Source organism: Armigeres subalbatus, chromosome 1 (assembly GCF_024139115.2).
Source record: "Armigeres subalbatus isolate Guangzhou_Male chromosome 1, GZ_Asu_2, whole genome shotgun sequence".
Classification (NCBI taxonomy): Eukaryota; Metazoa; Arthropoda; class Insecta; order Diptera; family Culicidae; genus Armigeres; species Armigeres subalbatus.
In genome coordinates, this window is record NC_085139.1 from 149,012,888 (window position 1) to 149,241,913 (window position 229,026).

The window sequence follows — 229,026 nt, forward strand, 5'->3', positions numbered from 1 at the left end:
AATTTAATATTCTTCAGAAAATATTTGGTAAGTCGTTCAGTATCTCCAAAACAATTCAATGAATTATCACGACAAATTCTTCTAAATCCCAAAATCCGAAGGCCATTTTGAATGAGGGAAGATGGTGGCCTGGGTCGCTGCGTTAATACAGATCTTCCAGCTGGTGAGGTACTCTATCAGGACATCCAGGCCTCGTTGGAGTTTTGCCGCTAGCGCTCGGATCACTCTACCTTTATAGTCATCGAGGAAACCGATAAGTTCGATTATTTTGTTCTTGTGCGAGCAAGAGTTCCATTAGTTGACCAGATATACCCTAGTAGCCATTTGCCATTTGGGGCCCTCCTTAGCCTTGCGGTAAGATGCGCGGCTACAAAGCAAGACCATGCTGAGGGTGGCTGGGTGCCGGTCTAGACAATTTTCGGATTGGAAATCGTCTCGACTTCCCTGGGCATAAAAGTATCATCGTGTTAGTGCCTCATCTGCAGCCGCAAAAAGCAAGCCTATAACCAAGAAGCAATAAAAATAAGAATAAGCCGTGCTGCAGCTGCTGTGGCAGTCGGTCTCGGAGTCGATGACGGTTGTCGCCCTCCTGTCCGACCCGTACATCGTCCCTGTCGATAACCGCAATTGGGTGGCGGATGGATCTAAGATTGCGGTTATTTGCACGACGGGACGTTGAACAGAGAGGTAGAACAATCCTCTGCTGAGGGTGTCGCGATAGCCAAGATCAATGGTCTGTTCTTTTGTAGCTGATATGCCCCAACAAGGTGACCATTAGAACAGTTCAACCAGATGGTCGATAGTTTATCGTCTGACCTAGTGGGTCGTAAGCCGGTCGTCATAGCAGGAGATTTTAACACTTGGGCAGTGGAGTGGGGCAGCCGCTGCACTAATCGAAGGGGTCAAGCGTTACTAGAGGCGCTTGCAAAGCTCGACGCAGTGCTAGTCAAAGAACGTTCAAAAGGAACGGGGTCGAGTCATGAATTGACGTAAAGTTTGTCAGTCCTGGTCTGGCACCAGACTTGGACTGGAGGGTGGACGAGCGTTACACCCATAGTGATCATCTAGCAATTCGCTTTAAGATCAACTATGGCGTGCAACATCCGAGGTCCGGGGATCCCTGTCAGGTCCGTGGGTGGAGAACCAATCGAAGTTTTCACTGCGGCCCTAAGATTGGAATCCAACACTGAAGGTCTAAGCGGGGATGCGTTGGTAGCTGTCCTATCACGCGCGTGCGACGCCACTATGCCGAGAAATGACAGACGCCCGGTATACTGGTGGAGTCCCGAGATTGCGGTCCTTCGATCAACCTGCCTCAAGGCTAGATGAAGGATGCAACGTGCCCGCACCGAGGATGAAAGAGCTGGCTTTAAAGGCCATCAAGAGCAGTAAGAGAGCGTGTTTCGACAACCTATGCGAAGGAACCAACGCGAATCCGTGGGGTGACGCCTACAGGATAGTGATGGCCAAGACCAAAGGGAGCTCTTTACCCCCGAACGGTCCCCGGATAGGTTGGCGAGGATTATCGAGATACTCTTCTCGTCCTGAGCCACAAGTCCCTGGCCTCCTGCACCGCAAGGCAATATGGGTGCGGCCGAAATGGTGGATCCTGTGACGAACGAAGTGTTAGGGTCTGTTCACAAATTACGTAACGCTTCTGGGGGGAGGGGGGAGGTCCAACTAGCGTTATACTTTGTTACAGTAAAAGGTGGGGGAGGGGAGGGGTACTATCAAATGTTACGCATAACGCGAATAAAAAATTATTTGAACGTCTTTTTTGCCTTTCTCGTACAACAAAGTTGTACCAAAAGGCTATCATTTCACTCCGAAACGAACTTTTCATAGAAGCCTCGGAGACCCATAGTGTTATATACCAATCGACTCAGCTCGTCGAGCTGAACAAATGTCTGTCTGTCCGTGTGTATGTGTGTGTGTGTGTGCACACGAGAACCAAAAAACATTAGCCAACTTTTCGTATAGTAATTTTTAACCGATTTCCTCGCAACAAGTTGCATTCGACGGGCGACAAACTCTAGTTGATCTATAATGAATTTCATAACGATCGACCGTTGCGCTTAAAAGTTAAAAAGAAAATGGTACATCGACCCATATTAGCACCATATAAGGTTGGTGTCTTGGCTAAATACGAGAAAGGCAATATCACTACTCGGTGAATTAAGTTGAGTTTTTTAATCACTTATTGAAGTAATTGCTGTTTATCGTTATCGTATATCGAAATCAAGCATGCTGACATAGCGGGACTGATATGCGTAAAAATATCAAGCGAATATTGTATTTCTCGACACCACAGTTCCCAAAAACTATGTAAATGGTTATGATCGCAAATTCTATTTATGTTTCTACAAGCTGCATTCTTGATATCCTTGATTTTTAATCATGTGCCGTCCCTATTCTAACAATGTTAAAAAAATAGCAAAACTTAAATGCTTCAGAGAAGGTAAAAAAAAATGTGCCTTTAAAATTTTCACAGTTACGCGTTATATGGGGGAGGGAGGGGGTTCAAAAAATGTTACTTTTTGTTACGAGGGGGAGGGAGGGGGTCAAAAACTCGGATTTTTGCGTTACGTAATTTGTGAACAGACCCTTACTCGCGGTGGCAAAATCCCTGGTAACGCACAAAGTAAGTTTGCTAGAGAGGATCATCCTCAACAGGCTGACCCCGTACTCAGAGGGTACGAACGGCCTGTCAAGCAATCAGTTCGGTTTTCGTAAAGGTAAGTCCACGTTGGACGCTATTAACTCGGTGATAAAGACCGCCGAGATAGCGATCCAACAGAAAAGGCGAGGTATTCGAAACTGTGCGTAAGTGACACTTAATGTGAAGAACGCATTCAACAGCGCAAGCTGGGATGCCATTGCTTCGCCAGCCATGTCGACTATATGTGCAAGAGAGCTTCGGCTGCTGTTGCGACATTGTCGAGGATGATGTCCAACAGTTCCAAGGTGTGTGCCAGTAGACGTAGGCTACTTGCAGGCATGGCCGTATCTATGCTTAGGTACGGCGGTCCGTCCTGGGCGAGAGCTCTGGGGGTAACTTAATGTATCTCAGAGTGATATCTGCCTACCGCACGATATCACACGATGCAGCCTGCGTGATTGCGAGCATGATGCCAGTCGGGCTGGTCATCCGGGAAGACGAGGAGTGTTTCGAGCTACGTGGCATCAGAGGAGCCCGCGAACGCATCAGGGTGACTTCGATTGCCAGATGGCCAGAGACCCCATGGGGAAGTTCACTTCCATCTGACACAATTCCTGTCAGGCCATGGCTGCTTCCGGCAGTACCTCCACTAGTTTGGGCACGCGGAGAGCCCCGTCTGCCCCGAATGCCCTGATGAAACTGCAGAGCACATACTTACTGTTCGTATGTCTTTCGACGTCGAAAGAAGAGCTATGTTAAACGTTTGCGGTCGGGACACAACCCCGGATACCTTTATGCAGAGGATGTGCCAAGCGGTGGAGAAGTGGAACGCAATTTCGACTGCAACCACTCAGATTGCCTGCAGCTTGCAGAGAATCTGGCGCGCCGAGTAGTAGTCGACAAGCATGACTAACTTGTGATTCGTTAGTTAGAGCGAAAACAGGCTGAGCGCGGGGAAGCGCGGGAATGAGAGGTTTCCACATGTCGAGGTAAGAGTGTCGTAGCGGGTGGCAACCGCAGTCGCCACCACGAGGCATGGCAGAAGACTGAGCGCATAGGTGTGGGAATGGACTGCACATGCCGAGGTAGAAGGGTCATAGCGTAGAACTGTTGGTACCTATCGCTATCGACACCTCGTGGCATGACAGAGCACAGTAAAGTGAGCATCCAAGTCAGCCTCACGTGGTATGTTAGAGGTGAGCACCCAAGTCAGACTCACATGGTATGTTAAGGGCGAGCACCCAAGTCAGCCTCGAAGGCATGTCAGAAGTGAGAACCTAAGTAAGTCCCACATGGTGTGTCAGAGCGTGTGTCAGGAGGAGTGGCAGGGTGTGCTAGAGTGAGCACCCAAATAAGTCTCAGATTGGTGTGCTAGAGCGTGAATCAGGTGGTAGGGTGAGCATCCAAGTTAGTCTCACATGATGGCAGAAGACTGAGCGCATAGGTGTGGGACTCATATGGTGCGTCAGAAAGAGTGTCAGGGTGTGTCAGAGGGTATGTTAGAGAGAGCAGCCAAATAAGCCGCATACGGGATGAGTGCCTGTGTTAGCGTGAATGAGTGAGTACATTAAGTACTGCCTATCCCCCAGAAGTAATCCTGGGAGGCAGTTCCTGGGGGAACCAGCGGGCATTTCTCGCTTAACTTTTCAAAAGGTCCTAAGTAACATTTTTTTCATGAAAATTTGAATAGCGCAATCAACAGACCAATATGAAAGCTTTTTATTGTAGTACTCGAATTAATACATGAAAAAAAATGTTACTTAGGTCCTTTTGAAAAGTTAAGCGAGATTTCTGCTTTCAACGGCGGCTGCTTCTTTCGTTTCTTTCCTGTTTTCTGCGAACTGCCGGCGTGAACGTGACTTTAAAGTGGTCTTGTTGTGTAGGGGTTATCACGCCTATCTAGAGAGTAGGAGGTCGAGGGTTCGAGTCCCTCCAAGACACGTGGATTCTTTTTCGCAAATTTCATTTCAATTTGTCCATTTCGAAACATATGCTGTGCATATGCACAGCCAAGATATTTAACAAAAAAATGGTTTTCGTACGGCCGAGTTGCCGAATAATATGCAATTAATTAGGAGGAGTTTGTTGCTTCGAAGAAGCTTTGAATTTCCCTCGCCGGATTCAAAGGGCGCTTATGCGACCGAACTGGCCACTACGTCTTCCATAACGGAACCGGGTGATAAATCCGCCACTGTGCAGTGCACTTGCGCTACAAACGAATGCACGGATGAGATCGCACGTGAAAACGAAAACGAGACGGAGAGAAACAAGCGAATTGAATATACGTTGAGCACACAAAATTTTTGAATCAACCGAATGGCTGATCAGAAGATTTAACAAATCGGCGTACAGACTGGCGAAAGGGTTTTGGTTTTGGTAGGTCGGGTGAGCTCTTATATTCCACCCATCCCTACACTACCTGAGTTAACTTCGATTTCCGTTTACCTCGCCCAAAAAAAATGACTTCTATAAAAAAACATTCTTCATGCCTGCCGTATCCTATCCTAACGGAACTATCAATTCTATACTTTCGCCTCTAATTCTATCATGAACATGTACGTCTAAGTTTGGAAGATGATATTAGCATTTCCATATCATAATTAAATATTGTTTGTTTACAAAATAATGTACGCCCAAATTATAAAGTATAGCTTTGAATATAGGTATGGGAAAAATGATTGCTTTTTCAGTGGAATGTCTTCAACTAGGAGTTTACGTATTTCAACCTCAATTGTAGAGCCATCTTTAGTTTCTCGTACTCGACTCGACTTGCGAGTCGCAAGTCAAGTACGAGACACTGAAGACGATGTTTAGCAACAACGGATTTTGCACTAACGTTCCTTCCATTCGAAATAACCGTAAAGAAGTAACCGTCACCGTTTTGAGGTTGTAAGCTACATAATTCCAAGCCCCAAGTAATGGTTCCCAGAGACATTTTGATTGTTCGGATCATTCAAACAGCAGGAAACTATGAATTGTATGGTCATCAAGTTCAAGCTCTATTGATAATTTGTCAATTATTAATCATTATGTATTATGTTTCATTCATCGGATTCTTATGCTACAATAAAATAATATTCAAGTGCCCGGATATCGTTCACATCATATACTTAGTATTTTCCTCTTGCAGGAATTTCGCCGAACGTTTGGCATCCAAAAACAACGAGTTAACGTCCATGATGTCGTCTTTGGTGATTTGAGTCCGTCCGTTTACCTTGCAATTCTGATGTGCTGGTGTCAGTAGTTGTATGGCATAGCGCAACGTTGTATTGTCTCCTATTTCACTCAACGCCTGAATGGCGGCATCTTCAACACTTAGACCTTCGGTTTGAGCTCTCAGTTTGATGATTTGTTCAATTTCCGACAAATTGTAGGGAGACGTACGAACGATCAATAAACGATCTAACAAATCTAGGGGAATACCGTGAGGAGAAATGATGTCATCCGTTCCACGAATTACACAACGTCCTCTGTTGGTGGCAAATATTACTATTGGGGCAATAGCAGATTCTAACGATTTGTGTAGATAAGTAAAGCACTCCAAGTCAAGCATATGGATCTCATCGATGAACAAAACTCCAGGAACCAATTCCGCGATTCCTTGGTCAATGTATTTATTTACAACTTTGTTGATTTCCATGCGAAGCTTGTCGGTAATTTCAGTTTTCTTCGGCTTCATGATCTGGCCTACCATGGAAAGAACATCTTGGCCGCCTTGCGGTCTTGCATTAGCTACGTCCAAATCGTGAAGCGTCACATCTTGAACGACTTCTTTCTTCTTATGGACGTCTCCTTTGGGGAGGGGAACGTATTCTTCCGTTTCCAAATCAAACTCGGTTGCAAAAGTGTCGCTACGACCTTGTCTTTTGACAGCACCACTATTAGCTTCGATGTAAATGACATCACCTACCTCAACTTTTTCTTTCTGTAGTGACTCATAAATGCTAGGATCTAGCTTGAGCTGTTTGGTGCCTTTGGCCGTTTTCAGTCCAATGACGACGTTGCTAATTGTTTTACCGTATCCTCCCATGGGATTTTCAGTTTCAACTGGAGTCAGCTCCGTCACTTCTCCTTCGTACACTTCCTTTGTTTCCCGGATACGCAGTCCGATCGAACGACGAAAATTCTCCATGAGCACTTCCGTTTTCTTAATTTCGCTGCTGAAAACTTCCGAGCCTACCATTGGACAGAATGGCACTTTATTGCCGAGCTCCTGGGCAATAGCTAGTGCTATCGCCGTTTTACCGGTGCCGGGTGGACCGGCTAACAACAATGCTCGGCCCGACATCTTCTTAGACTTGATAAGGTCCACTACGATCCCGGCTGCCTAAAATGATAAAACGCATTTTATATATCAACGGGTGCGCAACGTTAGCTGTAATGCACGTTAGGCATAATTCAATTCAAGTATGAGTGTTTGGAATATTCAATTAATTTACATAGGTTTTATTCCTCATCCATCTAACGAGCCTTCTTTAGCCAAGCGAATAGACGCGCGGCTACAAAGCATTGAACATGTCGCACTGCCCCATAGTGCAAAAGTCTGGAGGAGACGGACTTTCCCACATTTCCCCTAGGGGTCGTTCAAAAATGATGTCACATGTTTAAGGGGGGGTCTAAGATTTTGTGACAGTACATGTACTAGGTATACAAAAAAGCGAGACACAGGAGGGGGAGGGGGACTTTTTTTGCTTCCTAAACAATGGAGGGGGAATCTGCTCAACAGACATCCTGGGTTGTCCAGGAAGTGCGGGGTTAGGGATCACCTCCAGCAGCAAACGAGGGAGGCAGGACTACATCCCCGACCCGCTAAACCGTCTCCATTGCCGCCAAGCCCATAGTCCCTTCGGTACAACCAGAAAGTAATGCTTCAAAGGGGGGCCAGTGCACAACGCACCCTCGAGGTTAGCTGCGTGTCCTTGCAGCACCGAACATCGTAACTCGCTTTTTTAGAAGAGCACCATGGTATCGTGCCAGCGCGTTGCCGGCTTTCCAGGTGGCCTTACCACGCCCTATGTCCTCGGAAGGTGGGAAGGGACGACATCGCGCCTGCTTCCCTCTGCACGACTGGTATCAAGAATGATGATGCCGCGTGCACCCCAAATTGACCTTTCTGCGATAGGGCCTATTCGCCAGCACACAGAGGGACTTGCCGACGCGGTGCCTACGCCTGCCCCAGCCTTGACGAGGACCCCTACCCGTCCTCGGGCTCGGAACCCGCCCGGTTGCCCGACGCCGCGAAAGCGACGATACCATGTTGTTCTTCGCCCGACCACTTGTTCGATAAAAGTTCGAGTTCGACAACAGAGCATGACCACCGGTATGACCCATGAAGCCGACTCCGATCCCTTGGACCACCTCTTATTTGCGCCTGAACTAGCCATCCTTGATTCCACGCGCCACCTTCTGTGAAGCTCCGAGACGATTTGGGCGATAGCCGATAAAACGGCGTTCCAGCCAACTTCATCTTTACACATCCTCCGAACTAGGTTGTCCGGGGTAGTGTCCAGACCACATGTGGCAAGCATGTGGTCACGCATTGCGCGAAAACGTGAGCACACGAACAACACGTGTTCCGCCGTTTCCTCTAAACCTGCGCACACCAAACACTCGAGCGAGGCCGCTCAAGTTACTTGCACTGTGATTTTGCAGCACGCTTAAACGCCGGGCACTTCGAACCCCCCATGGGGTGCTTGCTGTTTACAGCTTTGCTGGAACAAATCAAACAATTGGGAGGGTTCGTGCAGCATTGTGCCTTATGTCCTCCAATCCGCAGCGTCGGCAGAGATTGCTTCTGTCAGGGCCTTTGCAGTACCATTGCTTGTGCCCCGGTTCCAGGCACTTGAAGCAAACTTCGGGTTGCTCGTATATGCGCACAGGGCATACCGACCATCCCACCTTGACGCTCCCTAACTTGACTAACTTGGAGGCGTCCGCTGCAGATAGCTGAACCAATGCTACCTGCGTCCCTGCCGGACCTTTCCGTAGCCGAACGGCTGCGGTGGGCGTCTCCACTTCACACTGTCGCCGCAGTGCCGTGACGAGCTCTTCGACTTCGGTGATCTCGTCCAGGTCTTTAACCCTTAGATTCACCTCCGTCGTGAGTGCCCTCACCTTCACCGTCTTGCCTAGGACTTCCTCCGCCAACTTCTTGTAGGCGGCACCCTTTTGCAAGACGCCCCGCTTCAGCTCGAGGATCATCTCGCCCATCCGGGTACGTCTTATTCGACGTACGTCGGCGCCGAGTTCACCGAGCTTGACGTCACTCCTCATCGCCTTCAAGACGTCCGAGTACTTAGCCTCGTCCGCCGTGATGACTAGGGCATCGCCCCTGGAGCGATTGGCGCCTACCCTAGACTTCTTGCTACCCTCATTCACCTGGGCCTTCTATTCGGCCCTTGACGTCTTCGGTTTCCTCTTGTTCTTGACCAGGGTCCAAGAGGCAGCATCCCCCTCTATTTCCCTGGTATGGTGCGGCTGAGAGCTCTCAGCCTGCCGTAACCCCTTACCACCGTCTTTCTTGGGTGGACGGACCTTTCCAGGTCCTTCCTCCCCCGGTTTTGGAGGTACCTGTCCGGGGTTCAGCTTCCCAGCCCCACTACCCTTGTTCGGGGTAGTAACCTTCCGCGTTTTGGAGCGGCCCCCAGGGAGCTCATCCCCTGGAGACTGTCTCCCCCGTTTTTGTGTCTGCTCCGTTGGAGCAGTCACCCCCGACGTACCCGCAAATACTTGAGCCTCAGTCTGGGTAGACTTTGGTACCACCGTCTTCGCTGGCACGCCCTCGGTCGATTCGACCTTGCTCGAGATCGCGAATCCTTGGGCCTCAGTCTGGGTAGACCTCGACTCCACGGATTTCACGGGTTTACACTTGGCCGTCCCGACCACCCTCTCCAGCTTGGCGTCCAGCATCGACATCCGAAGTTTCTGCAAGCTCCTCTTGAGGTCCTTACTGATATTATGCTTCGATGACGCAAAGTCGATGATGGCGTCCAGCTGTTCCGTCGCCACCTCGAAGACCGAAAGCCCATCGCGTTTGCGGTTCATCGCCTCCACCAGCCATGGGCCGTCAATAACCCCTACCGGCGTTTTTTTAGCCGAGATGAAGGTTAAGCGACCCACGCTGGCGCTGCGCACTGAGCTGCCGACTATTGCCTCTGGCCTCCTAGGCGGAAACCTGAACAACCCACCTCTTGCGAAGGGGTTGTCGCCTACACTACTAACACTTATTGAAGAATTGACTTGGTTTTCCATTTTGGTCCCAATGAGTTGCTCGAAAGAGGTACACCACGCCAGAGCCCAGCATGACGCGGTAAGGGACAATTACTGTGGAGGGTGCCCAGGTACCCCACAGGTAGGAATGAATCGATACTAGTAAATACGAGTAAATACTCGATACTTTGATATCCGATACCAAGTAAGTATCGATTTGAAGTACTTGAATCAATCGAGTACCCGATTTAAAGTCAACTAAATCTAATGAAACTTAATAGAAACAATCCCATTTTTTTCGAAATAATTTTCTAACTTTAAGTATTTATTTCGAATGAAAATACCAAGTATTCATTTTCTGCCGCGCAACACTTATTTGTGTTGATTGCTAACACTTATAATTATTAGAGAAATTCCCAAAAGTGTACTATGCTTTATTTTATGGATTTCTTATGATTCACTTAAAATTGAGGATCGTAACTGTGGCCTATCCTCAATTCTAAAGTGACCAGACGTCTCGTATTATGCGGGATAATCCCATACAGTGAATTCGAAAGGCTATGAAATCCGTGGAAAATCCTACGAATCTTAAAGCATTTGAATAACCTTGAGGATCTGGAGAATGTGAGAATATTGAATATTAGAATAAAAATATGTAAAAACATTCTGGAAAGTTTAAGTCATGACTATGAGCTGAGTCAGAAGGTTCGGAGTCTCTTCCAGGATCTGGAAATCGGGATATCAGAAAATGTGTAAAATCTGAAGCAACAATAGATCTGTAAAGATCTAAAAAATCTGTAAAATCAGGAAAACGCCAGAAGCACTTGAGGATTGAAAAAAAACACTTCACCGTCTTCATCCAATGGTTTTCCAAACTGAACACTTACATAAGTTAAAGGACAACGAAAATACCCAACAGACCATTGAAAATGTGTTGCTTCGAACCCTCAGCTCAAAATACACATCATACATATACATATTATACCTACCATACGCTCAGACGACTGGCGCCGCAAACCAAGCGGCTACGAGATCAAGTTGTAAAACATTTCTTTCAAAAATATTAAGAAAATCCAAAGTAATCGTTTCTAAGAGTGATTGATTCAAGGAAAAACTAGTCACTTTACTCAATATCGGTTTAAAATTTCTCGATAGTAAATCTCTGGTAATCTCGGCTTTACACTAATGTTTGCAGGCCGTGTTGCAAAAGTCCCATCCTATTGAAGGATTAAGCATCAGAGAGTTTCGCATCTTTAGGAGCATAAATTAAAAATTCCGAAAAATGTATTTATTTAATGATGAAAAGCAGCAATTGGTTTATATATTAAATGTTTGACGTAAAATAAAGTTTCACAGCTTTTCATATACGCTCGAGATAAATGAAATAAAGTATCGAAGTACAGATAGTAATGAAATGTGCCTAATTCTTTAGTGTTCCATTCAACATAAATAATGAATAACTACTTGACAATGACAAAACAATGGTTTTTCAATTTTACTCAAAGTAAGTACTCATATGATACGAGTAGGTATCAATACTTTTAATTCGATATTTAATAGTATCGATAATTTTTTACGATACTACATACTTGAAAGTAAAAGTAGGGTTAGGCGGGGCAAGATGGGTCACGGGGTAAGATGGGTCAGGGCCGTTTTTAAGCATCGTATACATTTTAATGTAGAGATTATGACTTTGTAGGGGGAATAATTTGGTTCTACTTTATTGTCACTCGATTTGATGATAAAATTTCATTTTGGTAGAGTATGACAAGGTAAATTATTTTTCAGTATTGTTTCTTATGCGAAACACATTTTCTATAAAACGTGTAATCTCGTCGAGCAATCTGAATTTAAAACATTTTTAGTAATATAGTGAAAGTGTTATAAGTAATGTAGGCGATGTTGTACTAACTGCTTGGAAATAAATAAATTTGATCGAAAATTAGACATTCTAATATGAACTTGCAAATGGGGCAAGATGGGTCAGCACATACTAAAGGACATAGTTCGTATTCAAAACATATTTTTCATTGCTGATGTAATCATTTTAAGGTTACCTTTGAGCATAATGATGTTGATTTGTTAATTAAAAATGTATATTTTTTGTCTTAAAAAAAGCAATACTCGGACGGCTTGTTTTCATAAGAAATTACAGACATTTTTAAATGAAGTGCCATTTTTTAATCCGAGGCTTCAAAATCCTTTTTTATTCAATAACATTATTTACATTTAACTCATCTATCTGTGTGTAATTTAATATTGTGAATAAAAACAATATTAATTGCAGAATTTAAAGGTGACCCATCTTGCCCCGGCATTTTTTGATTGACGGAAAAATAGACTTCTACATTAATGACTCAAAATGAAATAAAACGTAGAATTTTTGATATTTCATACCGCTGGCTTACAGATTATGAGCTATTCTTATAGATCCACGTTGAAAAGCTACATTAAAATGTTTCTATTTTGAGGCATTGAGGGTTCGCCTTAGGTGACCCATCTTGCCCCATCCTACCCTATCGATACTTCAGTGGTATCGTTTCATCCCTAAGGCTCCGTTAAAGGTCTAGCTTATTATTTCACCCCCTGGCCATGCATCCCCTCGGCATGGGTCGCTTGACGCCTTGGGATTAGGGGTTAGGGACGATGGTCCCGGTCGGGTCTAACTTGCAGTGGCCATGGGGAGGGGTCGTCAAGCCCTTGGACAAAGTCCCTGATGCCCCGAGGGAGGGGGGTCTAGAAATCCCAAAAAGTAGTGGACGTCATATTTGAATCGCCCCCTACGGGGGTATATCTTTATGTACACACGGTCAAGCAGTTTGACCAACATAGACTCCACCCCTCATTTATTCAACCATCCATCAAGTTTTACCAACATCGGCACGAACAATCAATTTATTCGACCAACAATATTACACACGAACGATCGAAGCGCCAACCATAAAAAAATATATGGGGGTTTGTGCAACTTCACTACAAATACATTGTTGTTTCATAACATTGACTTCTTCTGCTGATTTTACGAAGATTAGAGACTTCTAGCGGTATTTTCCACTTCCGTTCGAAAGAAGGCGCGGAGCGCCGCCATTTCCAAGTGATTGTTAGCTGGGAGCAGTTCTAGTGGTTTATGGCCCGTTTACATATGAGCTAGTTCTTGCGGACAATGCACTATCCGACAATCTTCTTCTTCTTCTTATTGGCATTACATCCCTACACTGGGACAGAGCCACCTCGCAGCTTAGTGTTCATTAAGCACTTCCACAGTTATTAACTGCGAGGTTTCTAAGCCAAGTTACCATTTTTGCATTCGTATATCATGAGGCTAACACGATGATACTTTTATGGCCCGTTTACATATGAGCTAGTTCTAGCGGACAATGCACTATCCGACAATACTAGCACGAAATTAGCATAATGTAAACGCTTATTAGCGAGGACAATTCCTGTTTACATTGTGCTAATATCGCGCTAGTACTGTCGGACAGTGCATTGTCCGCTAGAACTAGCTCATATGTAAACGGGCCATTATGCCCAGGGAAGACGAGACAATTTCCAACCCGAAAATTGCCTAGACCGGCACCGGGAATCGAACCCAGCCACCCTCAGCATGGTCTTGCTTTGTAGCCGCGCGCCTTATGGCCCGTTTACATATGTGCTAGTTCTAGCGGACAATGAACTATCCGACAATACTAGCGCGAAATTAGTATGATGTAAACAGGAATTGTCATCTGCTAATTGTGTTTACATTATGCTAATATCGCGCTAGTATTGTCGGATAGTGCATTGTCCGCTAGAACTAGCACATATGTAAACGGGCCATTACCGCCTTACCTTTATATATGAGCTAGTTCTAGCGGACAATGCACTATCCGACAATACTAGCGCGTAATTAGCATAATGTAAACGCTTATTAGCGAAGACAATTCCTGTTTACATTGTGCTAATATCGCGCTAATATTGTTGGATAGTGCATTCTCCACTATAGAACTAGCTCATATGTAAACGGGCCATTAGGCCCGCAGTCCATTGTTTGTCCATAATGACAAAATTTGCCAGGATTACCCGAACATTTGTGCCGGACATCTATCAAACCGATTAGTAATCGTCATGGATATCAGGCTGACTTGACAAAATTATTTATCATTAGGACAAACATTGTACTGATAGCTTTATGCTTTAAAATCTATACGGAAGTATATTGAACTGGGCTCTCTAATTCATCAAGCCCAATACAAGCAATAAGCATCACTTGCGACACTTCCAGGCGTTTCAACCAACCTGTGAATCTACTTGTTTCCAGAAATCAGAGTTAATGTAGCTACTTACCTCACGGGCATTCTTCTGGCCCACCAATCCGGCAGCTATCTGTAGCGGAACTCCGTTCTCATCTAATCCGAGACCTTTGACATGGCTGTGAGCAGCGATCCGTTGCGTTTTCACTGTACTTTTAACTTCTTCAATTTTCATGTTGCGAATAGTTTGAAGCCAATTTTCACTTGCTTGTTGAAATAATGTTGAAAAATATTAAAACCATCAAATTTCACCATAAACAACTTGCCGGTTTCCAAGGCTTTCTGTCGCGTTTTTCCAACTCGCGTGTTTGTGTCGTTTGTGTCAGCTCGTAAACGTCACGTTAATGCGCGTTCAAGCAAGGAACTGTTCACAAAATACGTACAGCTGTACGGGGAGGGGGTGCGTTACGTTTTATATAAGGGTCTGTTTAAATATTACGTAACGCAATAGGGGGTGGGGAGCTATTTATTTTTTGTTACGATTAAATCGTAACAAATTTCGTTACGCAAAATATGGGGGGTAAAAGATATTTTAGTTACTAGATAAAGATTGTCGCTTTGGTTCCCTTTGTTCTGCTGTCCGGAACATGTTGGGTACCAAGCTGGCAAATCGTATGGATTTTCCTTCTTTGACATTTAGCTCCCCTATCCTCGCCAGCAAAATATGTTCCGGTCAGCGACGACAGCGACAATCTTTATCTGGTAACTAAAATATCTTTTGCAACAATAGAAAAAAATATTAATATATTTTTGAAAAATATTTATTATCTTTAGCATGAAAGATATAAAAAAAATTAAATTAATTTGTTTCGTGCTTCAAATTGTACCAAAATTTAGATTTTTCCCAAAAAACAGCATTTGTTACGCGTTACGCATAGGGGTGGGGGTACTTCTGAAAAGTGTTACAGATTGTTACGAGGGGGTGGGGGGTTCTTAAAAATAATGTTTTTCGCGTTACGTTATATTTGAACAGGCCCTAAATATCAAGTCTGTATAAGCCATTTTATGAGACAGATTCGAACAGCTGATCGAAATTTTGAGTGGACGGCTCGGTCTTTGATTTGGTAAATTTGCATGTAAACCATCATCATTTCGTCATCATCATCATCATTTCATTTCATTTTCGCAAATGTTCCTTGTAAAATGTAAATATTAGTATTTGGTCTCCTGTCATTTGAGCTTTCTATAAAATGGCTTATAGGACACTGCACTGACTACTTTGTCTCTTTTTCGCTGCAGAGAAATTAGAAAACAACAAGGCCAGTAAACGTCAAAATGTATGAGGAACAGAAGAGAAAGAGATGTTTCCGTGCAGTGCCCTGTTGATGTATAATAAATAAATCAAGACAAAATTTTCAAAACGACTTATCTGCTTTTGTAAACAAAGATTCAAACGACGATTTGACGAATCTTATAGCTCTCCCACGCAAACCAACACCACCAATAGGTAGGTGTAGGTTTCCGATACATGTTGATGGTGTTAGTTTGCGTGGGAGAGCCATCAGATTCGGCAAATCGTCGTTTGAATCTTCATAAGCTAGATAAGTCGTTTTGAAAATTTTGTCTTGAAATAATAATATTTATATTGTCGGCGTTGCTCCAACTTAAAGGTAGCCTTAAGGTATGCCTCACACCTCGGGAATTTGGATTGCGGATTTTCTTCCCCATTTTTTTGCATATGCGATGTTTTCGGGATTTGGGCACGGAAAATCAAAATCCCGGCCCCATTTAAAATGCACGGGAACCAAAATCCGTCGGAAAATTTTCCCGAGTTGTAAGGTAGCCTTTACACATTGACCAATATATTATAGTATTAGTCTATGCTTTACACCTCAGGAATTTGGTCCGCGGATTTTTTCCCCATGTATTTTCGCATATGCGATGTTTTCGGGATTTGAAAATCAAAATCCCGGCCCCATTTAAAATGTACACACACTTGAAGCATTTCACAGATTTCGGTGAATTTTCCTTCAATTCACCGAAATCTCAACAGCAGAACTGTTCGGTAATTATTTCATTATTTCACAAAATTTTCGGCGATTTTTCCTTTGTTCAACTGTCAAAACCATTATTCACCGAACAGTTCTGCTGTTGAGATTTCGGTGAAATTTCACAGAAATCTGCGATTTATTTTAAGTGTGCAGGAACCAAAATCCAGCCGAAATTTTTTCCGAGGTGTAAGGTGGCCTTATAATCGGCAATAAATATATTATCTATAACTCACTCCACCGAGCATGCTAAAAACAACAAACTAAAACGCGCTTCCAGCAGTTGCCACAGCGCAAAATGTTGAAGCTTGTATATGACCACATATGACCTTGCATTTGATAAAAATTTGGAATATGTTTGTCTGTCCACTAACAGTGTTTAAATAAGCATATCACTAAAATGAAAGTGCAATACAAAAATGCGAAACACGATACATAAACTAGATTACTTCTACTCGCGAAAGTAAAACAAATTGTTTATTCGATGAATCTTTTCTTAAAATCAATCTCAATTAGGTTCTGCAGCGTCTGTATGTAAACCTCAAACTGATGACAGATTAGTAGTACTTCGCGTTGGACTCGGGGGCAGCCAACCAATCACGAACTCGAAACTTGTCGGAGTCCGCGTCGGAGTCAGTGGATAGTACTACCACAGACAAACAGACGTAACAGTTTGAACATTTTTCAGAAAAATCCATCGCCCAACTCCTGTACCACCATCTTGCGAGCATGTTGCACGAAACAATGTTTCGTATGACATTGTCACCAGAAGGCGCTGGAGTGAAATGTCAAACTCGAAGGATTACGACGCTAGCGCCTCTAGTTGTGAAACGCGCAATCGATCAAATTTAAATTGGTCGTTGAAGTCATGGTCGATGGAAATTTCTCTAGTGTTACGTCTGTTTGTCTGTGGTACTACTGAACTGTCAAAAAAGTTCATTCGAGAGGACCGAATTCATTCGTGACGTCATGCTGCAGAACCTAATACCTCTCAACCCAAGATGAATACACTACTAGGTGTTCCAATCTGTCAAACTCACGAATCAGCCATCTTGGATTTTAGTATGGAAGAGCCAACGGGTTTGTTTTCGTTTTGCACTGAAAATGAATTGTTCACCCCTGCCTTCTTCTCTTCCATAAACTTGGCAGGTTGGAGCACCTACTACTATATTCATCTTGTCTCAACCTCGTCTCAATCTGCAACAATAACAACGTTCATTTGGCTCACGTTTTGACAGTTTTCTATGCTCGATTGGCTACAATGGCCGCTTTCGCATATCTCTCATTATAGGATCCCTACATCTGGCAGCACTCTCCAAGCGTGTACCACAGTAGATCACAATAATAAAAAATCTACCCCAACCCTGCCAGCACTAGCGGGTACCAATTTTTGCCGCCCGTTATGTGCTACCCGTGCCGTAGTAAAACGAAGCTTCGATTCTGACCCGAATCATTGTTCGCCATCTTCTCACATCGAGTACATCGTCGGAGTGTCGCTCTCTGCTTGATCACCTTGTGGAAAAATAATCAGTTCAGAAACCTTCTAAATAAGAGGTTTACAGTGCTTAAACTAATTTTATCATCCTATTTGTGCATTTTTTTAATCCAGTAAATAACCAAAATGTCTGAAACCGAGAAGAAAGCTGGTAAGTTCAAACTTAGTTCACGCCATGTGGTTGGGAGGGTGAAAATTGAATTCAAATCCATTGAAATGCGGTCCCTTTTCGTTCTTTTCCAGAGCAATCCACCGGTGAATCCGAAGCGCCAAAGCCTGATGCTGGTGAGTAGTAAATTCCTTCCTATTTCGGGGGTTTTCCATGGCCAGTAGCCGGCCGGGCCATAATGGCGGCTTGTCCCCGGGGCGTAGCGCTGGGGCAACCGTCTTGCAAAATGGCGGAAAATCGATGGTGACGCCGTCGTTTCTTCCACTAACACCATGAAGCTATGGGTATAGAGATCTGTGTTGAGTTGCGTCGTCAGAAGTGTATTTGTAGGATGTTTCGGGTACAAAGTGATTCATATCAAGTGACAAAAGTAGGTCGCCATAGCACAGGGAAATTTTTGCGCTTTGTCTGCTGGCAACTTTCAAATTATGGTGCTAAATGATCAAGCAAGCCTCTTGGTAATTAGGAGTGAATTTTGTTGCAAGAATTTCATCCCATACTGATTATTGTGCATAAGTAAAAAACATATTAGCAGAACGTACGTTTGGAATTTGAGGACTTGGAAGTTTACATAGGGAAACTATTTTTTTTATATTTTCGAATGATTTTAAAATCTGGATAGGTACTTGGATATAGTAATTCAGCAAAGTTCATTAACTTGCGATCGGTTTCCCGTTATTTTGATGACGTAGGAATTGTTCAATGAAATGTAAAATGGCGGCGAGAAAGGTGCGCCTCGCCGGCATCATCAGGGACAGAATAACTGAAAATGCTTGATGCCTTTGTATTACATTTATCTAGTTTTCTGCAAAAACGAACATGTTTTTTTTTTTAATTTGTGTAAAATTTTCAAACATGACTTATTAGACATACAAATTTAATGTCGGAAATTAAATCTAATCATCATCTAGTTTATATTATAAGACAGTTGCTTTCTTGACCCGATAAAAAGTATGTATATACTAACTGGTTATCGTTAAAAATAAATAATTACAATTATATTGTTCTTTCTTGTAATTGTAAATTTATTGAGTACGATATCCTGTTGGTTTACACTTTATATCAAAGCAAGGAAGTGATTAGGAAAATAATTACGCATTTGGATACATAATAATTATGCTTTTAAAATTATTATACATTTTCTTAACCTAATGTAAAGTTAAATATCTGATATACAAATCTAAAATTTTCAAATTGATTGTACACTTAGAGTAAAATGACTAATAGTGGATCAACGAGGACGAGGAAATTTCCAACATATTAACTTTTTGTTGTTAGACGGCTGGGACCAATATTATAACTTCAGTATTGCATTGTGGAACAAGGATAAAGGGTGCTGGTTGAAAGAGGATGGCGCCCACAACATTTTGTAGTCAAATAATTTTTCTTGTATGGACAAATGGTCTGTTCCGTTCATCTCTTACGCATCACAGCGATATGTGACCTAGGTAGAAACGCTACAAATATTTTTCTGATTTTTATACCCTTATTGCATTTTGTAACTTTAAACAATAAATGAGATCTGATTACAGTTCCATACTACTAAACTCAGGCAGTTTTACTACAAATTTCTTTTATGAGACTGATCTCCACCTAGAGTGTACAAAAGTAACATTCATAATTTACGCCATTCAACGAAAGTTGTCACTGCTGTATATGCAAAATCAACGATTGATATATAACAGCTTGTCATACACCTCTTGTCTGATAAGTATCAATATTGCAATTTATTCCAGCAGGTGTAATAGTGTTGTTGGAATAGTTAGAAAGGGCCTCAAGCGGAATTTTTATTTCAAGAATGCCACTGAGTCTCATCCTCATTGGTAATTGATACTTTATCAAAAACGATGAACGTACATTACTTTTGATCAGGTCAAGGAAAGGAATCTGCGCGATACACTCAAGTAAACGACGTTTTCCGTTAAAATCAACATCAGCATTTAATAAATGCCAACATTGTCACAGCTAGATACAATAGTTTCTTTTTCCATTTCTTTAGAGCATCAGCGCAAGATCAACGTTGCTAACCTGCCGTATGATGTGACCGAGAAGGAGCTGCGCGATTTGTTCACCGGCCATGAGGTCGAGAAGGTGGAAATCTATCACTATCGCAAGTACACGCTGGCTCTAGTCCTGTTCAAAGACAAGGACACAGCCGCCGCAGCTCTGGCTGAGAAGGAGAAGGCCACTCTCCGTGATCGCAGGCATAATGACACATGGAATTTACCACCATCCATATAAACGTGAGGCCATTAATACAGCACGTTGAAGATGAGAACACGACCGAGGAGCAGTTGTGGGACAAGGTTAAGGAAGCTGGTGTGGAACCGACTTCTGTGCTGATCTTCCACCCGTTGGGCTATGTTACCTGCGAGAAGGACTGCGATAAGCCCGCTTTGCTCGAAAAATTGAAGGCTGCTGGATTTAACGCCCACGACTTGAACCAGCGCGATCAAAATCAGCATTTGGACATCTGGCGTGCGGCTAAACTATTCTTCCGCAATCGCAATCGCGTCCAGTTGCTGAACATCCCCAACAAGTGGATCGAAGATAAGGAGGAGATGAAAAAGCAATGCGCTGAAGGTGGTACCATTACCGAGGCTGTTTCGAACAATGTTACCCAAAATCCTCAGGTGGCTTCCAACTATGCCCGTATCTTCTACGAGACTGAAGAACAAGCCGCCAAAGGCTGCTAAGGCTTTGAATGGACGCGTTGTTGAAAGGCAAGCGCATTCATGCTCCACACCTGGGGATCTGCTTTGACAAACTACCAGACTTCAATTCTATGTTACGTCCTTGGACAAAGGGCGTCACAGAAGAACAGGTGTATGACCACTTCAAGCAGTTCAGGAGAAATCGATTTCACCAATCGTCGCAAACTGTATGGCGATGCTGCTATCATCTGTTTCAAGAATGCTGCCTCGCGAGAGAAGGCTCTTGCATGCACCACCTTCCGGCAACTCCTGCTCGAAGAAAAAGAAGGATGCCACCAAAGAGGTAACCGTCAAAAAATACGATGGACCTCATTTGTATTGCGTCCAGTTGCTCTGAAGCGTAAGCTGAAGACTGGAGATGAAGAAAAGGATCAGGAGGAAAGAGGAACTAAAGGAACAGCAGAGTGTGCTTCAGCAAACTAAAAGCCTACTATCCTATCTTTGTTGGAAATGCACCCATTGGAATCTGTCCAACCGCTGGAGCTGGAAGCAATACTTTGCGCAGCACGGATAATCAAATTCATGTTCTCTCCGCAAATTTTGGCTTTATCGTAACAGTGCACCGCACCCCGTAAAACATTTATCCATTTACTACATGAATCGTCCAAGCCAGCAGAATGCTGTTCGTTTTTCTTTGATCACAAGTTCTTCAAGCAGGACACCGTCTGCATCATACTTCCGCTGCGTGGAACGCAGAACCTGGACGTTAAGAATACTATTAAGCTTACTAAGATTCCATTCAGTAAGTATATTTTTTATGTCCTTTATATCATACATTTATTCGCCTATTCAAAACTCTTGAGATATTAATTCTTAAATTTATTTTCTACTTCATAGTGTCCGAGGATGCGTTGTTCAAGAAGATCAAGCCGTTCGTCGGAAAGATCAACCGTATTGTGAAGAAGTCCCGGATGGCCGCCTACATTGAGCTGGAGGGATCCAGCAGATGTGACGAAGATGATGGACGTTGAAACCGCTGATCATCCTCTTCCAAAGGGTAAGATGGAACAACTCAAAACCCCAGTGAGTGCTCGTCTCTACAATGAAGACGATACCCGAGTGCTTAACGGCATTGCTAAAATTGTCGCCAAGAACCCAGACATGCTCAAGAGGAACGTTCAGCCACCCAACAAGCGGGGCCGATTTGACTTCGACCCAGGTAAGATTTTGGATACTATTTCGGAATTGTGTTCCCTTTTTCATTACAGAATTCATCGGATTGTCCTCCGTATTTGATTGTTCAGCATTAAACCTGCTGCAATTGGTTCCCATTATCGTAGCTTTCTCTTAGAAACCTGTCTCAATTTCCCACCCATCAATCGTCTCCTCCTTTAACCTTTCAGCACGCGCGCGATTCGTAGTCTCTCATGCAACCTCGCTCGCGATTTGAACCCTGAAACGGTGATTTTTCGTTACAAAATGCAACGCAGCGTGCTGGAGTGGTCAATTCCTCAAATGTTTTCTGAAATCTGGTTTTTAAACTCAATCCAGCACACTTCATCACTACTTCAAAGTTTATAATGAAAATCTTTAATTTAAATCTATCGGCATTAGCTGCAAGTCCAAGGGTTGGAAATCATCCTCCCTAGTTAGCTATGGTCAATGTCGCTATGTATTATAAACTATGAAGTTTGTCTCTACTATGAGATTCTCTTCTTACAACTCAGTAGCAAAAATGCGAATGAATTCAATTTAAAATTACGTCTCATTTTACAGGTTTTGATCAAGGATTCAATCCCAATAACAATATGAACAATCCCAATGCTATCCAAGATTTGTTGCGCCTTGCGTTCATGTCTGGCAAGAACGTTGGCGAGACTCTTGCTTCCAATCAGAACTCTTTCGGACCCGATCCACCAGTCTCCAACAACTTTGGCGACGGTGGTTTCGGTAACCGTAACCGCAATAACCAAGGCGGTAACCAAGGCAACTTCCGTGGCCAAGGAAGGGCGAACATGAACCAGAATCAGAACCGTGGCAACAATGCCAACAATTTCGGTGGCAACACTAATGCCGGTGGTAACAACTTCCAAAATTCCCCCGGAAATCAAAACCGTGGTGGACAGAACATAAATCGTGGTAATAACCAGCAGAACCCGAACCGTGGTGGTGGTAACATGAACCAGGGCAACAATATGAATCAAGGCGGAAATGTTAATCGCCAGCAACAAAATAAGCCAAACAACATGAATACCGGTAATAACCAAAATCAAAATAGAAACAACCAGGTTGGTGGCGGCAATTTGAACCGCAACCAAAATCAAAATAATCGCAACAACTTCGATAATGACAATTCCTTTGGCGGAGGAAACAGCTTTGGCAACAACCGCAACAACAATTTTTCCAATGACAGTTTTGGTAGCAACGATAATAACTTTGGTAACAATAGTGGTAACTTCTCTAGTGACAACTTCGGTGGTAATAATAACAGCCGTGGTACCAACTTCGGTGGTAACAAGCGCAACCAGAACGATAGCTTTAACTCGTTCGGTGGCGGAAACAATAATAGTGGCACCAGTGGTGGTAACAACCGTTTCAATAATGATGGTAGTAATTTCAATAGCAATTTTAACAACCGCAACCAAAACAATCGTTTTGACAACGACGATAACAGCTTTTCTGGTAACAAGGGCGGTAACAATTTCGGCAACCGTCAGAACAAACCTTTCAACAACAACCAGGGTGGCAACCAGGGAGGCGGCATGTCCTTTGGTGAATTTAATAACTCGAATTCCAACAACCGAGGAGGTAACTTCGGTGGAAACAATTCCGGCGGTTTCAATTCCGGTAATACCGGTGGAAACAAATGGAATAACAATTCCCAGCAATCCAATACTGGAAGCCGCCTCGCTGGTAGCATTTTTAGCCGACGATTCTAAACAGCTAAAACCAAGAAAAGTTCTTTTACAAGAAATTTTGTCTCTTGTATAGTAAAATCATTAGCTTCCCTTCGTCCCCGCCGATGGCAGGGATGGCAGAAATCTGTCTGGGAAGCGTACTCTCTAGGTTTAGGCAGAACAAAATAATGTAAATTAATTTTAAGTCAATCACACATTTCTCAAACCAGAAATATACTTTAACAGTGAGACAAACGAAAATTAACAAAATTTTGTCGTTCTTTTACGTCATTTGACCACTTGATAAAAATACACAAATTAAATTCTAACTTTAAACAGAAATATCCAGTTACTCTTTATAAAGCAATTGAATGTTCAATGAAGAGATAGTAATCTAGAAATACCACTGAAATATAATTCGTCAGGTTTGATGCAACCCTGGCATCCACACAGAAAGTATTTATTTTATTTTAGAATGATGCAAAAAATCATAGAAATGAACATCGTGAGCTGAGAAGTATTTTTTGTTCCATTTGTTATTGGAAAGAAAGACAGAGATTAAAAGTAGCGAGACACAAGTTTTAATTTCATTCAAAAAATAAATTATGTAACTTCACTAACACAAGTAGAGCAGTGTTCGTTGTTGTATTGGCAGCAGTTTTGCAGCAACAATTGAGAAAAGGAAATAAGCAATTAAGTACTCCTTAAATGCAACTAATTGATACGCTGGCATACATCTTACCCCGAAGTTAGGCAAACGTAGCCCTCACATATTCACTTAGATGAATAATATTCTAACATGTAGATCGTCTCGCATTTCTGTGCGCAGGCTATATATTATTGTAAGAACATAATTTTAGTGTAAAACTGAAATAAAATGTGCAACATCTGAAGTAAAATGGAAATTTAATAGTTTTCTTTTGAATTTACATAAATATATCAATTCCAAACGAGAAGCATTTGCTTTGTTAGCTTTCTTCGTGCTGAAGAACTGGCAGCACACTGTATAAATTTAAGTAGTGGATTTAGAGCTAATGTAATGGGCTTAATTGCTCAAGTTCTTTTTTTTTTAACTTGAAAGTCGAATAGAATGAGTGTGCTGCTAAATCTTGCACGAATTTTGAAATCATATTTTGTCTCCATAACATAGTTCGCGTTCATGAAAATGTCATTTTCACGACACCCAAATCCGAAAGTTAAATAAATTTAAATTCATAATTTCGCGATATTTTTTTTATCAATTGTCACACACTTCTTGGTCAAGTTCCATTGTCGAAAGGAACTCCAATAGTGTTGAAATCCCGCTTCAGAAACCAATGTGACGTTTTCGTCTTGAATAGTTACTGAGTACAACAAAACGAATCGTCCTCATCAATTGCTGTTGTGCAAATTGTGAGATTGAAAGAAACAGTGAAGGAAGAAGGAAGGTTTTTAACTTCTGCTGCTGCAGAATCAGCAAGCGAAATTTGAAACTCCACCCACCACCACCACCACGCCTTTGAGGACAAGCTCACAAATGGCTGATGCTCTCGAAAATAAGAAGTTTCATTAGTACACTACCACAATCGTAAGTACAAAATACCACTATCTCATTTAGGGCAAAAGGGACCGGGTTACGGAAGCCTATCTCTATTTGTCGAAAATGTATTGCTGTACGCGAGACAATTTTTATTTATGTACTACAAATTATTATTTGTCTAATTTCTGGCATAAGAGAACTAACTGTTTGATTATTCTCATTGTTTCTGCCGCCACGATACTTAACTTCTTTTGTTCAAATTTATCCAACAACTCAATAGATATAAATTACCATTTGATTCCGAATGCTTGACCAATGGAAATATTTTCTGATTAGTAATTCGATTTCATCAATTTAACCAATAGTACACAAACATTTTTGTATTTAGTTTTGCTTTTCTCGTAATTTTCACATTTCTCGGATTTCCACTGATTTTTTTTTTCGATGCATTGAACATGTTGCAAACTTTTCCCCTTGGTCATTTCTATTTGCCTCAATTTCTACAGATTAATTTTGTTTCAAGTTTACTCTTGACGAAAAACGGAGAATGCAACGTATGCATATTTTATTGATACCTCAACTTTCGGAAATATTCATAAACGGTGTAGCATTTCCTGAGGCAAGGGTGTCTCAGAAGACAGAGTTCGTCCAAAATGCTGTCATTTATGAATAGTTCATCAATTATAAGTGTGGTCTACTACGAGAGACAGATTTGGTTTCTACTAAAATAACAATGAAGCTTATCCAGGTGCACATATTGCGAATTTGCAACGTTAGGACTATGTCCATGTTTCCCGACAGGTTACTTTTTCCAAATCAGAAAAATGGTAGGCACGAAAACAATGGTCCTAGTCACGAAAAAAATGATAGTTTTTGTAGATCTGTAATTTATAATTATATTCTTAAGCACGATTTGTAGCCAAAATCAATAACCTTTTCAACCGATCGAAGCGCCGGATGATGAATGTCACGTGCTGTGCTGTCGGTTATGGGTTCTTTTATACCATTTAAGTTGTCAGCTGACCATGGCATGTTGACGAGAAATTGGGGCTTAGCCCTCCCTAGAAAAAAATTAGCCCCCCCTAGGATTTTGAAAGTTAGTTAGCAGTGATATCGATTTTCAACAACATAGCATAATGCATTACTGAAAAGGTTTGAAGACAACAACAAAAAATCTCCCATATTCATTCTATCATAATGAAATGAGTGGACAAATGAGCTTGTTTCTGAAAAAAATCAATCAGCATCCAAGAAGGATGCTCATCAGAATTCGAGAGGAATTCCCATCAGAATCTGAGAAGAATTCTCTTTGTAATTTCTAAATAATTCCTTTCAGAATCATCGAATTATTCCAACCGGAATCCAGTAGAATTCACACTGGATTTCTTTCATTGAGGAATACCTTTGGGAATCTGATTGAGATATCCTTTATAATCTATGGAGGATTGGTTTCTCAATCTCTCGTTGATTTGCTTCGGATTCGCTCAAAGATTTGTTATCAATCGGAGATTTGCTTCGGAATTCCTTGAATATTTAATTCGGAGTCTCTCGACGTTTTGTTTCGTCGAATACATCGACGGTTTGATTCGGAATCCCTCGAAAATTTAGTTTGGAGTCCCTTGACGATCCATGCAACATTTTTCGAAAGCGTTGAGCAGAGGAGCGACATCCAATTTTTGTACTATGGATTTTGACAAGTTTGTCTGTTCGTCCTTGTTTGGGGGATAAATTTATCCCCCAATGTCAAATTACCCTAATACTGATTTATTTTGCATTAGCATGTGCGCAAATTTTGAATGTTTACGTTTTTACAGGAGAATATGATGCAAAACGCCCAAACCACTTAATAATGCAACATGATACAATCATGAGAAAATAGAGAAAAATTTAACAAATTATCAATTAAAACAATTTTACACTCGATTCCATGCTTCAAACTTAAGAATGTTCAACTTATTTGCTCAATTATTTAGAATCCTAGTTGTACACGGTACTGTAGCAGTTGTTTATGTTGCATTCGCAGTGCACTCGTATTGGTTATTCAGAAAAGATGTGACAAAGATGGCGTAGCTTGTCACCCCCGTGGCGTTGAGGGATTAATTCGGAGTCTCTCGACGATTTGCTTCGGGATCCCTCGACAGGTTGCTTCGAAATCCTTCTACGATTTGCCTGGAACCATCCCCTCGAAATGTCTGAAATATTCCCGTTGGGATTCCTGAAACATTCCCGTCGGAATCCCTGGAGGATTCCTATCGACATCCCGGGAGGATCTGGAATTCCTAGAACATTGCCTTCGGACTCCCTGAAATATTCCCTTCAGAATCCCTGGAGGTTCCCTTCGGTATGCTTGGAGGATTCCCGTCGGAGTCCCTAGAGGAATGTTGCATTATTATTATTTTTTCAATAGAGATAGAATATTTATGAAATATTGAAAAATATCCACTGCCTACCGCGGTAAGAACCTTTGAGTGTGCGGGGCAAACCCGAGTTCTACTACAGCAAACGTTCGCTAACTGGGCTAAAACACCAGCCAAGTTAACGAACGCCGCTTTTTAACTGGGCTGACGAGGGAATTCGCGATGCATTGTTGTGATCGTGTTTTACATGAAGCTTAAAGAATATACCATTCAGAAACCCCTCGTCACCGAGTCTTTGTTGTTGTTTTTTGACGGATAACTGCTTTTTAACTGGGTTTTGGCCCAGTTAGCGAACGTCCAGTTAAAAAACAGTCCAGTTAAAAAGCGCCCAGTTAGCGAACTGTTGATGTATACTGAGATTACCTTTTACGCGGATACATTTAATCAATTTCTCGGTTGATGTAAATTACCCCACTTTGTAAATACCATCTGATTTTTCTTCGATTTCTTTGGATTTTTTGGTAAGGTAAACTCAATGTTTCATCAAGTCCAAAGCAAAAATAAACCGCATAAAAAGCGACCCCAGTGTGAAAATAGATGAAGGGGCTATAGCCCCCCTAGGCATCGGGGCTAGTTACGCCAATGCCGAGATCTCAACATTTTCTGTTTATTTTCCCGAGGTGGGCAGCGCCAAGTTTCAGCGGTTTTAGCAAACATGATTTTTGCCTAGATATCAGTAAAAGTAACGTTTCGGTTGCTGAGATACAAGAAATATGTTGCAGATAATCAGCATAAAACGGATTTTTTTTGCCGAAGCTCAATTTTATATTTCTTTGGCCACAGCGGTGTCCGATTTCACCGAGCTCGAAAAGGATGAATCTGCGCACGAATGATGAATTTCTGCAGGAATTCTCGGAGGAATTTTTACAGATATGCTTGGAGATTTTGGCTGAAATTCCAGTAAAAACGATAAAAAATGGCTAATTAATTTCTACTAAAAATGTCGGAATTTCTGCATGAACTCCTATGGAAACTTGTTACAAGAATTGAAGGAAAAATAAACGCACCAATAACGAACTATGTTTTGCTAGAGCTTACGCAAATTATTCTTCCAAGCAACTAGGGGAACTGTTCCGATTTCCATCTCACTGTACATATATCCATCTCATCGCTAAACAAAGAAATACGGCACCAAATTCGTCGCTTCTTTTTGTCAACATGCGTGCTCACTGCTGAAAAAAATCACAAAAATAATAAACAACCCAAATTTCTTCCCATTGCTTTGTTTTTGATGGGATGGAAATAGGAGCTATGAGATGAAGTGGCGAACCGTTCCCCTATGTTAGATTTTGTATTATTTGTTTCTTGATACGAGTTTGAATAATTGTTTTACAGAAGTTTTGTTTAAAAAACAAGATTACAAGAATTTAGTTCATGAACATCCCAATATGCTCGAAAGTGCAACACGTTGAATCCACGTTGAAATAATGAATCGCCTGCTTTGAGCGTGCTGTAAGGAGCGGCACACTAGGAGTTAACTTTTGAAAATCAGTATGGCGAAAGGCATCTTATGTTTTAAATCTCAAAAATAAAATCTTTGGTAGGCGTAGTAGCGGACACCTTCCTACATAACTGGTACCAAATATTTTTTTCGTGAAAAATTCATACTGTTGAGGAAACCTGCGTTAGATGTCTCGCTATAAAAACTTCATGTGGTTAACTCTTATTGCCGGCTATTTTTACATATACGTTAGCGCCTGGATACGGCAGTGGCGGGTAGGAAACTAACCACTGTATCTGATTCATTAAAAGAAAAATATTATTCTTGATTTCACAAAATATGTAGTGGAGCTGGAGTCTTATTTTCTTAGGCTTCACACTGTGAGGGATGACATTACCAAAATACCACAGTAGAATATTTAACAATTTGTTTTTTTTAACTAAATTTTTGAATTATTTAACATATTCGGCATTATTCGGCTTATTCGGCCGAATATCGCGATTTACTATTCGGTGAAACGAATATTCGGCACAATAAATATGTTACCATTATTCGGCCCGAATATTCTGTGCATCTCTAATTATTATGTTGTTGAAGAAGCATCATGCATAACATAACATTTCATGTTTTCCGAAAATCGACAATTGCTATCGGCGGCAACATATTCTCTACTTACCGCGATACAAGGGGCGGCGAGAAATGGACATGTTTCCGCCAAATGTATTCTCAGGTAGTTTGTTCTTGTTTTGAAGCGCTTATTGTCTAGACATGAAAAATCGTGCTGTCGATTTACGGCCCGACCTTTGGATGGATTTTTACCTGCTAAAATAGGAGGGCTATTCTTCCATTATGGTGGCATTTCATGTTATTATTGTTATGTCTGAGCCGCAGTATATCAGGTATCTGTTGGCTAGTACAAACAAGTCGTTTGCTTGGGAAGATTAAGGCTACGCTAGAAGCAGAAACATTATCTGCCCAACCCATTTTATTTTCCCCTAGTTCGCCTAGCTCGCGTATTGGGAATGGTTATTCTCAACTTTTTATAGGGAAATAAAAACGATGTCAAATTCCATTCATGGCATTCATTTTCAACGACATGAACGGTTTTGGGCACTTTTATATTTGCGAATTGGGTTTTTCGTGCAGTGTGACGATCCACACATGCTCAGATATGTTTTATCCAGTTTGATGCATAGGGATGGATAAGTAGGATTCAAAATGATCATTTTTTTCGTGACTGAATCAATTAATTTGATGTACAATAAATTATTTAAGAACATAACAAAATTTGCACCTGGATAACCTGAATAATTATTATTTCTTAATTAGCAATGTTTTTTTCGATGATAATTAAACTTTGATCTTCTTTTAGCCAAAGAGAAGCGATATTGGTCCTGCATGGTAAGATTTATGTGTCGATATTTGTTCTAACTATTATATTATGTATATATATATAATTTTAATTAATTGATTTTAAAGGTATAATATGTACGCGTTGATCGATGTCAATGCATAATAAAGCGTCTCGAAAAAAAAAATACAAAAGCGTGTATAATTGCTCAAAAGCGTATGAAACCGATTGCCAAAGCGTTACCCTACTGCGTCGTTGGTTTGCTCCCCTGTCCTGGGTTATTCGTAATCGTAAGGTCCACTCCTCTTCCTGCCTAACAGTAAACAGACCCTTGCCATCTTGCTATTGCTCTTTGCATCCCAAAAACCGTAAGTACCACAAAGAGCAAAGCATCGCACGTGTTTACTCGATAAAGCCACAGAGAGTGGACTCTTTTGCCTAGTATCTTTTACTGACTGTTGATTTTCTTTCTACCGTGCGCCTGAAATTCTCTTGACATCGTCGACTTCCCCAATCACAACAGATACGTTCGATGACGAGCGTTACTATCAATCAATAACTCCCACACCGGCACTTCCGGTCCCTGCCACGATACAGGCTGTGGCTCCTGCCACGGCCGCAACCACGGTCATAACCAGCGACAATACCTTCCAGTCGGAATACATCCCCGTACCACGGGATGAACGTTACGAGTTTCCAGGAATGATGCCACGGGACACCCGAATGTATGAAACGGGCCTCGTAACAGCTACGGACAATACAATTTCTAACCCGGTACCACTGTACCGGGATGAACGTCACTATTACCCCGTGAGCACCATCACCAGTTCTTACATCCTGGACAACCGACAATACGAGCAATCGATCAATTCGCCTTCGATGATGCACGATCGCCTCTACCAGCCGACCACGCACACAATCACCAGCGGAATGCTCTACAACGATCGCCACTACGAAGCCGCCAACTCGCTGGGCAGTTTGTCGAACCTGGCCAACGCCAACGAGTGCCACGGGGTGGAAATGATGATGCGACAAGACGCCGCAGCGGTCGCGGCTGCCGCAGTGATCGAGCATGGCGCCGCCGCCGAAGTCGCGTGGGGTCGGGCTGAAATGGAACGACAGGACGAGATCGATCGACAGTATTTGGTGCTTTTACCCCGGGAGGACAAAATCGAACCACAGGATGACCTTTGAGCTCAGACATGGTTGAAAGTTACTATTCAGGGTGGCCACCTGATCGAAAGAGCAGTAATATGAATGGGATTCGATAGTTTTTAATGCTGTTCAATAATTGCTCTCCATTCGTTGAGTTCATTCGAAATGGCCACATTTGTTTCTAATCTACGCGTGTTATTCTCTAATGCAACAAATCAGTGTGTCAAGCTTTTTGATTTGTAAAACGTGCAATCCTTAGTTCAATTTGTAAAATAATAGTAGTTAGTATTAGCACGAGTTGGGATTATCGATTTGATAGAATTAGTCATTTCTTTTTTAGTTTTTTTTTTCAAACCCATATTTTGTTCAAATTTCATTATTACATGAAACAAAAGTCTCTACTTTTGGGACGATGTCTAATCGGTTACATGGATGTAATAGTGAAATCCAGAACGAATGGAAATGTAGGGAAGACTATCCACACTTTCAATAAATAGATGCAAACTATTACTTCTCGTGGCGCGGCGGTTTATCGTTCTTTGGTCACCCTGTAACTATTGCTATTACCACTACCTATTACACATCCTACTATTGTTACTTGATACCAGTATACACAAACACTATTACTATTACTATCGGTTGCAAATTGCCTTACATACAATAAACGTACGTAAAACGGAAGAAAAAATAGCAACACAAAGACCTTTTCAAAACTCGGAAAGAATAGTTTTGTAAGATAGCAAGTTTAAAAGGCTTTAATGAATTTCTATTATGAAAATAACGCGAAGGCGGTGGTGAACGATTGCTATTTTTATAAGCAATGAACAACACGTATTCACGCATTAAGGTTATTCTAAAACTAATGAATAATAGCAATGGACTAAGCATATAATAAAATGAGATATGAGGAAGAAACAGTTTATACGTTGATTTTTTTTAGGATTTTTTTATTTTGATATATAAAATTGGATTAGGGACAATAAAAATATAATACCAATTTATTGCAATGGGCAACCCATACATTACCAACTTAGGGCGTTTCTTAGTAGAGTAAAGGTTTAAATAACAGAATACTCAGAATAATAACTTGGCAAATTTACTACCAAAACAACATACAAAATCAAAAACAATGAAAGTTACTCTTGTTATAGTAGAAGAAGTAAGTACTACCACACAGAAAACTATATATAAGAATTTATATTGAAAACAATAACTGGCCTTAAAACATATTTATTATATTTACACCAAATAATACTTGAATATTTAAAAACGGAAAAGGGTGCAGTGTAGATTTTTTTGTAAATACACACAACGCTCCTTGTACAGAGGGTTCTTGTGATGTTGGCTCTGATGGTAACACTATTGCTTCACCCCTCAAGAACCCTACGTATGGCCGGAGATTCAACGGACTCGAGAACATCGACTTTATTGATATTGATCGAGTGTACTAAACCAATTTGGATGGCAGTTTATTTGAAATGTATTCTGATTTTTCGTAAAAGGAAATACAAAGTAAAAGAATGAAGAAACGCAGATATTAAATAAGTAGTGGATTATGAAAAACAATACTAAGAAAACATTTTTATAGAAGCTTTAAGCAACCAAAAACACAAGACATTAATAGTGAATAAAAAAATTGCTACGAGATCTGTTCTGCATGTAGAAATTAGAAATTACATCTCAATTAGTATATTATTTGTCAATCGCTTTTATATTTTTATCGCCAGGAGCGCTTTTGTCTGATAAATTTTCTAATATACAAACAATGGTTTGGTATAGAAAAAAAATTAATCCCAAATTTGTGCACAATAAGATGTAGAAAGTGTTTCTAATATCGGTTTATCTTTGAAAGCAATTCAGTAGTATTCACATTCATGTGCATTGGACTATTCAATAATCACCTTTGAAAGGTTGAGTGACATTTGATAATCCTTGCCATTTACTTCGTTTTGATCTGAATTCTAATTGTGTATATTATCAAAATTATTTACCATTACCATTTTTATTGAGTAATTTTTTTGCCAAATGTATGTCAAATTTCACTCAATTGTTAGTTGAAATTTGTACGATTTTACGTATACGTTCAATATTTCCTAAATTGCCAGGCCGTTGTCGCGAATTGATTCCGTTCATATAAATCTTCGTATCAGAACAGATCGATGTAGAATAGTAATACGACAGGATAGTAAGGAAGACAAGGAAATTATTACAACAAAAATTAACACGTTATCGAAATCGTAGTGATATTTAGAGGTTATTAATATACAATTTGATATATACCGATGATAGGCTATCAAACAATGATAGGAACTAATACGCCTTCCAATATTCTATAAGCAGCTGAAGTTTTTGATAGACTATAGGAGATTATTACAAATCCTTCAAACACACAGTAGTTTTGAATAGTGTTGGAAGGATTATTCCTTTGACATTTACATAAATACTACGCAAATAACTAAAATATACAATTATATTACAAACTGGAGCAATAATTCATTTCTTGGAAATGTCAATTACCATCATTATTCAATGAGAATGGTACGCATAGAATTAGCACAATTTTCGCTTCGGCAATAAAATTGGAAACTTTCATTCTATCAACAATTTCACGTTTCTTAAGTGAAAAGCAGCAGCCCAAATCGTGGTGAAAAATAACGATCTTTAGGTTCAAGTTCTCGCGGAAGAATATAAAGTGCCTTTCAACTACAACATTGATGACGTACTGCATATTCCCACGATTCCGTTACTGAGTCTGAGTCACGATTTCCCAAAGTCGATACCCTATGCAGTTTGCCTTGAGGCAAACAAACCACAGTTACTTCTCTTTCATAAAAGTTGAGATCTGTAGACTTGTATCTTGCTTTAATTTTGTAGTTTCCGTTTGTTTCTGGTTTCCTAGAGCACACGTACACGATTATATATTCTCTATCAAACACTGATATTTGCTTCCACAAATTATACATTTGACTATCGCACTTTCATTTGTTTGGCAGCATCCAATAAACATAGTAATACAGTTAACCTTCTGCGTATTATTCGAACCACGATATCACATACCTAGCCGCTTAGCATAAGCTTAGGCCCGATAAGTTTAAGGAGCTTGGTATAATTTTCTTGACATATTACATTTTTAACGGATGAGGGGGATAAATAAAGGTAGTCTAAGCTCTATATATTCTGATACTGACAAAACGTAGTCCGTGTCGAATGGACTCGAGCTCAGATTTGCGTTGAGAATAGACTGGCAGGGTGTCGACTACCTGGAAAAAACTGGAAAGTCAGGGAATTTCAATTTGTACCTGGAATGTCAGCGAATTTCGAATAAAGTCAGGGAAAAAAATGCAACCCAAATACTGATTTTTTTTTAGTCTGAAGATTCAAATTCTACTCCTGACCCATTCCATGTTCCCCACGGTAATCAAATTGGCTTCCATTAGTCTCCATTTTAGATCAATTTAAGACGTTCCTAGGCCACGTATTGTGGAAAAATAGTTAACTTTTCTAATTATAAACATGCACATGTATCTCATCATTATTATGTTATTAGTTGGGGTAAATTTGACACCTGCCATCGAATCACAAAATACCTCTGTTTTATTAGACTCATCATTCGCATAATATAATTCAAGTATATCATTATTGGGCGTAATAATAGGTCTAGGGGTAATATTGAGTCATCAAGGAAAACCTGCATATCGGATAACAATAGCGCTCAAAGAAGAACCGTATCTTTAGGCTTATTTTGCTCTAGATCAGCGGTTCTCAACCTTTTCTTGAGAGGTACCTTCGAACTTTTGCATTAAGTGAGGTACCCCTATGATTTTTTTGCTGTAAATGAAAATAATCGTAACTCTTCAAGTATATGAAAAATGGACCTGAAAACCTGAACGGAATATATGGCTCTCCATAAACTTTTCTGAAATTTTCATTTTTTTAACTTCCCAATTAAAATTAAGTTCTTACATCGAGGGGCTGACTGTAGGGACTGTTTTGACTATTGAAGGCTTCCAAGCATGTTAAAAGGAGGTTTCCGAGCCTTTTGGAAGTAGGATTCCGCGCCTTTTCCGAGAGACCCAAGCCTCTTAAAGATATGCTTCCGAGTTTGTTGAAAGGCGGCTTTCGAGCCACTTAAAAGGAGGCGTTCAAGCATCTTGGGAGGAAGCCTCTGAGCTGCTTGAAAAAAGAATTACGTGCCTTTTGAAGAAAGGGTTCCGGGTCTCTCGAAAGAAGACTTCTAAACCCCATCAAAGGAGGCTTCCGAACCTCTTGAAAGGAGGCTTTCGAGCCTCTTGAAAGGAGGCTTTCGAGCCACTTGAAAGAAGGCTTTCAGGCCTTTTGAAAGGAGGCTTGAACCTCTTGAAAGGAGGCTTTCAGGCCTCTTGAAAGGAGGCTTTCGAGCCACTTGAAAGAAGGCTTCTGAGCCACTTGAAAAGGGCTTCCGAGCCTCTTGAAAGGTGGCTTCCGAGCCTCTTGAAAGGTGGCTTCCTAGCCTCTTGAAAAGAGGCTTCCGATCCCTTTGAGAGGAGGCCTCCGCACCTCTTGAAAGAAGGCTTAAGAGCCTGATGAATGGAGGCTTCCGAGCCTATTGAAAGGAAGCTTCCGAGCCTATTGAAAGGAAGCTTCCGAGCCTCTTGAAAGGAGGCTTCCGAGCCTCTTGAAAAAGGGCTTCCGAGCCTCTTGAAAGGTGGCTTCCTAGCCTCTTGAAAAAAGGCTTCCGATCCTTTTGAAAGGAGGCTTCCGCACCTCTTAAAAGAAGGCTTAAGAGCCTGATGAATGGAGGCTTCCGAGCCTATTGAAAGGAAGCTTCCGAGCCTCTTGAAAGGAGGCTTCCGAGCCACTTGAAAGAAGGCTTCCGAGCCACTTGAAAGGAGGCTTCCTAGCCTCTTGAAAAAAGGCTTCCGGGCCTCTTGAAAGGTAGCTTCCGCGCCTCTAGAAAGGAGGTTTCCGAGCCTCTCGAAAAAGTCTGCCGAGCCACTTAAAGAAGGCTTCCGAGCCACTTAAAGAAGGCTTCCGAGCCTCTTGAAAGGAGGCTTCGAGCTTCTTGAAAGAGCCATTTTATGGAAGGCTTCCGAGTCACTCGAAAGGAGGGTTCTGAGTATCTTGAAAGGACGCATCTGAGCCTCTTGAAAATACGCATCCAAGCTTCTTAAAAAAATAATTCCGAGCATCTTGATGGAGCGTTTTTGAGGTATGAAAGGAGGCTTCCAAGCCTCTTGGAAAGAGTCTTCCGAGCTTTTTAAAAAGTCCCGAGTAGCACACTTGTCATACACGAGTTTCTGTAACTCATATAGTACCAAATCGAGTCACATAAGTTCTGTTCTTCTGTTCTGTTCTCTCTTGCAACGAAGCAACTGAGCTTTTCGGGAAAAAGTCTTCATGCCTCTCAAATGGAGGCTTTCAAATCTGTAGACTCTAGATTTCTTTTTGGCCTGGTAGATTGCAGAGAAATTTTTCAAAATTTGTTTATTCGAGGTTTTGCCCTTTTGATGTTTTGTCTCACAGCCCTTCACCCATTGTACTGGTTGTGGAGGTCAGGATTCAATAGGCCATGATTTACTGATCACCATGCATATTATGGAACGTACACACGGTCAAGCAGTTTGACCAACATTGACTCCACCTCTCGTTTATTCAAACATCCATCAAGTTTTACGAACAGCGACACGAACAATCAATTTATTCGACCAACAATATCACACACGAACGACCGAAGCGCCAACTTGAGCACCAACCATCAAAAAATATATGGGGGTTTGTGCAACTTCACTACAAATGCTCAAACATGTTCGGCGAACCTTGGCTCCACCCCGACAACTCAAACCAAAATCAAACCGTTTTAATTTTTTCCAACCGAGCCGCCAACTGTCAAATGGTTGTTCGAACAACTTCACACACGTTCAAACAAAGCTGCAACCGAAGCGTTTTCGTGGGGGCGGAGTCAATGTTCGTCGAACTGCTTGACTGGTGTGTACGTTGCATTATGTACAAGATAAATTTTAGAAATAAAAAAAATATAAAATTGTCAAAAGTTTATCAATAAGTTTTGATGAAAATTGTAATTCATCCGCCATTAAGCATTTCGTTCGAGGTACCCCCTGGGCCCGACGAAGGTACCCCCAGGGGTACATGTACCCCAGGTTGAGAACCGCTGCTCTAGATATATTCAATCCGTTCTCTAGTGTTGTTCTTTCGTGATCCATTTTCACCCCTGTAAACATGTAGCTTGTCACCTACGGAACTAATCATATTCATTTCTTGTCATAACTGCACCATATGCATTTATTTTAAATCGCCGTTATTAAACAACTTTTTAAAATAAGTGAAATATAGGTCAATATTTACAGTAGTTAGTAAATTTGTTACTAACATTCTTATACTCTATATATTTTTCACCAACCCACTAAAGAAACTAAATAAAATATGATATATTGTGAGATTTTAGATATATAAAATTTTGTTCAACCATCTTTTATGGTGACCCCTAAACATGAATTTCATACATAAATATCAAAATTATAATTAATTGCATATTATTCGGCAACTCGGCCGTACGAAAACCATTTTTTTGTTAAATATCTTGGCTGTGCATATGCACAGCATATGTTTCGAAATGGACAAATTGATATGAAATTTGCGAAAAAGAATCCACGTGTCTTGGAGGGACTTGAACCCTCAACCTCCTACTCTCTAGATAGGCGTGATAACCCCTACACAACAAGACCACTTAAAGGTCACGTTTGCGGAAAAGCCATCAGAATCCGAGTACCGCGGTTAGCTCTCTTTTTTGCAAATTGAATATCTTTCGGATTAACATAAAACACAGTCTGTGGACTGTGGATATACAACAGTAAAGCACATGTGGAGATTGGACAAATCAAGCATCCGTCCCTCTTTGAAAGCATCCACCTGATGGCCATTCTCTATTTATCTTATTACAAAGAATGTGAAGCACGCTAGGTTGGTGGTCGTTGAACGTTTGGGCATAAACCCGTGTTGGTCGTTTGAAATGTGATGGGCGTAGCTTGAAGTCAATTCGCCAAGAACAATCAACTCAAATAGCTTGGAAACGGCGCACAGCGCAGCTATTCCCCGGTAGTTTGATACGGTCCTCTTGCAGCCCTTTTTGAAAACTGGAAATACATATGACTGCTTCCAGCAAACCGGAAACACCCCGGAAGTCAACGAGAGGTTAAATACTGCAGTAAGTGGTCTGACAAGCGACTCTGCGCAACGCAAGAAGCGATGGGATACCGTCTTGGCCGCATCCCGTGGATGATTTCAACTTCCTTCTGGCAGCTTATATTGAATCGTTTGTGATGACCAATGACCTAGCGGCAGGAAGACTGGGAACATTCCTGGTGGCAATAACTACATCTTGCGGGTCGAGATACTCATTAGTAAATACACTACTGAATTGAGTATGGAACAAATTAGCAATGTCGTTGGTAGTTTGGGCTTCAGATAAACCGTCAGTCATCGTTGAGGGCAATCCAGATTCCTTCCGTTGTTCGTTGACGTACCGCCAAAAGCTTTTGGGATTATTCCTTATAGAGATGATCGTTGAGTTGCTGATATTCGGAAGCTTTTGTAGAGTCCGTACGATACTTGCAGTGTTGTCTGAGGGCCGCGCGTATGACTCTTTTCAGATTTTTGAGATGAGCATTAGACCAGGCTGGTTTGACCGGTTCTGGTATGGATCTCACGGGAACAAACTGGTCAATGGCGTAAAGTAATATGTTTGACATGGTCGAAGCAGCTAGGTTGACGTCAGAATCTCGAAGAGCCGTATCTCAGTCAACTTGAGCAAGAAAGGCATTCATCCCGTTAAAATTGGCCTTGTAAAAGTCGTATGAAATGCTTTCAGGCGGCTCGTGGAAGTTATGGAGCGGTTTTATCTTGAGTTGCATCTGGACGGGAGGATGATATTTGACAATCTTGACGAGCGGTGATGGGGTTTGCATAACCGAACAGCTCCCGCGGAGTTAGTTGCAGATGAAAAGCAGGTCAAGTATTCGGTTGTTTTCATTTTCCACATCATTCATCTGGTTCAGTCCAGCTGTGCTATACGCGTCAAGCAGCAAATGAAACGTCTGGCCGATCAGGGATCTCGATGCAATCGGTAAAAGAAATCCCGATTTATGGCGCTGCCAATTGATTGTGCTCAAGTTGAAGTCACCGAGGATAATCATTTTGTCTCTTGGTCCTAATTGCGAGACCACCCAGTTCAGCAAAGCGAGGTGACTGTCGATCAACTCCGCATCATTGATTCGATCGGGAGGGATGTAAAGAACGCAGGGGAAAAGAGCGGCATCAGCAGTAGTTACAGCGACCCATGCATTTCCAAGGCATTTGGCATATAAAAAAATCGATTTCGAATTTTCTCCGCCCTTGGGAAATTTTTCGTGTTTCAAAACAGTCAAACTTTGACCGCTTTAGAGCACCTCCACGGGAGTCCCCATCTGGGTCCCTATCGCTATTTCCGGGCCCTTTATAGAGACCCACTTTTACACCGGTGGTATCTAAACGGGAATGTAAAATGAGAACGCAACTCAAAATTAGCGGTGAGTTTCCAAATTTAGCGCCCCATACTGGGTTGCTAAATTTTCATACAGAGTAGCCACCCTATAACCAGAGACCGGCGGAGTGAAAAACTGTCGAAATGGCAACGTATGAAAATGCATGAAATCGTGAAAATAATACTGGCATCACTTGAACTTTTTGCTTGCGTCTTATGGATGCAAAAAGTAAACAAGTCGAATTGGAACCGCTTTCGACGGTTCGATTGGAAACAAGATGGCGTCTTCGCCGATCTCTTATTGTAGTATTTCTAATACAGAGTTGCTATTTCGTGAAACGTCACTTTGGTATAGATAAAAAAATTGCAGAAAATCTGTTTTTCTTTTTCAGAACAATTCCGGCGTAAATAAAATAGCAAGGGAAATATTCAATTTTTTGGATCAACTCCGCGAAAAAGTAGTTATACTAGTGGAGCAGGTATGATGAGGAGCGATGCGCACGGACGTCCGCTAGAGTCCGAAACTTTCATGGATTTTCGCGAAAGAAAGTTTTACTGTTTTTCTTTAGCAAGTTGTTCCAAGAAGGAGGTCTTCCAGGTGCTTCCAGGAATCCCTCAGAAGCTTGCTTGAGTAATTGTTCAGTATGTTCTTCAAGTTGTTCCGCCACAAAATCTCCCGCAAGTTTCTCTTTTCTGTCATTCATTTGAACATGATTTGCTTTGGAAATTCATCATAGGATCCCTGGAAGATTTCTCCGGGAGTTCCCAAGCAATCTTTGAATTTTTTGAAGAATCTTTAGCAGTTGTCCCAGAATAGTTTTAGGATTTCTTCCAGAAACTATCGGGATTGTTTTTTATTGGAATTGCCCTATAATTTGTTTTGTGATTTCATTTGAAAACTTATTAAGTTTTCCCAAAAAAAATCTTTGGATTCTTTAGGATGTTGTTACAAAATTGTTTGTCCGGGACATTCTTCGGAGAAAAAAAATAGTGGAAGCATTCTTGCAGGATTTTAGCAAGTCGAGATTCCTGTAGGGAAACTGGTGGGAATTGCAGGAGGAATTTCTTCGTCCGCAAGTAGTATAAATCCCCGAAGGAAATTTCCAGGGGGAAGGAAGTCCAGAAGGAATAATGGTGAAAAAAAAATGAAAAAAGTTTGATGACGGGTCTCCAGCTATCCTTACGAGCAAAGCGTAGAATTGCCCTCCGGATTCCCGATTCTGTTGTTTTCAAGTGGGGTCCTTGAGCATAGTTGTCACACAAAATACATACTCATGCAATGACGGGCATAGAAAAGCTTTCAATTGATAACTGAGGAAATGCTTATAGAGTACTAAGTTGAGCAGCTAGCCAAGTTCCAGTTGGAATGTAGAGCCATTGAAGAAGAAAATGACTACTTTTAGCAACGCCCGGTGAGAACTCAATATGTTTACGAAGTCGCTATACAGTCGCGATTCGCTGGTTGGGCCACGACCTCGGCCCAACTAACGAATTCGGTTTTTTAGTTGGGCCAACTGACAGCCATTTGAACACGTGTATTTCGACTTAAACATCACAAATGATGTCCTGTGACGCCCAATCCCGTTTTCCGTGTTTACATTGAATTTTGACGTACGGTTGCTTTTTAGTTGGGCCATGGCCGCCCAGCGGAGGCTCAACTAAAAAGTGACCCAAGTATTAAGATCCCAACCAGCGAATCCCGACTGTACCTAAAACAGAAACCACCGGTGGGAAGATGGGGCGCTATCCTAAAATAGCACTCGAGAGGGAGCGCTATAATAAGAATAGCGATGAGGACTCCCGTGGAGGTGCTCTTAGTGAAACACTTTAGGTGATTATACAACAAAGCCACAAATCGGCCATCTTGGAAACCACGTGCTTTTTCCAGTGATTTTTCAAGAGCACGAATTGAAAAAAAACACATCCTCCATGGGAATGAAACATCCGTAGATCGTTTGTTTACTTATGCCGAACAATCGACTTAAATTTCAGCATTGTACAAAACTTACTACGCTAGATTTGATATTTTGATAATACGAGTAGAAAACCGTGTGGTGAATTTGAAATTTACCACTTGGCTTGATTGTACATATTGTCGGCGTAGCACCAACAATCCTAATGAGAATAAGTGCCAATAAATAGCTAGACCAGAGGTTCCCAAACTTTTGGATATGCGACCCACCTAGCAGAATCCCATATTGCTTGCGACCCACCAGGTACCAAATCTCGCTTTACTTTTCAAAAGGACCTAAGTAACAATTTTTTCATGAATTAATTGAGTACTACAATCAAAAGCTTTCATGTTTTTCTGTTGATTGCGCTATTCAAATTAATTCATGAAAAAAATGTTACTTAGGTCCTTTTGAAAAGTTAAGCGAGAAATGCATTAATTTTGTGAAATTAGATAAAAAAGAGTTCGCGTTAGATTGGACAAATTATAATAAATTGCTTTATATCCCAGCATTCTATTTGTCAAAAAATAGTCATTGGATTTGAAATTTATTCAGATTGAATTTGAATTGGATTTCGATTTGATTAGGATTGGATTTGGATTGGATTTGAAGTAGATTTGGATTTGATTTAGATCGGATTTGAATTTGATTGGGATTAGGATTGGTTTTGGATTGGGTTCGGATTGTATAGGACTTCTTTCTTCTTGCCCAAATATCGTATAACAAAAAAAGGCCGTTGACCTCGTCAGGTTTGTTTTTCTTTAAATCATACAATCATTAGTTAGACCTTAATTCAAAATATGGAATAGATTTGTGGGACAAAATAGTAACAAAATTATGAATTAGGAATTGTCTTTCGCGACCCACCACTGAACAGCCCACGACCCCCCTGGGGGTCGCGACCCACAGTTTGGGAACCTCTGAGCTAGACTATTTACGCGCTTTTCGTACAAAATATAGTATTGTCTATCCGGAACAAAGTTATACCGCCTTTTATACCGAAGTTGGATTTTTCTCCAAATACAGGCAACTTTCCCAACTTCGGAAGTAGTGCGCTGGACTCGCCTAAAGATGCGCATCAACAACCCATCAATTAGTTTGACAGATAAAACTTCGGAAGAAAGTTCGGTTCGGAAGTTCCGAATTCTAAGTTAGAACCGACAATATATAGCGCGTTTAGTAGCGACCGATAAAGTGTCAAGGTAATGATACTGCGCTGCCAAACGGCTTATAGGTCATTGCGCGCGGCAAACCTAACCTCACTATTTTGACTGGTACTGGTCCTGTTGTTTACGTTTCGGACTTTTTTGATTAATTATTAATTAATTGTTTATTCGTCTTCGATTGGATCGTACAGACTACTCTTATTCTAAGTTCCTTATTCTAGATTTGAAACAATACTTGGACACATTAAAATCAAACAAATTACAAACATTATTAAAAGCTCTAAGGCAGGAGCTAAAGGGATTATTGTATCCGTACGTTGTTCGGTGGGTTGGGACAGCGAGAAAATCAGCGTGACGCAGGCTATGGCTAGGTATGCTCAACTGTACATCCACGAGCAAGTCCGGACAGTCTATGTTACTGCTGATGATGTCATATACTACAAGTCTTCTGAAGGTGAGTCGTCTAGTTGAGAGTAGTTCCAGGTTAATTAGCTGACATCGGGCTCTATAGTCAGGTAAGTGCATTGGATCGTTCCACGGTAGGTGCCGAAGTGCAAAACGGATGAACTGCTTTTGAACTCGTTCAATGCGAATCACTTGGGTCGTATGGTACGGCGTCCAAATAGGGGCAGCATATTCTAAAATACTCCTCACAAGTGCACAGTACAGAGCTTTCAAGGTGTAAACATCGGTGAAATGAGCTGCATTCCTACGAATAAATCCAAAAACTGCGAATGCCTTCGCCGTTATTGCAGAAATATGTTCGTTGAACCGCAATTTCGAGTCCATTGTAACAAAAGATATTTTAGTTACTAGATAAAGATTGTCGCTTCGGTTCCCTTTGTTCTGCTGTCCGAAACATGTATGGTACATACCTGTCAAATCGTATGGATTTTTCTTCTTTGACATTTAGCTCCCCTATCCTCGCCAGCAAAAGATGTTCCGGACAGCGACGACAGCGACAATCTTTATCTAGTAACTAAAATATCTTTTATTGTAACGCCCAAGTCACGAATCGACGAAACACTTGAAATGAGTGGTTTAACAGCAGATAACAAAACTTTATGAACTAATGATTCAAGAAGTTTTCCAACACAACAAAGAATGGAAACTCCACGGTAGTTATTAACTTTGCGCAAACTTCCAGATTTGTGAATTGGAATCATCGTTACTGTTTTCCATAGTCCAGTTTTTTCACTTAACGATATGTTGAAAAGTAGTGTTAGTGGAGCCGCTAGTGATTCAGCACAGGCCTCTAGCAGGAAAGGTGTTAGGCCATCCACTCTGGCACCTTTTCAAGCATCGAAATCGCGAAGAGCTTTCAACACTTCTAGATCGGAGAGCAGAAAGGGCGCGATGTCAATATCGTGCAATAGAACATTCGAAAAACTACTTGGGTGAGTTTGCGGAGGGTTCACACTGAACACACTCTGAAAAAAGTCAGCAAAGAAGTTCGCAGCTTCATCAGATGTGGTAGCTGTTATATCACCATAAACAATATTGTTCGGAACTTGATTAGCCGTCTTTTGCGATTTGATAAATCTCCAAAACCTGGACGGATTATTTTTAAGATTTGATTGGAGGTCGTCCATATATCTTCGGTAACTGGCATCGAGGAGGTCGTTGTAAGAGGTTTCTACCTGATGGAGGGAAACTCTGTTCCCGTCAGTTTTGTTAGCGATGTACTGTTTGCGTAGCTTCCTCAATCTGTTTTGCAGATTGAGCATTCCACCAAGGCTTGTTATTAACACCTCGATTAATGCGACGACGGAACCCAAATTAAATCTGCATATTTCACGATGTTGAAGACATTCCGTACATTCCGCATTGAAATATTGGTAATTATCGATAAGTTTAGGTAATTATCGATCAGAAAATCCAAAGAATGATAGAAGTATCTGAAAATAAAAATAAAGTCGTCTGTAAACAACAGGACCAGTGCCTGTCAAAAGTCGTGCGTCACGTCACTGTGCAATGGAAATGGAGTATCCAGCTTTCCACGCTTGGTAATGGCGGCTTGTCGGTGTGTAAAAATCAATCAGTCACGGTACTTTTTGACACTAGCTGGAGGAAACTCACTAGCGAAAAGGCCTTTTTTCCCTTCCCCTCACCCAGAAACGCCAGTGAGCTTTCCTCCAGCTAGTGTCAAACAGTACAGTGTTCGATTGATTTTTACACAGCAGCAAGCCGCCATTACCGACCGTGGAAAAGCTGGATACTCGCACCACCGGTAATCTTGCTCTTAGGCTGTGAACCATTCAACCGATTCGTTTAACTTTTAGTTAAAATTTGACAGTTCGATGGTTATTTCGCCGTGGTTAAAAATAACCCTGCTCCGGAGCATGGTTAGATTTGACAGTTCAATAGTTAAACTTTGTTCGCGAGAAAATTGGCGCCAAATCCATTTCGTTCCGAATAACTATCAATCTGTCAAAACTCAAATGGGTCGGCTTCGGAGTAAAATTTTAACCACGATGGGAAAATAACCATCGAAATGTCAAGTTTTAACTAAAAGTTAAACGAATCTGTGGAATGGTTCACAGCCTTAGAAACAAATTTGGAATAAGCCATTTTATGAGACAGATTCGAACAGCTGATCGAAATTTTGAGTGGACGGCTCGGTCTTTGTTTTGGTAAATTTGCATGTAAACCATCATCATTTCGTCATCATCATCATCATTTCATTTCATTTTCGCAAATGTTCCTTGTAAAATGTAAATATTAGTATTTGGTCTCCTGTCATTTGAGCTTTCTATAAAATGGCTTATTGTCGGCGTAGCACCAACTTAGAATTCCGAACCGAACTTTCTTCCGAAGTTTTATCTGTCAAACTAATTGATGCGTTGTTTAGCGCATCTTTAGGCGAATCCAGCGCACTACTTCCGAAGTAGGGAAAGTTGCCTGTATCTGGAGAAAAATCCAACTTCGGTATAAAAAGCGGTATAACTTTGTTCCGGATAGACAATAATAACTGTGGATGTGCTGAATGAACACTAAGCTACGAGGCGGCAATGTCCCAGAGGGGGATGTAATGACAATGAAGAAGAAGAAGAATTTCTATCGCATTTTTTTGCGTATTGAGTTCTCCAAGCGCTGTTTCTCGCACACTAACGTCACTGTATAAGATATACAAAATAAAAGTGGGTGGTAATCTCTTTGCGGCAAAAATATAACGAACACTTTTGGAGGAAGACAGCATACATTGACAGGAATACAGCGAAGTCAGGCACACTTTTGTTTATTTGGAGAAGTCAATATGTGCCTGAGTGTGACACGGGAAGAAAATTTAAAAAAAAAATACGGAAGAATATCTTTATTTTTTCTGAGTGTAGTCATGTTGAAGAGGCCTTTTGCGCAACGTTAATTTTGCATTCCATTTTTTCACCCCTCGAACAAACTGTCATTTTTACGTCAAAATTTTGATAAAAATATTGGATTCAGTGTTTCTCACTGTGTACGTGGAATTAGAACTTTTGTATTTTCACCTGATTATTGAAATTTTACGAATTTTCAACATTCGAAAACAGAAAATCATGATTGGGAATGTATTAAAACGCTAGTTGAGACCAAATTTAACACTTCTAGCCCTCTACTAAACGAGTGGAAAATATCGATCAGCATCCTTTGTGGAAGTTTTGGAACACTTCCCAGGATTGCGAGTGAAAAGCTGATTGCAGCAGCAACAACAACAAAGTGGTCAAAATTCGCAAACGAAGGTCATCAAAATTAACATTTTCTTCGTAAGTATCAGCCAGCTGGCTGGATATTGCGTGGTTAAGATGCGTGCCCTCGGAATATCGGTCATCAGCCTTGCGCTGACTGGCCTAGTGATCGGAAATGCCTACTACCAGAAGAAGCAATTCTACCCTTCGGTGGTGTACATCACCAAATCGAACCCAAGTATGGCGGTAAGTGAATATGTAAAATTTCTAAATATTTGAAAAGTGTTCTTTTTATCACCAATAAATTACAGAATTTTTAGTCCTACTGCTTGTGTCGATACTGCTTGTGTGATTGTAATTCTTTTTGAGTACGATAATCTTTATACATTTGACACTTTGTTACAGATTTCATAAATAGGTACATGATTTTAATTTAGCTGTATACTTGCTGGTCAGTAACTTCGTATTGATTGGCATAGGTTTTCCGGGGCAGACTTTTCTTGTAAAAGTGATGAGCTGCGGTATGATGCGCGGCTTCAAAGCAAGACCATGCTGGGTTCGAATCCCGGTCCGGTCTAGGAAAATTGGATTTGGGTTGAAAATTCTCTCGACTTCCCTGGGCATGAATGTATCATCGTGTTAGCCTCATGGTATACAAATGCAAAAATGGTAACATAGTTTAGAAATCTCGCAAACTTGTGGAAGTGCTTAGAGAACACCAAGCTTCGAGGCGGCAATGTCCCAGTCGGCGATGTAATGCCAATAACAAGATAACTCCCTTGAGTTTTACTCTTGAAATTATTCTTTTTAATACAAGCTGTTGTGATCAGCCCGGTGGCATCCCTATCTCACACAATAGGTTTGTTTTGCAGCCAACATTGCGTGACCGTATCCCACTGACAGTTCTGTATCCTAATGAGAATCAAATGTGATGTACACATACTATTATGAATTTTACACTGAGATGTTGGCTGCAAAAACATGGCGTCGTGCCACCCACCTGGTTGTGATAGACAGAGTATCAATAATAGATACCATAGAAGGCTTTGGTTTGTCATGAATGTCAAACCAATAGAACTGCAAATCTGTCTTCCAATGATTGTCAAGAAATACAGAAGCAAAAATGAAAAGCTTATGTATCATTCTCTGCTCCGGTCACAACACAAGCGTATAAAACTTTGGAAGAAACCAGGTTGATGTCATTAACCTTCTGAAATCAGTTATAGAATCATTGATCTGTTTGGTACACCCAGTTCTTTTTTTACACGGGTGGGTTTTAGTCGATTAAGACCTTTAGGGTCAATGAATGTAATCTAACCCCACGAAAAAGATCACAAAGATCAAAGAAAATTCAGGTGGTATTTAAAAAACTTTGAAAGTTCAGGTTGATTGAGAAATTTATGAATACCAACCGTGTAAAACATATTGGATGCAAGGATGTTATCGATCATTTAGTAATCTGCCTTCGATCATTTGGTAATTTGTCAATAACTGATTCTAGAGTAGGGTGTCCCAAAAAAAATCGATGTTCGAAAAGTCATGGTGCTCAACCCTGAAATGAAAGATATACCTGTCTGGATAATTTTTGTAGAACAAACTGAATTTCTAAAAAATCGTTTAGAGGTCGCGCCAGATCGATTTTTGAAAAATGAGCTTTTTTTAGGTCAAAAATCAAATATTGGGTCCTTTCACATTTTTTTTCAGGGTCACCGATTCGTTTTATATTTTTTTATTTTTCTGTGGATCTTTGCCCATATTCTCCATGAATTAGTTTTTGGTATTATACGTGTTTACAGTCTGCAGAACTTTTTAAACATCGAAAAAATGCACATTTTTTGACTACTTTTTGAAGTTATTTCATCCTCACACAAAAAATATTTTTTTCTCGTTCAGAAATACTTCCATACTACAAAGAGCTATTTATAAGGAGTATTTTCATAAAAAAAGATCCAAGAAATGTTGTTCTGGGGCTGAGATATTGCAGTTTTAGTAAATAGTCAAAAAGTGTACAAATTCGGTACTTTTTCTTTACATTATATAATTTCATCAAGATTGCACCAATATTTTAATCAAAATTAAAAACAATTCAAAAGCAAATAAATGGGATTATTTTCTATGTAACATAGCTTTTATTTCCGATGGAGTTGGTTACCTGAATTACAGGATTTGGTCGGAGTATATGGATGGAGCCAGTTATAAAATGATATCACATCCAACAATTAATATGTAGCAATATACAAGTAATCAGGTTTACTATGATCTCTTTATTAGTTTTGATTCAATCATAGGATGCTTTTCACGGTATATAAAAAACAAGGTAGGCTCAGCACGTATGTAAACATTCAGTTTGAATGTAAACATGTTTCGTCACTACTATCTTCGCACAAGCTGAACTGAGACGATGCTCTACGGTCTCAGCATGCTTACTTTTGTACTCTAACATGTGGCATTAAAATATGCGTCACTCTTGACGTGTCACTTTTCTTACAAGCCTACCTTGTTGTCTGTATTACGTGATGCTTTTGATATGTCATATGTCGTATGTCATATGGCAGTCAAACAATTTTTTTCGTCGTACCAGTTCGACAGCTTTTCCATGAGTTCACTTGAGATATTTGAAAAGTAAAAACGGAATAAACGTAAAGTCAAAACGGAAAAATGACACTTCAAGTCAGACGTATATTTTATCGCCACATGTTAGAGTACAAAAGCAAGCATGCTGAGACCGTAGAGCATCGTCTCAGTTCAGCTTGTGCGAAGATAGTAGTGACCACACATGTTTACGTTCAAACTGAATGTTTACATACGTGCTGAGTCTACCCTGTTTTTTGTATACCGTGAAAAGCATCCTATGATTGAATCAAAACTAATAATTGTAACTTGTATATTGCTACATATTAATTGTTGGATGTGATATCATTTTATAACTGGCTCCATCCATATACTCCGACCAAATCCTGTAATTCAGGTAACCAACTCCATCGGAAATAAAAGCTATGTTACATAGAAAATATTCCCATTTATTTGCTTTTGAATTGTTTTTAATTTAGATTAAAATATTGGTGCAACTTGATGAAATTATAACATGTAAAGAAAAAGTACCGAATTTGTACACTTTTTGACTATTTACTAAAACTGCAATATCTCAGCCCCAGAACAACATTTCTTGGATCTTTTTTTATGAAAATACTCCTTATAAATAGCTCTTTGTAGTATGTAAGTTTTTCTGAACGAGAAAAAAATATTTTCTGTTTGAGGATGAAATAACTTCAAAAAGTAGTCTAAAAAATGTGCTTTTTTCGATGTTTAAAAAGTTCTGCAGACTGTAAACACGTATAATACCAAAAACTAATTCATGGAGAATATGGGCAAAGATCCACAGAAAAATAAAAAAATATAAAACGAATCGGTGACCCTGAAAAAAAATTGTGAAAGGACCCTATATTTGATTTTTGACCTAAAAAAAGCTCATTTTTCAAAAATCGATCTGGCGCGACCTCTAAACGATTTTTTAGAAATTTGGTTTGTTCTACAAAAATTATCCAGACAGGTATATCTTTCATTACAGGGTTGAGCACCATGACTTTTCGAACATCGATTTTTTTTGGGACACCCTATTCTAGAGGCTAAATTTCAAAATGTATTGTATCGTGGACTTCTAGTGCAAAAGTTTATCTACAACAGTTCGTTGTTTGAATTTCACTAATAACGGAGTTATAGCGCTAGTAACAGTAACTTAGACTAAATGATAGCGTATTTTGTTATCATTTAGTAAAAGTATAGCAACTAGTACCGTAGCTCCTTTAATAGTGAAATTCGAACATCGACCTGTTAAGGAGAGTTGTAGAAAAACCTTCGCACTAAAAGTCCAACCTATCAACACATTTTGAAATTAGGCCTCCGGAATGAGATATTGACAAACTACTAAATGATCAAACGCAGATTACTAAATGATCGATAACATCCTTGATTGGATGTAGTTAAAAATATGGAAGTTTTAGTTTAGATTAATCTATAGGGATTTTTGAATTTCTTTATGTAAAACGAACACCAGTTAATTTTCGTTATCTTTGCAGATACGTATTTCGACCACAACTGTGTGGTCGTCTTCAGTGTCTTGTACTTGACTCGACTTGAAGAAAACAATCGCAACTTACACTATTTATACTACGCTAGGTACCTAATCTAATCTTATTTGCCTACTTTATTTACCTATACAGTAAATTACTTTATTGTTTAGGTAGAAACTTGAAGAGCCAAGAGCTGCCATTTCCCTGATCCTTATTCAACAGCGCTGTTTGTACCTGTCGGTGGATTTCCAAACTCTCAGCTACATCGGGGAAGAGACATTTCTTAAGATTTTAATATTTGATGCCGTAATTGGGTGATTTTCCTTATACACATGCTCTGCTACCTTAGATCTAAATTCGTAATGTAATCCCTTATCGTTTTCTCTTTTCGCCTTACTCACTTCCGCCATATGTTCCTTGAACCTTATATCTAATGATCTTTTTGTTTGGCCTACATAGATTTTTTCACATTGGGAACAACTTATCTTATAAACGCCTGCCTTATTCAACATTTCTACTTTATCCTTCGTTGAACCCAATAGAGACTTGAGTTGGTTGTTTCTACTGGAGAATACTAGATCGATGCCGAATTTCCTTAGTCGAGGGCGTAGCTGGTTGGTGATGTGTTTATCATATGGGACCGAAACTCTTTTCAGCGGCTCCTCTATCGGTGTCAGCGTTGTATGTCCATTTCGTCGTAGGGTCCTTTCCTTCTTGTTGATGATCGCTCGTATAGTCCTCTCCTGGTATCCGTTGATCTTCGCTGTTTCCAAGATGTATTGTAGTTCCTTCGTTTTTCCTTCTTCGCTCAGGGGTATCGTCTGCATCCTGTGGATCATGTGATGAAATGCTGCCATTTTATGTTGGTACGAATGGTTCGATGTATATGTCGAACTTGAAAAGTTCAACAGTAACAATGAGTAGCTCTACAACGCAGTTAGCAAATTTCTGGGGCAGTATCTAATCTGAGTTTCATTACCGTGTCGGGTAAAAAAACGTGACGGAGGATAACCCAGAACATTAAGCAATAGTATTAGAGCAAGAATAGTTGATTAGTTTCTATTACATGATTGTAATTTCAGCCTTAGCAATTTAGCCAATATAGTCTCCGTAGGATTGCCAATCCGAAAATGGCGAATTCGACTCTCGTTTTGGTCAAGCATTTTTTCGAGTGGGAAGCTTTCTTGATTCCCTGTGCATCCATTCTTGCCACACACACTCCGGAAATGCAGGACAAGAACCTGAAACAAATAAATTAGATTGTTATAGAAAGGAGGTCTACTTGTATCTCTATTTCCGTTAGTAATGATCAATTTCAAGTGAGGTAATGAAATATTAATGACGAAATTACTTCCGTTTCTTACGTCGGTGGAGTTTTTTCCTCAGATGCCCTTAGTTCTATTTTGTTGTTTAGTCGTTCACCTGCCGCTCTTTCTCTGGTAGAGGTGAATAAAAAATTTAAACATAATAACAAATTTTCCTGTTATATCAGGTTTTGTTATTTTTATGTTATTCAAGAATAATATAAAATACCATCACAAGAACAAATTGTCTTGTGATAGCAAAATTTGTTATTTATATATTATTACCGTCTACGATAACAATGTACTATTTCATCAGTCATCCACACTATTGGCATTACATCCCCTCACTGGGACAGAGCCGACTCGCAGCTTAGTGTTCATTAAGCACTTCCACAGTTATTAACTGCGAGGTTTCTAAGCCAGGTTACCATTTTTGCATTCGTATATCATGAGGCTAGCACGATGATACTTTTATGCCCAGGGAAGCCGAGACAATTTCCAATCTGAAAATTGCCTAGACCGGCACTGGGAATCGAACCCAGCCACCCTCAGCATGGTCTTGCTTTGTAGCCGCGCGTCTTACCGCACGGCTAAGGAGGGCCCCTACAACGTTTTTGTTATGGGGGGGAGCCAATTTTTATGCACACTTTTGTTTTCGATATTCTATTATTATAGAGTTTTGGCACTTCCTCAGCAAGCGTGCTGGGAATTTTCACCTACCCCGGGCAATCTGAATGCCAAAGGGGATTAGGCTCCGTGGACCTCGTTCGCCGGTTGACTTAAAATCCTATAATAAACGTTGTATTAGTAATGTATTAGTTATGGTGGTTCAGGAACCTTCTTGCAATACTGCAAGTTCCAAGAACCACTGTCTTTTGGATGCTATGGAGGTTATGATGGGATAGTTCCAGCTCTTCTAAGGATCTCAGAAGAGATTTCGGGACTATTCCGGTTGCTGAGATAACAACCGGAATTATACGCACATCCTCCAGGTGCCACATCTGGTTCAACTCCTCCGCCAAGTCGTGGTACTTCGTTATCTTTTGGCACGAATCTCGCGATCCCAGTACAGCTTCACGAAACTATTTTCCAGAACCGGGACAGGCACATATTTGTAGTAGGCGACAAACTGGTTAACCAAGTTGTGTTCTCAAGCAAGCTGTTAGTGCACAATCTTGGGTACTTCGTTATGACGATGACGACCGAGATAGGCTGAATCAGCTAAGGCTGAACACCCGGACACGATATGCTCGATCGTCTCTCTTACTGAATTGTGCTTTCTGCAGCGGTCCTCCACGTTTTCGTGCAATATATAGTGCCGATAGTTCTTCGTCGCATTTAACCGGTCCTGAATGTTTCTGAGAAGAGTTCATGGGGGGTTTGTCGCATGCAACTCCTGCTCCCACGATGCGATCATCTCGTCGAAAGATTTGATGTCGCAATTCAGCCGATAGTCCTCCTGCGCCAGATGCAGGGCACTGAATCCGTAGTCAGCTTCACACACAGCGCGATAGATTTCGTGGTGGTTCTGGCTTTCCACGAGGTATCTTCGCAACTGCTGGATCTGGGAAATACATAGCGTCTGTATATCGGTGACGCCTCTCCCTCTTACTGTACGTGGCAGAGTGACTCTCTCAATTGACGATTTTGGATGGCGCATGCGATGCTTAGTGAACGGCACTCGTACTGCTTGTTCTAACGCCTCCAAGTCAGTCTTGGTCTACTTCACCACCTCGTAACTTTATGTCAACAAGGGCACGGCAAACGTGTTTATCGCCTTCACCTTGTTGCCGACCGACAAGAGGATCTTCAAAATACCGTTGACACGATGCAAGCTCTTTCTTGATCATCGTATGGTGGATTCCTTTCAGTTGCAGGAAACCTAGGAACTTGTACGTTTCGCCTTCAACCATGTTTCGAATCTCTTTCTGTTCGTTGAGGCGGAAACTGTCGGCATCCACGAGGTGTCCCCGGTGTAGATGTATGGATCGACATTTATCGATACCAAGCTCCATCTGGATGTCTTTGCTGAATACCGTTACAAGCCGCAGAAATTGCTGCAGCTTCTCCACAGATTCTGCAAACATCTTCAAATCGTCCATAAAAAAGGTGTGGGTAATGTTTATACTTCTTTCCCCACTCTTCAAATGATAGCCATAGTTGTGTTGGTTGAGTGCTCTGCTAAGAGGATTCATGGCAAGGCAAAACCATAGAGGACTGAAGCTATCGCCTTGGAATATGCCCCTCTTGATGCTGAGAGTCCTGGATCGTAACACCTTTTCTCCATTGGTAATAAGTAAGGATGTGCTCCACATCCCCATAGCGTCCTGAATTAGCCTAATGACGTTACCGTCTATCTTATACAACTGCAGTACCGTCAAACGGGGTGACTTGCAACATTTGGGTTTTCCACAAGTTTTTTATTTTTTTACAATAAAAATATACCCAAACATCGACTTATGTCATCACGCATCCCTAGTTTACATTGTATTTGTTGTGCCTAGTTGGTATTTAGGTGAAAATATAACTCACTTGTTTTTTTTTGTATTATTTTGTGAAACTGTTTCGTCAATTGAAAGTCGATCGTCGTAAATCGTAAGTTCGTGTAGCAAATTGAAAATAATTTCACCAAAATCAATCCCCTCTCCAGTTACAGTATCCAATTAGTTATGTAATTCCGCAAAAACTATAAAATAATAAAATTGTTTGTTTCTGAAATATCAACTTTTTTTAAAATTTGTCTCCGACTTGCAACAGCTGATACTCGATAGTTTTATTTTTCAAAAACTGCTGATTCAGTTTTAAAACATTAAAAAAAACTAGCATAGATTTTATGTATGGACAGTTACCAAATGACACACCCCGTTTCACCCCCAATTTTGTTACGCTATTCGAGTACAAGCCCTAATTTACTTAAAAGAAACTTTTTCTCAATTTTTAAGCCATTGTGATACTGTATTAATAAATCGAAAGATTTTTATCCCTTATTTCAGAAGCACATTGAATTCGGGTAACGGACACCATATATTTGTACGTAGTGTAACTTCATAAGAAATGCTCCGATTTTGGATCTTAATACACGAAAAGAAAGCTCTTGACTCGAGTGCTAAGAGAATCCGAAATATTACTTTTCCAATGTTTATACTAATTGTATAGTATATTTAAATTATACGACTATTTTCGTGACGCGACACCATTTCAATGTCACTGATTTTAAAGTACAAATATCTCATGAAAACTAAAATTTTCGAAGCAATACAATGTGCACTCAAAAAGATCTTTAAGAACTGTATTTAATTACGTATTCACCAATACATTTGCACCCAAATAGGTGCGATGGAGCACATTTGTAAAAATTTGATTAGGGAGTCTTTTTTCATACTAAAAGTCTGCTACTTTAATTGGCTATTAAACAATGTTCCCAAATCATTTTCCAATAAAAAAATATTTTTCTTGTAATTCAATATGTATGTTTTCGTGTCCTGCAAATATTAAATCCTAATTTTCAGTTTGAAATTTTGGTCCCTTGGCGTAGAAGTGCGTGGATTGTGTCATAACATAAATTGAAAAGCCTGCACATCGCTCTAATGGGCTCGTGTTGCGCGTAATCAGTTTGATGTTGCTGTAGTCTAAGGAAGCTCCGTTGTCTGAGAGGCCGGAGTCCCGTGTTGGTCGGGTGAGATGTACATTTTTGCAGGCCGAAACAGTTCGTTGCACATAAAAATTTCAAATACTTTAGATCCTGCACTGAGTGAGGTCTAACCACGGTAGTTCGAAACATCCCGTTTGTTCCCCTTCTTGAAAGCGGGGAACATGATGGATTTCTTCCAGCACACGAAAAAAGCACCTTGGGAAAGAATTGTTGATGATCGATCTTAGCGGTCCGCAGATAGCCAAGGAGCATTTAACAAGAACGTTTGGAGGAATTCCATCTGGTCCTGGAGCGCTCGAGTGTTTCAACTTGTTAATAGCGTTTAGAACGTCCTGGTCATCAAATTCGCGAATGTTGAAAAACATGGCTAATACCGTCAATATCCCTTACTGCACAAGGAATATCATCAGGATTGATAATTGCGCTGGAGAACGCACTGGCAAATTGTTTGGCAAATAGGTTGCAAATACCTTCATTTGTCGTCACCACTTCCTCTTCCAAATACATGCTTGATGGTAAGCCGGACTCTTTCCGCTTGTCGTTGACGAATAACCAAAAACTTTTGGGATTGTTTCTCAGGTACTTCTGCTTCCGTGCCAGTGGTCCCTCCAAACCCATTCTGACCAGACCCTAGCTTTGCGGAATCCGTCGCTCTATGAGGTCCGGATATTTAGTTCCAGTGTCGCCCACACGAGCAAAGTGAGCTTCACCGTACATCTTTTTCGAGGTTCCTCGTGCTCATACATCAACGCATCCAATTAGGGTGGTCGGTATTGGCCATTTTTGTCAAATACCGGTTTTCGGTATTTGATGGAGTCAATACCGGTAATACCGGTAGAATACCGGTTTTGTTGAAAATTTCAGGTAGTAAAAGAAAAACTTTTGATTCGGACTTCTGGATGAAAAACAATATTTGTAGACACAGTTCAAATGCTAAAATCATTGCTTGTTGAGCTGGGCAAAGCGAAACTTAAGTAGACATTACATACTGAGCGACTCATCTCCCAATCCGCATTGGATTTTGTTAGCAATGTTGCCAACTACTGAGACCTTCGAAAATCAGTGTTAAATACTTGCCCGTAATCCCTTCCGATTCATAATAGGCGAATTCCTTACGGATTGTATGCAAGGATCCCGGCGTCAACGTATTTGCCACCAGCAACGCAAGTGTTCTTCACAAGTTTGTTATAAAACCAGAAAAATATTCATAGAAGCATCTTCTTCGTACCGATCGTCAGGTATGATCGTTGTCTCCGTTTCATCGATCGCATCAGGAATGATTAGACGCTTCAAGATCCCATACGCATGCAGTAGCTCAGGATGCCTTGAAGAAAATGCAAAAATCGTTTCTGATTAATTGCTTCACGGCTGGATTATTCAAAAAGCAAAAAAAATCGGCGTATTTGGATCGTCTCTCTCGGATTCATTCTAGAAAAGCATAGAAATAGTGGCGGAAATATCTGTGACTTGATTTGATAATAGTTCCAACGTAAATTGGAACGCCACGTCGGCTTCATATAGAGTGCAAAACTCACAGAGCAGTAGTTCCACAACAGCTTGAACATGTTCGAGGGCTTGAAGTATTTCAGCGTGTCTTGGCATCAGCCACTAATTAAAATCCTTTTCCGAATTCAGGACGTTTTTCATAGGTAATCTACGGAAAAGAACTACTACGTCTCGCACCGTTTTCAAAATTTCATACATTGCGAGAAAATTCTGGACGACATCAACAATGTTCATTGAAGAAAAAGTCAGATTTTTTATACTGACAGCAAAACTTTCAATACCGAAAATACCGGTATTTTCCGTCTCTAATACCGGTATTTTCGGTACCCAAAATTGGCCGGTATTACCGGTTTCGGTACTACCGGTTAGACCACCCTACGTCCAATCTACTGAGACCCAATCCGGGTGAATACAGCGTGGGGTGGCAGACCCGCTTCCCCGAAGTTCCGCTAGGCCCTCTCCAGAAAGTTCACAGTGCTCACAAATCCTTATGTACCAAAATCACACTGTTTTGTTCAAGCGCACCCGAAATCTGTCGGCCAGTTGCCCCCATTTGATAAAATTCGGCCCGGCTTCGACCTATCATGAGTATTAGCCACCCGGATCAAACCCCACACGAAGGAAGTTGTAACCTACCTTTTTCGAACTAAATATTTCACATGTTGTGCAATTGCACAAATCGAGTTTCTGCCATAATTTATGTCTCACCTGTTAACTGCCCATAAATTCATAACAGTCCCATGTAGATAGGAAATCAAGCAAACATGACATTATGAATTTATGGGCAGTGTAGGGGAAGAGGCCCCAAAACGCCCCCCCAATGAGATTTTTTTCTAATTTGAATATGGCCTCAGCTAGCTATATTGTTTAACTGTTGCGTGAGGTAGAAACACCCATGAAAATCGATATAGCTAAGGCATAAAAGCAGTCTATGCTTAGCTAGGGCATATTGCCCCTCCTTCCCCTATAGCGTGATTGTGCGAAGTCCCATGGGGAGCGCTTTCAGGTGAAACAAAATAAGTTGTTAAAAGTCAACTATCGACGAATTTATCAACAAAACCGCAAGGAGTTTTTGCAACTCTTGTGATTTATCAGCTGTCAGTCAGTTATCAGCAATCCTTAGCAAAAATATAGGGTTTTTAGATAACTTTTTCCCTAAAGTGTCTTATTACAATCGTATATTTAAATAAATGCTCAAAACATAAATTGTATTGTACACAGCTTGAAAGGTGAACCAAATCTCTGCAATTATAACACTAATACTATGTTCGCACTAAGGCCTTGTAACATGTTATTCGGCTATCTTGATGAGCTTTCTTTTGTCGATAATTTGAATAACATGTTTTTCAGGTCGAAGTGCGAACATAGTATAAGTGTCCGTATCATTGATTTGATAACATTCAATAATCTAATGAAATAAATGTTGTTGCTTCCTACAGGTCATCTATATTCAATCATTGGTATTGGTTCTAATGTTGGGAAAATTAATGAAGAAAGTTTTCCTGGGTACACTACGAGCCGCCGAATTTGAGCATCTGATGGAGCGATTTTGGTACGCGTTGACCGAAACCTGTCTTGCTTTCACTGTTTTCCGAGATGACTTCAACCCAAAGTTCGTTGCATTATTCACTGTGTTACTGTTCCTGAAGTCGTTCCATTGGCTTGCTGAAGATCGTGTTGATTATGTGAGTAGTTTTATATACTTATTTGGTACTTGATGGACTACAGCTGTGCAGAGTAATTTTATATACAGGGTGTTCGGTTCCTTAGTGCAAATATGTTGGGGGCTGATAGATCATCATATTTGATGAAAAAAATTGTTCTACGCATATGCTCAAATCTCAACGACTACTGAGTTATCGTATTTTTTACTGTTTTCGTACATAACTGCCTTAAATTGATCATAACTCTGAAATTATGCTAAATAGCCTAAAGCTACTATCTCCATTGGAAAGCTTATGAAATTTTCTACATGCATGCTGTCTCTTAACTACGGAAAATTAGCTTTTTATAACCTTTGAGAAGCGAAAATGTGAAAAATTAGTATCATTCTAATGGTTTTTCCTTAATTTTTCAATAAAATACGTAGTTATGTGCACTGTTTGAAATACTCTACCACTCTGTCTTTGATCCCAACTTCCTATGTCGTTTCAATTCGCTGCAATTTCAATATTAACATATCATGTTGTGTCCTGAATTAACAGTTCACAAAATAACGAATGTAGAACCACTGTGCTAATGTTGACGTCTCTATGCACCACGCACCGCACACTTGATCATCGCGCGGAATGTCTACACTGCGAAAATTCCACACATTTTTATTGGCAAAATCCATTAATTTAATTCATGATTCTAATTAGTGCACACATAAGCACTCTGCACGCGAAGTACAAATATAATCTATAATCAAATAAAATGTATGTGTGGTCTCTAATATGCAGTTATTGAATTTATGTGTGGGTACAAATTACATATATTTGGGTCGCCAAATTGCAAAAATTGATGTGTGACACTACTATATTCAATACAAAGAATTTTCGCGGTGTAGTACTGTGGCGGCTCGCATGTTAAGCTTAGTATGGAGATCTCAAGGAAAATTTGATCTAATTACCAAAGTAATTTCAACGTAAATGCAGTAGATAAAGTAGGCGAAAAATCATTGTTTGTCTGTCAACAAACAGGTAAGAACTTGAAAATAAATAGCTGCAACTTTTTTCCGAAAAATAGAAAATCTTTTGCAGCATCTCCTCGCTTGTATCGTCGTAGGTGTAGATGTCTCGTCTAGCCGAAGACATATCTCTGAGGTTCGTGTGCTTTCCCCAGCCCATGTGAGAACTTCCTTGGAATTGGGAAGCCAGTTCCGTGAATGGAAACCTCCAAGAAAGTGGACAAGTGGAATGCTTTGTGAGCTGAAGGTTTCTAGCATGACATAATGGAATCGCCTCAGTTCTTGCCTTATTCGCTGTACACTGAAGGCACTCAGTACCTGCTCATAAACCAGTGCCCAGTGTAGACCCATCGTCCAAAAATGTGTATACCGAAACAAGCTGATTGTTTCAATGCGACGTCACAAGAAAAATATGCCACTTCCTCCATATTACTAGCTGATTGCTCCAGGCCGTCTGGTAACGTTTTGGTACCTGACGGTTTTCCACAACGTTCCACGATTGCTTAAGATAAAGCTCCAACTGCTCGAGATCCACTTCTTTGTGTGATGTTTTGTTACTAGTTCTGCCTTCCCGTTTACACATTCTTGTTTGCGTCGTTTAATGGGTTAGATTGATGAGAATCAATTTTTTTTGTCTTAAGTTAAAGCTTAGAGTCTGAAGAATATGGAACAATCAGTTTTATACCTAGAAACACTTTCCTTCGCATTATTTAAGAGCATACAAATAAACGCAAAATTCATCGGACGAAAACGAAGTATATGACATTTATGACTGATAAATCGACTGGTTATTTTTTATAATTTGTGCTAAATACTTTTTTTTAATACAGAACTCGAACTCTGGTATTATCGAAATTGTATCCCCAGCAGCGTGATGAACTTGGTGATGAATCATTTTCAGACAGCGGGGGCGGGACGGCATCACGCCGTTGGGGTTCGACGGAATGGATCAGCGTGAACTTATTGAATGCAATAGAAATTCCCCTAAATTTTTCCGGAAGCGTCGTCAGAAATGCATCAAAGGCTCCATAGGAATCCCTCCGGAAGTTCCTCCAGAAATTCATTCTGAAGTTCCTTCTTCCGAAAGATCGTTCAGGAATTCAACGGGAAATTCCTTCAGGTGCTCAACGGGAAGTTCATTCAAGACTCCCACAGGAAGATCCTTCAGGACTTTATCCAAATGTTTTTCAAGGATTTCTTTCGGAAGTTCATTCACAAATTATTACGGAGGTTCTTTCAGGAAATTCGTTCAGAAATTCCTCCGAGATGTCCTTCAGGAATTCCTCCGAAATTTCCCCGGGAGATCAACCAGGAATTCTCTCAGAAACTATTCTAGGAATTCCTCGAGTTGTTCCTTCGGGCATTCCTCCGAAAGATCGATCTGGTTTTCTTTCCGCATTTATTTCAGGAATCCCAAGGGAAGTTTGTCCAAGGCTTCTATCGGACGATTCTCCATGAATTCTCCAGGGAAATCCTGCACGAATTGATACAGAACCTATTCAAATAACTACTCGGGAAGTTTCTCCAGAAATTCCCTGAGAAAATCTTTCGGAAGTTCCTCAAAGAATTCCTTTAAAAGATTATCTAGAAAGTTTCTTAAAGAAACTTCGATCAGGAATTCCTTCGAAAGTTTCTTGATGAATTTCTCCGAATAATTCGTAAGAAATTGCGCTGATAATTCCATTAGAATTACTCTGAAAGTTCCTTCAGGAATCCCTCCGAAGTTCCTCCGGGAGACGACCAGGAATTCTTTCCGGAATTCTTCCAGGAACTCCTCGAAAAGTCCAGGACCAGGAATTCTTCCTTCCTCGTTTGTCGGGTGAAGATCACTGCGTCCAGATTTTAGGACTATTGTGATATACCCTTTTACTGTGAAATACGCAAGTTATCTCAGTAACATGTTTGTCACTGAGATACCTTGGTATCGACTGAACTCAAGACCATCTATTATTGATGAATAGAGATCCTGAGTTACAGTATGTGACTCCCCATTCTGGCGAGACTAGCTTTATGAAGCCAACCACGTCCTTGGGGATAAGATCCATATGTCAGCAGGCCCTAAAAAGGGCTTGCTGAGAACTTTGAACCTACGTTGGGTGAGTGCACTGCAATAGCAGAGGATGTGTTCTGATGTTTCTCTCTCCTCGTCACAGAAGCGGCAATTTGAGGTTTGGATTGCTCTGATCTTTTGTAGATGGTATCTGCAGGGACAGTGTCCAGTTATTAGACCGGTGTAGATGTTGAGATCCCTTTTGTTGAGACCTAATAGTTGTTGGGTTTTCTTGGGGTTAATCGTTACGAGCCTTTTGGATTGGCTCGTATGGGGAAGTGCATTCCAGTTTGATGTGATTTGACTGACCATATATTTGTTCAGTTCCATTTTACAGAGCAGTCTGAGATCCCGCAGAAGGGCTCAGGGCCAATGAACCTTTCATTAGATCCATTCCTGGTTAGCTCATCAGCAATCTCGTTTCCCTCTAGACCCGTATGTCCTGGGATCCAATATAGGTAGACCTGATTGCGTATGGATAAGTTTTCAAAGCCAGAATGCATTCGCACACTAGCTTTGAGTTACAAGTGTAGTTATTAAGCGACTTAAGTGCCGCTTGGCTGTCAGAGAAAATACATATTTTTGCAAATCTATACTTTCTCCTCAGGCATAATTCTTCCTTACTTCTTCCAGTATTTCGTCGGGAAGTTCCTCTAGGAACTCCTCCAGAAGTTCTTCCAGGAATTCCTTCGGAACAGTGATGGGAAATGTCAAAAAAATGTCATGGGGTTGCTATTACTAATTTGCTAATAACTTTTTTCAAAAGTTATGTACAATTCGGATTTTTTTATTAGCATGCAATGCTCAAAGGATCCTACAAGTTTGCCAAACAGGTTATTGTTCTAAATACACAGTATGAGGCACGATAACGAATTTAAAAAATGTCACGGAATGTCATGACATTAATGTCATTTGACACTAATTCGGCTCTCACGGCGCCAATTTAAGTTTTAGAGTAATGACCTATTAGAAAAAGTTTTAGTATCCTTTGAAGGCTTTATATTCATATAAAACATACGATTTAAATTACTTGTGAAAAAAGTTATTAACAAATTAGTCCCATGACATCGATATGACATTTCCCGTCACTGCTTCGGAAATTACTGCTAGAATTGATTCAGAAGTTATTCCAATAATTCCTCGGGAAGTTCCTCCAGCACTTCCTCGGGAAATTCTGCCGGAAGTTTATCGAAGAATTTTTCCGGTATATCCTCTAGAAAGTCCCTTCAAGTATTCCTTGGGAAATTCTTCGAAAATCGGAAATTCCTCCGGAAGTGCATTGAGGAATTCGTTCACAAGTTCATTCAGAAATGCTTCCGGAAGTTTTTTCAGGAATTCCTACGGAAGTTCCTATAGTAACTCGTCTGGAAGTTCCTTGAGGAATTCCTCCGGAAGATAGAATTTTTCCCGAAGTTCTTTTATGAATCCCGAATCTGAATCCTTTAGGAAGTTCCTTTAGGAAATCCTCCGGAAGTATCTTTAGAATTCCTCCGGAAGTTTCTTTAGGAATTCCTCCGGAAGTTCCTTTAGGAATTCCTCCGGAAGTTCCTTTAGGAATTCCTCCGGAAGTTCCTTTAGGAATTCCTCCGGAAGTTCCTTTAGGAATTCCTCCGGAAGTTCCTTTAAGAATTCCTCCGGTAGTTGCTTCAGGAATTCCTCCGGAAGTTCCTTTAGGAATTGCTTTGGAAGTTCCTTTAGAAATTCCTTCGGAAGTTCCTTTAGGAATTCCTGCGGAAGTTCCTTTAGGAATTCCTGCGGAAGTTCCTTTAGGAATTCCTGCGGAAGTTCCTTTAGGAATTCCTGCGGAAGTTCCTTTAGGAATTCCTGCGGAAGTTCCTTTAGGAATTCCTGCGGAAGTTCCTTTAGGAATTCCTCCGGAAGTTCCTTTAGGAATTCCTCCGGAAGTTCCTTTAGGAATTCCTCCGGAAGTTCCTTTAGGAATTCCTCCGGAAGTTCCTTTAGGAATTCCTCCGGAAGTTCCTTTAGGAATTCCTCTGAAATTCCTTTAGGAAATCTGTCGGAAGTTCCTTTAGGAATTCCTCCGAAGTTCCTTTAGAATTCCTCCGAAGTTCCTTTAGAATTCCTCCGAAGTTCCTTTAGGAATTCCTCCGGAAGTTCCTTTAGCAATTACTCCGAAAGTTCCGGTGGAATTCCTGGAGTAGTTTCCGGTGGAACTCTGAAGATATTTCCCGTGGAATTCCCGAGGAACTTCCGGAGGAATTCCTGTAGAAATTATCGGTGAAATACCTGGAGGAACCTCCGGGAGGAATTTCTGAAGGAATTTTCTTTTCTGGAGGAACTTCTGGAGGAATTCCTGGAGGAACTTCCGGAGGAATTCCTGGAGGAACTTCCGGAGGAATTCCTGGAGGAACTTCCGGAGGAATTCCTGGAGGAACTTCCGGAGAAATTCCTGGAGGAACTTCCGGAGGAATTCCTGGAGGAACTTCCGGAGAAATTCCTGGAGGAACTTCCGGAGAAATTCCTGGAGGAACTTCCGGAGGAATTCCTGGAGGAACTTCCGGAGGAATTCCTGGAGGAACTTCCGGCGGAATTCCTGGAGGAAGTTCCGGAAGAATTCCTAAAGAAACTTCCGGAAGAATTCCTAAAGAAACTTCCGGAAAAATTCCTGGAGGAACTTCCGGAGGAATTCCTGGAGGAACTTCCGGAGGAATTCCTGGAGGAACTTCCGGAGGAATTCCTGGAGGAACTTCCGGAGAAATTCCTGGGAGAACTTCCGGAAGAATTCCTTGGAGAACTTCCGAAGGAATTCCAGGGGGAACTTCCGAAGGAATTCCTAAGGGAAACTTCCTGCGGAATTCTTGGAGGAACTTCCGGAGGAATTCTTGGAGGAACTTCCGGAGGAATTCTTGGAGGAGCTTCCGGAGCAATTCCTGGGGAAATTTTCGGAGGAATTCCTGGAGGAACTTCTGGAGGAACTTCCGGAGGATTTGCTGGAGGAACTTCCGGAGGAATTCCTGGAGGAACTTCCGGAGGAATTCCTGGAGGAACTTCCGGAGGAATTCCTGGAGGAACTTCCGGAGGAATTCCTGGAGGAGCTTCCGGAGGAATTCCTGTAAGAAGTTCCGGAGGAATTCCTGGAGGAACTTCCGGAGGAATTCCTGGAGGAACTTCCGGAGGAATTCTTGGAGAAACTTCCGGAGGAATTCCTGGAGGAACTTCCGGAGGAATTCCTGGAGGAACTTCCGGAGGAATTCCTGGAGGAACTTCCGGAGGAATTCCTGGAGGAACTTCCGGAGGAATTCCTGGAGGAACTTCCGGAGGAATTCCTGGAGGAACTTCCGGAGGAATTCCTGGAGGAACTTCCGGAGGAATTCCTGGAGGAACTTCCGGAGGAATTCCTGGAGGAACTTCCGGAGGAATTCCTGGAGGAACTTCCGGAGGAATTCCTGAAGGAACTTCCGGAGGAATTCCTTAAGGAACTTCCAGGGGAATTCCTGGAGGAATTTCCGGAGGAATTCGTGGAGGAACTTCCGAGGAATTCCTGGAGGAACTTCCGGAGGAATTCCTGGAGGAACTTCCGGAGGAATTCCTGGAGGAACTTCCGAGGAATTCCTGGAGGAACTTCCGGAGGAATTCCTGGAGGAACTTCCGGAGGAATTCCTGAGGAACTTCTGGAGGAATTCCTGAGGAACTTCTGGGGGAATTCCTGGAGGAACTTCCGGAGGAATTCCTGGAGGAACTTCCGGAGGAATTCCTGGAGGAACTTCCGGAGGAATTCCTGGAGGAACTTCCGGAGGAATTCCTGGAGGAACTTCCGGAGGAATTCCTGGAGGAACTTCCGGAGGAATTCCTGGAGGAACTTCCGGTAGAATTCCTGAAGAAACTTCCGGGGAAATTCCTGGAGGAACTTCCGGAGGAGTTCCTGGAGGAGCTTCCGGAGGAACTCCTGGAAGAACTTCCGGAGGAACTCCTGGAAGAACTTCCGGAGGAATTCCTGGGGGAACTTCCGAAGGAATTCCTGGGGGAACTTCCGAAGGAATTCCTGGGGGAACTTCCGAAGGAATTCCTGGGGGAACTTCCGAAGGAATTCCTGGGGGAACTTCCGAGGGAATTCCTGGGGGAACTTCCGAAGGAATCGCTGGGGGAACTTCCGAAGAAATTCCTGGAGGAACTTCCGAAGAAATTCCTGGAGGAACTTCCGAGGAATTCCGGGAGGAACTTCCGAGGAATTCCTGGAGGAACTTCCGAGGAATTCCTGGAGGAACTTCCGAGGAATTCCTGGAGGAACTTCCGAGGAATTCCTGGAGGAACTTCCGAGGAATTCCTGGAGGAACTTCCGAGGAATTCCTGGAGGAACTTATGAAGGAATTCCTGGAGGAACTTCCGGAGGAATTCCTGGAGGAACTTCCGGAGGAATTCCTGGAGGAACTTCCGGAGGAATTCCTGAAGAACCTTCAGGAGGAATTCCTGGAGGATTTTCCGGTGGAATTCCCGGAGGAACGTCCGAATGAATTCCTGGAGGAACTTCCGGAAGAATTCCTAAAGAAACTTCCGGAGAAATTCCTGGAGGAACTTCCGGAGGAATTCCTGTAGAACCTCCGTAGGAATTTCTGGAGGAACTTCCGGAAGAATTCCTGCAAGAACTTCCGGAGGAATTCCTGGGGGAACTTCCGAAGGAATTCCTGGGGGAACTTCCGAAGGAATTCCTGGGGGAACTTCCGAAGAAATTCCTGGAGGAACTTCCGAGGGAATTCCTGGAGGAACTTCCGAGGGAATTCCTGGAGGAACTTCCGAAGAAATTTCTGGAGGGATTTCCTAATTCCTGAAGGGATTTCCGAATTCCTGAAGGAATTTCCGATTTCCTGGAGGATCTTTTGTGTGGAAGTTCCTTGGGTAATTTCCAGTGGATTTTGTGGGTGAATTTCTGGTGAAATTCCGTGGGGAGTTTTCGGAACAATTTCTGGGACATTTTTTAAAGGAATTAAATAATAAATTTACAGAAGATTTCTTGAAAGAATTTCATACGAAATCCAGAATATGTGGGAGAATTCCTTGAGGAATTTCGGGAGGAATCCTTGGGGCAATTAAAAAAGTTCGAAGGCATTTTTAAAAGATTTACGGGGGTATGCCTGAAGGATAACCGGATAAATTCCTGGATTTATTGCTAGAGAAAATTAAAGAGTTATTTACGGATTTTGCTGGAGAAATGTTTGGAGTCCAGGAATTAGAGAAATTGTAAATGAAGAATAAACGAATTAACGAATTCACGAATAAATGATATGACGAATTATCGGGATAGCAAGTTAATTTTTAATTTTCATTTCTTCTGACAGTTATCCATTCAGTCATATTAACTGGTTATTGAATTAGGGAACTAAGGAATTGGCAATTTAACAATTTAAAAATTAACGAAACTAATCAATAACGAGTTAACAAATAAATGATTCGACACATAAATGTGTGGCAAACCACTAATCAGTGAATGAAAAATACAGGAATCTTCATAACTGTTGAAAGATTCTAAAATTCTTCAAATGAACTCCAGGAAATACCAGTTTGCCAAGGTATTTATTCATAATGCTCATACTTTTCAAGGAATATCCAAATATTGTTTCCAATGAATCAACTACTGGGAGAAAAGCTCATCAATGAAGAACAATTTGTTGTGATTACACACTTTTATCAATTTGTGTGAAAATATTTTATTTCGTTTCTATCGCTGGAAGTCCTTAATAACAATTAATTGTTGATTACTCCAATGAACCTTTCGAATATGGCACAAATTACTTTGAAATCCCCAAAACCAATTCCAATCATCCATTAAACATATCAAAAGCATAATTAATCATTAACTTGTACATCATTCTTTAGAAGATGGTTTCATCGTTTCCATGTACCACTTGCATACTTGTCTCCGTCGTAACATGCGAACCGCCACAGTACTAGACATTCCGCGCGATGATCAAGTGTGCGGTGCGTGGTGCATAGAGACGTCAACATTAGCACAGTGGTTCTACATTCGTTATTTTGTGAACTGTTAATTCAGGACACAACATGATATGTTAATATTGAAATTGCAGCGAATTGAAACGACATAGGAAGTTGGGATCAAAGACAGAGTGGTAGAGTATTTCAAAAGGTATGTTTTGGTCAAACAAAACAGTGCACATAACTACGTATTTTATCGAAAAATTAAGGAAAAACCATTAGAATGATACTAATATTTCACATTTTCGCTTCTCAAATGTTATGAAAAGCTAATTTTCGTAGTTAAGAGACAGCATACATGTAGAAAATTTCATAAGCTTTCCAATGGAGATAGTAGCTTTAGGCTATTTAGCATAATTTCAGAGTTATGATCAATTTAAGGCAGTTAAGTACGAAAACAGTAAAAAATACGATAACTCAGTAGTCTTTGAGATTTGAGCATATGCGTAGAACATTTTTTTTCATCAAATATGATGATCTATCAGCCCCCAACATATTTGCACTGAGGAACCGAACACCCTGTATAAGAGTTATTTACTTGAATTCTCAATAAATTCATCACTTATTTTTACAGATGGAACGAAGTCCCGTGATTGGATGGATATTTCACTTACGAGTGGCCGGATTGTTGTTGTGTCTCGGTGTCCTGGACTATCAGCTTATTTCGTACGCATACCAGTCCACAATTGCCAAAGGAGCCACCGTCCAATTGGTATTTGGCTTCGAGTATGCCATTTTAATGACTATGGTACTAAATACAGCTATCAAGTACATGTTCCACGCTGCAGAGTTGCGCTCCGATACTCCATGGGAGAACAAAGCAGTATTCTTACTCTACACAGAACTCATTATTGGATTCATTCGTGTCGTGTTGTATGTTATCTTTGTTATTTTAATGGTGAAGATCTACACGCTTCCCTTATTTGCATTCCGACCAATGTACTATACAATGAGGTAAAATGATCAAATTTCTTTGTTTTTATGAGAACTTACTAATTTGGCTCTCTAACTTACCGTAGAAATTTCAAAAAAGCTCTCAACGACGTCATCCTATCGCGAAGAGCTATTCGCAACATGAACACCCTTTACCCCGACGCTACTCCAGAGGAACTGCAACTTTCCGACAACATCTGCATCATTTGTCGCGAAGATATGGTTAGCAATTCGAAGAAACTTCCTTGTGGCCATATTTTCCATACCACATGCTTGCGATCGTGGTTCCAGCGGCAGCAAACTTGTCCAACGTGCCGGCTAAACATTCTGCGCACACCTATCACGACCGCTGCACCCAATCCAGTGCAGCCAGCAAACAATGAAGCACAATTGCCTAATGCGAACGAAGGAAACCGAACTGGCACCACAGGCGCCGCAACGGGACCGGTTCAACCGAATGGTAAGTTTGTAAAATGGTTTATTTATATAATTCTCAAGTTCCGATATTATCGCGATAATATAGTGTTTTTTGATGTCTTTACTAACCTACATAGAGGGAATGACGGCTTTGGCAGGTTTTGTTCTATTATTGTCAGGGATTTTTTTTATAACTGATTTTGCTCAAATTTGGCCTAAACATTATTTGCATATCAAAGAATATTTTATAAAATATTTCATAAAATTTGGTCGACAAAAACCCCCCTGCCAATAATAGAACAAAACCTGCCAAAGCCATCTTTTCCCCTATATAATTGCTGTAGGTCGTTTGGCCTAATGCCGTTTAGCATAAAAGGTAGTTTGGCATAATGGTCGTTCGGCATAAAGTTGTTTGGTCTGATTGCCGGTTGACCTAATAGTCGTTTGACCTAATGGTCATTTGTCATAATTTCAACAACATATTAAATATCAAGAAATTTTCCATTTTATTAAAGGATGATGTTGCCTTCGTTTGAACATAAGCTGTTCTTTGAAGTTCAACTGTTTTATTTTTACATTAGCAGACCCGTAACTTCGTCTCGTTCAAAATTAATTAGTTAGCATAAACATCTATTTTGTATTCACAATTTAAGTTTTAATGTTTGCTCTGCGATTCGATATCATTTGGCAGGGCAAACGTCAAAACTTCTTTTTTTACATGTCATATTAGATTCCATAAAGCTTGATTAATTCTCGAATTATACAGAAATTAATCAGTTCAATCAAAGTTAATTGCCTATTTTCAGGATATTAGACCACCAGTCTTGGACATTAATTTACAATGTTCTGAAAACTCAGATGGGAATATGGGATCATCCATAAATTACTTAACGCTTAGAGGGGGAGGGAGGTTGTCCGAAGTGTGGCAATCCATAAACAAATTTTGAATGTTCCATACAAAAAGTGTAACATAGGGAGGATGGAGTGGTTGAAAATGGCCAATTTTTGCGTTACGTAAATAATGGATTATTCCTATGTACATTATGTGGAAGATTATGATTTGAAAAATGTATTGTTGGTAACTACTTTCCTTCGATGGGACTCAAACCCACGACCCTCAGTACGCTAGACTGGTGCTTTAACAAACTAAGCTACGAAGGACTTCCGTCGGCCTTCGCAACTTAGCAGCTACGGAATGAGCTAAAGATTCCCAAATTGGACGCATAGTTCAATTTCTAGCAGTGATTCCACTATTCTAGCGTTCTAATAGTCGTGGGTTCTCGTCCCATCGAAGGAAAGTACTACTCACCTCCAATACATTTTTCAAATCATAATCTTCCACTTAATGTACGTATTCACATCCGAGTTTTCAGAACATTGTAATTCAGAAATTAATGTTTTATTTGTATGGAAGCCCCCCCCCCTCTTCTAGAGCGAGGAGGGGTTTCAAACCATCATAGAAACATTCCTTGTCCTCAAAAACCTCCACATGCCATATTTGGCCCCATTTGTTTGACTAGTTCCCGAGAGAAACATGTGCATAATTTGTATAGGAGCGAAAAGTTGAGACGAAATATCATAGAAATATTTATTATCTTCAAAAACCTCCACATGCCAAATTAGGTTTCAGTTGCTTCATTAGTTCTCGAATTCTGCAGACATTTTTGTTTCATTTCTTCTAGAGCTTCTAGAGCGGGGAGGGGTTTCAACGCATGATACAAACATTTCTTGCCATCAAAAACCTCTACATGCCGAATTTAGTTTCATGTTCCTGTGTTATGTAGAAATCGATTCAAAATATCGATATATTTTTTGAACATCACAAGGATCATTCTTTGACCCTACGTACGTAGTAGTTGATTATCCGGAAGCTCCAGAAAGTTCAGAAAAGTGACACTTTTTTAAATTCTTCTTCTTCTTTATCTTATTGGCATTACATCCCCACACTGGGACAGAGCCGCCTCGTAGCTTAGTGTTCATTAAACACTTTCACAGTTATTAATTGCAAGGTTTCTAAGCCAGGTTACCATTTTAGCATTCGTATATCATGAGGCTAGCATGATGATACTTTTATGCCCAGGGAAATCGAGACAATTTCCAATCCGAAAATTGCCTAGACCGACACCGGGAATCGAACCCAGCCACCCTCAGCATAGCCTTGCTTTGTAGCCGCGCGTCTTACCGCACGGCTAAAGAGGGCCCCACTTTTTTAAATTAGCTACCTAATAGCTACCATTTCCTAATCATTGGTATAGAAATCTAAGGGCTACATATGTAGATTAGAGCCTATGAAGTGACTAGGTAGCCCCGGAACGTCTCCAAGTATTTTTCCGAAAGATCCAGAACACTATGGAGAAAGGTCACTAAGTCTTCTAAAAATAAAGGAATTTCTATTCTAAAACATCGTACCTGCAAGAGTAAAAGAAAAACCATCTCAGAAGTTTGCATTCAAAATCAGAAACTTGCTTCCGTGGATGCTTTGCCTCTTCAGAAGCTTTGTTTGGAAAACAATTCATGGGCATCCTAAGGATCTAAACTGGATAAGTCTAAATGAAGTATTCCGAAGCTTTTTTGGGTGGCAACATAGGGTCTAAGCGCTTTCACAATGCTGCAGAAATCAAACCGATTGAAAAATAATCTAATCATCTCAAATTTCGCGGATTATCATTTGATTTCATTGTTGGTACTCATCAATAAGAAACGAAATAATAAAAATGAAATGGTCAATGCAACCGAGCAATCTGTTGACTTGTAGGATATGGTAATAAGAATGCCTGATAGATGCATTCACTCTAAATATATGTAGATTTTTTTGCGGCTGCTGTTTGTGTGTAAAGTCAAAAGGAGGACATTTTTGGCTTAAAGCAGAACAGGAGAACATTGTCTGAAAAAGAAAACGATTCTATGACACTGCCCCTGAATGTCACTAACCCGAATTTCACTAACCCGCACGCCAGTACCCCGAAAGGCTACCTGAGCAACACACATGTTGTAAATCAGTCTATTATACTCATATACGACTAAATTTGGTCATATATGAGTTATTTCAACCAAACCAACGTGAATTGTGCTGCTTGAGTATTGTCCCGAATAACCCGCTTCCCCGAATGGTCACTACCCCGAATTATCATTACCTCGAATGACCATTACCCCGAATTTGTCAAAAATTAAAATAAAAAACATGTACAGTATTCCCCCGCTTATCCGGACCTCGCTAGTCCGACGACTCGTTAGTCCGGATCTCGATAATTCGAAATTTTCCGCATTAAAAAGTATCAGCATTTATTTAAACACATTAGGCTGTCAGTTTTTAAATTTGTGCTGTGATTTTGTTTTGGTTCATTTGTATGGATTTGACAGTCGGATTAACGAGAGAAACCCCGATAGTCCGGCCATACATTTGTCGGATCAACGGGGGTATACTGTACTCATTTTTTTGCTACCTTTATTACTTTATTAGATTGCGTTTCAATAATGAAGTTGAAAATAGAAACTAATCAGTCAAAAATAACATATTCAGAATAATTAAAGTATGAGTCATTTACTCACCCGTCTTATTCCGGGCTACCGCGTTGTTTAAAAGAAGGAAACATTTACTTTTTCGCCGCATCCCGGCCAAATGCGTTCCTTAAAAGAGGTTATTTACTCTTCCAACTTATTCCGGGCAAATGCGTGCTTTAAAAGAAGGAGGCATTCACTCTTTCGCATTATTCCGGGAAAGTGCGTGCTTTAAAAGAAAATGTAATTTACTCCCCCATTTACTGCATTACTTTAAAGTGCATAATTTGAATGAAAAAAGGTTTTTACTCTCTCGCCTTGTCTCGGGTAAGTGCGTGTATTGTATTTAGCGCATTAACATTGAATCGCCTGTTTAAGGGTCTGTCTCATTTGGAGAATTAAACTTAAAAATGACAGTTCGAAAATTAACAAATAACCCGGGAATAAGAATGGCTGGTGCTGCCCAGCAATTCCAATAAGACATCGATGCAAAATGATTCGATATCTGTCAAAGTAATCTTGCTCTGCAAGCAGGGTTATCTGATAATTATTTATATGTCACTTTTAGGTTTAACTTCAGTTTAAGTCTCCAAATGAGACAGAGCCTAGGCGTGCTTACAGCGGCACTCGAGAAGTTAACTTTCGGAAATCAGTATGGCGAAAGGCATCTAAGGTTAAATACCTATCTCAAAAATAAGCGCCTTAATCGAAAAAGTATTTGGTAAGGGTAGTAGCAGACACTTTCCTACATAACCGGTACTAAATAGCTATTCATTAAAAGTTCCTACTGTTGAGTTCGTCTGTCTGTATGTCTTTCGCCATACAAACTTCAGGTGGTTAACTCATGCCGGCTATTTTTGCATATACAGGCTACTGTCATGCTACTGTGTTTAGCCCATCGCCAAATCGTAGCCAGGATGTCCCGGACACAATTGTTTTTCTATTGATGATGATGACACCGCGCTTGTTACAGGCTCGGCATATACGTTCGCGCCTGACTGGCAGCGGCAGGTGGGAAACCAACCACTGCACTATGGGGAATTCTCATACAAATGGGTGGCCAAAAATATTTTTTCATTGAAAACTGTTTCTATGCAACATATTTTATGTGCAAGAATATTTAAGAACCTTTTTTTAATCCTTTAACCCTTAAATGCGCAATGTTGTTTTAAAACAACAAACCAAAAATACGTTTAATGTTAATGGTTTTAATGGTTGTTTACGTTAAAAATATTTTCGACGAATTCTAAAAAAATCGCCTTGCGCCTTTAAGGGTTAAGGGCCATCGTTAACCCTTCAAAAAATGTCACCCGCGAAATTAATTTTTTATTTTTTTTTTCTGTATTTGTTTTTGTTTTTTCTAATACAGCATGCAAAAAACAGCAAACAACTATGTTTCTAGTAATAATGTTGGTCATTTTCTGATCATAACGAGGTATAGAGAATAAAAACCACAATTTTCAAGAAAACTCATTGCAGCGTACTCGTAAGCGCGCAAATATGCGCAAGCAAATCACTCACTAGAAGGTGGTACTATAGGGTTATATTTCAATCCCCATTTACATATGAGGGGACATTTGGGACATTAGGTTTGCGGGACCATTTTATAGCAAAGAATTATGATACCGCGATGTGCCCTAATTTCGCCTAACTTCGCGCATTACAAAATCATTTATTTTTTTCAATTTTTAGGTACCAGTCAAAATTGAAAAATCTGGAGGATTACAAAATATCATTGTTGTTAAATGTTTTTCACGAAAGAATTTGAAAAACAAACTTGGTTTAGTACACCAAATAAAATTATTTCAATTTGGTCCTCCTATCGACCGCCATATTTGCTTGTGCTTAGCACAGAGACGAAGAACATGACCCAAGTAAACAAATGATTTTACTGTACAAAAGTGGCTACTTTTTGGAAATATTTGTATCCATTATGCTCTGTTGGATATGTTTATTCGTCATTACTATTGAAAAGTGTGAAATTTTATGTATTTTGTGTTTATTTAGACTTTCGCTTTGTGCGCGAAATTAGGCATATGAGAGTAATTAGAGTGCCTAATTTCGTTTATTGTTTCATTTGCAACATTCTAATGAACAAAAGCAATATAATGCGCACGACAGTTTTACACTGAATAGAACCCGAAGAGTTCATTCCCATACGCTTTTTATCTAATTTTCAGGCGGATAACCACCGACATCGACTAATGCTGACTTGAAAAATCTTATTAGATTAGTGCCTGCAATAGCTATCAAATTCGATGTGTAAAATGATGCTAAACTTAAGTCGAGGATAAAACTACAGCAGCTTTTTCGACAATGTATACAATATAGACGAATCCAAGTAAAAATAAGAAGAAGACACACGACGGTGTTAACTTTGACAGATCCTACAGCTCAGCATAGGGAGATCATTTTAAAATGCTTATAATAAATTCTAGACAAATTGTAATTAAAATCTAATTGGTGTACGGTACGGAAAAAGTTCCGAATTACATATCTGGAAGCTAATCTCAATTTTTTTATTTTTTTCCAAAAATGTATCTATCATACAGTTCGGAACTTTTTCCGTATCATACATCAATCAGATTTTAATTACATTTTGTCTAGAATTTATTATAAGCATTTTAAAATGATCTCCCTATGCTGAGCTGTAGGATCTGTCAAAGTTAACACCGTCGTGTGTCTTCTTCTTATTTTTACTTGGATTCGTCTATTGAAGATGTCTTATGAATATGGAACACATATTTGAAGATGTCCTATGTAAGAGACAGCTGAATTTAAGACTGTAATATACTCGTGGGAGATTGGGTTCTTTAAACTAATTACTATCGAGACCGTGATACTGTAAGTGATACAGATAAACGCGCGTCTGCTCGGGTGTGCAGTCAGTGATAAAACTGATCTTTTATTTCATCGATCGCTACTGCTGTACCAGACAGCCAGTGGTGTAGCTTAGGGCGGATACCACAGTTCTCCCCCTTTTAGTTTGTACATATTTACAATCGATTGCAGCAAAACTTCACTACTGCTTAAACGTAAAACAATCGGCAAAACTCGACTGCCGTAAACATTTCAACAAGCGGCTAAACTTCACTACCGCTAAACAACATCAGAACTCGGCAAAACATAACTACCGATAAACTAGTCCACTTTTGACCGCCTCCGTGGCAGTTAAACATTTTTAAAACACACAATAGTTCAATAATATTTAAATTCGACATCTTTCTTGAGACGCTTTAGTCGCTCCGAACGTCGGACACTTTCCACACGGTTCTTCGATGGTGACGATCGGTTCTTCACTCGCTTCGATGGGCCAGCCTGCGGATCAACCTGCTCAGGCGGCAAACTCGACGACCCTCGCTGATCATCGTCCACTGACGACTCACTTCGACGGCGCGAAACACCAAACCTCGCCTCAGGACCACGACCCGTGACCCCGTTACGACCATCCCCGTCACCGTAAATGAAAGAATCCGAAGGAAAACCATAAAAGTCGTCTTCGTCGTCGCTTAACCTAACGTCTTCGTCATCGTCCTCTCTAGCACGCTTTCTTCGCTGGACCCTCTCGCTCCTCCCCAAGAACAAACCTCGGCGCTTTGGGGTGCCCACCAGCTTCAGCTGATTTCGATGAGCGGAGTACACTCTCCTCCAACGGAAACCTGAAAACACGTGAGGAGATACGTCTGAGAAATTTGGCTTCTAACCATCTACGAATATCCGTAGGTCTAAAATTCTTATAGTAAACAATATCTCCAGGACGCAACTTGTCAATCCAGTCATGTTTCTTGGGACTAGGACTATTTACAACACATTTATCCACTTCCTTTGGTTTCGTCGAATGATGCTTAAAACTATTCTTTGGATGGAGTAAATCCAACAGCGTCTTCGGCTTAAAACTAAACAACCTTTCGGAAGGAAACGTATATCCATCCTCCAAACAAGTATTCCGGTAGCCAAACAAGAAGTACGACACCATATCCTCAGTACTTAAACCAGCCAAATCCGGATCTAACAGAAATTTCTTCAAACCTTCCTTCACAACCCTGACCATACGTTCCGCTTGACCGTTGCTCGATGGATTATACGGTGGACTCTTCATCACCTTGACTCCATGCTTCTCGAAGAAATCAATCAACTCTTTCGAGCTAAACGGTGGTCCGCCATCCGTAACAACTACGTCAGGTAACCCAAACCTTGCGAAAACGTTCAAAACTTGGTCTTGACTTTCCTGGCATCTGTTCCAAACTTCATGTATTCAACTTCAATCCATTTTGAAAAACTGTCCACAATGACCAGGAAAACCTTCTTGTCGAAGTAGAAGAAGTCTGCATGAATACGTGTAAACGGTTTTGTAGTAGGAATCCAACTAGAATTTGAAACTGGCTTCGTAACTGCATTCAACTGGCAACAAACACTGCATGACTTGACGAAACTCTCGATGTCACTGTTCATGCCATACCAGTAAACTGTCCTTCTTGCCATTTGCTTTATCTTGGTGATTCCTGAGTGATTTCTGTGCAACAACTTCAACATCTGCTTTTGTAAACTAGCAGGAATAAACACACGATCCTGGTACAATAAACAACCATCGACCAGTTCAAGATCTTGATGCTGAGCATAAACATCCAACAAACTACGCTCTAACTTCTTTGGCCAACCATGCTTCATGTAGGAAACGATTCTTTGAATAAACTCATCTTGCTCTGTTTCAGATGCAATCAAAACATGGTCCAAAGGAAACTCATCGTAAACGTTCAAACTCTTGATAAACTCCCGTTGCAACGAAACTGGCACTTCATCAGGCAAAGGAAACCTTGAGCAAAAATCTGCATTGCCCATTTTCGATGACGGTCTGTAAACAATGTCAAAGTCGTATATATTCAGTTCCATTACATATCTTTGCAGACGCGTCACGAACAACGAATTCTTGCCTTCTTTACCAAATATGCCTATCAACGGTTTGTGGTCGGTATACACAGTAAATTTCTTTCCAAACAAAAACTTGTGGAACTTCTTTATGGTACTCACAACGGCCAACGCTTCCAAGTGCAATATTGGGTAGGATTTTTGCGAGTTAGTTAAACTGAAAGAGGTAAAACTAATAGGCCTCTCCTCTCCTTTGATTTCGTGAGCAATCACACCACCTAACCCATAACTGCTAGCATCTGTCACAACAACGACAGGCTTTTGCGGATCAAAAAACTCCAGAAGTTTTGAAGACAACAACGACTGCTTACTTTCTTCAAACACACGACGACACTCATCAGTCCAGACAAACTTAACGTCTTTTTTGAGTAAACCATATAAGCAGCTTAAACGTGAGGATAAATTGGGTATAAACTTACCGTAGTAATTTATCAAACCCAAAAACGCCTTCAACTCGGTGACATTATTCGGAACCTTGGCTCTACGAATTGTCTCCACCTTTTCTGGACACGGCAACAAACCTTTATCAGTCAACACGTGACCCAGAAATGGCAAACTAGTCTCAAAACCATTTGCATTTTTGCAAGTTGACTTTAATGTTGAATTTAGGAAAGTCTCTAAAACCAAATTGCTTTCTTAAACAGTCTTCAAAATCCTCACCAGCTAGCAAAACATCGTCTAAGTAGCAATAAACTCCGTCAATGCCTTTCAAAACTTGATCCATGACTCGCTGAAATATAGCAGCACTTGAAGAAGCACCTTGTGGTAAACGATTATACAAAAACAAACCTTTGATTGTATTAATCACCATAATTTTTCTCGACTTTTCCGACAACAACAACTGTGTATACGCTCCGGTCAGATCCAAGGAACAAAACACTTTAGCACCAGCTAGTGAAGCAAACATATCTTGTGCCAACGGCAGCGGATAGGTGTTTGGAATGATCACCTTGTTGATCGAAACCTTACAGTCGATCACCATCCTGATTCCGCCATCCTTCTTCACTACAACAATCACCGGTGATGCCCACTCACTTGCATCGATCGGTGTTATGACGCCATCTTTCTGTAAACTCTCTAAATGTTCGACTACTTTGTCTTTAAACGTAATGGAACGTCATAGGCACGCTTGAAAATCGGTGCTGCTCCTTTTTTCAACACTAGATCTGCCTCAAAACCTTTGATGGGAGTAAACATAGATTTACAAAACACATTGGCAAACTTACTTTTAATATCTTCCACGACACGTTCCTCTGAAGTCGGCAAAGACAGCTGGTTCAGGTTTACACCACTGCCAAACGTTTTCCTCCATTCAGGGAAGAAGATATCTAGCCAATCTCGTCCTAACAACGGTGTAAACGAGCTTCCACAGCGTAAAACAACCAGTTTAACGACCTGACGTCGTCCATTCAGCTCAACCGTTACCGGAATCTGTCCTTCAACAACCAAACGACTTCCATTAATCACTGCCAACTTCTTCGTACACTTCTGCAACGGAATATCGGCGAATTCTCCCTCGTACGTCTCTCTACTGACGACGGAAACTGCAGCTCCACAATCTATCTCCATATCTACTCGTACTCCTTCAACCAAAACTGTACGGAAACACGGTTCGTTGATTTTTCCGATGGAAGAGATCAACATACAATCCATCTCCTCATCATCCGAGATAGATCTGTTCAACCGACGACGCAAACTCTTCTGGTACTCTGTCAACTTCGGCTTTGCTGCTGGAGAATCCACAAACTTCACAGATTTCTTAACCTTATCCTTCAAGTCATAGCAGAAGCGACGTGTGTGACCATCTCTGCCACAGTAACTGCAGTGAAACTTCTGCGATCGGGATGAAGAACGATGTCCACGATCAAACGAACCAGAACGACTACGGCTCCTAAAACGCTTATTTGGTCCACGACTTCTACCACGGGATCTACTACGTGAAACAACACTCTCTTCTCGCTTACCAAGCCTGTTCAACACACTCACACGACCGGACTCTCGCGAAACCAGCTTTCGATTCACTCCAGCTAGCTCCCTGTTGATGATGATCTTCTCCGCCTTGGCTAGCGTCAGACCTTCCTCATCAAACAAACGTTGTTGAACATCCGGGTCGCGAATGCCACACACAAGCTTGTCGCGGATTGCGATGTCCTTAAATTCGCCAAACTCACATATCTCCGCTTGTAACTTCACCGCGAGAATGAAATCCTCCGCACTTTCGGTAGAACCTTGCATTCGTTGATAAAACTTGTAACGCTGGATCATGTCGCTTTCAGTTTTGTCGTATCGCTTCTTCAACGCATCGGTAATCTCCTTAAACGACACCAATTTCAAATCCTTTCCAGGAAACAGAAGCTTCAACTCGCTATAAACATCCTTTCCGCATGCCGCCAGAAACGATGCCTTCTGTTCATTCGCATCCGACATCTTATTATCGATGAAAATCCAGTCCATCTGCTCCAGAACACTGGCTAAACGGAATCGTACCAGGTATGTACGGCTCAACGTGATTCACTAACGGCATACTGACAGCGATGAAAACGACGAAAACTGTGAAAAACGATTTGTTAAATTATCACACAAAACCAAACTAAAAACTTTTTTTCAGTGTAATAATCCAATAAACTTGATCGAAACCAACAGTTGACAAATTTATAACAAAATTTTCAAAACTATTTTGTAAACCTTTTTGTTCAACTTTTTAAACGATTTGCTCCACAGAGCAAAACATAAACTGCTTACTGTGTCAAACCAAACAAACTTCAACCGTTTCGGATCAATCGTATTCAACGACAAACTTTATCAACGAAACAAACCAAACGTGAAACACAAACAAACCAAAACGATGTTGTTGCTCAACACAAGCATAAACTGTAGTTGCTATTAAACATGAGCATAAACCAATACAACAGTATCAGCGTTGCGAAACAAGTTGCAAACAAACTGATATACACTGTGCGTTGCACTACACTGTTGATGAAACAAACTCTCGTACGTGACAAACTCTTCGGCTGTGATGTAACAAGTTCTAATTAGCTATTATTTATGTGCACAAAGCCGGATCACTGTACGGAAACAAAATGAAACACAATTTCTTTGCTTGCTAGGCACAAGAAAATGGCTCATAAACTGATTTCAACACTTTAACGCATGCAAAGTAAAACACGATTTTCTCTGTTTATTTCCACTATTCGACACTTTGCAGCAAACCTGTGTGAAACAGCAAAACAAACCAACTCCTGCAGTGTAGGTACTGCTACCGCGCAGCGCAAACTGTTGCTCCTCCGTAGGCAATAAACCAATCAATCGCCGAACGGATGAATGGCTCGCTCGCAGGTTCGTCCAAACAGCAGTGAAAAACACCAAAATTTCACTGGAAAACCGGACTACTTGCACTAATTAGCACTTCCCGATCGCGAAAACAAAATCTCCACCTCGTCGCCACTGTAATATACTCGTGGGAGATTGGGTTCTTTAAACTAATTACTATCGAGACCGTGATACTGTAAGCGATACAGATAAACGCGCGTCTGCTCGGGTGTGCAGTCAGTGATAAAACTGATCTTTTATTTCATCGATCGCTACTGCTGTACCAGACAGCCAGTGGTGTAGCTAGGGGCGGATACCACAAAGACTTTCATACATGATGTCTCTAAAATTAAAACTTTTTTTAATACACCAGCTAAGCATTGCTCCAGGGTCGAAATATAGGCACATACCATTTCGACTAAAGAATGGGTCACTGACGGCTGTCTGATACCGTTATCTGTATATTTTGAACAATGGATGCATGCGTCTATTGGTTAATTGATTATATTTCATCAAACCAATAACGATATTCAATTCCAAACATGAGCGAAGTTAGGAACACTTTTGCGCGAAATTAGGAACTATCCTATTTTCTTGCGCGAAATAAAGAGCATACAACGGTCTCGGATTCATACTCCAATTTTTTTTAAATAGCAGCAAAATTTGCAAGTAACATTTCTTTGAGCACCTAGAATCCTACTACCACGAGATGCAGTAGCAAATGTTTCCAAATGGCCACTACATGTTTTTAATGAACGGTTTTAACTTTTTTTTTTTATTCAAATAGTTTATTTTAGGCTCAGGCGCCGTATTCAGCTTTACAGAGCCGACAATCTAATTTTACAGTTTTCTGCGAACACTTTTTTTGGTATTATTATTTAATACTAAATTGTCTCGTTTTAACGGTCTGTCGACAACAGCTTTCTCCTGCTCCGTGCTTGGAGACCACTGGTGAGAGCACACTTTTTTGGTTTCATTGTCTACGATATTCCGCTTTGACCGCCGTCGCTTGTGTGTGACTTCGTTGTATTCATTTGAAGAGCTGGATGTATTATCCTCGATATCAGTCCATTCGTCATCATGTAGTTGTTTTTCTTCAGCAATAGGTACATTTACGGGAGATGATGATAGATTCGGTGCTTCATTAATTGGTGGAAAGTCGGTTTGAGTGAACAACCCGTCGGGTGATGATGCTGCTGTTTTGTTATTATCAACGTTTGCAGTTCGCGATTCCAGACACTTTTTACCAGGATGGGCTGGTAAAAGGCATTGACGACAGGATTTTGGTTGATTTAAATAAGTTACCATAGTGGTTTCTGTTCCTGATAGTTACGTACGAGGGGATATTGCGAAGCAGATTCATCCTCAACACTCGCACACCATTTGAAATTCCGGGAAAATAGTGCCGCCATGCTTCGTTTCTGATACAGATTATCTCACCATATTTCAGCATGAAATCACTTATAGCACTGTTACTCATAGATTGAGGGAGATCGTGAAACCGCACGGTCACTGCCTCACAATCCGCATAAGCCGGTATGCGGAATTCCTTGTCTGCACACACCATTTTACATTTCCAATTATTTTCTAATTGATAGCGTCTGACAATTTCTTGATTGTTCATCTCAATAAGCACACAATGCGGCTATTGTGCAATTGTATCTGTATGCTCGAAACATCATCATATTGGAGCCTCAACTGGCTTTCCAGGAACAGCTTCACTTTCCCAGCATCAGGGCGTACTGGGAGAACACTAAAGTCCACCACCAATGTATTCTTCCGCACGCTACACATTTTCCACGGGATATATTGTCTGTTTCCTTGATAACAAAACGCGCCGACCATTTTTTACGCACTATCAAAATCGTCGCCAACATCTTTATTCTAAAATTATGTTGGTTTTATTAGAAAATAATGTCAATCTGCATTAAAAACAGGGCTCAATTTTGGGAAATAATGTGATTATTGAGTATATAAAATTTTGTTCACAGTTGATTTGACAGATCTTATGGCCATTTCTGCTGGCGACGATTTTGGCGTCAATTTGTTTTGCGACGATTTCAAATCGTCGCGGCCGATAAGGTGGGAAATTGATAATATTTAAAGCGAGATCGAGCTAAATGATAGAAACGCGTCCGACTTTGATAATGTCTGGCTGTGAACTGCGGTTTTATCTTTGTCAGATCTTAAGCGCGTGAAATTAGGGTACTTCACGGTAATTAAAGTTTTTCTTCTACAACTTTTTGATATGAAACCTCGCGTGCAAAACAAACCAATCTATCAGAAAGCTAAAGTTTTAAGCTTTGAAATGGTATATAAAACCTTATATTTGGAGAAAAATTTACTTCATAACATACAAATCAAAGTTAGTAATGATTCTTTATTTTTTATTAGCTTTTTCACTTCACCAGCCCATATCTTTTGACTGAATAAACACAGCGCTTCAATATTTTCCGATTCTCGTATCTAGGGTATATACTTTCATATGATATATAAATTAGACAAATTGGAGTTAGTAATGGCCACCCTTTTCCCCATAGTGCACTGTATGTAATTCATTGTTGCTGAAGCCAAATTTGCTTTCATTCTCTTTGTTGGTCTCTAGTAAATATTTAAAGTAATAATTAAAATTATTGCGTAATATATTTATATGAGTTTCGGGGCAATGGCTATTCTGGGTAGTGGGGTATTCGGGGTAGTGGTCATTCGGGGGATTTACCTTTCGGGGTACTGGTGTTCGGAGTAGTGACATTCAGGGCAGTGACATTCGGGTTAGTGTCATAGAACCAAGAAAACATGTCCTCGCAAAGGATATCATCTGGTAAGCCTACGCTATGATTGTCGGGGGTTGATGCTTCTGCGGCACCTCAGAAATTGGAGACGTGAAAGAGTCTGCTTTGTAGCTGAGTTAAGAGCGGCATGTGAGTCACCAACCTATGGTCGCCTGCGGCTTGGTAGACAAGTTGTATTACTCCGGTGCAGGACGGATGATAACCAAACTGATTGAGGTCGTGAGATGCCAAGTCGGGTTACTTCCTGCAAAGTTCGTGGCCTTCTACTTGTTGGTGATCTCGCGGCTCAGGTGAGTGAGTGTTGGGGCACATGTGGTGCCCGTCTGTCTTTGTGCACATGTGGTACTTGTGTACGTCATGTATCGTTTTAGTAGGAGTACGTTTAGTACTGCATCCACTGCAGTATAAAAATTGTGAAGGAGAAGATGGTAGCATGAAAAGCTAAAGAACTGCACGGTACTCATCCTCATCAACTTGAACTTGGGCCTTCTTTAGTTCAAGTGGAAGAGAACTTGAATTCGATCTCCAGATAAACTACTCCTCTCGGCAAAGTAGAAGCTGATAACGCTTTGGACTTAAAGTTCAATTTCATCCCACGACGACTAATAAATTCAACTTTTATTAATAGGATGTAGTGGGTGTTTGTGTCTGCTCGTATACTATTTAGGCCTATAATATTCTTCTGCGGTAAGACGCGCGGCTACAAAGCAAGACCATGCTGAGGGTGGCTGGGTTCGATTCCCGGTGCCGGTCTAGACAATTTTCGGATTGGAAATTGTCTCGACTTCCCTGGGCATGAAAGTATCATCGTGTTAGCCTCATGATATACGAATGCAAAAATGGTAACTTGGCTTAGAAACCTCGCAGTTAATAACTGTGGAAGTGCTTAATGAACACTAAGCTGCGAGGCGGCTCTGTCCCAGTGTGGGGATGTAATGCCAGTAAGAAGAAGAAGATATTCTTATGATATATTTTTTATGGAACGCGCTGAACCACCAGATCCTCTTCATCAAGTTAAACCAATAATCAAATTTTCATCGAGCATTTATTTGATTTTTGAAAGCTTGTCACCTCCAGTATTGTCCTCTTTGCAATCGTTCAGCTTCTAGAACGCTGGGTAGTTCTTGGGTACAGCTTCTAATAAGTTTTAGCAAAAGTTTTGCGTTTCTAGCGTGTTGTTTTTTGCTATTCTCGTCCACAGTACCTACCATGAATGCAGCCAACACAACAGCTGTTCCATTAATGCCTGGAGCGCCACTAGTACTTCCTCCGATTCCATTTATGGGTATTCCGCCTTACGCGATGCCCCTTCCACCAGTACCACCTGCTCTGGATACCCTGACTGAAGAGGAACTACGAACCATGGAAGGCAACGAACGTCATCACGTCGAAGAGCGAATCAAGGTATGTAACCAGTGTGAGACAGTAACTGAATACAACTAATATTCTTTTTCCAATAGCATCTGCAAAACATTCGAACTCTGCTCGATGCATCAGTGGCACTTATGAATCAGTACACCGCGATGGTGGCTCGTTTACCTCCGGCAACTGCTCCTGTAGAGAGCGCGACAGCTACAAGTCAAACTTCTGAAGCAGCTGTCCCAGTGTCAGATTTGGACGCCTTGTTGAATCGACCCGTGACTACTGAAAATAATCCATCAGTCGTTCCAACGGGAGCGGCGACTGCCAAACTGGAAGATCTCGGCAGCGATGATGATTCCTTGTCAAAATTCAACAAAGAGCCTCTTCCGAGTACTAGCAAACAGTTTCTTATCACCCCGGATCAGCAACAATCGGTGCCAAGCACCTCTGCTAATAGCAGTAGCAGCAGTAGAAGCAGTAGCAATGTCAGGCCGGAAGAGAGTTCCGAAATGAGTGAAATCCGTCGTAGGCGGCTAGAAAAGTTCGGTTCCCGGACAAGCTCTGATTAGAGAACTTGTTGAACAGCAATCGATGAGACTGGTTCGAGTATGCTGATGTATTCAACGCAATTATAAAACAACTGAACTTGCGTATTTAGTCAGATATCTTCTGTTCTTCACTGCATTATGTTCCTATACGAAAAAAAAAACAATTGCCTATTTTATGTCAAAATTTCTAAGAGCTTCAATTCTTAATTAGTTGATCCTTAAATATTTGCGTTTTAGTTTATTTCTTACCTGCTACGAATAGGGGCTCGATTAGCATCACTGTGCTGCATTTGTGCAAGTCGTTATAGGGAACTGAGCTATGTACCATAAACAGTGAAATTAATCATATAGATTGTAACGATATTTCTAACTGAATATGACACAAAAGTAATGTAGTGAGGAAGCAGCAACAAAAATATTGTTTATTTAAAGTGTACTAGCTAGCGCCGGAGCTCGTTCACTATTTGTATATGTAAATATTCCTACATCTCAATAAATGTATAAAATAAGCCGATTTTGTTTCATTTCACTGCTATTCTGCCGTAATCTGAAATACCAATAGGGATCAATCAACGATACTACGCCACGACACACCTACCTCAGCATGCGCAGTCCACACTCAAACTTCTGCTGTGCTTCGAGGTGGTGACGCACTATGACACTCCAGCCTCAACACAAGCAGATCACTCGCACTCTGCTGAAGCAGCACACGCAATACCCTACCGAAGTAGGAACACTCCCCATACCAATTGGCACTCACTGGGCTCACGTGCGCTTTGAGCGGCACACTGTCGCTTTGATAGGGCCTTCAATTGCATCCAAGGAAATGCCGCAATGTTGTCTCTTCATAAGAATATAGTATATTATAGGCAGCAAAAAGTGCGATGCGTCTTTTCTTCTGGGGAGCGCGGCGGTACCCCGTTTGGCATAATGCCATATGGCATAATGCCGTTTGGCATAATGGTCATTTGGCATAATGGCCGTTTGGCATAATGGCCATTTGGCATAATTTGTATGCGGTGTCAAATTGAGGGCCGTTTGGCATAATAGCCATTTGGCATAATTTACATACTGTTCCAATTTTTTTTAACTTTATTAATGTGTTTTTTTTTCCAAATTAATTGCCCAGGAATCTACTTAGCATCATCGGAGGTGAATTACTCCGATGATGCTAAGTAGACTTTAAAGCTCTAAAGATTATACGACAATTTGCGGTACAACATTCCGCGGTAATTTATTTCTTGATGTACCACATCGCGATCATTACCATTGCGCAATATTCCATTCTGCGTTTTGTATCATTCCGCAGTTAGAATTATTTTGGAGTGAATCGTTTTGCTGCCAATACCCGAGCAAATTTGAGTATTCAAAGAAGGCAAAATAACACATTTTGCCTTATAACAGGCAAACACGTGCATCACGAAACGGTACACCGTAAAATTGTCGAGACAGTCAAACCTATGTGAACCTATGTGAAACATGTGCTGCTAGGGTTTTTCAAGGGACCATCGCAGTAATCCATAACATATTTTATAATATGGCATAACTTGCTTCCATGACTCGTTATCGAGTCATAGAACATCGTCTCTTGAAGGGTTCACTGTATATCCCGCTGAAGATTATTTACTTCAACACCTTATCATTTTCATTTCCTATAATTTACCCTTCTTTGAAACGCGAGCAGTTCTTTGTTTATTTCAATGGAATTTTTGAACTGACCATTTCTTGAAAGCCTTGCTAGAAAAACTTGTATTCACTTTTTTTTTGTAATTTACCCTTCTTTATTGCATATGAATTGTTGCAAACGGCAATTAATTTGGAACCGTATATAAATTATGCCAAATGGCCTTTATGCCAAACGGCCCTCACCGCATACAAATTATGACAAATGGTCGTTATGCCAAACGGCTCTTATGCCAAATGGCCATTATGCCAAATGACCTTCAATTTGACACCGCATATATATTATGCCAAATGGCCATTATGCCAAACGGCCCTTATGCCAAATGACTATTATGCCAAACGGGGTACCGCCCATTTAAACTCTGATTGTTCCAACATGCGCTGCCAACCCCAAATTCACCTATTTTGCCAATCAACTCTCCACACACCAAGCACCAAGAGTCTCCAAACTGTTCAAACACTCACACACACGCATCAATGCATCGGCGCATGCGTCATCACGCCGGTGTTTCTTCTTCTTTTTTATATTTTTCCTTTCAAGGGTGACGCAATCCATTATAAAAGCGAGGGTGTCAAGGATGTTCCTTCATTCCGGTTCGAGACAGCAGCACCTACGGACGTGTTTTCGCATTTTTTTCCAAGTGTTTTTTCTCGTTCATTCGCTGTTTACGTTTTCGCTTCGTCGCGTTGGCGTTATTTTCTCCCGGACCCGTCATGGGAGACTCGGTGGCCGATTCGGTCGCGAGTAAAGTGCCTAAGCGCACTGCTCTTGGAGGCGCGGGTAACCCCTCCAAGCAGCTTTTGCAGAGAAACGTGTTCTCGCCGTTGCCGCTTGATGACGCCGGCAATCCGCCGAAGAAGCGCAAGAACCAGCAGTCGCAGCTGCCACAAACTCAACCGGTACGGAAGGAGAAGTGCCCGCCGGTTTTAATTAGAGGTGACCCGCCGTAACTGCGACCAAAAATCCAGGAACTGATCACGAAAAGCCTAAACTGCAAATTCCGGCTCTGCAGTGAAGGCGTTAAGGTGATGCCCACCAACACGGACCATCGCAAGTCAGTCGTGGAGTTCCTCGAGGTCCACAGATATGAGTTCTACACTCATGACCTCCCGGCACGAAGACGCTCAAGGCTTTGTTGCGAGGGCTCCATGACATGGAGGAAAATGAGCTCATCCAGGAATTGGAAGGCAGCGGACTCAAGCCAGTCGCGGTGCACAAAATTGCTCGTCACGACAAGTCAAGAAGGTATCCCGACCAGCTTTATCTGGTCCACCTGGAGCTTGGCTCCACAAGCTTCAAGGACCTGAAGCTGGTTGAGATAATCAACCATACCGTCGTTGACTGGGAGCGATATCGCCCAGTGCACCGCGACGTTACGCAGTGCACCAACTGGTTCAACCTCGGGCACGGAAGCAGAAACTGAAGCCGCGCTGCAACAAGTGTGGCAAACCCCACCCAACTGACGAGTGCGACAAAATGGAGGTGGCTGATCCCAAGTGCGCCAACTGTGGCGACAAACATCGGGCCACCACAAAGGGCTGCCCAAAGCGAGCCGAGTTCCTGAAAATCCGGAAGAAGGCTCCTACCAGGAACGTTCCGAAGAAGAACCGTGTTCCTGTAGTCAACGAGGTGAACTATCCGGTTATCACCGCTCCCCGTTGAGCGATTCCAATCGTCCCACCGTTACAACCACACAAGCTCCAGTCGGTTCAAGCTCCAGCGCCATCAGCACCATCCACCAGCGAATGGGCCCTACCCCATCCTTCTGGGTTCCGTCGGCAGCCGTAGAGCAAAAACGCCCCCCCTGAAGAATTTGTTCCGCTGTACATCCCGGAGCAGCTCACCCAAACGCCTGGTACACGATCAGGCACTCTACGCTTGCACTCGCGCTAACGCTCCATGTGAGTCTGATTTGTGTGCCCACCCAGAGTCATACCATCATACCATCTGACTTGTGTGCTCACCCTATCATGCCATCCCAAGTATTGTCGGCGTAGCACCAACTTAGAATTCGGAAGTCGGGACTTCCGAACCGAACTTTTTTCCGAAGTTTTATCTGTCAAACTAATTGATGCACTGTTTAGCGCATCATTATTTGAATCCAGCGCACTACTTCCGAAGTTGGGAAAGTTGCTAAAAGGCGGTATAACTTTGTTCCGGATAGACAATAACATTTAAAGTTTTATAACGCTCTTGAAGACCATAATTTACTCTACAAGAGTGCTATAAAACCAACATAAAACCAAAAGGTTACTATGGATGTTAGTCTGACTTGTATGCTCACCTCTATCATGCCATGTGAGTCTAACTTGGATGCTCACCTCGAACATACCATGTGAGACTGACTTGTGTGCTCACCCACATTCCTCTGTCACGCCGCGGGTTATCAGTTGTCATAGAAACCAACATTCCTGTGCCACTTCCAGCACGGCGTGTGCAGTCCATGCACACACCTATTCATTCACACTTCTGCCACGCTTCGAGGTGACGATCTCGGTTGCCACCCGCTGCGCCGTTACCTCTGCATAGGCAGACCATTCACACACTTCTCCGCGTTCGGCAGTTTTCGCTCTAACTAACCAATCACAAGTTAGTACCGCTTGTCGATTGCTGCTCGGCATGCCAGATTCTCTGTAAGCTGCAAGCAATCTGAGTGGTTGCAGTCGAGACGAACAGTATGTGCTCTGCAGCTTCGTCAACACCTGGGCAGTCAGGGCATACGGGGACCTCCTCGTACCCACTGTCGGAAACAGCCATGGCCTGACAGCTTGATATGTTAGGAATCAGCCGATGAGTCCACCTACCTTTCGAGGAATTATCACACTCACGCTGCCATCTGGCAACCGAAGTCACCCTGGTACGCTCGCGTACTCCTCTGGTGCCAGGTAGCTCAAAACACTCCTCGTCTTCCCGGATGACCAGCCCGACTGGCATCATGCTCACTATCACGCAGGATGCGTCGAGCGATACCGTGCGGTAGGCAGATATCACTCTGAGAACGTAGCCTACGTCTACTGGGGCACACCTTGGAGCTGCTGGACATCATCCTCCATAATGCCGCCATTGCAGTCGAAGCCTTCTTGCATGCATATTCGACATGGCTAACGAAGCTTGTCGTCTATGATGACCCCAAGAATCTTCAGACTCCGCTTTAAAGTGATCGCGGCGTCTCCCAATTGAACAACTGCATGTTGTGCCGACTTACGGTTATTGACGATAATCACCTCCGTTTGAGCGAGCTCAAGGCCTCTCGCACTCATCCAGTCCGCCACAATGCTGGTCGCGTGTGCTGCGGTTAGTTCTACTTCGGGAATTGACTCCTGGTAGACCTCTAGGGTTAAATCGTCAGCAAAGCCGACGATCTTCACACCACGAGAGAACTTTAACTTCAGAATCCCGTCATACATCAGGTTTCATAGTTCCGGGCGCCCAGGATTGACCCTTGCGGGACTCCTGCGGTAATGGGAACACTTATCTGACTCGCATCAATCTCGTATAGCAGCACGCGGTTCTGGAAGTAGCTTTCCAAGATCCGGTACAGTCCCACTGGCAGGCTAAGCCGGCGTAACGAGAGCGCGATGGCATCCCAGCTTGCGCTATTGAATGCGTTCTTCACGTCCAGTGTTATTAACGCACAGTATCGAATTCCTCGCCTTTTCCGTTCGATCGCTATCTCTGCAGTCTTAAGCACTGAGTTGATAGCGTCCACCGTGGACTTACCCTTCCGAAAACCAAACTGGTTTCATCCGTACCCTCTGTGTACGGGGGGATGATCCTCTCGAGCATCGCGTCGATCAGGCAAATTGGTCTGTACGCCGATGGTTCGCCCGGAGGCTTCCCGGCCTTCGGCAGCAGTACCAACTTCTACCTTTCCTATCTCTCAGACACGACACTCATATACGACACTCATCTCCGCATAGCTAGCCTGAACATGTTCGGTTTCGCTATGATCGCTGCCTTGAGTGCACTGTTTGGGACTCCATCAGGCCCTGGAGCTTTGTTCATCGCAAGGGAATTAGCCACTGCGAGTAACTCTTCGTTCGTCACCGGAGCCACCATTTCGGCCACACTACCAGCGCCTTGCAACGCAGGAGGCCAGGGACTTGTGGCTCGGGACGGGAAGAGTACTTCGATAATCCTCGCCAACCGGTCCGGTGATCGTTCGGGGGGTGAAGAGTCCCCTTTGGTTTTGGCCATAACGGTCCTATAGGCGTCACCCCACGGATTAGCGTTGGCACCCTCGCACAGGTTGTCGAAGCACGCTCTCTTGCTGCTCTTAATGGCATTGTTAAAGGTCAGTTTCGAGGCCATTACTGCTCTTAGTAGTCGTCGTTGGTATGGAAGCGTGAATGGAACATTGCCTGCAGCGACCCAACGATAGAATCAGGGCGACTAGCTGTCGTCGTCGAGGCGATGAAATCGCTTAGGTATGAGGATCCTTAAAATGTATAAAACTGGTTCAAAAGACTAATAATTTGTCATCTTTTCAAGCATTAGAGGGAAAAATAATTGTCAACATCAGTTGACACCATTATAAACAACGGCATTAATGGAAAATAAGTATTAAATAAATAACACAATAGAGGTTTAGCAATACTGATTGCTTTCTTCAATCATGTTTATTTCCATTCTAGCATTGCGAGAACATACATACATTACCATGATTAAACGCTATCTGTTTTGTATGTAAAAAATGTAGAATCCTTTAGACTCAAAAGAACTGATCGGATTTTTATTTATTCCATAACTACACTTTCAGTGCCTTCTTGAGTCTAATATTAACGGCAAGCAGAACTAATGTACAAGGTGGTACAAGATAATCGCTGTCATGTGCATTTGACTGATAGAGATTAACTGGATGAATGTCACAATAGGCGAATAAAAAATACACAAAGTTCTACCTTCTAGAACACCGTATAAATTCTCGAGAAGTGCTTCTTTATGTAACTAAATAGTTGGTAGGTGGTGATCGGAACGTAGGTAAAGATTCTTCTGCGGCACCCGGGATTCCTGCGTGGCCGGCAACTGTGGTAACGAAGTGTTGGATATCTTCGACTTCAAATCTCGACTGTTTTGTTTTTGGTTCTCCAAGGTAATGGTTTGCTCGATCTCCTTCTGCTTACTGACGTAATCCTCAAAGTATGGATGTGTCACAAGCCTTTCGCATGACCAACGCTTGGCAGGATCTTTGTCAAGGCATTTCTAAAGAAGAAGATACAATGGGTAAGTATGGGTTAGCGATAAAACTGTTCAGGGCACTGCGCTACCTTGAGAAAGTCCATCATCATAGGATTAGAGAGGGTGCGTTGTGGCATCTTATTCTCCAGTGGTTCAAGCGTAGGAGGAACTGGTAGTGTGATACCCTTATAAAAGAAAAGTACATTTGTGGTTAGATATAAGACATTATTAATACGCGAATTTAATAAATGAATGCAGATGTTATTTAGAGTCTACGGACTCTCACTCCATGAAGATTGCTGATATTTACCGAGCATTCATAATCAATTAAATATTCTTCCATTATATGCAACAAAAGGATACCCTACCTCTAAAACCAATCTGAAAACAATTAAGGGTGGATCTCACCGGAGTTGTTAGATTGTCTCTTACAGAAATCTGTCTATTTAAAAACTAGTCCATTCTTCATTAAATAGCATTCCCGAACACAATAATCATAATCGACGCTTAGCTGAGATTTGGCAGATCGCAGTAGAAAAAATAGTTGATATGAATATGGCGAGGTTTCATATGAGATTTTGGTCCACCAGCCAAATTCCGCAAACATATTTTCATTGCGTATTACGCATTTTGTCTACTGCAATTAGTTTGCTGTATTCATAGCTGGGCTGCAAAATAGTGGGTTCACATCAAGGAAGAAGCGCCCAACATAGCTCTGGTCCCTACAAGTTCCTATCCCACGCTTCCACGTGTCGTCCGACGATGACAAAAGACCGCCAGCTAAGGGTTATGTACTTAGCTGGTACTGCAGCCTGGGCACTGTTGTCCTTCTGTCATCAGCTAGAGTGAGAAGGTACGCTTCGAGCGTCTGTTTACCAGGAGGTGCGGCTCAAACAGCGTCTGTCTGGTACCCAGCGGCTGATTATTGAAATGCTGTATAGCGTCAGCTATACCTAAGGTGGCAGCCCCACCAGCGCAATGTAGGTAGCGCGACCTATGTTAAGGTAGCTTACTGAAGACTCTCAAATACCACGAAAAATGGAGATAGAAGATAACGTTATTTTTGGCAACCGACCCGGCAACGTTATTTCGTCGAGCTATGATAGGAAACTCGGTACCTAGAATGTCAGGACCCTAAATGAACCTGGACGAGTGAGCCTCCTGGCTCGTGAACAACAGAAGGTTGGAGTGAACGTGGCCGCTATTCAAGAAGTCCGATGGCCTAGAACCGGAGAACGTGAATTCTGAGCCGTGGATCCCACGACCAACACTGCATTTAAATATAACATCTATCACAGCGGCGGCGGAAAAGCAGAGCATGGAGTTGGTTTCGTAGTGATGGGCAAGCAGATGAAGCGAGTGATGAAATCCATTAGCGAACAAATCTGTGTGTTGAGAATAAGGGGCAAATTCTTCAATTACAGCCCAATCAACGTTTACGCGACGACATAAATCCGATGACGTGAAGAACACGTTTCATGAATGTCTTGATAAAGCCTATGGAGTTTTGTCTTTTTCTTCTTCAATGGCTCTACATTCCAACTGGAACTTGGCCTGCTTTTCAACTTAATATTCTATTAGCATTTATTCAGTTATAAATTGAAAGCTTTTCTATGCCCGCCATTGCATGAGTATGTATCTTGTGTGGTAAGTATACAATAGTGTATCGCCCAGGGTATCGAGAAAGTTTCCAACCCGAAAACATCCTAGACCGGACCAAGAATCGAACTTGTCATCTCCGGATTGGCACGCCTACGCCTTTGCACGCAAGGCTACTGGAGACAAGTTTAGTACTTTCCATTTAATTCCACTAAGTTTTGTTATCTTTGCAGATACGTATTTCGATCTCAACTGTGAAGTCGTCTTCAGTGTCTCGTACTTGACTCGACTTAAGTCGGAATTAAATGGAAAGTACTAAACTCGTCTAAGGAGAGTGCCCGAAGCATGACATGAAAATTGTTATCGGAGACGCTGACGCTCAGGTCGGTAGAGAAGACTTTTTCCATCCTATAATGGATGTAACTCCGTTACCAATGACAAAGGCCTACGGCTAGTAAATTTCACTGCTGCTAGAGGGATGGCCATCAGTATCACCTACTTTGCTCGAAAGAATATCCGAAAGCACACCCGAATGGTGAAACATGCAACCAGATAGACCATGTTCTGGTGGATGGGCGCCATTTCTCGGATGTTATCAATATGCGGACATTCAGAGGTCCGAACATTGATTCTGATCACCACCTCGTTGTCAGTAAAATTCGATTACAGTTGTCAACTGTATCGAACGGAAGATCACAGCGAATGATCCCAAGTAACTAAAAGTTTCTTCAAGAGTACGTGTTTCGCTTAAGCAGCTCTGTGAAGCTGATTAGGCGAAAAACGTACCCTTAAAGGAACTTTTGGTTACTTGGGAAGCGTTACAATATCCAGCGATTGTCGGCGGAAGGAATATCGGCTGAGTACCACCAGAAGCTTGACGAACGGATAGGTGCAATCAACGTTAGCGACAACATCAACGTTCTATGGGAGTCGATCCATGGAGCGGTGAGCACAACAGCACGATAAGTGGTCGGCAATGTATAGAGGCGACCAAGGACGGATTGGTTCGATGTAGAGTATCAGAGAGTGACAAACGAGAAGAACGTTGCCAGAAGTCGGATGTTGGTGTCAGGTACCCGAACGAATAGAGATCGGTAAAACGAAGCAAGAGCAGCCGAAAAACGAACCCACCACAGGAAGAAAAAAGAGTGCAGGAAAGAATGGAGCAGAATGATATGGTAAGACTGATGGCGTGTGGAGAAAAACAGCGCAACGACCAAGAAGGAAATTTGTTGATAGATAAAACCGAAGTGGCTGCCAGGTGGAAGTAACACTTCGAGGCGTTGTTCAATTGTGGAAGTGACGCTACATCGGTGAACAGAATAAATATTACCGATGAAGGACAAGCTGTGGAGCCGCCCACACTGGATGAGGTTAGAAAAGCTATTAAAGAGCTGAAAAACAATAAGGCTGCGGGGAAGGACCAGCTACCGGCTGAACTTCTCAAACATGGCAGTGAGCAGCTTTATGAACTTCTGCACCGTATTATGTCGAAAATATGGGAAGACGAGGAATTGCCTGCTAGCTGCTTGGGCGGCCTCATCTGCCCTCTCTTTAAGAAAGAGCACAGACTGGAGTGCGCCAATTACCGAGGAATAACCCTCCTTGATTCAGCGTAAAAAAAATTGTCCCGTATTCTGTTCAAAAGATTGACTCCTTCGTCGGCGAATACCAGGCAGGTTTTCGTGAGGGCCGATCAACGATGGATCAAATTTTTACCTTGAGACAAATCCTTGATAAATTCCGGGAGTATAACTTGCAGACATATCATCTGTTAATTGATTTCAAGGCGGCGTACGTCAGTGAAACGGAATGAATTATGGCAAATTATGCTAGAACATGGTTTTCCGGCGAAACTGATACGGCTGATTCGTATAACGTTGGAGATTGTAAGGGTTGCGGATGAAATATCGACATCACTTGTTACCTTAGATAGATCGAATACAGGGTGATGCACTCTCAAATCTACTGTTCAATATAGCGCTCGAGGGAGCGATTAGGTGAGCTGGTGTGCAAAGAAGCGGTACCATTATCATAAGATCGCATATGCTCCTGGGATTTGCGGACGATATAGATATTTTCGGGATTGATCGCCGTGCCGTAGAAGAGGCTTTTGTGCCTTTTAAGAGGGAGACAGTGAGGATTGGACTCACGATCAATACCAGAAAAAGGAAGTACATGGTCGCTGGAAATCAACGTGAGCTCATTAGTGGTGGTGGTATTTAAATGGTGCTGGATGGTGAAAAATTTGATGTGGTGGAAGAATTTTTGTATCTTGGAGCATTAGTGACGTGCGATAATGATGTTACCCGCGACGTTATTGCAGCAGCAAATAGGGCTTATCACAGACTTCGTAACCAGCTTAAGTCCCGTGGTCTGCAAACGAAGACATAATTTGCGCTGTATACTACTCTGATTTATCCAGTGGCGTTATACGGCCATGAACATGGACGTTAAAGGAGGCTGATCGGGGAGCTTCCGGAGTGTTTGAGCGTAAGGTGCTGCGGACAATACTCGGCGAATCGAGTCCAGTGGAGAAAGATACTCCATTCGGCGTAGGTTCATCGAAGAGCTGTAGCCCATCAAGTAAGTAAGTATTCGTAGCTGACCTTTTGTCTAAGATTCTTATCATATTCGGGCCTATGCGGGAATCAATGAGTGACATTTGGCATCAAACCGTAACACAACTTCCACCAAGCACATAATTTTTCATGGATCGATTCCAAGATCCATGAATAATTCTTAAAACCGTAACAAAGTTGATGAAATTTTCACCTGGCCAGCATGTTTTAGTGACATTTTATATGCGCACTTGACCATAGGATAATACATTTACACAATTTCTATACCTACCTTGAAGAATTCATTCTGATTGAATATTGCTAGATGTCTAGGTAGCAGATCCCCAAGTGTACGCCGTATCAGGTATAACTGATCGACATCGCTTCTTCCTGGCCACAGGGCATCTCCGCGTACTAGCTCAGCAAACACACAACCAATAGCCCATACATCAACAGGGGTTCCATACTGTGTGTCGCCCACGAGTAGCTCTGGTGCCCTATACCATCTTGTTGCTACGTAATCGGTGTAGTTTTCTCCGGGACCTGAAAAGATTTGAATAAAATATTTGTTCCACAATCGAAGCTGGCCATAATTACTAAGCATTCTAGCAAATCCAAAGTCACACAGCTTCACCTGGCCCTGGGCTGTGAGAAGGATGTTTTCAGGTTTGATGTCTCGGTGTAAGCAACCCTGTTTATGACAGTAAGCCACCCCCTGGATGGTTTGGAATGTGATTTGTTTTGTTAGGTTATCTGGGCAACCCTGGAATAGAAATGTTTTAAACTTATTTCTCATCGAACTAATTTCAAATGCGTTTTCAGATAGGTGTCTTGATTAATATTTTAAATGAACTGCCACGTAGTGATTGTTTAATTATTTCTGTAATAGACCGTTAATTCATTGGTCGGACAGTAAAGATGTATTCGGACTGCTCGTATGCCACATTTGTAGTTCCTGATCGCAAACGTTGACTGGTGACTGATGGGTGCATCATCATACGAGCTTATGGAGACGCAAGGTCTTTTGAACATTGGTGCATCAACTTCTTGTGACTAAACTTGTTCGCTGAACTCCATCACATATATTATCAATTCAGTAGAAAACCGAATTATCACCGCGCATCACTTCCGAAGTTAGGTTTAACGTATGGATTGTAAGAAAAATCCAACTTCGTTAGCGGCTATAATTCGGTTTTCTACTGAATTGATAATATTGATTAAATAATTGTAAAACTACTCTGGCTTTTGCATGGCAACTAGTATAGGGGTATATTTCCTTAAACAAATTTCAAATTTCAGTGAGCACGCATCACTCAAATTGCATCCAAATCAACTAAAAATTTAAAAGGATTATTAAAATGCCAAATAAAATCATTTAAGCATTGGGAAGCAAAAATTTAGGAGGATTATTAAAATGGCAAATGCAATCCTTATTTAATCATCGGAAAGCAAAACAGTCAAAATTTGAATCACTCTAATGGGCAGTTCACAACGCGTATAATCGCCTACTATGCAGGACAACGTCTGACGGGTCGACTAGTGTTCGATACAATTTGTTATTAATTCAAACTGCTTCACGTTGTTTTGTGCGTAAAATTGTGTGATTTTCATTGGCGTTTGGTGCAGATTGGCATAACCTCGACCAACTGTTTTTCGAATGTTTTCTGAACAAATTTCACCATTCTTTAGTGGTTGCCTTACTCACTTCATCTAGTTTCTTGAAACTAGCTTGTTCGTTATATTTCTAGAGAAGCTCATTTTTTCCAGATTAGCAGGATATTTTCTTGCAAAATATAGAAAATTTATTAGGATACTTCAATGTGAGCAAAATTTAAACAAAAAGACAGGATCGCTGTCTTCGACTAGATGTTTCACAGAGTGATAACACCTAGCATTAGACAACGGCTAGGACATAAAGATGACACCCGGAGGAGAATTTTCCGCTCTTACGAAATGTTTTCTCCTTACTAGGGCGAGAATCGAACCAATGCTCCACAGCACGCAAATGCGCATATACGACTGTCGCCGCTATTTGTCGTTTCAGATCATTTGGTTCGCCAGGCATGGCAAATGCTGGGTAAAGCGTACCTGAAGGAATGAAATAGACCCCACTTTGCGGTCTTTAGCCTCTTACTCAGCTACTCCTATCCCTACCTCCTCGTGTCGCTGGCCGGGATACGAGCAACCTTAGGGAAGATCGGGTAACCAACTCCGGTTAGAACTATGGTCGTCTGTTCTCCTTGTTAGGAGCGACTCACAACAGCGTCTGTTCTCCCTCCATGTAAGGGGGGGCTGATCATCGTCCGAGTGCCAGGTATCAGGTATCAGAACTTCGGCACCACCTCAATTCGGTTCACCTCAATTTGGGAGATTTGTGCCATCGTCTTCACAGCCTTTTTCATCACACATCTGACGGAAAAGGAAATGAACAAAAAGGAAAGGAATTTGGATGGGCGAACAAAGGGAAAATTTGCAAAGGACCTTTGCGGAGGGCATACAACGCACAAACGCACAAGATTTACCACAACGGGTTATGAACCATAGAATACTCTGAAGGTTCAGGTTTCTGAAGTCAATTTCTTTAAGTAAGTGTTTACCAAATATTTTGAAACGCAATTGCGCATAGACTAGGCAGTTACATATCAGATGATAAGAAGTTCCATAATCGGATTCACAACTATCACAAACATATGATTCAACGCGTTGAATATTTTCCATGTGATAGTTCAGTCGGCAGTGACATGTCAATGCCTTGACTAAGACACTGCAATTCTGTTTAGACAGATTAGCTTAGAGGTCCTTTGTAGCTTAGTTGGTAAAAAGCATTAGTCTGAGCGGTCTGAAGGTCGTGGATTCGAGTCCCATCGAAGGCAAGTAGTTACCTCCAATACATTTTTCAAATCATAATCTTCCACATAATGTGCACTCCCGGCCAAAAGTTTGGGTTCACCCTCGCAAAATATAGGCAAAAGTTTTTTGTCGTATTTTCGCCGTCCTACATCCGAATTCGGGCATTGTTAGCTCGATACAAAGAATATGAATAGATCTTGCACCGTAGGTATTTTAAACTAACAATTTCCAATTTTTTATGTTGAAAATTGTTACATTAAGATACACATTACATGGTGACCAGCGAACCGGGAAAACCGGGAGAACCGGGAAAAAACCGGGAATTGAAAATCACCGGGAAAATATCGGGAAATATGCGGGAAATTTAATAACCACCGGGAAAATTTTCAAATCTGCATTTCTCGGGTACTTATTCAAAAGGACGTAGGAGATTTTTTAAACAAATATCATGGTGACCAGCGAACCGGGAAAACCGGGAGAACCGGGAAAAAACCGGGAATTGAAAATCACCGGGAAAATATCGGGAAATATGCGGGAAATTTAATAACCACCGGGAAAATTTTCAAATCTGCATTTCTCGGGTACTTATTCAAAAGGACGTAGGAGATTTTTTAAACAAATATTCAAGCGTAGATTTATCCAATCTGATGGCACTCCCAAGCAAACCATCACCACAGACAGGTAGAGGAAGTCTTTGGCTACCTGTTGGTGGTGTTGGTATGCATGGGAGTGCCATCAGATTGGATAAATCTACGTTTAAATATTTGTTTAAAAAATCACATACGTCATTTTGAATAATTACCCGAGATTTGTCTCTTTGTAAAAAATAGTGCAGTAAATTGGTAGGCTCATTTGCTCATTCCATTCTATTTCAGAGTTTACAAATTTCTAAAGTAGGTCATGTATTTATGAAGACCCTAAATATCCCATTCAACCAAGTTGACCAAAGTTGAGTTTCAGACATAGTAATTAATTACAACTCCGGGTTACTTATACATATCCGGAACATGAGCAATCAACTTTGATTGCACCGATTTTTTGTATTAAATCTGATTTGAACTTTCCTTAATTTTTAATTATCTCAATCGATTCCTTTTAGGTTCTTCAATTTGTCCAAATAAATATATGTGGTATCCCTCCTCTTTTATTTCAAATATTGAAACATTTCCAAAGCCATTTTCGTTTTCAACAATAATCTTGTATTCAACAAAAAAATGTCTTTGACGATCCTCATGATGCATCAAAGAGTTGTGACGATGGAAATTTGATTCACAGTTACACATTATATTAATTCGTGACATCATGAGGTTTAGGTTCGGTATTCTTGTTTACGGACGAACTATACTTTCAAACGTTAACAAAAATATGGACTTTCACATGTTCTTAGAAAATAAGGTTTATTATCAAATTGTTGATTGATTTGAATGAATGCGATACATAGGAGATGTTTAAACATTTAATCTATATATATAAAAATGAAATGGTCTGTGTTCGTATCCGCATAACTCGAAAACCAGTATACGAATAGCCAAGATAGAGAAGACACTGAGTATTTTCACTCCTGCTATTTACTTTCGAACTACGTTACATAGTCCAGTAAAATTGGTTTTTCGTAAATTCGGTTTATCGACTCGTCGCGACTATTGTGCGTCGTTTCTATCAAGAACATTGCGTTTCTTCTAAATTGTGGTCACAGAAAGTGGTTCCATTTGTTCCATTAACAAGGGTACGATCTGCAATCACACCAACCGCGTGGTGATATATGTATCAGTGGTAGTGTAATAGACACTGTGTAATACTGTGGTACTGTTATACTGTGGCTCCGTGTCGCGAATAGCGAGACCAAAACAAACTTTAGCTGTTCAAGAGGACAGTCGGAGACAATAACTGTTCAATCGTATCATTCGCTTTGGGGTAGGTAGCAGGTGACTGCTACCCTTCTTGGCCGTCGTTCGGCCTATGTTTTTCTTTTTTTTTGCGAATGTACACAAATAAACGATAAACAGTTGGTCACCTAATCAGCAATGACTACCCCTAACGGGGGAGACCCCGGAGGGTCTTTCGGTCCTAGGTATCCGACGTTTATGGACCCACAGAATGAGTTTGGAAGGTTGACAATTCTGCAGATGACAGGAAAAGACGGCGCCGATCTACCTGTGGATCCGTACCTCATCGGAAAAAGTGTCGAGTCAATCGTAGGTGAAAACGGTATCGAATCGGCAGCAAGCGAACAAACCAAAAGGTACACACTCCGGGTTAGAAATCCAGCACACGTCGAAAAACTACTGAGAATGAAAAAGCTCATCGACGGAACCGAGATCTCCATCGTCTTACATCCTACGTTGAATGCATGCAAATGTGTTATCTCATCATATGACACCATTCGATATAATGAGGAAGAAGTTCTAGACAAACTGAATACACAAAACGTCGTTAAGGTCCAAAGAATCACTCGAATGGAAAATGGGAAGCGCGTCAACAGTCCGGCGATTATTTTAACGTTTCAGCAAACTACCTATCCAGAATACGTTAAAGTAGGCCTACTACGCATCGCCACCCGCCCTTTCTACCCTAACCCGCTGTTGTGTTACAACTGTCTTTGCTATGGTCACTCCAAAATACGTTGCACTGCTGCAAAACGCTGCTACAATTGCTCTGCTGAGTTTCACGGAGACGACTGTCAGTTACCCGCCCACTGCTGCCATTGTAACGATGAACACCGACCAACAAACAGAAAGTGTCCAGTATTTCGAAAGGAGACTGATATAATCAAACTTAAGGTGAACAACAACCTGACATACCACGAAGCGAGAAGACGTATCGAAGAAGGTAACGCGACCTACGCACAGGCGGCTGCTCAATTTCGACTGGACACGCCGAAGCTTGAGGCGCTTCTGGAAGAGAGCAAAAAGAAAGATGACATCATAGCTAAGCTAATCACAGACAACAAAAAGAAGGACAACACAGTTAACAAACTCATTGAGGACTTGAAGCAGAAAGCAGAACAGTTGGATGCCCTAACTTCGAAAATCGACTCTCTCCAGAGTGTTTTAACAAGTCTATCGAAAGACAATCAACGTGTTTCTCGAATTCCAACCGACAGAACAAACAGCTTGAAACTATCCGCAAATACCATATGCAACAAAGAGGAAAAACAACTGCGACGATCGAAGCGCCTTCAGCAATCCTCACCCGATAACAAAAGCCCACCATCTAAAACTGTGAAACCAGCATCATCCGACATCGAACTGGACTCAATAATTGAATACGAAGAGGAGGAAGAAGAATGTGTGTTTTATACCCCCGACATCGAAAATACATCAGCACGAAATGTTCAATCCATCTATCCTGTTCACGACTCTCAACCATTCAAATAAATCAGTAACACCCAATACAGATATTCACACCATCAACAACAATACGTCCGTCTCCATTTCAACAATTAACACGAACGAAAATAATAGGCTCGGGAGCGGGGAAAGTGCAGTACCCCTCCCACTTCCACAAGCGGGAGTGCTGCTGAGTGGGATACCTGTCCGGGAAGCTATACCCCAACCCGTTGATAGGGAAACCCTCAGGGCGGCCTACGAAAATCAAGTGATAGCAAAGCAAAGAAATAATCCAAATACCAATACGTTGACAAACACAAATCAGATGAATCCAGAAGCGCAAACAGTCAACAAAATTTCGGGTTTTAAAAACCCCAGGCTTTTTCCTGCACCAACCCCGACCGGGGATGTTCCACAACCCTGTGACGAGCCCTCGGCGGCAGTTGGTGTGGGGGGCCTGTTATCTCAGGCAAGTAGAACCAATTGTTTTTCACATTCAGCATATGTATACCCGTCCAACATTGCAGCAACATCACCATCCGATACATACTCATTGCCACAATCGGTGCTAACAGATTCTGTGGCCTATGACCTTCTATATCGGTGTCAACAGTTACCAACATCCAGTCGACAAACCACTGCATCAACTTTATCAATCAACGGCTTTCTCCAAGTTCAATCGGGAGCACTGTCGAGTGAGATAACTACCCGGGATACTAAAAACCAATCCATAGATAGGAAAAATCTCAATGCGGCATATGAAGATCGAATAAAAGGCAAGCAAAGAAATAAACCCAATAGCAACAAGCCGGCATCAACATACCCAATTCAGGAGAATTCGAATGCGAAGGTTGTCGAGGCTTCTTCGGGTTTCATAAACCCCAGGCTCTTCCCTGCACCAACCCCGACCGGGGATGTTCCACAACCCTGTGATGAGCCCTCGGCGGCAGTTGGTGTGGGGGGCCTGCTATCTCAGGCAAGTAGAATCAATTTTATCCTAAAACCAGCCTATGTATACCCGCCCCACATTGCAGCAACATCATCATCTGGCACATACTCATTGCCACAACCGGTGCTATCAGACTCTGTAGCCTACGACCGACTATACCGGTATCAACAGCTCCCATCAACTAGTCAACAAACAACTACATCAACCCTATCAAATAACTGCTTCACTCAAGTCCAGCAGAATCCACTAAGGAAGAAAAACCGAATCGCCTTGCAGTGGAACATAAACGGACTGTTCAATAATTTAAGTGACCTTCAAATACTAGCACGAGATAACCCCCCGCAAACTCTCGCTCTTCAAGAACTGCACTGTCATAATTCAGCAAGCTTAGCCAGACTTCTGCATGAGCAATACCATTGGTATATAAAATCAGGATCAACCAACTACCAAAACGCATGTATTGCCGTTCTCCGATCTGTTCCTCATACCGTAGTGTCACTAGACACACCTCTTATAGCATCAGCAGCCAAGATCGAACTTCCATTTACGCACACCGTAGTATCTGTTTATCTACCCCAAACTGTCGATGCCAATCTAGAAAGTCTCTTAGATTCCTTGTTCAACCAATTGGAAAGACCATTCTTAGTATTAGGTGATTTGAATAGTCACCACTATGCGTGGGGCTCATCGAAATGCGACAAAAGAGGAAACGCGATCCTACACGTGGCGGAGAAGCACGACCTAATTGTACTTAACGATGGAAGCACTACTTTTTTCCGCGGATCATGCAATTCTTGCATTGACGTCTCTCTTGTCTCTAGTGAAATAGTCAACGTTCTCCAATGGTTTATCCACGATGATCCAATGGGTAGTGATCACCACCCCATAGAAATCCAGAGTAGTGGCTCACCTCCAGGTACAACGAGGCGACCTAGATGGCGTTTTGATGAGTGTAATTGGAACAATTTTGAACTAGGCGTTCTTAACTTGGTCAAACCAGATATTTCATATCGTCCCGAAGAACTGGGCGAACTTATACACAACGCCGCCAAATCCACCATACCAATGACAAGTAGCAAACCGGGCATAAAAGCGCTGCATTGGTGGAACGATACAACGAAGAAGGCAGTGAAAGCTCGTCGGAGAGCGCTTAGAAAATGTAAACGCACACCTAGAACTCACCCCGACTGGGAACAAATTCATCAACAGTTTCAACGGTCGAGAAATGAATGCAGAGACGTTATCAGAAAGGCTAAAACCAAAGCGTGGGAAACATTTCTCGAAGGATTTGACGGAAGCCAATCCACAACCAGGATGTGGCAAAAGGTGAATTCTATAAGTGGAAAAAGAAGGTCACAAGGTTTCGGAATTCGCCACAACGATGTCATTTCCCGTGACCCCATAATCGTCGCCAATGCTATGGGAGAATACTTTTCGGAACTATCATCCTCCTCAACGTACACCCAGCCTTTTTTAACCGCACAAGCTAAAGCCGATTGCACTTCAACATTATTTGCAATACCGAATGACTTCGGTAAATGTGACTTCAATGAACCTTTCACCTTTGCAGAACTGCTATTTGCACTCGATTCGGCAAAAGGAAAAACCGCCGGGCCGGATGATATCAGCTACCCTTTACTAAAACATCTTCCGTTACGCGTTAAAACCTCCTTCTTGGAAAGCCTTAACCAAATGTGGTCAAACGGTACATTTCCGACAACATGGAGGCATAGTTTAGTTATTCCCATACCAAAGAAAAAAACAGGATCATTCAACCCCTGCGATTACCGTCCCATTGCACTCACTAGCTGTATGTCGAAAATTATGGAACGCATGGTCAACCGGCGTCTTGTGACTGTACTTCGGGAACGCAACCTTTTGGATCAACGACAACATGCATTCCTCAAAGGCACAGGAACCGGATCCTACTTGCGTCCCTAGGTCAAATAATTGATGATGCTCTAACGAACGACCTACACGTCGACATTGCTGCACTTGACCTCTCAAAGGCGTATAATAGGGTGTGGAGACCAGGGGTCCTGCGAAAACTTGTCGATTGGGGTTTTATAGGCAACATAGGACAGTTTATCCAAGGATATTTAAATGACCGAACGTTCCAAGTATTAATCGGAAACACGCGCTCCAGAGTATTCCAAGAAGAAACCGGTGTACCACAGGGTTCTGTGCTCGCTGTAACATTATTTCTAATAACGATGAACTCGGCTTTTGACAATCTTCCAAAAGGAGTATTCATCTTTATTTATGCTGACGACATCATTTTGGTCGTAGTTGGAAAGAAACCAAAACTCATTAGAAGAAAATTGCAGGCTGCTGTTAGATCCATTCATAAATGGGCAGAACAGAATGGCTTCACTATGGCGGCTGAGAAATGTTCGATCACGCATTGCTGTATGCACCGTCACAACCCGTGGGACAACCCCATTACCGTCGCTGGAAAATCCATTCCCTACAAAAAAGAATTACGCATTCTTGGGATTACAATCGACCGTAAATGCAGTTTCAAATCCCACTTTTCCTATACGAAGAAAGAAGCAGAATGCAGAACACGGTTGCTGAGAGTTATTAATTGTAGACAAAAAACGAACAATCGCAAGTTGTTATACAACGTGGGTTGCAGTATCGTATTGAGCAAACTACTGTACGGACTAGAAATTACCGTCAGAGCATCAAAAGACATGATCAATGCTTTCAGCCCTATCTACAATAAAATGATACGGATTACATCTGGACTACTTCCAAGCACTCCCAGCCTTGCTACGTGTACTGAAGCCGGATTACTTCCTTTCCCTTATGTATTGACCTCTGCTGCTGCTTCTAGGGCCATAAGCTACTTGGAGAAAACTCATGGTGATTGCGAGAACGTCTTCGTCCTAGAACAAGCCATAAAACTTGTCAGAGAATACGCTCAAATAGATTTCCCTCGGATAGCAGAAGTTTATCGGATCGGAGATCGCCGATGGGATCATATGGGACCAAAAGTCGACTGGTCAATTAAGCATCTAGTGCGAGCCGGAGATCCTCCCTCCAAAGTCTCAGCAGTTCTCAATAATTTGTTGAATACCAAATACAGATCGCACTTGAAAATATTCACGGATGGATCCAAAGCGAATGGAACTGTCGGGATTGGCATACACAGCTCCACACTTCAGATCGCACGCAAAGTCCCCAATGTATTCTCCATTTTCTAGTGAAGCTGCAGCGATTCAAATGGCTATAAAAACCATCGATGTCGCTAACTTACCAACGATAATTCTTTCGGACTCGGCGAGTGTTTTATCTGCTTTAGAAAACTCGCGGCAAACTCATCCACTGATACAAGAGATCGAAGCGGAAATCCCTGCAAATACTACCTTATGTTGGATACCAGCACACTGTGGTATAACTGGAAACGAAGCCGCAGACCGTTTGGCGTGCCTTGGCAGAAGCTCCAGAATGTGGAATCTACCAACACCCGGAGCTGATGCACGCAGACAAATTATACATGCAGTTCACCGGACATGGCAACTACAATGGTACTCCAACCGAGACGCTTTTTTAAGGAAAATCAAAGGTGACACTGGAAGATGGAACGATCGTAAAGACTATAAGGAACAACAAGTTTTGTCACGTTTGAGAGTTGGACACACCAGGATAACCCATCCACACTACGTATCATCAGCTTCCAGACCAGTTTGTCCAATCTGCAATGAACCTTTAACCGTCGAACATCTTCTGGCAAACTGTCCTCAGTTTGAAGCAACGAGAATCAACTTGGATCTTCAGTCAAGTATACGAAATATTTTGCAAAATGATCCTACCGAAGAAGCAAAAGTTCTTAGTTTCCTTAAAATCAATAATATGTATTCTAAAATATAATATTTTGTTAATATATTTTCAAGAGGTGAACCAGCCTTAGGCTGAAAACCTCTTTAAACCAAAAAAAAAAAAAAAAAAAAAAAAAAAAACTCGAAAACGGCTGGATGGATTTCATTCATTCCTTCAACTGATATGTTCGTTATCATTTCCGACGGGTTTATATGATATTTCCTTATGTGAAAATCATGGGTAAGGTGAGTAAATCGTGAAAAACTAAAATTAATATTCGTATGGATATTTCTCATGGGCAGTTCACAACGCGCATTTTCGCTTACTATGCAGGACAACGTCTGCCGGGTCGACTAGTCTATATAATAAAAATGAAATGGTCTGTGTTCGTATCCGCATAACGCGAAAACGGCTGGACGGATTTTCTCCCTTCCTTCAGCAGAAACGATTGTTAGAGTTTCCGACGGGTTTATATGATATTTCCCTATTTAAAAACCACGAGTAAAGTTGAGAAAATCATGAAAAACTTAAATATAGATTCGTATGGAAATTTCGCATGGAAAGTTTACAGCGCTCTTTTTCGCCTACTATGCAGGACAACGTCTGCCGGGTCGACTAGTTTTTTTTTATATATTTCGATATTTTTCTGCAGAATCGCAATGTCTAAATAATTTGTCATGAGTTCATACTTACTAGAATAAAAAAATCAAACGAATTAAGTAAAAAATAGTATTATTTAGTCAGCAAAAATAACTCTTCTACATTTAATTTTGCAGTTGCAGTACACCCGATTCTTTTTTTACACGGGGGATGCGTTCCGTGTAAAAAAAGTTTTCAGTTCAAAATTTGAAAATCCGTTTAAAAAAAGTTTTATGATTTCTCGACGAATCATGCAAAATGGAGCAACTTTGCAAACATTTTGTATAGGATTTTTTTTCTCGCCCGTGTAAAAACAAAATTGGGTGTATAATTGTTTATATGGAAATTCTTTTCTATTTTTAATATTTATGAATTCGTGGATTTTTGTTTTTTTTTCTAATACTTATATATTTTTTGTACAGGGAAATTTTCCATAATACCGGGAGAAAACCGGGAATTTGAAATTCAAAATTCACTGGCCACCCTGACATTATTCTTATATTTTGTTGTAAAAATATGTTGATTTTTCTCAAAATTAGCCCACAAAATTTTAAAATGAAAAGTGAAATGGAACCTAATTTTAATCATCTTTGGGGGACATTGATGATTTTTCGGAGGAAAAAGTGTGTTTTATTTTAAAAAATCAAAATGTTTTCTCAAATGCATAGTATGCATCGGTCAAAAGTTTGGGTTCACCCACTGTGGTGAACCGGTCACAAGTTTGGGTTCACTCTCCTGATGTGCGATTCAATTCAATTTTAGGCGAATATTGTCTGATGTACAGTTCTTGATGTTTTGTTTGGAAACTCACTGTCTTCAATGTATATTTTGACTTAGTTTATACTGAAAAATAGGGTTAACCCAAAATTTTGGCCGATGCATACTATGCACTTGAGTAAACATTTTGATTTTTAAAAATAAAACCATCAATGTACCTCAAAGATGATTAAAATTGGGTTCCATTTCACTTTTTATTTCGAAATTTCGTGGACTCAATTTTGAGAAAAATCAACATATTTTTACATCATAACTTTAAGAAAAATGTGTATCTTAATGTGAACCGATGCCAGCGAAAGTGGCACATGTTACATTGAGTAAATTTTACAGCAGACGCATTTTTCCAAAGACTTCGAAAATAAAATTCAAATTTGCAATTTTTTGCATCTCAACTGTACCAACGTGTTAAGACTGATGTGCCTCAAGGTAGTAATGAAAAATATGCGAAGTTTCCTGACAAATTTCAAGTTTCTCGGAACAAAATGCACATGTACCACTATTAATGGGAACACAATGCAACAGAAACCGGAAATCGTTGCCAGTAAAAGTGGTACATGTGCATTTATAAAATTATTTTAAACGGCAGTAAACCATCGTGAAATTCAAAATAAGGATGAAATCTGTTGTCAAATGATCAGTATACAATTGCTGATGGAGAATGTGTGTAGCCACCAGACATTTTAAATACTCACGCTCCTCTAATGTTATCCTTTACTATACACATGTGGAAGTGTTGGTTTGACAAATGGATTGTGATTGAGTGATTCGACTATGCGTCTAATTTGGGATTCTTGGGCTCATTCAGTAGCCTTCGTAGCTTAGTTGGTTAAAATCGCCAATCTAGCGTACTGAGGGTCGTGGCTCTGAGTCCCATCGAGGGAAAGTAGAAACCTCCAATACATGTTTCAAATCATAATCTTCCACATAATATACATATTTACATCTCTCTAAATTCTAGCCAATGATCAAGAGCACGAAGTTTAAAAAAAAAAAAATTTTGGGAGGAGGGAAAAGCCCTTTTGAGCTGAGCATACAAGAACTCTCTTTTTTTTTGTTAAATATCTTGGCTGTGTATATATGAAACTTGCGAAAAAGAATCCACGTGTTTTGGAGGGAACTCGAACCCTCAACCTCCTACTCTCTAGATAGGCGTGATAAACCCTACACAAGACCACCTGAAGGTCACGTTTGCGGAAAAGCCATCGGAATCCGAGTACCAACCTCCACCGCGGTTAGCTATTTTTTTTTGCAAATTGAATATCTTTCAGATGCTTGATTTGCCCAATCGTTACATGTGCTTTACTGTTTTATATTCATAGTCAAACGATTCACCTAGTTTATTATCGAGAACTTCACACACTATGCCCCCAACAATGGGTTGGGCGGAGTTGTATAGAGTGTGAATCAATAAATAACCAAAAAAATAACCTTCCCCTGTGGCTATGCCACTGAAAAAGACAGTTGATCGATAGGCCACGATAAGCCTTTACACCCGGTTCTTTTTTTACACGGGTGGGTTTTAGTTGATTACGACCTTTAGCGTTGATGAAACTATGAGTTAACCACATGAAAAAATTCACAAAAAATCAAAGAAAATTCAGGTGGTATTTAGAAAGCTGTGAACGGTCAATCAGGTTGACCGGCAAATTGAAGAACACCAACCGTGTAAAAAAATATTGGGTGTATTAGCAAATTGCATTTCACTAGCTAGTTCCATAATTCAACCCACGGTATTATTAGTGACAATATCATCTTTGAAACATAGCACTTTCTTTGTTCCTTGCTTGAGAACCATTTGAAATTCCACAAGAATAACAACAAACGATTTCTTTTGACTTGTAGTAACATATCGTAAGAAGTGTATGCTAAATGAATAATGACAGGTTAAAATAATTATTAATTACCTCCGGGTACCTCTCCAGTTCATGTAAAACAGTGTGCTCGCAGAACTCAAACACTAAATGCAGTCTTCTTTTCCGTCGGAAAACCTCCAACAGACACACCAAATTGGGATGCTTTAAATTCTTCAACAGCCGTATCTCTCTCAGGGCAATTTTCCGTATCGCCGGATCGTCTTCGGATTCAACGAAACGTTTTACTGCAACTAGTGAACCGGTGTCTCGGTCGCGGCACTTGTAGACAACTCCGTAAGAACCTTCGCCCAGTCGGCTAAGTTTTTCGTATCGATCCATTCTGCTGCTTCCACGTGATCTGGAAATAAATGCCGATATAATGAACATCGTGGCAGCAACAGTTGCACGGAATATTTTGGCAGCTGTTCACAAAATAAAAGCGAGAACTCATAACCGGGGGATACAAATGCTACTAAACAGTTTGCTAGCTCAAGATGTTTTCTAATTGTACCAAAGGTCGTGAATACTATGTAGTGGGTGGGATCTAGCTACAAGGAGCGCTAATTTATCCGGCAAGTATATATGTATCTTAATTGATAAATCGCCTGACCAAAATAACAGGATAACTCTTTTACATGCGCCAGTAACAGTGGTTTTCAATTTATACTTGATGAAGTTCTAAATTGGCTTAAACAATCAAAAGGTATTCTTTATTTGAAAAACTCAAATCATTATGAACTGGAAGTGAAAGTCCAACCCAATACAATCGCTAATTTATTTACTTAGTGCGTTGTCGGTGTTGAAAAACTTCTAACAAGGTTGAAATATGGGGGTCCTCCTTAGCCGTGCGGTGAGACGCGCGGGTACAAAGCAAGACCATACTGAAGGTGGCTGGGTTCGGATTGGAAATTGTCTCGACTTCCCTGAGTACTTCGACTTGCTGCCTTTATCCCAAATTTCACATTTCAGCGATGTTTAGTTGGCGAGAACCAGCGATTCCTCCATACTAAATGTACGAGAAAGGCAAAAACGATTTTACTTTAAATGTAGTGGCGACATCTCTTAAAAATAGCACCTTTTACGACGTTCTATTTCCGTAATTTTTAAAATGTTATTATGTGCAGCTGTCGGAAAACTCATGGAGGCAAAACGGTTGATTGCTGGACATTAGAACGAACCAGACGTAGGGTAAGACGGTATAATATGCCCCCTAAGACAATTCCTATGAAAACTTTTTACTTTTCAACGTAATTTATGCAAACTTTGTGTTATTTTATAGTTCAACAAGTCGCAAATGCATCACCTGTGAGTAGTCATATAAAAATATTACTAAGAATATGATATGAAGCTTTTTTGAAAAGTCGTGAAAAACTGGATTTCAAAAAGTGCCTGGGCAATACGCCCCACCGTAATCAAACACGTTCCATAGCCCTTCATTAGTATTTTATCTATCCCATAACAAAAGGTTACAATCCTCATGTGCTTGGCATTAAAAACCAACATAAGTCCATTTAAGCAGGTGTGAATTACATTTCAATATAGTCCATACAATTTGGAAGCAACTGCTGCAGGCTCGCTACGCTTGTGTACAGTTGGTAAGGGCATACCGTCCTGCCTACACTGGGGCGTTTTGGCCAGTGAAACATGTTTTCGAAAATTGTTACAGTTTTGAAGATGGAAGCAATTTTATATCATATTAACAACTGAGAAAAGTTATTTTGTTGCCCAACTGAGTGTGTCGAACATTGAAAGTTACATCAAAACTGTAACTTTTTGTATTTTGCTATTAGGGGAAAAGACGGCTTTGGCAGGTTTTGTTCTATTATTGGCAGGGGGGTTTTTGTCGACCAAATATTATGAAATTTGGCCACAATATTCTTTGATTTGCAAATAATGTTTTGGCCAAATTTGAGTCAGTCATAAAAAACCCCTGCCAATAATAGAACAAAACCTGCCAAAGCCGTCATTCCCCCTATTTTTATTGTGTAATAAAAACTCCCACATTCACATAGTATGATGGTTTTACAAATATTTATAGGTTCCAACTGATTTTTACCCTTAGTTAGGTATAGTTGTCTAGAAATCAAAGGGTGGCGTTTTGGCCAGGTGGGGCGCATTATACCGTCTTACCCTATTTGTTTCTGGTTTTGGTATATGTATACAGTTCATGGGGGCGCATTGTACATCACAGGCCAGAGTCGCTACGAAGTTTTACCTCGTAAATTCATTAGATGTTTTGTGCAAGGTGCCTGTTTGCAAATTCGATACTTTTTTCACTGAAATTTTAGGTTTAGTTTTGCTACATCTAGCCTCAACCCGATGAATATGAATGAATACCGAAAAGGCGTTTTACATTGTGATGATGGGGCCTCTTTCTCTACTATCCTTTTTCGATGTTTCGATACTAATGGTTCATCACGAGTAATACCATAAGCAAATGAATCATCATATTCAACCCAAACTCTCATTATAATCTATCTGTATCGTTTTTAATAGCTATCATGCGTGCTCTCTGCCGAAAAGCAAAATCACAGAAATGAGAAACAACGCAATACGGCATGTATTTTCGTCTGTTTTGTCTCCCGTTGTAACTAGTCTCGAAAACCAATGGGGCAGTGCATAGGTTCATTATTTGACGTTTGAGCGGTGCCGAAATTCATTCAGAATGAATTCGATGTTTGAAAAGGTGTTCATTTTTAGTAAACAGCGCACCGCTCAAACGTCAAGGTGTTCATTCGGCGCACTGCCCCATGAAAGAGACACTTTTTTTTGCTATAACTCTTCCGTATCCTAACGTAATCTCAGGATAAACGTTTTGATTTGGTGGAGTTATAGTAAATGAACTTTACTTCATTGGTTATAGAGCCCTTGACGGGAAAAAAAGCAAACAAATAGGGCTGCGGCAGGTATTTCCGTCCGTGGTCTTTTTCTTTCTTTTTTTATAAGTTACTGAAGATGTTGAATAACATCCATAAATGTGGGAATGTTCGGAACTTGAATGATCCGATCGGAGCTCCATCATTCTTACCAGGTTTATTCTTTTTTTTTACAAGGGAGAATGCATTTACACACTAACCCAGCACACGTGCATTGTAGTTGCCAAACTACCACACGGAAGTATACTGGAGTGTCGGACTCGACCGTACCGGTAATACCGACTAAACTCCCTTGGGCTCCGCCATTGTTTCCCCCAGGAACTACCTTCCAGTACTACTTCTGGGGGATGGCAGTACTTAACGTACTCGCTCATTCTCGCTCACACAGGCACCCGTCCCATGCGAGTCTTATTTGGGTTCTCACTCTATCGCACCCTCAAACACACCCTACATACTCTGTTGCACCTCTGTCATGCCGTGTGGGTCTGACTTGTGTGCCCACCCTTCTCATGCCATGTGGGTCTAACTTGTATGCCCACCCAAACCCTTGATTCACGCTCATGCACTCCATGCTTGCACACACGCTAACGCTCCTATGAGTCTGACTTGTGTGCTCACCTCTATCATGCCGTGCGGGTCTGACTTGTATGCCCACCTCTCTCATGCCGTGTGAGCAGTGTTGGTAAAATCACTCATAAATCTCAATCGACGAGCGCTCCCGTGCGAACGAAATCGTCTGCGATTTTAAAGGAATGCATCACGCTTGAATTTTTCATGCCAAAACGCATCATTTCACTCATTTGCCAAAAAATCATTCTGGCTCAAAAACGCATTTGAAATCAATTTGGGGGAAATTTATTGCTTATACATAAAAAAGTGTCTAATATTTTATGCGACAAACGTCAATTCACTGTTTTTAACGAACGAGAACAAAAGAAAACCTACGATGATTCAAATGGATGATTCAACTCATCCATGAGTTTTTAGATGCTGAGTTGGGTGCGTTTCAACTCACGCTTGATTTGAATCATCCATGAGTTTTGAGATTTTGAGTTTTTACCAACACTGGGTGTGAGTCTGACTTGTATGCTCACCCACTTGATTCACGCTCATGCACTCCATGCTTGCACTCACGCTAACGCTCCTATGAGTCTGACTTGTGTGCTCACCTCTATCATGCCGTGCGGGTCTGACTTGTATGCCCACCTCTCTCATGCCGTGTGAGTCTGACTTGTATGCTCACCCACTTGATTCACGCTCATGCACTCCATGCTTGCACTCACGCTAACGCTCCTATGAGTCTGACTTGTGTGCTCACCTCTATCATGCCGTGTGGGTCTAACTTGTGTGCCCACCCTTCTCATGCCATGTGGGTCTGATTTGTATACCCACCTTTATCATACCATGTGAGTCTGCTCACCTCTTTCATTCAGTTCGCGCTGACACATACTACTCTAGTCATTCGACCTAACACTCGCTCTGGCATCCCTTGTGGGACATTTCGCTTAGGTTCCCACTTCTGACATACCATGTGAGTCTGACTCACCTCGTTCATGCCATATGAGGCTAGCTCAACTCAAACATACCGTGTGAGACTAATTTGTATGCTCATTCCTTTCGTACCGTGTGAGACTGATTTGGATGCTCACCCACATTCCTCTGCCACGCCGCGGGGTATCAGTAGTCATAGGAACCAACATTCCTGCGCTACTCCCAGCGCGGCGTGTGCAGTCCATACATACACCTATTCATTCACGCTTCTGCCATGCTTCGAGGTGACGATCTCGGTTGCCACCCGCTGCGCCAATACCTCTGCATGGGTAGACCATTCACACACTTCTCCGCGTTCGGTACTTTCGCCCGTCCGTGGTCTTTTTTTTTTTTTTCTTCCTAAACAATGGAAGGGGAATCTGCTCAACAGACATCCTCGGTTGACCAGGAAGTGCGAGGTTAGGGATCACCGAGGGAGGCAGGACTACATCCCCGACCCGCTAAACCGTTTCCATTGCCGCCAAGCCCATAGTCCCTTCGGTACAACCAGAAAGTAATGCTTCAAAGGGGGGCCAGTGCACAACGCACCCTCGAGGTTAGCTGCGTGTCCTTGTAGCACCGAACATCGTAACTGGCTTGTTTAGAAGAACACCATGGTATCTTGCCAGTGCGTTGCCGGCTTTCCAGGTGGCCTTACCACGCCCTATGTCCTCGGAAGGTGGGAAGGGTCGACTTCGCGCCTGCTTCCCTCTGCACGACTGGTATCAAGAATGATGATGCCGCGTGCACTCCAAATTGACCTTTCTGCAATAGGGCCTATTCGCCAGCACACAGAGGGACTTGCCGACGCGGTGCCTACGCTTGCCCCAGCCTTGACGAGGACCCCTTTCCGTCCTCGGGCTCGGAACCCGCCCGGTTGACCGACACCGCGAAAGCGACGATACTATGTTGTTCTTCGCGCGGCCACTTGTTCGATAAAAGGGTCGAGTTCGACCACAGAGCATGACCACCGGTATGACCCATGAAGCCGACTCCGATCCCTTGGACCACCTCTTATTTGCGCCTGACCACATGTGGCAAGCATGTGGTCACGCATTGCGCGAAAACGTGAGCACACGAACAACACGTGTTCCGCCGTTTCCTCTAAACCTGCGCACACCAAACACTCGGGTGAGGCCGAGCAAGCCAGCTGCGTTACCTGCACTTTGATTTTGCAGCACGCTTAAACGCCGGGCACATCGAACCCCCCATGGGGTGCTTGCTGTTCACAGCTTTGTTGGAACAAATCAAACAATTGGGAGGGTTCGTGCAGCATTGTGCCTTATGTCCCTCCAATCCACAGCGTCGGCAGAGATTGCTTCTGTCAGGGCCTTTGCAGTCCCACTGCTTGTGCCCCGGTTCCAGGCACTTGAAACAAACTTCGGGTTGCTCGTATATGCGCACAGGGCATACCGACCATCCCACCTTGACGCTCCCTAACTTGACTACCTTGGAGGCGTCCGCTGCAGATAGCCGAACCAATGCTACCTGCGTCCCTGCCGGACCTTTCCGTAACCGAACGGCTGCGGTGGTCGTCTCCACTTCACACTGTCGCCGCAGTGCCGTGACGAGCTCTTTAACCCAGGTCTTTAACCTTTAGATTCACCTCCGTCGTGAGTGCCCTCACCTTGACCGTCTCGCCTAGGACTTCCTCCGCCAACTTCTTGTAGGCGGCGCCCTTTTGCGAGACGCCCCGCTTCAGCTCGAGGATCATCTCGCCCAGTTCACCGAGAGGAAGGTTGAGTGACCCACGCTGGCGCTGCGCACTGAGCTGCCGACTATTGCCTCTGGCCTCCTAGGCGGAGACCTGAACAACCCACCTCTTGCGAAGGGGTTGTCGCCTACACTACTACCACTAATTGAAGAATTGACTTGGTTTTCCATTTTGGTCCCACGAGTTGCTCGGGAAAAGAGGTCCACCACGCCAGAGCCCAGCATGACGCGGTAAGGGACAATTACTGTGGAGGGTGCCCAGGTACCCCACAGGCTCCGTTAAAGGCCTAGCTTATTATTTCACCCCCCTGGCCATGCATCCCCTCGGCACGGGTCGCTTGACGCCTTGGGATTAGGGGTTAGGGACGATGGTCCCGGTCTAACTCGCAGTGGCCATGGGGAGGGTCGTCAAGCCCTTGGACAAAGTCCCTGCTGCCCCCTCCCGTCCCTGCCCGTCCGTGGTCTAGGAAATACCTGCCGTAACCCTGTTTGTTTGCTTTGAGAATATTTTCGAAAAAAATATCGATTCATATCATTTGAGTTTCCACTGGACGTGTTTTTCTTCATATGTGCCAGTTATATATATATATATAGGCAAGTATAATATATGAAGGCAAGTATCGTCCACGATTACTGTTTAGTTTGTTAGGGTAGAAAGCTTCTCATTGGTCCATGGCGTGGCTGTGAAAAAAAAAGAAATGTATTGCGCCTTGCAATAAAATTACAATTCTCTTGATAATTTTCCAAGGCTATCTGTTCTGTGACATATGTAAAATGTATTCGCAGTACAAATAGCAGGTGCTACCAAAGCGTTCATCGCAGGAATCAACCACGTGGCAGCCAAATTTTCAAAAATAACAAAGTAGCTTTTTTTTCTGGAGGTATGCTTTTCTTAGGCGACTATCTAGCGCTTATTCTTCGTTGCGACTAAAAATAAGCGGAGGAGTAGATTTCTTATGAGCGGTACAATAATAACGAATTAATTTTATGAACTTTACAACGAATAACAAAATAAATGCTTAATGTAGATGTACACAAAAGCGAATAGGAAGGAAATCTGAAAAATAATCTTAATTGGAATTGACATTTTTGCCTTCCCCGTATACTAAGTATACGTAAAGGCTATATGATCACTCCAAAATCAATCTTTTGATAGAAGGCTCGTAGACCTATAGTGTTAGCAATCGACTCAGCTAATAAAAAAACTCAACAATGGTTAGTATTATTCGAATTATTACCATATTAAACTACAAAAACAGTATCGTACTGTTTCATGATGAAATTGGACATTTTTACAATTGTCCCTTTGGTTCCAAGTCTAATAAAGGTCTCTTATTTGAGTACCTCTATCATCAATATTTTTAATGAATACAATATATTGTTTTATAGGATAACTGTATCAGTTTTGGTTATGTTCCTAATTTGGCCAGTTTCTAGCATAACTCCGAAAATAAAGCAATTTCCGATAGTTTAATTTGTAACCGATGGTTTCAAAATTATCGCATTGGCTCCTCCAAATGCGGGAATTTGGGTGACCTCCTTTATACGCCACTGGTCTAATGGGATAAGTGCTGCCATCTATGTCTGAGGTCGCGGGAGTTCATTTTCGAAACAAATTTAAGGTGAACCGTATATGGGAATTTCAGTTAATAAAATCAATATAATTCTCGATATGGACACTAAAGGGGCTGTCAAAAGCATTAGTCAATACAAATGAATTACCAATACTTATTAAATATAGACTTCTTGCTAGCATGATTGAACTAATTCTTTCTTTCTGGCTCAAGACTTCAAGGAATTTAAAATTGCGCGGCGCGTGTTAAAAGTCGAGGTAGTGAAAATTGTACAAAAAGCATGAGTGATTTTTGAGTACTTCTTGTTTCTAATCCTTTTAGATATAGTTGTTCCTTAAAAGCCAATTGTTAAAAAGCTTAAAATAAAGTTAATACAGTCGACTCTCTACATCTCGATGTTCTATATCTCGATATCTCTCCCTATGTCGATGGTTTCCTCGGTCCCTTCAATCTACATACATTTGGGCATTCTACATCTCGATAACCTCCCTATCTCAATATCTCTCTATCTCGATGTGTTCTGATCATATTTTGCTCTGGATTCACTCTCCTTATGTCGATATGTTCAAATTTTTAGGCTACTAGACCATCTTTGGATAATAACAAACACATCAACAACAAGAAATGACTTTTGTTTTGTTGTCGTTTTTCATAGCAACGAGCTTTTTTGGATCTAGTACCCATTTCAATTTTCCTTCCATTCCTCGATCTCTCTCTATCTCGATGGTCCCTTCAATATCGAGCTCTAAAATACACCAGGCATAGGTGTATCGACGCTGTTGCTAACCAGGTATCCAGGTAGGTACGTTAGCAAACTTTCGTTCTATGCTATCGAGTTTTCTGATTTTGTTGAATTATTTGGAATCTAACATTTCATAATAGAATTAAAAGCAAATGTACTGATGTGACAGTTCCATCTGGATGCGGCAGGCATGAAGATTTGAGATAGAAGTGGATTTGAAGCAGAGGGTTTTTTTTTGTGATTATTATAGATCTCACGACCTTCCTTCTGCCAAGCTTCCGTATAAAGGGGAAGGGAAGAATATCAATATGGAATCTTATATTTTCTTCACTGGCAAAAAAAAGTAGTTTTCTCATATACTATCCCGTGCGGAAAGGGTTTACATCGATGAGTACTGGCTATAAGTTTCTAATTTGATATCAGCCTCCAGAAGAATTAGGTTTTTATTGCGTTGTTCATGTCTCATTAACATGTAGGTCTCGGTTTGGAAGATGATGTTAGCAGTTCCAAATCGTTGTTTACTGGCCTTGTTGTTTTCTAATTTCTTTGTAGTGAGAAAGAGACAAAGCAGTCCGTGCAGTGCCCAATGGCCTATTGTACTTTTTACAACAGTCGAGTTCACGATTTAAGGTTCCCCCAAACATACGCGACATGACAATTTAACGCCTGCCGACTGCGACTTTGTTGCCGTATGTCTGGAAGCGTAAATGGAACAGTCCCTGCAGCGACACAGCGATAGACTCGCTGTGACTAGTCGACGCCGTCGCGGCGATGAAATCGCTAAGGCTTGGGGGAGCATTTATGGAAATTTTTGCGATCCGTGGATACAAACAAGGGTAATATTCAAGCCATCTAATCACCATGCGCCCCCACTGGCACTGGGTTTGTGAGTGAAAACAAATACTGGCTACCCGAGCAAAGTCTTATATCATGAATAGAGCAAATTGAAAACATACAGAAATGACTTCAAATTGAAATCATGATTTGTTTTCAAATTAGGCTGACCATAAGTACCGTATTTAACGGGACAGTCCCGTTTTTTAGACCTTATTGGGCTGTCCCGTCGTAATCCAAAAAATCCTCAATTTGTCCCGTTTTTTCATTGATTCTGCCAAAGAGCTGAAAATGGAATTAAAATTTGGCTAATTTCATTAGTGGATTGAACGAAACCGGTAACTCGGTAAATAAGTTTAACCTGAAAATCAGGTTACATTTCAATAAAACGAAGCGCAGGAACAGACATTCTAATTTCCAGATTAAGTTCATTTTCGATTTTTTTTAAATTTTGTAAAGAAGGTTAATTCTATTTTTTTAAATCTGCTTCACCACATATTTTTCAATCGTTTGATTATTTCGAAACATTTAGAATCATTCAAAGTCTTTCTGAATAATTCAGAATACCGTCAACTGGGGGAAGATGATCATTTTTAAGACAAAACATGCAATAACAATGTGTGTTTACATTTTAAATCGAAACAAATACTTTCAAAACATGTACTGCTATACGTTGCAACAATCAACAACTCTAGTTTTCTGAAATGCGTTCGCATTTATTAAAATAAATTAAATTATCACACATTTTTTGAGTAATCTTGTTTGGGGTGAAGTTGATCAAGACAGCTCTACTAAAATCATTATGACCTAGTAGTCAAAATACACTAGGTTATTTGTATAAAATACATTTTCATGATCATAATCGAAAAACTCGGATTTCTACCTAGCGGTAACATTACTTGAACGGAGAATATTGTTGACTACCGTTTTAAAAAAAAATTGGCACTTTTGACTGACACATCAAATGATCATCTTCACCTCAATGATCATCTTCCCCCCAGTTGACGGTATTTCGAATTCATCCACTATAAAAAACGACGGTATTAAAAGATAATAATTTATAAATTAGCTGAACAAAATCGAGTTTAGGCTTGAGTTTAGGGTAGTTTCAAACCGAGTGAAAATTTAGTCGGACTTCGGTCCTCACGTACTTTAAGGTTAGATAACAGTTCAGGAGCTTCCATATGTGTGGACCTTTTTGGAAGCACATGTGAGAGAAGTCCCACCCTATTCCTCTTTTCGCATTTGTCTCCTGACATTTTTTTAAAATTGTCTTTTTATCTCTCTAATGCCCAAATCGGCTTGAAAGGCTGGTTTACAATGCGGAAAACGTGTCACGGGATTTGATTCGCCATGTATTTTTGAAGAGGCGGGATTTAGGGGATTTTAGCTACGAAAACGCAACTCTTCCTTGATGCATGAGGATCAACTCCCATGACACGTTTTCCGAACTGTAAACCAACCTTCAGGAAGGATACTTTGACTATTTTTTGTTATTTTCAATAGTTTAAAATTGGAAAAGTTTTTTATATTGGTCAGTAATAAAATCCTTAGATCTTAATGCATGTATAATATTGGATTGAAATAAAATTTCTAAATTCCACAATTTTTCATAATATTGAAAAATGCGAATTTTTTGTTCCTTAGTGTTTTTGTCCGCGCCCTTTTGAAGACTGAAATATTTGTAGTTTAGTATTTTTCCACAACTAACTTAATACTTAGAAGGTTAGTTAATGTACTTAAAAGAAGGTTGTGGTATTGAAAAATTCTTTCTTAAACTTTTCTCTAACTTCTTACACGGAAAATGAAAATTAAGCCCATAAATATTGAAAATTCTGAAGCTCTTGAATTTTGTCACAAGTTTTTTGACATGAAACTTTTTGCAAGTGCGTTTGTCCCGTTTTTCTACCAAAATGATCTGGTCAGCCTATTTCAAATTCTTATTTTTGTGATTGATTAGGGGAAATGACGGCTTTGGCAGGTTTTGTTCTATTATTGTCAGGGGGGTTTCTATAATCAATTATGCTCAAATTCGGCCTAAACATTCTTTGCATATCAAAGAATATTATGGCCGAATTTCATAAAATTTGGTCAACAAAAACCCCCTGACAATAATAGAACAAAATCTGCCAAAGCCGTCATTCCCCCTACATCTTTTGATTTTACTTAGCAGTAGATTTCTAAATTGTGTTGAATGACATAAAACTGATTACTTGTTTTGTTAACGGTACATATTACCCCTGTTTTATCTACGTACATATAAGAGCAGGTGTATCCGTGTTAATGAGATCGGAACACATCAGAGATATGAACTCTACCGAAAGCTAATTATGGTCATTGTTTGTGTGATGATTATTAAATACTTATGTGTAAACATTAAGAAATGGGTCATTTTAAATTAAAGTTACCACCCAAGATTCTAAATATGAAAGAATAAGTAAAATACTATCATTAGAACACAATAGAACTAAAAAAGTGCTTTGAAATCGTCCAAAATCTCTGTTGAGCAGCATGCATGTTATTATTTTTAACGAACTATTTGAATGTTTGCAACAAGAACTATTTGTGTTTCATTTCCCAGATTCTATACAGATTTTCAACAGAGGTAAGCTATTCCAAAATTTCAAACAATGAACGGTGATGTGGATAGAAAACCGTTTGTGGGCCACTGTCTATGAGAATAGTAATTCATTGTGCATAGGTACTTTGTGCTGTTTTCCCTTGTTACAGGAAAGTTTTTCACTCCAAAAGGATATGATACTACCTGACTTTTACAAATTAGGCATGCATTGATATAAATATCCTTTATAAGAAGGTAAGATTCATTCTATGTGAGGGTTATTATGCGGTTTCATGAGAGGTGTAAGGAAATTGTTATGATAGTATCGACTTGTTTCATGCATATATTTACACCGCATTAGCCTTGAACTATGTTGCTTGCTACAATGCCATGGGAAAATGAGAAGAGCGATAGAATATATAAACGTATCGTACATGGTAGTAAAGAACCAATTAAAGAAGGAAAAGTTGTTTCGACATTATCAGAAAACGATGCTAAGAAACTGTGTAAGCAGGAAGAATACTTATTCACGATCCAGACTAAAAATTCGTTATTGAGTTTATAAATTCATGCTTTTAAAGGAACTCGTACGTTTCTTACGTATATAATCTCAATACCGAATTGATAAGAGTAGATTGTAACTTAGTATTGAAGTAGTAAGAAGTTTAGGAGCATAATATAAAGTGGCGACATTTTACCTTTCTGCTAATGCTTTCAGGGCACTTCCAGCGCTCGAGTCCCCAGAGGTCCATCTGAAAGGAAGATTACTGATAGAATAGACATAATTAACACATTTGAGTAGGATGAGTGACAATAATGTAGAAGAAGCTCCGAGTTGCTCAACAATACAAATGCAAAAGTAATCTTTTTTTTTGGCAAAACATATTTTTTAATATGAATGATCCATCCACGAAAAAAATGAGAAATGATTCATAAATAGCACACTGATTCATTAAACGCAGCCACAAAACCTTGGAAAAAATTTGGCGTCCCCATGAAGAATAATTTTGAGATCCATAATTTAACTGAAATTTGGCAATTAATAGGACAATATGTTCCGATAGACATTACCAAGAAAACAATAAAACTCCTGATGTTTCCTAATGAACAAATTATCCATACAAATATATTCTGTTCCATGAAAATTAAAGTTTGTGCAACAGATAATGAAGAAGTTATATGACGAAAATAATAATCATTTAAATTCAAATCAATACTAATCACCATTACAATACAACACGTATTTGGTAGTTCGAAACAAAAAACTATGCGAACAGAACTGCTGGTAGTTCAAAATGTACTTTCTTTGATAACGGCTGTATCCCAGAAACAAAGAAAGTACAGCGAAAAAAACAATAAAAGGGGTGACGTCTGAGGGGCGGTATACCTCCACATTCGCGTGCGTTATCCAATCATTCAGTCGATTGATACTGCTTTTTTGTTTTTTTTTTTCAATCTTTTGTTGACTGATAAAGCAGCATTTTCGGGTGCGTACGGTAGTGTCATCATAAAGCAAATGACACTGTAATCATCTAATTATAATTGTTTTGGATGATTAGTTTTAGCTCCTTTCATTTGCCTACGATCACATATTTGTTATATTTGTATTTTTTGGTTTTTTGTTGAGTCAGTGATTGTTGAATCCTAGTGAAGTCAAAAATAAGCAATATATTTTCACTTATCTGTGGCGAGCGTACAGTAGTTGAGTATGTAGGAACAATATAGGAAATCAACAGCAATACGAATGATTCAAATATGCGTTCATTGGCTAAACATATAGGTCATAGCTGTGGTCGACACGTCCTTACGGTCATACATAAAAGGAAAAATTGTTAGTAAAACTCTCGCTCTATCTAGACACCGAGATCATCTCTGCATATCCACGCTAATCTAAAGATATTGTACTAGCTGTAAGGTATATTTACTCTGGATGAATTTGGATAAGTGATACTGAATTTGTGAGTAGATTATATAAATTAGAAATGTAAACTATGGGAACCTTTCCGTTTTCCATCTCACTGAATTCATCTCATTGCGAAAAGAAACGACACCAATTTCGTCGCTTCTATTTTCCTTTTCATTGCTTTGTTTTGCATGGGATGAATATCGGAGCTATGAGATGAAGTCCAGGAGCAGTAATCCTATATACTAAGGATTCTCTCGATAGAACCGATGTGTCTGACAAGTGACAATCTAATTGAAGGAATCTCAAAAACTATCAAAGTGTTGAAAAGAAATACGATTGATAGAATTGATGGTGACGATGGTACCGCCGGTCTTCAAAGGTTTGAACTAGACGATTCATCTTTAATATTATTTATTTGTATTTAGTGTAATAACAACAATAACAATTACTATGTCTGAAACTTGATATGATATGTACAACATGTGATAGATTTAGTTCGGAAAAGGTATTGGAGGGTAACCGCCCCTTCGGTGGGGTTTGATCCCACGACCCCAGTTCGCATGACAGGTGCTTTCTCTACTAAGCGACGAAGGACCTCCGTCGTCCACCGCAGCTTAGCGGGTACTGATGAAACCAAATTCCCAGCACCAGGTACCAGCCAATCTCTCGCAATACATTTTCAGAACTAACTCTCTCAAATGTATTTTTGTACACATGTCAACCAAGTAGGATGAGTATTTAGTATTGTCCGGCTCCTACACACTTGCTTCATCAGCAACGGCGCTCAATGAAGTAGGGTTGTGTGGGGTTGTGCCAGTTTGGTCGTCAGATCCCAACACGACCACACAAGCGAAGAGAGATCGCCACTCGAGATCAGTATATTCAAAGTTAATTGCCTATATGCCGGGTATTAAGCCACCCGGAGTGGAAATTAATTACTATGTCTGAAACTTGATTATGCATATGTACAACATGTGATAGATTTAGTTCGGAAAAGGTATTGGAGGGTAACCGCCCCTTCGGTGGGGTTTGATCCCACGACCCCAGTTCGCATGACAGGTGCTTTCCCTACTAAGCTACGAAGGACCTCCTTCGTCCCGCAGCTTAGCGGGTACTGATGAAACCAAATTCCCAGCACCAGGTACCAGCCAATCTCGATATAACGAATACATTAAGGTTGATTTTTTTTCATTATTTTGTATTTATTTATAGGCTCAAGCGCCAAAAGGCATAACGGAGCCGAGCATTTTTGAAATTTTGCTAACAATTTCATAATTACTAATTAGATCCGCTTCCAGAAAACCCGATGGGCTGGGCACACTGATCAGTGCCCTTCTTTTTCAAATTTCCTATGCGTTTCGATAGCCTTTTTTTCGTCGCTTCGATGCATTCTGTTGAACTAGATGTCGATAGCTGGTCGTCGTCACTCTTGTAGTCAGCCTCATTTTGGTCTGCAGTGAGTATGTGTTTGTCTGTTTGGGCATGTCCGTACTCATCGATGTGTAATTGTTTGTTGCATTCGTGGTTTTTGGGCATTTTTGTTGGGGATGTATTGGTTTACTACACCACCTACAAGTTTCAGGCTGATTTGGGTGAGTCACTAAGCAGATGTCCTTTCCAAAGGTTATGAATGAGGGTATGGGTTGCTTGAGTCTCATCTGTAGCACTCGCACTCCGTTAGAAACTCCAGGAAAGTAATGTTTCCATTTCTCGCTTTTTGGATATGAATAACATCATCAAACTGCTGCATAAATTCGCCTACATTTGCGTGAGGAGTAGACGGAGGGAGGTCATGTATTCGAACAGTGACTGCCTCGCTATCCACATACACGGGGATTTTGAAATACCGCTCTTTACAAACAAAAACGCGTTTTATATTATGCGCTTTTTCGCAGCGCTGCGCAATGGCGTTTTCCAACATTTCAATAAAAACACAGTTGCGTATGTTGTGCAACTGAATGCTTTTTACAAGGGTTTCGAGGTTCAAGCGAAAACTTTTGCACTTGTGCGACATCAGGCCGCACTGGAAGAACGCTTAAGTCTACCACCAGAGTATTCTTTCTAACACTCATTCTGGAGCACGCCGAAATATAGTAACAATTCGAATAAGCATTCTACTTGGTCTTTAGAAAAGTACCACATTAAGCAATCTTGTAATCTAAATATCTGGGCCAAAACAGGAAACTTTCCGAAATGTGAACGGCTCAAACCCATACAGTGTTGGTAAAATCACTCATAAATCTCAATCAACGAGCGCTCCCGTGCGAATGAAATCGTCTGCGATTTTAAAGGAATGCATCACGCTTGAATTTTTCATGCTAAAACGCATCATTTCACTCATTTACCAAAAAATCATTTTGGCTCAAAAACGCATTTGGAATCAATTTGGGGGAAATTTATTACTTATACGTAAAAGAGTGTCTAATATTTTATGCGACAAACGTCATTTCACTGTTTTTAACGAAGGAGAACAAAAGAAAACCTGCGATGATTGAAATGGATGATTCAACTCATCCATGAGTTTTTAGGTGCTGAGTTGGATGCGTTTCAACTCACGCTTGATTTGAATCATCCATGAGTTTTGAGATTTTGAGTTTTTACCAACACTGATCCCATAGTAAGCAACATTTTCTGTCCATAATCGATTCCATGGTTTTGTATACAAGATAGTTTAAGCGACGAAGGATGCCGAAAAACTTTGCTGAGAAGGTACGTTGCTGAAACGTTCATGAAGAAAAGTTATAACGAAGATTGATTTTTCAAACCATATACAAAAAACCCGTTTATTCTACCAGCACTGCCAAACTGACTATAAGATAGGGCTTTGGAGCTATAATGGGAGTTATTCGAAATCATTACACAAAGTAAACATTTCGACAAGAAGGAAGATGGGGTTTGCCTTCTGACAACCATAGGTTGTCCGGTAATACTGTCAGAAACATTGATTTCTTGCATATCGTTTGGACAATCAAGCGTAATAACATTTTTAGTAGACCTTTCAGCTACGTACCTTCTTCGGCAAAGTATTTCGGCACCTTTCAGACTTTATGCCAACGTATCGAGTCACGTGATTGACGATAAATTGAAGCCGCTAAGAGCAACAATGTAAAAAAGTACGTTTTCCCATACTAATCTCCATATAAATTTATAACGCGACGCGGAAACCGAGCTACAGATTTATCATATTAAAACCCATTTTCGTCATTGCAAAAAATAGAGTGTGCAACTTGTTGCCAGACTCGATTTTTTCGGCATTCGTAGTATTTGTCTAACTCAGCAAGCTTCGTTGGATAAACGCACAACTCGTGCTGAAAAAATCATATTTTTGCAACTAGTTGCACAAACTGCTATTGTTGTTTTCAGCAAAGATTTTTGGAAACCTTCGGGTTCTACTTTAACGCTATGTGCCACTTGGATGGTTTGATTTAAAAAAAATCAGATTAATGCACCTAGCGGTGACGATGCCTTTCTCGATGCAATCGTTTGGTTTTGCCTTAGTATGATACACATAATAAATAATTGCGTACATTACGGCTCTTGCAAACGCTGTACATATAGCGAATCAATCAACCAAGCTTATATGGTGCAACACACCATTTTCTTCATCGTGATTATATTCAATAGTCAACTAGGGTTTGTCCCCCGTCGAATGCAACTTGTTGCGAGAAAATCGGTTTAGAATAACTATATGAAAAAATGGCTAATGTTCTACGCACTTACACACATATACACGGACTGACAGGCATTTGTTCAGTTCGACGAGCTGCATCGATTGGTATTCTATTGTGTATCCGGAATAAATTTATACCGCTTTTTATACCGAAGTTGGATTTTTCTCCAGATACAGGCAACTTTCCCAACTTCGGAAGTAGTGCGCTGGATTCGCCTAAAGATGCGCTAAACAACGCATCAATTAGTTTGACAAATAAAACTTCGGAAGAAAGTTCGGTTCGGAAGTCCCGACTTCCGAATTCTAACTTGGTGCTACGCCGACAATATAAAAAGTTCGATTTCGGGGTGAGATTGAGACCGTAAAGAGACGGAGCAACTTTACCGCGGTTATAACGCTGGAAAGATCGTTGAGAAATTGAACCGTTCACGTGAAAGCCACGGCAGCCTGACATGTTCTAGCCTCCTTCTTTATCACAAAGTGCGAGACATTGACGGATGTGTTATGGAAAATTGCACATTGGAACAGTATGTAGTTGATTATTTTGTGTTTGTTACAGAGCTAACCGCTTTTCCGATTTCACCAGTTCCTCAGTAATTTTTACGTACCCATGATTAATCATGTTGATGATAACTCGAATATTTGCGAAAAAATATGGACATGTCAGAGCGGACAAAATGATTTTCACAGATGGGTAAAAGTCAATGGGTTCTTTTGGTTTTGTGTATAGGTACAACAATTTTCTTTGCGCCTGCTTCAGCCTACTGGAGCCTTGCGCAGTATGTATACGTTGAACTTGAACTGAACTTGCAGCTTGTTCGTTGCACCTGCCAAACACTTCTTCACCGACAATATAAGTTTTCTAAAGGCTGTTTGATGGATAAAGACGGCTAATCGATCAGCTGTCTGAACGGAACTGTCAAATCTGTACTTTCACCTCTAATTCTGTCATGAAAATGACCGTCTAAGTTTGGAAGATGCCATTAACACCCGGTAGAATAGGGTTGGCATGTCTTGATTTAGAGTAGGACACGGCAGGTATTTCCGCCGATCGTCGTAGGAGCTAAAACCAACGGAAGCAACGTCCATTTGTTAAAACTCCACTATAGCAAAACGTTTCTCCCGAGCTTCCATTTTGCCCTCTTTTATTGGGTTTCTTGATACCTGGATACCTGGTTGGCTACAGCGTCGATACACCTATGCCTGGCGTATTGTAGCTCCATAATACACCCGATTCTGTTTTTACACGTTTTTTTTTACACGGCCGTGCCATTCAAAATTTTTGCAAAGTTGCTCCATTCTGCATGATTCGTCGAGAAATCATAAAACTTTTTTACACGGATTTTCAAAATTTGAAGAATCGGGTGTAGTCGGTTTTGGGCGATGTTCCTCCAGTTTTCCAGAACGTGTTCGTGGCCTTCCACGAAGTCGTCGGTCTGGTTCCCTGTTGAATATTGTTTTCGTTATTATTTCTTCCGACATTCGCCCAGTGACCAGCCCACTGAAGTCTGCCGTATTGTATACGATTTACAATATTTTATTCTTTGTATACTTGATACAGCGTCTTCGCCACACACCATTTTCTAGTTTCCCTCCGAGTATTGTACACAGCACTTTTCGCTCGAAAACTCCGAAAGCTTTCCAGTCCGCCTCTTTTAACGTCCATACTTCATGTGCATAAAGGGCCACTGGTAGAATCAGAGTTTTATATAGAGCAAATTTCGTTTGCGTCTGCATGTTGCGGGACCTAAGGTAAACAAATTCTTCAACAACAAACACATCCCCATCAAGCATTACCTCAGCACCAACACCACTCGGTCTTCTTCTTTTTCTACCTGGCACCATGTACTAGGATTCTAGACTATGAAGAAAAGACGAAAATGCCTGCCTTTTGTTTCCTGTTCGGGTGTGCCACTGCGACCTGTTATTCGATCTATTGCAGCGTTACCCGCATCCTTAGTGTTTAAGTGCATGTCGAATTACTTCATTACTATTGATAAGCAATGCAGTATCAGTTTCGATAAAGTTGTTGTTTTGTTTTCTCAAGAGCGCCATGACAAGGTCCCGCTATTTAGACCCTTATCAATAGGAAATCAATCCTTTCTTGAGAAAACAGAACAGTGATACTGTTTTTGGCCATGCATCGGAGCCCTAGCCACATCCTTGTCTTGCTTCTAGAATCTTCTTCTTCTTCTTATTGGAATTACATCCCCACACTGGGACAGAGCCGCCTCGCAGCTTAGTGTTCATTAAGCACTTCCACAGTTATTGACTGCGAGGTTTCTAGGCCAAGTTACCATTTTTGCATTTGTATGTCATGAGGCTAACACGATGATACTTTTATGCCCAGGGAAGTCGAGACAATTTCTAACCCGAAAATTGCCTAGACCGGCACCAGGAATCAAACCCAACCACCCTCAGCATGGTCTTGCTTTGTAGCCGCGCATCTTACCGCACGGCTAAGGAGGACCCCTTCTAGAATATCACCAGTAAAATAATGAAAACCCGGGATTTATCTCTGTCTACAAGACCATTTCAAGCAAGAGAATTTGTTCAGTAATAAGAACTTCCGTGTGTTCCTCTCACTACCATTGTTCACCAGTTCAAGAAGAGTTAGTACGTATTTAAACCCCTAACTCGATTTTTCCAGCAGTCAGTTCAGCCTAGTACCGGGTACCGAGGTTTTTAAACTAACTGCTTGGAAAGTTGTTTCCGCTGCTAACAGTCTAGCCTCAAACAAGAGGAATACGAGTCTTTCAACTGTCTGCAAGGTAACATCAATTATGTTTTATTTCTGAGACTGCTGTTGGTAGCGGGAACTAAATACGATGAATCCTTAATTACCACAACTTATTGCCCTAGCTAGAAAAATGGATTAAGCTAGGGCTCTGTTTGGTAGATCTTACACCGCAACACACTACGTCAAAGTGATCTACCGTGTTACTTAACCTTATATAAACCTTATTTACCTATATTTGAAAGGTCACCATTTTCTATTGGTTGTTTGTAATCTCTAACCCCGAGTCAGTCGCGAGTATACCGCATACCCATATTACATCAAATATGAAAATGGTATCTGGTTCCGTAACACCGCCTGACAAATGAGCCTATAAATTAAGCCAAGAGGTTGAAAAGCACAACAATTGAATATTTCTGAAATGTAAAATGATTGATTCGTCCGTTTCTAAGAATATTGTGTAGCAATAGTGAAGACGTATTTTACGTAGACGATATCTGCACATTTAGGAGTGCGTAATAATGAAACATGTTTCGAGTTTGTAAGACCGCACCCAGACACGGCAATATCTTTCGTTTGATATGGGCAAGTGATTCACAATAATCGTATCTGTTGACCTTTCCTAATAAAACAAAAAGATTACTCAATGATTGAAAAAAAAATGATGAATGAAACCAAAGTGACGCCGTGATTGACAAACTATGATGATAGATATGTTGTCCATTACTGTGCAAGGGGGAATGACCTAAAATGCACCCATGAGACTGAATGGCTCCATACACTCGTACCATCATTTAAACTACTATTCTGAGCGAAAAGTTCAACTACAGTTGAACTTTAGTTATCCAGTATCGAGCTGTGACGAAAAGATTGAGATAATCTAAAGATTTGATTTTTTTTACTTTGCTCAGTTTTCGTCTAATTTGTTAAGATAAAAAACCAATACGGTGCCGTTTTACAACAGGCCCATCCTGCACTGCTGTTATCATTTAGGTTTCCAATTTCGATGTAATCATAAATCGATTGGATATAAAAGACGAATATTGATGGCTTTAAGTGATAGTCAGCAGTAGCACTTTCCAAATAGCACAATCGGTTAAAGCTTCCAATATGAAACTGATTGTCTGTCTGATCAGCACCTTGCTGGTGCTTTCCTGCATAACTGGAAGCCCAATTATTATAAGACAGAACGCTGTCCCGGTTACTGATCTGCCTGAAGAACTGGAGAGCAACCCGCTGGCGAACATTCCGATTGATGTGGATGTTATCAATCACTTGACAATTATAGTGGCCGAGGTGGTTAACATTAACGGCGATGGATCAATCGATGTAGAGAACCCAGTCACCACCATTGCTCCGGAGATCACAACTACAATATTGCCTGATGTTACTACAACCACTGCTGGAACAACTACTACTGTTGACACAACTTCAACTACTGTTTCTACAAGTGGCACTTCAGAACCTATAATTACTCCACCACCAGTCGGAAGAAAATAAAAAAATCAATACAAATATACATTTTAAAAAATCATTTTTTACTAACGATACCCAGCATGGTGTTTTTCTTCTTTTAAAATTTCAATTTGTTACTAGTAAAATTTATCTCCCATGTATAAACTGTAGAGTTAACCATAGGTTTCGTTTCTTCAGATTCCAAAAGGGAAGTTTGGGTTATACATCTGATTTCATCACGTTTTGACAATTGTAAGAGAACTTAAATAAATATAGTTTTTCCGATATAGTTTCCCATATAAACATAAATTGCCATTGCTACCCCATAATCACCACCGAGTGCTTTATATTCTGCCATGACTCCTAAATTATCAAAAAAGAGGTAATAGACATATGGGAGCTGGAATTTTTAAACATTTTTGAAATAGAATTGCCCTACTTCTCACACAATAAAGCTCTTATCTTACAAGTTAGTACTTGGACGAAAGCTTATAAATAAATCTACCAGCTAAGGGTATTAAAACGCATTGGTGTTTTGATCAAGTCGTACAGAGTGATTTTAAGATCGATATGAGGCTCAATACCATTAGCTGGTAGATATATTTATAAGCTTTCGCACAAGTACTAACTTGAAAGATAGAAGCTTATTTTTAATGCGTAAGAAGAAAATTAGCTTAGCTTAGCTTGGCTTGATTGGCTGTGCCCATCGTAGTTGCTAGTCGTGATTGGCCGAGAAACAACAAATAATGCACAGCTCACCAATTGAATAGTTCTTTCGGGACTAGAAAGCCATTCTCACTGTACGTGGTTCGGAGTTTCTTTAATGCAAGACCAATAACGATGCCGGCCACGTCCTCACAATCAATTAACATCAATTTTATCCTAAGGAGAAAAATTAGTTCGACACTCATTGCTACAAGAGACCGAGGAATCCTCCGAATCTTCATGAGCGCACTGGAAAGAAATAGTATGTTAGTTGGGAAGGAAATATATTGGAAATCGCCTTGGTAAGCGACTAATTATTTCTTTTGAACGACGCCATATTCATGATGATACAAAAACGGAAAAGCAACGCGTGTCTTACGTATTTTCCCGAAGACTGATTCGATATCGACTAAAATACGCACCGCGCAATGCTTGCTCGATGGCTACTCCGACAAAACACGCACTGAACTGATTAAATAACTTTATTACCGGCCGCGCAGTGTAGAACACAATATTTCGGCAGATCGCGCGATCGTTCTGCTGTCCGAAACAAGAGAAAACACGCACTCATTTTAATGCGTAAGAAGAAAATTAAGGAAAAAGCGCTCAGCATTTTGCTGAGGATATAATACATGCATTTATCTCTTAAACTACACGTTCCGTGTTAGATCACTTCATATCATACTATCATACTTATTTGCTACATTTTACTGACTCTATCAGTCAGGAGTTTTCCACTAGTTGAATTGAACTAACTGTAATGCTTTAAATTAATATAAACTTAACCTAAGTTTTAATAAGTGGTCAAGTAGCTTTTTGGGGTAATAGGAGATTGCAATGATTTTTTTCTAAAATTATTTTATTGGACATTTGTTCTAGTGTCGCAATATTAGGCATGTTTGATGGTAAATCAGGTATAAGTCAGAAGTTGAAATGGCTATCAGGTGATAGATTACCTTCAGCCTGTGATCTGATATTTATAATCTGATCTGATCTGATATATCCGTAACTTTGAATCTGTATGACAAGGCAATAAACTCAAAGTTGGCTTCCCGCATTGAACTGCGGCGTCGTATACGTAAAATAATAACCTTATATGTTATGGCAAAAAACCAAAAGTATTAGAAATCTTAATAATATATAACATTTAATTTTTTTACGTGTAAGATTGTTTCGCTCTTTTGTTTTTGACAACAGAAGAAAGAGTGGATGAAAGATAAGAGAAAAAATAACTCAAAAGTAAGTTTTAAAAAACTCAACGCTGGGTACTTTTTTTCTTCTTTGCAGACAACAGGGTGCGATACCAACCATCTTACTATCGCGAAGCTTTCCTTTTGATAGTTCTACAAAAACGTGACTGCCTTTTTATTCTTCCTGGCTGGAATGTTGCTGGAATACTGTCCAAACGGTTTTCTCGGTGCACTTGAGATGGACTTAAAAAGAATTATTATGACGAGCGGTGTCCTTCCTTTGTTCTACCTCGTAAGTGCTTGCAAGCTGCTGGAACTATAATTTTGTCGGTGCTAGAATTACTGTTGAACTAAGCAAAGGATTGTCATTGGTGACATTATTGTAGGAATTCAAACATGGTGCTAGCTTATTTAGCAGAATTCATGTTCAAGAATATGCATCCTACCACTACTGCCCAGAGGTTGCATGGAGCCAAAGGGTTTCTTCTGGAAGATTGGTGAGATCAAACCATTGTGTCTTATTTGACAATTTTTAAATGCAAATCAAGACATTTAATGTCGGTCGGAGAGTGGTGCAATGGATCTGCATCCTGAATGATTTCCAGTTTAACCAGGATAGATTTTTGTAGATTTTTTAGTTTACAGCATTACTGTATTTTCTTAATAAAATGCTTGTTTCGTTGCTTTTAATGTTGCAATGTCTGGTAGTGACGCGTTTGAAGGGAATTTCATAGTTTACTTTCGTCGGCAATTCGGTATAGGTCTGCAAAGAATTCATCTTATCTTTTTACCTTTTTGGTTCTCGTTTTATTATTAAGGTCACTCCTGACGGAATCCAAGTTTCAAAGTGCTCGCGTTTTGGGGGGCACACCACTCGATACGGAAGCAACGCACAACTGTCATTTTTATTTTTTTCACGCATGCTGCGACGCAGCAAAACTAAATCAACAAAAATTACAGTTGTGCGTTGCTTCCGTATCGAGTGGTGTGCCCCCGAAAACGCGAGCACTTTGAAACTTGGATTCCGTCAGGAGTGACCTTAATAGCATAAGATGACTTCATAATCGCAAATGAAAACAAATAGGGGAAGGGGGATTTAATATATTTTACTTTCTCTCTCGTTTCAGAGAGCGAACAATGGAGCTTAAACCTAGGCTAATTAGCCAGGGCAAGTTTAATAGCATTGCCTCAACCCCAGAAAATCATCAATGGAGTGACATACACCTTAGCATGGCCACTCCCAACGTCGGTTCAAACTTGTTTTATCATTTGCTTATGATGCTATTCCTAGGGCCATCCTTAGCCGTGCGGTAAGACGCGCGGCTACAAAGCAAGACCATGCTGAGGGTGGCTGGGTTCGATTCTGTGTGTGTTTGGGGGAACCTTAACAACGATATCAGCAATGCTGTTCTTACGATTGGCCATCTGTTATATGTGTACCGTGGGGGACCGAAATCCGTTCAGCACCGAAATCCGTCCACCTCATGAGATATCAATAAATTAACGGGGGTTAAAGGTAATTAATTCAGAAATAATTTATCTTATCCTGTTCAGATACTTGACAGTAAGCTTTTAGTGCATAGAAATGTGTAAGACTTTTTACTTGCTAAGAACACCTATTGTCCTTCGAATCAGGGTCGTTTCAATATAGATGGCTCCAGAAAGAATTAGAATTGGAATACGGAAGAACTTCCCTTTAAAAAAATGGCCAAAGTGGACCAAACACGACTAAGATGGGAGAACAAGCAGGGCTCAGCATAAAAATTAAGTAAACGTGAGCTATTTACATTTCATTCATGGTTTTACTTTAATTATCATTATTAAGGAAGGAGAAAGGAAAGAGGTAGGGTTACACACCTTTATAAATTTATACCATTGTTGAATTCTCGCTCGCTGTGGCACAATCCAAGCCAGAAGAATGGCTAACTGCGACGGATCTTCGACGAACCATGCCGAGGCTTTGCTTCAAACCTTCGTCGTTCTGGATGGAGATGCCCTCGTGGCCGGTGCTTCCTTCTAGTGGCGTGCTAAACAGCCTACCGGAACCGAAATTCGACGGCCCCTCTCTTCGTGGTTCCCAACGATTAAGGTTCGGCCAGAAACCCTCCGCATCAGCGATCGGATGGCGACGATATTGGATCGGGATCCCACTTTAGCTCAACTTCACCAAACACAACGAGCTCGTTCTCTCCGGCGGAGTTCCCTAGACCGGAATCGATTCACTTCAGGATGCTTTACTACACAGTCGTATCGTTTGAAAATGGCTTCGCGTTCACTAATAGAGACCGTCCGTCTCGATGACAGCGGCTTTTAAAGGGGTTCGTCTTTCCTGGTATAGGATTTTCTTGGTTGACAGTCGTAGTCAACAGTGGCGTTATGGTGTAACGGTGTGTGGTAAAAAGGGATGTAGGGGTGTTCAATGGGGTTGGGGAAGGATTGTTTCGATATTTATTTATTTATTTTTTTTAAATTCATTCTTTTTTTTCAGTTCACGGATCTATAATTTTCATGCAATAGCCAAAATAATAGGACTAATAATAATAGAAATAATAAAAAAGAGTAATAATAATAGAAAATAAAATAAAATGAATAATATAAAAAAATACCGGATTAAACGGGAAAAAACTATGTACAACATATTTACAAAATAAATGTAACCGAAATGAGAGGTTACAAATGGAAAGAAGGCTTTGAAATTAAAACAACAAAAATCAAAAACAAATCGCCACCCACCAAACGCGTAGTTTCTGCCGCCATTTTGTTTTCGGGTAGAGCATAATTGCACCAAAAGTAACTGTGTTTTAATTGCTAATTGCGAATCATTACATAAGATGAGTGGAATACAAATCGAAGGGGTCGCTTCTCAAGGTGCGTTTTACAGTTTTACTATTTACAGTGCACTATGGTCCAGGATACAGATTTACGCGGAAAGATGCATTTTACGCCAAAACTATATTTTTTAGAAAAAAAAACTGTTATTCTACAAAATCGGGTGGCCCATCATATAAAAAAAAATATTCTTTTTTTATTTCTCGGATTATTGACATGTTATGATCTACAAAGTTGTAGCGTAACTTATTCCAATCAATTTTTCTTAAAAAAAATTCTGTAGCTCTTAAGTTGGCTGATTTAGAGCAATTTTACCTAATTGAATTAGGGTGTACCTAAAAAAAACAGTATTTTTGATCTACTTTTTTGGTTTTAGATTTCTCGAAAAAGTAGTCTTCAGGTGACTTTTAGAGCTCAAAAAAATGCAACTTTTGATGGGTGAATATGCTCAATATCTTTTTCCGATCAAAAGTTATATTCGTTTTTCTGTCAAAATTACATTTTTTTATAAGTTGATATCTCCGGTTAGGGCAGACAAAAAAAAATATATTCACACGGCATTTGAAAGAGAAATTAATATTCTTTATTATGTCAAAAAATTGGGGGTATGTTATTCTTTAATCTTAAGTTTTATCAATTTTACTAAAATCATGTTTTTCAAATAAATAGATATAACTCGACAACGGAAGAAGATACAAACGATATTCTTATAGCAAAACACGCGTTTTAAAAAGCCCCTTCAGAAGATGACATTCGTGAGAAATGAAATATAAAAAATCTACGACTTTAACACTTTTTATAAGTTTTATCATGATCATCGTATTGCAAGATTTACGAGAAAAGATGCATTTTCGGTCTGAAGCATACTTTTAAGAAACAAAACTTGTTCTACAAAGTTTTTCTGGATACTTGGGCACTTATTATAGAGTTACCGAAAAATAAATTTACATTTTATGAAATGTGATTTTTTTTTTATTTTGCGGAATATTGACATAAAATGTTCTACACAGTTGTAGCGCAGCTTTTTCCAATCAACTTTGCTATATAAACTTTTTATGTATCTCTTAAGCTCACTTGTTTAGAGTAATTTTACTTACCAGGATTAGGGTGTCCCTCTAAAAACAATATTTATGATCTGCTCATTTCATTTTTTATTTTTTACGGATGTCACCTTCTGAAGACTTTTGGGGCTTTTTAAAACGCGTGTTTTGCTATAAGAATATCGTCTGCATCTTCTTCCGTTGTCGAGTTATATCAATTTATTTGAAAAAACATGATTTTATTTAAATTGGTGAAACTTGAGATAAAAAAAATAACATATCTCCAATTTTTTGACATGATAAAAAATATTAATTTCTCTTTCAGATGCCATGTTGATACATGTTTTTGGTCTGCCCCAACCGGAGATATCAACTTATGAAAAAAATGTAATTTTGACAGAAAAACGATTATAACTTTTAGTCGAAAAAAGATATTGTGCATATTTACCCATCAAAAGTTGCATTTTTTTGAGCTCTAAAAGTCACCTGAAGACGACTTCTTCGAGAAATCTAAAATAAAAAAAAGTAGATAAAAATACTGTTTTTTGAGGTACACCCTAATCCAATTAGGTAAAATTGCTCTAAATCAGCCAACTTAAGAGCTACGGAAAAAGTTTTTTTAGCAAAATTGATTGGAATAAGCTGCGCTACAACTTTGTAGAACATAACATGACAATATTCCGAGAACCCTATTTTGTAGTAGAACCAAAATGATGGCCTTACTATTTCGAACAATTTTGTAGAATAACAGTTTTTTCTAAAAAATATAGTTTTGGCGTAAAATTCATCTTTCCGCGTAATTCTGTATCCTGGACCATAGTGCAGTGGTTGTTCGGTCAATCGAACTGCTTCAATTTAAATATTCAGTTAATAAATTGCTGTACGGATTTTGATCCTATGATTCGAAATCCGTCCACGGTGGACGGAGTTCGATTCAGGAGTAGTTGATTTTATCCATTATTTTATCATGTTTTTCGTAGTTTTTAATAAGTAAATGTAAAACACTTCAGAAGTAGAAGCCTTCATGCTCCTGTGTCAATGACAAACGTTTTATTTACATTCGATTCCTATTTTCTAATGACTTTTTCATATACTATGGCCCTTCAGTGTACGGATTTCGATGCCCCACGGTATGTCTACAAAATTTTGTAGACACACTTTTTGAAAGTTAGCCCATTGTTTGCTATTGAAAATTGGCCTGATCGGACTATGGGATCAGAAGTTATAACCAAAACACTTTGTTATGCGCAAAACACGCTAAAAACACTCAGTCATATTTTTAGTATTTTGCACGGGAAAGGCACCAACACTGCTAGGTTGATTGATCATTTTTTTTAAGTTTCATTTGCAAATCGCGCCATATAAGTTTCAATTTCAATATTGTCTTCGCCTCGCAGACGAATCCGTAGCTCAAGATCGATAAATATAAATATAAGATAAATATAATTTGATGTTTAGGAATTGTCAATATCACATTTGGTATTCAGAAGAATATCAACATAAAAAATACTGATGATATATGTTTTATATAAATGATATATGTTTTATATAAGCTCTATGGTCATTGAAGTTTGAGCTGATTGAATTATGAATGGTTTCTTGTGAGTTTTTAAAAGTCACAGGATGGTGCTCAGAGTCAAAGTTAGCATGAGCAAAAATAGCAAAAAGTTAGCATAGCAAAAATCACCAATTATTAATTCTTTTTTTTGCTGCCCTGTGCATTGAAAAGGCTCAAAGAAGAAGAGTTTTTCAAAAGAAACACCCAAGGTTTCAAAAGTCTTAGATTTAAAATAAAAAAATAATTTCGCTTATACGCTTTCCCACCAAAGGCGCTGTTAAGACAATCATGTCGATAAATTTAGTAATGTGGATGTCTTGTGATGGAGAGTCCAGTCTTCAAATAAGTTTCAGTTTTAATGGCGATATGCACATTATGTACAGACCTTAGTCTGAAAAACCTTAATATGATACAAATAAATAATTGCGTACATTATGGCTCTTGCAAACGCTGTACATATATAGCGAATCAATCAAGCTTATATGTTGCAACACCATTTTCTTCATCGTGATTATATTCAATAGTCACTAGGTTTGTCCCCGTCAGATCAACTTGTTGCGAGAAAATCGGTTTAGAATAACTATATGAAAAATGGCTAATGTTCTACGCACTTACACACTATACGGACGCAGGCATTTGTTCAGTTCGACAGCTGCATCGATTGGATTCTTGTGTATCGGTAAATTTATACCGCTTTTTATACCGAAGTTGGATTTTCTCCAGATACAGGCAACCCAACTTCGGAAGTAGTGCGCTGATTCGCCTAAGATGCGCTAAACAACGCATCAATTAGTTTGACAAATAAAACTTCGGAAGAAAGTTCGGTTCGAAGTCCGACTCGAATTCTAACGTGCTACGCCGACAATATAAAAAGTTCGATTTCGGGATGAGATTGAGACCGTAAAGAGACGAACAACTTTACCGCAATTATAACGCTGGAAAGATCGTTGAGAAATGTCGTTCACGTGAAAACGGCAGCCGGACATGTTCTAGCCTCCTTCTTTATCATAAAGTGCGAGACATTGACGGATGTTATGAAAATTGCACATTGGAACGTATGTAGTTGATTATTTTGTTTTGTTACAGAGCTAACCGCTTTTCGATTTCACCAGTTCCTCAGTAATTTTACGTACCCATGATTAATCATGTTGATGATAACTCGAATTTTTGCGAAAAAATATGGACATGTTAGAGCGACAAATGATTTTCACAGATGGGTAAAATCCATGGTTCTTTTGGTTTGGTGTTAATACAACCATTTTTCTTTGCGCCTGTTTCACCTACGGGAGCCTTGCGCAGTATGATACGTTGAACTTGAACTGAACTTGCTTGTTCGTTGCACTTCCTGCCAAACACTTCTTCACCGACAATATAAGTTTTCTAAAGGCTTTTGATGGATAAAGACGCTATCGATCAGCTGTCTGAACGGAACTGTCAAATCTGTTTCACCTCTAATTGTGTCATAGACGTCAAAGTTTGAAGAAGCCATTAACACCCGGTAGAATACGGTTGGCATGTCTTGATTTAGAGTGGGACACGGCGGTATTTCCGCCGATCGTCGTAGAGTAAAACCAACGGAAGCAACGTCCATTTGTTAAAACTCCACTATAGCAAAACGTTTCTCCCGAGCTTTCTTTTTGCCCTCTTTATTGGGTTTCTTGATACCTGATACCTGGTTGGCTACCGCGTCGATACACCTATGCCTGACGTATTGTGGCTCCTCACCGATTCTGTTTTTACACGGATTTTTTACGCTAAAAAATCATACAAATCAAATTTGCTCCATTTGCATGATTCGTCGAGAAATCATAAACTTTTTTACAGGTTTTCAAATTTTGAAGAATCGGTGTAGTCGGTCTTGGCGATGTTCCTCCAGTTTTCCAGAACGTATTCGTGGCCTTCCACGAAGTCGTCGTCTGGTTCCTTTGAATATTGTTTTCGTTATTTCTTCCGACATTCGCCCAGTGACCAGCCCACTGAAGTCTGCCGTATTGTATACGATTTACAATATTTTATTCTTTGTATACTTGATACAATCTTCGCACACCATTTTCTAGTCTCCTCCGAGTATTGTACGCAGCACTTTTCGCTCAAAACCAGCTCGCCAGTCCGCCTCTTTAACGTCCATACTTCATGTTTATAAAGGGCCACTGGAGAATCAGAGTTTATATAGAGCAAATTTCGTTTGCGTCTGCATGTTGCAGGACCTAAGGTAAACAAATTCTTCAACAACAAACACATCCCCATCAAGCATTACCTCAGCACCAACCCACTGGTCTTCTTCTTTTCTACCTGGCACCTGCACTAGGATTCTAGACTATGAAGAAAGACGAAAATGCCTGCCTTTTTTCCTGTTCGGGTGTCCACTGCGACCTGTTATTCGATCTATTGCAGCGTTACCCGCATCCTTAGTGTTTAAGTGCATGTCGAATTACTTCATACTATTGATAAGCAATGCAGTATCAGTTTCGAAAAGTTGTTGTTTTGTTTTCTCAAGAGCGCCATGACAGGTCCCGCTATTTAGACTGACCATATCAATAGAAAATCAATCCTTTCTTGAGAACAGAACAGTGATACTGTTTTTGTGCATCAGCCCTAGCCACATCCTTGTCTTGCTTCTAGAATCTTCTTCTTCTTCTTATTGGAATTACATCCCCACACTGGGACAGAGCCGCCTCGCAGCTTAGTGTTCATTAAGCACTTCCACAGTTATTGACTGCAGGTTTCTAGGCAAGTTACCATTTTTGCATTTTATGTCATGAGGCTAACGATGATACTTTTATGCCCAGGAAGTCGAAACAATTTCCAATCCGAAATTGCCTAGACGGCACCAGGAATCAAACCCAACACCCTCAGCATGGTCTTGCTTTGTAGCCGCGATCTTACCGCACGGCTAGGAGGACCCTTCTAGAATATCACCATTGAAACAATGAAACCCGATTTATCTCTGTCTACAAGACCATTTCAAGCAAGAATTTGTTCAGTAATAAGAACTTCCGTGTGTTCCTCTACTACCTGTTCATCAGTTCAAGAAGAGTTAGTACGTATTTAAACCCTAACTAGATTTTTCCAGCAGTCAGTTCAGCCTAGTACGCGGTACCGAGGTTTTAAACTAACTGCGGAAAGTTGTTTCCGCTGCATACAGTCTAGCCTCAAACAAGAGGAATACGAGTCTTTCAACTGTCTGCAAGGTAACATCAATTATGTTTTATTTCTGAGACTGCTTTTGGTAGGGAACTAAATAGATGAATCATATACCACAACTTATTGCCCTAGCTGAAAATGGATTATAGGGCTCTGTTTGGTAGATCTTACACCGCAACACACTACGTCAAAGTGATCTACCGTGTTACAGGACATGCCTGCCTTAACCTTATATAAACCTTATTTACCTGTATTTGAAAGGCCACCATTTTCTATTGGTTGTTTGTAATCTCTAACCTGAGTCAGTCATGAGTTCCGCATACCCTATTACATCAAGTATGAAATGGTATCTGTCCAGTAACACCTCCTGACAATGAGCCTATAAATTAAACCAAGAGGTTGAAAGCACACATTGAAAATTTTGAAATGTAAAATGATTGATTCGTCCGTTTCTAAGAATATTGTGTAGCAATAGTGAAGACGTATTTTACGTAGACGATATCTGCACATTTAGGAGTGCGTAATAATGAAACTGTTTTAATTTGTAAGACCGCACGACACGGCAATATCTTTCGTTTGATATGGGCAAGTGATTCACAATAATCGTATCTGTTGACTTTTCTAATAAAACAAAAGATTACTCAATGATTGTAAAAATGATGTGAAACCAAAGTGACGCCGTGATTGACAAACTATGATGATAGATATGTTGTCCATTACTGTGCAAGGGGAATGACCTAAAATCACCCATGAGACTGAATGGCTCCATACACTCGTACCATCATTTAAACTACTATTCTGAGCAAAAGTTCAACTACAGTTGAACTTTAGCTATTAATATCGAGCTGTGATGAAAGATTAGATAATCTAAAGATTTGATTTTTTTACTTTGCTCAGTTTTCGTCTAATTTGTTAAGATAAAAACAATGCATTGCCGTTTTACAACAGGACCATCCTGCACTGCTGTTATCATTTAGGTTTCCAATTTCGATGTAATCATAAATCGATTGGATATAAAAGACGAATATTGATGGCTTTAAGTGATGGTCAGAGTAGCGCTTTCCAAATACACAATCGGTTAGAGCTTAATATGAAACTGATTGTCTGTCTGAAGCTGCTTGGTCTTTCCTGCAACTGAACCCAATTATTATAAGAGAACGCTGTCCCGGTTACTGACCTGCCTGAAGAACTGGAGACAACCGCTGGAACATTCCGATTGATGTGGATGTTATCAATCACTTGACAATTATAGTGGCGGTGGTTAACTAACGGCGATGGATCAATCGATGTAGAGAACAGTCACCCACATTGCTCCGGAGATCACAACTACAATATTGCCTGATGTTACTACAACCACTGCTTGGAACAACTACTACTGTTGACACAACTTCAACTACTGTTTCTACAAGTGGCACTTCAGAACCTATAATTACTCCACCACCAGTCGGAGAAAATAAAAAATCAATACAAATATACATTTTAAAAATCATTTTTACTAACGATACCTGGTGTTTTTCTTCTTTAAAATTTCAATTTGTTACTAGTAAATTTATCTCCCATGTATAAACTGTAGAGTTAACACAGGTTTCGTTTCTTCAGATTCCAAAAGGAAGTTTGGGTTACATCTGATTTCATCACGTTTTGACAATTGTAAGAGAACTTAAATAAATATAGTTTTTCCGATATAGTTTCCCATATAAACATAAATTCATTGCTACCCCATAATCACCACCAGTGCTTTATTTCTGCCATGACTCTAAATTATCAAAAAAGGTAATAGACATATGGGAGCTGGAATTTTAAACATTTTAAATATAATTGCCCTACTTCTCACACAATAAAGCTCTTATCTTACAGTTAGTACTTGGACGAAAGCTTATAAATGAATCTACAGCTAAGTTATTAAAACGCATTGGTGTTTTGATCAAGTCGTACAGAGTGATTTGAATCGATATAAGGCTCAATACCATTGCTGTAGATATATTTATAACTTTGCCTAATACAACGAAATAAGCTTATTTTAATGCGTAAGAAGAAAATTAGCTTAGCAGCGCTTGATTGGCTGTGCCATCATGGTTGCTAGTCGTGATTGGCGAGAAACAACAAATAATGCACAGCTCCAATTGAATAGTTCTTTCGGGACTAGAAAGCATTCTCACTGTACGTGGTTCAGTTTCTTTAATGCAAGACCAATAACGAGTCCGGCCGTCCTCACAATCAATTAACTCAATTTTATCCTAAGGAGAAAAATTAGTTCGACACTCATTGCTACAAGAGACCGAGGAATCCTCCGAATCTTCTTGAGCGCACTGGAAAGAAATAGTATGTTAGTTGGGAAGGAAATATAGAAATCGCCTTGGTAAGCGACTAATTATTTCTTTTGAACGACGCCATATTCATGATGATACAAAACGGAAAAGCAACGCGTGTCTTACGTATTTTCCCGAACTATTCGATATCGACTAAAATACGCGCGCAATGCTTGCTCGATGGCTACTCCGACAAAACACGCACTGAGACTGATTAAATAACTTTTTACCGGCCGCGCAGTGTGAACACAATATTTCGGCGAGATCGCGCGATCGTTCTGCTGTCCGAAAGAAGAGAAAACACGCACTCTTTTAATGCGTAAGAAGAAAATTAGGAAAAAGCGCTCAGCATTTTGCTGAGGATATAATACATGCATTTATCTCTTAAACTAAACGTTCCGTGTTAGATCACTTCATATCATACTATCATACTTATTTTGCTACATTTTACTGACTCTATCAGTCAGGGTTTTCTACTAGTTAGATTGAACTAACTGTAATGCTTTAAATTAATATAAACTTAACCTAAGTTTTAATAATGGTCAAGTAGCTTTTTGGGGTAATAGGAGTTGCAATGATTTTTTCTAAAATTATTTTATTGGACATTTGTTCTAGTGTCCCAATATTAGGCATGTTTGATGGTAAATCAGGTATAAGTCAGAGTTGAAATGGCTATCAGGTGATGATTACCTTCAGCCTGTGATCTGATATTTATAATCTGATCTGATCTGATATATCCGTAACTTTAGATCTGTATGACAAGGAATAAACTCAAAGTTGGCTTTGCATTGAACTGCGGCGTCATATGATAAAAAAACCTTATATGTTATGGCAAAAAACCAAAAGTATTAGAAATCTAAATAATATATAATATTTAATTTTTTACGTGTAAGATTGTTTCGCTCTTTTTTTTTGACAACAGAAGAAAGAGTGGATGAAAGATAAGAGAAAATAACTCACAAGTAAGTTTTAAAAACTCAACGCTGGGTACTTTTTCTTCTTTGCAGACAACAGGTGCGATACCAACCATCTTACTATCGCGAAGCTTTCCTTTGATAGTTCTACAAAACGTGACTGCCTTTTTATTCTTCCTGGCTGGAATTTGCTTGAATACTGTCCAAACGGTTTTCTCATTGCACTGAGATGGACTTAAAGAATTATTATGACGAGCGGTGTCCTACCTTTGCTCGTAAGTGCTTGCAAGCTGCTGGAACTATAATTTGTCGGTGCTAGAATTACTGTTGAACTATGCAAAGGATTGTCATTGGTAACTTGTAGGAATTCAAACATGGTGCTAGCTTATTTAGCGAATTCACGTTCAAGAATATGCATCCTACCACCACTGCCCAGAGGTTACATGGAGCCAAAGGGTTTCTTCTGGAGATTGGTGAGATCAAACCATTAAGTCTAATTTGATATTTTTTAAATGCAAATCATGACATTTAATGTCGGTCGGAGAGTGGTGCAATGGATCTGCATCCTGGACAATTTCCAGGTTAACAAGGATAGATTTTGGTAGATTTTTTAGTTTACAGCATTACTGTATTTTCTTAATAAAATGCTTGTTTCGTTGCTTTTATTGCTGCAATGTCTGTAGTGACGCGTTTGAAGGAATTTCATAGTTTTTCGTCGCAATTCGGTATAGTCTGCAAACATTCATCTTATCTTTTTACCTTTTTGGTTCTCGGTTTATTATTAAGTCATCTGACGAATCAAGTTTCAAAGTGCTCGCTTTGGGCACACACTCGATACAGAAGCACCACTGTCATTTTATTTTTTCACGCATGCTGCGACGCAGCTAAACTAAATCAACAAAATTACAGTTGTGCGTTGCTTCCATATCAAATAGGGCTGCTAACAATTCTCAGATGACTTCTCTTCTGCTGAATGATTCATAATTGCAAATGAAAACAAATAGGGAAGGGGATTTAATATTTTTATTTTCTCTCTGTTTCAGAAGCGAACAATGGAGCTTAAACCTAGCTATGCCAGGGCAAGTTTAATAATGCCTCAACCCCAGAAAATCATCAATGGAGTGACATACACCTTAGCATGGCCACTCCCAACGTCTTCAAACTTGTTTTATCATTTCTTATGATGCTTTCCTAGGGACCATCCTTAGCCGTGTCAAGACCGCGCTACAAAGCAAGACCATGCTGAGGGTGGCTGGGTTCGATTCTGTGTGTTTGGGGAACCTTAACAACGATATCAGCAATGCTGTTCTTGATTGGCCATCTGTTATGTGTGTACCGTGGGGACCGAAATCGACAACGCAATACGTCCACCTCATGAGATATCAATAAATTAACGGGGTTAAAGGTAATTAATTCAGAAATAATTTATCTTATCCTGTTCAGATACTGACCGTAAGCTTTTAGTGCATAGAAATGTAGACTTTTTACTTCTAAGAACACCTATTGTCCTTCGAATCAGGGTCGTTTCAATATAGATGGCTCCAGAAAGAATTAAATTGAATACGGAAGAACTTCCCTTTAAAAAATGGCCAAAGTGGAAAACACGACTAAGATGGAAGAACAAGCAGGGCTCAGCATAAAAATTAATAAACGTGAGCTAACATTTCATTCGTGGTTTTACTTTATATCATTAATGGGAAGGAGAAAGGAAAGAGGTGGTTACACCTTTATAATTTTTATACCATTGTTGAATTCTCGCTCGCTGTGGCACAATCAAGCCAGAAGAATGGCTAGCACGACGGATCTTCGACGAACCATGCCGAGGCTTTGCTTCAAACCTTCGTCGTTCTGGATGGAGATGCCCCGTGGCGGTGCTTCCTTCTGTGGCGTGCTAAACAGCTTCCGGAACCGAAATTCGACGGCCCTCTCTCGTGGTTCCCAACGATTAAGGTTCGGCCAGAAACCCTCCGCATCAGGCGATCGGATGTCGACGATATTGGATCGGGATCCACTTTAGCTCACTTCACCAAACACAACGAGCTCGTTCTCTCGGCGGAGTTCCCTAGACCGGAATCGATTCACTTCAGGATGCTTTACTACACAGTCGTATCGTTTGAAAATGGCTTCGCGTTCACTAATAGAGACCTCCGTCTCGATGACAGCGCTTTTAAAGGGGTTCGTCTTTCCTGGTATAGGATTTTCTTGGTTGACAGTCTAGTCAACAGTGGCGTTATGTGTAACGGTGTGTGGTAAAGGGATGTAGGTGTTCAATGGGGTTGAGGAAGGATTGTTTCGATATTTATTTATTTATTTTTTAAAATTCATTCTTTTTTCCAGTTCACGGATCTATAATTTTCATCAATGAAAATAATAGGACTAATAATAATAGAAATAATAAAAAGAGTAATAATAATAGAAAATACAATAAAATGAATAATATAAAAAATACCGGATTAAACGGAAAAACTATTACAACATATTTACAAAATAAATGTAACCGAAATGAGAGGTTACAAATGGAAAGAAGGCTTTGAAATTAAAACAACAAAATCAAAACAAATCCCACCCACCAAACGCGTAGTTTCTGCCGCCATTTTGTTTTCGGGTAAACATATACCAAAAGTACTGTGTTTTAATTGCTAATTGCGAATCATTACTAAGATGGTGGAATACTAATCAAAGGGTCGCTTCTAAGGTGCGTTTTGAACTATTTACAGTGCACTATGGTCCAGGATACAGATTTACGCGGAAAGATCATTTTACAAAACTATATATTTTCAGAAAAACTGTTATTCTACAAAATTGTTCAAATAGTAAGGCCATCATTATGGTTCTACCACAAAATAGGGTGGCCCATCATATAAAAAATATTTTTTTATTTCTCGGATTATTTATATTTATGATCTACAAAGTTGTAGCGAACATTCAATCAATTTTCTTAAAAAATTCTGTAGCTCTTAAGTTGGCTGATTTAGACAATTTTACCTAATTAAATTAGGTGTACCTCAAAAAACAGTATTTTGATCTACTTTTTGGTTTTAGATTTCTCGAAAAGTATCTTCTGGTGACTTTAGAGCTCAAAAAATGCAACTTTTGATGGGTGAATATGCAATATCTTTTCCGATCAAAAGTTATATTCGTTTTCATCAAAATTACATTTTTATAAGTTATAAACAGGAAACTTTTCTGAAATGTGAACGGCTCAAACCCATACAGTGTTGGTAAAATCACTCATAGCAATCTCAATCAACGAGCGCTCCCGTGCGAATGAAATCGTCTGCGATTTTAAAGGAATGCATCACGCTTGAATTTTTCATGCTAAAACGCATCATTTCACTCATTTACCAAAAAATCATTTTGGCTCAAAAACGCATTTAGAATCGAATTTGGGGAAATTTATTACTTATACGTAAAAAAGAGTGTCTAATATTTTATGCGACAAACGTTATTTCACTGTTTTTAACGAAGGAGAACAAAAGAAAACCTGCGATGATTGAAATGGATGATTCAACTCATCCGCATGAGTTTTTAGGTGCTGAGTTGGATGCGTTTCAACTCACGCTGATTTGAATCATCCATGAGTTTTGAGATTTTTAGTTTTACCAACACTGATCCCATAGTAAGCAACATACTTTCTGTCCATAATCGGGATTCCATGGTTTTTTGTATACAAGATAGTTTAAGCGACGAAGGATGCCGAAAAACTTTGCTGAGAAGGTACGTTGCTGAAACGTTCATGAAGAAAAGTTATAACGAAGATTGATTTTTCAAACCATATACAAAACCCGTTTATTCTACCAGCTTACCGCTAAACTGACTATAAGATAGGGCTTTGGAGCTATAATGGGAGTTATTCGGAAATCATTACACAAAGTAAACATTTCGACAAGAAGGAAGATGGGGTTGCCTTCTGACAACCATAGGTTGTCCGGCAATACTGTCAGAAACATTGATTTCTTGCATATCGTTTGACAATCAAGCGTAATAACATTTTTTAGTAGACCTTTCAGCTATACGTACCTTCTTCGGCAAAGTATTTCGGCACCTTTCAGACTTTATGCCAACGTATCGAAAGTCACGTGATTGACGATAAATTCAGTCGCTTAGAGCAAACATGTAAAAGTACGTTTTCCCATACTTGTCTCCCATATATAATTTATAACGCGACGCAGAAACCGAGACGCATACAGCTACATACGGGTACAGATTTATCATATTAAAAACCCATTTTCGTCATTTACCAAAAAATAGAGTGTGCAACTTGTTGCCAGACTCGATTTTTTCGGCATTCGTAGACTGTCTAACTCAGCAAGCTTCGTTGGATAAACGCACAACTCGTGCTGAAAAAATCATATTTTTGCAACTAGTTGCACAAACTGCTATTGTTGTTTTCAGCAAAGATATTTGGAAACCTTCGGGTTCTACTTTAACGCTATGTGCCACTTAGCCCAGATTTCGCACAGTTGTTTGGGATCTTGGATGGTTTGATTAAAAAAAAAATCAGATTAATGCACCTAGCGGTGACGATGCTTTTCTCGATGCAATCGTTTGGTTTTGCCTTAGTATGATCTATCTATCTATCATCAGACTAAGGCCGGAGTGGCCTGTGCTGCACATAAAAGACTTCTCCATTCAGCTCGGTTCATGGCTGCCCTTCACCAACCACGCAGTCTGCGGAGGGTCCGCAAGTCGTCCTCCACCTGATCGATCCACCTTGCCCGCTGTGCACCTCGCCTTCTTGTTCCCGTCGGATCGTTGTCGAAACCATTTTACCAGATTACTGTCCGACATTCTGGCTGCGTGACCGGCCCACCGCAGTCGTCCGATTTTCGCGGTGTGAACGATGGATGGCTCTCCCAACAGCCCATGCACCCCGTGGTTCATCCGCCTCCCCCACCTACCGTCCGCCACCTGCAACCCACCATAGATGGTACGCAACACTTTCCTTTCGAAAACTCCCCAGTGCGCGTTGGTCCTCCACGAGCATCGTCCAGGTCTCAGTCCGTAGAGAACTACCGGTCTTATAAGCGTTTTGTAGATAGTCAGTTTGGTACGGCGGCGAACTCTATTCGATCGAAGCGTCTTGCGGAGTCAAAGTACGTACGATTTCCAGCCACTATGCGTCTCCGAATTTCTCTGCTGGTATCGTTATCGGCGGTCACCAGTGAGCCCAAGCATTACGAATTCTTCAACCACCTCGATTTCGTCACCACCGATAGAAACTCGTGGTGGGTGGCTCACATTGACCTCTCTTGAGCCTCTGCCTATCATGTACTTCGTCTTCGACGTGTTGATGACTAGTCCAATCCGTTTAGCTTCGCTTTTCAGTCTGATGTAGGCTTCCTCCATCCTCTCAAAGTTACGTGCCATGATATCAATGTCAGCGAAACCAAATAACTGGACGGACTTCGTGAAAATCGTACCACTCGTGTCAATCCCTGCCCTTCGTATTACTCCCTCAAAAGGGATGTTGAATACCAGACACGAAAGACCATCACCTTGCCGTAACTTCTCTACGCGTTTCGAAGGGACTCGAGAATGCCCCTGAAACTCGAACTACGCACATCACCCGATCCATTGCGCCTTGATCAACCGTATCAGTTTATCCGGAAATCCGTTTTCGTGCATTAGCTGCCATAGCTGGTCCCGATCGATTGTATCATATGCGGCTCAAAGCGCACAAGCCCAAGTCCTGGTGTTAGGTGGGACGCTAAACAGCCCTGAGACGACGGCCCTCCGACGAGATACAGAGGTTTTGAGCAGGCCCAATAAGCCGACTTCAAAATCAAACATTACGAACGACATAGAAGATAATACGACTCGATATAATCGGCAACGACCTAGGCGACGAATAAAGGATCACGATTGGAAGCTTGAAACATGGAACTACAAGTCGCTAGGCTTCGCAGGTTGCGATAGGATAATCTACGATGAATTACATCCCCGCAACTTCGATGACGTAGCGCTGCAGGAAATCTGCTGGACAGGACAGAAAGTGTGGAAAAGCGGGCATCGAGCGACTACCTTCTACCAAAGCTGTGGCACCACCAACAAGCTGGGAACCGGCTTCATAGTGCTGGCAAGATGCGCCAACGCGTGATTGGGTGGCAGCCAATCAACGCAAGGATGTGCAAGCTGAGGATAAAAGGCCGTTTCTTCAACTATAGCATCATCAACGCACTGCCCACACGAAGGAGATCCGACGACGAGAAAGAAGCGTTCTATGCGCAGCTGGAGCAGACATACGATGGATGCCCTCTGCGGGACGTCAAATCGTCATCGGTGACATGAACGCTCAGGTAGGAAGGGAGGAAATGTATGCAGACCGGTCATCGGACCGGATAGTCTGCATACGGTATTGAACGACAACGGCCAACATGCATAAACTTTGTAGCCTCACGCGGAATGGTAGTCCGAAGTATTTTCTTCCCCCGCAAGAATATCCACTAGGCCACATGGAAATCACCTAATCAAGTAACGGAAAACCAAATCGACCGCTTTCTAATTGAAGGTAAATTCTTCTCCGACATCACGAACGTACGCACTTACCGCAGGGCGAATATTGAATCCACTACCTCGTTGCAGTATGTCTGCGCTCTAAACTCTCGACGGTGTTCAACACGCGTCGGAGTCGTCTGCCGCGGCTTAACAATGGGCAGCTACAAGACGATAGATCAGCCCAAGACTACGCGCAGCAGCTGGAAGTGGCACTCTAACGGAAGAGCAGCTAGGCGCAGTATCTCTTGAAGATGGCTGGAGAGATATTCGATCCGCCATTGAAGCACCCGCAACCGCTGCACTAGGGCACGGTGGCTTCGGATCAGAGAAACGACTGGTATGACGGCGAATGTGAGCAGTTAGTTGAGGAGAAGAATGCAGCATGGGCAGAATAATGCAGCACGCACGTGGGCGAACGAGACACGATACAAACGGGCGCGGAGCAGACAAAACTAGATTTTTTTTTGAGGAAAAGCGCCAGAAGGAAGATCGACCCCTTGAAGAGACGGAGTAACTGTACCGCGCTAATAACGCATGAAAGTTCTATAAGAAGCTGATCCGTTCACGTAAGGCACACGTGCCACAGCCCGATATGTGTAAGGACATAAACGGGAACCTTCTTACGAACGAGCGTGAGGTGATCCAAAGTTGTCGGCAGCACTACGAAGAGCACCTGAATGGCGATACGGCAGACAACGGCGGCGGAATGGTAATGAACCTAGGAGCACGCGCGCAGGACATGCGACTTCCGGCTCCGAATCTCCAGGAAATCCAGGAGGAGATCGGTCGGCTGAAAACAACAAAGCCCTGGAGTTGACCAACTACCAGGAGCGCTGTTTAAACACGGTGGTGAAGCACTGGCTGAGAGCGCTGCATTGGGTGATTACCAAGGTTTGGGAGGATGAGGTTCTGCCGCAGGAGTGGATGGAAGGTGTCGTGTGTCCCATCTACAAAAGGGCGATAAGCTGGATTGTAGCAACTACCGCGCAATCACATTGCTGAACGCCGCCTACAAGGTACTCTCCTCCCAAATTTTATGCCGTCGACTAACACCAATTGCAAGAGAGTTCGTGGGCAGTACCAGGCGGGATTTATGGGTGAACGTTCTACCACAGACCAGGTGTTCGCCATACGTCAGGTATTGCAGAAATGCCGCGAATACAACGTGCCTTAGTATGATACACATAATAAATAATTGCGTACATTACGGCTCTTATACGCTGTATATATAGCTGTATATATAGCGAATCAATCAACCAAGCTTATATGGTGCAACACACCATTTTCTTCATCGTGATTATATTCAATAGTCAACTAGGGTTTGTCCCCCGTCGAATGCAACTTGTTGCGAGAAAATCGGTTAAGAATTACTTTATGAAAAAATGGCTAATGTTCTTCGGTTTTCGTTTACACACACACATACGCACTCACACACATATACACGGACTGACAGGCATTTGTTCAGTTCGACGAGCTGCATCGATTGGTTCTCCGAGATTTCTATAAAAAGTTCGATTTCGGGGTGAAATGATAGCTTTTCGGTACAATTTTGTTGTACGAGAAAGGCAAAAATGATGCCCTACTAGCCGGAGCAACTTTACTGCGGTTATAACGCTGGAAAGATCGTTGAGAAATTGAACTGTTCACGTGAAAGCCACGGCAGCCTGACATGTTCTAGCCTCCTTCTTTATCACAAAGTGCGAGACATTGACGGATGTGTTATGGAAAATTGCACGTTGGAACAGTATGTAGTTGACTATGTTGTGTTTGTTACAGAGCTAACCGCTTTTCCGATTTCACCAGTTCCTCAGTAATTTTTACGTACCCATGATTAATCATGTTGATGATAACTCGATTATTTGCGAAAAAATATGGACATGTCAGAGCGGACAAAATGATTTTCACAGATGGGTAAAATTCATGTATTCTTTTGGTATGGTGTATAGGTACAACAATTTTCTTTGCGCCTGCTTCAGCCTACTGGAGCCTTGCGCAGTATGTATACGTTGAACTTGAACTGAACTTGCAGCTTGTTCGTTGCACACTTCCTGCCACACACTTCTTCACCGACAATATAATAAGAAAATGACCGTTTGGAATGAAAGTTTGGAAGATGCCATTAACACCCCCCGGTAGAATAGGGTTGGGATGTCTTGGTATAGAGTAGGACACGGCAGGTATTTCCACCGATTGTCGTAGGAGCTAAAACCACCGGAAGCAACGTCCATTTGTTAAAACTCCACTATAGCAAAACGTTTCTCCCGAGCTTACAATTTGGTACAGATGAGTTTGGCTATATAGTGCTCTTTTATTGGGTTTCTAGATACCTGTATACCTGGTTGGCTACAGCGTCGATACACCTATGCCTGGCGTATTGTAGCTCCATAATACACCCGATTCTGTTTTTACACGGATTTTTTGCAAAGTTGCTCCATTTTGCATGATTCGTCGAGAAATCATAAAACGTTTTTACACGGATTTTTAAATTTTGAAGAATCGGGTGTAGGCTGTCTAGGGCAATGTTCCTCCAGTTTTCCAGAAGGTGTTCGTGGCCTTCCACGAATTCGTCGGTCTGGTTCCCTGTTGAATATTGTTTTCGTTATTATTTCTTCTGACATTCACCCAGTGTCCAGCCCACTGAAGTCTGCCGTATTGTATACGATTTACAATATTTTATTCATTGTATACTTGATACAACGTCTTTGGCACACACCATTTTCTAGTTTCCCTCCGAGTATTGTACGCAGCACTTTTCGCACGAAAGCTCTCCAGTCCACCTCTTTTAACGTCCATACTTCATGTTCATAAAGGGCCACTGGTAGAATCAGAGTTTTATATAGAGCAAATTTCGTTTGCGTCTGCATGTTGCGGGACCTAAGCTGGTTACGTAATCCGTAGAAGGCCCTATTCGCAGCAGCAATACGTCTTTTTACTTCACGGAAACGTCATTGTTACATATCACAAGCGTTCCAAGGTAAACAAATTCTTCAACAACAAACACATCCCCATCATACCTTACCTCAGCACCAACACCACTCGGTCTGCTTCTTTTTCTACCTGGCACCATGTACTAGGATTCTAGACTATGAAGAAAAGACGAAAATGCCTGCCTTTTTTCCTGTTCGGGTGTGCCACTGCGACCTGTTATTAGATCTATTGTAGCGTTACCCGCATCCTTAGTGTTTAAGTGCATGTCGAATTACTTCATTACTATTGATAAGCAATGCAGTATCAGTTTCGATACAGTTGTTGTTTTGTTTTCTCAAGAGCACCATGACAAGGTCCCGCTATTTAGACCCTTCACAGACCTCACAGCAATCCCATTGAAGGCACGCCCCTTATCAATAGGAAATCAATCCTTTCTTGAGAAAACAGAACAGTGATACTGTTTTTGGCCATGCATCGGAGCCCTAGCCACATCCTTGTCTTGCTTCTAGAATCTTCTTCTTCTTCTTATTGGCATTACATCCCCACACTGGGACAGAGCCGCCTCGCAGCTTAGTGTTCATTAAGCACTTCCACAGTTATTGACTGCGAGGTTTCTAAGCCAAGTTACCATTTTTGCATTTGTATATCATGAGGCTAACACGATGATACTTTTATGCCCAGGGAAGTTGAGACAATTTCCAATCCGAAAATTGTCTAGACCGGCACCAGGAATCGAACCCAACCACCCTCAGCATGGTCTTGCTTTGTAGCCGCGAATCTTACCGCACGGCTAAGGAGGGTCCCTTCTAGAATATCACCAGTAAAACAATGAAAACCCGGGATTTAGCTCTGTCTACAAGACCATTTCAAGCAAGAGAATTTGTTCAGTAATAAGAACTTCCGTTAGTACGTATTTAAACCCCTAACTCGATTTTTCCAGCAGTCAGTTCAGCTTAGTACCGGGTACCGAGGTTTTTAAACTAATTGCTTGGAAAGTTGTTTCCGCTGCATACAGTCTAGCCTCAAACAAGAGGAATACGAGTCTTTCAACTGTCTGCAAGCTAACATTAATTATGTTTTATTTCTGAGACTGATGTTGGTAGCGGGAACTAAATACGATGAATCCTTAATTACCACAACTTATTGCCCTAGCTAGAAAAATGGATTAAGCTAGGGCTCTGTTTGGTAGATCTTACACCGCAACACACTACGTCAAAGTGATCTACCGTGTTACGGGACATGCCTGCCTTAACCTTATATATACCTTATTTACCTGTATTTGAAAGGGCACCATTTTCTGTTGGTTGTTTGTAATCTCTAACCCCGAGTCAGTCGCGAGTATACCGCATATCCATATTAAAGCACAACAATTGAATATTTTTGAAATGTAAAATGATTGATTCGTCCGTTTCTAAGAATATTGTGTAGCAATAGTGAAGACGTATTTTACGTAGACGATATCTGCACATTTAGGAGTGCGTAATAATAAAACATGTTTCAAGTTTGTAAGACCGCACCCAGACACGGCAATATCTTTCGTTTGATATGGGCAAGTGATTCACAATAATCGTATCTGTTGACCTTTCCTAATAAAACAAAAAGATTACTCAATGATTGTAAAAAAATGATGAATGAAACCAAAGTGACGCCGTGATTGACAAACTATGATGATAGATATGTTGTCCATTACTGTGCAAGGGGGAATGACCTAAAATGCACCCATGGGACTGAATGGCTCCATACAATCGTACCATCATTTAAACTACTATTCTGAGCAAAAAGTTCAACTACAGTTGAACTTTAGTTATCCAGTATCGAGCTGTGACGAAAAGATTGAGATAATCTAAAGATTTGATTTTTTTTACTTTGCTCAGTTTTCGTCTAATTTGTTAAGATAAAAAATCAATACGGTGCCGTTTTACAACAGGCCCATCCTGCACTGCTGTTATCATTTAGGTTTCCAATTTCGATGTAATCATAAATCGATTGGATATAAAAGACGAATATTGATGGCTTTAAGTGATAGTCAGCAGTAGCGCTTTCCAAATAGCACAATCGGTTTGAGCTTCCAATATGAAACTGATTGTCTGTCTGACCAGCACCTTGCTGGTGCTTTCCTGCATAACTGGAAGCCCAATTATTATAAGACAGAACGCTGTCCCGGTTACTGATCTGCCTGAAGAACTGGAGAGCAACCCGCTGGCGAACATTCCGATTGATGTGGATGTTATCAATCACCTGACAATTATAGTGGCCGAGGTGGTTAACATTAACGGCGATGGATCAATCGATGTAGAGAACCCAGTCACCACCATTGCTCCGGAGATCACAACTACAATATTGCCTGATGTTACTACAACCACTGCTGGAACAACTACTACTGTTGACACAACTTCAACTACTGTTTCTACAAGTGGCACTTCAGAACCTATAATTACTCCACCACCAGTCGGAAGAAAATAAAAATCAATACAAATATACATTTTAAAAAATCATTTTTACTAACGATACCCAGCATGGTGTTTTTCTTCTTTAAAATTTCAATTTGTTACTAGTAAAATTTATCTCCCATGTATAAACTGTAGAGTTAACCATAGGTTTCGTTTCTTCAGATTCCAAAAGGGAAGTTTGGGTTATACATCTGATTTCATCACGTTTTGACAATTGTAAGAGAACTTAAATAAATATAGTTTTTCCGATATAATTTCCCATATAAACATAAATTGCCATTGCCACCTCATAATCACCACCGAGTGCTTTAAATTCTGCCATGACTCCTAAATTATCAAAAAAGAGGTAATAGACATATGGGAGCTGGAAGTTTTAAACATTTTTGAAATAGAATTGCCCTACTTCTCACACAATAAAAATAAGCTTTTTTCTTACAAGTTTACTTAAGCTTATTACAAGGACGAAAGCTTATAAATAAATCTACCAGCTAAGGGTATTAAAACGCATTGGTGTTTTGATCAAGTCGTACAGAGTGATTTTAACACGTACGTCCCCAACCCCCATTTTACGACAAAACTCAAAATTCAAAACCACGCTGCTCAGCCAATTTCTAACGGATTTTCAAGCAATCTTCTGGAATCGATCACAAAATTCCTATAGTTTCAGGAACCGAGGACAATTTTTTTGCTATGGCCATGGTTCCGGAGATATTCCGGGGAGTATTGGGGTTACCTCCCTCCCGGAAAAAATGGTCACTGGCAGATCGACTTCGAAATCCATCGTGCGACATGTCAAACTTCATGATTTTGCAAAACAAGTACACTGGAATACATTTCGGCGACATTCGATCGAATTGGCCACCCTCCGGGTACTTCCAGGGCCTGGTTCCCTTGGGGAAGTGGCCAATATCCGTCCAATCTTGGAACCCATCTTGCGACATATCAAACTTCACGATTTTGCAAAACAAGTACACTGGAGTACATTTCGGCGACATTTGATCGAATTGGCCACCCTCCGGGTGCTTCCAGGGCCTGGTTCCCTTGGGGAAGTGGCCAATATCCGTTCAATCTTGGAACCCATCTTGCGACATGTCAAACTTCATGATTTTGCAAAACAAATATACTGAAGTACATTTCGGCGATTTTCGATCGAATTGGCCTCCCTCCGGGTACTGCCAGGGCCTTGTTCCCTTGAGGAAGTGGCCAATATTCGTCCAATCTCGGAACCCATCTTGCGGCATGTCAAACTTCATGATTTTGCAAAACAAGTACAATGGAATAAATTTCGGCGATTTTCGATCGAATTGGCCACCCTCCGGGTGCTTCCAGGGCCTGGTTCCCTTGGGGAAGTGGCCAATATCCGTTCAGTCTTGGAACCCATCTTGCGACATGTCAAACTTCATGATTTTGAAAAACAAGTACACTGGAGTACATTTCGGCGACATTCGATCGAATTGGCCACCCTCCGGGTGCTTCCAGGGCCTGGTTCCCTTGGGGAAGTGGCCAATATCCTTTCAATCTTGGAACCCATCTTGCGACATGTCAAACTTCATGATTTTGCAAAACAAGTACAATGGAATAAATTTCGGTGATTTTCGATCGAGTTGGCCACCCTCCGGATGCTTCCAGGGCCTGGTTCCCTTGGGGAAGTGGCCAATATCCGTTCAATCTTGGAACCCATCTTGCGACATGTCAAACTTCATGATTTTGCAAAACAAGTATACTGAAGTCCATTTCGGTGATTTTCGATCGAATTGACCACCTTCCGGGTACTTCCAGGTAGACCTGTGCGCTGATTGATATTTTACCGGCGGTGGCGTGATAGATCATTTTCAGGCAGCGGCGGCGGCGTCACGCCGTTAGTGATCAGCGGTGGAGTGGATCGGCGTGAACCAGCTCAAGCGCCAAAATTTCTTCAGAAGTTCATCAAGGAATTCTTCCAGAAGTTCCTCCACTAGTTTTTTTTTAAAGATCGTCAAGAAATTCCTTTGGACATTCCTCCGTAAGTGCCTCTGGGAAGTTACTCCAGAAACTCCTCTTGGATTTCGTCTGGAAGTTCCTTCAGGAATTCCTCCGGAAGCTCTTCTAGGAATTCATCTGGAAGTTCCTCCAGGAGTTCCTCCGAAGGTTCATCCGAGAATTCCTCCGGTAGTTTCTCCAGGAATTCCTCCGAAAGATTCTCCATGAATTCTTCCAGAAGTTCCTCCAGGAATTGCTTCGGAAGTTCCTCCAGGAATTCCTCTGGAAACTGGAATTGACCACCTAGAATTCCAGGAATTTCTGGAGGATTTTCCGGATGAATTCCTGGAGGAATTTCCGGAGGAATTCCTGGAGGAACTTCCGGAGGAATTCCTGGAGGAACTTCCGGAGGAATTCCTGGAGGAACTTCCGGAGGAATTCCTGGAGGAACTTCCGGAGGAACTTCCGGAGGAATTTCCGGAGGAATTTCCGGAGGAATTCCTGGAGGAACTTCCGGAGGAATTCCTGGAGGAACTTCCGGAGGAATTCCTGGAGGAACTTCCGGAGGAATTCCTGGAGGAACTTCCGGAGGAATTCCTGGAGGAACTTCCGGAGGAATTCCTGGAGGAACTTCCGGAGGAATTCCTGGAGGAACTTCCGGAGGAATTCCTGGAGGAACTTCCGGAGGAATTCCTGGAGGAACTTCGGAGGAATTCCTGGAGGAACTTCCGGAGGAATTCCTGGAGGAACTTCCGGAGGAATTCCTGGAGGAACTTCCGGAGGAATTCCTGGAGGAACTTCCGGAGGAATTCCTGGAGGAACTTCCGGAGGAATTCCTGGAGGAACTTCCGGAGGAATTCCTGGAGGAACTTCCGGAGGAATTCCTGGAGGAACTTCCGGAGGAATTCCTGGAGGAACTTCCGGAGGAATTCCTGGAGGAACTTCCGGAGAAATTCCTGGAGGAACTTCCGGAGAAATTCCTGGAGGAACTTACGGAGGAATTCCTGGAGGAACTTACGGAGGAATTCGTGGAGGAACTTCCGGAGGAATTCCTGGAGGAACTTTCGGAGGAATTCCTGGAGGAACTTCCGGAGGAATTCCTGGAGGAACTTCCGGAGGAATTCCTGGAGGAACTTCCGGAGGTGTCCCTGGAGGAACTTCCGTAGGAATTCCTGGAGGAACTTCCGGAGGAATTCCTGGAGGAACTTCCGGAGGAATTCCTGGAGGAACTTCCGGAGGAATTCCTGGAGGAACTTCCGGAGGAATTCCTGGAGGAACTTCCGGAGGAATTCCTGGAGGAACTTCCGGAGGAATTCCTGGAGGAACTTCCGGAGAAATTCCTGGAGGAACTTCCGGAGAAATTCCTGGAGGAACTTACGGAGGAATTCCTGGAGGAACTTACGGAGGAATTCCTGGAGGAACTTCCGGAGGAATTCGTGGAGGAACTTCCGGAGGAATTCCTGGAGGAACTTTCGGAGGAATTCCTGGAGGAACTTCCGGAGGAATTCCTGGAGGAACTTCCGGAGGAATTCCTGGAGGAACTTCCGGAGGAATTCCTGGAGGAACTTCCGGAGGAATTCCTGGAGGAACTTCCGGAGGAATTCCTGGAGGAACTTCCGGAGGAATTCCTGGAGGAACTTCCGGAGGAATTCCTGGAGGAACTTCCGGAGGAATTCCTGGAGGAACTTCCGGAGGAATTCCTGGAGGAACTTCCGGAGGAATTCCTGGAGGAACTTCCGGAGGAATTCCTGGAGGAACTTCCGGAGGAATTCCTGGAGGAACTTCCGGAGGAATTCCTGGAGGAACTTCCAGAGGAATTCCTGGAGGAATTTCCGGGGGAATTCCTGGAGGAACTTCCGGAGGAATTCCTGGAGGAACTTCCGGAGGAATTCCTGGAGGAACTTCCGGAGGTGTCCCTGGAGGAACTTCCGTAGGAATTCCTGGAGGAACTCTTGGAAAAGCTTCCTAAAGGAACTTCCAGACGAAATCCGGGAGGAGTATCTGGAAGAATTTCCCAGAGGCACTTATGGAGAAATATCTGGAGGAATGTCCAAAGGAATTTCTTGACGATCTTTTGAAAAAACTCGTAGAGGAACTTCTGGAAGAATTCCTGGAGATACTTCTGAAGAAATTTTGGTGCTTGAAACTGGTTCACGCCGAACCACGCCGCCGCCAATCACCAAAGGCGTGATGCCGCCATGCCGCCGCCGCTGGCTGCAAATGATCTATCAGGCCACCGCCGGTAAAATATCAATCAGCGCATGGAAGTACTCGGAAGGTGGCCAATCCGATCGAAAGCTACCGAAATGGATTCCAGTCTACTTGTTTTGCAAAATCATGGAGTTTGACATGTCGCAAGATAGGTTCCAAGATTGGACAAATATTGGCCACTTCCCCAAGGGAACCATGCCCTGGAAGTATCCAAAGAGTGGCCAATTCAATCGAAAATCGCCGAAATGTACTCCAGTGTACTTGTTTTGCAAAATCATGAAGTTTGACATGCCGCAAGATGGGTTCCAAGATTGGACGAATTTTGGCCACTTCCCCAAGGGAACCAGACCCTGGAAGCACCCGGAGGGTGGCCAATTCGATCGAAAGTCGCCGAAGTGTACTCCATTGTACTTGTTTTGCAAAATCATGAAGTTTGACATGTCGCAAGATGGGTTCCAAGATTGGACGAATATTGGCCACTTCCCCAAGGGAACCAGGCCCTGGAAGTACCCGGAGGGTGGCCAATTCGATCGAAAATCGCCGAAATTTATTCCATTGTACTTGTTTTGCAAAATCATGAAGTTTGACTTGTCGCACGATGGATTTCGAAGCCGATCTGCCAGTGACCACTTTTTCCGGGAGGGAGGTAACCCCAGTACTCCCCGGAATATCTCCGAAACCATGGCCATTGTACAAAAATTGACCTCGGTTCCTAAAACTATAGGAATTTTGTGATCGATTCCAGAAGATTGCTTGAAAATCCGTTAGAAATTGGCTGAGCTGCATGGTTTTGAATTTTGAGTTTTGTCGTAAAATGGGGGTTGGGGACAAGATCGATATGAGGTTTATTTTTAACGCATAAGAAGAAAATTAAGGAAAAAGCGCTCAAAATGCCGAGGATATAATACATGCATTTATCTCTTAAACTACGCGTTCCGTGATAGATTGAAACTACCATACTTATTTGCTATTTGACCTAAGTTGCTTATCATGGAAATAGGATATTGCAATTTTTTTTTCTAAAATGGAAAATTATTTTGTTGGACATTTGTTCCAATGTGGCGATATAAGTCGCAGTATAAGGTAAGTCAGAAGTTGAAATGACTATCAGGTGATAGATTACCTTCCGCCTGTGATCTGATATTTATAATCTGATCTGATCTGATAGGGTAGAGAACCATTTCGGCAGCATCCCCTATTTCCGTCAGCAACGTTCATTACTCGAGCGCATTACAACCGAATTACTTGTTTTTTAGTACATGGTTAGTTTCTGTCAATATCTAGAGATGTACAAACAATCAAGCCATTTGTTTGGAACGCGGTCGAGTTATTAACGTTGCGGACGGGAATAGGGAATGATGCCCAAATGGTCCCGCTCCCTATATCCGTAATTATGAATCTGTTTGATGCACTGAGGAACAATAAAATTCATGAATTTTACAATTAAACGTTCATGCCAAACAATGTCAAATGTTTTCTCTACACCAAGAAGAGCAAACTCAGTTGAATATCCTTCAGATTTTTTAAGTCGATTGAAATTCGAAACTTGTAATAGCCATTTGGCTGAATGCCAATCGGTCCATTGGCATTCACCCGCTTTATTGGCTATTAAAGCCGAACTGCTCATTAACATTATCATTAGGACTAGTGAAACTAAGACTAAAATATGGGCACTCTCGAACTGCTGATCAAGTTTTTAGGGCTTTTCGCCATTTGTTAATAACATTTCATCTCCATCTTTAAGCAATAGAATTTCAATAGGGTTTCAAAGTATTTTTTAAAGAATTTTGGTCACTTTCCAAAAGGGAAAGTTTTGGAAACTCGAACTGTGCCGCGCGCGAGTGAAGATGCCAATTTTCGGCGCTCGTTGTTTTTTTTTCTTTGAACATTCAGAAAAAGTTTATTTTTTTTGTACGAAAATGTACCGCGAACATATTTGGACATTAGGCTGTGTGTTTTATTGTGACAAGGGTGACTATAGTGATTTGATCCAGACACTCCGGCAAATAGGGTGTGATACCAATCACCTAACTATCGCGAAGCTTCTCTTTTGATAGTTCTACAAAAACGTGACTGCCTTTTTATTCGTCCTGGCTGGAATGTTGCCGATACTGTCCAAGCGGTTTTCTCGGTGCACTTGAGAAGCTGGGATGGACTAAAAAGGAATTATTACGGCGAGTGGTGTCCTAACTTTGCTCTCGCAATTGCTTGCAAGCTGCTAGAACTGGAATACATTTGAGCTAACCAAAGGATTGTCATTGGTGACGTTATTGTAGGAATTCAAACCTGGTGCCAGCTTATTTAGTAGAATTGCGAACGACACGCACAAGAAGAGCATTCTGCCACCGCTGTAGATTTTTTAGTTTACAGCATTACAGTATTTTCTTAATAAAATGCTTGTTTCGTTGCTTTTAATGTTGGAATGTCTGGTGACGCGCTTGAAGGGAATTTCATAGTTTACTTTATCTTATCTTATCTTTTTACCTATCTGGTTCTCGTTTTATTATTAATAGCATAAGATGACTTCATAATCGCTAATGAAAACAAATAGGGGAAGGGGGATTTAATATATTTTACTTTCTCTCTCGTTTCAGAGAGCGAACAATGGAGCTTAAACCTAAGCTAATTAGCCAGGGCAAGTTTAATAGCATTGCCTCAACCCCAGGAAATCATCAATGGAGTGACATACACCTTAGCATGGTCACTCCCAACGTCGGTTCAAACTTGTTTTATCATTTGCTTATGATGATATTCCTAGGGCCATCCTTAGCCGTGCGGTAAGACGCGCGGCTACAAAGCAAGACCATGCTGAGGGTGGCTGGGTTCGATTCCCGGTGCCGGTCTAGGCAATTTTCGGATTGGAAAATGTCTCGACTTCCCTAGGCATTCAAGTATCATCGTGATATACGAATGCAAAAATGGTAACCTGGCTTAGAAACCTCACAGTTAATAACTGTGGAAGTGCTTAATGAACACTAAGCTTCGAGGCGGCTCTGTCCCAGTGTGGGGATGTAATGCCATCTGTTATGCGTGTATATGTAAAAAAATAGTAGACACACTTTTTGAAAGTTAGCCCATTGTTTGCTATTGAAAATTGGCCTGATCGAACTATGGGATCAGAAGTTATAATCAAAACACTTTTTTTATGCGCAAAACACGCTAAAAACACTCAGTCATATTTTGCACGGGAAAGGCACCAACACTGCTAGGTTGATTAATCATTTTTTTTAATTTCATGTTGCAAATCGCTGAATTATGAATGGTTTTTGTGAGTTTTTAAAAGTCACAGGAAGGTGCTCAGAGTCAAAGTTAGCATGTGCAAAAATAGCAAAAAGTTGGCATAGCAAAAATCACTAATCATGAATTCATTTTTGGTTTGCTGCCCAGTGCAATAAAAAAGCTCAAAAAAGAAGAGTTTTCCAAAAGAAACACCCAAGGTTTCATAAGTCTTAGATTTAATATAAAAAAATATTTCGCTTATACACTTTTCCACCAAAGGCGCTATCAACACAATCATGTCGATACAGTGGCGTAGCCACGGGGGTGGTTTTGGACATAAAACCCCCTCCAAGAGACAAAATTTTAAGAAGAAATTTGTTTTTCGAAAAAAAATATGTTCAGAAAAACGATTGCATAACATTTCACCGAAAACTATTTCGCGGAATTCAGTTTCGCGGTTGAACATTTCGCGGAATAACATTTGGCGGTTTGTAACTTTTCGTGGTACGACATTTGGGGGTCCCGTAGCGTAGTTGGCTACACGTTCGCCTTACAAGCGAATGGTCATGGGTTCGATTCCCAGCCCCTCCACCAAATCCTCGTCGGTCGTCGGATGCGCAGCCTACACAGTGGCGTATTGGGGAGCGCCCTTACCGTTGCGACTGCCTGATGACGACTGACAAATTGTTCTTCTCGGAGGCATTCCTCCAACGTACCCGGATAAATGGCAATCAAACAATGCGCAACGATCATTGGATCCACGACACGGACAAATGGACACAATGGACTCACGATGAGATGGACTGGCAACGACAACAATAATGGTAATGGAAAATCTAAAAATAGATTCTGTGTGGATTCTGTACAGCAGAATACCACAGTAGATCTCGGCACAGTAGCGGTTAAGTAACACAGAGTGCCTAACAAATAAAGAAAGGACATTTGGCGGTTTGTACCTTCTCGCCGAATGACTTTTGGCGGAATGTACCATTTCGTGGAATATTAATAATAATAGCCATTGTTCATTCAGCATTCAGTACCAAATTTTCAAAACGACTTATCTGCTTTTGTAAACAAAAAATCAAACACGCAAACCGACACCATCATTAGATAGCAGAAGCCTTCACATATGCATTGATGATATCGGTTTGCTTGAAAGTGCTATCAAATCAACGTTTGAATCTTTGTTTACAAAAGCAGATAAGTCGTTTTAAAAATTTAGTACTGCATTCCTAGAATTATTACTTGCGAGGTTTCTAAGCCAGGTTACCATTTTTTTTAATTCGTTGAACACGAGATTAACACGTTAAATCTTTTCTACCTAAAAAGCCGAAACAAATTTTTCGATAAATTTCCTAGACCGGGCCAGATATTGAACCAAGCCTTCTTCAGCATAGTCTTGCTTGGCACCCACGCATCTTCCCGCACGGCTAAGGAAGGCCTCCCAGAATACTTAGAAGCAGTTTTCAAAATTTCAATTGTACCTTACACCGGGCAGATACATCCATTTAACCCAAGTAGCACCTTTTGATCAGATTTGGTTGCAGTAACTTATGTGTGACCAAATTCGGTCACATATAAGTTGTAATAACTAAGTTGCAACATGTGTGCTACTCGGGAAAGAAGACGTTACCCCTCCTTTCGCCTTATACCGTGCACACGCGTTCATTTAAAGAAGGCATTATCAACTCATTTCGCCTTATACCGGGCAGATGCATCCATTTAAAGAAGGCGTTACCTCTTCCTTCCCTCTATACCGGGCAGATGCATCCATTTAAAGAAGGCGTTAACTCTGCCTTTGCCTTATACCGGGCAGACACATTCTTATGAAGAAGGCATTATCAGCTCCTATCGCCTGATACCATTTAAAGAAGGCGTTACCTATGCCTTCGCCTTAAACCGGGCAGACGCATTCTTTTAAAGAAGGCATTATCAACTCCTTTCACATTATACCGGGCAGATGCTTCAATTTGAAGAAGGCGTTACACCGCACTTCGCCTTATACCGGGCAGACGCGTTCTTTTAAAGAAGGCATTATCAACTGCTTTCGCCTTCTACTATGCAGATGCATCAATTTAAAGAAGGCATTGCCCCTCCCTTCGCCTTATACCAGGCAGATGCATCCATTTAAAGAAGGCGTTACTTCTCCCTTCGCCTTATACCGGGAAGACGTGTTCTTTGAAAGAAGACATTAGCAACTCCTTTCGCCTTATACTGGGCAGTAGATATGGTGGGGTTTCAGGTTTTGAAACTCGCAACCCGAATCGAACCCGAACCCGATTTGTTTGGGTCGGATTCAGGTTTGAAAAATTAGTACAATATCGGGTTCGGGTCCGGTACGGGTTTAAAAAATGAAATACTGAAAATTATTTTATTCAGTTTTGTTAATTGTGAGGTTAGTTCTTTGTTTGGGCTGACATTTTTTTCAATTTAAAGACAACCAGAAAATATCTAGTTTGAACTTAACGGGGAAAACTTTTGTGCGGGCTTAAATAATTAAATTATGTTGGGTTCGGGTCGAGTACGGGTTTACGAATGCAAAAATTCTCGGGTACGGGTCGGGTTCGGGTTTGTATAAGATAAAAAAAAATGGCCTGCATTTCATGTAATTAGGCAGAAATCGTTAAATATTTGAATGATAATTATTCTAACTGAATTCCGCCAAATGGCATTCCGCGGAATGATTTTCGGTGAAAAGATACATTCCGCGAAATGTCTTTCGGAAAAAAGGTTCATTCCGCGAAATGTGTTTCGGAGAGTTGATACATTCTGCGAAATGTCGTACCGCGGAAAAAAAATTCCGCGAAATGTTTTTCGGCGAAATAGTATACAACCCAGAAAAACCCCCTCCAGACCAATTTTCTGGCTACGCCACTGTGTCGATAAATTTGGTAATGTGGATGTCTTGTGATGGAGAGTCCAGTCTTCAAATAAGTTTCAGTTTTAATGGAGATATGCACATTATGTACAGACCTTAGTCTGAAAATGAATAAATAAATACATTATGCACAGCGATATTGCCCTGTGAAGTTTTCTGGAATTCAAAACTTTTTTGCGTGAACGGCATTCCCAGAAATTTGGTTTATGGTTGCCCCCACATTCAGCACATTTGAACTTATTTGAATCGTTTCTCACAGGACACACGTCTGGTGTGAGAGGATCTACCACAAAGTAAACGTCCATGTGGCGATGATTGGCTCCATGACCTTATGGCACTTACGGCACTAAGTAGGGGTTTTGGAAATTTTCTCCAGGTCTGCGAAAATTACCCCATGTAACTCGCACATGGTACATAATACAGTTCATTCCTAAGCCTTTCATGTTATGTAGTTCACTTTTATTGAAGTGAACCAAATAAAATCCTGGATATATGCCTCTCTGGGAAGTACTAGAGTGTATTTTTTCTTCATTCCAATTATTTGGACTGGCGGAAATCAAAGTAATTGTTCAATCTCAAATATGATCTTATCCAATTATTTATCATCACTTGAGAAACCTTTCAAGACGGCCTTGAATAAAAGGTTAGTTTTGTAGTCATAAATGAATAAAATATGTCGCCAGTGCGTGTTGGCTCTTGTTTCGGACGGCAGAACGATCGCGCGATTTGCCGGAATTTTGTGTTTTGCATTACGCGGCCGGTAATAAAGTTAATTCGTTCAGTGCGTGTTGGCTCTTGTTTCGGACGGCAGAACGATCGCGCGATTTGCCGAAATTTTGTGTTTTGCATTGCGCGGCCGGTAATAAAGTTAATTAGTTCAGTGCGTGTTGGCTCTTGTTTCGGACGGCAGAACGATCACGCGATTTGCCGAAATGTGTTTTGCATTACGCGGCCGGTAATAAAGTTAATTCGTTCAGTGCGTGTTGGCTCTTGTTTCGGACGGCAGAACGATCGCGCGATCTGCCGGAATTTTGTGTTTTGCATTACGCGGCCGGTAATAAAGTTAATTCGTTCAGTGCGTGTTGGCTCTTGTTTCGGACGGCAGAACGATCGCGCGATTTGCCGAAATTTTGTGTTTTGCATTGCGCGGCCGGTAATAAAGTTAATTCGTTCAGTGCGTGTTGGCTCTTGTTTCGGACGGCAGAACGATCGCGCGATTTGCCGAAATTTTGTGTTTTGCATTGCGCGGCCGGTAATAAAGTTAATTAGTTCAGTGCGTGTTGGCTCTTGTTTCGGACGGTAGAACGATCGCGCGATTTGCCGAAATGTGTTTTGCATTACGCGGCCGGTAATGAAGTTAATTCGTTCAGTGCGTGTTGGCTCTTGTTTCGGACGGCAGAACGATCGCGCGATTTGCCGAAATGTGTTTTGCATTACGCGGCCGGTAATAAAGTTAATTCGTTCAGTGCGTGTTGGCTCTTGTTTCGGACGGCAGAACGATCGCGCGATTTGCCGGAATTTTGTGTTTTGCATTACGCGGCCGGTAATAAAGTTAATTAGTCCAGTGCGTGTTGGCTCCTGTTTCGGACGGCAGAACGATCGCGCGATTTGCCGAAATTTTGTGTTTTGCATTGCGCGGCCGGTAATAAAGTTTAATTAGTTCAGTGCGTGTTGGCTCTTGGTTCAGCGTCGATATTATTGAGCAGAGGTAAGGTTTCGATAAACTGTAAATTTATTTAAATACGCACGCACCCACACAAAACCACACACACACACATTCACTACACATATAAACCCACATACACACTCATATACACACATACAGATATACACACCCTAACAAACTTATATATATCATACATAAATACGCACACGATTTTTATTATATATTAGGTATCTATATTATTGGAAGCGTTTGGTACGGGAGGTCCACGCTTTCTTCCTATTCCCTCGATTCCAAGCTATTGAGTGACTTTAGGTATTCCTGAAGTCGCTCAATATCTAGGAGTCATCTCTGCGGTACATACTGCGTAGTTGGCCTGGCCATATGAAAAGAAAAATGACGGAATTCAGAAACCGTCATTTTCCAGGATGCTTTCAAGTATTGGCTACGCAAGTATGAGATTAGATTAGATTAGATTAGAATGCTCAGATTCTGATTTCTGAGAGGCCTGAAATTGAAGAAAGCAAGGTCATATACGAACTGTCGAGGTTTACCTATTATCTATCTTTATATTTAAATTCTATACATGCATTGCAATTTGTTACTGATTTCACTGTAAATATATGATATGGGGGATTGGGAGGGTGCATCAGGGCATCAATGAAGTTACAACTGGACAATGAAGTGGTAGCCAATCGGAGTCAAGGAAGGAAAGTATTAGTCGTTTGCGTCTATTACTTTTATCTCCAACAGTTGTTAACCAGTTGACGCGCCCTTCTTCAAACAAACCATCCCGTGGAAAGCTTGACAAGTATTGCAAATTTCATTATTCTTTTTGTTGAATCATTATGCTGGAAGGAGATTCTCATTTTCCCGTGGGTTTCGTGGAAGTGTTTTGCTTACAGGTCCACCACCCCCATTTTTGGCCCTTCATACAGCAATATGTTGAATTCAAAATGATATTGATATTTGACCTTACTGTTAAGTGGAACCGCATGCAGAGCAAGACTCCAGCCAGGATGGTGGCTTACTACATACATACATACATAAATGAATAAAATATGTCGCTTCTCAGCTAAGTACTGGCGGGCTTCGTAGCTGTGCGGTTGGCGTCATATATCGTCTAGACGCATGTGCTGTGTAGTGTTGGTTCGATTCCCGACCTGGTAAGGAGAAAACTTTTAGGTAATGAACGAACGTAATTCAAAAAATCTTACACTGATCCTCTGGGTGCTTCATGTGATAGACAATATTTTTTCACTTGATCATTACAATTCCTATATTTGCGTTTCCTTCATTCGTAATTTGTCTTGTGGAATGGGCGATCTTGTTTCTGATTCAAAGGCAATATTTTATGTGGAAAAGGCAAATGAAATAAAAATTTCACGGTGACCACAAATGTACTTCTGAGCAATAGTTTTAATGAACATTCTTTTTCATTCATATTTTTGTAAACAGCATCTCTTTTATTATGTAAACAGCATCTCTTTTATGATGCTCAAACAACAACAATATTTATTGCATTAGGTTTGAAATCGGTAATTACACAACTTTTATGCCAAATGACCATTATACCACAGGAACTTTGTGCCAAATGACATTATGCCAAACGACTTTATGACAGCTCGTGGCGAAAATCGTGTTTTAGCGCGTTTATTTAATAGTACATTTATTATGTTATTTAGTGTAACGGTGTCTTCGAGACATTTTATCAGTTAGTTAATGCGCTTCTTTAGAGGTATTTACTTACTGAGCTTACTGATTAATTCCCCCAAAAGTGAGAAAAAAAATTATGTTTTCCCCTTCACAACATATAAGGTTTGATTCTTCATGAATATATTGTAGCAAAAGTTCTCCTGAAAAACTTTGTCGAGTTCACCATGTTCGTAATTCCGTCACTTTTGAAGATTTTTATAAAAAAATATAATGGTTTTATAGGATTTTTTAGTCAGTGGCAGTCAATCTCAAACGGATAACAAAGTACAAGTAATGAACTGTAGAGTTGTAAGCGAATGTAAGGAATATTTAATCAAAAAACATTTCCTACTACGCAAAGCAAAATCACAAGAAGTTCATGAATCAGCGCACCATGCGTCTCCATATGATTGTATATGCTTAATTGCTTATACGTCGAACAAGTTCAAAGGTTGTTGACATGAAAAGCAATAAATCTCCAAAAGTAATGAAATTACAAGTTTGGTGTCTTCGACAAAGTTTTTCAGGATAACTTTTGCTACAACTCTTGCAAAGCCATATACCTTACATGTTGTAAATTGGAAAAAAAAATTTCCATCTCACTTTTAGGGGGATTGATCATAAGGCTGAATACCTCCAAAGAAGCGCATCGACTTACTGATAAAATGTCTCGAAGACGCCATTACACTAAATCACATAATAAAGGTACTATTAAATAAACGCGCTTAAAACACTATTTTAGCCACCGTAAACCGGTGAGATCCTGGTTAAAATTATTGGTTATATCCTGTTAGGCATAAGGACGTAATGCATAAATACGTTAAGCATAATAGACTTTAGATATAATGGACGTTGGTTCCCTTTTTTTCATTTCCGATGTATCACAGCCAAAAATGATTAAACTTACGCGGTTTTTGTGAAGATTGTCTAAGCAATATATATTTCAACTTTACTGATGTGTGACAGTCTGTAAATTGTTATTGATATAGAATCGATTTGTTGGAGTGCACGCAAAAAAAGCGTTCATGAATTCGTTAACTAACGAGTTCACGGTGTATTTTTTCGGGAACAACAGTCGTGGATTCGGGAACACAGTCACGTTTTCTGGAACGTTCTGGAAAACGTGACTGTTGTTCCCGAATCCATGAATTAAATCCCGGTGTATTTTTGCTGGTTCACGAATTCGGAAACGCTTTTTTTTTTGCGTCAGCATGCTTACAAAAATCGAACTTAAAATTAAACTAAAAATAAAAAAAAATAAAAATAAAAATAAAAAGGTGCTCACTGGTTTTTAAAATATTTTTCCTTCAAAATACGCAGTTTTTCCTATTTGCTGTGCGTATTCTTGAACACTTTTCAATATAAATTTTGACAGATTGTGGGACGATTTGATCCCCTTTCTATGATATCTATCTTCTATATAATGAAAATCAAATGATTTGTGGTCGTATCCGCATATTTCAAAAACGGCTGGACGGATTTTCTTCATTTCTTCAGTAGATATTTTCATTATCATTTCCGACGGGTTTATGTGATATTTCCTAATGCAAAGTAAAGTTGAGTGAAAAACTATAATTTAGAAACGCGCGTTTCCGCCTACTGTGCAGGACAACGTCTGCCGGGTCGACTAGTACTCAATAAATATTTTTTCGAGCCGACCTTTCATCAAATCGGTCAAATCTACACAAAAATGACCTCCTGAGAACAAATTTATGTATTTTTTTTTTAATTCTCGCCAAATTTTTGTATGGGTGACAAATGAGTGTCCCCATATTGACGCAACAATTTAAATTCTAGATATCCTAAAATTGGTATGGATTTTGACCAGCACAGATTATTTATAGCATTTGCTCATTTGTAAGGATAAATTGTTCAAATTTTGCGTGGCCTCTAAAAAAAATCTTAGGGAAGGTTCAAAACAAACAAACAGTCCTGTAGAATCAATACGGTTGTCAAAACAAAGTATAACTCAACACACAGCGTTTATTTGTCTAGAGAATCTATACTAAATTATACGCTAGAACAAAACTACTTTGGTTCTCGGTAAAACAGAGGGGGGCAAGTCTCCTCAACTTCGCCTATGCCTAAAGTACATTCTGCCTAACGTTCGTTATGCCGAACGTCCATTATGCCTAACGTACTTATGCATAATGGGCACTCTCTAACTTTTTGTTAAATATCTTGGCTGTGCATATGCACAACATATGTTTCGAAATGGACAAATTGATATGAAATTTGCGAAAAAGAATCCACGTGTCTTGGAGGGACTCGAACCCTCAACCTCCTTGGAGGGTTCGAGTCCCTCCAAGACACGTGGATTCTTTTTCGCAAATTTCATATCAATTTGTCCATTTCGAAACATATGCTGTGCATATGCACAGCCAAGATATTTAACAAAAAAATGGTTTTCGTACGGCCGAGTTGCCGAATAATATGCAATTAATTGTTGACTCTCTAACTGTTGAGCAAGCTTTGAGGATTTTGAGCCTTGTTGATTTTTATTGAATTTGGTTACGATCTGTCAATGCGTTCAGAAGTTATGAAGAAAATGGTGGTGCAAATCAAAAGGATTGGTGTCTCGGCTAGACCTGTGCGCCGATCCACTTTGGACCGGCGGCGGCGTGAACGCAATTTTCTATCGGCGGCGGCGGCTTAGCCGGCGCCACGCCGCGATGGTTCTCGGCGGCGGCGGCGGCGGCTCGGATCGGCGCGATTCAAAATTTCGTCGGTGAAGAAATTTTGAACAATGAAGAACAATTGTTTTTTGTAATATTATTTGCATGTCTCGTGCATTAATGGCAATAAGCATAATTTATATTGTACGCTGTTAAAGAATCCTTCAGGAATATAATGAGAAAATGCACCTGAGATTCCTTTAAAAAATTCTTTAGGAATTTCATTACTTTCTCTCCAGAAATTCTTCTTGAAACCTCTTCATAAATCTTAATTCCTAGTGAAAATACTATCAAAAATCTTTAGTTCTTTAGCCTGGCGGCCACAAGTCAAGACCACAAGGTGACTGGATCCATTTCATGGTACAGTGTAAGTTTTTTGTTCTTCCAGATACCTATGTGCATCCTCGTGTTAGTGTTAAAACAAAGGAATGCAAAAAAAGTGAATCTACTTAGAAACCTTGCAGTTAGAAACTGTAGAAGTGCTTGATGAACACCAAGCTGCGATACAAAAATTTTCAAATGGAGGATGTAATGTAAACAAAAAAGATCAGATGAGAAAATTCCTGAAGGTCAGAAAACCCTACAAAAATATACATGGAAATGGAAATTTTCCATGAGTTCCCCATACATAAATTCTGGGACACGTATTATTCATCCCTTGGAACTTCTGGACAAGGAAATCCCTAAAACTCATGGATATGGAATTTTTGGAGTGAATTAAAAACTGGGAGTATAAACCACTCCTCCTCCCACAATTTCACAGGAATTCTTGAAGAAGAAACATTTTAGAAGTTCTATCGAAAGAATTCCCCAGAATACAAGGAGAAGAAATTTCCTATAAAACATAGGAGAAGATATCCTCATAATTCAAGAGGAAGGAATTCCCTAGAGTTAGGATGAGGTGAATAATTCGCCGGGGTTCTCGGAGGATAAATTCCTCCAAATTCCTTAAGGAGGAATTCATTTTAATTTTTGGGGGAGGGATTCTACAAAATTCGTGCGAGAAAATTTCTGTAGAAGGAATTATTGAAGGAAAAATATTTATTTATTTATTTATTTTTATTTAATTCTTATGTTTCAATGACTATAAGGATAAAAATGTACCCCAAATCTAATTATTATATGTACAAACAAATATGTTCATAATACAGCAATCAGAATTCATAAGAAACACGTCAATACAATTAAACAGGACATATCAATCTTCAATTTTTGTGTTAATTTGTGCCTCGAAAGTGTGCTGCAAAAAGTCGTTGTAGAATAGCTGGCAATGAATTAAAATCAAAGAGATGGAACACTGCGTTAGAATTGGAATATCCCAGAGGTTCTGAAAAAGGAATTCTCCAAAAATACTAATCTTAGAGTTCCTTAGAGTTCTTTATTTCCTAGAATTCCTGGAGGAGAATTTCTCCAAAATAGCTGGGGAAGATTTTCAGTGAGAGAAAAGAATACCTGCGTTGCTGGAAGGGAGGCGATGGTGTTGCATTTATTTAGATTTTTGGGGTTGATTTATTCCCCATAATTCCTGTATGGGCAAGTTCTAAGACCACCTGAGATGGTAAGAATGATTGGTAAATCAGTTTCCCAGAATTCATGGAGCAGGAATTTCCTAGAGTCATAGAGAAATTGTTAAAAATTAAAGAAAAAAACGGGGAAGGGCCGTTTGGTCGAAACTCATTCGGCCGAAAGCCATTTGGCCGAATGCCACTAGGCCCAACAAACCATTAGGCCGAAACCCATCTGGCCGAAAGGATCATTTGGCCGAAAGGGTCGTTTGGGCGAAAGGGTCGTTTGGCCGGAAGGGTCATTGGCCCGAAAGGGTCGCTTGGTCGAAAGGGTCATTTGACAAAAAGGGTCATTTGGCCGAAAAGGTCGTTTGGCCGAAAGGGTCATTTGGCCGAATAGGTCATTTGAAAAGTGAGAAATTAGGAATAAGAAAAGTGACGTCTCACTTCTCACTCTTAATTTTTCTTTTCTCACTGTAAAAAGTGTGTTGCGTCGAGCGATAGACCCTTTGTATTATTAAGGCAGCTCAAGTGTCAAGTGGACCGGGAATGTGACCAGGAAAGAAGCTTCTTCGCAGTGGGTCAGCTTGAGTATTTCGAGTATGACAGGAGGACCTCAGTACAATCTGTTCGACGTACGCACCGTGAAAAAATTGGACCTTCCTCGTCAGAGTGTGGATTTCAAGCAACTGTCCAGCCAGTTCCCATATCTACAAGGCTTACCAATCCGAAGTTACCACGATGCCGTTCCACGAATTCTCATTGGGGCGAATAACGCCAATTTGATTCTGACGCTGGCCCGTCGAGAGAGGCGAACAGGAGAACCTGTGGCCACCAAGACGCGACTCGGGTGGACCATATTTGGCGGTGCTCAAGGCATCAATAAACCCGTCAATCTCATGATTCATTCATGTGGCTGCTCGCAAGACGATAATCTACACGAACTAGTTAAAAGATACTTCACGATGGACAATCTAGGGGTGAATGGACCAGTATTAGAGTCAGCGGAGGATACGCGTGCCAGACGAATTTTGCAGGAGACAACCCGACGCACACCATCAGGCAAATTTGAAACTGGCTTACTTTGGAGCAGTGACGACATCGAAATGCCGGACAACTATCATATGGCCAAAAAGCGTCTGCTATGCCTAGAAAGGAAGCTGCAGAAGGAACCAGAGTTGAAGAAGCAAGTTGATGATCTAATTGCTGAATATTTGCAGCTAGGTTATGCGCATATAGCGACGGAAAGGGAGCTTGAGAAGACACATTCAAAGCGTACCTGGTACTTACCATTAGGCGTAGTTCGAAATCCTCGTAAACCCAACAAAATTCGCGTGGTATGGGATGCGGCCGCTGCAGTGAACGGAATTTCCTTGAATTCGCTCCTGTTACCTGGGCCTGATTTACTGACACCTCTTTAGCCGTTCTATGTCAGTTCCGTCAACGGCAGTATGCTGTGTCCGCCGATATTCGTCAGATGTTCCATCAGCTCATCATCAAGCAAGACGATCGACAAGTTCAACGGTTTTTGTATCGCCAAAATCCTCTTCAACCAGCGACAGTATATGTACTAGATGTAGCAACATTTGGGGCGTGCTGTTCACCATGTTCGGCACAATATGTGAAAAACTTAAACGCATCTGAGCACAGAAACAGCTGTCCTGAAGCAGCGGATGCTATAGTTAATAATACGTATGTCGATGACTTCTTAAACAGCCGTGATACTATCGACGAGGCCGTTCAATTGTCACTGAATGTTCGGGCGATGAACCTTAAAGCTGGATTTGAACTCAGGAATTGGCAGTCAAATTCCCAGGAAATTTTGCAGCGAATTGGGGAGAAAACACATCCGCAAATGGTCAGAAATTTTCTGCAGAGAAATCCACACCTATGGAACGGGTTCTGGGAATGTCTTGGACGACCGAAAGTGACACATTTGTGTTTTCAGCTCAGTTCCGAGAAGACCTTATTCCTCTTCTATCCGGTCAAATCGTACCCACCAAACGACAGGTCCTAAGGGTAGTTAATGAGCTTTTTTTGACCCACTCGGAATTATTTCAAACTACACTGTCCATGGGCGAGTGCTCCTTCAAGATATTTGGCGTTCAAATGTGAAATGGGATGAGCCTATCACCAATAAGGATTATTTGAACTGGCAACGATGGGTTTCATTAACACCACAACTAAAAAACGTAACAATTCCTCGTTGTTATTTCCCAAATTATATTCCATCCAGCTATGATTCGTTGCAACTTCATGTATTTGTGGACGCAGGTGATCAGGCATATGGAGCTGTTGCCTATTTCCGCATCGTTGATCAAGGAATCCCGAGATGCGCTATAGTAGCAGCGAAGACAAAAGTAACACCCTTAAAACCACTGTCTGTACCACGATGTGAATTAAATGCTGGTGTGGTCGGTGTTCGACTCATGAAGACAATTGAACAAAACCACTCGCTGCAAATCACGAAACGCTTCCTTTGGACCGATTCAACGACCGTTTTATCTTGGCTACGGGCCGATCCGCGGAAGTATCGGCAATATGTGGCGCTGCGGGTCTCCGAAATACTCACATAAAGCGAATTAAATGAATGGTACTGGATTGCTACAAAAAGGAATATTGCCGACAAGACAACAAAATGGAGCAATGGACCTGACTTCGATTCGGACAGTGAGTGGTACTGTGGACCCGAATTTCTTCTTCAACCAGAAACCGAATGGGCCATCAAACAACCAAGCATGATAGATCCACCTGAGGAGCTTAAGGCAGTCAACATGCATCATGAGATACCCCTGGATGTAATACTGGATTTTTCAGCGTTCTCTCAATTGAAAGTGTTGCAGAAGAGATTAGCGTATCTTCATCATTTTCGGCGATGCTGTGCACTCAAATCAAGAACACCAACAACTGAAGGCAAGGTATTATTGACTCAAGATGACTATCAAGCGGCTGAAAATAGTATGTGGAAAATGGTTCAGGCGCAAGAATTTTCGGATGAGATTGCCATTTTGAAGAGGAATGCAACTTTATCAGTGAATAAGCGTGTTCATTTAGGAAAATCCAGCTCTTTATCTAAACTGTCCCTTTTCATCGACAACGATGGAATACTCCGAATGAGCAGCCGTATCGATCCTGAAGCGGCATACTATGCTTACAACTTTCGGAATCCTATTGTTTTGCCAAAGCAGAGCCACGTAACAGATTTGCTAGTGTTGCACTATCACCAACGATTCGGACATGCCAATGTAGAGATCGTAGTAAACGAGTTACGGCAGAGATATTATATACCAAAGCTGCGAGCTGTCGTCAGGAAGGTGGTTAAACGATGCATATGGTGTCGTGTGTTCCATGCGGCCCCACGTAATCCGAAAATGGCAGCGTTGCCTCAACCACGAGTGCAACCTTATGTACGCCCGTTTTCTTTCGTCGGATTGGACTACTTTGGGCCAATGATTGTCAAGAGGGGACGCACAAACGTCAAAAGGTGGGTGGCACTTTTCACGTGCCTCACGATAAGGGCAGTTCATCTGGAGGTGGTGCATTCCTTGTCGACAGAGTCCTGTTGGGGGCAGCAGGGACAGTAGGGACAGCATGGACCATGTCCAAGGGCTTGACGACCCCTCCCCAGCTGTCTGCGAGTCAGGGAGAACTGCCTAGGGCCTGGTGGGATTTAGCAGTGGGCTCTGCTAAAATCCCTCCCAAAAAACCACAAGTGCCCGTAAGCAGACTCTATCAAAGCGACTGTGTGCCGCTTCAAAAGCACAAGCCCAGGGAGTGCCATTGGCACATCAGGATTGATCCCAGTAAGATCCTGATTATGGTATACTGGTTGAATGTTATTGGTCTTGTTTTTGGATATTGAGATATTGTGAACGCAAGGGCTGGTAGTCTGGTTAGTCTATTCTCTTAGTAAGCCGGGGTGCCACCGACCTGACGCGGCGAATGGGCTACTGGCCAGGCTGCCGTCCGTCCCCTAAAACCGTCGCAGGCCTGGTCGCACGCGGTACCATCCTGTGGCTCAGCTGGTAGCTGAGTGGGAGTAGGCTCAGATGCTCCTTCCTGACTAGCGCTGATCTGGCTCTGAACACGAAAGTGTCAACCCTCGCATGGCCTCCCTGCATGCCGCAAGGTATGTATAGATAACCATGGGATCGCGAAGGCGACTACACCAACAGGATTCGACAGCAGCCGCAAGGGGGACCCAACAAACATGAGTTTCCCATTAAAAAATTCAAAAACGACGAAGGAAGGAGGTGAGGCGAATGGCGACAAGGAGAACCCTTTCGCCAGGCGCAGTGGCCTTGATCGGTCACCCCAAAGATCGCCGGGGGGAGGCGATGGCGGAGCACGTGGTGGGTCGGAAGAGGTGCCGGTGGATGTTAAGATGGACGGCCCCACTCTGACCAAAGTCATTAACTCGGTGATGACTAACCACGGTGAGGATGGAGTCCAGACGATGGAGGTGATTACGGACGTTTCGACGTAATCATGTCCTTCCTGGACAACCGAGTGAATTATAGTAAGGACTTAAAACAGGCCGTACCAACCCTCTGCGCTCTAGTCGTGGAGGCGAAGTCGGAGTGGAAGTCCTTGCTGGAAGCCAGTAAGGAGGCGGAGCACAAGATCCGTCTTCTTACTGAAGAAAAGGAATTGGCGGTTAGCCAAGCCAAGAAGGCCTCGAAGGAGGCCGAATCGAAGATTCGGCTCCTTGCAGAAGGGAAGCAGCTGGCGGAGAGCCAGACTGCAGAACTTAAACGGCTGGCTAACAGCGGAGCAACTCCTAAGCTTAGTAGGGTCGCGCAGGAGGCGGACCTGAAAGTAGCTAATAAAGCCTCGGCACGGACCGCAGAAAAGGTCCGAAAGGAGACCGAGAGGAAAATGGTACCTCCACCTAGGAAGATACCAGAGGACCGCCGGGAGGAAGATCTACCATGGACAAAGGTAGTGAATCCTAAAAAGGAGAAAAGAAGTTGCCAGCAGGTCGCAAGGAGTGCGACCAAGGGAGAAAGGATCCAGCCACCGCCAAGAAGGGTAGAGCCCGTGAGGAAAAGGGTGCGCCTTCTAGTGGGAGTGGCAAGCGGAAGGATAGAGGTGAAGGATCATTGTCAAGGCTGACGATAAAAGCTACGCCGAAGTCCTAAAGACTATGAGAGGCACTGAGAAGCTCTCTAGTCTAGGAGGGATGTCAACTGCATCCGAAGAACGCGCAAAGGCGAGATGATTCTCGTCTTGAAGCGGGATGCTACTCGGAAGAGTTCCGAGTATAAAAGTTGACGGAAGAGGTCCTGGGTGACAGGGTCCAGGTTAGAGCCCTGTGCCCAGTCCTGAACATCCAGTGCAAGGGCATGGATGAAATAACCGAAGCCGGAGACCTGGTAGACGCACTGAAGGATCAGTGTAATGTCGAGATCCAGGAATCCGCGATTCGGTTACGCAAAGGCTTTGCGGGAATGCAGGTTGCCTCATTCCAAGTACCTATGGCTGAGGCCAAGAAGGTGCTGGATAAGGTAAAACTGAAGGTGGGTTGGTCGGTGTGCTCGCTGAGCACAAGCCAACCCAATCAGGCCTGCTACAGGTGCCTTGGCCACGGTCATAAGTCCTATGACTGTAAGGGACCTGACCGTAGTAAGCTGTGCCGTAGGTGCGGAGCCGAAAACCACCAGGCTCGCACCTGCCAGGCTGCACCGAGATGCCTGATCTGTCCTACGGGGCAGACAACAGGCATCCTCACTGGTGCGCAGGCCTGTCCGGCCTCTAGAAGGGTCCAGACATGCAAGTAACACAGCTAAACTTGAACCACTGCGAGGCGGCCCAGCTGCTGCTACAACAGTCGGTTATCGAGTGTAAAGCTGATGTTGCCTTGCTGTCCGACCCATACCGCATCCCTGCTGGAAACGGCAGCTGGATTGCGGACAAGTCCGGTATGGTGGGAATCTGGACTTGTGGGCGCTACCCCATCCAGAAGATAATATCTTCGCCTAACGATGAGGGTTTCGTCATAGCAAAGGTAAACGGTGTTTACTTTTGTAGCTGCTACTGTCCTCCTAGATGGAGTATAGAGCAGTACACTAGGGTAGTTGATACTCTTGCGGCGAAGCTAACTGGCCTTAAACCAGTAGTTGTAGCAGGTGACTTCAATGCGTGGGCAGTGGACTGGGGTTCCCGGTTTACTAACGCTAGAGGTCATATCCTGTTAGAGTCACTAGCGGTATTGAACGTAGTTCTGCTGAACGAAGGTCAAGTGCCAACGTTCAGAGGACCGAGCGGTGATTCATGTATCGATGTCACCTTCTGCAGCGCAGGATGGACTGAAGAACCGAGATGGATGGTCCACGAGGGTCATACTTCTAGCGACCATCAGGAAGTACGTTTTATGGTCGAGTATACCCGGAGAACTACGACGAGAAGAGGTGGTGCAACGGATCCCGGATGGCGCACGTCACAGTTCAATCAAGAGCTGTTGGTGGAGGCACTGCGCTGGGAGAGTAGGACTACAGGACTAAGCGGTAACGACCTGACGGAAGTACTTACACGTGCTTGCGACGTGGCGATGCCAAGGAAGACCCAGCCCCCAGGAAATCGACAGCCAGTGTACTGGTGGTCTGACACGATTGCAGATCTTCGTAGAACCTGTCTTAAAGCTAAAAGAAGGTTGCGACGTGCTAGAACAGACGCTGAGCGACCTGATAGACGAGGGTATTCCGGACAGCGAGCAGAGCCCTGAACTACGAGATTAAATGTAGCAAGCGAGCCTGCTTCGAACAGCTGTGCAGGATGGCGAATGACACCCCGTGGGGCGATGCATACAGGATAGTGATGTCTAGGACCAATAGCACACCTCCTGAAAGATCCCCAGAGCTGTTAGCCAGTATAGTAGAGGTACTGTTTCCGACACATGAACCATCGGACTGGCCCGCTACACCGTATGAGTCAGTCGACGTGGTACCGCTAGTGACTAACGAAGAGCTTATCGTAGCCGCAAGAAAACTTAAGCTCAATAAGGCGCCAGGCCCGGATGGTATTCCAAACCTGGCCCTTAAACACGCCATTCTTGCCAATCCAGATATGTTCAGGAGCTGCCTCCAGAGATGCATGGACGAAGGAAACTTCCCAGATCGATGGAAACGGCAGAAATTGGTGCTATTACCGAAGCCTGGCAAACAGCCGGGGGATCCTTCGGCATACAGACCAATTTGTCTACTCGACACAGCTGGAAAGCTGCTAGAGAGGGTCATTCTGAATAGATTGTCGGCCTATACAGAGTTTGCTGGTGGCTTATCTAGCAACCAGTATGGCTTCCGTAAGGGCCGTTCTACCATCGAAGCAATTCGAGCGGTAACGGATACGGCCAAGATAGCGAGAGGTCTAAACAGAAGAGGTATTAGGTATTGCGCGTTGATTACACAAAAACGCGTTCAACAATGCTAGCTGGGCAGCAATTGCTGACTCCCTGCACCGATTGAGAGTTCCGGATTACCTGTGCAGGATACTGAAAAGCTATTTTCAGAATAGGGTGCTGTTATACAACACTGATGCCGGTCAAAAGTCGATCGTAGTGTCCGCGGGTGTTCCACAGGGATCGATCCTCGGACCGGTTCTGTGGAATATTATGTACGATGGAGTATTACGCCTAAGTCTTCCGGCCGGAGTGAAGATAGAAGGCTTCGCGGATGACGTAATGCTAGAAGTAGCAGGTGACACTCTCGTCGAAGTCGAACTGAAGGCTTCATACGCGATTGGCAGAGTGGAGGAATGGCTCAACTCGAGGCGGTTGTCCCTTGCACATCACAAGACAGAAGTTGTGGTAGTGCATAACCGTCATGGGCTGCAACAGGCGAGGATAAGAGTAGGGACCTGCACAGTTAACTCCGTGAGGTCTCTCAAGCATCTGGGCGTGATGATCGATGATAAGCTCAATTTTACGAGCCACGTCGATTATGCATGTCAGCGGGCTTCATTGGCGATAAAATCTTTATCACGAATGATGTCCAACAGATCGGCGGTGCATAGTCAAGTGCGTAGGCTGATAGCTGGCGTAGCATTGTCTATCATCCGTTATGGCGTGCCGGCATGGGCCGTAGCACTAAAAGCCGAGTACAATGTAAAGAAATTGATCAGAGTACACCGGCTGATGTGCTTACGTGTCGCGAGCGCATATCGCACCATATCATATGAGGCGGTGTGCGTTATAGCTGGAATGATGCCGATAGACACACTCCTAGAGGAGGATGTGGAGTGCTACAACGAAAGGGACTCGGTGCAAGTGCGACGTGTCAAGAGAGCAGCCTCGTTGCTCATATGGCAAAGAGCATGGGACACCGTAGTCAAAGGTCGTTGGACCCACAGACTAATTCCGGATGTGTCCAACTGGGTTGATAAGAAGCTTGGTCAAGTCAACTTCCACCTAACACAGGTGTTGTCTGAACATGGCTGCTTTAAGAAATTCCTACACAGGTTTGGCTTCGCAGATTCTGCGGAGTGTCCTGAATGTGTAGGTGAGGTAGAATCGGCAGAGCATGTGATGTTCGCATGCCCGCGATTCGAGATAGAACGCAATACCATGCTGCTTATTAGTGGTATGGATACAACCCCGGACAACCTCGTCGAGAGGATGTGCCGGGAAGAAGCTATATGGAATGCGGTGAACACAGCATCTCAACAGATCATGTCGAAACTGCAGCGGTGGTGGCGTCTTGAACAAAACCAACGAGTGCAGTAAGGGCACCTGTGATGCAGTGAATATTTGCTCACCCCGACAACCAACATGTCGCGGGTGGGCTGCGGGGACCTCAGTATGTAGATATAGAGGTCATTGCGGTTCACGCGCGGTGGTTGTTGTCGGGGTGCTCGTCTCCAACGTGAGATTATGATACGGACCGTTAGGTTACTATCATAGCTTGCGATCGACGGGTGGTGAGGTAGCCACCCTTGAAGTCGATGCTGTGTGTATTGACGTCAAGTGCGTTAGCATAGGCGTGAGCGTTCTCAATAGTCCCCCCCTGATGTATTGCTTAATTGCGGGCCGGGGGTACGGACTGGCGAAAGGGTTTTGGTTTTAGTGGGTCGGGTAAGAGTTACATGACATACCCATCCCCACACTACCTGAGTACCTCCTCAGGTGTCTGGTTGCAGATTTCCGTTTACCCTTGCTCAAGAAAAAAAAAAAAAAAAAAAAGAGTCCTGTAAGATGGCTATTCGGCGCTTCATAGCGCGACGAGGCTCACCGCGAGAAATCTTTAGCGACAACGGCACAAATTTCAGAGGCGCTGCAAGAGAATTGGCGGAAGAGATTAAAACTATCAACAGAGCGGTTAGTTCCACATTCACAAATGCCGATACAAAGTGGAATTTTACCCCTCCTTCAGCTCCCCACATGGGGGGAGTGTGGGAGCGAAAGGTTCGCTCCGTAAAAGAGGCTTTCAAATCGTTATGTCATCGAGATAAATTCGACGACGAAGAGTTTACTACCTTTCTCATGGAAGCGGAAATGATTGTGAATTCACACCCATTGACATTTGTTCCACTTGATGATCCTAACCAGGAAAACTCTGGCAGCACTGTTATACTACTTGTTACGGTCTTTTTGTTGTACGATAACTAATATAAATTATATTGTGACATTGATCCTATTAATTATATTTTATTGCAATTTTTGTACTGTGAGTATCTTAATATGGATGTTTAATAGTTAACAGTTTGAATGATATGCTATAAAGTGATAAAATAGGTTTTTTGTGGAGGGGTGAAACAGATGAAATTAGAATAAGCTGTAGTTCCTTAGCTGTATTGGTACTGATTGCTGCTGTTGTTGCTGTTGCTGTGTGGTTGTTGTATGCTCTTGGTGCGAAAAATAAGTGATTAATCTGAATGTTTGGATGGTTAGGTAACTCAAACTAGTGGTTCTTTTTACTGTTGCGAGAGTCCATATACATTTATTTGCTATACAGATTTAGCGTAAACCGAGCGAACGGGCGTCTTGCACAATCTAGCCGTTGGTTCGAGCTTTGGTGTAGTGGTGCTGAAGTAGTTCGAATTTCGCACACTGTGTGGTTCTGTTGTGCTTGATGTATAGAAGTTCTGCATCAGTAGATAGATTTGGTGAAATTTAGGCGAACGGGCGTCGTACATACCATAGCCGTTGGTTCGTGCGTTATGTATTGGTGCTGAAGTAGTCTAGATAGTAACACACTAAGTACTAAAAAAAATTGCGAACAAACTTGTATGCAATTCATAGTCTGTCTGGGTGGCTTTTAGTCTATTTTGAAAGAGTGAGCTGTATGAATGATTATTTGGATGCATCTAGAGCCTCTACAATTGATTCATATAGTACTCTCATATGTAGCAAATGTGCATCTGTACGTTATTTGATGACAATATATTATATTATACCTTATGAAAATCTCATGAATTAAAAAACCCGAATTTAAAACAAGAATTAAAATATAAAATTTTTTTATTCACTTATTAGCTTTTCATATTTATAGATTTGTGTACAGTAAATAACTTTCATTACCATTTTGGCGTGTTTGTGTGCATGCGTAATACGTTTGTCTCCTTTACAGCTGTGCTTTGTATCACTGTTGATTGATTTTCGATCTGGTATATCTGTTACTGATGGAAGCCGAAGATAGCATTTGTGTCGAGTGCAAGAAGGTGGAAAAAGATGCCAACAAATTGATGACGTGCATGTATTGCTTTTCTGAGGCACATTACAAATGCCGAAACATTGTCGGAAATGCAGTTAGGTGGATTAAGGATAAAATGTATTTTTGTTCACATAACTGTTCAAGTATTTATCAACGAATCGTAGAAATGCAAAATAATAAAACTTCAATAGTGGATGCTCTCGCTACTGAGCTTAAGGGAGCAGTTTCAAATGCTGTCTCTGAGGAAATGAAGAATGTTAGGTGTGTGAAGTACGGCAAACAACAAACGCAATCGAAAAATCACAGGACTTCTTGTCAAAAAAATTTGACTCGATTGTTACTGACTTCCAGGAGCTAAAGGAAGAAAATGAAAACTTGAAACATGAAATTAGCGAACTAAAAAAAACACAATATGATCTTTCGAAAATCGTTTATAAGCTGGAACATAATGTGGATAAAACTAATCGTCAGGCAAACTGTAAAAACGCTGTTGTTCTTGGTGTTCCTTTCTTTCCTGATGAAAATACGCTTGAGATTGTTCATAAAGTTATTGCTTGTTATGGGTTGAATATTGACACTGATGCGGTCATGTCAGCTGATAGGCTAGGAGGGAAAACAAAAACCAAGAATTCGTTGATTCCTATCCGAGTAACTTTCAAGAATGTGGAATTGAAGGAGAGTGTTTTTTCGAAGAAGAAGGAAATTACGAAGCTGCTTTCTTCTTCCGTAAATCCTTGTTACGTCATTAATGGTAAAGCAACCACAATAACGATGCGTGATGAGTTGACACCATTGTCATTGGAGTTGTTAAGCGAGATGAGAGAGCATCAGCAGAGGCTCAATATAAAATACGTTTGGTCAAGCAGGAACGGTAATGTGCTAGTTAAGAAAAATGAACACTCGAAGCCCGAGCTGATCAAAACAAGAGATGATATGTATGAGCTGATTAACCGTTACAGTATTAGATTATCTAACAAAGAAACTCCGTCTCCCAAAAGAAAGTGTGGAAATAATTCTAGTAATAAGTAATTCATATTTTTTAACTTGTTTTTCATATTATCTATGTAATGTATGTTCACTTTGATTAATATATGTTGAAATGGCTGATTTAATAAACTTTCACCATGATTCTATTAGCGATTTTAATTTAGCCTATCCCAATAATAACAGTAATGATTATTTCCGTATTGCTCAATGGAACATAAGAGGTATGAATAATTTAGAGAAGTTCGACAGTATACCATTGCTTTTGGATAATATTGAAGTTCCAATCGATGTATTAATTGTTGGTGAAACGTGGATAAAATCTAATAACTGTGCTTTGTATGAACTACCAGGATATAAATCAGTATTTTCTTGCCGTGAAACGTCGTCTGGCGGTCTCGCAATTTATGTAAAAGATGGTTTGATTTTTAATGTCGTGAGAACCGTTGTATTAGAAGGGTTTCATCTGATTCACCTTGAAATTAAAAGAAATGAATTGTTTTATGAAGTAGTCGGTGTATATAGACCACCCTCATTTGATTTTAATTTATTTCTTGAGGAACTTGAGAATATACTTTCAGTTCAAAACTCTCGACCCCGGTTTTTTGTTGGGGATATGAATATTCCTGTCAATTTATCTGCAAATAATGTTGTTGTGCGTTATAAATGTTTTTACAGTCCTATAATTACTGTTGTACAAATACTTGTGTTACACGTCCATTAAGTAATAATATCTTAGATCATTTTATATGTACTAATGATGAATTGTCTTGTCTAAGAAATGATACTATTTATACTGATGTCAGTGATCACTTACCCGTAGTGTCTTCACTTAAGATTACCGGATCTAGAGAGTTTATAGTGCTAACAAAGAAGATTATTGATAAAACTAAATTAAATCAAATGTTCACATATTTTTTGAATAACTTTCGTTTTAAAGATAATGTTGATGATTCACTTTCTAGCATCACAGACACATACAATGTTATGCTAGCACAATGCACTAGAGCTAAAATGGAACGAGTAAACATAAAATCAAAACATTGTCCTTGGGTTAATTACTATGTATGGCAATGGATAAAACTTAAACAAAAATATCTAAAACGTGCAAAAAATGATCCTGGTAATGAAAATTTAATAAACTTATTGAAACATGTGTCTAAGCGAACTGATGAAGCTAAAAAAAGGTGCAAAACTGAATATTATAAGAAAATTTTAGAAAGTACCTCTAATGCTAAGTCATGGAAAAATATTAATAAAATAATGGGACGAGCAAAGCAGGTGACTCATTTTGAACTTATGTCCCATGGATGTAAAACTACAAACAAAAATGAAGTTTGCGAAATATTCAATGAATACTTCTCCCAAATTGGCGCTAAACTTGCCGAGAAAATTCCAAAAACCAATGTCAATCCCTTGAACAACATGTCGCAATTGAATCATTCTATTTTTCTTAACCCTGCAAATGAAAATGAAGTTGAAGAGATTATCAATGAACTAAAAATTAATAAAAGTTGCGGCCCTGATAATTTTCCAACATTTGTAATTAAAGATAACGCATCTAAATTTTCATATATTTTTGCTCGCTTGTTTAATCAAATAATTGAGCAAGGAACATATCCATCTAGCCTCAAGGTAGCAAAGATAACACCTATTTATAAATCTGGGGATACTTCCGATCCTAGTAACTTTCGACCGATTTCCAGTCTGTCTGTCTTTAGTAAAATTTTTGAAAAAATGCTGGTTAACAGGATAGTAACTTTTATGAACAAACATAATATTTTATATAAATTTCAATATGGCTTCAGGCGAGGATGCAGTACATCTACTGCTATTGTAGAACTCGTTGATTTTTTAATAGGTGAAATTGATAAAAAATACGTCGTGGGGGGTCTTTTTCTTGATTTGAAAAAAGCATTTGATACCCTTAACCATGCCATACTTTTGAAGAAATTGGAATATTATGGTGTGAGAGGTTTAGCCAACAACATTATACGTAGTTATTTAATCGACAGACAACAGTATGTTGCTATTGAAGAATCACGAAGTAAACTACAAACGTGCAATATAGGTGTCCCACAGGGAAGCAACATAGGACCCCTTTTGTTTCTCATATACATAAATGATCTTGGAAAACTGCCTATTCGGGGCATTCCTCGATTGTTCGCTGATGATACAGCAATTTTCTATCCAGACCATGATAATTCATCTATTATCAATTGTATGAACAACGATTTACAAATACTTATGAGATATTTTGACTCTAATTTATTGTCTCTGAATCTATCAAAAACAAAGTATATGCTATTTCACTCCCCACGGAAGAAAATTGTATCGCATTGTAACCCATCTGTTGGACTGATTGCAATTGAGAAAGTTTCTGAATTCAAGTATCTGGGATTGATTCTAGATTCTACGCTATCATGGGGAAATCATATAGAGACTGTACATAGAAAAATTGCTTATCTTTGTGGATTAATGTACTGAGTTCGGAGATTTGTTCCACGTAGTGCACTTTTGAAGTTTTACTTTGGATGCATACATTCGCATATTCAATATCTTATCATTGTCTGGGGTCATGCATGTAAAGCTAAACTTAAAAACTGCAAACCATGCAAAATAGATGTATAAAAATATTTTCTCGTTGCCACTGTTATTTCCTTCGGTTACACTGTATACTAGTTCTTCACACAATATTCTACCAATACGGGCATTATGTGACTTGCAAACTTGCCTGTTTATTTTCGATACGATAAAAACTTCCTACAGACATCAAACTTTGGTTCTGCCAATAAGAACTCATGAATACAATACTAGACATGCTAACAATTTACTAAGATCTAGAGCTTCAAGTAACCTTGCACAAATGAGAATATCTTTTGTGGACCTTCGGTGTACAATGTAATTCCAGAGCGATTGAAATCAATAAACAATAAGACTTTATTCAAAAATAAACTAAAAGAATATTACAAATCCAAAATTAGTTCGTTTCTTATTTAATTTCGTGTCAGCTGCCAGTGTCTTTCTTTCTGTCTTTCTTTCCTCCTTTCATTGTGTTATTATCTTAATAGTTACTTATGTTTTATGTTAATTATTATTTTTGAAATTAATGATGTTTAAAAATCTTTAAAAATCTTATTATCAACTATTTAGGTCACTTCGACCTGGGATCCCTTCAAAGGAACATAAATAGTTCCACTGGGTAACCCTATTTGTTAAATATTGTTTGTTCATGTTCACCACTTCCTTACACACGCCAAAAAGTTAATATGTCTATTTGTGAGTATTATTTGTGTATGTTCTGAAGAGTCCACTGCCAGGGAGCTCGAAAAAATGAGCTTTTTGGTGTGGGGGTTAGCGGTGGGCCATTTAAAAAAAAAAAAAAAAAAAAAAAAAAAGAAAAAAAAAAAGTGTTGACACCAAACAGTTTCTTATTAATGGACTCAAGCGGAGCCAATAATGCTCCCCAAATACCTACAGAGAATCCCGTTTCGGTGAAGTTGAATTGGAAACTCCTTAACAATCTCTTGGATCAGTTTTGGAAGACGTGGATTAAAGCGTACCTGCCGACCATCGCTCGAAGAACGAAATGGTTTACTGAGGTGCGTCCTCTAAAAGTTGGCGACTTGGTCATCATTGTGGACGAAAATGTTCGAAATGGATGGCTACGTGGACGAGTTGTAAAAGCATATGCTGCGACTGACGGTCAAGTTAGGAAAGTAGATGTTAAGACAGATACAGGTGTGCTTCAAAGGGCTTCAACAAAAGTAGCATTACTCGACATACAAGAGGAAAGTAACACTAATTGAATATTAGGTATTACGGGTGGGGTGTTGCGTCGAGCGATAGACCCTTTGTATTATTAAGGCAGCTCAAGTGTCATATCAAGCTGACATACAGGAGATGTCAAAAGGAGTAGATTGGCAAACGTTTTCATGAGTGGTGATTAGTGCGAATTATTAGGAATTTATTGGAAGAAGTTAACTATTGAATTATACTGTTTCTCTTTATACTTATGTATTTCTATTTGAACTGGTAAACCTAATATTTGCTTAATGAATTTACTTATAAATAAGACTTAACTATTATCTAAACAGGAACATACAAGAGAGCATAGACATAACGTGGGACAAACTATATGTGACTAAAATACATATTCATATTGAACGTAGAGCTGTAAGTTAGGACCAGACACCTTAAAAGAAGTTGAAATAATCTTAAAATTAATTACAGTTATCCTACAACAAGCTATAAAATCTATCTAAGTGCGCTGCTATCGAGTCAATTGAAGACCAATTTGTAAGGTTATGTTTACTTAAATGTTATTATTTGATTTCATGGATAAATATATTTCAGTCGAGTTGCTTGGTAAATCCCAACTACGAGAAGTTTTTAACAAAGTGAGAAGCGCAAAATGAGTGAGGAGCGTATAGTAAGTAGTGAGACGTCTCACTACTCACTTCGCGCTCCTCTTTTTTTTACAGTGTGTAGAGAGAAATGAGGAGTAAGAAGATAGACGTCTCAATTCTCATTCCTTGTTTATAACGTCTCACTGTAAAAAAATTAGGAGCGTGAAGTGAGTAGTGAGACGTCTTTAGCAAATACAATTTTAAGCGCAACGGATCGTTTTCCAATTTTTATAATAATTAGAAAAGAATCATCCCTACCGATAAAGAAAAAATATTCATCCCAGTCCATACAAGAATTGCCTGAAGTATAGGCCTTGAGCTCCTTGAGGGATTGCAAGTTTTATTTTTATTCGTTTATGCTGACTGTTGTCCATAAAATTAAATTCGATGAGAGTTTTCCATCCAAGTTCATCCAAGAATTCTCTGGAGTTTAGGCATGAAGATCTGCTCGCGTACCCAAAAGGCTATTATCTCTTTTTCACAATGGATACTTAATTAGTATTGAGCGTCTTAGGGGAAGCCTTGAAAATTTGTGCGCTTTTTATTCCATACATCCAAATTCGATATCTGCTCAAAATTATTTTAATGCAAATCTTCCGAGAATTTCCTTGAGTTTACGCCTTATTGGATCTTAGATATGTCTAAAAACGGTTCATGTTCTATGTGATCCAAATAACCAAATTGGATAACCCTTAAACAAGAAGTCAAATTTCAAGAAGGAGCTAATAGATCTTTCATTACCCGTATTGACTTTCCCGGGCAGAAGCTATGAACAGAATAACAAAAAATGATATGGACTTGATTGATAAAAGAGATAAAAGAACAGGCCACAATATCAAAAATTTGCACCGAAATATCATTTAAATATCAAGATATGCTATGGATAAGAAAAAACTAATGGCACTTGATATCGATCACTTATTACAAATCACATATCTTGATATTCTCATGATATTTTAGTGCAAAATATTGATATTGTCGCCTGATCTTTTATCTCTTATATCAATCATGTCCATATCTCATTTTGCTATTTTATCAACATTTGATATTATTGAGCTATTTTTGTCTACTCGGGTTAAGATCGCGGAATTCTTGGGTTACCTGAAATGGAACACATGTTGAATGTATATCCAATTTGATTCTGAGAGACGAATACCCTCTGTTGGGTAAAGTCTCGTTAAAAAGAAAAAAAAATGATTCATAAATCACTAGGAATATTGATATATAGACCGTAAGATATTAGTTTACGCGTTGAGATCTCTCTAGGAAATTATGGGAAGACCTGAAACGAACCGGGCGATAACATAGTTAGTTAATCGATTTATTTGCGCAGATTGCCATGTATCATATTTAAAAGAATTCGAAAATCAATTAAATGAAAAACAAGTAATCTTAACAAAAAATCTATTTGCATCCTAACATCAAAGTAACATGAAAAGACGGTTGAGCGTAAATGTTCTTTTCAGCGGCGCAGCCGAAATTTTTCAAATGTATAAGGGTAAACGGAATTTTTCTTCTAACAAATTGGAGAGGAGGATAAATTCCCAAAACTACCCCCAGGCTACAGAACTTAAATTATTTCAACGGCTCGCTCAAAATTCACCGGCGGCGCGGTCAAAAAATTACAGCGGCGCGCCGGTCAAAAACGGTGGCGGCGGCGGCGCATAAAAATCGCGGCGGCGCACAGCTCTAGTCTCGGCCAAATGCGATAAAAGCAGTATCACTGTTAAGTGAATTTATTTGGTGTAAAACCCAAACACATATCTCGTCGTATAACTTTGGCGAGTCACGAATTCTTTCACATAAGTTTTTGGCTAATGTTTTTAAGATATGTTTTTTTAAGTAATAACGGAGTTGAATTTAACTTAGCATTTGTAAATTACAATGCCTCTGGCTTCGACGCTCACAGATACGAGCACATTGTCATTATCACATTTGATGTCCGAAGGAATATCAACATCAGCATTGCTATCAATGTATGTTTCTGTCTAAATCCCAATCAGCTCTATGATAATTAAAAGTTGAGCTGATTGGATTATAAATGGCTTCTTGAGAGATTTCAAATGTCACAGGAAGGTGTTCAGAAAAAATGTTTATTAGTCACACAGTTTGGATGTGAAATTTGGTTAATTCGTCAGTATTCCATTTGTGACAAGTAAGTTTCTCCAGATACTGTGTAGCAATACTAAAAACGTCTTGCGCTGAGAATTATAGTGGCGTAACTGTATTGATCGATTTCTCTTAATACAATTATTTCAAAAGCTACAACCGTGATTATTGATTCTGGTGAAAGATGGAATCAACCTTTATCACATCAAACAATAAAATCTTCGGAAATCTACCCCAATTCGCCACATTAATAAAAAGAAAACATCGACGAAGATAAATCGATCAATGCACTTATGCCCCTATGATTCTCAGCGCGAGACGTATTAACTAGAAATCAGGACATTTTGAGTGCATAATAATAACACAGTTCTAATCTTCAAGGTTGTATAACCGCACACAGCTACATATAGTTTTCGTTTGATTTGGGCAAGTGATTCATGTTTATCGTACCTCTTGAGCTTTCCTAGTGAAACAAAAAGATTACTCATTATAATAGATTCGTTCTCTATCACTGTGTAGGTGAAAATGGACTAAAATTCGCCCGTGGAGCTGAATGACTCAACGCACTTGTATCGTTTTTACCTTTTTTGTGAGGACTAATATAAAATCTCTTAGGGGGAGTTTTTATATTAGTCCTCACAAAAGTAGTTTAGAAAGAATTCTCTGTGAAAAAAAATATTTTGTGGATAATTTTGTAATTTTTTATCAGTAATATTGATTTATTTGTGGAAATTTTGTATTTTTTATCAATGGAAAATTTTGATTTCTTTATGGGAAATTCTTCTTTTATAATTGTAATTTTAACTTTTAAAAGTGCTTATATTGTTTTGTCTCTTGGAATTCTCTCTATTATTTCTGGAAACTTTGCATCTCCCTGATTTCTTAATTGGAAATTTTATATTTTATTGTGGAAAATCTTTATTTATTTACAGATTTTTTTTTTGCTGTTCTTTTGTGAGTGAACTACTTACATATGTATAGTTCACTGTAATGAAAATATTCAAAATATTTCTTATATTTTCATTATAATCTAACGATTTGCAGTTTATAGCTTGCCTGCAAGATTTCGTATAATTAGTATAAAAAAACAACTTGGTCTATTCTTAAATATATATTACAAACTTGAATTTTACCTGGCACTACATATAACTTTACGTTAAATCCCAATTGTCTTAAGATGGAGATCAATGTGACATACAAAGTAAATTCTTAGATGCGGGGATGGCTCAATAATTATGTTTGCATATGTTCATTAAAATGCCAAAATAGTTGAGGTGGTGAATTTTCACCCATCTTCCCTACCCTAACTGTTATTGGTTGGTGGCCGTCGTGAAGCCAATGGAGGTGACTGTTATATACTGCAAAAGCCACTCCGGCGTTATTCTGAATAAATAAAATAATCCCCAACTGTTATCAGTTTGGCTTCTAAGTTCGATGTCATCATGAATCGATTGGATATAAAAGATAGCTGTGGATAGCTTAAAGCGCTAGTCAGTAGGAACGCTTCCCAAATTTCACGAACAAATTGTGATTCCAGTATGAAGTTCATTGTCTGCCTTGTCGGCACCGTGCTGGTGCTTTCCTGCATAACTGGAAGCCCAATTATTATAAAACAGACCGCTGTTCCGGTTACTGATCTACCTGAATCAGTGCAGAACAATCCTCTGGCGAATATTCCGATCAATGTGGATGTTATCAACCATATGGCAATTATAGTGGCCGAGGTGGTTAACATTAACGGCAATGGATCAATCGATGTAGAAAACCCAGTCACCACCATTGCCCCGGAGATCACACCTACATCACCTGATGTAACTTCGACTACTATTTCAACTACTACACCAAGTACCACTGAAGGACCTAGTTTAACTCCACCTCCAATCGGAAGAAAATAAACAGCATTTTTCATAGGTAACCAAAATAATGTAGAAGTAGGTATATGCATTTTAATAAAAAATGGTTACTCAGTTTTAATTATAGTAAAACGAGTATGTTATTTACCCAACGTTTCGACACGGGGCTTGTGTTTTCCTCAGGGGGGGATACTGTCGTTTATCGGTCAAACCACAAGAGACGTCATGAAAGAATATGCAACGAAGTAGGTAGGTATATGGTTCAAATAAAAATAACTATGAGTCAAATGGGGAAGAGAATAGGAGAATACGCGGGCAACTGGAACGTGCTCGTGCTTTTGTGATTTCACGACACACGTCATCTATGAGGAAGAATGTCCTCATCGCAGGGACTATAGCCTGGAACCGACTCCCGTTGTCGGTAAAAGAACAAATCTCCACCAACGCATTCAATAGTTCGCTTAGGACAAGCTTTCGAGAAAAATAGAACAAATCTATGTAATTCCAATTATTTAATTTTCCATTTTGTATAATTTTTTTTATATAAATTTCCTTGTCCTGAAAATAAGGTCTGTACCTACAGGATCACGTAAAACTGAATGAATAAAATTACAATTACAATAGGTCAATGCTGCAACAACTAAGAATGCTTGGAAAATGAATCGAATGTATTTGAGAACAAGAAAAATAGAAGACAAGTGACCTTTTTGAACGATTTTCTTTTAACAAAAGTAGTGAAAGCGAGCTGGGTTCGATTCCCGGTACTGGTCTAGCCAATTTTCGGATTGGAAATTGCCTCGACTTCCCTGGGCATAAAAGTATCATCGTGTTAGCCTCGTGATATACGAATGCAAAAATTAAAACTTGGCTTAGAAACCTGGCAGTTAATAATTGTGGAAGTGCTTAAGTGAACACTAAGCTGCGAGGCGGCTCAAGGCGGCAGTGTGGGGATGTAATACCAAGAAGAAGAAGAAGAAGAAGAAGAAGAAGAAGTGAAAGCGATGATCCATCATCACCCCCTAGACTCATTGTCACCTCTGATGACTGTGTAGTGGCTCTTCTTGGAGCCGATAATCTATTCCCGTTTTTCTGTTAAATGTCTCCTTCATCTGTGGTTTTCCCGACACGTAACTAACGTCTTGTTTTTTGCGCATACTTTTTTTTTATATCATAATTGTTTATTCAAGTTTTCCAACGAACCTTTGTGGTCTAATTGAAACCTAATTCTATTGTAATTACTAAACTAATATAATTACTTTTGGACAGTGTTGGTAAAATCATTCTCAAATTTCATCGAGCCCTTACGTGGGTAAGTAAGAGCAAACTCATTTGCGATTGTACAGGAAAGCATCTCGTTTTGAATGTTGAGAAAATCCCGGTGAAATTTCTATAGAAAAAACGAACAGTGGGTAATGTCTGTGACATAACCGCTAAGTGGACGTAGGACTTGACTTGACCATGCCTTTAACCTTTTGTCTGTGCTCTGGGGTCAATATGACCCCAGGCCACTTTGAGTGGCTGCCATTTGTTTAGTTTTCAACCGATTCTCCTAATTTTTGGTAGTTTGGTAAAACTCGCCGAGATCTGTCTCCTAGGTGCAAATTGCAATTGCTTGAAAAATCTTGAAAATATGCACTGCAGTGTACTTTTTTCAAAAAACTTACGTTGTCTGTGCTCTGGGGTCAAATTGACCCCAAATTGGAATTGCTATAACTTTTTTAATGTTTGGCCAATTTTGGATTTTTGGGACTGTTTCGAAAGATAATTTAATCATCTTTCAGGTCGTTATCAAAGATTGACTATGGGTGGGCGGGTACATCGCGTGGAGGGGTTTTTGTGAAAAAGGGTACAAACTAGTGATTTTTTATGATTATTTTACTTATATCTGAAAATCCTACCCATTTTTAACTGCACCTTTTCAAAAAGGTGCAGGAAGGCGTGTGCTTTGACATGAGGCATTGATTAGTTTAGAGCTTGGTCGCTAGGTAGCGGTATATTTGAATTCATTGTTTTAGACTACTCAAGTAATTCCGATATGTATATGGAATTTTCCTCTTTGTAAATATTCTTATAAAACAAATTTGAAATTTGTAAAGATGACGTCTTTAACAAAGTTCGTCTGGTAGGAATGAACTGTCATGTGACGGAATAAATAATTAGAAAATTTACAAATAGGCTTCGCCAGTGTACTTGCAATATTCTTGCATATATGAAATATTGCTTTAGCTTGAGATCCCTCATACCTACACCCAAGTTGTATTCGGAAACACTGTTCAGGATGTCTAGCACTACAAAGCGGTGCTCAATATAATGAGCACTTCTTCCAATTTTTAAATTTGTGCGATAAGAATATTTACACTGAGAAGAATTCTATATATAATATATATATCGGAATATCTTGATTAGTCTAAAATAATGAATTCAAATATACCACCACCTGGCGGCCGAGTTCTAAACTTATCAACGCCTCATGCCAAAGAACATGCCTTCCTGCATAACCTTTTTAAGAAAGGTGCAGTTCAAAATGGGTAGGATTTTCGGATATGAGCAAAATAATCATGAAAAAATACTGTTTTTGTACCCTTGTTCACTAAAACCCCTCCCCGCGATGTACCCACCCACCTATAGTCAATCTTTGGTAACGACCTGAAAGATGATTAAATTATCTTTCGAAACAGCCCCAAAAATCCAAAATTGGTCAAACATTAAAAAAGTTATAGCAACTTCAATTTGGGGTCAATTTGACCCCAGAGCACAGACAACGTAAGTTTTTTTGAACACAGACAGAAGGTTAAGATACATAATATGTCCAAATTTCTCACATCAACTATTTTGGATAAATAATCGGCGTTGCATACCATTCCTTGGCAAAATCTTCTCATCAAACCGACACGGAAATCAAATCTACCTCGAACAAGAATCATCAAAAACAATTCAAGAAGTATCTGTCCGGTCACGTAATATTTGCCTCGACAGTGGCAACCTTCCCACTGAAGGACTGCCTGAAATAAGCCACAAGTTGGCCCAGCAGGGGATGTAGGGCCTCCTAATCCGTGCGATAGCGACTGAAGGAGAACATTATTTTTAACTCTTAGAGCCTTGAAAAAGGCTGTTTGCTTCGGCTAAGTCCAAAAAGTAAGAAAACGATCTTTTCAAATAACCGCGATTTTCTAGTGGTGGTATAAAAAAGAATGAATGCTCTGCGAGCGAATGCACTTTTCTTTTATACCTTATTTATACGCTTTTTTGCCAGCCAAAGCGTCATCATCATCAACGCGTTCGAGAAGGGCGTCTTCTTTTTTATGCTTGTTGCTCGCTGCTGGCGTCTATTTCCTAACGGGACTTTTCGCTAGATACATGCCAATAAGCCGGGCAAGCGAGCTTAGAATTGCAGTTCAGGTGGGAAGTACGTGTTCTTTTCTGAGACAACATTGTTAGTAGTAGAAGGAAGGAAACACTTGGACATGGGATTTCTGGTGATAAGATTTAGAAATGGTAACATGGGACGATCATTCAGTCACGTTCGCTTTGTGTGCGATCAGTATAAAACAATGTTTATCTAGATATTTCTTGATCAATGCCAAAAAATCCAACATTTGATGAAAAATCGATTGATAGTTTATTAATGTTTGAGCTGTTATCGGTGTTTTTTTAATCCAAATATCCAAATATTATGTGAGAGATTTGGACATCTTATGTTTTTTTAGGCATGGTCAAGCGAAGTCCTTCGTCCACTTCGCGGTTAAATCAGAAAAATTATCCACTGTTAGTTTTGACGCTATTTATGAAAATCACGCATAAAATTTTATCACTAGAATATTGGATTTGGCACCCAAGTACAATTCCTATCCCGAAGGGTATTGAAAGCTTTGATATTGATCTCTATTATTGGCTCTCTGAAGAACCGTTTGTTTTTTGGACATATATGCTGCATCATGTGGCTTTTCTTCAGCCTATCTCGGCTCATCACCGATGCCGGCCGGTCTCGGCTCGACTCTGCTGCTGCTGCCGGTATCTGCTCAGCATCGCTGCTTTGATGGGTCTGTAGGGTGGACTGCTGCTGTACTGGCTAGATTTCGGCTGATGATGGTGGCTTCGATGGTGTCGAGCCGAAAAAGCGGTCGGTGCAGACTTCATTCCCTGCTCAAAGGTGTGAGTGCTGTTCAATCGATGATGCGGTTGCTTCGCTTGTCCCGGTCAGAATGAAAAGAAAAAATCGCGTTGCGCTATTTTATGGCTTCTCGGCAGACCCAGCGGCTGCTCATTCGCTGGTGTCTGCACCAATGAGAACGTGGTAATGGAATGATGCAAGAATTATACGGTACCCATATTTATAGCTTCCCTTGATCTCAATGTTTTTCATTGAAAACAGTTTCATGCCTATTGAAACAAGTTTTTCGGGTCTTATCAAGCATGGACATGAAAGGCATACTTGAAATCTGTCGATTGAGGGGCTTACCGCAGAAATTCGTCCATTGAGACAAACGCTATTAACGTTTAAAATCTTTCAACACAGCGTAACGCGGTCGATTTGAATATTTTGGAATGACACCCGGTATAGTAAAGAGAGACGTAAGTCCTACGTCAAAAAAAACCTGGAAGTTTTCATTCTCCCAATCAGCGGATGATAGATTTAATTACTGTTCTGTATAAAAAACAATGCAAAATATTATAAAGTATTGGAATACACTGGGGTCAGTTTTCACGCGGATTGTTTTTGGCTGTTTCTGACCTTTGAATTTAACAAAACATTGAGTTGACCCCACAAAAAAATCAAAGTAAAGGTAGTAGCGTATAGTGACCAGTAGTGAACCCTCCAGCCATTTTTGCATTATTACAGCACAATGTAAACATTTTGCTATGAAATTTCATCGGGAGAACCTACCTTACAGTCCTATGATTTGATTACATGCATTGGAAATGCTATGGAAAGTAAAATTAGATAATTTTTTACAATTTTGTAAAAAATAAACACGCGAGTGTCCATTATAGGAACATGTTGGGTGCCTTACAGTGGTGCCGTGAGTGGGTAGAACATGTCCTACGCATGGAAATACCTGGGTAGGACAGTCGAAGCATTGTCCTACCCATGATTATGGTATGAAAATACCATATGGATGACTAAAAGCACAGAAAACAGAGTTCATCTTACGTCGCAAAGTTATGTAAAACTTTGTACTGGTCATTTTGTCGTTACTTCCCCGTTGCGCGGTGCTAGTGTGCTGTCCAATATTAACATGATGATGAAAATTTTGCCGTATTTTACTTTTTAGCGCTAGTGGTGGCTAGTGTTCAGTCCGTATTGTCACTAGGCAGTATCACCTTGTTTACGTAGTGTAAGCCAACGCCATCGCTTGGTCAGAGTGAGTTCGTATGTCGGGCAGTTTGCGTTGGCAGCGCTGCGGACCTTTACAAATGTTTTTAACAAAATTTTGTACGAGCCTCCATGTCTGTTCTCTGTGCTAAAAGATCTAATAATGTCAATACTGTTTCAATCTCGAGATCTAAAAAAATATCATTAAAACGTTTCACAGTTAATCAGAGGTAAAACTGAAAATCGTGGACGTTTCAGGGATTGTAGGGATTGTATTTCGAAAAACTTCTTGGAGTCTATGAAGAATTCATCCCACTTTAAAAAGTTCTTAATGATGTATTGAGATATTCCAAGAAGTCTTCAAGTTTCTAATGATTTATGTTGTTCCATAAAACTGTAGAACATTTTCTGGAAGTACGTAATTATTTCTGCTAGTTCAGATAATTTATGAAATTTTATAAGAATAATTGACAGACTAACAGGAGAAGTAATCAAAAGATGAATATCTAAACAAGAATATAGCTTAGCTTAACTTAGCTAAGACTGATTGTACTTGTCAATGGTTGCTTCTCCGTGACTGGTCATGACTGGTGTGAATTTCGCTACGATCCAAGTGAATAAAGGTTGCATTCACTACCTACGAGTCGAGTCAGTTGAGCAAAGAGAGGAATGTTAGCGTGTAGTTATTGTTGCTACTAGAGACCGAGAATCTCAACATTAGCACGGAAAGGAAATTTTGTTATCTTGGCAAGGTAGATGACCAAAAGTATAGATCGAGGATTCACTTAAAAAATTATGTAGCCTATTCCACATTATGTGATGTAATTGTTAAGTCTTCGCCAAATTTCCTATCTATACGCCAGAAGCGTAAGTCAATAGACTGCCGAGCTCGTCTCCAAAAGTTGAGAAAAGAAACAAAGATATGAGAGAACAATCGCAGCAATATGCGAATATGAAGCAGTTTATGATGATTGTAGTACATGCTGATGTCTGATAGTAAGCCTATGAGAAGAAAATTTTTGAAAGCTTCTAAGAGTTTATTTGAATCTGTAGGAATCACAAATATACCTACGTTTGCATGAAATCTTAGAAGATAGAAATAAAACTGGAAAACCTTAAATAGTACTGAACTCCCTTAAAGATTTTTGAACGATCCTAAGTTTCACCGATAGATCGTAGCTGTTTCAGAATATTTCTAAGGGTTCGAGTTCCTAGAAGCTAGTGAATTGCTTGAAATCATCAAATATTTTATAAAATTTAAAGACTGTCTTAACAGTCATAGGGAATTTATAACTTATCTGAGGATGTCCGAAAAAATCTCTTGTAATTCGAGTGGATCTCCGGAAATTCCCTAGTATTCAATAGATTTGATAATCCAGTTTTTGTCCTATCCACGTCTCGGAACGTGACGGCGCCTCTGGGTGTCTATAATAAGGAGGAAGAACATCCCGAAACGAAACATCAACATAAAATGAAGTGACTACTATAGAGAAGCAATTTCATCCGCATAAAAAGTGACCCCAGTCCCAGTGTACACAAATTTGGATGATTGAAATCTCGCACTTAGGGGACTGGGGGTAATATGGACATGCTAAGGAATCGCGTCATTTACACAAGAAAAACGTCGTAATATTGAGGAGCTAAACCACTTACCTACGTGAACCAATAATCCATGATTGCAAGACGTGACCAATAATGCAATCATGGACCTGTTTGCAGAGCGTCGAGCCAAATTCACTAAATTGAGCAACGAAGCTCAATCGAAAAAAGACCTTTCTTCCGGTGGTTGGCGGATGCTGGGAAATAAATGGTATTGGAGGCCAGACTGGTCGACATACGACAAGAAGCTGAATAGGCAAAAGCTCCAAGAAAAAGCCGTTGATAAGGGTAGGCATCGAAGGAAACGAAAAAAACAACAATCCGTTCGTATTAGCAACAAACCACCTGCAACTTTCAAAGATCATACTCAAGGACACATGGGTAAAGACAAGGAACTACTTGCTATTGCTAAAGTTAAATTTGCCGGTCCACCCTCTATCACCGACCATCCTATCCCTGGTCTATCGGTCCCAAAACTAATTAATTTTAGAAAAGGTGAAACTATCAACCCATATCGAGCAGAACCACCTATTCAAAAAGAACAACATCAACCAGAAAACTATCAACAGTCACAAAGCCAACAACAACAACAGCCAGCACAACTTTCTTGCAGCAGTGAAAGCCGACTTCAAATGGATATCGAGCACCCTCCTCTGCTGGACCCAATGCGACCACCTATAGTCAGTGTTGTGCTGAATCATTATCAGACGATAATGATTGCCATTTTCATGTGAAAACTTTTCACGTGAAAACAGTAGGCGAGTTGTCGCCGGCGACAACTTCTCAAATTATGTACTCAAACGATAATAAACTCACAGTTTTCATTCAAACATTAATCTTTACTATGATCAGCTAGTTGTGAACAGTCCCGTTATATCTTCTAGTTGGCGTTATGGTTTCATGGTAGTAAGGAAAAAGTGTTCAAAATGTAACGGTAAGTGCTTCAAATCAAGATAAGATTTTCAAACGATTCTTAATCGCTGGCGAGTTTTTATCACTTGATAATTTAAAAGTAGGATCGCGGGTGAGTTTGATCATCCTCTATTTTTTGAAAATTTGATTTTTCCCAACCCTGAGTAAGACTCACAGAGCAATCTGCTGCGTCTGGTGATCGACGTTTTTTAAAAGCACGACTACGGGACCCAAAAATTATGGACATTGTGCGGATGTTCCTGTCATACTTGCACGACCAGCCACCTACAGTATGCATTCGTGCAACCACCAAAACCAGCGCCACTGCAATGCTAGCATCTGAAGGACTACCAACAGACTTACAACTATTGCGTCAAATTTTCCTGGATGTACACGAGGATCTAGGAATATCTCGCAACGACGCCTTGGTAGACCTTCAATAACACCGTTCGTTCCTTTCCAGTGAACGCACTCAACAACTTCAACGCACTAGGGAGGCCGCATATAAATTCTACAGCCCACCAAATTTTCATCGGGTATGACGCACTCTCCGGAAGTAACATTAACAAGTGAAGATAACACGCTACATGAAACATCAGGAGAGGTAAATATTTCGTCGACCGTCATACTTTCAAAAACTTCTTCGCAGAAACAGAATTCGACTGAAGTTCTAATTTATTGTCAGAATTTCAATCGAATGAAAAGCCCAGCCAAAATGAAGGATATTTTTAAAAATTTATTAAGCCCATCCTTTTTGATTATTCTGGCAACTGAAACAAGCTGGGATGAAAGCGTTAGGAGTGAAGAAATTTTTGGAAGTAACTTTAATGTATTTAGAGATGACAGGAGTTTTCTAACGTCCCAGAAAAAGTCCGGTGGTGGTGTTCTAATAGCTGAGTTTTAACCAACACTGGTTCTAGTAATAGCTATAACTGAAAATGGACTTCCATACCGTTTCCATCTCAATTCCTATCCCGACTAGAAGTCATATCAAAATTATATCATACTATGTTATTATGTTATACTAAATTTTTATAACAAAATTTGTTAAAAACATGGTGCAGGATGTTGTTAAAATAACTAAATTTCTATCAAAAACTGCACTACTGGAAACAAAAAACTATCAAATTTTGTTACAATTTTATCATAAAAATAACATATTCTGTTAGAAATTTATAACAGAATCAGATACAAAAAAATATATTGTTTCTGTGCAGTTGGAATTTTTACAGGTCGTGATAGGTCTCCAGATTGTGATCAACAATCATATTTTTTTTGTTTTTGTCTGAACAAGAATATTTTTCGAGAACATGAAATTAACAACATAACAAATAAGGCAACCTTCTCAAATTATATTAGCGTTATGATATACCTATGGCTGGGAGACTTTGCTACATCTATTTTAATTGCCTACTATTGGGCAATTCGGTGTTAAGCATTTTTCAAATCATATTATGATATAATCCTGTTACAACATTTGAAAGATAATGGCTACTGAGAACAAAATTGTATCAAAATAAGTTATAAATATTATCCGGAGATGAGCCAGCCTCGGGCTGAAAGTCTCCTAAATAAAGACAAAAAAAAAAAAAAAGTTATAAATATCACAATATGTTAAAATTGTGTTCAATTTTTGTTATGCTCTTCTAGTCGGGATACCTTCAACTTGAGTAGTAATCTGCTAGAATTGGAAATGAACTATAAAGCGCGTTTCCAAACATCCAATTAGAAATTCCATCAGTTGCTTTCTCCTATCTATCACATTGACAGCTCGTTAACCAAGACGGACCTCTGCCTCTCGAACCTAACCCAAACATTCCAACAAATTCCGCATGAATTCGTGGCAAGTGCAGAGGTATATTCGGCTTGCAGTGGGCAAGTGATTGCATCATCATTTCCTTCCCTTTCGATACATTGACTTGCATTCTGACGTGGCAGGCGCCAGTATGACCTAACAAATGAGATCACCAGTACTTGTACATTGAAGATGTGAGCTAGTCCCAAGCAAACATCTGTTGGTTCCCTGAGTAAGAACAGCTGATCTGGTCATAATGGAATAGCAACTACGAGCAGTCAATCAAGCTCAAGCTCAAGCTCGAAGTGACATTTAGAAAACTCATATATCCATCTATTAGTTGCACTAACTGAATAATTTTTTTGAATTGTTAAAAATTGAGAAAAATATAAATAAAAAAAACAAAGTTTTTGCAAACTGAGTAGGACAGCTCTGCCCCCCAGGATTGTGTCTTTGAGTGAGAAAATCAATCTCTGAAATATTCAGCTCAATCGCTACTTGCATGAGCTGGCCCATTTGATTTGATGTTTGCATTAGGGTTTCAGACCAAATACATAGGAAAATACACCTCCGTCACCTTAGCATTCTAGAAATAGGTTTGGTATGCCCGATTGAGCTCAGAATTGCAACAAAGGTGGTTTATTACCCGACATGGACATTAATTTACAATGTTCTGAAAACTCAGATGTGAATATGTACATTATGTGGAAGATTTTGATTTGATAAATGTATTGGAGGTAACCTTAGCCTTTGTATTGGATGTATTGGAGGTAACCTTTGATAAATGTATTGGAGGTAACCGGGGCCCTCCTTAGCCGTGCGAAAGACGCGCGGCTACAAAGCAAGACCATGCTGAGGGTGGCTGGGTTCGATTCCCGGTGCTGATCTAGGCAATTTTCGGGTTGGAAATTGTTTCGACTTCCCTGGGCATAAAAGTATTATCGTATTAGCCTCATGATATACGAATGCAAAAATGGTAACCTGGCTTAGAAACCTCGCAGTTAATAACTGTGGAAGTGCTTAATGAACAATAAGCTGCGAGGTGGCTCTGTCCCAGTGTGGGGATGTAATGCCAATAAGAAGAAGAAGAATTGGAGGTAACCACACGCAAAAAAAAAGCGTGAACCCAATTCGTGAACCAGCAAAAATACACCGTGATTTAACTCATGGATTCGGGAGCACCAGTCACGCTTTCCAGAACGTTCCAGAAAACGTGACTGTATTCCCGAATTCGTGACTGTTGATGAACTCGCTAGAACTATTTTTTTGCGTGCATTTTCACTTCGATGAGACTCGAACCCACGACCCCCATTTAATGTTTTTCAAGTTTTCATTCTATGGAAGCTATGAGATGAAGTACCGAAGGAGTTGCAGCATACAGCAAATCATTAGTACATTACACGAAAAAATACAAGTGTAAAACAAAATTGCAATCGATTGATTCTATACTTTTCATCGCTTTTCTTCAATATAATTGGGTCGCAACTGCAGCACTATTAAAAAATTCAAATCAATCCTGGAGTTAGAGAAAGTGGAAACACAAGGATTTCCGTTCACCGCTTCCATGTCAATGGTGCTTGTTGATTGCATATTCTTCTTCATCGTTGTTGCTGTCATTATTCTATTTCTATATCCCTGTTGTAACGCTTTATTGTGTTCTCGGGGAAATGTTTCCTCTATGCAAATTTCGTTCTAGAATGGAAGCTTGGTAATAGCTATGGTATGCGCAGAAATAATTTATTACTTTTGATGTTGCTGGCCACCGCGGCGTAGACAAACAAAACCATTTCCAATTTCAATTCCAGCCGGTGCTGTATGCATCTTGTGGTATGTATCATTCAACTTTGTATGTCGTTTAATTTCGTTCAATTAGTACAATTTTAATTTTACTGCACAGTAGTTAACTTTTTTTTTCTCATGGAATTCACACAGAGACCAAGCCTAATCACTGACAGAGTTCAAGAACCTAATCCTGATTTACGTTTTATAGCCTTTTCTCATTCACAAATCAGCATTCACCAAGTAAAATCGCTAGGGTATTAATCTCTCGAAGAATAAAAACAAGGTTTAGTGGCTTAACGTGTTACATGGAAATCATTGTAGATTTGGACGAATTGGAATTTTTTTAAGATTTCTGAGAAATATGTAATGATGAAATAGAAATTCTTTAACTATCATCTGTTTAAATATTATTGACTCACTAAAAATAGCAAAAATTAGTTAAACAAAATGTAGTCATGTAACTGCTGTTCCATCATTGGAGTTCCACTGAATCACCTAAATGGGTGTTATAATGAGATTTATATAACTCATTTGAATGCTATAATCAAGGATGTTATCAATCATTTAGTAATTTGCGTTCGATCATTTGGTAGTTTGTCAATAACTCTTTCCAGAAGCTGAATTTCAAAATGTGTTCTATGGTGGACTTCTAGCGCGAAGGTTTTTCTATCACACTGCGTAATGGTTCGTTGTTAGAATTAAACTATTAATAGAGTTATAGCGCTACTTGCAGTAACTTAAACTAAATGATTGAAATTTTGTTATTCTTTAATCTGAGTTACTTTAACTATAGCTATAACTTCGTTACTAGTGGAATTCAAACAACGAACCGTAAGGCAGAGTTGCAGAAAACCTTCGCACTAGAAGTCCACCATACAACACATTTCGAAATTAAAAAATTCACAAGCTACTAAATGATCTAACGTGAATTACTAAATGATCGATAACATCCTTGGCTATAATATGTCATTGCTATAACATCCATTAACATGCATAATTAGCCAAACACGAACTATAAACCAGATATTGTGTTTCGGTATAAGAAATGCTGAGGTTTTTTTTTGAATATTGCATAATTCTGATGAATCTACTGTCCTGGATAGGCTTTGTAAAGCTTCGTGATTGAACTAGACCTGTACTTTATTGGTGACAAAGGTACTACAAACACACCTACCACCTTATTACTGATAATAATACATGAAATTACTCCTCTGAACAGAACAGCATGAAGTATTGTCCCTCGCGTTTACCACTTAGATAATATCCCTTCTGACAAACCCTTTCCTATTATTTATAAAACATGCTCATTGAAGATATTGCCAATCATTTTGGCCACGTCTGTCGTTTGGGTAACGTAGCGTGGTATCAATCAATAGCAAACAATTCGGCATGATTTCTGTTTTTGCAAGGGTTATACATAAAAAAATGTCAAACAAAATCAAATTGCCCGTACTCCATTCATGCGTGAGGCCCTCACCTTCGAGGTAGCAATGGTAAATGGTTACCAAACAACCACAGCCGTTTTTCTCCAAACCATTTGTCCATACAGCCTGCCACTATGGTTTTGGCTTCGATCGATGGTTGGCTCCGCAGTTTATCAGTTTTTGTGGCTACGGGGGAACAGTTCTGCGGAGGATTTAATCTTTTCACGTTTAGCATGTAGATGCTTGATTTTGTTTGCCCTCACTTGCACGAATTTCACTACTGTTAACTCAAATCACTTCCGATCATTCTAGTCTATTATACAGCATTCTCTTATTAGAATGCTGCGTATCGCTCATAACAAAATCGAATCTACACTTTTTCACGAACTAAATTAGACTTTTCATAGTAATTTATGACCAATTGAAAATCGATATCGTGACACGTAAACACCGTGGAACTACAAACGCATATCCATTGTAAGTCACTGTTTAGAAACACGCTCTGCTATCATACACAGCCTGCAGATCGTGCTCAAATTTATGAACAATGTTGCAGAACTTTTCAATTCCTTGATGAACGCTGGATTCAAGTTTAAGTTTTGCTAAATTAGACGACATAGTAGGCCTAGTGCGAAAATCGACAACGATGCTATACCGAACAACGAAACATGTAAAATGTGATGCAAATTGTATCGTTTGGATATGTACCGCTACACGGTAGCTCATAGTAACCGCCAAACAAAACAAATGCTTTGCATAGTTTGGTTACGAAAGGCAGATCGGTTACAGTAAGGTGAATGAATTGAATTTGATCTATTCAAAATATGACATGCTAGCACAATCTTAGGGTTTTATTTGATCTGATTGTGTTTCTATACAACGGAATAAGAATATACTTGTCACAAAACAACAAAATGTAGACATATAAACTGTGACCAACATTGGTAGGTACACCCTGTTTTAAGGATAACGTTTTGCCTTTTTCGTATACTAAGTATACAGAAAGGTTATAGGATCACTCCAAATACGAACTTTCGATAGAAGGTTTGGAGGACCATAGTGTTATATACCGTATCAACTCCACAAATTGAGGTGATATCTCTGTGTGTGAGTATGTATGTAATCTGTCTCCCTGAAATGCTACTTCGATCACTGCATTGTCATTTAATTTCACAACTTTACAACCAGAATTTTTTTTACACGGTTAATTTCTCGGTTTACCTAAACTTTCACAGGTTTTGAAATACCACCTGAATTTTCTTTGATTTTTTGTGAATTTTTTCGTGGGGTGAACTCATAGTTTCATTGATACTATAGGTCATAATCAACTAAAACCCAACCGTGTAAAAAAAGAACCGGGTGTATTGTACCTTTGACAGATACGTATTTCAACCTCAACAGTAAGGCTGTCTTCAGTGTCTCGTCAGTGTCTTCAGACACTGAAGACGTCCTTACTATTGAGGTCAAAATACGCACCTCTCAAAGGAACAATAAAGTGGTGGAATTAAATGGGACTGTACAAAATCATTTTATGACAAGTGAAGACATTGAAAGCTCAAAATAATTTTCTCATCACTGTATTGTGTTTTTATCATTATATTTTATAATGCGCAGGAAAGGCACCACCTTCACTTGGTGGATTAATCTGGATTTTTCATCTTTTTGGGTAGATTCAGGGATTCAATTGACAATGTCTGTCGAGGTTTGTATAATAGAAATATCTCAGGTAACGCTGAAAGTTTTGTTTTTATTATGAAGATAATCATGTTACGGTAATGCAAATTGGGTAATACAAAACGCAATGGAAACACATTTGCGGGATTTGACTGATGGACCAAAATCTTATGAGGAAACCTCGTCATATCTCGCAATGGGCAACCCATTGGACGTTTCTCTCGGGGTTTATTGTCTATGTTGCATGTCTTTAAAAAATTTATGTAATGATCATTGACGTACAAAGCACTGTGATATCATGAAATATTACGTGGATAAATGTTTCACAGACGTACGATGTCGAAATAAGTAATATCAGTTTCAGAGTAGTAAGAACCAGGGTTCGTAATGCTCACTCAATCTCAGGAGCACAGGATGCTCCCTCACCAAAATTTTCGGGGAGAAATCGCTTTTCGGGAAAGAAAAACAGCCTGGAGAGTGATAACCATTTTTCGCTCACTTCGATTGCCGCCAAACGTTGGTTTGCTCTTTTTCTTTCATATTCGAGACTTTTCGTGGCATCATCAATTCAAATGATAGTAGCTTATGTGGAACAAATAACATAATGCTTTCATACAGTTAGCGTGGTGATGTGGCTAGAGTAAGCGCATCCCTACGGCTATTATTGTTACTATTCTGGGCTCGAATTCCGGCGCGGCCATACAATTTTGTAACTGTTCTGCGATAATTTTCGCGAGAAGTGAATGAGAGGTAAAAGTGATGAAAAGAAAAAGGATTTTCATCTAATAGGCAAGATTTTCGTTTATCTTCCAAGGCATATTATAGAGAAAAGCTTGATGGGTGAAAGATGATCCTCAACATAAACAACGAAATAAGATTCTTATTATTATTAATATCTTTATTAATGAGGTTTTCGGCCCTGGGCCGGTTCACCTCGTAAATAAAAAAAGATTCTCCCTTGGCCTGAAAAACGCTTGCTTTGGTTTCACTGAAACCAAAAGTTGAAACCCTGATAAGAACATATAAACTGTAACTTACTGGGGGCCTGGGCCGTGTTACTCCCAGCACTGGTGAGACCCCCTTCAACAAGCCTCAGGGCCGGCTCTACGCTCGTGACATTCCGCGATAGAAAAACACTCGAGTTGTCTCATGAAAAACTCCCACTTTATCTAGTGTGCACTTTATTTTCCTCCTTGACGTCCTACTTCTTTCTTCCTTCTCGCGTCCGTCCTCAAACACCGGACGACGCTTCCCACTTCTTTACTTTCTACCTCCTACCTTTCTCTTCCTTACTTCCTCATTTCCCTTTTTTCTTCGTTCTTCGGGGCCCCGCGCACTGCTACTCCGCTACCTGTAGACTCTTCGGTTTCTGCAACTGGGTCAGGGGTGGATGTCAGCTTCTTCTTGGCGGACTGCAGCCTCTCGTGGACCCTCTGCCTGTGTCGTGCACCCCTCGAGTGTAGTGACGAACTCGAGGCTTCAGCAGTCCGTGGACGTACTGGGAAAAACCTGGTTTTATGGTGCACTTGGTGGACACACTCTCCTAGGGCAGGTATCGGGTTTCAGAATGGCGGGAAACCGCGATGGGGTTTTATAATAAAACCACGAGGTCCTGGTGGCACAATAGGGACACAATATGGCCATTAAGAGTCACATAGCGAACAGGGGCTAGCTCGGGGGTTTGTCTCAGCTAATAAGTAGTAGCCGATTACTTTCACTATTTCAAATTTTCCGACTATAACTTTTCTCTGCTTTTCCAAAACTATAACCTTCTAATCAACCTTTTCTCTCGACTATCACCAGGCTAATGATAAGTCGTTTCGTGATCGTTGACCCCCAAGCCTTTGGTCGTTGACCTGCTGACATCCATAAATTCCGCCATATGCTGCCCACCCAGTTCGCCACCCCCATGGCCACCCATTCAATGTTTTTCTCGGCGTCCCTGGTGGTGAGTAGCGGTATCACTTTCCACCTTTTATGGGGCAGTGTAGTGTTGGCTGCGTTCGAAGGGTTTGTGGGAGCAGGAACATTTAACACTAAACAACCACAATTATTTTACTTTTTTTTTACAATTTTAACGAATACAAAACGCGTAAAATCTCACCAATCTTGGACAACACACTGACACTTGTTACAAAACTTTGATCGCATTTTTTATATGTTCATTGAAAAACTCCTTATTACACAACTCAGAAGTTTATTTGTAACTTACCGGCTGCGTTTGGAAAACTTTTAATGTTGCATCTTCTTGGTGGAATTTTTATGTATAACGTCTGTGGCTTGCTCAGAAAAGATCGCGGATCTCGATTGTTTGCTGAGACAGAACTCCGCATCATGTTGGTGAATAATTTGAAATTTAAGCGTGATTGGAAGTTCTAGCAGTTTCGACATTTACGTTTTTTTTCAGAACGTGATGTCCTTGCTCCAGTATAATACTTAGCATGTTCGATAATCTATGGCAATACTTACCACCAGTCAGTGAAGCTAAACTGGGCATGGTGGGTTGCATTTGATACCGCCGTCCAATTTTGAGAAATATCCATAGCATTATAACATTAGGTGTAAGTAGCTGCGTACCTGTTTATGAAAATGTTCCATATGCGTTTCATAGAAAATATGTCCTTTGTGATTGTGTGTGGTTAATCAATCTGAAGTTTATTTGTCTTGGAAAAAATATTACATAATAATTTTTATTCTAAAAACAATGAGTTCGATTCACAGCTTTCAACATTGGAGTGATTCTCTGATACGACGGCCCTCCGACGAGACAGAAGGTTTGCGCAGGCCCAATAAGCCTCCTTTAACCTTCCTAGTGCATTGCGGTCCATTGTGACCCAAGCACACTCAAAACACCGCTGTAACTTTGAAACGCAACGAGAAAAAAAAGCTGGAAAATTCTGACTTTTCCTAACTTTTGGAAACTAAGATTCCCTGAGAAAATCAGCTTCCTGCGACATCTAGGAGAAGCGCCACAAAAAAAGTGACACCTTGTGCATTGGGGTCCATTCGGACCCAAGATTTCATCACGATCACAACAACTCAAATTTCAACCGATTTTCGATCTTTAGGCACCAAACGATAGCTGTAGGTTCCAATAACAAGCCCATGGGGTGATTCATCCAAATTGACCACTCTAGTCCCCGGGGAACCTGTACTAAAGAGGTACTGTTTGAGCTTCTTAATTTGGCACAAAATTTTCGAGTTTCGTGTTATGAAACATAAAATTGCTTGCAAATATGTGCTCTGATGATTTCTGTATGAACTGTATTTGCTATATTGTATATGCCATTGCTGGGCAAATTTACCCCTCGAGCGGTCATCGGAAAGCCCTCTGGAAGATCCGGAACATTCGTAAAATTGGCTAATTCTAAAAGTTCATCCCAGAGCTTTGCGATTTTTTCGTAACTATTCATTCTGGAAAATTGTGGGTGCAATCAAAAGTTAAAGTCTTCTGTGACCTACAAATGTCCCAGAAACGGTCCTTCGGTAGATCTGGAACATTCGTAAAAATAACCAATTTAAAAGTTCGCCCCAAAGCTTTGTAATTTTTTCATAATAATATATCCTGGCGAAATATGGATGCAATCAATGATGAAAATCTTCTGTGACCTCCAAATGCCACAAAAACGGTCCCCCAGAAGATACGGAACATCCGTGAAAGTGGCCAATTCCCAAAGTTCATCGCAGAGCATAGCGATTTTTTCGTTACCATCCATTCTGGCGAATTGTTAGTGCAATCAATAGTGAAAGTCTTCTGTGGTCTACAAATGTCGCAGAAACAATCCTTCGGAAGATCTGGAACATCCGTAATTGTGGACAATTCCAAAACTTTAGCACAGCGATTTTTTTCGTGACCTTTCATTCTGGCAAATAAATAGGGAAAGTCTTCTGTGACCCCCAAGTGCTAAAGAGACGTCCTCCGAGAGATCCGGTTCATTCGGAAAAATGGTCAATTCCAAAAGTTTATCTCAGAGCATCGCGATTTTTTTAGTAACCTATCCTGGCGAATTGTGTTTGCAATCAATAATAAAAGTCTTCGGTACTGTACGGTAATGGTACTCCGGAAGATCTGGAACATCCGTGAAAGTGGCCAATTCCAAAAAGAATTCACGGAGGAACTTCCGGATTCATACTTCCTTGAGAATTTCTGGAGGAATTCCCGGAGGAACTTCCAGAAGAAGTTTGGTGGAGTTCGCGGAGCAGCTCCCCGAGGAATTACTTAATGAACTTCTGGAGAGATTTGCGGAGGAACTCTCAGAATTCTTAGAAGAACTTCTAGAGGAATGCCTTTTGGAACTTTCCAAGGGATTACATGGTGAACTTCCGAAGATATTACAAGAGAAACTTATGGACAAACTTCCGGAGGAAGTTCTTGAAGAACTTCCAGAGGAGCTTCTGGAGAAGCTTCGGAGGAATTCAAGGAGGAATGCCGCTACGCCGCCATCGCTGGCTAATGTTGATCTCTTACGCCAACTGTTGGATTTGGCCTCTTTCACGGATGTTCCGTATTTTACGAAGGAATTTTTATTATTGATAAGAACATTATTTTGAGTTATCAGTGGAATGTCTTTACTTGTCATCAGACGAGATTGCACAATTCCATTTAATTCCACCACTTGATTGTACCTTTGACAGAATCGAATTTCGACCTTAACTTCAGTGTCTTCAGTGTCTCGTACTTGACTAGACTTTTATTATTGTCATTGCATATTACGGACGATTTTCGCTATTGATTGCTTACATAATTTACCCATATGAATGGAAGCGAAAATTGGCAAAGCTGTGGGATGAACTTTTGGAATTGACCATTTTCACTGATATTCATGATCTCCCAGAGGACGATTTTCAAACGTCATAGAAAATTCCAACTATTTATTGCACAAACACTTCCCCGCTATGGATGTTTTTGAAATAATATATAGGGTAACCGTACCCTTAGTGGAGGTAGCACCAATAGTGGAGGTAGTGGGGTTTTAATGATATTTATCATATTTACACACTTTACGATGGTTTCAGCTGATGTGTCGTGCTGTAAATATCCTGTTAAATGTAACTTATCTTAAGATTTCGCTTGAAAAACTATTGAAAACAATGATTTTCCAACTGTATCAATAGTGGCGAGTCTTATAAGAAACCAATGGATAGCACCACTATGGGAAACAAAATTAATTTTTACCGCCACTAAAGGAACAGTGTACCCATAGTGGTGCAAGCAATATTTGGTAATTGTTGATGTTAAATGGCATCTATCTCATTTTCAATAGCTTATTTATTAGTTTATCTATCGACTAAGATATTAAAGCTGTAAATTTCCCATAATTATCAATTTTTTTTAAATATTTTCTTTTGTGGATCTACTAATACCTCCACTATTGGTACCGTTACCCTAATATAATAAAATAAATAATAACTATATTTACTAACTTCTGGATAAGATAAACTTCTGGAATCAATAATTTTAGCGGATGTCCCAAATTTCCCGGAGAGCGGGAGCCGTTAACGATGTTTTCTAAAAAATGGAATGTGATTAACTTGTGGTAGGTCACAGAGGACTTCCACTAATTACTCCACATATAATTCACCGTTACTATGTGAATGCCAACAAAAATCAGCTCTGGGATACACTTTTAGGATTAACCTATTTTCCTTTCAACAGCTCGAAATTCGAGCCTCGAATGACAGTTTGCATGGTTTGCTCGTTTCGAGTTGATATGCACAATGCCACCCCAGTTTCGAAAATTTGCTTTAACCTTCCGGGACTCGCTTCATCCTGGACCGCTCACGCAGTCCCGCCTGTGTTGTGAACGAGAAACGTGCTTTTTTCGAACCTGTTGTACTTTTTACAACGGCGCGAGTCCTTGAGTAACGTACGCATCCGCCAAAATTTGGAATATCGTGAGTGGTTCACATTACATGGTTCAGGCGATAAAACGCTACTCTGTGGTACACCAGTGGGAATATTATGTAACTGAGAAGATTCTGAGCCTTTTGATACCACAAAGTTTCGGACAAAGAGGTTCGAATGTATTAGTTTTATGAGATAAGCCGGGAGCTCTAAATGAATCATTTTATAGATAAGCCGTTGTGCCAAACCGTGTGCTTTCCCGTGAAGTGCTGGTAAAAAGAGAACCCACATAGCTATAAGCAATACTTAATGGCACCGGTTCAAATAAGACAAATAAGACAAATAAGGCAAATAAGACAAATAAGGCAAATAAGATAAATAAGACAAATAAGACAAATAAGACAAATAAGACAAATAAGACAAATAAGACAAATAAGACAAATAAGACAAATAAGACAAATAAGACAAATAAGACAAATAAGACAAATAAGACAAATAAGACAAATAAGACAAATAAGACAAATAAGACAAATAAGACAAATAAGACAAATAAGACAAATAAGACAAATAAGACAAATAAGACAAATAAGACAAATAAGACAAATAAGACAACAAGACAAATAAGACAAATAAGACAAATAAGACAAATAAGACAAATAAGACAAATAAGACAAATAAGACAAATAAGACAAATAAGACAACAAGACAAATAAGACAAATAAGACAAATAAGACAAATAAGACAAATAAGACAAATAAGACAAATAAGACAAATAAGACAAATAAGACAAATAAGACAAATAAGACAAATAAGACAAATAAGACAAATAAGACAAATAAGACAAATAAGACAAATAAGACAAATAAGACAAATAAGACAAATAAGACAAATAAGACAAATAAGACAAATAAGACAAATAAGACAAATAAGACAAATAAGACAAATAAGACAAATAAGACAAATAAGACAAATAAGACAAATAAGACAAATAAGACAAATAAGACAAATAAGACAAATAAGACAAATAAGACAAATAAGACAAATAAGGCAAATAAGATATTGAATAAGCGGGACATGCTTCGGACCGGCTCATGTAGTCCATAGTTAGTTCTGGCTGCAGGGAGATTGATGAACGAGTGCGATCGGAGATTACGGCGGCGAGTGTTGATGTCCAGCAAGCTGAGCAACGTAGGGCAGTCAATGTTTCCTTGTAGAAGATCACCGATGAAGCAGGCCTTAGCCACGTTACGCCTTGCATCAAGAGAGTCGAGGTTAATAAGCTGACAACGGCTACTGTAGCTTGGTAGGTTGAGCGGATCTCTCCACCTTAGATGTCGCAGAGCGAAGCGCACGAATTTTCTCTGGATAGCTTCGATGCGCTGAGCTTCGTTTTGGTAATACGGAGCCCAGACAACTGACGAGTACTCCAAGATTAGGTGAACGGTTGCACAAAACAGTGATTTCAGACAATACACATCCCGGAATTTCTTGGCAAAGCGAAACAGGAAGCCTAGCTGTGAAGATGCCTTCGAAACGATATATGCTACATGATCCTTGAATATCATTTTCGAGTCGATCAAAACTCCGAGATCCTTGACTGTCGATTCGCGTTGAAGCTGAATATCTCCCAAAGCGTAGTCGAATAGGAAGAGCGAATGTTTGCGGCCGAAGGATATGACAGAACATTTTGCGACATTTAATGTCATTCGGTTTATGCGGCACCATTCAGCAAACACTTCGAATTGTTGTTGCAGAAACAATGCATCTTGAGGATGCTTTATAGACAAATAAGACAAGTAAGACAAATAAGACAAATAAGACAAATAAAACAAATAAGACAAATAAGACAAATAAGACAAATAAGACAAATAAGACAAATAAGACAAATAAGACAAATAAGACAAATAAGACAAATAAGACAAATAAGACAAATAAGACAAATAAGACAAATAAGACAAATAAGACAAATAAGACAAATAAGACAAATAAGACAAATAAGACAAATAAGACAAATAAGACAACAAGACAAATAAGACAAATAAGACAAATAAGACAAATAAGACAAATAAGACAAATAAGACAAATAAGACAAATAAGACAAATAAGACAAATAAGACAAATAAGACAAATAAGACAAATAAGACAAATAAGACAAATAAGACAAATAAGACAAATAAGACAAATAAGACAAATAAGACAAATAAGACAAATAAGACAAATAAGACAAATAAGACAAAAATACAAATAAGACAAATAAGACAAATAAGACAAATAAGACAAATAAGACAAATAAGACAAATAAGACAAATAAGACAAATAAGACAAATAAGACAAATAAGACAAATAAGACAAATAAGACAAATAAGACAAATAAGACAAATAAGACAAATAAGACAAATAAGACAACAAAGACAAATAAGACAAATAAGACAAATAAGACAAATAAGACAAATAAGACAAATAAGACAAATAAGACAAATAAGACAAATAAGACAAATAAGACAAATAAGACAAATAAGACAAATAAGACAAATAAGTCAAATAAGACAAATAAGACAAATAAGACAAATAAGACAAATAAGACAAATAAGACAAATAAGACAAATAAGACAAATAAGACAAATAAGACAAATAAGACAAATAAGACAAATAAGACAAATAAGACAAATAAGACAAATAAGGTATATAATTTCTGTTCGGTAATGTTTTTTTTCTCGATTGTTTATGAAACTATATATGTACGTACACGCACTTTGAAGAGAATTATGGAATTATGAATTCTAGAACCGAAAAAATAATTGATCGGTATATGAGAAGAATATGAAATTATGAATACGACATTAAGGAGGGCATAATCAACAAAGAAGTGTAAAATGTTGACAAAACTTTAAGTAAGCATCAATGCACGGTGATAGCGAGTAATTATTCAGGATGGCCATCCTTCACGTCGATCGTAGTATTTCCCAAAGGTTATTTAAAGGCATATAAAGTTTAGAATAGAACTTGATTATAATTTCACAGTGATGTTAAGCAGTTGAAAAGCATGTAACATATTTATAATGGTTTTAGAACTTTGGGATGACCTTCATTGATAACCGCTTCCTAGCAATTGTTGAAACCAATGACATGACTCAACATAATTTAAGACTCACCCCATTTCACGGCTTCAACCACAACACATCGTACACGATGCTTGCAAATCGCTAACGTTTTATGCTATCATATGTGCTGTTGTATAAAATGTCCTTCGTTGCAAACCGAAAGAAAAAAAATGAACAAACTAGTTTGTTTTTCAAATGAGAAGCACAATTTTCGAAGTTATTAATTTTCCACTTCTATATGTACGCAAAGAGCTACTGGAACTGGTCACAACAGGCATGCCCTTCTTCTTTATTGGCCGTAGCCAAAGTAATAAAAGACCTAAACAAATATGTGCCGGGTGATCCACTGTTCTTGAATACTTGTGGAATTGTGGTTAATGCGGTTTAAAGAATATATGTGTGGTACCAAGCGTGATACCGAAAGAAGAGAAAGGGTAACACTGTAACGTAGCTCACTGATTTTTTTTAGCTAAACCATGCTTTTGCCTTTTTCTTATAATAAGTAAACGGTTCGGAGGACACGAATTGATTCAGCTCGATGAATTGATGTGTGTACAAAAATGCAAGACACATGTTTTGGTACTTTCCTTTATACGACTTACTAAGATATTACGTAGATGGGAAATTTGGTCTAGTTTTGCGCAATTAAAATTTTTCCCAAATCGGCAATTGCGTTGCGTAGTTGCATTTGAGCTTGATTTTTTTTACTAATTTCATTTGCTAATTATCTAATACACGCATTCATCTCTTGAAATAGGTGTTCCGTGTTTTCTTAACACTATCATCCTTATTTGCTATGATACATTTTAAATTATTATTAATACATTTCAAATGCTTCTGGCAGTTAGGATTTTTCCTCTGGTCGAATTGAATCATGTAGGAATTACAATGTTTTAAACTTAAACCAAACTTAACCTAATTTATACTAAGGGTCCAAGGTACTAATCATTGTAATAGAAAATTGCAAAGATTTTTGATTAAAATTAGAAATTATTTTATTGGACATTTGTTGCATTGTCTCAATATTAGAAATTCTATTAAGGTCACTGGTACTATACCAAGAGGCAACTTCAGAATCATTTAAAAAGAATATTTTGAATCCCCCGAAGTGCCTTCTATCTGCTATTGCAGCAACTAGTCCATATTGGTACAGCATACAACATGGCTGGTCTAAAAATGTGTTTGTAAATCAAAAAATTGTTCTTAAGATTGAGACATAGTTTTGATTTTCTGTTTATAAGTGGATATAGGCACTAAATATATTTGCTACATTTGGCTTGAATGCCTTCAATGTGATTTTTAAAAGTTAATTTTTGATCTAGCAGAAGTCCTAAATATTTCGCTTCGCTAGACCAATCAATTGGAACCTCATTCATAGTGACAATATGTCTGCTAGAAGGTTTCAAATAAGAAGCTCTCGGCTTAGTTTTGGAATCATTCGGAGAAATTTTCTATTTTTGCAAGTAAGTGGGGGAAATATCGAAGGCTACGCCCTTTGGCTGAAAGGCCCTTATCATCTACAAACAAATATTTTTGACACCTTGGTGGTAAATACCTAACGCATAAGTCAGAAGTAAAATTTTTATACAATATGGGTCCCAGTATGCTGCCTTGGGGAACACCAGCTCTTACAGGTAATCTATCAGATTTAGAATTCTGATAGTTTACCTGCAGTGAGCGATCTGATAAATATTTTTTTTATCATTTTTATAATGTGCAGAGAAAAATAAAAATTCATCAATTTTACAATCAAACCTTCATGCCAAACACTGTCAAATCCTTTCTCTATATCAAGAAGAGCAATTCCAGTCGAATATCCTTCAGATTTGTTGAGTCGAATTAAATTCGTAATTCTTAATAAATGATGAGTGGTTGAATGCCCAGTGCGAAAACAAAAAAAATAGAATAGTCATTAACACTAGGATTGATTCGCTAAAAAAACTTACGCGGATACATTCGTGCAGAAAATCGTTGTAACTAAATTTTCAAATGGCTATATCTCAGTGAGTTTTCAACCGATTTTCCCAGTTTTTTCACCAACCTCTTAGCCATCTCTTCTAGTTTCTGGAAATTGCAAAATATTGTATCTAGGGGTGTTCAATTTTTCCCTAGAGCTGTGGGAGTAAAGCAACGGATTTAGAAAATTGCGATTTTGGAGATATACTTATATTTTATTACCAAAAATGATATCTATTCATATAGTGATGATGGAAATGATAAAATAACAAATAAAAGACATCACCTGGAACATAATAACACATTTTGAGCATCCCTACTATGCATACGATGATTATTCGGGACCTTTAGGAACCACTTTATACTACAGAATGTATGAGACTTCAGAAAATGTTTTCAAGCATGTTGTCTACTGTGAACTTATTAAAATAAATGTAAACTATATACGAAACATGTGTGATAATAAATTATGATGTTCTAGGATCTCCGAACTGTACTGGAATTTGAATCAAATGGTCTACCGAATCAACCAAGGCTTCCATAATGCCCCCAGCCGCAGTATCAACCCAATTATGTCCTCCGAGTATTTGTCTTTCACTTGCGTCTCAAATCCAAACATATGAGATATTGTAAGATCTCCAAATTGTCATGGAGTTTGAATCAAATGGTCTACCGAATCAACCAAGGCTTCCATGATGTCCTATACCGCGGTATCAACCCAATTATGTCCTCCGAGTATTTATCTTTCACTTGTGTCTCAAATCCAGGCAATTGAGTTGTTGTAAGATCTCCAAATTGTTCTGGAGTTTGAGTAAAATGGTCTATCGAATCAACGAAGGCATCCTTGATGTCCTCAGCCGCGGTATCAACCCAATTATGTCCTCCGAGTATTTATCTTTCACTTGCGTCTCAAATCCAGGCATTTGAGTTGTTGTAAGATCTCCAAATTGTCCTGGAGTTTGAGTAAAATGGTCTACCGAATCAACAAAGGCTTCCATGATGTCCCATTCCGCGGTATCAACCCAATTATGTCTTCCGAGTATTTATCTTTCACTTGCGTCTCAAATTCAGGCATTTGAGATGTTGTGAGATCTACAAATTGTCCTGAAGTTTGAGTAAAATGGTCTATCGAATCAACTAAGGCATCCATTATGTCCTCTGCCGTAGTATAAAACCTACTATACCCTCCGAGTATTTGTCTTTCACTTGCGTCTCAAATCTAGCCATTTGAGTTGTTGTAAGATCTCCAAATTGTCCTGGAGTTTGAGTAAAATGGTCTATCGAATCAACTAAGACTTCCATTATGTCCTCTGCCGTAGTATAAAACCTACTATGCCCTCCGAGTATTTGTCTTTCACTTGCGTCTCAAATCTAGCCATTTGAGTTGTTGTAAGATCTCCAAATTGTCCTGGAGTTTGAGTAAAATAGTCTATCTAATGAACCAAGGCTTCCATGATATCCTCTGCCGCGGGATCACCCCAATTATGTATTCCGAGTATTTGTCTTTCACTTGTCTCAAATCCAGGCATTTGAGATGTAAAATATCTTGCAGTTTGAATCAAATGGTCTAACTAATCAACCAAGGCATGTCCCCATGCCATAATGTTCCCAGCCGCGATATCAACTCTTTTATGCCCTTCGAGTATTTGCATTTCACTTGCGCCTCATATCCAGACATATGAGATGTTGTAAGATCTCCAAATTGTCCTGGAGTTTGAGTAAAATGGTCTACCGAGTCAACCAAGGCTCCAATGATGTCCCCTGCCACGGTATTAACCCAATTATGTCACTCTCTTATTTATTTTTCACTTGCGTCTCAAATCCAGGCATTTGAGATGTTCTAAGATCTTTGAATTGTCCTGGATTTTGAGTACAATGGTCTATCGAATCAACCAAGGCCTCCATGATGTTCTCAGTCGCAGTATAAACCCTATCATGTCCTCCGAATAATTGTCTTCCACCTGCGTCTTGAATCCAGGCATAGGAGATGTTGTAAGATCTCCAAATGGTCCTAGAGTATGAGCAAAATGGTCTATTGAATCAACCAAGGCTTCCATGATGTCTTCAGCCGCAATATCAACTATTTTATGTCCTCCAAGTATTTGCATTTCATTTGCGCCTCAAATCAAGGCATTTGAGATGTTGTAAGATCTCCAAATTATGCTGGAGTTTGAGTGAAATGGTCTATCGAATCAACCAAGGCTTCCATAAAGTCTCTAGCTTGTCTTTAACTTGTGTCTCAAATCCAGGCAAATGAGATGTTGTAATATCTCCTAAATGTCCTGGAGTTTGTATCAAATAGTCTAGCAAATCAACCAAGGCTTCCATGCTGTTTCCAGCAGCGGCATCAACCCAATAATGTTCTCCGAGTCTTCAAGTTCCATTTACGTCAGAAATCCAGGCATATGAGATGTTGAAAGATATCCAAATTGTCCTGGAGTTTGAAACAAATGGCCTACCGAATCAACGAATGCTTCCATAATATCCCCAGCCGCAGTTTCAACATAATTATTTCCTCCGAGTATTTGTCTTTCACTTGCGTCTCAAATCCAGACATATCATATGTTGGAAGATCTCCAAATTATTCTGGAGCTTAAATCAAATGGTCTACCGAATCAACCAAGGCTTCCATGAAGTCCCTAGCCACGGGTTCAACTCAATTACGTCCCCCGAGTATTTGACTTTCTCGTGCGTCACAAATCCCGGCATATGAGATGTTGTAAAATCTCCAAATTGTCCTGGAGTTTGAATCAAATGGCCTACCGAATCAACCAAGGCTGCCATGATGTCTTCAGCCACGATATCAACGCAATTTAGTGGACATAATTGTTTTTAAATTACTTTCCAAATGAACCACGACTTACAAATCAACCCTACCTTGAAATATGTCTCCAGCAGATGTTTTTATCCAATCTTCCGAGTCCATGCACATGTTTGGTATATAAAAATGCGATGTTATTAGTCCCCCAAATCGCCCTGGATGTAGATCAAGTAGTCTGTCAACCAAATCAACCTCGCCTGGAACTATGTCTCCAGCGAAGGTATGTATCTAATCATGTCTTCCGAGCTCATGCACACATTTAGTCGAGTCAAGTACGAGACACTAAAGAAGGCCTCACGTATCTGATAAGTTACAATTACAAATTGTCTTATGACAAGTGATTACCCAAATCATGCAGCTAGAGATGACAGTGTACCGGAGTGTGAGATTTCTGCTGCCGTGACTGGTCCTACGTAGTACTTAACGTACTCCTCCCAAAACAACACACTTTACGATGCCTCTTTAATAAGTTTTAGATTCCCTCATTTTCTCGATTTAAAGAGAAAAAAACCGAAATAATCCAGGTAGTAGGTGATCTCTCCTTTCTTCCAGTTAACCAAGATACCAACCTTTTTGGATTGTCTTCATAACTTTTGAAAGCAACCGTCGACTAGAGTGTGCCAATTACAAAGGGATCACCCTTCTGAACTCGACGTACACAATTCTTTCGCGTATTCTGTTTAACAGACTGACACCGCTAGAAGAGTCCTTCGTCAGCGAATACCAGGCAGGTTTTCGTGAGGGTCGATTAACGACGGATCAGATTTTCAGCCTGCGGATAATCATTGATGAATTCCGGGAGTAAAACTTGCAGACTTACCAAAGTTCTTATTGATGTATCGGGTAACCACCCCCTCCCCCTATTTTTTGGCGATAATGGACATCAATATGCTTGCCTATACTTCCATTCTAGTGACATTTAACGTTTACCTTAAGGACACCATTGCTAGGGCCTGATTGTACCAATTTGATCAATGATGATCGGATTTAACGAGACGTGCCCGAAATTAGACTTCGGCTGACAAAGTGATGTTCTTAAAATTGAGGTTTTTATAATAAAGATTCATTAAGACAAACATACAGTGTCGGATGATTATTATAATAATAATAAAAAATAAACATCATAAGTAAAGTACAACATCTCATATGCCTGGATTTGTAATCCAAGTAAAAGACAATTACATCATGAAAGCTTTGGTTGATTCGGTAGACCATTTTACTCAAACTCAAGGACAATTTGGAGATCTTACAACATTTCAATTGCCTGAAACTGTGACGCAAGTGAAAGACAAATATTCAGAGGACATAATTGGGTTGATGCCGCGGCTGGGGACTTCATGGAAGCCTTGGTGGATTCGTTAGACCATTTGATTCAAACTTCAAGACAATTTGGAGATTTTACAACATCTCATATGTCTAGATTTAAGGCGCAAGTAAAAGACAAATACCCGGAGTATATAATTGGGGTGATACCGCGGCAGACGACATCATGGAAGCCTTGGTTGATTCGATAGACCATTTTGCTCAAACTCCAGAGCAATTTAGAGATCTTACAACAAATCAAATGCCTGGATTTGAGACGCAAGTGAAAGATAAATACTCGGAGGACATGATTGGGTTGACACCACGGCTGAAGACATCATGGATGCCTTGGTTGATTCGATAGACCAATTTACTCAAACTCCAGGATAATTTGGAGATCTTACAACATCTCAAATACCTGGATTTGAGACGCAAGTGAAAGACAAATACTCGGAGGACATGATTGGGTTGACACCGCGGTATGGGACATCATTGAAGCCTTGGTAGATTCGATAGACCTTTTTACTCAAACTTCAGGACAATTTGGAGATCTTACAACAACTCAAATGCCTGGATTTGAGACGCAAGTGAAAGATAAATACTCGGAGGACATAATTGGGTTGATACCGCGGTATGGGACATCATTGAAGCCTTGGTTGATTCGGTAGACCATTTGATTCAAACTCCAGGATAATTTGGAGATCTTACAACACCTCTAATACCTGGATTTGTGACGCAAGTGAAAGACAAATACTCGGAGGACATAGTAGGGTTTATACTTCGGCAGAGGACATCATGGAAGCCTTAGTTGATTCGATAGACCATTTTACTCAAAATCCAGGACAATTTGGAGATCTTACAACAACTCAAATGGCTAGATTTGAGACGCAAGTGAAAGACAAATACTCGGAGTACATAATTGGGTTGACACCGCGGCTGAGGACATCATGGATGCCTTGGTTGTTTCGATAGACCATTTTACTCAAACTTCAGGACAATTTGGAGATCTTACAACATCTCAAATGCCTGGATTTGAGACGCAAGTGAAAGATAAATACTCGGAGGACATAATTGGGTTGATACCGCGGTAGAGGACATCATGGAAGTCTTGGTTGATTCGGTAGACCATTTGATTCAAACTCCAGGACAATTTGGAGATCTTACAACATCTCATATGTTTGGATTTGAGACGCAAGTGAAAGACAAATACTCGGAGGACATAATTGGGTTGATACTGCGGCTGGGGGCATTATGGAATCCTTGGTTGATTCGGTAGACCATTTGATTCAAATTCCAGTACAGTTCGGAAACCCTAGAGCATCATAATTCATTATCACGCATGTTTCGTATATAGTTTACATTTATTTTAATAAGTTCACAGTAGACAACATGCTTGAACACATTTTCTGAAGTCTCATACATTCTATAGTGTAAAGTGGTTCCTAAAGGTACCGAATAATCATCGTATGCATAGTAGGGATGCTCAAAATGTGTTCTTACGTTCCAGGTGATGTCTTTTATTTGTTATTTTATCATTTCCATCATCACTATATGAATAGATATCATTTTTGGTAATAAAATATAAGTATATCTCCAAAATCGCAATTTTCTAAATCCGTTGCTTTACTCCCACAGCTTTAGTGAAAAATTGAACACCCCTAGATACAATATTTTACAATGTCCAGAAACTAGAAGAGATGGCTAAGAGGTTGGTGAAAAAACTGAGAAAATCGGTTGAAAAACCACTGAGATATAGCCATTTGAAAATTTAGTTACAACGATTTTCTGAACGAATGAATCCTAGTGTTAATATGAACTATCATTCTTGTATTTAAAATAATCTTTTCAATGCAGTATGCTTATTGTAGAAGGCAACCTAATTGGGCGATAAGAAGCCTCAGCTGGATTTTTGTCCTGCTTCAAAATTGGAACAACTTTGGCGTTTTTCCATTTATCTGGGAAGTATACCAATTGAAAACATTTGTTAAATAAATTAAACAAAAGGATAAAGCTGTCAGGAAGTTTTTTGATAAGTATGGGGCTTTCATTCCACGTCGAGCATCCGTGCGAGACAGCTGCTTCATAGTTCGCGTAGTTAGTTTTTTTTTACCGAAACTGTGAATTTCGAAGTGCTACAGTGAAAGTGGTACTTATTGGTAGAAAATATTGGAAAAGTTTTCGTTAATTTTCGCAAAACAGACTTTTTTTGCAAAACTTATCGGCGCCCGTCGTCGATTTTCCGTCGATTTGAATTGGGAATTTTACCTCGAATTTTAGAACTCCAGTTCAAGTGTTTTTTGCTCTACACAGAAAGTTTCAAATTTAAGTTGCATGTATATGTGTGAATTGCATATATCCCGATGATATTCCGTTAATCTGTTCCTGTTTGAGTCAATTGAACTGTTTCGGAACTCCCGCCAAGCAAATACCAATCGTCAGATTGGTGCCCCGTCAGAAACAGATGACTGTGAAGAAACGGTATCAAATGGGTGAAATATACGGACAGCGTTTGGCGTATCTTGGGAAGCCGATTTTTCTAGATTTATTCCTCAATAGTTCCTGCTGAATTCTACATCGAAGAGCTTCCTGGAATCATTAAGTATCATTTTAAATTTATTGCTTTAGTTTTCCTCTATTATTTTAATTCTTTCTGGCCTGTGTGTCCACATTTATATTACCATTTTTTTTTCAATTGTGCGTAGTTGTATTAGGCCTTGCAAATAACTCCAACTCACTTCATTACGGCAAGCTGTAAGGGACATCAATGGTTTTGTGGGAAGCACGAATAAACGTCGCTGGCATCATAAATTCAAGGAGCACTGGTCATTTAGAGATGGTATCCGTAAGTGAAATCCTAATTTGGTAAGTTTTTGAACATTATTTACGTTAATCTAAAAATCATAGTCTTTAAGATGCAAGAAATTTTTAACGAAGGAAAGAGCGTTTGTCTCTTTTATCCTTTGCAAAAGTATTAGTGTAACTCTCAGCGATAGCCCTAATACTCTTACCGCCTGGTACAGCTCAAAAATCATGTTAAAATTCGCATCTGTATTTTTTGTTGACAAAAATTATGATTTTTATCTTTGCCGAAGTTTCTTCTGTAACCAATAAGGGAAGTGACTATTGACATGTATTGGGAGGTGGGTGGGGCAATTTTTTTTTCTTTCTTTCTCGTTTCAGAGAGCGAGTATTGGCGCTTAAACCAAGGCTAATTAGCCAGGGCAAGTCTAATACCTTGTCCCACCCCAAGAAGAAGCAACACTATGGAGAACGGAGTGACGTAAATTTCTTAGCATTGTCACTCCCAACGTCTGTACAAACTTATATCATTTGCTTATAATGATATTCCTAAACTATATTCCTTACCAACCATCCAACTCCTTGACATCTATGAGGGCGTCGGTGAGTCGCTGGCCTCTCGTTAAGTAGATGTCATATCATCATTTCCTTCCTTTCCCTAGTAACGGAGAAGATGGGCGTGGCCGGCAATGGTAGCTTTCATGCTTTATCATTTTGGACATCCAATTGGGTTGGATCCCAAATAGTAATCCATAAGCAATTGGGGTAAGAAAGTTAAAGAATATACATGACAGCTATCAGTATGCAATCTACGAAATACTCCGTTACCACGCAACGCAACGCAACGCAAAAAAAACTTATCGGCGCCCGTCGTCCACTGACAGTCCCACCACCATCATCACTGATCGTGCGCCTGCACCAACACAGGCACTGTCGTCCGGGACCATCGTCCCTAACCCCTAATC

General features: G+C 40.5%; 3 protein-coding genes and 1 pseudogene across 7 annotated transcripts; 2 read left to right on the forward strand and 2 right to left on the reverse strand.

Moving 5' to 3' along the window:
- Nucleotides 1-5,634: 5,634 nt before the first annotated feature.
- Nucleotides 5,635-14,505, reverse strand: LOC134207320 (ruvB-like helicase 1). The gene is made up of 2 exons (XM_062683045.1): nucleotides 14,195-14,505; nucleotides 5,635-6,986 (listed from the first exon to the last, which is right to left on the reverse strand). Exons 1-2 carry the CDS (start codon nucleotides 14,333-14,335, stop codon nucleotides 5,757-5,759), a joined length of 1,371 nt encoding a protein of 456 aa, XP_062539029.1. The 5' UTR covers nucleotides 14,336-14,505; the 3' UTR covers nucleotides 5,635-5,756.
- Nucleotides 14,506-17,580: 3,075 nt separating this feature from the next.
- LOC134205236 (uncharacterized) lies at nucleotides 17,581-24,268 on the forward strand (annotated as a pseudogene). Its single transcript, XR_009978097.1, has 5 exons — nucleotides 17,581-17,794; nucleotides 17,887-17,928; nucleotides 19,812-21,268; nucleotides 21,364-21,685; nucleotides 22,243-24,268. The product of XR_009978097.1 is annotated as an uncharacterized LOC134205236 (transcript).
- A 22,025-nt stretch (nucleotides 24,269-46,293) lies between these two features.
- On the forward strand, nucleotides 46,294-86,034 carry LOC134205237 (E3 ubiquitin-protein ligase HRD1). Its single transcript, XM_062680308.1, has 6 exons — nucleotides 46,294-46,787; nucleotides 58,513-58,758; nucleotides 68,315-68,694; nucleotides 68,760-69,133; nucleotides 84,817-85,019; nucleotides 85,076-86,034. The coding sequence occupies exons 1-6, from the start codon at nucleotides 46,659-46,661 to the stop codon at nucleotides 85,544-85,546; spliced, it is 1,803 nt and encodes a 600-aa protein (XP_062536292.1). The 5' UTR covers nucleotides 46,294-46,658; the 3' UTR covers nucleotides 85,547-86,034.
- Nucleotides 86,035-91,827: 5,793 nt separating this feature from the next.
- LOC134207327 (cyclin-dependent kinase-like 1) lies at nucleotides 91,828-219,532 on the reverse strand. 4 transcript variants are annotated; one of them, XM_062683064.1, is made up of 7 exons: nucleotides 219,235-219,532; nucleotides 123,297-123,350; nucleotides 110,821-111,127; nucleotides 97,145-97,310; nucleotides 96,840-97,090; nucleotides 92,477-92,572; nucleotides 91,828-92,411 (listed from the first exon to the last, which is right to left on the reverse strand). In XM_062683064.1, the coding sequence occupies exons 1-7, from the start codon at nucleotides 219,237-219,239 to the stop codon at nucleotides 92,157-92,159; spliced, it is 1,134 nt and encodes a 377-aa protein (XP_062539048.1). In that variant the 5' UTR covers nucleotides 219,240-219,532; the 3' UTR covers nucleotides 91,828-92,156. The 4 variants fall into 4 exon arrangements, with proteins under 4 accessions (XP_062539048.1, XP_062539041.1, XP_062539038.1 ...); XM_062683057.1 differs by having other exon boundaries at nucleotides 123,297-123,365; XM_062683054.1 differs by lacking the exon at nucleotides 219,235-219,532 and adding an exon at nucleotides 208,617-209,217.
- Between the last annotated feature and the right edge of the window lie 9,494 nt (nucleotides 219,533-229,026).

Coding starts and splice junctions, on each gene's coding strand:
- LOC134207320 (XM_062683045.1), bottom strand. CDS start 14,335: ATGAAAATTGAAGAAGTTAAAAGTACAGTGAAAACGCAACGGATCGCT. Junction 6,987..14,194: donor GCCAGAAGAATGCCCGTGAG/GTAAGTAGCTAC, acceptor TTATCATTTTAG/GCAGCCGGGATCGTAGTGGA.
- LOC134205237 (XM_062680308.1), top strand. CDS start 46,659: ATGCGTGCCCTCGGAATATCGGTCATCAGCCTTGCGCTGACTGGCCTA. Junction 46,788..58,512: donor AATCGAACCCAAGTATGGCG/GTAAGTGAATAT, acceptor TGCTTCCTACAG/GTCATCTATATTCAATCATT. Junction 69,134..84,816: donor GGGACCGGTTCAACCGAATG/GTAAGTTTGTAA, acceptor TCTCGTCCACAG/TACCTACCATGAATGCAGCC.
- LOC134207327 (XM_062683049.1), bottom strand. CDS start 208,798: ATGCTAAACGTGAAAAGATTAAATCCTCCGCAGAACTGTTCCCCCGTA. Junction 97,091..97,144: donor TGGATTTGCTAGAATGCTTA/GTAATTATGGCC, acceptor AAATCTTTTCAG/GTCCCGGAGAAAACTACACC. Junction 92,573..96,839: donor ATCAGAATGAATTCTTCAAG/GTAGGTATAGAA, acceptor TTCTTTTATAAG/GGTATCACACTACCAGTTCC.